Source organism: Sylvia atricapilla, chromosome 27 (genome assembly GCF_009819655.1).
Source record: "Sylvia atricapilla isolate bSylAtr1 chromosome 27, bSylAtr1.pri, whole genome shotgun sequence".
Taxonomy (NCBI): Eukaryota; Metazoa; Chordata; class Aves; order Passeriformes; family Sylviidae; genus Sylvia; species Sylvia atricapilla.
Genome location: NC_089166.1, coordinates 2,018,814 through 2,277,154, shown reverse-complemented (window position 1 = coordinate 2,277,154; position 258,341 = coordinate 2,018,814). Strand labels below are relative to the sequence as shown.

The following is a 258,341-nucleotide window of genomic DNA, read 5'->3' as shown; positions in this document are numbered from 1 at the left end:
TTTTCCTTCCACAGGATGGAACTGCCACATCAAGGAGCCTTTTCTCTGTTGTGTCCTTCAAGTGACAGATGAGGAACACTCTGCATGGTGTTCCCTGTCACATCAGCACAGTCAGTCAGTATTCAGTGCTGGCTTTGAATCAGGATGGCTCAGTAATAATAAGCAGTAGTCACTTCCACTACCTAATTACATACCTGTTTGCTTTCTCCCATTAATCCATTTAATCAGTAGAGTAAATTAATTGCTTCTTCAGAATTCCTAGTTACTAATTTCATGTGTGAAGTAGGAGTAATGGCTTTAGAATAGTAATACCTTTTCTACAATGCTGACTTTTCATACTGCAGTCTAATTTATAAATTACCCTTTTAAATTTTTTACTATAAACATTGATTTTTTTTTTGTCTTGTCTCACACTGTGTATTCTTAACACCTATTTGCACTATAAGGAAAAATAAGGGAAATTCACATGGATGCACTTTATCTTTCACCTGTTACTTGGAAGTCAAAATTCAGTCCATTGAAGAGCTAAGAAACCATTAGGCATTAGACCTTTGTTACTCTTGGGTAGGTTGTAAGAATTGTCAGATTGGAACCCAAATGGTTTATTAAAAATGAGTCTGTTTTCTTTATGGTGATGTGTCAGTATCAAGAAATACTGAAATTCAAAACAGAGGGGAATGTGTTCTGATATTCAAGATAATCTTTTACTTCATGGGACACTTGCTCACTCTTATGGTTACTCTGGCCCATTTGTCTCAGTATAACAAAACTGATTTAGCAAATGTTTTGTAATATGAGGGTGGAGAGGCATAAGTAAGACAATGTTTTAAATTAGTTTTAAAAGTGAGACAGTATACATATTTAAAATTACTGATAGGCAACTCAGCAATGAATCCATTTCTGCTTTTAGAGCAGGCTAAAAATAGGTAAAATGTCAGACCACTGCTCCATTAATGGATCATACCCTTCCTCTCAGTCTTGCTCTCCAAGTACAGTTATGTTGCAAATTCCTCTGCCCATTTTAGCTGGCTAGGAAGATCTTGTGTGCCTCTAATCCACAGTGATAGGCTATATACTTCTAAATTTCACTTCCTCATTGTAGAAGGAAAGATTGTATAAAATGTGAGAATGAGAGCTTTCTTTCCTTGTAATATAAAATTGAGAATGTATTGGAAGAAATAGGATTTTTTATTCCTTGGAAATTGCTGAGCAACTGCCCTTTGCTGTGAGATCTTCCTTACAAGAATGCAAATTTAGGGAGATATATTTTAAAGGAACTGTTAGTTACAAGCAGCAACACTCTGCTTTTGGAGTTGAAACCTCCTGGCCATAGCTAAAATATCCTCTAATCAGGATTTGTAGTTCTTCATCCTTTGGCCCTGCAGTGACACTAGAGTGTTGCTCAGTGTTGAACTTGGCACGCAGCTCTGCATCACAAGTATTGCCACAAACACTTGATGAGAGAATGGTGCACTGCTGAAAAAGTGAACATTGCATGGAGTTATTTCAAATTTAGAATTAATGGCATCTGAATGCAGAACGAGCAGCCACAAAACATTGTATTGTAGTTCCATTTTGGGGTGCTAAGCCTGTATTAAAATGGGACATCCTTTTCTTCTACAGTAATTATGATTGGTGATGTGAGAATTCATCTCCATAAAAGGCCTTGGAGATGAAGAGCACTGTGTTAATAATAATGCACGTTTCTGAGTTGAAAAACAAATTTGCGTCAAATACATCCTCCTCCTCAGCAAAGAACAACAGCAGAAAGAATATTAGCAATGTTTATTTTCATCATTTAGATACTTTCATTGAGCTGCCTTCTGTTGTCCAGAACTAATTAAATCTCTGATGCCAGAAGTAGAACTTTATTTAATAATAATTTTTTTATTAGTTCTGATAATTTACTATGATGTTTTTAGCACAGAGACTGTCTAGTGGAATCTTTCTTAGTTCAGCACAGGTTTTTTTCCTAAAATTTCTTTCTGGGCTTCACCAATGAGTAAAACTAGAAATACAAGCCTGAGAGGTACCTTTTAATGATTTGCTGGTGAGATTTAGCATCCTGTTAATTTCTTCTGCAAATAAATCATGGAAATAATCAAGTGTTTTAATGTTTTAATTTATTTCCTGTGTGCCGATGTTGCTGGCTGGCTGACTCACCAGATGGAGCTGTAGGCTTGTTATTCTTCCTGGAGAGTCATCCCTGACTCCCTGAGTTGTGCTGTTGTGTGAATCCAGTGTGTTCTTACCGCTGAAAAAGACAAGGCACCAGAATGATTTATCAGTCTCTGGTAGGAGAATAATAAAAATCCATTTATTCTGGCTTCCTGGAGGAGATGACACCACAGCATTCAGACTGTTGTATTCACTCTGCAGCATGTGACATAGCAGAATTCTTCTGAGATAGCTAAAGTTGATGGGGAAAGGCTGCATCTTGGCAAAACAAATAAAACAGCTGTTTGAGAAGCAAAGTTCTTGATCATATAAAAAACTGAATTCCTAGGCAGTGTCCACAGAGAATCTGGAGCTGCACCTGTACAGCTTTGATCCTGGATCCTGAGCAGAGCCCCTTTGGCCCAGGTGTGGGCAGGGAGAGCACCTGAAGCTGAAGTGACTGAACCAATTTCAGAAACTGGTTTAGTTGTGTCTACCTGCATTGTAGCATTGCAATGTCAGCATTTCAGGAGAGAGGTTTGAGTTCAGAAAGCAAGCAATGGATTCAGCCTAAGTACAGGAGTCACAGAATTCACAGAATCAACAGGTTGGAGGAGACCTCCAAGATCAAGTCCAACCCATGCCCTAACACCTCAACTAAACCATGGCCTTGAGTGCCACATCCAGTGTTTTTTAAACACATCCAGGGATGGTGAGTCCACCACCTCCCCGGGCAGACCATTCCACTACTTCATCACTCTTTCCCTGAAAAGCTTTTCTGTAATATCCAACTTGTATTTCCCTTGGTGCAGCTTAAGGCTGTGTCCTCTCCTGTCAGTTGGTGCCTGACAGATGCCAATTAACTCCTTGTAGCTGCCCCTGGTGTCTCTGATTCCAGCTTAGAACAGAGCACTGCTTTGGGCTGAGGTATTCCCACTTCATTCCCAGTGTCTGCTGGGGAGCTGTTTGGGGCTTGTGCTGAGCACAGTGATGATGTTACAGAGATGGTTTTGTTACTGCTGAGCAGGACTGACACAGAGCTGAGGCTTTTTCTGGGGGGTGGGAAACTGGGGAGACCCTGAGAAAGGGGCCAAATGGATGTTGCAGCCCATTTGGCAGCGTGCTCAGCACATAAACCTGCAGTGGTGGTGTTAGTCCTGCCCAGGAAGAGTTCCACGTGCTGAGGTCCTGCTCTCCTAAAGGTGGCTGAACACACCTACTGCCCACAGGAGTTCATCCCTCTCTCTGTTGCATGCATGGCTTTTGCATTTCCTATTAGAATGTCTTTATCTCATCCCATGAGCTTTCACTCTCAGGATTTTGGCTCCTGGCTGTGGGCAAAGCACAACTCGTGACTGAGGATGGAATTTCTCAGCTCAGGGAACAGCAGCTCAGCTTTGAATATGAGGGATCCAGTATCAGTCTCACCCTGGTAGTGAGGGTTCATTCTGACAACACACTATCCTTGATAACTCTGGTTTTTCCTCTGCTTCATTAACAGTACAAAAATCCAGTTTTGGGGGGGAACTGCAGCACAGACCATGTCTGCTTTGCTGCTGAAAGGACTGTGAGCAGGCAAGCAGCTACAGTGTGTGAAGGAATGGTTTTGTAGTTAAGGAATCTGAATGTCTGAGATTTGGGTTCAATCCTGGCATCTGTTAGGCTGCCCTCCTAGCTCATGGACAAGAAGTTTTAAGCCACAGGGTAAATATAGCTTCTGGTTTTTCATTCAGGAATTGTTTTGGTGTTATTTCTCCAGGTACAGATAAATGTTAAGACAGTTAATACAGGGGATTGTTTAAATACTTGAGAAAAGCTACATCAAGAAGATTTTTATGTTTTATGTGACTTGATTAAATGAGATTCTCTCTAGTAGGCTCACACTGACAACGATAGCTTTTGAAAATATTCTTCAGGCAGATATTATATGAAAAAAAATTAACAGAGACTGAGCTTTGGTGGATACATACAATTCTGAAGGCATTTAAACAGGGCAGTAAAGGGGTAACAAGGATTCAGTGATTACCTGTACTCGGCTTTGTTCTGCTCTCCTATTCTGCTTTCCAGCTGTTCTGTGCTGCCACAGGCTGTGATGTCACTTAGGACAAGGGCTCTACTGGAGAACAGCCACACATGGTGCTATTCCTATCTGACAAAAATAATGCCAAAACTTTGTTTAGTTCCTGGTCCTTCAGGACTTCAAGTCCTTCACAATTTGTTCAGTTTAGCTCTAAGCCAAAAATAGATTTACTACATGTAAGTAAGCAAAATTATGCTTGGAAGAACATTTGCAATAGTTGGGAGTTTGGTTTCCTGTATTTGTGAGGCCATGATTAACTGCTTTGACAAAAGGAGGAAGTTAATGAAAGATAATCAGTCCCACTGATGATGATGATGATGATTACAGAGAAAAATAATCAGCATATTGGAGGCAAATTATTTGACAACAGTCTGTATTAAAGAATGTGTTAAGAATATGTCCTGACTGGCTGAGGAGAAAAAAATCTTGTAGAAACAAAAGAATGTGTTGTATTCCTCCATAAAAACAGAGCAATTTCTGAGATGGTTGGGTGCCCAAGGTGTGGGCTGGAAGAAAGAAAGAAGGGAACTAACAGTAAGGGCACACTGTGGTATGAAACACTACACATGATTTCTTTTAGACATTCCTTGGAGTCTTTGGAAAAGAGAACACTTCTGAGAATGTTTATTTCTAATTTTTGGCTGAGCAAAAGATTAGGAAGGAAAGCACCTCACAGTGTATTTCAGATGCCAGTGTTTCAGGGAAGAAGTATTACAGAGGGCAAGTGAGCTGAGGCTCAGCCCCAGTACTGTGGTGCACTTGATGGGAGTGTCTGTGTCTGTGTGTCTGTGTCTGTTTGTGTCTCTGTGTGTGTGTGTGTGTCTGCCTGTCTCTGTCTGTGTGTGGATGAAGGGGTGAAATGTCCCCAGGTCCTTGCTGCTGTTCATCATCCAGGGTACACCAAGGGACAACACACCTACACCTTAAATTTGGTGACACTTCTTTTCTGTACCACATCAGGGGAGTTGCCAGGATGGAATGGAAGCCATTCTGAGTCTTACAGTCATTGGGGAAAGTCAGACTGAATCGTTTTTGAATCCATCCACAGGAAATATTTTCATGAGAAAATCTGTGACAAACATGGCAATAACACACACATGTCCCTCTACTGCTTTAAGCAAACATTTTGTTTCCAGTAGATGTGACAAGCTCAGTGTGATATCTTAACCTTCCTAAAGGCTGAGATGTTTTCTGATTAATGTATTTAGCCTAACATCATTTGCAAATCACTTGAAAGTGTATGTGGTCTTGAGACACAAAAAGTGTGATATTTTCATCATTATCATCTTGTTTTTGCAAGGAAGAATACCATAGATGAGATTTTGAAACATGATACATGGATACATCTTAGGCATAGATGCCCTAGAAATAAAGTCATTTTTTTCTCTTTTTGTTGGTTATCTTGGCTGGAAATCAGTCTGGACAAGTTCATTTATTTAAAATGAGCAAATGTCCTGTATTCAACACCTCACTGAATGTCAGCAGAAGTAGTAGTATGCAATGAACTTAAAGCAAATGCAAACATGTGTTAGGTGGTTCTTCCAAGAGTTAAAAATGTGAGAAAGAGCACATCAAAAATTATGATGTACGACATTCAGGCTAAATGTTTTTAACCTAAAAACATATTCCAAGCAAACTATTTTTAAGAAAAAGAAACCCAACAACTCCTCATATTGAAATGAAGCTCTTCCCTGTTTCTTTCAGTATATTTGTGGAAACAAAATGTAGAGCTCCTTGTTTGGGAAAGTAGAGAAAAACAGCTGCCCTAACCCTAATCATTTCCCTGCAGAAACTGGCAAAGCAGAACTACTGAGCTAGTGTCTAGATTTACCTCACTTTATACAGCAAGTAAGGGAAGAGGACTAATGACAGCAAAATGTCAAAAAAGTCTGAAAAACCTTTGGAAAAGAAAACAGCCAAAGTTTCAAATATGGATGGGGGCAGAAGCAGGTTTTAATTACACCATTGTTAGAAATAAACTGCAGAAAGGCTTGTCAGGTTGCAATTCATTGTAGTCTTGTCTATCACCATTTGTTGTCAGGCTCAAAAATTAGGTAGATATGAGAGGTTTTTGCATTAAAGGTTGTAAAATATTGTCACCAACCCACCCCCACACACCCATTTTATTTCACACTGACAAAAGCTGAGATGAATGAGTTGTCTGGCCCTTCCCACTTTGTATAGTCATTGGCTGGCTTGGTTCTAAAAGGGATTTTAAAAAGGGGAATAATGTGCCTTTGCCTGGGATCTGAGACTGTCAGGGTGCTGAAAGCTGATCTGTGAGCTGCCACCATGCAGATCTCCTGGGCTGTGTGTGCTGTCTGTGTCGTGACACAAATCACATTGCAGTCTGTGCAAGGCTGGCAGATGTTTAAAAATGATGCTACAGAAATCATTCCTGAGATCACTGAAAATACAGAAACCCCGATGGAGCCGACCTTCAGCAACAACAACACAATGAATCAGGCAAAACATGGAGGAAGACACATACAGCAAACTCCAGACCTTAACGGTAAGAAAAATATCATTATTATTGTTTTGGGTCATTGCAGACAATTGGTAAAGAATACTTGTTATCATATATGTTCGTTTATTAACACTTTGAGGTGTGGCCCAACTGCTTTAAGTGATAGGGATTTACATCTGCCGTTGAAGAAGTATGAATATAAACATTAGAAAGAATCTATTGGAGTTTATTGATGCAAACATCATCTCTCTGTTGAACATTGCTACTCTGCCCAGCTGCTCTCTGCAGACAGCTCCAATAAATAAAATCTGTAGCAGGTATTACTTAACACTTCTCTGTATTTTGTGAGGAAGTATCACAAGTTCTCTTTCTCTTTTAATATAGGATGGGGGGAATGAGTTGTCAATGGAGACAGTAGTATAAATTTGTAATATTAGGAACATCCACAGCAGTTGTGACTGAGATGACACATAGAAGTGGCACAGGGAGGTTGTGTTCAGCTAAATGAGAAAAGTGTTGCTCGCTGTCCTTTGCTAACAGACATCTTCAGTCAGGTTCCAACAGCCAAAAATGCTTCAAGATACATTGTCACTGATACACTGACAAAAGTCTAACTTCAGCAGCGATCCAAGGCACCAGCCTTTAGAGGAGAGACAGAAGATGGAAAGCTAACAGCAAGCAGAGAAAGGTAGCTTTAAAAAAGTTTTCCACTGGAAAACAGGGCAAGCTTGGTCTCCAGACCAAGCATAAATCACAGGCAACACAGCCACAGATCAAACTAGAATTTCCACTTTGTGCATTGCAGATCTTAGCCAGCCTCCTTTTCTGGGCACAACTAGAAGGCAATTGGGAGTTTCTGCTGCAGCTGTCATTAAGGCATTTAAAACCATAGGGTTAACACTATTTTAAAAGCAAGAAAAACAAAAGTAATGCCTTTGAGAGTGTGACCTGAAAATGTTCCTAAATTCCTAAGAGCAGGAGCACTCTGTTCCTCCCAGGCAGCCCAGCAACCACCAGGTCAGAGCAAGTTGGTTTTCCTCTCACCTCTCAATACCTTCATTTTTTAACCTCTTACTACTCTGACATCAGCTGGGAACCTACCCTACTGATATATGCATATTTTCCAAAGTGGAAAGCACATTAACTTAAATCAAAGACTGCAGGAGACTGGGCAGTTGTGTAAGACACACAATGGTCTTGCTTATTTATTGTGGCATCTTAACATATGGAATCAAAACTATGTTGCAAAGTGGCCAGACCTTTCTGGAACATAAGCACCAGACCAGGAGTGATTTTGCAACTGCACACTTACAGAACAGGACATAAATGCACAGATCACCTGTAGAGCTGAGGCAAATGCCTGGATATTTAACTGCTTGTGCATTATGGAGGTACAATACATCTCATTCAAACATTTTTTTTTTTTTTTTATTTACAGATGTCATTTTCGTAGATGCTTGGGGAACTTGGGAGTGTTAGACTAAAGTACACATGGGAGTTCAGTTGCAAGTATTTTTGTCAGAGCTGACAAGGATTGCATAATTTCATTAATCCAGTCCTTCAAACTTTTAAAAAATGAAATCTTGCTAGCTGTACTTTGACAAATATAAATATACTTAGACAAATATTAATCTGAGCACTAAAAGTCTTGTTTCTGTACTTCACAGGAAAACCAAAAATTAAAATGTCTGTACAAATACTGTTCTGTCACCAATGATTCAGGGTCAGAATTCTCTTTTGCTGAACTAAACCTTATACACAGTGAGGAGAATGGGGCTAACAGACACAGCCTTCTCTGGGAGCTGACCTTTGAAGGCTTCCACCACAAGTAGTGTTCCTGAGCTGAAGCTGTCCTTTTGACTAAGAGAGGAACATTAATGTGTTTATCTAGATGAAGCTATTTGATAAACACTTAAAAATCAAATTTTGTGTCTTCCCAACAAGTCAATTAAGCAAGGATGTATTTTGGAAAAAGAGACACTTTTGGGGAAAGTTATGTTCCTCCACTGGAAAGTTTCAAAATACTTAATGCTAAGAAATCTTATATTTTCTATTGCTTCATTTTTCTATAGTTATCCAGTGAGAAAAAAGGAGAGGAAAAAATCTGTAAGGTTCCTAATAGCCAGAAGATGCCTCTAGCTCTCTGAGGGGAATTCTGGGGGATGTGGAATTACCACAGAGAGTAGTAAACTTGGAAAAGCTGGTGCCTAATAGTGGAAATTCCTTAGTGCTGCTGTTACCTGTGATTTCTTTAACCTGGAACACATTATGCAAGCTAAAAATCACTTAAGGAATTTTTGTTGCAAAAGAATTTAAAATCTGGAGTCAACATCTGAAGTCAATAGGAGTTAAACTAGAGCAGTGGGGAAGGTGTTGCCCACAGGTAAATGAAGCCAAGAGAATATTGCCAAAAATTGCCAGCTGCTGCTGGGGCTGGACTCCAGGAGCTCCATTTCAGCATTGACATGAAATGTACCTGGTGGATTTTATTCACCAATTTGTACATTGTATTCAAGGATCTTACAACTGGAGTAGCTGAATAGTCAGGAGTTGCATGAGTGAGATATTTGAGATATTTCCCCTGAAAAATCTTGATGTTCAAGACATTCAGCTTGTATCTAGCTCAGAGAGAGAGATCTGCTGCAGGAACTGTCGTGGTTTGACACTGGCCCACCACAGGCACCCACAAAAGCCACAGCTGGGCAGAGGAGAGAAAAATCGATCAGATTATAACACCTATGGTCTGATAAGAGAATGAGATAAACTGAGCTGGAGGCAGCTGTTTTTCTTCCGCCTTATCTCAACTCATAAAGCCTTGGATGCTTATGAGTTGAGATAGGCATGAGAAAAACACTCCAAGGGTAAAACAGGCTTGGCTTAGAGGTACAAGTGACTTTATTACCAATAAAATCGGAAGAGGTAAATGAGAGAGGTAAAATAAGCCCTTAAAAACACCGGTGACTTTATTACCTACTAATCAGAGGAAGGTAATGAGATGTAAAATATACCCTTTAAAAACACGAGTGATTTTATTACTAATAAAATCAGAGAAGGATAATGAGAAGTAAAAGAAGCCCTTAAAAACACCTTTACCTCCCCCAACCTGTTCCTCCTTCCCACCAACAGCACAAGGGAGACAGGGCAGGGGATGGTTTGGTGGGGGCTTTCTCCAAGCCGGCAGGGAAAGCCGGGTGGGATTCGGGACTTCAGGAATGACCAGGAATTCTCTGTCCCCCGTGTGCAGATGCCGCCGAGTTCAGCTGCCGGGAGATGCGCACCACTCGCTATGTGACGGACGGGCCGTGCCGCAGCCTGAAGCCGGTCAAGGAGCTGCTGTGCTCGGGTCAGTGCGAGCCCTCGCACCTCCTGCCCAACTCCATCGGCAGGGGCAAGTGGTGGCGGCAGAACGCGCTGGATTATCGCTGCATCCCCGCGCACACCCGCACCCAGCGCGTCCTCATGGCCTGTCCCCACCAGGAGACTCGGACTTACAAATTCCGAGCGGCCACGTCCTGCAAGTGCAAGCGCTACACCCGCTACCACAACCAGTCCGAGCTCAAGGACTTCGGCAAGGAAAGTGCCCGGCCCCAGAAGAACAAGAAGCCGCATCTCTCCCGAGCCAGGAGCGCCAAATCCAACCAGCACGAGCTGGAAAACGCTTATTAGAAGGTGGCTCTGGGTGACACAGACTGGCAGCTCTGGATGTTTTCTGAACCATCAAAAAAGGCACTCAGAGGCCACAGCATGATGTTCTGACTGCAGTAGGTTCCAATTCCTTCTGCTAAGCTGGGTCAAAGGCTCACATAGGCAAAAATCGATCAGATTATAGCACTTATGGTCTGATAAGAAAATGAGAGAAAGGGCGCTGGAGGTGGCTGGAGGAACCCCTTGGAGGCCCCAGACGAGTTTGTGTGTCCTGTCCGAGGAGGGCAGAGGGAAGTGAAGCTGTTGTGGTGACAATCACGCTTGGCTAGAAATCATTTCACTCACTTTATGTGAAAAGAATCCTGAGATCCCTTTCCCAGGCAGTGATGCAGGACAAGCTTGCAATTAGGGAAGCACCAAGAGAGTTAGAACTCTCTGAAGGGAGCCACAGAAAGTTAGGGGTAGCAGGGATTTCAAGATATGGTGAATGAAGTCAATTGTTGGAAAATTAACACACTATCAGATGTCCTCATGCCCCAGGTTTTTCCTTTCAAACACAGAAATCAAAATGTGACACTAATGTTTTCCAAACAGAAGTAAAAGTGTGACAAATCTATTTCATACTTTTAATGCAAAGATTATGGGGTTGACAAATTGAAAACTGAGATTTGGCAACTAAAACCATTTGGATTTAGGAACAATGATTTGGTTTAGGGACAATTCAACAAATTCTCCTAAGTGGAGCAGATTTCTGAAGAAGATGCTCCTCTCAAACCAGATAACCTCACTGATGTTTGTCCTGTAAACAGCTAACATTATACATAGTTTAACATAGAAATTCTGATTATTCCTTATTTCCTAGAACACGTTTGACTTTAATATCAGCTTAGATACGTCCATTTACATTTTCTGTTCTGTAGAGTTTGGATTATCTGGCCACACACTCTGTAGCACTAAAACTGTGCAAACCAAGCTCTGGGAGTAAGGTGGTGGTTCTGCAATAAAAGTGAGCCTCTGCTAAGTCATGAATTCCTCTAGGAAAGTCTTTAGGATATGCAGCTTTGATAAGTCTTTCATTTGGCAGCAACTTTCCTTTACTTAGCTTCTCAACACTCAGACTAATGTTTGTGTTTTCACATTAAAGAATATTGTTAGAAAGTGAATTGTCACATACTTTATACAGCCTGTAGAATTTATGCTGAACTAATATAAACTGTGGAAATTTGCAATGTTGATAGATTTTTCAGTTATGTGGGACCAGAACCTAGAGAGAAAAGGTATCATTTCAGAGAGTGAATTACGTATTTATTTTTTTCCAGAAATTATTTATGCAATGTTTTAACTTGTAGAGAACGAGAAATAATACTGCTTTAAAAATAGTAGTCTGTTATTTTTAATTTTAAATACATTGTTAATAAAGTAGAAACAATGATTAATTATAGAAAGACTCATTGATTTTCAGCTACAGTATAAAGCTGATTTCCTGCAAAACCAGGAATTTACGGAACAGTCAGGCTGCCAAGTCCAGTCTCTGTGGTTAAAAGTGTCGAGATCCTCAATTCCAACAACCTACAAATCCCTAAAGAAACTCCATCCTGGAACTCCTTGCTCTGGTACAGGATGTTTCTCATGGAAAAGGTCTTCCTGGGCAGATAAATAGCTCAGAATTGTTACCTTATTCTCATTTCTGCTTCCCCTGGGCATTTCCTGATTCGTATGTTCACAGCCAGATAAAGCCACCAAAGAAAACAATAAACCTGTGAACTGTCAGTCAAGAGTTCTTGATTGAAATCTGATTTTTTTTATTGAAGGAAAAAAAAAAAAAAAAAAAAAGAAAAAGAAGTGTGGAATCCCCTTGCAAGTGCTGCCAAGCAACAGTTAAAAACTTTTACAGTTTGGTATTGTAGACCTATGCTCATTTTCATTTAGTCTTTAAGAAACATTTTCCAATAAAGTCAGAGAAAACTAAGTTTGGGCTGCACATGGCATGCAGGTCTTTCAATGCAGATGTAAAGATGAGCAGCTTTATCAAGACAACCAGTATATAAGTTGTCCTTTCCTTACTATGACTTGATACATCATATAAAAACCCAAAATAAACCATTGTCACAAGTGTGACAACATTTTCCAGACTTATCTTTGACTTCATGAATTTGACACTTGGGGTTTAATTTTCAGAATTCAGTATGGGCACCTGGAAGCACTGCTGAAGGGAGAAAAGCAGTTCAGTTCTCTGGAAAGCTGATCCACAGTCTCTCAAGCATCTAAAGTCAATGAAATATTGGGTTTTAAATAAGGGTTGTGATTAGCCACTGAAAGAGACTTGCTCCACTTCATCTCAGACTTCATCCTGGGTTTCAGGCAATTCAGAAGCAGCAGGCCTGCTTCAGGGGAACCAGTAATGTCTTTCTCCCAAATATTTCACCTAGAAGTGGTGCTCTTACCCCAAAAAACTGTTGTCCCATACAGTTCTTGTCTGCCAAAAGTGCCAGTGTTTCCTGATGTTAAACTGCCTCTCAGAATCTTGCATTTTTCTGACTCACAATGTAAGGATTCATTCTTTGTAAATTATAAAAGCTTTGACAAGAATCCCAGTGTGTGAAGAGTCCTGGGGCACTTTTATTGCTCCATTTCCTCTCAACACCCATCCTGTCTGCACTGACTTCTTATTGGTTTCACCACAAGTTCAAGGTGGATGAGATGAGCAGTCTGCAGATATGATTGGTCTCCTGTAATCTTACTCCTGAAAGAGTCACCTCCAACCACCACTTTTGCAATTTATGTTATCAGCAGAGGAATAGGAAATAGTGTTTTGCTAACAGCTGGAAAAATCACAATATAGGATGTTTCAGAGGTAGACTGCCACATTCTCCTCCACTCCTACATCCATGTGGGTTCTTTTCAGACAGAGAACTTGGGATTGTTTATTCATTTATTTCTTTGTTTTTGCAATCACCCTCTATTTTTTTAACCTCTACTATAGGTGTGCATAATCTGAGGGGAGATAGCATCCCTAACTGTGGGTTTGAGAAAGCGTCCGTAGGAAATTTGAGTTTCTCTTTTACACAAAATTACATCCTTGCAGTTCTTTTCAAAGAATGGACAGTGACCTGCTGTGTGCTCCTTCTACCAAAGCATTAGATGGTTTTTCTTCAAAATCATAAACTCTCCTAACAAGAGTGAATGTCTTTATTGCCATTTTTGCAATAAAAGAGCACAATTGTGCATTGTTTAGGTGCTGTGAGGTATAAGTAGTAACAGGTCACTGCTTTTACCTTCCCTTGGCTGGAGCCAGCTGCCTGTCAGAACTGAACAATGCCAAAATGGGCAATCCTCAGAAAAGCAGTCAAATTACCTTTTTCAGACAGAATTCATGATTTCTCCAAATCTGCTTTCCCCCCTCATTTTTATTTCCAATGATTTGTGTAGACCGTGGCACATTCTCTACAATACACTCACTGGCTTAAAATAGTCACTTACTTCATTTCTTTTTCTGGCAAAAATACAATTCTGCTATCATTCAGTGAAAAAAAAACCTACCAGCAGAAGAAGGATCCTGCTGGCATGCACAAGGCCCCAAAGATTTTGCACAAGGTTCATCTTTTTAATTAGAAATTGGACAATAAAGAGCATAACTTTATCCAGTGAAGTCCTAGGCCCAGAAAACCCATCACATGTGTGGCTGAGAAAGTCAGCAAAGTGAAATACGGAAGGAATAAACATGTATTTTTTTAGCCATATGACATCAACTTATAATTAGCTCGTTTCACTCAAATTAGTGCAGCATATGGGCACACAGAACAACTTTTCTATAATAAACAGCCTCAAAAGCCTTAAATTATCATATAACATATTTATATGTAGCTGGAGTTTGGATTGAACATGCTGTGCAGCTGTAACCTGAAATTTGATAAATTGGAACTCCCCTTGACAGGCCAGTAATGGAAGTCCACTTCTAAAATAACTCAGCATTTAAAATAAAGCCAGCACAAACTGCAGAACTTGCAGCACATGCAACCAATGTCATTTAGTTACAATAAAACAGTGCAGCTGCTCCCCTTGCAGTCCTGGAGCCATCAAGGCACAATTCAACTCCAAGTTTTTTCAAGGGATTGGCATTTCTCTTCCCAAAATTGTGGAAACAGTTTTTAACACTCAGTACTGGTGAGTCAAGCAGCAGAGTTCCCTGGACAAGGCTCATGATGTCTTGTTGCCATTTCATTGAATTGGGAATGTGGAGCTTTGCTGCTTTTTTTATATTATTCACAAAAGTGAATTTTACTCTGGGTAGAGTATAACAAGCACAGTGTCTCAAGACCAAAGGGAGGAAGCAACGTTGATTTTCTGTCTCTGTTAACCATTTCTGATGTTGTACCCTGAACTGGTTATTTCTTTCAATCCTAGAAGCTTTCACTGTTCTTCTATGAGAGCAAGTTCTTACTGTATAAAGAAGATAATGAAACTAATCACTAAAACCTGAATAGAGGTAAAACTCATCAGCACATGCTCTGCTAATTCTGAAGTAAAAGTATAACAAACACAAAGAGAATCTTTAAAACACCTCACCTTTACCTCATCACAGTGACAGATAAACTGAATACTTCCAGGGATGGGGCAGCCACAGTTTCTCTGGACAACCTCCCACAGTAAAGAATTTCTTCCTAAAATCTAACCCTCTTCCAGTTTAAAACCATTGCTCCTCAGTCTATGCCCAGACTCCCTGATGCAGAGGCCTGTCCATGTTTCCTGTAGCCCATATGTAGGTGTTGGAAGTCTGCTCTAAGTTCTTCTGGAGCCATAAACATCCATTTTTAGCCCTCCCAGGTGAAGCAGTGTGTGATCTGAATTATTTTTTTTTCCCTATATTGGCCACTTAGATTACAGCTGATACCAGTGGGCCTGTCATGACACTTGGGAGCTCTCACTTTATATGGAAATTGTGAATTTTCTTGAACTTGAGAGCACATTGGTCTTTTCTTGGTGTCCAGAAGGGTAATACATCATTTTCATCCCAAAGGGGAGCAGCCCCAAGTCTTTGACTGAGTCCTGAGTCCCAAATCCTTGGCTGAGTTACAAATCCAAAGTCATGCACCTCCCCACTGAAGGCTCCCACATCAGTCTGGGGCATTAACCCTAAGGCTCAAGCTTTCTAGTTCATGGCTTTCCAGGCAATTTAAATATATTCTCAAACCAAGGAATAACAGGGTATTTATTTCATGGTTATCATGCTCCTAAATTAAACAGACATCATTATCACTCCACCACCAATTTAATGCTTTCAGCATGAGGTTATTTCAATTAAGAAAACAGCTCAGCTCTGGCTAAATAAGTAAATGATGTCACTCTTCATTCAGCCCTCCAGATTCTTTGGTGTAAAAACTTCCCTTAGGAGAGCTTTTGGGACACGGTGGCTCCTCTGAGACTATTTACATCTCTCAGTTTCTCTAATCTCTTCTTCCTTCCTTCCTTCCTTCTGTCTATTTCCTTCCCTTTCACTATAAACTGGCCAGTGTTTAACTCTAATGCTTCCACTCTGCCCAACATGCTTTTAGAACTGAGTGGTTGTTGGTTTGTTGTTTTGTTGGGGTTTTTTTTTATAACCAGAAATAAGGCTTAATTTAAGGTAATTACTTTCCCATTTAGAGAGTTTTGCTATTTGCAGGGCCTTATTTTTTTTCCCTAGTCAAATTAGCAGAAGTTAGTTTTAAAAGTGATAGTTTTCTCCTAAAATTGTTCTTCAGATTAAGGGTAGCACTCATAACCAGAAGCTTCTTACTCCTGTTGAATTTCTGCATGTCTAGAAAAAAAGTAGTGCTATCAGGAGATTATTGAGGGAAGAAAGAGGACAAACAATGGCATAGACTTCCAGTGAAAATATGTGTGTATTTAGGTCTGATCACCAATTAGTATGGGCTTCCAAATAAATTAATCTAAATCAGAGGTGTCCAGTGTCGTAGGAGTCAAAAATGTGCCCATTGGAAAAGATAATTTTTTCTAGAACTGGTTTGTTGTTTTTTTCAGTTACATCTCTAATATGGCACTGGGAGCTCACAATCAGTCTAAGGATTGAACTTGCACTGGCAGTGGAACAACAGGACTTTGTGGAATGAAAAGTGTTAAAAAATGCAAATATTCAGTGGAGCATTGTCCACTGATAGAAGTAAGTGAATAGGCATCCTTAGTGGGAAAACTGGCCTAATTTCAGAATCCAAGCATCATCCCCTCAGACAGATCCCTTTCTTCTATTTGGAGTGCTGTCTGTCCAACCTGCAAGGATTTTAACTAGTTTTTCATTATTTGGGTGTTTGGAATCTCGAAGGGACCATTGGATGTGTGCAACTGGTTTGTAGCACAGTCTGAGCTGGCAGTTTGCATGTGAGCAATAAACTCAGCCCACATCCAATTTACTTTTAAGCTACACAGCCCTCAGATGTATAATTCTGGTTTGGTCAGCAGTGAAATCACCCTGTATTTACTGAAAAACACCACTATTATTCTGAAGTATGTGTTAGGTATAGACATGCAAAGGGACCTTGAATTTACTTGTATTTCTCTGCAAACAGTGGAAATATAAATTCTAATATATATTTAGAGTGCAGCTAGAATGACACAGGCCAAAGGATATTCATGCAAAGATTTTTTATGGGTGGTCTTTAGGGAAATGACAGTTATGGTCAAACTTATTTGGACCTGGCTCTTCAGGGAGACCTCACACACAAGTCTGGTGAAAGCCTGGTCCAGAAAACTTTTTTAAAAATAATAAAATAAAATAAAAAAAATAAAATAATTTTTTTAAAAAAAGTAAGAAGAAAGTAATGTCCAAGAGATAACTGCAACTGATAGGGATTTCTTTGGAGCAGTACTGATTTTTGATATCTGGCTTCTAAGACAGTATTTAAAGGACAATCACCCAGATTGCATTAATGCAGTTTAAAAAAAGATCTTCTATGTATCAAAGGCCAAAAAAGCCATACTAATCAGCCAGAATAAACACATTTAGCAGTAATAACAGAAGGATTCTTCACATCTGCAGCCCATAGCAATTTTAAATTAGTTAATTTTCAAAGATTTCACTCTGAGTTACTGGGCAGTATATAGACATACTGATCTCCAAGTAGCACATACATAAAAGATATAGATGTGGAAGAATTAAATGGAAGTAGAATAGGATAATACATTGCAATTGTGTGGCAATGTATTTGTTAAGGAAGAAAAGCAGCTGGAATATTGGCAAGGCAAATCAGAAAAGTTTAAATGGATCTGAGTTACTAAGTCCATTTTGTTTGACTGACCAAAGCCTTGAGTCCTGTGCATGCTTGGTGTTTTGTGTCCTAAATTACAATATCTGGCAAGAAAAAAACGGAGGTTTGTCTTTGATCCTCAGTTAAAGCAGACTGAGAAAATCCCTTCATAATTGGTTAATAGTTCATGGGGCTAAAACTGTTGTTGTAGCACAATCTGTGGGAACAACACAGGAGAAACATTTCCTGCAGAAAGAATGCTGAAGTTTAATTACTACACATCACATGAGGGAGAATTTCAATTTTTAGGGCCCTGTGTTCAGGCAGTTACTAGGTAGCCAGCTTGTAGTGGAATATTGATGCTTTAGACTAATCTCTGCTGTGCCAGAGAACAGTGGAGGGGCCTCATTCTCATGATGGGGTAGGAGGAATGCTACACATTTCTTAGGTCTTATCATCATGTACATTGCTATGGCAGGCAGTTTAATTAATAACTGTCGACATCTTGTCATTTATCATTACCCAAACAGGAGGTAAGGACCCTTCCATCTGCATGCTGTACAAATAAATTAAAGTTGTCTCCCCCAGTCTCACGGGTTTGCTGCTGTCACTCACTCGTGTTGTCCTTCCTGCAGTTCAAAGAATTGCATCTTATCTTGCTCCCAGGACTGGGCAGCTATTTGTGTCCTGTAAAACAAAAGCACATGCAAGCCTGGTGGAGAATCAACCAGCAATATTGCTGGGGAGAATTAAATTATTGAGTTCACCAGAAAATATCTACCACTAGATTTTAAATGTACAACAAGGTGGAGTGTTTCATGAGCAAAGAAATGTGGAAACACCGCAATGATGTCAAAATAAGCTTTTTCACTGAATTCAAATGTCATCAGAGTAATATCTTATTTTTATATCACAAAGCTCAATACTAACTAGTTCAGTGTAGGTAAGTTGCTCATCTTTCTTTGGAATCACATGCAGCACATAGGAACACTCAGAATGGCTCTGGGTACTGGACAAGATTTTGTTTCCAACAGTCAAGCTTAAAAAACTTTCTCTCTGTAAGTGCTTTGATTCTTAATAGCAATTTGCAGGAAAAAAAACAATTCCAACTGAAATGAAAGAGGTAGTGTGATAGACACACTTCCAAACACAATCCATTTTTGGTAAATAAAAATAAAAAGTTTATTAGATGCACTCTATCATCAGGGACACAGCTTGCCAGGGACTGCACACAGGCAAACAGGAGTCTCACAGATATTGTTATTTAAGTTTAAAATAACCCCAAACTGAACTCCATTTACTCTGTACAATACACTGAATTGTGAGAGACCTTCATGTTAATTTGTGATTGCAGACAGAGCTCCCAGTGTCTGCCCAAGACAAATGATGGAGCATCTCTGTTTTCACTCTGCAGGCACCTCTGGCTGACGGATGGAGCTGCCTCAGCCGTGCCTCCTGAAGGGCAGCAGGAAGAGAAGGATTCCTGCAGGGACTGCCAGAACCTCCCAGGCAGAAGAGGGGTGCTGGCTGCCTTTAAAGAATCCTATTAAGCTGCAACTCTCTAAAGTATTTGTTAAAGTCACCAGCGTGATTAAGGCCACTTCCATCAGGAAAAGAGTTAGAAAATTGTTTCTAACTCTTGCTCACATGTTTCTAACCATTGCTCACATGGCAGTGTGAGCCTGTCAGGTGTCCCAGCTCTGGTCATAGGGACTGACCCTATGTGCAGGAGAGCTTCTGCAGCACTGGGGAATATGTCTCTTTCATACTACACACCAAAATTTCATGAAGAGAAGACATGCTCAAACACCAACACACAGATAAGTGCAAACAAGAAAATTGTGCACCAGAGCTTGTGAGATCCTCTTGTCTGAACTGTCACAGGGACAAAAAGCAACAGGCATGAGATGGACCAAAGGAAAGAGACCTTTCCCATGGCAGCCTGAGCAGAAGCCCATGGCAGACCTAAGGCTCAGGTGTCAAAGGGCTGAACTGTGAGTGCATTTTAATAATGTGACATGTGGTAATTCTGGCCCCTTCTGGCTGCAGTAAATTGCCCTGTTTGGCTGGAGCCAAGCTGAAATAGCACGTTGGGCATGCATCAGGAAATTACCTCAGAATATACGAAGCCTCAGCCTCTAGGTGATAAGTAAGGGCCCAACAAATTAATCTCATCATCTGCATTCATCTTTGGATGCTGCTCTGTGCCAGGCCACAGTGTGTGGGCTGGAGCCTATTTTTTTCATTTGTCTAACTTAAATTGGTAGTTTGAGTTACTATGATACAAGTGTTCTATTCTGTGCTGTCTGCATGGTAGATTGTTCTTACTGAAATAGGAAGAATTATCATGTCATATTTTACAGACATGTGGACAAATGATTATGAGCCTTCTTTTGTCAACATAGCTTGAATTATATATTATATAAGTCTGGTGAAAGGAATTTATGGACATCCTCAGTCTATTTTCCTTTAATGGCAAGTATTTTTATTAATAATTGTAACTTATTTATTATTCATTCAGCCATTTGGAATCCACTCACTTCTACAGTCTATCTTTGAATTGCATTCCTCACTGTATTATTAAGGCCTTTCAAGATCAAAAATCACATCTAAGTGAAATGGAAAAAAAAGAGTTGCCTTAGACTCACGATTGAAAGTTATGCTATAAAAAAAAAAATTACAATTCTCACATTTCTTCATATTACTTTATAGAGAATAATCCACCCTCCATTTCAAAGAAATACATTTCTTTTTCCAAAATATGTCAGTAAATTTTGCTGTCTTCTGAGTGTTTCAGCAGCAGAAAGAACAAATCATTCCAACTCTCCCTTTTTTCCCTGACACACACGGTGACTCTATTGCAGACATAAGGAGGACAGACAAACCTTTCTTTTGCCTGTATTCTGTCTTTCTTGTGCTCACTTTAGAGAGGGCAAATAGAGGATTTAGGTGTTTTCTTCAAACCTGTTATTTATTCTGAAAACTAAATGCTTCAAGGCACAGGAAGACCCATTTGTGTGCAGAGTTTTTAGACTCTTCAATAAATTTATGAATATGTGCTCAAGACACAAAGACCCTACAGATTAATGTGAGAAATAATCATCTTACTGCAATATCAGTCCTTAATGATTAATTTCTAATCTTTGGCAAATGATAAAAATCATGACAATAACCAGAGGAGAATATATGTAATATAATTGATTTTCCAGCTCCTTTTCCTCGTCCTGCAAACAGTAGTCAACAATATATTTAGTTACTCATCCCTGAGTGGTGGTTACACATGACAGATGTACCAAAAGTTAATTTTCTGTTTGTCTCTACCTTTCAGAAAAGGGGAAATTATTCCTCTTGGGTGAAATCTAAGGCATGCACAGATGGGAGTACAAGTGTTTTTTACTGCTACAAATGTGAATATTTCTATTGTAAGACTCTATTAGTTTCATTTCTTCTACCCTTTATATTTGGCAATAGATTTTTACTCCACAAAACCATTGAATCAAATGCCTCTCAAGGAAGAACACCCTGCTGGTATAAGCCCATGGAAGGAGGCTTCCAGGCAAAAGTCTGTGGCAGCTGACACAGAAGAAAAAAAGGGGTTTTCTTGTGCCAGTGGGTTTTATTGCAAGAGAGTCAGTTTGTGGAAGGATTCTTTCTGAAACAATCCTCAATCTCTAACTCTGCCAGTGAAAGCCATGGTGCCTGTATAGCTCTGCTTTGGACAAATACAGAATTACCTGCCTTCCAAACTGAGCTGGAGTCCTTAGATGTGCTGACTGCCTAGGAAGAAACAACAGCAGAGAGCAAATTGCATAAAAGAAAGACCCTGTGCAGCATTAACTCTGCTGGAAACCTAGGGGATTGGGAAACATACCATTACCTAACATAATTCATGAAAAACCCCAACCTCTCAGTCATCTGAAGGCCTAGGACTGACTCCTGTGGTGAGATGGTCTTTGGGAGAGGAAATTCTTACTCCTGCTAACACAGACCTAAAGTTGGTCAAGGTATGAGAACTTACAAAACAAAAATTATTTTTTTCTTTGCTTCTGTTGTTAAAAGAAGTTTAACACTTTAAACTAGGAACCATTCTTCAGGTTCTAAGGGAAATTCAATATATTCATGCATATTTGGATGGCTAAACAAATTGAAGTATAAAATGTTCACTATTTCAGCACAGTGGGTGAGGTAAAGCTACTACCTTAAAAGTTTAAAAAAATATTAAATGGCCCTTAAAAACCTATACAACTAGGATTTGGTCCATAATCCCTTACTGATTATACATAAACCCAACTGATTTATAGATGGCCTTCCAATGCTAATGTGATAATGAAGGGGAATAGTTATTCCATCTACGAAAGTTCAAAGCTCTGGGGCACAGAATTCTGCACTTTGGCTTTGAGGCCAGAGACAAATGGATTTTTGCAAGGAAAGGGAAGAGAAAAGGTCAGAAGCTGATTTATTCATTAGCCTGTACAAGAGCTTAACACTTTGAAATTGTCACTGAAATAACGACTGCAGCTATAGGGACTAAAATTCAAATATTAGGAAGTTTGTTTTCTAATTCTCTGGGCAAGGGAAGAATTCAGATTTAGCTTATGCTTGCTATCCTTCTGTTTACACTTCTGTTTGCTGAAATACCCTGCAGCAGCATTGTATTGCTCTGGCTTGGTCATCTGCCAGGTACCCACTGGGGTCACTGTGACATCTCAGAAAACACCAAACTGGTGAATTCACAAAGTTTGCTCCTTGCTCCAGGATCATGTTGGTAGAACACTCTCTTCTCTGCATGGTTCCTCCTGCTGGGTTGGCTCCTGGGAGGGGACCAGGAGAGCCAGAGGCTGGGGACACACCCTCAGGGCTGCTTCTCTTGAATGACAACCCAGCCAGTCTGGCTTCAGAAAAAAAATTCCTGTCTTCAAACCCTAATTACTGTGCTGGCACAGCACTCTGAGTGGTTTTTCTAATTGTTTGTATTTATTTGCAATGTCTCTACTGCACAGGGGCCTGTGATAAATATAATTCCACTCATGGCTAATTCGATGCTTTTTTGGGGGTAGAAGGGAGAGTAATTTCATGGTAAACCATAATTACTAGAACAAGAAGTACCTTAATTGCCAATCCAATCTGAGGGAATAGCTGAGGCTCGAATCAGCCTAATTAGAATTCTACTTGTTCATAATAAATAAGCAGTAATTACTAATTGGACCTAGCCTACAGTATTCTAAAAGTGAGAATGTCAGTTTAATTTTGGCCATTTCCTACTTGCTCTGGACTGACAGTCCAGCACAGAACTGAACAGAGCAGGGATCTGAGGCCTTTGAGTCTTCTCCTGCTGTTGGCTTCTAGTGGTAGAACAGGCAACTTGAAAATGCAGTTTATCACTGTTGGGTGCTGAGCTCCTGAATATCTAATCCCAGCTGCAGGTGTAACACATAGGCACCTCCAGCTATAGGGTGGAAATAGTGGAAAAATCCTTTTTGCTTTTCCCTGTTCCTCACCTTTTCTGGTGAAACCACACTCATTCACATGTTAAAAATGTCTTAGGTTATGATTTGGGTCATTCATGGCTAGAACCCAGGGTTTCTGATTGCTGCCAAATAAAAAAAGGAATATTAGTACAATATAGTGATATCTTGGCTCCAGCCGTTTATCAAATATATATTTAATTACAAGCATAAATCCCATTTTTCCTGAAAGGAGGCTGTAGCCCTGGGGCAGCCTCTCCTCCCAGGCACCAGGGACAGGACAACAGGACACAGTCTTTAGCTGCCCCTAGGGAGGTTTAGGCTGGATATGAGGGAGAATTTCTTCCCAGAAAGGAAGATTAGACCTTGGAAGGCCCAGGGAGGTGGTGGAGTCACCATCCCTGGAGGTGTTTAAGGAAAGCCTGGATGTGGCACTCAGTGTCATGGTTTGATGAGGTGGTGTTGGGTCACAGAGATCTTTTCCAACCTAACTGCTCCTGTGACAGCAGAAGGAGATCTGCCACTCTTCTCCCCACATTTTACTGATCTGCAGAACTGAGATATTCTTGTAGGCCTGAAACAGTTACAGAGTAAACACAGCATAAACAAAACATCCTAAAAGTATTTCTTCCACAGTTTCTCCTCTGATTTCTTTTTTCTTAGAACTCACTAGTTGGTAATGGGAATATTAGGTTAGACCTACAAACGCATTTTAACTAGTGGTTGATACATGTGTTCAGCAGATTTGACAATTAGAATGTGATAGTAATAAAAATTCAGTCAGAGATTTTTCATTTCCAGTGAACCTTATAGTCTTTACCACTAATGGGGAACTAAGATTTGTTAATTACAACAGGCATAGGTGCTTCAGCTTTGTATCTTAGAAAGCGCCCTGGAAAACATGGGTAAGAAGCAACTGTGGGAATCAGAATAGAAATATTGTGGCATCAACCTGGTCCTGCAGGGCTCTCTCTAATGAGTAAGGGTAATGTTAACCAGCCAGACTGACTGGCCAAGAGACAAATATCCTACCCAAACCCCAAATGTCAGGGTGTTCCAATCTGTCAGTAGCCCTATATATCCTCCTAGCTTCAGCTGATCACAGTGTAACACAGAGCTCTGGAATCAGCAGCTCCTCTTTACCCCATTTTTAGCTTTTTTTCCTTTCTTTTCTTTCTTTTTTTCCAATTTTTTTTTTTTCAATTTCGAGTCCTTCAGAAATAAATAGAATTCCTTAGGCTGTTTTTTTCTTAGATCAGCTTCTGTTCTCATAGCTTCTGGGCAAATAGTTCCTTATTTGCTAGAGGGCTTAAGGCCCTGGGAACCCAGCAAGGGGCAAGTGGAAGAGCTGCTCACACTCTTTCTTACCAAGCTAAAAATCACTTTTTCTGTCAATCAAACCCTACATGAGGCCTCCTTCAACTTACAGGCTCCTCACCTTTGTGTTATGATCCTGCCAGTCACTGTCATGGCAACCACAGAGACCATTCCAGCTGAGGGAACTGCTACTTCTTTGGGGTAGCCAGTTGCTTGACACTTTAAAAAAAAAAAAAAAAAGAAAGCATTCACTAGAATTTTTTTTTTTTTTATCATGCATGGAACTAAAATGAGCAAGACACGTAGTACTCAAGAAAATGTGAAAATCAAATTTTTTCTCCATAAACCATAACTGTTGCATCCTGAGTCAGAGCAGGAACTGTGGTGCCTCACTGTCTTTGAGCAACAAACCACAGGAGTGACTGTCACAGTCACCTGCTAGCAGAGAATTTTGTTCCTCACACACATTTCTCCCACAATAGCAACAGCCAAATGACCAGAGAAAAATTACCATCTCCCTTTACCCCCAGACAACAATCTGGCAAACGCACTTATATAATTTTCTGCAGGGACCTGCATTGTAGAAGTTATAGGCATAAAATAAAACCAAATGAGGAAAGAGCCACAAGGCAAAGATTCCAGAGAGGGGGAGCACAAATTCAGCAAATCTGGGGAGAGCCTTGTCCCTGCACCCAAAGGCCCCACAAGGCCCAGGGAGTCTGAATGTGCCCTCACTCCTGAGCTTGCCCTTATTCTGTTGCCAAAATGAGCCTCCAAAATTCTCTTTTTATAAACCCTGAGTTGTCCTGAACCCATGGTTCCCCTCCTCCTTTGCCATTAGCTGCAGTGTGAGGTGTCTGACCTCGGGTGCCTTTCTTGGCTCTACCCTTCAGCACTGGTCTTTCCTACAAGAATTGCTCCAGCTGGGAATTCATGAAGCGCTCCCTGTGCTCAGGTGTGGGTTTCTTTCACTCCAAGGAGTTTCCTCACTGGTTTTTCTTGCCCCTCAGTTGGAAGAATCCTCCAGCTCCCAGCTGCATCACGAGGGTTGGGCAAGCAAATCCTGCGCCTGGGGATGTGGAAAATCCATGGAAATTCACACATTCACCAAGCAATAGACAGGTGATACAATTCAGTGATTTTTTAAAATTATTTTTATGTAAACCAAAAGAATAATGGAGGTCCTTGATAAAGCATCTTCATATTTTTATTTTATTTTATTTTAGTGGAAGGAGGGAAGGGGTAAGGCACCACTTTATTTAAACCTCAACCACAACTTCCCAGTTTTTTCTTTACCCACAATTGCAGGTAGATATCTCCACCTCGTGGCGTGAAAACAAAACATCCTTTGAAAAATTCTGAATTGATGTTTTATGCAAAGGCAGCAGGCTAAAATGACTTCTGTAAATTATTTTCCAAAGCAAACTGTGCCGGTCATCAGCACACTTCCACAAAAATTGAGGGAGAAAAAAGGCTTTATAGACTATTAGCTAGATATAAACCAAGGAGTTTACAATGAATTATGATATTATGATAATGAATTAATGATTATCATAAATAAACTGATACGGTGATGAATCATCTAACATGATGCTGCATTCAGCTAACCTTTCTGTATTCAAAGATCCATATCCTGCACAACATGAACAGTTTTCTATAGCCTTGTAACCTCTGGGAGGACAGATCATCAGGCAGTGGAGCAAGGAAAAAAAGGCTTTGGCTGCAGAGAAACTCCTCACCTCTGCCCTCACAAGCAGACACAACCTGCATCCCTCAGGGCCTTCATTTCCAGGACACAAGCTGACAGGCTGGTTAGTGCAAATTCACTTTCCATGAAAGTGAATTTGTGCTGCATAACTTAGAGTGTTCCAAAAGCAGTGAAGTTGGTGCAATGAAATGGGAATTGTAGTTACATCACATTTAAAAATGTACCAACAGAGGGAGATGATACTCCACTGCAACAATTAATTCCTTTACAGCAGAACCTCCTGGAAAAGAGAATTTAAACTGGACAAGTTTTTGCTGTTCTAGTTCTAAGGTGCAATACAACACAACGTGTTCTGTGGTTTCAGCAGAATTCCCAAAGAAAAGGCTGACTGAACTTTAATTACTAGACAGGATCACATAGGACACCTTTAATATTGGAGTTTGCTCTTTTCAAAACATTCTGTGACTACATTCTACAGAATAATAACAAATGCTTTTATAATTTAGTGGAGGAAAAAAGTCATTTTCCATTACAGTCATTCAACAGAAAAATGAATTCTGGCTCCTCTAAAAATCTTTTACAAAATTTTCATTTAATTGCTTTTAATTTAAGTAGCTCCACTGAAGGAGGTCACAGAACACAATAATAAAGGCAGAGGCAAAGGGTGGTTGTGCAGACCTATTGGCACTGAAGAAACTTGGAAGTTTATTATTTGTCAGATAATCCTACAAATGTATTTTATTAGGATGTCCAGAAGCATATGGGATTCTTAACACAACAAAACCTCAAAATGAAAATGTTGCATGTTGCTCTGCCTCAAAATAAATAAACCACACACTGAAGTGAATATTTGTTAATCCATATCCACAAAAAATGGTTTTTAAGGGGTGAGAGTTCTGTTCCTCTCTGTTCCTTGGGGGTGCCATGATTCCTGTTTCTTTCATGTTATCTGATGAAAAGAACAGAAGAGTTTTGCAATCTGCCAAAAGCTGAGCTAATTTTGTATTTTTGAAACTATTTGTCAGTCAAACTCTTTAACTCTTCCTTTGCTGACCTTACAAAATATTCTTTATTTAATAGACAGTTTCTATTGCCTTGGGCCTTGTTCAGGACATTCAGCTCTTCACAAAATAGCTGCAATCACATACACAACATAAAGACAGGAGTCGTTAAAAAAACAATATGATTTATCCAAGTTTTTGGCAAATGGTCTTTCCTGTCTTAAGGATTAATGTTGTAGCTGAGACACTATTTGCTTTTATGACCTTTCAAGGGAGGGATATTCCTCTTCTTTACATGGTACTGGGCCTCCAGTACCACAAAAAAAAATCCACAAAAAGAACTTCAAGAGGAGAGACAAGCAAGGAACACAGAAGTTGTGTCTAGACCTGCAAGCCAAGATCTTTGCTCCCTTAGCACAGCTGCTGAAAAAATGGAATATGCTTTGCTTCCTGTAATTGCTAAATTGCAATCAATATTATAAATATTTCTCTATTTATATTCATACTTCTTAATAGTAGAGAGAAACCAAAAGACAACGTTTTAAACAAATTGTGAAAAAAAAAGATCCCAGTTAAGTGGGAACAGATCTAAGGTACAAGAAAAACATGCAGCTACCCATCCTAGAATTTACTGTGTCTAATTTCCCATTTTCAATGACAGCAGCACCTTTTTTGTTTTTTAGGGGTTTATGTCAATTTTTTAAGGAACAAAACATTGTGTAACATTACAGCAGCTTCCAGCTAGTGTTTTTGCCTTTTAGTATTTCTGCAGACTTAAAGCTGGCCCCCTCTTTCTTCTGCTTTTTGATTCTACTGCTCTCTGTCCTAAGATAAATCATCATGTAAGCGTCTCTAACACTTCTGGATGTTTCCTTTACCTGAAGCAGAATTTCTTTTCTTTTTTTTTTTTCTTCACTACTGTGAAGCCATCAAATTTAATTAATCCCGGAAATAATGACTTAGTGCTAAGGGAAACATTATTGTTAAATTAGAAACACTGGTGGTGGTGATGGCAGCTCCCCATCTGCAGAGCAAGGCAGACACTCTGTCTCAGTAAGTGGAGCACGTTTTAGGTGAAAGTCTTTGGAGCCAAAAGCATTATTTACTCACTTTAGATATTCCTTGTATTACTTCAGGTCGAGGAGCTGGTGGTTTGGCATCTTCTCTTCAACACTATTTCTCTGACATTACATATAATTTGTGCTTTAAAAATCCCTACAAATTGACTGAAAACATGCTCTTAGAAGTTTAGGGAGACATAAAGATATCATACGACTGTGATATCATTCTTATAAAATAGCTGCTTTAATTTAATTTTTTTTTAAGAAGGAATGCAGACTTCCTCTCTAAATCTCCTCCTTTAAATTATCAAAAATCTAATACTGATTTCCCCCAAATACAGGCCTTTTAAACTCGTCTAATTTGTCATATGGCATTACATCAAAATGCAAGTTAACATTTCCTGGCATTTTGTCCACTATCTGATGTCTTTTAATAGCACTCTTTAATCCCATGGCTCTTTAACTTTCATTGGTAGCAGCTCATTTTCTCCTTTCTAGGTACACTGCCTCTATTAGTCTAAGCTTTCCACTTCTCCTATTCTTTTATTCTTTCAGAAAGGCTGAGAAAACGATTCAAATGACTGACAGATACACAGAGCCCATCCCTGGGCTGGGCGGTTCCTCCCCAGCTCTCACAGCTGCTGTAGCTCCTTCTTCCCAGGTGTTTGCTGTGGCTGTCCTTGTCACTCCTTCTCCAGCCCTCCTGCCCCTGCTGGGGAAATCTCACTGTGGGAAATGGAATGGATAAATCCCTGTATCAAAGATTTGGTCTATTAAAAAGCTACTCCAGGGCATCTCCGAGATTCCAAGACCTGTGGTGCAAGCTATGAAACCACAACATTTGCAACAGAAATGTCATACCCGGACTGGAGATGGCCCATTCATCAATGATGGGCCTCCACTTCACAGCTGCTGACATCTGATATCAATCTTGATAGGGGATCCGACATCTGATATCAATCTTGATAAGAGATCCGGAGGATGATCAAATCAGCACCCCAAAGACGAGATCCGGGAAGATCCTGAATCACGGGAACCCCTTTCAAGACCTCACTTGGAAATAAACATGAATATTTAGACTTTCAATAGACTTAGCCTCAGGACAAACAAACTGTATAAAAACCATACACCGAGACCCCAGTGTGTGTGGTCGAAGTTTGATGATACCGTGGTTACTGTCACTCTGCCCACCCAGCATTCGATCGGTGTTGTCCGATTTTATTGTGGCTTTTAATTTGGGTTGGTTTTTGGTTGTTTTTTGGTTTTGTTTTGTTGGTTGTTTTTTTTTTTTTTTTTAATAAATTCTGTTATTTTGAATTGGCTTCTTATCATTTATAACACCACCATGGACAGATTAAAAAATAAAAAAAACAACCCTCAAAGATAAATCTCTGCCTCCCAGCCTTCAGCTCGCCCCTCACACAAACCCACCTCCATCCGCGCCATTCTTTTTTGTTGTTATTGTTGTTGTTTCCCCATCCATTTCTCAGCGCCTGACCGCAGAGATGTTGACTTTCGGAAGGTTAAAGGTGGCTGCCTGGGCCAACAAATGGGCTCCGGCAGGAGGGCGAGTGTTGTTTCAGCGGTGAGGTGCCAGCGGGACGCGGCGCTGCCCCGGCCCCCGCGGAGGCGCCGAGTGACAGCGGCAGCTGCGGCCCCGGCATCGGCCCCGGCATCGGGATCGGCCCCGGGATCGGCCCCGGCATCGGGATCGGCCCCGGGATCGGCCCCGGCATCGGGATCGGCCCCGGGATCGGCCCCGGCATCGGGATCGGCCCCGGCATCGGGATCGGCCCCGGGATCGGGATCGGCCCCGGCATCGGGATCGGGATCGGGATCGGGATCGGGATCGGGATCGGCCCCGGGATCGGCCCCGGGATCGGGATCGGCCCCGGCATCGGCCCCGGGATCGGGATCGGCCCCGGGATCGGGATCGGCCCCGGCAGCGCCCTCCCCGGGGCTGGGCCTGAGGGAACCGCGGGCAGAGCTCCCCATGGACAGCAGCTCCGAGAGTTTAAATCGGAACTGCGATTGATGCGCAGACGAAATGGGAGTTTCGGTGTGAGGGGATCCCCGGCAGGCCCTGCCCAGGCGCCATGGGGGTCTCTGGGTGCGAGGCCTAAAGCTGATCCTGACCCGAGTGAGTTTGAGACTAAGGGACGATCCTCCTTTCAATTCTGTCCCTGCGAGGACAAATGTTTGCTGATTAGACAGAGCTTGGTGTAGACTGAAGGCAGGACTGAATAAAAGGCTTAGTCTGAATTCATACAAACCCCGAATAATCTGTGTAAGTGAAGTGATGTACATATGACAACACACACAAGTCAGACAAACCCTTTTTCTAACCCAGAGATGAGGCTCCTGAGAGGCATTTTAAAGACTTTTACTCCGTTTTCAGTCTCATGAGAACGGTGAGACAATATAGATGTTACAATTCCCACCATCACAATCAGAAGCCAAACTATTTCCTAATTACAATCCACGATGAGCATTCCTTGGCCTATCAGCTTTTGCCACACAACGCTGCTAATTCTTCTAACACCAAAACCCCATTATTTTACCCCACGTGGTCTTGCTACAATGCATCTTTCACAGTTCTAATTCTCCAAAATATCTGGTCTGTTTGCAAGGCCATCATTGTTTGACACTTGTTTCCAGTTCAGTTTCTCTCTCAACAATGTCTGTCCTATTCCATGGACACCTTAAGTCTGCACACCTTATCTCAGTTTGCATACAGATGTACAAGACTATGTGAGCTTTCAGTCAAGCTTTAATAATCCTCTACAAATCCATTTCGCATGCACACACAGAATATAAATTAAATATTCTGCATTGATAAAACGTTCTGGACTCTGACTCAGATTCTGCTAGTGCCTGGAACATTTGCAGCATTCACAAATTCATCATAACCTCATCTTTCAAAAAAAAAGAGGAGTCTGGGGGTCTTCCTCCTGCCTGTGAGTATGAAATGCTTTTAAATGTCTACTGTTTAATGCAACTGAGCAACAGATTTAAGTATTTAGGTGAGTTCTTCCTAGAGAATGTGATAGAAAGGAATTTGATGCTCTTCAGAAGGATCTAAACTAAAATAATTTGATTCATGGAAAAGGCCAAGTTCTAAAAACCAACAGATATAACAGGATAAATACATTCCCCACCTCACTCAGATTCTGTGAAATTTTACAGTTCTGAACTATACAAAACCCAAAATTACTTATCACTTCAGCTCCTGTGAAAAACAAAGACCTCGTGTCTGTTAAATCTGTGTGCTCCTGAGTCAACACCAAACCCAGCACCAATGGTGGGAGAAGGGAAAGAGACACAGATAATGTGGAGCAAGGCCTGGGGGAGTATTTGAAAGGGTTGCAAGCAAATTCTGGAAACATGGAACACATGCAAAAACACATGCAAAACCACATAAACTGTCATTAAAAATATGGAGAACAACCTTAAGAGGAGCTGCAGTGACCCTGGCAAAGGAGGGTTTGGGGCATTCTCAGCTGCCATACTTCTGTGAAAAAGGGATTGGGAACAGATTCCCTGTTAACATCTTCACAGCTGGGATGGCTCTAGGCTCTAAAAAAATCTGCTTTCTGTTAGGAAAAACTATAAAATGTTCAAGAAAAGATAAAAAACATGTCTTTCACTGGTATAAAATCAGGAGAATTCTTTGCAGGAGGTTGTATTGAAAATTCCCTAGAAAGCAGAATACAGAAAGAATAACTGCCACTGGCAGCAAACTCCAATTCTCAGCAAATACATGTGTTACAAATCTAACAAAACAAATAAACATCACTCAAAGCCTTCCGTGTGTGTACAAGCCAGGTTTAATAATTGTTTTAACCTTAGGATTGGGCCTTAAATTATTTATAATTATTGAAGTCCTTTCTTACTTCTATTTCCCGTTTAGTTCTTAAAACCTCGTGTCTCTTGAATCCTGTTTTAGGGCTTTTTCTAAACCCAGAGTGGGGAATTTTGTTAACAGTGCAATAAAAATAACTTCATAGTGTTACAAGGAAACATTAAAGACTTTTTTTTGTGTGCTGCTCCTTCCCTTAAAAAAAAAAAAATACAGACATTGTTTCTTTAAAAGGCTCCATCTGCAAATCCCATTAGATGTGCATATAAGGTTTCAGATGATTAATAGCTGCCTGCTTTGCTTTGGTTGGAGGGGCTGAGGGTATGTGTGTTAACCCCTCCCTCCCCTTGCTCACATTTCACTTCACAAACTTGTCACTGTCTCCCCAGCACAGTATTTAAAAAGTGTTTCACTCATGCCCAGCTCTTCACAAGGAACCGACCCATGGCAATCCCTGCATAAATCGGGTTGCCCCAGTCAGGGCAATGAAGACCTTTAGAATTAAGAGTTCCTAAAGTAGCAAACCTGCAACAGCATAATACCCACCAGCAAACTGGTTTTTAGGGGAGAGATCTATCCTGTAAAATTTGGAAGAGTTTCCCTCTGCTTCTCTTCTGCTTTGGAAGGCTGGGCTGTCAGCAGGCAGGAGCGCTGAGGTGTGGACAGGACTGGAAGCAGATGGATCCCAGCAGCAGCAGCTGCATGCGCAGCCCACAGCCTCCCACCCTGCTCTGGGGCTGTGTGAGGAGCTCCCACACCGACCTGACCACAGCTCCAGGGCTCAGCCACTATCCAGCAGCGCCCTTCTCCTTCCAGCAAAAGCCAGATTTTGCTGCTTACTCCGATTTCTCAGCCTCCTGCCTGGTGACAGCTCCCCACAGCTTCCCGCAGCAGGAGCGGGCTCCTGTGGAGCAGCACCCCTCATTGCAGCGCTCTGACTGGCACCTGGCACCAGCTGAGGCCAGAAGAGGAATAAATCCAGGGCTGGCCTTGGCTTCTGGAGAGTCAGAGGGCAGCAGCCCCAGCCTGGTGAGTGTGGCTGCGGCTGCGGATGAAGACAATGAGGCACCAGCAAATCCTACAAGTGACTCTGAGAAAAAGCCATCCAAAAGGAGAAAGGAAAGCTCAGGTAGGTGATACGAAACCAAGGTTGTGGTGGAGTGCAGGAGATGGAGTGAGAACACGTGGTGAGACTGGGAGTTAAGAAAGAAAGCTGATGAGCAAAACATTTGACAATATTTGACTGGGGAAACTTTAGGCAGTAACAGCACTGTAACTATCTTATGCTTATTCTGGACTTTGTATTTCACTCCTGCACGTGTTGAGTACTGAGTTAGGTATTTTACTCACCAGCACAAAGCACGTTTGCTGTAACTGAACAGGAGTCACATGTACACACAGAACTGAAAGTCCTAGGATGTGGAGTTATACATTGACACCTGCCATTTGGCTGAGCAAAAGAGAATGGCAGAGAGCAAAGATCCCTCATCTTGAGCTGCCTGTGGTAGTTGGAAATATCATACTAGGAATTTGACATCTCAGTTTATGGTGAGAAGTACAAGAGGCAAAGTCTTCCCTTAAATGTAAATCCAATTCGATCTCACTAAATGTTAAATATTTTAACCTCATAACAAGAGGTGCTAAAAGTTTGCCCATCAGTACAATGTCCAACAATGCAGAAGATGTACATGGTTCTCATGGTGTCATCCTAGCTAGCAAAACATATTCTTTCTACAGTGTAAAAATCAATGATTTCATAGTTGTGCAAACTCTAACTTGCTGATATCTAAGATCCAAATCTGTGAAATATGCATAAAATTGCTTTTTATTAAGGAAGTTGTTAAAATTTAAGATGCTTATGTGCTTATTCAGATGCCCTAGCACTCATTTACAAGCTACAGTGTGCTTTTCCCCACAGCCCTGCTAGCAAGTGGAGAGTATCTTCCACTAGCCCCGTTTCACAGGAAGAGAATGCAGGGATAAAAATATTAATTGATTGATTTCTAGGTTTTGCAGACATTTGGAGAATTTAGGTTCATTTATACTAAAAAAGCATGTTTAGGCAAAATTTTCCCAAATGCAAAGAAGTTTAAATAAAATAATAATTTAAAAAGTGAACAGCACTTTCATTAACACATCAACTAGTCATAGGAAAACAGCAGATTTCAGCTTACTCACATTAGAAGGGTATCTTTATCCTTAAAGAGACTGATTCCAAAGCACATCTCCCTGTTTTAGGTAGAAGAAAAAAGTTCTTTTATTCTCTCTTTATTAGCACTCTTCACAGTTTCTTTTCATACTTGCTGCTGTCCCTTACACTCTTCCTTTCAGGGAGCTTTAAGCAATGACACCCCTGAGAGCTCTGGGGTTCCACCTTTGGGTGACCCCTGCAACCCTGGGGAAAGGCAGCTCCTGAGTTCAACCCAGCGTTGAAGCTGGTTGGGATCCTGGAAGAAGAGACACACTCCTTGGGAGACACACAGCTGCCTCTGGCTCCTAAGCAGCATCTTTTTCCCTTCCCCTTCCCCTTCCCCTTCCCCTTCCCCTTCCCCTTCCCCTTCCCCTTCCCCTTCCCCTTCCCCTTCCCCTTCCCCTTCCCCTTCCCCTTCCCCTTCCCCTTCCCCTTTCCCTTTCCCTTTCCCTTTCCCTTTCCCTTTCCCTTTCCCTTTCCCTTTCCCTTCCCTTCCCTTCCCTTCCCTTCCCTTCCTTTAGCTTTCTTTATCTGAACTTCCCTGAACTTTCCTTGCTCTCCTTTCTTCTTTTTAAACTGGCAGTACAGTAGGAAAAACCTGCCCAAGATGATTTGTCCTTTCACACATTTGTCATTTCTCACATCCTGTTGTCAAAACCGAAGCAGCTGGGCCACATTTCCACCTCTGGAATCTCACAGAACCTCAAGCCATGGATAAACCTTCTGTCTCCTGACAATACCCTGTGGAACACAGTGTGGATGAGCGATTCTAAATTACACATCCTACTCTGCTCCCAGAAATATCCAAATATCCGTCCTTAATTATTCCCCTTGTCTTTTGGAGATGCAGACTGGTGAAACTGCCCCTTGGGAAGGGAGTCCTTCCCACAGGGTGTCATGAACTCACATGTACTTTGCATTAGCTGCTTGTTTGTAGTTTCTGCCGTGTGCTGAAGGCATTGGAGAGCTGCTGCAGCCTCCACGTGTCTGTGAGGGCAGCACAGACCCCAGGGGAAGCCCTTGAGGTCAAGGCTCCCAGGAGCTGGTGGCAAAGTCCCCAGCAGGAGATCCACACTTCAAATGCTGCTTCCCCACTGCTCTCTCACAGTCACACTTGTGAGCCCCTGGGAAATGTGATAGTGTGTCTGTGCAGTGAGGGGTGAGAACAAAGGGGATTGTTAAACCGTGGGCAAAAACAGGGGAGAAACTTCTGGAGTTTTGTTCCTGCACATTCCCTATTTTTATTTGTGGCTTTCTGAAGTAGTAAAACCAGTATGAAACAAAGCAGAGTAATTCCCTTGGAATGGAAAGCAGCGTGTGACACACTGGTCCCTGTGTGCATTACCAGTAACAAGAGCTGTGTTTGATTTCTCCATTTCTGAGGGGCAGAGATAAGATCAGACCACTCATAAAGCCCACAGTCATACCTCACAGATTTCTCCAGTTTTACTGCTTTAGCCACTGAAATGACACCCAGAAGATGAAGCTGCACATCATGCTCATATTGTTACCATTTTGCTTATCATTTCTGTGTATAAATATTATGCTGGGGCACACAGAGCTCCACTGGGTACTGGTTACACACAAAAATGAAGGAGCTGATTCTCACCATAATAAAAACACGACTAACATGGTTAGTTCAAGACATCTAGCAAGAGGAGCAAGAGGGGAGAAAGAGTCAAGGAACTCACAAAACTGACTCCCTGAAACACTGGGAGTTTAGACTTTGCTCACTAAAAGAAATGCATTTTTCCTTGCATTGCTTGGAGGTTCTTTGAGCAGTAACTTAAAAAACACAGGAGAAAAAAATTTGAGGAAAAGAAAAAGAAAAAAGAAAATATTTTAAAAATTAAAAAGGATTGCCACAGTCTCATGCAAAGTCAGTTTGTGTTTGCGTATTATCATAATTGGTCCAGCATCACTTTGGCTATGGCTTGAAGTTTGGCTTTGAAATATGAATCTTGATTACATTACAGAAATGTACACAAATAGCAAACAGGTTTTTCAAGCTAGCACAATGACAGGGATGATACTGAGGCCAGTCATGTACACAGACCCCAGATGTGCTTGTAGTTTTCATTTGGCAAGGATTAAAAAAAGCTAAAAAGAGGAATGTTCAAGGTGGGTCTGGGCAAAAAACACTGTTTCTCTGCAGTAAAAAGCATTGTTTGCTTGTTTTACTGCCCCACATCCCCAATATGTCCAGGTCATACAGCTGGGAGGATGATCACTGAGTGATTTGTTCTTATCTCCTGCACCAAAGCTGGGCACTGTACACTCCTGACATCCTGCATGCTGCATGTACTTTACTGCCTGGTGCCTGGTAGATCAGGAGAGGGTGAAAATATGTATGTAAGGAATAAAAATAAAAACGTGGGGAAGGAAACTTGATGCAAAGGCAGCAAGGAATGAGAGCTTCTTTCCCACAGCTCCTGTTCTGTGAGTGCGCAGACCCAGGCAGTTCTGACAGCACTCCCCATCCTGACTGAACTGTCCCACCTCTGTCCTCTCAAAACCAAGGCTGGCAACACCACTCAGTCATGCTGAGCTCAAGGGAGCATAGAGCAAACATCTTAAAGCTTCCACTGAGCCCTTCCAGGAGTCCTTTAGATCTCCACAACTGCACGTGTTCACACACATCAGCATAACCCCAAATCACACAAGTGTGCTTGCCTCTTAGAGAACCAGAACTCAAGCAATAAGGCAGAAACCAGCAGCAAATCACGGAAGGAAAGGACAGCTTTCACTAAGGAGCAGCTGCGGGAGCTGGAAGCTGAATTTGCCCACCATAACTACTTGACAAGGCTCAGGAGATACGAGATAGCTGTGAACCTGGATCTCACCGAAAGACAAGTACTTTCCCAACCCTTGTCTCCCCAGCTCCTTCCTCCTCCCCCACAACTTCTCCCTAATGCTGAAACCCAGATATGTTACTCTGCTTTTGCAATGGCACAGAGGTATTTTAAAACAAAGCCTCTACATTCTTTCAAACATCTTTGTTACACATTTCTGTAACTAGTTAATAAATTTAAATATGTTTCTCTAAACTAAAGATGGATTTAGTAGTAGCAGGTCTCTATTGAGTTCTTTTTTACCATCATTCATTGGTGCATATTGATATATCAAGGTTTACACATGGAATGTGGATATCATCATAGACTTTGACTAACAGGAAATTACTCAAATGAATGTTTGATACATGCATTCTTCCTGCCTCAGGTGGTATTTTGAGGTGATGAGGAAGGACAATTATATAGAGTTTTGTGTAGAGAGGTATTTCTGTTCTCTCATTGTCATCTCACTTCAGGTTTCCTTATCAAGGCAAAGTGGACAGCAGAAGAACTGTGTAATTATGTGAGGCGAATTAAAATTCCTAAAGCATTAGATTGGATGACCTGGATTTTAAAAATACAGGAGAGGCACTGTGCTTTATTTGACATGAATTATTTGACAAATTCTAGGCAAAGCACTTGTACTACCTTCGAGGGTTTCAGAGCAACATCTGTGTGGAGCATTTTAGAATGAATTGTCCCAGTCTGTGTTAGAGAGATGGATTAATCAAACTTGTGAGGCTTTGTTCACCTTTTCTTCTAGAATTCCACAAATCATCTGTCTACACAGATATGCATAGCTCTGCTTATACAGCACAGGGTTGAGGCAACAAGTAACTATTTTCTTTTTATCACTCAGGTCAAAGTATGGTTTCAGAACAGAAGAATGAAGTGGAAACGTGTTAAAGGTGGGCAAGCAGTGCCCCCACACGAACATGACACAGAGGATGTGGACTCTGCTGCCTCCCCCAGCTCTGAGTAGTCCCTGCAGCAATGGGAGAGGAGTTTGGAGAAAGTCATTGATTGGAATGTGGGTGCAACTGCTTAGAATCAGCTGCACAATGAGATCACCCTGCCCGCCAGTCCTGTAGCCCCTAGTCTTTAAAAGGTGCGTGATGCTTGAGGTTACAGAGGGAATTAAAGAGCACAGGAGGGAAAAAAAAGCCAGAGAACATGGTTTTGATTTTTGTCTATCGAGCTCTCTTACTGCCACAGATGTGTCTACAGAAAAAAACCAACAACAAACACTGAACATAAAACAGGAGTTGTTGAGACTCTAAAACATCCAGAAAATCCAGATCATTAGTCAGCATCTGCAGCTCTGTTCTCATCCAGGCTTTCCCTGGTCACATCTATTCAGTCTGCATTTGGACTTGACAATGCACACTTTCCTTGTGCCCTACTTGGAGAGAAATAAATACTTTGGTAGCCACTGGTTTTTCTTGCAAAATGAGTTGAACACCTGTATGACTAGGCAATAAGATTAGAAAATAAAATGTGGGACTAAAAATACATATACACAGAAGTCTGCTCACCAGTTGCAGAAGAGATGGCTTTCACACTGACAGTCCAGGAAGGTAGGTGCCTTGTTGATGGCAGCAATTTGCAGAGGGAGATTTTTTTCCAAGCTTACTGTAAATCCTGAAATTAAATTGCTAGATCTCAGTTTCAAATATTTTTTCAAAGCAGTTATTACCAAACGTCCCAGCAGGCACAGCAGAGATTGAGCTCTCAACATATCAGCTAAAATATCACTATTTTGGTTTCAAATTTTCCAATAAACTGCCACAGCACCACCAGAAGTCTTAAGAACATTTAAGAACATTCCCACTTTAAGTGATCCCTGCTCTCAACAAAAACTTGTAGTGTATCAAATTATGATGATTTAGAAAAGTATAGTGCCTGCTCCCATTTCTTATATATTTTTGTTTCATGTCCTAATGCCATATTTTAAGCAGATTTTTACACTAGTGTACCACATTATGACTATTGAGAACACTGAAACTTTGGTTTAAATATTTCAAAGGTAACCATTATTTTCAGCTACAGCTTTTCACCTTGCTCTGATGCATTGCTGTTGTGGTTGCATGTGAACTGTAGATATGCTGGGTACGAATTTGTATATCTGGATTATATGTTTATAAAGCTGTTAGTAGTAATTGCATTTGTAAAAGACCTCAAAATTGATAAATGTCAACTTTTTTTTTTTTTTAAACAGAGTTGCTGTATTCTTTTCAAAGAGCTGTTTACTGTGTCTACTAAGAAAAAACATATATTACATTCCTTCTCAACATTTCCAAACTCTGAGTGACAGATGAAAATAATCAACAGTTTAGAGTATATATTTGTGCAAAACCAATTTAAAAGAATAATCATTTTTTAAAAAATTATTTAAAACTAAAGAAACTTGAGCTGTTTGAGCAGCACTGAGGAAGTGAATTAGGTTATTGTCTGGTTTCCCCTACTTCACTACTTGCTCTTATCCACTTTATCCAACAACAAGAGTGGCACAAAAGAAAATGCCAACACTCCTGTGAGAACCTAAAAAACTGAAGAAAACAGCATCAGGGATGTCTCACACAGGACCTCTCCACAAACTTGCAGCCACAGCATGGATGTAAACCCATGTAAATTCTGGGAATATAATAACTATTATATAATCAGGTATAATATTTAGAGGTGTGCATGTTCTCTCTCTGAGCTAGACCTACCCTTGTCTCTTCAGATCCTTCTGATAAGGAAAAATACCCTCAGCTTCCTCCTGGGACACTTGTGGTAGATATTTAAATGGTACAGACAGGGAGTTATGGCTGGATCCCAGTTACTGCAGCAGTGGCAAGGATGGACAATGAGAGAACACCATTCTTTTGGTTAACAAATCTAATGTTAGAAACAGGTTCATAATCTCACTACTCAGGTGACATAAAACTAGTTGGCTAAAAAAATTGTTTATTCACAGATGAGAAGAAGCTACAGTTTGCTGTATCTTTAGGAACAGTGTCTTTATTTCTTGAACCTTGGTGCCTTCTGATTAGACTTCTGACTAAGCTCAGTAGTTTGACTCCTGGCAAAGACTAAAAAAGTTGTGTTTTGTGAAGAACTCTGGTGCTCAGATATCCTACCCTCTTCTGCTGGCACACAAATCACCATGGAACAGGAATTCTTTTTTGCATCTATCCTTGTAACCTCTCAAGCCATTTAACACTGTACATCACCTCCTCCCCACTGTGGTTCGAAAGTTTGCAACCTGCAGGAGCAGCTTATTTTGAGATGAAAACTTTCAGGCTCTTGACTACTAACAGAAACCAAAACAGGCTCCTCACCCAGATGAGAGGCCAATAAATCTTCCCTTTCAAGGAAGCTGTCAGTGTAGCATATTGAATCCTAATTTACTTAAAACCTTAGCAATGGGATATTGGTCTGTACCCATAATTACAGCTCCTAAGCAGTTCTTGCTCTGAAGTTTGAGAAATAAGCTATGAGTCACCTGTGAGATCTTCTTGTGCTTAAGCAGTTTCTTCATTAAACCATCTGCTCACTTGAAGATTTTAGTGTTTTGAGAAGGAACATTTCACTCCTGACATCAAAGCATTTGACCTCTGAACCTCTGGTGCCAAGAATCTTCCAGGGAAGGTCTGTCGTCTGGGAGCAAAGTCTTTGACCTGCAATCATTTTTCTCAGAAATACACATTAGGCTGTATTCTCCTCACAGAAGTGAGGGAAGCTACCTGGGGATGTTTGGCAATGTTTTCCATGCCTTATTCTCAATAAATAATCTGAGCACACAATCACCCCATGGCATCAGAGAAGTCTGGCAGGAATTCCCCAGGAAGCACAGGCAAGCAGAGCAGTGAGACTTTTTGCCAGTGCAAACAGCCCACAGAGAACAGGGATATCTGTATAAACTCAAAAATATGTCCTGGAGCCTTTTATATCTGTGCTGCCTCTTCTAAATAGAGCAAGAGAAATGCTTTCCTTGGAGTCAGAGACTTTATGGACTCTTTATCTATCCAGCCAGATGCCAGTGGAGCAGAGACACTGATTTGTTTTACAGGTTCTGTATTCTATGACTCCTCTGCTGTTAGTCCTCAGTTCCTTCATGCCATTCTACAGCTTTAAACCAGGGATTTTTCCAGTCAGTGGAGCAATTTAAACTCCAAAGGTAACCCAAGGCCAGTCCAATGTTGCCTTGAATGTCTCCAGGGATGGGACATCCACAGCTTCTCTGGGCGACCTGTCGCCACCCTCACAGTACAAAATTTCATAGACATGCTGTGAATAAGGAACCAAACCCTTCAGTTCACACTGTCTGAGAAACAAGAGAGCCCTTTAGCAAACATTTCACAGCCAGAGATTTTGACTTGGGCATATCCTACACCAGCAAATCTTACAGATCCTACTCCCTGCACATGGAAACAAGCACACACAACAAATCAGGGCCTTTTACAGAACACACAATTTTTCAATTACCCCATTTTCTTCCCCCTCACCTCTAGCAGCGCTCATATTAAGTTTCATCAGCCACTATCTCATATTTTGGATAATTCCCTTCCCTTGAGGGACGTGCACAGCCCCTTCAAGAAGCCTGTCTGCGCTGGTGACTGCGCTCAGCGAACTGGATCCGCACAGCTCCTCTCAGCAGATGGACAGGAAATCCACTGGCCTTCCCTGCTTACAGCACCGGGGCTTTGTCTGACTGGAACTTGCCTGGTGTGGCTGTAAAATAACCTGGGGCTCAGGTTTGCCTTTCAGGCTGTATTTGTGAGTTATGATGGGGCAGATTCCCCGCAGCTCCAGCCGCAGGTGCCGGCTCCCCATCCCCGCACACAATGTCACATTGTTCCACTCTCTGCACGAAGGAAGGGTTTTCATCCACCACCAGACTCTTACACCATTGTTCCCTTCCTCTAGACTGTAATTGCTGTTTTATTCTTTTAAATAACTCTTAGACAGGGATAAGCTTCCAGGGTTGTCTGGAAGCTCCTCTGGGAGCAGATTGCAGAGGAGATAATGGGAGTGAGTAACGGAGAGGATGGTGACTTCATACCACGGAGCTTTGAGTCGTGTTTCTCTTTCCTTATTAAAGAAGAAAACATTTTTTCAAGCCTCCCTCAGTCAGGCTGAATATCCCTGGCTTTGGAGCAGGAAAAAACAGACACGTGAATTGTCACGCTTTCTTACAGCTTTTAATTTTTAATTCAGTGAAAGTTTGTTATGGCCCACACTCATACCTGAGGTTAATTTGCCCCAATGCCGTGATGAGTATTTCCTACACCCAGGAATTCATCACCACGGGAGTGTTAGCCCAGCAGTGCTACAGTTAAATTGATGATGGTAAAGACACCCCAAAAAAAGGATTGTTTCCTCCTTTCAGCACTCAGCACAAGCATCCTAACAGTTTTGTACTTCCATCTACTTTTAATTCTATATTTCTATATTTTGATGCTTATCTGTATATCTGCATTTCAACACTTCCCATTCTCAATTTCTTTCCTGAGAGATAATCAAGAAAAGTGACATAACTCTTGAGAATCTGTGCAGTTTCAAACTCAGGAAAAAACCAAACTACCAGACTAATTTAATTGCTCCATCCACTTTTCTTAGCTGAGAAGGACAGACCCTGGTCCCAGTGTCAGACTATCTTACAAATCTGGACTGGAAGTTACTTTCCAGTGAATAGAAGTATAACTGTCCATAATAATTATTCACAGTTGTTTCTGTCTGAAGTTAATTGAAAAGGAGAATCTGGGGGAAGGTGTGGCTCGAGAAGCCAATCTTCATTCAAGTATACAAACATCCAATACTCTATTCTGTGATTATACCTAGAAATGGCACAAAGTACAAAATGAGGCCTCTTCCTGAAAAGTCCTGGCAGCACAGACTTGTGTCAGGCTGCTTGCTCTCTTCAAGTCACCTGTATTTAGCTGGATTGAGTTATAAATTCTTTACAGTATCCCAATTAAAAAAAAATCTATTAAAAAGAGGATGAAATAATGAGGTGAGAAATTGTCTGTGTCAGGAAAACATTTTAGGCAGATCTCTCATTGGTTTATTTGCAGGAGAAAACACAGACACAACTGGAGTATGTTTCACATTAGGAGACTTAAAGGTTCTTGTCTGCACTGAAGACATGTTTATACTGCTGGTTCCAGTATGAATCTGGTTTCTATCCTGTGAATGCTCTGGGTCCTTCACACACTCCAGGCAGGAAGTATTTAATGCACACACTGAGAGGACATTTTCAACTATTCAAACATTAAATAAATAAGCATGGAAAAAAAAAAAAACCAGTCATTCTACTACAATAATTAAATTCTTCCTGTGTCTTTACAAGAAAAAAAAAAACAGTTCAAATCCTGGCAGGGCTGTTTAAAAAGTCCAAGAAAGCCGTAAGGGAAACAAACTCAGTGGAAACCCATCCATTTACCCCTTGCAGTTTGTAGCACCACGAGATATTATTTAAGACCAGAGCTTGGCTCAGAGCAGGCCTTGTCTCAGAGACATTTTGTCATTTAAAATAGGCAAGCATCAAAAAGAAAACTAAATAGGTCATGTGTATGTACCCTCCTTCCCAAACTGCAGCTGCTGAAAAGGAGCACAAAGTGGTAGGTTTGTGGTATTATAGTGAAATAATACAATCAATACAAGAAATCAACTGTAAAGTGAAACTGATTGCTGGATACTTTCTAAATCTAAAGTGCTGCAAATGCAGAGCTGGAAGAGCACTGCTGAGGGAGCTGAGGCATCTGCAGCCTTTGTCTGCTTCAATATTGATCTTCTTCAAGAAATTAAATATGGCCCACATTATCTCCTGACTCTTACACATGAGAGTTCCTTTTCTTTGTGCATTGTGAGAATTTCTCAGCCAGTAACAGAATGAGAGAATTGCTGGAGAAGAAGCTGTGCCTGAAACTTTCCAGGGCTTTCACTTGATAATATTCTTAGTAAAATGCTCTAACTTTTGGTCAGCCCTGAAGAAGTCAGGTGGTTGGACTCAGTGATTGTTACAAGTCCCTTCCAAATGAAAAAAATCTCTTCTGGTTGCAGTTGCTTTGAGATCTTTTATACACATGAATATGTAGGGAAAATATGATTCACCATATGGAAGAAAATGCAAGGGTAATAATGTTGGGTTTGTAATCTCTATATAACTTCAAATATGGAACTGGGCTTGAATTTGCACTTTCCTTCACAGTTGCCAGGGCCAACTTGACTAGCATTATTTTTAAGAGAAAAATGATCTCCCTTTTTTACAGTCCTCTCTCTGCTGTAATTTCTTTGTGTCTCTGCCAGAATCAAGATGAGGAGACGCCAAGAAAAAGGATGAGCTCATTGCATTTAATAGTAGAAGGTTTCACAAATAAAAACTACATTACTCAATTGAGAAGTAGTCAGTGGTATAAAACAGGGTTGAAGGCAGGTAGCTTTAATTGGAAACAAAAAGGATTAATTAATTTCTCATGCTGCTTGTCATTAGTGAACTTATCTGATTAGCCTTCCTTAGGGATGGAGTTTTAGATTATTCAGTTATTGTATTGTTACTGCACTTTAATGATAACATTAAAAGAACAGGATAAACGTTATTGGTAAAATAACAGAGTGAAAGCAGTGAATTATAAGAAAGAGTCATTTGGATTTTCCTGCTCAAATCCAAGGCATAAATCTCAGCCTCAGGAACAATGGGTTCAGCACTCTTTCCACAACTTTTTCATTTCTAGCATCACACTGAGCTCATAAAGGTCTTATTCCACAGAACACTGAATCTTTCTTAGTGGTACTGTGCCAATTCAGCAGAATCTCTCAAACCTGAGGAATCTGTTGACCATCAGCTTTACAGCAGTGCATTTTCCAAAAAAAAAAAAAAAAAAAAAGCCAGAGGCACAGTCTATTTTCCAGGTGCCATGCACTCTTTGCCATGTATCACATGAAAATGGATGAGCCTTCAAGAGAGAAGGACAGTTCAGGGGCCAGTAATGCACATCTGAGCTCACGATGTGTTTGGCTGAGTGCTGGACTCTTGCACAAGGTACAACTGATTCATTTTGTGCAAGGCAGGCAGCCACAGGTGTCAGAGATCACCTCACTCCCTTATGGGAGCAAAATTTAAATAAAACTTACGGATCTGGGGTTTTCCTGTATCCTTATGAAAATCCTTTACCTATGCTGCCAGGAATGCCATGGCTCCTATGTGGAAAGCAAGAGGAAGATATGATCCATTCTGTCTCCTTCACTCTCCCTGCAGCACAAGTGGACCAGAATCCCCCGTGGTGCTCCCAGTGGTGTCTGCTCCAGTGTCTCACTGACACAGAATGACCTAATTTGTTATGGCTGCTGAGAACTGAGAGAAATTAAATCCAGGGTCTGTAGTTAATTGGGGTCAGGTTGAGATGATTTATGACCTGAGGAATGTACTCACTCTTTACACTATCACACAAACAACAGTATCAATGGGACTCAGCAACCTTTGGAATCAAAAAGAAGTTGGGATTTTCCAGAAAATGAGCAGTAGCAGAGGCAGGACCCATGGGAGAAGGCAAGCTGGTGGGCAGATGAGGCTGTATCTGAACACAAAGCCAGGGTCTCCTCCCACACTCTTGATCAGTTACTCTCCAAGTCATGATTTATTGTGATTCAGAGGAGAGATGGAATAGGTCTATGCCAAGGAAATTTCATCTGTCTGGAATCTGACAGGAAGAAAAGGAAAAAAAAAAAAGTTTGAAAATTTCAGAGGAAGCTGGGATTTGTCCCAGTTACAGTGTCTCTGTGTTCACTCAGCCAGCTCATGTTAGCACGTTAGGCTCACTGAAAAATAGTGGCAGATGCTTTTACATCACTCAAGAACCTGGAGTTTGGTCGCAGGTCAGTGACTGTGCAGTGCAGCCCACAAACAGCAGCAGCCTTCAGCAGGTCCCCCCATGCCCTTTGCAGGAGATGTTAAACAAACATCTTTCTTTTCTTTGTGCACTTTAAAAAAAAGTTAGAGAAGAGTTACTCTGCTTTCAACTTCAAAGCATTTTATCACACTTCAGCAATTAAGTTGAACATGAAAATAGAACTGTTCAATACTGGTTTTCTTTGAAAAAATCATTTTTAGTTTAGTTTCTTTTTAGTCCCTAATTAGGACTCTGCTCTTTCGTTTTTCCTAACTTCATGTCCTGTTTTTGATTACACAAGATGCAGCCATTCTTGTGCCCCCTGAAATCAGTGACTGACTGGGTTCGTTTTGGGTTTTTTTAAGTAGAAAAGCCATCTCTGTTCTGCTAATATCTATTGAAATGGGCAGAGGAAGTGAAGGAGAGAAACAAAAGTTGCTGCAATCCCAGGAGTGGAGGTTATAAAAACTCCCCTCTGTGGGTTTCTGTGCTTCTTATTAACATATTTTTTGCTCACACACACTTTAACCTGTTAGCTCAGTGGAAGTGCATCCACCTTTACCTTCCTGTTCCCTGAGAGTGTCTTTGCATCCCACAGAGAAATGAGCTCAAAACTTCTTCTTCTAAGCAAAACTTCTTAGGAAAAGAAGCCTAAAATTAGGAAAGCTTTATATATAGCAAAGCTTCTTAGGAAAAACAGTGGCCACTACAGAAGGGTGCAAAAGGCTGTGGGAGGGCAAGGGATGACTGACAGTGCACAAATCAGTCTGCTGGAATCATCCCTGCAGCATCCCAGAGCCTTCATCCCAGGGGATGTGCTGGGAGAGCAGCAGGCTGAGACTTCTCCTGCCCTCACTGGAAGCCCAAAGAGCTGCAGCTGCAGCACAGGAAACTCCAGGAATGTGCCTTTGCCCTTATAAATCTTTCTGGCTCACTCTCATCTGTGGGATTGGCAGAGTGTGGCAATCACTACATTTGGCAGAGCTCTTTGCTACCTGCAGTTTAACTCCCGGGCAAGCAGACTGCAAAAACACCGGGTATTTGTTCAGCTGTGCCTCTCTGGTGTATCCTGGGGAGAAAAGGTATGTTCTGGCCTCTTTAATCACTTCATTCTTTGCTGGAGTAAACAAGAGGAGCCACGGGGGGTTGTCTTTGCTCGGGAGGTTTTGCTGTGCCCAGGGTTTGCTGCAAGAGACCCTTCAGTGTCAGAGCACAGAGTTCTTGCTCTGGGAGGAGGGAAAGATGAGCTTTTAGGGTGATTACAGATGTTAGAGGGAATGCAAAAAAGGAATCATGGTCCAAACCACTGCTTTCCATCCCTACCAAAAGACCAAGCACCCTCTTAGCTGGGGCAGCCTGGGCTGTGTGCAGGGTGGGACAATCTTGTACCACTCAGACGTGGAGAAGGGATCAGAGGGGTGAAAGCTCAGAGCAAAGGCAGGGCTCTGCTGGGTTCTGACACTGTCACTGGGCTTTGGCAGGCCCCTGCAGCTTTCACAAGGGACCACTGCAGTGAAGAGAAGTGCTCTGAAAAGGGGAAAAGTGCTGCAATAACATGAGCAGAGCTCCCTAAGAAGCACCTGGCCAATTCACTACCATGAGTTTACACTAAAAACTCTGACAAACAGAAGCCATTTGAAGGTTCTTTAAAACATTGCCAGAATTGGTTGGGAAATTTGTGTTTGCTTTCCTTTTTCTTGTAGGCAAGCCCTGAAACGCTTTTACGTGCTGACAATGAAAAAGGAAAGATTATTTCAAAAATCTGGATTATTGTTTTATTCAGGGCTACTAAGGAGGAGTAATTCCAGCTGAGTTCAGAGCTGAGGAATTTTCACACTGTTGCTGCCCTTTACACAGAAGGTGAAGAGGAAGGTGGGATGTGGCTGGGCAGGCAGAGGTGCAGGAGGTGCAGCTGCAGCAGGGCTGCTCCTCTGCATCTGCTGCTCAGGAGCCTCAGCACCCCTGCACCCCAAAGCATGCAGAGCAGAGCAGGGCACACATCTTGGCCAGGGGCATGTAAGGGATCAAATGTGAAAGGACAAGTGTCTTTTATCAAAATTCACTGTCAGGTTACTTGCACCACATAAGTATATCCGGAGTCAAAAAAAGGAGACACGATTTACTTCTTCAGAGCCAAGAGTGGACTATTGTATGAGGCACATTTATGTCACTTAAAATGGCTTTTAAACTGTGAATTAAAAAATTGTTTCATAGCTAATACAGTGGGGTTTTCAGTGGGGCACACACCATTTTTCTGGCAGAGCAGCACGAGCCCCCCCCCCCAGCAGAGGCTTCCCTCAGAAAATGTCAAGTGCTCCAAATGGACCCCTCACTTCTCCCCTCACTAAGTTCTCTCTGGCAAACCTACTTGGCCAAACAGCAGGATTAAACAGTTTTCAGAGAAAAGAAGGTAAAATTCTGATAAAGTAGCATCTTCTTTTCAGACTGTCAGAATCTGAAGTTTTAATGTAATAATTACTAGAGGCAGAAATATTTCGATGACCTTCCAGTCTCATGGCAGCAAGTTTTCTCAAACTGTAATTCCATGGGTTGTTCTCACCACTTTCAAAATGAGCAGAGGTTACACATGTTCTTCACAGTCTTCCAGCTCATATAAGCTTTCTCCCCTCGTCCTTTTCCCACTTACATGGAATTAAAAAAAAGTCAGAGGTAGCAAGTGAAGATAAAGGTAAAAAGGGCTAAGTGTCCCTGGGGGCAGATTATTACTTCCAATACTTTTAAAACTGAAAATGTGAAAACACATTTGACTGATACTGCTACTTCTGCATGAATGTTCTTAGCTTCTTGACTGTGATTTATATGGAAGATTGAAGTCTATATTGATTGATCAAGACCTAGCTCTGGATGATGAATTTTCCTAGATACTGGACTTAATTTGCATCACTGAATTTCTCTTCATTTTTAGATAATGAGTGGGGATGGCCTACCATTTAAAAAATAATAAAGTAATTGAATCAAATTAATCTCAGCTGGAATTTAATGCATAGCATATTCTGAATTTTCTGATTTTTCAGGAGGTCTGTGTTAATAACTGCTTTCAAGCTGCTTTTCCTAGTTTTGTTGTTATTAAATTATGTTCCAGGACTGTTGGATCCCCATTTAGCTTCTCAGATATATCAGAAATTGCACTGATATGTCAGAAGAAACAAGGCAGAGATTCTGCTTTTTGCCTTCTAGTCTTAGCAATCAATCAATGCTGTCTACAGGTAGACAACAGAAAGCTGATTTTTGGACCAAAAAAAGAATCTTATGAGAAATGGGATATTTTTTCCTCCAAATTTAGTTGGATTGGATACTTTGATTTTGGGTGTCAGAAAATCCTTTCCTTCCTAATGCACTCCTGGGTGCATCAGATTCATCTTCTGCTCTGTCCCAGGCTCAGGATGCCTTTAACTGAGGTTTAAATGCCCTCTGTGGTACAAAAAAAGCTGAGTGGTAATTCTGGCATGCTGTGAATCCACTGCTCAGCAGGAGGAGAAATCAGCTCCAAACCTTGCAGGATGAGCCTGTTCCTGGAGCTGCATCCCCAGCATTGCTGGATCCTCCTCAATCCTCCCTGAGAACTCCTCAGTCCACTCTGAGAACTCCTCAATCCACTCTGAGAACTCAGCTGGGCCTGGACACTGCCCCATTGTTGGGAAATGATACAAAACTTACTTTTTTTTTTTTTTTCTTTTTCTTTTTCTTTTTTTTTTTTTTTTTGGTAACTTTAGTCAGTCTCGTTTGCCTTGGCCTCAGGTGAAACGAATTTGAAGTTTCTTTTCAAAAGACGGTTTTGCCACTCAGGGTGTGATGAGTCTGACATCTCAGCAGGCTGGGAGTAGCACAGAAAATACAGAAAAGATAAGGACCACAAACGAACATCAACTCCAAGCATCACCCCTGGCATGGTCAGAGACACCTGGTCTGAGAAAAAGCTGAGAGAATCAAGAATGAGAACCTAATTAACATCGAAGGTGAAGGGATCAATAGGAAACCAAATGCCAAGAATTGCCTAACTTGGGACCAATGAACACTGAACCAATGGATTTCCCTGGGGTTTGACTGTATTAGTATGAGAAAAATCCAGCTAAAACCTTGTGTGGTGGAAGGATTTTCTCTGCACAACCCACGCAATGTGTGGATGAAATGATTTCTGTTGCACATCCTGACCAGAGTAATGTAATGCCTTCATTCTATAACACTAAAAAATTCTGTTGGAGAGTTTTTGTTTTCCCTGGTGCCACTGCATCCTCCCTGCCCTCCTCAGCACTTTCTGCCACGGTGGCATCTGGAGGGTTAAAAGTCTGCTCTGAGGTTTGTATTTTTTTTTGTGGCTTCTTTCCAAAAGGTTTCAGTTAACACCAAAGGTCTCCTTATAGCTCACTCACTTTAATAGATTTTTCCCATTGAGTTCCCACTTTATAGACTATCATTTCCTTTTCTGCAGGGGAGCTATTTTCTGGGTCACTGATCCAACCAACTTAAAAGGGATTTCATTGATTAGATTTTATTGGTGCTTACTTCAACCATAATGGCCCAAGTTGCTGGTACCTGCTAACAGCTGTGGGTCCTGCTTTGGGACCTTGGCTCTGCACATTCTTCTACCAGGGAAGTTCTTCTCTCCTGCCTTGATTGCTTGCTAATTACTGAGCACCTTCTTTACCCCCTTTGCCACTTCAGTTGCTTTTTATATTCCATGGGGAAGTGTTCCTGACAAAATCCCCTTTGCTCAGGGTGGCTCCTGGCTCCTCTCATTCCTCTCTTTGCCTCTGGTTGTCCCTGCAGCCCCACAAACCCCAGCTGAAGCACCGTGTCCCAGCCAGCCTCCTGCAAACAAGGGAACCTGGGAGGTCACCACTTCCAAAGCAAAATGAGCAGAGTGTTTGAAAGAAGGGTTTTTTGTTTTTTATTAAGTGAAAATTTACCTGATTAACACTGAAGAGTTTTCCCTTCACACTCTTGATGCTTCACACTGCTTTGTGTTTTCTTGTGTGAAGGGTTGGTGGGTCGTGTCTGTTAAAAAAACTGATTGGAAATCAAGACAGGCATTTCTTCCAGTGCCTTACAAAAAGGTACAGCTCCCTCTTGACTCCTGGACAATGCAGACCCCATGCTCTAAGTTGTTTTCTCCTCCTGTTCTTCATCCTGCTCCAGCTTTTCCCTGATCCATAACTTTGGGCTTTGCAGTGATGGCCTGGGCATCTTCAGCTTCCTTTGTTTTAAGGGGTTACAGATAGAATTTAAGAAGAAATTGCTATGATTTGTGCCATTAGAGCAATGAAGGTGCCAAAATATCATAAGAAAGCAATTAGTGCAATTAATTATTATTAATTATTAATTTTATTGTTATCCTAGTATTGTTAATTATATAAATTATATAATATTCTATCTACATTAGAATATTATATATTCTAATGAATATTATATATTCTAATGAATATTATATATTCTATATATTCATTGTTATATCTATATTATGATTAATTATATCTATATATAGCTTATAAATTATGATATATAATGTATGATTATCTATAACTGCATAACTATATTAAATGTAGAATAACTATAACTATAATATTTAGTTAACATAATTTATAACATTTAATAACTATATTAAATGTCGAATAATTATTATTAGTTATTATTTATTAAATAGTACTTATTAATTGCAGCTATTTTTACTGCAACCTCCATTACAAAAGATTTTAACCCAATACTTTCCCCTGTGTGGTGCACTCTGCAGGCTCTAATCAGTTGTGTGTCTCCAGTGTCTATGAAATCTGTAAACTACCTTGGCTCTGTGCAGGTGAGAAACTGAGGCAGAAGCTGTCAGCTCAGGCAGGAGCAGGCAGGATTGGTGCTGGTCAGTGCCTGCCCCATCTCTCCTGCCAGTCCCAGGCACTGGAGAGCTGCCTCGTGCTCCTCAGCTGCTCTCAGGGATGCTCCCTGTGACCCTGGATAAGTTAAGCTCTTTGGGGTTGTTTCTGAGTTTCATGATGGTTCAGGGAAGTGAAAGCAGCCCAGTGAACTACCAGCCAGGCTGAAAAACTGGGCAGGAGAAGTGACACTGCATAGTGTAAAATCTGTGAGTCCCAGCAAGCGGAGAATTCACAGATTTAAAGAAAAGGACTCTTCAGAACAATAATGCAAGTGATTTGTAACTTGCTGTTCTGGGTTCATTTTCTTTCCTCTAATAAAGCTGCTTTCCTGATTCTCTTTGTGCTAAACCAAGTGCAATGGCCTTATCAGAAAGGATATCATTTTCTTCCAGCTTTTTAAAAAACCATCTGAGCAACAGCCCAGGAGGGTTTACAGAATGTTGAGAACCTTCAGAAAGGAGCAGGAGCAGTGACCAGGCTGGAATAAAACTGCCTGGCTCCATTGCCAGGGCCAGCAGAGGCACCTCTCTGCTTCTCTTATTTCTGCAATCCAATCCTGAAGCCTTTCTGCAGTGCTGAGGAGCACTGAGGGAGATCTTGCAGCACCAGGAAACACAAGTTCACAGAAGCTCCTTGTCATTTCACTTCATGGCCCTTCACAGCACACAGAGAGAAGGAGCTGAGGGTGACAGCCCAGTGCTCATCCCCTTTTCTCTTTCTCTGCACTTCCTCTCCTGAGCAAAGATCTCTGTCTTTGCTCTCACAGCTCTGCTGGTACATTATAGCCATGTGACAATCAATTAACTGCTCACTCTATCAGAATAAAGAAGCCACCCACCCTTATATAACTCTTTTTAATTGTTTTCTTACATTATAGCATTTTGCTAAACTTGTTCTGCCATAATTCACATAATTTAATTTCTCAAAGTGCTAATAAAATAATTGCTTCCTTCCTGTAGACAGAGTGCCTGAAATGTCTTCTCTCATTCAGAACATTATAAAAAGTGGCTGTCATGAATGCTTAAAAGGACTGTTTTATTCACAAGACTTGATGCAAAATTGTTCTCTCTGGAGTCTGTGTTGTGTCTCAGACAGCCACAAAGGTGCAGGAAACCTGCCCAGACATTTCCTTTCATGCTGGGATTACCTGCACTGGAGAAAGTCACCTGGAGTTGAGAAGCTTAGCAAGTCTCATGAGTAAAGTTCTGTGGGCCAGTGGAAATCTCCTGTCCTACTGCCCTTACACAACAGCTCGAAAATAAAACACAAAATTCAAATCACCAGTAAACAACTCCTACTGCTGTAGATCCTCTTGCAGAAAAAGACAGAACTTCAGTTTTCAAGTTCTGTCTGTAAACCTTTGTGATTTACATATTCAGGCTTGAGAAAGAGAACTTCCTATCAGGAGGACATTCTGTGCATTTCAAACTTTGGTCAATAACCCATCTGCAATTTAGAGTTCCCTACCCTTCTGTCAACCACATCCACCCTGTTTCTGGACTGATCATGCCAGATCCAGTGTGAGGCCTTTTCTGTGCTTTTTGTCTCAAAATGAATTAGGATGGGGAACCTCCAAACTGTGGAAAGGTTCCTGGGGATGAGCAGCAAAATGAGTGAGCAGAGTGCTGCTGCAGCAGAGAAATCACAGGATCTGGGCTGCATCACCCAGGACATCAGCAGCATTGCCAGAGCAGTCATTGTCCCTCCCAACACTTGACAGCCTGTGCCTGGAATACAGTATTTTGATCCCTGTTATACCAAAAAAAAAAAAAGATGTGGACAGGTTGGAAAGGGCCACAAAGATGATCCAAAGCCTGGAAAGCTGCCACATGAGGAAGAGCTGAGAACTGGATGTTTTCATTCTTGAGGGGAGAAAAAAATGCTTAGGGGAGAGTTTATGAGTGTGTCCCAGTGCTGTGGATGAGAGCTCCAGCACGCAGAATGCTCAGGGCTGGGCAGGAGGGGGATTGCAGAGCAGCCTGCATTCTGCCCTGTTCAAACTCCCATTCTCTGCTTCACCAGCACCCCTCTGCAGTCTGGTGGCTGATTTCTCCACTTCACACTCCTTCAGCAGCGTGGTCCATCACTTTGGTTTGGAGAGTCCCCATCAGGATTGTGGCCCAGGCCAGGCTGGGTGGAAGATCACACAAACTTCCAAGGCAAAGCCTTTGCTGCCCACCTCCTCAGCTGCACAGGCTCAGAATTCCAGAGCCTGAGCAAGATTAGCAAGAGGCAGGGACAGCAAGGACATTGGTAGGTGCAGTGTCACCAAAATGTATCCAATAAATACCCAGATACCGAGAACTGCCTGACTTAGGACCAATGGACCAAGGAATTTCTCTGGGTTTTGACTGTGTAAGTACCTGAAAAATCAAATAAAATTCACGTGTCCTGGAATGATTTTTCTCTGCATAACCCAGGCTATGTGTGCATGAAATGATTTCTGTTGCACACCCTGGCTAGAATAAAGTCATGCCTTCATTCTCTAACACTAAAAATGTTGCTGAAGAGGTTTTTTTTTCTTTCCCACCGTTTTGGTGACAGCAAGAGCTTGACCCTCCCTCAGACTTTTAGTGTGCTGTGTGCTACTGGAGAGCAGCAGAAGCACAGACAAGTTTTCCCTGAGTGGAAACAGTGAGAGGAGCTGCACATCACAACCCCCAGCCCCTTTTTGCACCCTGCCAGCAGCTGGGCTGAGCTGGAAGTGCACCCCAGTGCTTGGCAGGTGTTCAGAGTGGGGATTTCTGTGTTTTCTTAGGCATTGCATCACCCACAGGGCGATGGCTGTAACAATAGGCAATTCTGGACTCAGCACCTTACCCCTGATATTCCTGTTCAGGGAACAACGGGGTATTGAGGAGCAGCTGGGCTGATTTCATGCCTGATGTTAAGAAACCTGAGCCTCTCATCCAGCTGTTTATTATTATTTTTATAAAACTGCAGCTCTGTTCATGCTCCATTGTACAGCACAGAGAGGGAGGTTTTTTTCGACTTCCAATGTGTCACTTTCTAAGAGGTTTGTAATTTGATGCTGTCTGTGTCAGCATCTCTGTCTGAGAGCTTTCCACTACCCCAGCCACAGCTGCTCTGGACTGCAGGGGATGCGTCTGAGATTTAGGGCTGGGTTTTCTGAAACCAGCAGCATGAATGGGAACAGCAAAATCTTTGAGATGGACACAGGAGGAGGAGGAGGATTTGGCCCAAAATTCAGTTGGTGACTAAGAAAAATAAACTGTGAATCCAGGGAAGAAACACCTCAGGCAGTGTGTGTTACAATGATGGAATAAATCTGTTGCTAATACTCTGTAAGCAAGAATCAGCTCTCTGGTTTAAGTATCTCATCTGAACTCTTCACACACTCCACACACCTCAAGGCAAGAAAAAATAATAGAAGGCAATTAATCACCCTGAACATTAATTGGTCACATTTGATTAGCCAGCCTTTGAAAATAAATGTGACATAGAAATAGGAAAAGTCATTGATAGTATTGACAGGACATCTCTGTCAGAGACAAAAAGAAAAAAAAATAAAAATGGCATTACTGCCTGGCTGGTACAGATGGCAATGAGGTGCAGAAAGGATCACTTGGCTTTCTGAACTCCTCAGAGAGGACTCTGGGTGCCTCTGGATCAAGTAGTCCAAGACTTTGTCAGCACTTTATCTCTAAAGGATTATGTAGGTGTAATTGAAACTTTTTACAGCTTTGTCCCACAGGATTCAGGATGGCAAATCGAGTATATTAATATAAAAATAAATGATTTATTATGATAATGATTAGACTAAAATATCTTAATCAGAATTTTTTACTACATAGTATGGATAGTTATAGCTGCAGGTACAGCTTAGTGCACTATTTTTGAAACAATTTTGAATATTACATTAAAGCTAGCCAAAACAATTATGAAGTAGAGATTGATGTTACTCACCCAGACCAAAAACTCTTTCACTCAGCCTTTGAGGAGTGAGCTCGAGAGCCACCCTCACTCCAGGGAGGAATTTCCACACACATTCTAAGAAGGGATTTGAAGAGCTGCTGTCCAAAAGTGGGACTGGGCTTTCACAGGGTAAAATCTGTCAGCTCAGCAGGTAAATATCTGTAATGTCACCTGGGGGTTCCTTCATCAGGTATTTCTGCCACATTCTCCTCTCACTGTCAGGATGTTGAACTTGAACTCAGGCAGGTTTCAACATTACCCAGCACCAAAAGCAGTGTGAATCCTTCCCTCCTCCATTCCCCACTGACAGCTTTGTAAATAAGGTAAAGTTTGAGTTGTTTTACCCCCACTCCAGGCAGAGAGTCCACCACTGTCCTGGGCAGCCTGTTCCAATTCCTGACCACCCCTTCAATGAAGAAATTCTTCTTAATATCCCATGGAAACTTCCCCTGCACAGCTTGAGGCCATCTCCTCTTTGTCCTGTCACTTCTGCTTTGGAGAAGAGATGAATCCCCACCTCACTACAACCTTTCAGGCACTTGTAGGGAGTGAGAAGGTTCCCCTGGCCCTCCTTTTGTCCAGGGTGAGAGATTCCCTCAGCTGCTCCTTGTCAGACTTGTGTTCTGGAGAGCCTCTGGTCTCTCTGCACAGTGACAGAGGAGTGAAAAGACAATTATAGTGAGTCCTAAGGCTCCTCAGACATCAGCATTCCTGTTCCTGCAGTTGGGTGGGAGATTAGAACATCACAGAGTAAACAAATCTTACAGAAAATCCCATCCTCTCTGGAGTTCAGAGCACAGCCGGGGATTGAAGTCAGATCTCAGGAACAAGGTTTCTGTTCTCTGTTACCTGCTAAGTGCAGCACTAACAACTGAGTGTTAAATTACCTTTTTTTGCTGTGGTGTGTTCAGGCAAAAGTGCAAAAAGCGTGTGTTGACACTTAGACTTCATAAGACATTGGGAAGTATAAATTTTATAACAACAATCTAACCAGGAGAAATATTCTCTCACAGTTGTCCAATGAATCTGGATTAAGATTAAAAGCCCAAATAGACCACCAAAAAGAACATAGAGCAGAAACAAATGTGGTAAAACTGAAAAGCCAGATGGACTCACATGCCTCTGTGACTTTCTCAAAGCAGAGTAAGTTGGAATTGTGCTGCCTTGGACCACGTCTTTGACCAAAGACGTGGTCAAAGTGTTTGGGGATGTGGGAGCAAGTGTTGGATGCAACCTTTCTGACAGGTCACACTTGTGTTCCTGCACTCATGGGAATGGCAGAAGTGTGTGTCAGGCACATTCCCTGACACAGTGAGGAGCTGTAGCCTATCACCAGAAAGATCAAAATACACATTGACTAGATAATGAAATGTCTCACACCCCCCTTTCACAGCAAGCAGAGCAGTACAGCAAACTGAGATATAAACAGTAAAAATGTAGAGTTCCATTTAGCCTTATGGATAACTTTCTCCTTTCCTTTTTCACTTGTGGATCTATTTCTCCTCCAGGAGACAACATTCCATGAACAATTATCTTATTAACACTAGGTCCCACCTCTCACTAATATTTTTTTGGTAAGGATAAGGGAGGATTAATAAATATTAAATAGCATCTTGGAATTCTAAAGGGGAAATCCCGGGAAAAAAACCCCAACCAAACCTGGAGGCATGCACATGACCCAGGAAACAGCATCTGGATAAGCAAATCCACTTTTTTAGTGTGCAAATCCCAAGACTAGATTTTTTTTTCATGTTCTCATCCCTTAACATTTGCATGAGTAAAACTAATTTTGGTAGCCGGCAGGCATTCAGTTATTTTTGCTCCCGCTGGATGAGCGAGATTTTATCTCAACCAGAAGTCTCTGGTTGAAACTTCCTCGTAGCAGAACTGAACGTACGTGAAGAGTGTTCGAAAATGACCTCAGACAGCGATTGAGAATGACCTCAGAGATTGTTTGAAAATGACGTCAGACTGTTTGAGAATGACCCCAGAGAGGTTTGTGTGCGCTGTGTGTGAGGAGGGCCGGGCAGGGCCACACGGACCTCATGAATGAACTCGGGCAGAACTCCATTGCTTTTTTTTTTTTTTTTTTTATGAATGGGAGCTCGCCTTGAATGAACGGCGCTGCTCTGCGAGCTGATTGGTCCGCCGGGGATAAGCCACGCCCAGCGGCGCGGGGAGCCGGCCGAGGCGGGCGCGGATTGGCGGGCGGAGCTCCATTCACAAAGCCGGCGGAACAAAGGAGTGGGCGAGCCGGGCGGGCGGCCGGGCCCACGGCGGCCTCGGGGCGGCTCCGCGTGGGCCGGGGCCGCCGGGGCTCAGGGACGGCTCCGAGCGGGACCCGAGGCGAGCCGAGCGGGGCTCCTGGCCCGGCCTCCTGTCCCGGGGCTGCCGGCCTCGCTCCCGCCTCGCTGTTCCAAGTTTCGGTGCCGCCGCCTCTCCCGGATCGCTGCGGGTCTCGGCCGCCGTCCCCCGCAGATACATGCCCGAGGAGAGCGGGTGGCGCCGCAGGAGGATGAAGGGTTACCTGGACCAGCAGGTGCCGTTCACTTTCCCGCAGGTGAGTGGCGGCTCGGCCAGGGGCGCTCCGGGCTGGCTGCGCTCCGCCCGGGGCTCCGCTCTGAGCCTCTCGTCCCGCTGCAGCCCCCGGCACACGCGGGGCCCGGAGCCGGAGCCGGAGCCGTGCTGAGAGCGGGGAAAGCTCCAGGGGAGCCGGGAGTGCCGCCGGAGCAGGACTCGGATGGTGAGAGGGGCTGGGAGCGGAGGGTGGCCGGGGACAGCCCGGGGGGTGGCCGGGGACAGCCCGGGGGGTGACTGGGGAGAGCCCGGGGGGTGACCGGGGACAGCCCGGGGGGTGGCCGGGGACAGCCCGGGGGGTGGCCGGGGACAGCCCGGGGGGTGGCCGGGGACAGCCCGGGGGGTGACCGGGGACAGCCCGGGGGGTGACCGGGCAGGGAGCGGGTCCTGCCCTCCATCCTCGCTCCGCATCCCGCTGTCCCCGCTCAGCATCCTGTCCTGTCCTGCCCTGTCCTGTCGTGTCCCCGCAGAGCTCTTCCAGGACCTGCGGCAGCTCCAGGAGACCTGGCTGACCGAAGGTAGGCTCTTTCCCTGGGCTTTGCTCGTCTTTGAGTTGTTTTTGGGGTTTGTCCCGCTCCTTTGCTGTGTTTGCCTGGCTCCAAACAAAAGTGGTTTTTTCAGACTTGCCAACCTCTGGCTTGTGTAAATTAAGACGCTGAATGACACCATTGTGCTGGGTATTTGCTTATGAATGGCACTTGGCTGCTGGCCCACTTCCCCGGGTACAATTCTCGCTCCCGGCTATTTGGAACTGGTTCGATTTTATGGTAATTTGTCGCTTATCTTTTGTTGGTTGCCAGAACGCTGATATTTTTTTTAAACAGTAAAGTAGTCTTTTAATTTGGGGAACAAAATGCTTCCGTTCTTTTTTTTCTTTTTTAGTATAATACTTTGTGGGGGCGTTCCTGGAATTTGCATACTTTTAAATTTGGTGTCGTAATTGGTTTGACTTTAAACTTCAAGGAAAACTTTGAATGCCAGGGAGTCACATTAATTCCAAGTGTAACTAGTTCTAAACATGGTGATTTTGGTCTAGTTCCAGTACTACAGATGATCTATTTTCTAGAAAATTCAAAGCACATCCTCGAGTACAGACTCTTGATAAAAACTTGTTGTGATCTAGGTACTTAAAATATTCAAGAATAATGACGCAAAAATGTATGTGGCATTTTGAGCGAGGTTATTTCCTCTGATTTGACCACAGGCGAGTGACAACCCTGTCAAACAATTCCTTTTTAAAGCCTTCAAAAAGGTATTTGCCAACGAAGTGAGATTATTTAGGAAAAAAAATTCCAAACTTTTATGTTCATTTCAAACAGAACTGGAATGAGGCAACGTTGATCAGGCAAAGTTTCAGGGCTGTGAGGATTGGAAGGCTGCAGCAGGAATTACCTGGAGGCTGCATCAATATTCAAACATTCGTGTCACTTTTACCAGAGCAGGAAAATAGGTATTAATTGCTGCTCATGTCATCGACCTGCTGAATGTGCACGAGATTGAAAAGAAATCAATCTTAGAAGATCTTGAGCTGCCAATAAGTTTGCTTCAGAACCGATTTTTGGTAGAGTTTCAATTTTTAGGTTTTCTAATATTATTAAATTGTTATTAATATCAATATCTAGATTAATTATATTATATATTGTATTATATGATATATAGTTACATGTTATATATTATATATATTCATATGTTAATAAGACAATTTACTAGTATTATATTAACATAGATTTTTTAGAATATTCTCGTGTCTGATAATATTTTTAGCTCACCAGTCTGAAGAATTTTCATGGAATCTCTTACAATACATTTGTCAGTAGCAGAGTGTTTGTAGGATGAGTTTGTGAGTCCCCTGTGCTTCTAGTCAGGACTAGTGAATGATAATACAAACCTTACTGCATGCTTTTGGAATATAGGCAGATTATTTTTTTTATTTCTATTTTTATTATTTTGCATAGCTCATAGCATCTAATCCAAGTCCCAGTGAAATCCCTGAGAAATTCAATATGAGCTTTAATATTCTAGTTTCTGATTTTACTCTGCATATCAGGGAACTGGTTATTCCCATTTCCAGACTTGTAACAAGAAAAATGACACTCTGATGCAAACCACTGGGTTTTCCTATTCACCACTATGTCAAAATATTTTCCTGAATGCTGAAAATATTTTTTACTAATGTCCTGTGTGTGTCTCCATGTCGACATTTGTTCATGAGAGGAAGGCATCAGAACACTGAAGGGTACCTTCCTAAACAGTGCAGAACAAAAAGGGAAAACATTAAATATGTTATTTTTTTTCCTTTATCATATCTAGGTTTTTTAAAAAAAAAGTTGTTCATTTATTTAGTTAGTTTTTGGTGTTACTTTTTAAGTAAAAGAGAAACAAACATAGGAAGAATGCAAATTAAAAATAAGGCATCAGCCAAAAATGTTAATGAATTTAAACCACACATACATGTGGATACATGTGTTTATGTGTGCCACTATATATATTTGTGTGATTTCAGTCATAGGTGTATCTCTTTGTTATCTTTTTAAAATATTTTAGTTGTGTCAATTAACATTTGATTTCTCTTTTGGACAGTCAAAGAATTATTCTGGGTATGGAAGGCTCTTAAAACAAACACATGCTGAAGAATCCTAGGCCTGGTTACTAAAAATCCAGTTTTCCTCTGCCCTGTTTTCCCAGGATGTGACACACTTGGCTGTGAACCTGACAATTAGTTAATTCCATGCCATTAATTCCAACTGTGGAATTCATTTCAAGCCAAATAATTTATAGAAGTGCATCAGCATTCAGAGAAACAAAAAATTTCCTTGGAGAGAAGTGGCTCAGGCAGGTCCTGTGATGGCTGCAAGGAGCAGAATCACATCCCCAGAGGCAGAAAATTTTAAGTTCCAGTGGCCCAGCTCTTGGGAGTTGTGTGGGAAATGGTGGGGTCAGTGTTGCTGCCTGCAGCTTGTGACTGGAACCAGACCAGAGCTGGGTTTAGATCTCTCATTAATTATCTCACTTCTTCCAAGTACCAGTTTGGGGAGAACAAGAAAACACCTGGTTTGCAGCCTGAGGTGGTGAATATAAAAATTGAAATTGTCTTCTGGCACAGGCCTGGAGCTGTGTGCAAACATCAGTGGGGGTAGATGCCTTCACTCCACATCTGTTCTGTGGCCTCTTGCCTTCAGTATTTCATTCTCTTGTGGCATCCCCGGTGATGCCAGGGACAACCTCAGGGCTGGGAAGTGCAAACTCTGCTCATGCAATATGAGCCCTGTAATTTCTTCTATTTCCATGTTGCTTTTCAAAGATAATTCAGAGAATGAATTTTCTAAAAATTTTTTTCCCCTCAGTTCCCCATTATTTCTTATTTCCATTTCCAGTTTGTTGTGATTGCAGAGTGAAGGGTTTGGCCAGTTCCATTATTCACCACCTCCGAGCACAGTGTTACTCCCTGAGGTTTATTTTTGGCATGTGGAGTCTAGCTTAATTTCAACTGACTGAGATTAGTGAGCTTCCATCCTTTATGTCCCTTAATTTGGACCACATCACCTCTGTTTTGGAGCTGAGAGAGTTCCATCTTTTCTCCACTCTGCAATAACAAAACCTGTAGATTTGTCTGTCAGCAGCAGCAGCAGCATTTCCTTCAGCAGCAGTGACAGACTTTATGGAATGACAACAATCTGCTGCAAGCTCTCCCTTCCCTGCAGTAAAAGGGATGTGAAAGTAATTGTTAGGAGTTAGAAAATATGGGTAAGATTCTCTCCAAGGTTTGGACTCGTGTGCATTCATTAATCCCAAAGGGAAACAATCCTTAGTCACTAAAATCATCCCAGCAGAAAGCTCAGCTCTTTCCTGCAGAGATTTATTTCTGCCTTAGTGTTAATTATACTGTACAAAGTGCCAGAATTAACTCCTCCCTCTCTCTCTCTCTCTCTCCTGACAGCTCAGGTTCCAGACAACGATGAGCAATTTGTGCCTGACTTCCATTCAGAAAACTGTAAGTAGCATGGGAATGTTCACATCTTCTGGGAGAAAGGCAAATCCAAATTCAGGAGCAGTTTCACCCCCAAGAGCTGAAATGAAAACACTTTTGCTGCTTGTTCCTGTTCCCCTCCTGTCCCCAGACGTGGCCCTGCAGCACAGCCTGCTCTCTGAGCCACGGATCTGATTTCTTTCTCTCTTTGACCTAGAACTGAGGAGAGGGATGGGTTTCACTCTGAGTGAATCAATGAGTCAGGTGTAATGTGATAACCTGTTCCAGCTATTATGGGCTGGAAGGAATTGGTTGTTCCTAACACATGCAGCTTCCTGAAGATCCCATGCAGTTCAGTGTACTGCAGAGAGCAATTTATTTCCCCCCCTGAGACCCAGGTGATGCATTTTCAGAGGGGCTGTACACATCCATACATTGAGATGGGCTGCTGCAGGCTGAACCAGACACAGAAAGACTCTTTTCTCCTCTGGGCTGTTTGCAGGGCTGCAGAAGTGTCATTTATGCTTGGAATCCACCCCGGGTGTGTAAACACCACTGGGGCAGGGAATTCTCCCTTCTCCCAGTTTGGGCAGTGCCCAGAGCTGTTTGTGGATGGTTCCTCTGCTCTGACTGACAGCAGCCACAGGAGCCAGGAGTGCCTGAGCAGCAGCAGGAGCCAGAAACCACAGAAGGCTCTGCGATGTTGTGGGTTTATTTATGTATATTGATTCTGTCAAGCTCTCTGGGTGCTGGCAAAATGGGTTTTTCTGGTGTAGGATGAAACCAAAGGGCAGCCAAAAGGAGTTGGGTTTTTTTCTGGGGGGAAGGGGCAGTTATCCCCCTCTTGGTGTGAGAATTAATTTTGGGGAAGGATGTTTACAGCAGAAGTGTCCTGTGCCATGAGAGCAGCAAAGCCCTTTTCTGGCCCTTTAGCCAACTGCTGGCCTCTGAAGGGACTCAGTCCTTTATGTGAGAGAGAACTACCTTGAAAATGGCTGCTGCATGGAAGGTTCAGGTCACTCCTGAAATATGGGTGCTAATCATCAAAAATATGAGGTGCTAATGGATGAGGATGTTCCTTCCCATCCTTAAAGGCAGTCCCAGTGCTGAGCATCCCAGACCCAGAGCAGCATCATGGGACTTAAAGAGGTGGAAGTAAGCTGGTGATGAGGGACTAGAGGTGGCCTTACAGAAAGATTACAGCTTGGGTTTGGAGGGCAGGTCCTTCTCTCGTTTGAACAAGAAGCCTTGACTTCTGCACCTTTCTGGGGTTACTTTCCTTCCTGAATTCCAGTGGCCTCCTAAGAGCAGCAGCAGAGCCCACAGGCAAAGGGAGAAGAGGCTCAGCTCCTCCTTCAGCCAGGACAAGCCTTTCTTGGAGGAACTGGGAAGCAAGTTCTGTCCCCTGCTGGATTGAATAAAGCATAAACACCCACATCCTAATTTCTGGTGCTGTAAACTGCAAGCCACATTTGTTATTCATGAAATTCTGACAAGCCCAGGAATATCCCTCCTTGTCTGCATCAGGCTCTTGCCATGACCAGGGCACTGAAAATGGAAAGAAATATTTTTTACTTGCTTTTCCCTGGACTGTCACTGATGTTTTGGATGAGCAGAGTGGTTTTGAGATCCCCCAGTCCCACATTCAGGGGTTCTGGGCTGTTGGCACAGCAGAGATCCAGCAAAGGGACACCTGCATTTGGAAATGCCTGATAACCATAGCTCCCCATGAAGAAGAAAATCGTGAATTTGATCTTTCCTTTCTCTCCTGCAGTAGCTTTTCATAGTCCTCCTGCAAAGATTAAAAAGGAGCCCCAGAGCCCCTCGGAGCCCAGGGGGTCCTGCAGCCATGAGCAGCCGTTCCAGCACAGCGAGCAGTGCCTTTATGCCAGGTAATGTCACAAGAGAGGCCACAGGAGCTCTTCTGAAATCAAGTGCTCAGCATTATGTGATAAAGGAGTGTGTGACAGCAGCCCTGTCACAGGTCAGCAGAGCTCAGCACCTCTGGCCCAGTGAGGACTGCCCATGGGGCAGCTTGTGAACATCAGCTCTGGGTTTGCCCCCTTTTTATTCTCCCTGTCCCTCAGCCATCCTCATACTCAGCAATCCTGACACCCACCACGTGCCTCTCCCCACTGCTTTCTGACCCCTCTGTCCACGGTGCCAGGCCCCCCCCCGAGCTGAGCTGTGCCTTCTCCAGCACAGACACCTTCCCCAGTTTGCAGCTGGAAGGGTGGCTGCTGTCAGTGGACAGAGAGACAGCAGGGAGTTTGTGCTGGGGGTTTTCTGGCCCAGGTGGCTGCACAGCACCTTTGACATGCTCCAGGTGCTGCCACATTCCTTCTTGCAGAAGTGAAATGCTCCAATATCTGTTTGGCTGTTGCAGTGCCTATGACCAAGCCAGACAGTCCCCCAGCCCAGGAGTCCTGATTCAGCCACTCCAACAGTTCTCCAGACAGGACAGGAGCTTTCTGAGCCCTGCAGGAGCACCCAGCTCCACATCCAGCTGTGGATTCCTCAGTGAGAACAGGTGAGTTACTGCAGGAGGAGGCAGCCACTGGCAAGGATTGCCCTCCTGGGTGGTTAAAGGAGGAAGGGCTGCAGCACCCAGAGCTCTGTAAGCACAGGGTCCCCTCCTGTGGGACCCACCACTGCTGCCTGGTGTGGGGAATCCATAACCTGAACTCTGCCAGATTCTGTGAATGATGGGCTGTGTAGCAGCTGCCCTTGGAAACATCCTTCACTGGGGTCCCTTCCTTGTCCCTGTCCTGGTTTGGAAAGCCAGAGCTTCCCTTGGAATGGAGAATGTAATCCACCTCTCTTCAAATTATTACAGTTCTGAAATTAAGGGGCTTTCAGGCAAAGATATGGGAATAGGGAATAATTTACTAGGAAATTAATAAAAATGTAGTAGTACACAAAAAAGCAAATTAAAAGAAGAAAACCCTGACAGAGTGAGAACACAACCTGACACTCTGTTGGTCTGGGTGTTGGGAGCAGTTCAGAGAAGTCCTCCTGCAGTGACAGATGTGGTTCTGTTGGAGCAGAGATGATCCTGTAGAAGGGTCTAGTTTTCTCTGAAGGTCCAGTGGCGCTGAGATGGGTCTGGTCTCCCTCTGGGAATCCAGTGCAGACAGGCTGTGCTGGTGTTCTGAATCTCAGGTTTTATCCAGGTAGGAATGCTGGGCTCCTCCCTTTGTGTGGAGCCTCTCCCAGTGGGATGATGGAATTTTATCAGCCCTGCAGTGAGCCTGGGTGGCCCATGAACAGCAGATATCCCCTGGAGAGAGGATGGGTCATTGAAGAGAAAGAAAAAACACTTCCCTAGCCAGTTCCAACAGCTGGCAATAGAATCCACACTGCTGGTTACATCTTGCACTGCAACCCAAGACACTCCCAGCCACGAGTGAGCCCCTACAGTAATGGGCTGAGCAAGTTTCTGTCCCTCAGCCTGTGCCAGGGCTGAAACCAGGGCCAAGGAAGCAGCTGTCTCACCTCCTCTCCCTTCTCAGCTCTGCCTATCAGCCACCTGTGGAGATGTGCCACCCCTTCCCACCCTCCCAGGGCATGGCCCAGGAAGACCCCAGTGCCTACCAGTGCCAGCTGCCCAAGGCCTGCCTCCAGTACCCTCCCCAGGGCTTCAAAGAGGAGCACCAGGACCCACAGTACGAGCAAGCCAAGGCAGGCAGCAGGCAGCAGTTCCCAGGAGCTGTGGTGGTCAAGCAGGAGCAGCTGGATTACGTGTATGACTCAGGTAGGCAGAGCTGCCTGTCCCTGTCTGCATGGAGCAGGCAGCAGTGGGGTGAGCAGCTCTCTGGTGCACACCCAGCACTGCTGCCTCGGAGCTTTGAGGCAGCACTGACTGGCTGCCAGGAGCATCTGCTGCCTGGGGAGCAGGGAACTAGAACAGTTCTGTCTGGTCACTGCATCCAGGATAAGGCTGGGACACTCAATGTGTTTGAGAAAGGTTTTTCTGGCCAAGAGTTGAAACCTTTGCAAGAGAGGAGGTAGAAGGTGAAGGGTTAAATCCATTCCAAGAAGGGTAGAAGGGTTAAATCCATTCCAAGAAGGGTAGAAGGGTTAAATCCATTCAAACTAGATTAAAGTGTAGGGGTTTTTCCCCCCCTCAGGGGAGTAAGTAGCCAATTAGGAGACTCTCAAAATTCATGATTAGCCCACTCACACCATCAGAAATGAAAAAAAGCCTGTTTCCAGTTTCACAGGGAGTTTTTGTCTTCAGGGGTATTTGTGAGCTGGAAGGTGGCAGAAAATAAGTGAGGTCAGCTTTGAAGAAATCATACTGAAAAGAGCCTGTAAACGGCAGCAGAAAGGAAGGAATCAAATGTGTTTGAGCTTGTACAGAAAAACTGTCTTGGATCCTTGCAGCAGAAGGCCCCTGTGAGCACTGGCAGAGGAGAGGAGCTCTGGGTGGGCTGTTTGGTGTCCCTTGAGGATCTGCTTCCGCCTGCTACTTCCCATGAAAACAAGGCACAGAACACATTTCAGGGCATGACAAGAAAAAAGTTTATGATGCCAAAACCGGCTCTCTAGATGCCAGATCCACCAGGTGATCCTCTTGTTTCTCCACAAGGGATAAATCTTGTTTTTCTGGCAGTTCAAAGACTCACTGACCTGAGTTCACAATATCCTCTTCCAGAGGGAATATTACTTCTGGTTTCCTGGTATTTTAATGGACATCTTTAATTGTTTCCTTTAGCAGAAATAAACACACAAAAATTAAAAAGCTCCTATGAGGGTATCACTGGGGTGATATTGGTATTACACTTTCACTGAGTCCTTCTGTTCAGAAAATGTGCAAACCCAGAAGATGGGAATGTGCTTTTTGTGAGAGTAGTTTATGATTGTAATAACACCCAGTCTGTCAGCTCAGAGTTCTCTTCCCTTAGCATCAGCAAAATATCTGCTGGAAGCAATGGCCAGACCCAGGTGTGTGAGGGAAACGTAACATAAACCTTTCCAAAGCTCCCAGTTACAGCTTCTGCTTCAGCTGTGTAAAGGAAATAAATTTGATTTAGAAAACACAAGATACAGTAGCCACAAATTGCAGTGCACAGCTCTATACACTACACACAGGATCAGGAAAAGACTTCCTGCTTTTTTTAACCAAGGCTGGTTTTTATATTTTCTAAACTTTGTGAGAATGCCCCATCATGATGTGAAAAAGCCAGGGATGTTTGAGGAATTTGAAATTATATTTGTGAGACTCTGTCTGCAGGAGCATTCTGGTGCTACTGCTCTCTGGTTACATCATCATTGTATGCCTGGAAAAATGTAATGCCTTCTGAGCTGGGAAAGCAACAGAAAAATGTGCAGTTATCTTAACTAAGATGAGAGAGGCTCATATTTAGCCTACTGTCCATGATTTTGTATAAAAGGGGTGTAGAGGTGGCTGGCTGGATATCCTGGCTGCTCTGAAGGATGGTGTGTGATAGTGCCACCAAAACTTGCTACTCTAATTCACGAGTGGAAGGAGAATGCAAATGAAGTTGTAGTTTGAACCAGTCTGAGATTTACCCTTTACAGGGGCTCTAAGAGAACCTTGGTCAAACAGCTGCCCTCACCTGTCCAACCTTTGCAGAACAAGATCATTCTGCCCCCTGTGCTTTTTAAGTTAATGAGTTTGTTAATTGTTCTGTAGATGTTCCTGACTGTCCTTCCATGTACATAAATGCTGAGAGTTATCCAAGCCATCCAAATACAGAAGATACCTTAGGTAAGAGCTGCAGGGACTGTTTTCCCTGCACAGAATCACCCTCTGGCACTGCCCTGCCTGTCTCTGACTGCTGACATTGCTTTCTCTTTCAGGCTGCAGCTATGACAAGCAGATGAGGTCCTTTACTGATGATGTCTGTGTTGTTCCAGAAAAATTTGAAGGTTGGAGAAAGAAGGGCTTGGAGTTTTCGTGTAAGATAGGGTTGTTATTGTTATCTTGGCCAGCCACTTGACTAGTGCCTACAAAGCTCATTACAGTGTTCTTGCAGTTGTGTTTGTACCCAGCTTTTTGGTATCCCATTTTTTGAGCTTTCTTAGCAGCAAGCAGGCCTTCCAGCATAAACAGAGTAATTCTGATCTATATCAGAGCTGCTCTTGGAAGAGCTGCTTGTCAATTGGCCACTGTTTTATGTGAACTGAAATATTCCAGGTAAACGTTTGTGAAACTGTGAAATGTGCTGCCTTTTTTTTTTTTTTTTTTTTTTTTTCCCCTTTTTTCTTCTTTCCCCAGTGGTTTTGGCACTGCTCTCCTTAGAAATGTCTTGTTTGTCCTTCTCAGCAGGAGACATCAAGCAGGAAGGTGGAGGGTACCGGGAGGGACCCCCCTACCAGAGACGGGGGTCGCTGCAGCTCTGGCAGTTCCTTGTGGCTCTCTTGGACAATCCCACCAATTCCCACTTCATCGCCTGGACTGGCAGAGGAATGGAGTTCAAGCTCATTGAGCCAGAGGAGGTGAAACCATTGAGGTTCTCTACAGGCTCAGGGGAATCACCCACTGGTTTTGGGGCTGCAAATTCTCAAGTGGCTTTTCCTCTGCCCTGTGAAGCTTCTGCCCAAGTCAAGGTTTTTAGAAGAGGTCAAAACACTTGAGTGACACAAATACCAGGTTTAAGAAAGGCTGCATGTATGTAAGTTTAGAACCTCAGCTATGCAGTGAGTCGAATTATCCACTGCCTTCATTTCCCTGGATATCTCACTCTCGAGCTTGCAGTGCTGTCTTGTCATGCTCCATACTTGAGGCTGACATTGAGGTTTGGAGTTTTGCACCCAATGGATTGCAGAAGTTTTCATAAGAATCTGGAAGCACATATGTCCTAGTCTACCTTTAATTCAAGATTACTTTCACTAAAGTGTTATTTCAAATGCTGCCATGTTCCAAAAAAAACCCAGTAACACCTGACAGTTGCATTTAGCACTGTTCTTGTTACATATCAAAATTTATGGGCATTTCCAGAGCAGGTGAGTTGTCTTGGCAGGTTGACATTGGCTTACAACAGACTTCTGAGTCTCATGGATAAAGCTGAAAATCATGTGGGAGAGGGAAGGCACAGGTCTCCTCCAGTGTGTTCTCTCATGCTTGGTCTCCTGATAAACGTGGGACCCTTGAAGATGAAGTGTAACATAGGAGAAAGCAGCCCTTTAGCATCCTCAAGCTTTCAGAGTTCTGGAGAGTGAGGAGCACTGGTGGCACCAAATGAGCTCTGTAGTGGCCAGAATTTCTCTGAGTGAATGACTTCTACTCCTGTTTAAAAGCTGCTCAATAATTGACGAGTCTATTATTGCAATGTTTGTATGGTACCACCTGTGAAAAGGGAAACCTGCTGGATGACATTCCTTTCCTTGGGGCTGGGTTCACAGCCTTTCCCACAGCTTGGTGCTCTGTCTGCAGGTGGCCAGGCTCTGGGGGATCCAGAAGAACCGTCCAGCCATGAACTATGACAAGCTGAGCCGGTCCCTGCGCTACTACTATGAGAAAGGCATCATGCAGAAGGTCAGTTTGCAAAGCAGGACAAAACTTCATGATTTAAGTGATGCTCCTCCATGTTTGAGACAAGATGTCCTGCAGACAGAATGTCCTTGAGCTGGCCAGGCACCCCAGGCTTGTTCTCCCCAGAACTTCTCTTTGCTGTAGTTTAATGGAGAAGTTGGGAAGGAGCTGAATGTAGGCAACATATAACAAATCTAACAAAGGGGGAATTATGGTTTCTTGCTTTTTCTGTATGAGTCTGCAGTCAGGAGAGTTGGAATTTATGCAGCTTCAAGGAGATAGAATCAGTCCTTTCTCTGGTGAGAAAAAGGCTGCCTGGAACTTGTTCCTGTGTGGTAGGGATGGTCTGTGGCACACCCAGGGCCCTGGAGAGATAATTGGGAGTGCAACTGTCTCAGTACAGACTGTTCAGGGACTGCTGCTGTTACCTGGACAGAGAGTGTCAGCTGGCAGCATCCCAGTTCCCAGGAGCTGCTCCAGAGCAGCAGAGAGGCAAGAGGCCAGCACAAGGAGGGATTCAAAACTCTTGACGTGTTTTAGGGCAGGCAGATTTTTTTTTAAGCATTCCCTGGCACTGGGGAGCAGTGCCTGGTGCTGCCCCTGGGCCTGCAGCTCTCACCTGCCCTCATCTCATCCCTGCAGGTGGCTGGGGAGCGTTATGTGTACAAATTTGTGTGTGAGCCTGAAGCCTTGTTCTCCATGGCCTTCCCCGAGCAGCAGCGGCCGGCGCTGAAGGCGGAGCTGGAGCGGCAGCTCAGCGAGGAGGACACCGTGCCTCTGTCCCACCTGGATGACAATGGCTCCTACCTGCCAGACCTTGGCAGCTTCCCTCCACAGCTCTACAGCAAAGGCTACACGTACTAGCACTGCTGGGAGCAGTGCTGTGTACAGAAGGAAAGGGCTGGTTCGTGTTCAGCATTTGTTAGGCCAGCACTAAACTCTGCTACCTGCTTTGGTCAGGACGAGTGTTCAGGTACACAAATGGATGATCACCTCACAGCAGACAGGGCTCTTGTGATAAAACTCTCACTATGTCAGGATGGGGCACGTTCTCAGCTGTGCAGACATCTCAGCTTCAGCAGCAGATCAGGGCATTGGTGCCTCCAGCTGTATCAAACCCCTGTCACAATCCCTCTCAGTGCAGAGGGAGGGGATGCTGTCCCACCAGGTGTTTGTTTTCATGAGTGAGAATGCTGCTGCTGACTCCATTCCTCCAGTACCTGTCCTGAACCTCTGTGTGACCTGCTTTCAGCTCTGACCAGAGGAACTCACTCTGAAAGGCCAGTTAAGCCTTCTGCCCAGGATGGCTGCAGGACAATGGTCACAGATCTTGTGCCTTCCTTAAGGAATACTCATTTCTTGTATGTGCATGCTCCTGCCTTATCACCTCCTTGCTCATGCCAGGAGTTTCTGGTATGAGGCTCTCTGAGCAGGGTGGGTGGAGGCCTTGGCCAGGATTAGAGCAGTCCTGGAGCCCAGGGCCCAAAGCCCTTTAGGGGAATGACAGAGGAGCTTCACTGCATTGGTCTGGGGCACAGGTCAAAGCCAGTGCCTCGTTCAGGTGAAGGGATTGTGGGAAGCAGCAAGGCCTGAGATACAGCTCAGTGTAGAGTTGTGGCTTTTATAAACTGAAAAACTTCTTCAACAAACATTCTCAGGATCTTTGAAGAGCTGCCAGGCTCTTGAATGTGCCCATCCTGGGCTTGGCAAGAGAATGGTGTGATTAAAAAATGTTATACAAAGTAACCCAAACTATACATAGGTCTCAATATAGGAATTCAGACTTAAACACCACAGATATTTGCATGTTTGAGGGGAATTTGAATGTGTTGAAAAGGCAGCTCTCTCTGCAGTCCACTGCAGCACATGTAACTTCACTAAACTGGCAGGTTTTCCACAACAGTAAACGTTTATAATGGGCACCACATCCTGATTAAGAGGTGTTTAATTCTTTAATGAGCAGCTCCACCACGTTCCCAGTTAGACAAGGAGCAGTACAGTGCACCCATACAGAAAAAAATCTGTTTACCACTGCTTCAAATAGATGTTTCAGCTGCTGAATACAGAGCACTGCCAATCCTGTCAGCATGGTACCCTGTAGAAAAAAAAAATCTGTATATTGACTGAAAGGCTGATTTCCCCTAATCTCCCCTGCATGGCTAATGCCAACCCTCCCAGCCTTGTCCCTGAGTGCAAGAGCCATGAGAGGCAGCATTCCCTGCCTGAGGAGAGGCCAGACACAGCAGTCTGCTGTGCTGATGCCTTTGCAGGCCCTGTACAGAGACCTGGTGTTCTGACAGTTCCTGACCCTCCTGCCCTGCCCTGCACCTGCCTGGCCAGCACAGCTCCTGTGCTGTCCCAGAAGTGAGGGTGAAGGGGAACCCTTCCTTTGGTATAAGCTGCCTTTACTATTTATGAGTGTAAAAATACTATAATTAATAAATTGGTCTGTCTTTGGCCAGTGCAACTTCACTGACTGGTCCTCCTTTACCTTCTGAGCTTGCTTTGCACCTCCTCTTGGCACCAGCTCACAGCTTTGAGATCTCCATCTGCAGGATTCCCAAGGCCTTTACATTTATCCAGCATACTTTGGGCTACCCCTCTGCCCTTCCTTCCAGAACACAAATTCAGGGAGTGAGTTCACACATTTCAATGCAATTTTAGCTGCAACTTTCATTCAGGTTTCTCAAGTGAGAGCAACAGATTAAGAGCCACAGAGGAGTTTCAGGAATCAGCAAGGTAAGGCTCCCCTTGTTAAGGGGCAGTGACCTCTGAAGTTCAGAGATTCGTAATAACCCAGATCAGAGAGTTGGGAGTCAATAAATTTTCAGATCAGCTAGACTGAGAGGCAGCTGGCATGGGAATAACAGACAAGAGTGCTGAAGTTCTCCTGCTGGTCCTGAAAATGGCTAGAAGTTTCCAGGAGGGAGATAAACAGCTCCCACCCAACTCCATAAAACACTCCCAACAGATGCTTCCATAAATCAGAGACTAAGGAAGAACTAGTGCTTATTCCTAAGCACCACATCTGCCTTTTAAATCCCCTCCAGGGTGGTGACTCCACCACTGCCTGTGCCAATGCCTGACAACCCTTGCAATGAAGAATATATCCTAATAGCCAGCCAAAACCTCCTGTGGCACAGCTTGAGGCCATTTCCTTCTGGCCTATCACTGGTTGCCTGGCAGAAGAGGCCAACCTGGCTCTAACCTCTTATCAGGGAGTTGAAGAGAGTGAGAAGGTCTCTCCTGAGCCTTCAAGCTGCTCCTCATCAGACTTGTGCTCCAGACCCTTCTCAGAGAGATTAAAAGCGTTAATGGCTGGCTCAATGGTAAAATCAGCCCAAGGGCTTTGCCCATTGTAGCAAACTGCAAAGAAGTAACTGCACCAAAGCCCACCCCACTCCCCACAACAGGACTCCTGACAGGAACTTGAGCTTAGATAAAGATGGCACTATTGTCCAATTAGCTCAGGTCTAAGAAGTTAACAAGGCTGGGGGAGAAGCATGTATCCACAAGGAAAGCCCAACCCTGTGCTGTGCTGAGAATTAACCAAACTGCAGGGTTCAGCAGAGTGCAGAGCCCAGACTCACCTGCTGTGGCCAGGTTTGCACATTCTCTCCCCAGGCAATGGGGGAGGAGAATTTTTGAGTGTGATTTCCAAACCTTGGTACAGAGGGGTGAACACCCATCCCCTGGCCACAAGCCAGGTAACAAGCAGACCCTGCCGAGTCCTCCCTTACACAAACTGGCTCTGCTGTAGAACACACTGCCCGACCCCAGGTCACATTCACCTGGGACATCCACGTGAGATCAGTCTCGGAGGGGATCAAAAGTCATCAGATATCCCCCAAAGTGCCTCAGACTCATTTCTGAAGACTGCACAGGATCGACAAGTGCTGCAACAGACCCAGCCTATTGTAAGACAGCGTAGAACTGTCCCCCCAGCAGGAAGGTACATGGGCATTCCCATCTATACCTGCATATTCTACTTAATCTGTCTCTGTCACTCTCATTCTCCCACTGCCCACTTCTCCTCTTCCTATTTCTCTCTCTCTTTACCTCACATTTGCAGTTAAATAAAATCCACACTATTGTGGTCTCATTTGCATCTTAATTCAGGTAGAAGCATCTCTAACAGTTATCATAATACCCTGCCCAACTCCACTGCCCATCTCTGGACACCTTCAGCACCTCAACATCCTTTTTGTAGTGAAGGACCCAGATCTGGATGCAGGATTTGAGGTGTGGCCTCAGCAGTGCCCAGCAAAGAGCCACACGATTGCTGGTGGAGCTGTGAAGGAAAAGGCTGTGCTGTGCCTGCCTCCTGCAGAAAGAGCAGCAGCACAAACACATCACTGTGCATCCCAGGCTCTGCTCAGGATGTTAATAACAATTCTCCTGGCCCCTAGGGAACTATGGAAAGTAGCAGGGGAGAAAGCAAAGCAGGAGAGAGGAAGGTGTAAAGAGTTTGTGGCACCTCAGTTCTTGCTGAGCTTTGGCTTTATGGTAACTGTTTCCATTTCCCTAAATTAGCTTTATGCATGTTTTGGAGGCACTTCCATTTCATTGGACTCTCTGAGTCCAAACTTAAAAACTTGGTAATTCTCTTTAATTTTATGATGATACAACGTGAGAGAAAGTTCAGGACATTCAACAACATCCCTGCTCACCTCTGTACAGATAGGTATTTCCAATAAAGCTACTTTTCAGTGTGAAACATTCTTCCAATTCACTGTGTAAAAAAAACAGTCAACCTAATTCTCTTCATTTCAACAACAGTTTTAGCAAATGTTCCAGCTTTGGAAAAGAATAAGATTTCTGCAGCTATGGAATGAAATCTCATCTGTTAGCAACAAAAAAAGTTTTTTACAGATAATTTAGGCATGTCATGGCACACACTGGGCAGTCAACTTCTTTTTAAAACAAGAAACTGTTACATAATTTTTACAGAGATTTTAGCTGTAAGAGCTCCTTCTGTTACAAAAACCCAACAGCTGTGATGTCACCAAACATTCTAAGTGAAAATAAAGCACATGGCACATTGTGTAAAAGGCCTAAACATTTGTAACCACCTACATTTCCAGATGGAACTGTGCTACAGAGGGGATGTGGTAATTACTGGTTGATAAACCCTTCAGCACTCAGGAGATGCAGTCTGACCTGTGCCATTGTCTAAATATAATCTAGCTGGTTTTCAAGAATTTTCCTGTCTTATCCCAAAGCCAGAGATACCAAATATCTCAAGATTGCTTAAATAAAAGACAAACAGTAACACTGAATGGGAAAATGCATAAACTAGGTAAAATAGAGAACAGGCTGCTCCCAAAAAGCAGTCACTGACCAAGAATGTTGGGTAGAAATAAATCCCTTTTAGCACTGTGAAGACACAAACTATTCCAGCTTCTATCTGTCTGGTCACTCAGAACCCAGTCAGGTTGGTGAACAACCAGTTTTAAACCACTGGTTTTTTTTGCATTGTTCAGCTCAGTACCCAAACTTCTGTGTCTTAGATTTTGTCTCTTAAAAGGGAAATCTCTAAAGTGCTCCAAGACCCACTCCTGAGAGGCTGCAGTGCCCTGTGCAGACGCAGCACATCTGGAGTGCCCCCTGAGCTCCTGTTGTGCCAAGGCTGACTACCTGTGCATTGCACAGGTGAGCTCCATGGCAATGTCTGTCTCTCAGGACAGTGGAAAAATCCCAGTGCCACACACATGAGAGCAGCAGAGGCCAGGAGGAGCCGGGCTCATCGGCGCCGGAAGGCGCGGGAAATCCTCCAGGCGTTGGGCTCCTCGTAGCGGTTGTAGAGCGGCTCCAGCCGCTGCTGCTTCTTCTGCTTGCTCAGCTTGGTGGGGTCAGAGACCTTGAAGAAAGCTGGGGCAAACTCCACCAGCCAGCGAGGGTCGATGGTCGTCACCTCCCGCATGTACTCCTTGGTGGTCAGCACCAGTTCGTGATACACCACCCTGTGAAAAGGGACAGCAGGCCTGGAAATCAGTTCATTCAAACAACAAGCAACAAGACAAGAGCTGGAGTAGCTAAACTTGCTCCTTTTTAAGCTCCAGAAGAACCACCCACAAGAGCTATCCCTGTATTTCCCCTCCTACTTCACAACTATTCAGTACAGAATTCCTTCTTCCCATTTAAAACAATGCTCTCTCCCTCTTCAACATTCAGTGCTTTAAAGTCGCTTCCACAATAAAGAAACACAGAGCTGCAAACTTCAGGCCTGGCCTTGGCTCCAAAAGTCAGTCTCATCTCTACACAGGCACTAAGTGTAGCAGCAGAAAGAGACAAAAGTAGACTCAAAACTTTTCTCAGTCTGCTCATTGCTAAGGAATCAGCAGCCCCTGCTCAGATTTGTACCCCACAAACAGCACACATCATGACTTTCTCTGTTATAAAGGCTGAAGAGAAACAGGAAATTGCATGCTATTGCCTTCCTTACCATTCAGGCTGCCTGTTGAAGAGAGCACTGGATGGGTGGATATAAACAACCTGCTGGTCAATGAGTGTCCGATAGCCCTCCTGGGGATCCTTCTTTGCTGCATTTCGGAAGAAGCCGCTGCAAATGGCCTTCTGGACCCGAACTGTTGCCTTCCCACAGGACACCACATCCAGCTTGTGCCTGCCACACAAGAGAGAAAAAGATTAAAGCTCTCCAGATTTGGATGTAGCTACCAAGATCAGTTTAGCAAATTTTCTTTAGCTATTACAATGTGAGAACAGTAAGACACAAAGTGAGTACCTGTCCATGATGCCCAACATCTGCTTGCGAATGTCCTGAGCCCGGCGTAAGGATCGGGCCTGGATAAAATTTTCGTAGCACCAGGGATTTGAAAATTTATTATTCTTCCAGGAATTGTACACAGCCAGCAGCGTGAGGTGGTCACCTTCTGTTTGATGGAACTTGGCTTTCTTTTGATCAGCAAGGGCTTGTTTATCCTGACACATAAAACATACATCAATCAGATATCTACATCCCAGAGAAAAGCCCTGGACAATACAAATGACAGAGGCTCCCTGTCATTCACAGCATGACATTTGAAACCTATCATGGAACAGATGATACAAGATTATGACAACACAAAATGTTTTGTTCAATTTCAGTTCCTATTTTTGAAAGAAAACTTCAAAGTAAATGGCTCGTTTATACTGCAGGAAGCATATGCACACACTGCACTAACTGCTTTTCTTACTGCTCTAGAAATAACTTCAGTCACTCAAGAAATGTGCTGAAGCAGTAGGTTTGAGCCTGGTGATCCACACATCTCTCCCCCCTTCTTCCATCTGCACATAAAACATTAATCACATACTGCAGTTACATAAATCAAAACAGACTACCCTGCAGAAAAAGTAATGGATCCAAGGCAAACCTGATCCCACCACAGCAGAGCCTGCTGCTTACTGAGTTAAAAGAAAGCAGTACAGGATAGAGGTGCCATGAAGAAATGCATCCTGTGTATCTGAAAATGCAAATGCAATTTGAACTCCAGAGCTGGGACTGACTTGCTTCAGTCTGTATGTGCTCATTGGGAAATACAAGAGTGATTGAAGACTTTTCCCTTCCACCTTCCCATCTGCAAAGAAACTACCAACAGCAGAGCTACAGTCCCTTAAATGAAAAGGAACAGCAGAGAGGTAATGCACAAGCAAATGTTCTGACCAAATCATAGGTTTCTTTTGGCAAATGTGCTCACTCTTAACCCCTGAGGCACCCACACCAAACCCACCCAGGCTGGAGCACTGCTGCCTCTTGGCTCAGTTCCTCACCTTTGGCCTGTAGAACACATTCTGCACAGACAGCATGGAGACAATTGTCAACATCTCCTCGCTGCAGCCCAGGTGCACAGACATGATCAGCATCTTACACAGCATAGGCTCCAAGGGGAATTCTGCCATCTGCAAGAAACATGTTTCAGGGCATTCAGTGAAAAATCCTCAGTCTTCTCAGTGCAAAAGAAAGCAATGGCTTTCTTGCTTATTTACTGTGCAAAGAGGTTTGCTTGACCCAGAAGAGCTTTACTCAACATGAAGCAAATTATTTGTCTGTATTCACTATCACATGAATATCCCAATACTTACAGGAAGTTTTTAGACATTAATAAATGTAAACTTATGAATAAGGATAAACACTAGCTGCTCCTTAAAAAGCAGAAGGTATGTAACTGTGGTAAATTAAAAGCTACCAAAAAAACACAAGAAAGTAACAACAAAAGGAAACCAACAATGGCAAGGGCTCCCCTGACAGCTCTCATGTCATCCCCTGAATACTGACAGTGGTTAAGAGGAATTTTATTTTGCCTACCCTGCGCCCAAGTCGAGTGAGCAGTCCCTCATCATCCAGAGCTCCCAGGGTGTAGAGCTGCTCCATGGCAGTTATGAGAGTTTCCATGGGGGGAGCATCCATAAAGTCAAAGGACAGCAAATCATTGATGCCCATAGCCTGGGAGGGATTGGAGAAAAGCCAAGTTAAAACATTGAGAAGGAAGACAACAAACTCCAGGCAGAGGTAAAACCCCAAACAGTGAGGCACTACAACACTTTAGGCAACCTAAGCCTCATGTCCTTATCCTGACTGCAGGTGCAGCCATGAATACACAGCTGCCTTCCTGCACTTGAAACAAAGAGCAGTGGCCCATGGCATTCCTGCACTACTCAACTTTCTGGTCTGTTCCTTTGGTACTGTTCCACACATCCCTCAAGCAAGATTATTCAGTTGAGGAGGAACAAAAGCTAAATGCAGCTTTTGAAGACTTCCTGTCCTGTAACAGTGTGGACTGGCAGCTCCACAGGACGTTATGTATGTTCCCAGAAAGGGGAATGGTAGCAGTTTTCCCAGCTGTGACTGGGTTAATCCAGTTCACAGACTTCCAGAGGGATGGGACACACTTCAGACATGGCCAAGTTTGCAGCTCTAAACACGCTCTAAAACAATGTGTCTCATCTGTTAACAATATAAATGTATCCTACATAGGAAATGCTACTGCTTTGGAGAATTCTGTTTCTCCTACCTCCTGCAACTAACTGTTCTGTGCAGCTGAAACTCATAATTTAGCTGGATATCCAACAGAACAACCCTCAACAGAAAAACACAGGATCAAGCCCAGTGCCTGACAATTGTTTTTGTTGAAATCTCCCTTCCAAAATACCTCTGTTCACTAGAAGGGTCAGAAATTACAGCACTACTTCCCGAGACTCAAAGGCAGAGACTCATTTATTGAAACCCTTACCATGCTGGCTTGCTACCAGCTGGTGAAGTACCTACCTTCAGGGAGAGCACTGTACTGGCCAAATTTGTTCTCTGGATTTCAGGCACATTGGTGGTTAGCATCTCATCCCTATATGCACGTTCTGTGTACAGCCTGTAGCATTTTCCTGGGCCTGTTCTCCCAGCCCTTCCTGCACGCTGCTTGGCTTGAGCCTAAAGATAACAAGGCATCTCAGTGAGCAGGTACAAACTGGAACAGGTGAAAACAAGTAAAATGAGATGGTTATTCACATTTTTACTTGCATTGATAGAAAGGCTTTCAATACGACACAGGGAAGTATGTATTCTGTAGGCACAGACTCAAGGAGCCTCATGGAGCTACCAAAACTGTGATTTCATCATTGCCTCATTTTGCTCACATGTGCCAGGATGCCACATTGGCAAGATACACAACACCCATGGGGAGAGCCAAACACAGAGTACCTACCTGGGAAATGGGTGTTACCACCAGCTGGTCAATTCCAGTCTTGGAGTTATAAACCTTCTGCTTCACAAAGCCAGGATCAACCACATAATATATTCCATCAATAGTCAAAGAGGTCTCTGCAATGTTGGTGGCAATGACAACCTGCAAGTCACAGTCTGAGTCAGCACCAGTTCTGTGCCAGGCTGCCAAGCCAACCCCACCACTCAACTTCATCCATTAGTATAATGTTAGCACATTGTTACAAATGCAACCACCGCCACTTTATGTTGAAAAGAGAAGTGTGTTCACAGGGAAGAGAAGGAGATGTTATCTACAAAGACAGACACATTTTAAGAATCTGCCTTTGTTTAAAGTTGGAGCAAAAAGGGAAAAGAGCATGATAAAATCCACAATTAAAAGCAAGAGAGAGCTTGTAAGCAGACTGCACTGACTACAGGGAGATTTTTTACTTATCACTTAGACATAACCTGTATTTAAGAGAAAAATCTTCCTGAGAAATGTATCCTTAGATATTCACTAGCTGCTTGGTAGGAAATTTACCTCCATCCTAGAGGAACTGCATTTAGATTTTTAGATTAACTACAGTTAATATCCTTTAAAGACAGCATTAAATAACACACCAAGAACATTCCACACAGACATTTGCTACACCAGATGTTTTTATACATGATTTCAAAGGCTTAGATAACTTGATATGTATATAACCAAAAATATGCTCTAAGCTGTAAATCAGATTTTCTCCAAAAACTGTATTCTTTCAGCACTGTAATACACCCCACTATTAAAATGTATCAGCAGAAGATGAAAGGGCTCATAGATTAAATTACCTTTCTGCTCCCTGGTGGGGCTGGGTCAAAGATCCTGGTCTGCATTTCACTGGGCAAAGCTGAATATACTGGTAGGATAATTAACTCTGGAACATCAGGTCCCAGAGACTTCATCCTCTCGTAGAGGATTTCACAGGCAGTGTCAATCTCTTCCTGGCCAGTTAGAAAGACCAAAATGTCACCTACACAGGAAATAAATTAAAACATCCACAGGATCAGTTCTGTTTAGTACAAGTCCTGCATCAACCTATTTCCATTCCTCATATCTTTCTCATTGATGAGGATCCCCAAGTTCTGCTAGCCCCTGAGCAGTAACTCTTGGCCAGAAACAACAGCCTTCAGTCTTTCACCCAACTTTTCAGCATTTTAGTTACTATATTTGCAAACAAGAAAGAACAGTCCTGACAGCATTTTGCTCACATTACTAACATGACCCATGACTTATAGAAAGGCCTTGCTCAGAGGTCTTTACATCACCAATAACCCAAGATCATTCTCTACTCACCTGGAGGCTCTGTTAAATGGATCTGCATTACTGTAATCAGACTGGCATCCAAATAATCTGTCTCTGGCTCTTTTGTGTACAGAATTTCTACTGGGTACGTTCTGCCAGGAATTGTGAAGATTGGTGCTTCATAGAAATACTGGGAGAACTTCACAGCATCCAGTGTGGCTGACGTCACTATGAGCTTCATGTCCTGCCGTTTCTGCACTGTCTGCAGGAGGACAAAGGTTTAAGTCATTTATTGCCCTTGGAACTATAAAAATACGGCACGTGACTGAAGTCAGGCAAATACAACCACTAATACAAGATGTTTTAATGTCTGAGGAGAGGTGCAGCTCATCCCAGCACCCAGAATTTCAGAAAATTGACCACTGAGATCCCATTTGAAGTCTCCTTAAGCAACATTATCACAAGAAAGCTTTTGGCAGAGAAGGATAAGCAAAGCAAGAACACTCCCCTCTTCATCCACCATCATGAACATCCAGGATGGCAAATTCTCATTGCTTCTGCTGCATTTTGCTTGCACTGCCTTCACACAAAGGCACATTTCACTGAGATTCAACCATAAACCCTTAAGAGCATTTGCTCTTGAAGCACATGTATGACCTGTGTGACTTTAGCTTTGCTTTTCACCTCTCCTACCCACACAGAGAACACTGAAAGCAGTAAAAATCCAGTGCTACATTACCTTCTTCAGGAGCCCAAAGAGCACATCTGTATGTATGGTCCTCTCATGGGCCTCATCCAGCATGATGATGGCATACTGGGTCAGATCTGGGTCTATCAGGCACTCTCTCAGTAACATGCCATCTGTCATGTATTTGATGACAGTCTCAGGGCTGGTGCAGTCTTCAAAACGAATGGTGTAGCCAACCTGGAAGGAAGAGTTGCATAGAAACAGAAATTATACAATTATCAGCCTCATTAACTCCCAGTTTGATTATTCCACAAACTCGCTTTACAGCCTACAAGGGAATAAGATTTATAGACAGACAAGAAAACTAGGTCTACTATTGATTTTTCCTACTTTTCCTCATGCTTATTTTGGCATGTTCTTCGACATGGAAATTTACCTCTTGTCCCAAGCAGCAACCAAATTCCTCTGACACCCTCTTTGCAACAGACATTGCAGCCACTCTGCGAGGCTGAGTACATCCAATCTTCCCTCTTGAGGTATATCCTGCCTCAGCCAGGTATTGGGTAATCTGGGTTGTTTTCCCAGATCCTGTCTCTCCAATAACAATCAGAATCTGGTTGTCATGCACAGCCTAGAAAAGGTCAAAAACATACACTTGTCACAATTCAAAACAAACGCAAAAACAAAACACCACCAAACAAAATCAGCACGGGCTACCTGGGACTAGATTGAGCAGCTCTTGTTTTTGCTTCAATAGACCCAGACCAAAAATCATGTAAGAATTCTTACTGATCAAGTCAGCGACTTGTTTAACTGCTCATCTGACTTATCCCTTGCTCACATGATCTCAGTATCAATTTTGACTTACATCAATAAATAGCTGGAACTTCATTAAAGCATACAGATATACACAATACTTTAAAATAGATATCATGAACTAAAGTTCTGCACTTAAAATTATCAGCTGGCTATTCCCCTGTCAAAAAGCTAAACCAGGACTATTTATTTTAAATTACTGCTTGCTCAAACCAGAATGCCTTTTCAAGAGTCTTACTTGTATTAGCTGCTCCTTCAGTCTGAAGATTGGGAGACTCTCTCTCTGTTCAATGATGGAAAGCTGTGTCTTCTTACCATAAGAAGCTTTGTTGCCACCAAAGGCGTGTTTCTTCCACTCTGGGATATCATTTGGCATCATCCCAATACCTCGCATGTTGGCAGCTATTTGTCTTCCATCCACTGCAAAAGAAACAATTTCATTATCACATCCAAATTCACACAGCACAGACCCTGATGATCCTGCTCTATCACCCAGGCCTTCTGTTCAGTGTGTTCAAATGTTTTTTAAGTTCCTACATGTATACCCCCACTATTACAGGATATACCTGTACACTTGCCTTGACATTCCTACTTCCCATTTCTTCTTTAACTCACTTTTAAAGTGTGCCAGACAAACTTCAATCAAAGACAAATAAAATCAAGACATTTCTCCTGGGTTGCTCAGGTAGCACAAAAAAGACACAGTTTACCTGTGCTCAGACATACCATCAGGGAGAGGATCCACCCAGTGTGTGTTGAGGCCCATGGGGATGGAATCCATCTCTGCTTCTCTCTGGGCTTGTTTAAGTTCTCTCCTCTCTTTAGCTAAAGCACTTTGCATCATGGCAGCCTGGGACAAGGAACCATCTGGATTCTGGAGAGCAAGAGGAACAGACTTCAAGCACTACCATTCCTGCACCTTCAATTATCTTTCTGGTGTTACAGTCATAAGCACCTTCTAAAAATGCTTTAAACATGTTAAATTTTGCTTATGGGATTTCCAGGATATTTCCATCAGGCCAGCCTCATTGAGTTTTCATAGTCATAACTAATATGGAGCATCCTTACACTGCCCAGTCAGAAGGACTGTGGGCACAACCAATGAAAAGTATTTCTCTACTACCTTCTACTTTGAAAAGATAAGAAAAAGCAGACCAGAAGTTTTGTACTAACATATCTATGTAAAATGGCATTTCAGTTCACAGTTACCAGTTAAGTTAGAACCCAGCTTTATTTGGAAGGAGCTTCAGTACAGTGGTTATGCTTTTCAGGGCTCTCAGTAATGTGCAGGTGGGAAACTGGTTGTTAAATTCCCAAATATTTATTTCATTTAATCAAGTACATTGCTTTTAGCCCTGGAAATATCTTACCTTTACTATTTTAATGGGGCTCATATCCATGCTCTGTTTAGTGTGACCTCGAAGAAATGGTGGCTCTTCTTCAACTAGCTCAATCTCAAGATCCTCATCTAAAATTCACAAGTTACAGGAGTTACAGAAAAGTTAAACATCTTTCAGGTACATAAAAGTGCCTCTCCAATTAATGCTTTCTGTGTACTCTTGGTTATAAAGTACTTAAGAGCTTTAAAATTAAAAACACTGCAAATAAAAATGCACAGACAGGGCACATCTAAATGCCTCCAATAATACAGCCAGAGGAACTCTAGTTCCAAATGTACAAGATGACACCAAATTGTGAGATGCTTTATAGTTATTTCTATCATCAAGATCTTTTTGAATCAAAATTCATCCAGAAGGACAAGGAATTTACAAAAATAACATCACAGGGAAATACTACCTTCTTCATCATCAACTTTAGGAAGAATCCCAGTCTCTTCATCAAAGTCAGGAAACTCTTCCTTGGAAAGCACATTAGCTGCAATCATCTGGGAATAGAATGAATACAACATGAATACATCCCCGTGAACGAACACAACTCGTGCCTATGACTCAGTTGTAACCCCATTCCTGTAAAACAGGAACAGAGGAATGGTTCTGTGTCCTGGCACACCTCTGCCCAACTCATCCAGCCTCTGAGCAAACAACCCTTTTGTTACTCTGAAGAGCACCAAAACAATCCCAAATCAGAAGACAGCAATTCAGAGTCAAGGAGTAAATTACACAATTAATCCAGGAGCTAGAGTTCATGGAACTCCCTAGCAACTTGATTGCCTGCCCCCCAACATCCCTGATGCAGCACAGACCTGTTTTATCTCCCACTTCTCGGGGTCCGAAATGCGCGTGAGGCGTTTCCGCTCCAGGCTGTCGTCCTCCACCTCGGGGGCGCTCACCAGGGACAGGTGACTGGGTCTGTCTGGGTTCCTCATGGACGTTTCTTCATTGCTTTCTCCAACCAGGTTCCTCCTACGGTTTGGGTTCAAGTCTTCCCCAGTGTCTTGATCAACATCCTACATTAGATGGGTTCATTAATCAATCTGCTCTGCATTTCTCCTCATCTATTAACTCTGGTGCTTTCTAATGCTCATTCACAGAAAATTCTGGTTTGTAGGCTTTTTGGGGTTTTTTACCAGCTGGTACTGCTGGGTAAGAACATCCTCACACTCTACTCTGTCTTGGCAATAGTAATGATTTAGTTTAAAATGACAAGTTTCTCTCCTACTGAAAAATGAAGACAAACAGCAACAGCTTGAAGTTTGCCTTGCCTCTTTGATATCATGTCAAGTCAAGAAACTGTTAGGAACACTACATCAAAACTAAGAACCTAGAGAAAACTAGTAAAAAGTAATAGACCATTTAAATACAGAACAGTAACTCAGTTTTTAACTCCTAATTGAATAGTTATGTATCAATTCCCATTAAAAAGAGTAAAAAACAGCAAAAAGAGGCATCATTTTAAGAATTTTAGTACTTCTGTACCTTCATGCTCAGGCTAGTTTTGGATCCAGTAAAAGACAACACTTTGACTTTCACTCTTTGTCCTTTGCTCACAACATCAGCAACATTGGCAACCCGTCCTTCTCTTCGCAGCTCTGAGATGTGGACCAAGCCTTCCCAACGTTTCCTGGGAGTGAAACAGAGGGGCATGAGAGGGGCACGTTATTACCCTGACAGTCCTTCAGATCACTTAGAATTTATATTAAAATATTTTGCTGCCAACAGACTGTGTATGTTCACAAACTGGTTTCTGTAGTGAGAATTTTATTATTCTCCGCTGTCAAATTTATTTTTCTGAAACAGTCCCTCGAAATCCAGAATACCTGCTGGTAGGCTCAGCACAGCTTTAAGGTACTAGCAGAAAAAAGAACTCAGCTGAAACAGCACCAGATCTATTGTAAACATGGAAGGGTACCTTAGTCCTTCCAGCTGCACAAAGCACCCAAACTGCATGATGCTGGTGACTTTGCCGTTGTAGATGTCCCCGATGGAAGGCTCCTCAGCTGGGGGACGGTCTATGTGCTTGTCTCTCCACCTGTCATGGCTCTTCTCCAGGTACTTCTCCCGATCCTTGCGGTCCTTACTGGGACTCCAACTCCTGCTCCTTGAGCGGTATCTGGATTTTCCTCTGTTCCTATCCCAAGTCCTGGAACGAGACCTGGAGCGAGATCTGTGCCTTCGCTTCCTGTCCCGGCTACGGCTTCGGCTCCTCTTCCTTTTCTTGGCCCTAACAAATAAAAATTACATCTTTGTAGTGGATTTCCACCTCAAGCAATGACAGCAGCCAAGAGCTTCCCCCCAGACACATAAAGCAGCCAAGAGCTTCCCCCCAGACACACAAGGCACCCACCGATGGTCGCTGCTCCTCTCCTTGCTCTGCTTGTCTGCACTAGGCATCAGAGCTTCGAGTTCTTTCAGGGCATCAGCTGCCACTTTCACATCATCTTCATCCAGCATATTCTGCAAGAAAAGAAAACTGTTGCCCCTTTCTGCAAATGGGCTGACAAAAAGTCACAAAGAACTGATCTACAGAATTAGCATCATACGTGTATCTATTTAGAGAGGATGCAAGAAAAAAAATGATCAGACTCAATATGTGATAAAGAAAAAAAGTAATAAAGCACTCTCCGTATTTGGCCACAACCTTGAGACAATTCTGCTTTTATAAAACAGAAAGTTCCATCTAAATGCCCCAAATTATTACAGAAAAACAAAATGCAAGTCCCTCATAGCATCTGAATGCACAATATTCTTAATTAGTTTGTAGCACATTGTTACTTTGAACATTATGTAAGGAAGGCCAGGATACAAATTACATGTCACAAAAGTCTCAACTTGCACATATTCTGCAAAACACTATTAACAAGGCAGTTGCAAAAAGATGCTTTGCAACAGTGTGCAGTAACACCAGCCTTCTACCTCTTCCACATTTCATTTCTCACTGTTCACATTTATCCATGCATTAGACAGAGAAAAAAGATTGAAACTAACTGGGGGAAAAAAAAATTTTTCACACAGTCACAAAAGAAATCTGAAATTACCACCTTACCCTGACGTTGGGATTATCTGGCCTGCAAAGGGCTGGATACAATTCCCTCAACTTCTCCTTCTCTGATTTAGGTTTGACAATTGTCTCTGCTTTTGAGATTAAAAAAAAAAAAAAAAAGGCACAATGAAACACAAAACTTAGAACTGCTACAACAATCCACTCTTCATTTTTCTATAACTGAATACATAGTTTAATTTTCATCTGAATGCAAAGGTCGATACAGCTTTTACAGAGATTCAATTCAAGGACTACTGCGTCACCTTCCTTGAAACAAAATTCTGATTATTAGTGAATATACGAAAGACTGAATACTCGGAGCAGCACACTCAGAATAACAACAGCAGGATGTGTGGTGCAGTGGGATTTGCCTTACAAGACTGAAACAGTAACTGCATCAGTCTCAGCAAACACTGGCTCCACCTACCTTTGCTCGTGGATGCTTTTGGTGGAGGCCGCATTGTCTGGATGAGACGGAGCAAGTTACTAATGAGGGAATCCTGGAAAAAAACCAATAAAATACTTTAAGAAATGACTGCAACACTTTCATTATTAGAATGCACAAGTGGAGGTTTATTCACAAGACAAAACCCCCTCGATTCTGAAGATGCAGGTTAATTTTTAAAAACTATCATTGGACTTTGTGTACATCCTAAAAAGGCATAAGGTGAACCCAAAAATAATTATAATTGCATCTAAGTGACTTTTCTGCCAATCATTTTTAAACACCTATTTAATGCAACTACAGTTATTCCTGAGAAATCAATAAACACAGCATATAAGCATCATAAGAAGACTTAGGACAACATTTGCCTTCATGAAAAATTGTTTGTTCCATATTTTATATGCTCAACATAACAATAAGCAGTTTGAGCCCTCAGGAAGGTGCTTTTCAAACACTACAAAAGTTTTAAAAAACATGAGGGAGGGGAAGGCAAGGGAGACAGGAATATCAGAAGATAATTAGTATGCAGTTTTTCAACTGAAAAAACCCAATTATAGCTCATCACAACTCTCTCTTTAAAACCAAAAGCTCTATAAAATATAGGACAACAAGAATAGCCCAAAAATAAAGTTCAGGTGTCACTTACAGTGAACTCAGCACCATTCTTCTGAAGAATCGCTTTAAATGTGTCAAACGTGGTATTTTTCTCGGCAAGACTTATCACAAACTCAGCTGCGGGGAAAAAGCATGAAGTGAATCGAAACAAGCAAGTAAAAAGCAGTGTAAGGCCGGCACTGTGGCTGCTGCGGGCCCGGCGGCGCTTCTCCTCAGCCCCCTTCGGGAAAGCCCAGACCGAAGCGTTCCCTCGTAAGTTTGGGGTTTTTTTTAAGAAAAAGAATGGGCTTTAACGTCTAAATTCGAAAAGCGCCTTCACAAAACTGGCCCCACAGAAAAGGCAACTGCGGCCCACCGCAAGCTGCCTCTAGCCGGGAACGCGATGCTCAGTGCAGGGAGCGCCCCGGAGGTGCCCCAAGGCCGCGCCCGCCCCGCTTACCCAGGTCCTTGTCGTTGATGCCCAGGTGGTTGTCGAGCTCGGTGCAGACCTTGGACACCAGCGATAAGTACTCGAGCTTGGCGAGCTCCTCGGCCGCCGCCAGCTCCGCCATGGCCGCGTCCGGGTGGCGGCGGAAGCGGCGGTGACGGGCCCGGGGCGGGGCGGGGCCTCCGGGCGAGCGCGGCCGGGGGCGGGGCCAGGCGCGGCCGGGGGCGGGGCCAGGCGCGGCCGGGGGCGGGGCCAGGCGCGGCCGGGGGCGGGGCCAGGCGCGGCCGGGGGCGGGGCCTCCGGGCGAGCGCGGCCGGGGGCGGGGCCAGGGGCGGCCGGGGGCGGGGCCAGGGGCGGCCGGGGGCGGGGCCAGGGGCGGCCGGGGGCGGGGCTGCCCGCCTGGGCCCAGCGGCGTGTACGGGCGGTCCCCAGCCGAAGCGGAACGCCGGGTCCTGCGAACACCGACGAGCTGAGCGTACGCCAAGCGCCGCCTTCGGAGTCACGCACCGGGTACGGGGCAGAACGGCGTGGGAGCGCTCCCCGGGCCCTGCGGGAGGTGAGGTCACTGCGCGGGCCCACTTCTGTTCCCTGGGCACGGCCCAAGGAGCCGAGGCCGTGTGCTCCGGCAGTGGCGAGGGAGGGCCAGGGCAGCGTTCGGTGCCCACCGCCCGTGCTGGTCCAGAGCCCGCGGCAGGAGCAGGGCTGGGAACCCCATCCCGATCCCCCCAGCCCCAGTGCTCGCCCGAAATAAGATACAGAAGTCACATCTGCTCTATAGAATATATTATAAATTATATCATGCATCCATTAACAAAATATACAAAGCCAACAGAAATAGATCTTAAGCCTGAGCATACAGCATCTAAACTCTAGTAAAAAGTAACCTAAAGGGAACAGCATCTCACACTTGCCATTTCAATCTGCAATGAGGTGTTCCTCCTCAAGTGTTTTCGTTTTGTCATTTATAGAACACGTGAACATTGCAAGTACAAAGGTACACACGGCAATGTGGGTCCTGCTGGGCCTGATAAACCACAGCAATTACCACACTATGCTTCAAAGTGTCATCAGCTTCTGCATTTCACCCCTGTCCTTTCCTCCTCCTCCTTCTAGAGTTGGCATAACTTAAAAGATACTCAAAACAGCACACTCAAAGTTAAGGTGGAAAGTTACAGAAGGATCTTTAACTGGTCCACAGCATACAGTTGTACTGGTGTAGAGAGATGGGAAACACTGCAAAATACTTCTACTGTATTTCAAAATAAACATTTAAGAGTATATCTTCCACAATCTATAAAAATAGGTTTAAAACGGAAGTGGTATGATACATTTGTTTTCTTGAACTATTTTAATGGTATTTTATCTCTGTGGGTATTAAGTCTTTTAAAAAATTACTGATAACCTGGTCAGCCACAATACTGACATCGCGTCAGCTAAACGGTGACAAAACAGAACACTAGTTTGAAGCAGGAGTAATATAAAATATTTTAGACTCAGTGGTCTCTTACTGCAGCAAAGAAAAATGTTTATTTGAAAGTAAGAATATAGCCAACACCATTGTCTGCTGAGGGACTGAACTCTGAGGAGTTAATCTACGGATATCCCACTGCACAGCAGTGTCTAGTGCTCATTTCTGTCCTTCTTCAGAATCAAATCTCTCAGCATATTTTGTAGGGAATTCTTAGATCTCCAACTTAAATATGGGCATCTAAAAATCTTATGAGAAAAATTAATTCTACAGATGTGGCTATGGAAACACAGGACCAGCTAAAAACATTAGAGGAGATAGTACATTTGAAAGTGCTTAAGTTAATGCATTTTTCAAACTCTAATGTAAAGTCATGTGATCCCTGCTTCAAGCATTCTTTCCATTCCTAAACATTACCAAAATCTGTACTCCAGTTCAGGTCTGGGTTCCTACACATTCTTGCATTTTTTAATGTGCTATTAACAGAGTAAAATGTTTGCACTATAGTGAAAAAAGGTAATGGTCAAATTTTTAATCTTTTTACAAAGAGCCTGTAAAGATTGCTAGAAAAGTCTTTCCTACCCTTATACTCTGTTTTTAACAAAATATTTTATGTAGGTTATACTTCTGTTAGAGATCTGGTGTGCACTATCATTATTGGTTCAATTGCTGGTGGTTTTTTTCCTGCTTCATTCTGCTGCAATGAGCAACAACTTTTACTGGTATTCACCAGCTGAACTGCAGTTACACTTCTAGACTTTTCAAAAGTCGTTTGATGATTCAAGATGGCTTTCTTCTATGAGTAAGTTCTTTTTCTTAGAATAATTTGTAAGATTTAAATTTGTCACCTTACTATCATGCATTGGAAAACCAATTACTAAATCCTCAGAAGAAACAAAGCAGCTCCTAGTTTCAGGCATCTCTTGTAAATTAAGGAGGACTACATTTTACAGCAGCATTTTACGCTGGTTTCTATTCCAGAGCTAATTAAGCCAACAAAAAAATTCCAGCTGCCTAAGTAAAAAGTGTATACACAGTAAAATGAGAAATTCTCATCTGGGTACAAAGTATAGTTCTACATGATTCCCTGGTAAAAGGAATTGATCTGAAATTAGAGATTTAAAGACTACTCATTTAACTGTGAGGTCCAAATAATAACTGAAATTCTGGTATCCATTTCAAGAGATGCCACAAGGGTTGTTTGACATTTCCATGAGGGTCAAAAAAAAGAAGTCAAATGCTCAAAGAGAAGCCGAAGTTTAAGTTAAACCTCCAAACAGAGAGTAGCTGAGGAGCAGCCTGCTACTCTTGCAATCTTTAATTAGAGTTCACTCAATGAAGGCTATTCCTCTCTCCACCAGGCAGGTTCAGCACCTACTGCACCAGTCTCTGTTGCTGATATGAAGCAATTCAGTTACCACTTCAATCATGTTATTGTTGTGTTTCTTCAGCAGGCGCAGGTTTAACTGCCTGTCACAGAATCCCATCTCACACAGACTGGACAGCAGAGCTGCAGTCTGCTCTTCTGGAGCTGCAGGCTGTTGAAAACAAAAGACAGTGAGATAAGCTGAAAAAGGTAATTTATTTTTTTGCCATTTGAACCAGGGCCCCTGCATTATACTAGAATCAAACTGAGGCACAGAGGCTTTTCTGGCCCTATTTAAGCCATTTATAATCCCTTTCACTGCTCATTTAGAAAGGTGAGTTACTACTCTTACATGATGCTACAAGAGACATCTTCCATCCCTATGGCATGGATTTCCCAGTCTGCTGATAGCAGCAAACCTCAAAGGGATGCCACCAAACTTAACACTGTACTCTTACATTAACTCCAGTATAGAATATTGATACACTTTAAAAATATACACCTATAAATCTGTCATTCTATGAAACTCACAGAGCAGACAGGAAAGACATTCACCTGTTCAATAATGGGTGGTCCAGCAAATAATGCTTTGTAGGCAGAAGCAGCAACTGACAAAGCTCCTTTCACGAGTTCTCCTGCAATGCTGCTTCCTTGAGGGTACCTGTGAAGAGACCAGGTGCTGCTTTAGGGTCCCTAGAGCCAAGGGTTTGTTTCAGTGAAATGCAAATCACTGGATGTTGAGGCAAGGACTGTTGGAGACAACGGCCCATGATCCAAAGGAAGCAGCAGGGTTTGGGAATTGAGCTATACAAGAAGCTCATTCCTTTTTCTTGACACCTTCTAATTGTGGGTGTATGCTTTCCATGAAGTGACCTTTTGTAAAGAGTTTAGTGTTCTCGTGTAGAAGAGGGCATACCTACATGAAAGATGTGCACTGACATATCCACTCAGGGTAGGGTAACTTCTATTTGTTTTCTTTGAATACTTAAGTTAACATTCTACTCAGTGTTTTGACTTACTTCTCCACTCTCAGTATTTTAAGACAACTTTATAGCTAACTTGTAAAATCTCCATTCTAAGAATGCTGAGATTTTCCAGGAAAAAAAAAACCCACAGAATTTTAGAAGCATTCAACTTGAGCTCTTCATTAACTTTGGTTTGCCAGTTCTGCATCCTTTCAATTTGGGCCCAAGTAGAAACCAAGATCTTATGAAAACACACCACGTTTGCTTTAAGAAGAGTGGCCTCTCTCCAAATTAATTATTATAGGAAATGTGTAGGCTAGAGCTTTTTCCTAGGTGTCTAACTAAGCAGTTCTCAATCTAAAACAGTGTTTATGAAGTCACAGCTTCAGCTTCATTACCTTGGGTATTCTGAGAACTTAGTGAGAAATGCAGAAGATCCTGGCCCATGATTATCTTCACCACTGGGTTCTGGAAGAGGAAGAAAAAAGTCAACACGTCCAGTTAAGGACAATATGCTGGAGAAATGCAACACATACGTAAACAGAAAAAAAGAGTATCTCAGTACAACAGTAATACTCCAAGTTTATTTATGCAGACCAGGTATCCAGGATTCTCACTGCAGTGAAAGCAGTCAGAAGATATTCAGAACCAGATTCTGATTCATCAGTGCTGTTTAACAGGAGAGGAACTGCTGTCTCAGTGACTGTAACAGCAGCTTAAAGACATAGCTCATTAATTCCAGAGCAAGGTAATTTTCCAGATGCCTGTAAGTACTTTTGAGTATCCTCTTACTATTTCCTTTAATAGATGCTCTTAACTGATCCACAAAGCCAATTATTTCTTTATTTGCAACATCCATACAGCAAAAGTTCAACACCCAGAGAAAAATTAAAATCTTTACTTGGTAGATTTCTGCTCTCCTCAAGAGAAACGAGACATTAAATTCAATACTAGGCATAAGGAACAGGTGATAGCAATAGTCTGCAGCCTTCACACCCTTCATTAAATACTGTCAATACCTTCTCTTTGTATTTGATCATGAGAAGCAGAAAAAATATCCTCTGAAGCTGGTGTGTCTGGTTCTTGGAAGATAGAATTCTGAAGAGATGAAAGATTCCTGAGAACAACATAAGGCAAAAACATCACTACTTTTATTCCATATGCACACACATAAGTCATGATCAACAGAAAAAAGAAAAAACTTCACAAGCTCCCTTCCCTCCCTCTCTTGCACTCAGCTAAATCAGTGACTACAGACTCTATAAAAAGCTGTAGGATTTAAGAACATTTACCTCTGCGCAAAACAAAGCTTTTGTTACAACAATTCCTGTTTGGAAAGCACCAGACCTTGCAGACTCTACAGCAATACCAGCATCACCATTTTGTTCTTGTCCCCACATCATACCTTTGTGCCTGGGGTAAGCTGTCCACAGCTGCTGGGGTTAATGGTACTGCAGGCAGGGTTTGGGAAGCTGTCAGTGTATCACTGATCCTCTGGATCTGTGGCTGGTTTCCCCCTTCTGAGTTCTCTGCTACTGTTTCAGGTTCTCCTGTCTTTTCTAAACCAGGCTGAGAAAGAGCTGAACTATACATGGAGTCACCCAAAGGCCGACTGGTGTCGAAGCACTCAGGGAGAATAATGATGTAATCCTCTGAGGAAGCAGAGGAGCACTGACTCTGAACATCATCTTTATCATCTTCCTCTTCATCACACTTGCCAGTACCACTACGGGGGCTTGTGCTCTCATCAGACAGTGGAAAGTCCCCTGGTAGGAAAAAAAAATGAGGTTTTAACCACTGTCCATTTTGTATGGACAAGAGCAGAGACAGAATCATCCCAGTTGTAAGAGAAAAGGATTTAGAAACAACTGTAAACTTCAGCTACTGCCATTAATGGGGTAATTTTCCCTTTTGTGGGGAGGGGGTAGTGTGAAATAGTAATAGATCTTAATGTTATGCCCGTGCAAATATGCTGCTGGTAGTAATGCTTATAGTAAAAACAGGAGTAAGAGCTCTATAGAGAACTTAAACTGTACTTTTCAGCTCCTAAATTATACACATTAGAAACAGGGCAGAAACTTTTCAAGCTGTATGTACAAAATATGGAGGCACCAGTCATGTACAACATATGAGCACTTACTTGAATCTAAACTGGAACTTTGGTCTCAATTTTACTTCCTTAAAAAGTTGTTAAACTAGGTGCTTCTTAAAGTACTGACACCAATTTTCTGATGCAATGATTCTCACAACTGGGACAATCTAATTCTTCTCTAAATCTAATCAAGATCACTTTCCCAAAACAGTGTCAGATATTCCTACATATGATTTTTTTTAATGTATCTTACATTCAAGCCCATTTTACTTACCACAGGAATTTTCTGTCACTGGTTCTGACTGATGAATCTTTGCTTCCTTTTTGGAAGTGGAATTACTATTTATCACAGGTGATTCTTCATTTATCATATTGCAATTGAAGGTGTCTTGCAATGTTTGTAGAGAGTCTAATAAAACCGGTCAGGAAAAACAATTAAATGGTATCAACCACCTGAGATAAGCAATTTGTGTCTCATGTCTGACTGCAAACAAGTCAAGCCAGAGTCAAGGCAGCTAATGACAGTACTTACTCTGAAGGATTTTGGGGTTTTTTTTGTGGAGGCTTGTGGTCAGGTGCAGCATCCAGGGTCAGAGATCGAATTACAGTCTCACAGACAAACTGAGTCCCACTCATATCCTCCTCCCCTTCCTCCTGGTTCAATCCATGTTCAGCTTTCACCTTCAGCACAGAAGAGTCCACAGAAAGGCAGGCTTCTGCCATTCCTTGGAGAGGGAAACATAACAGATTTTACCACCACGAGGAAATATAACTAAGAATTTTTAGACTAGCCACAGCTAATATTGATTCTGTGTGTTAATTCTTTCTAACAATTGAAAGATTTTTGAATTCAGTTCAAGTTGAATGCGAAAATTATTGAGAAGCATGGGGAGCACACCTGGAGTGTCTGGAGTATAACCTAGTCTATAAAGGGCAGATTGTTAATTCTCCCAACAATTCTAGTGGTCAGATAAATCAAAAGAAGCATTTGAAAGGACTTTATACAAGGGCATGCAGTAAAAAAACAGCAGGGAATGACTTTAAAACAGAGGAGGGTATATTTAGATTAGATATTAGGCAGAAATTTTTCCATTTAAAGGTGGTGAGGCCCTGGCACAGAGAAGCTGTGGCTGCCCCATCCCTGGAAGCGTCCAAGGCCAGGTTGGATGGGGCTTGGAGCAGCCTGGAATAGGGGAAGTTGTGCCTGCTCATGGCAGGGGAGGTGGAACTGAATAATCTTTATGGTCACTTCCAACCCAAACTATTCCATGATTTCTATCTTTAAATCTACATATATTATGCTCCAACCTCTATAATCACTAATGTAGTGTCAAATGCACTTATGAGCCAAACAACCCTTTTTTTTTTTTTTTTTTTTTTTTTTTTTTTTTTTTTTTTTTTTTTTTTTTTTCCCAAAGAAAGGGAAGACAGTAGTTAGAATTCCTTCTAGACATCAGGTTTGCTGACTACACAGAAGTGACAACATCCTCCCTTCACCCCCAAGCTCCTCAGGGCTACTGCTTACCCGGCACTAGTTTAAATCCACTCCCCTCGTTCTCCTCCTCTATCTGACCTAAGCCAGGTTTCTCCAGCAAGGGGCTGTCACGTGGCAAAGGGGACATGCATGGAGTCATGTCTGGAAAACACAGGGAGCAAAGATAATTGGCACTAAAGGAGAAGGAGCCTCCATGAGGTAACATTTTATGAAGTTATTCTTTTTAAGGGACATTCTTTCAAGACTGAAGTTATTTTGCAAGATAATCTGGTGGAATAAACAACTAGCTTTGCATTACTCTGCCACTGGCTGTGCAAAGAAAGTGGCAGCATTCCTCAACATCTGGAATGTTATGCTCTTGGGAATATGAAGGTGGAAAGAAGCCAAGACTGAAAAACACAAAGGATAGCTGTCTGTGCTCGAGAGAGCACACAGAATACAGGAGCCTTACCAACAGGAGTATTGTGTGGCACTCGCTCCAATTCCTGCACAATATTAATGTCCAACAGCTCAAAGGACAGCAAATCCTACAGGAAAAAAACACACAGTTTCCATGAACAAACTCTGAAACTGAATCATATCAGTACTTGGCAGCACAGATGCCACTGATGTACAAATAACACTTTGTTCCTCAACACAACCTTAAGTTTTCCCACGACATCTATTTACATCGCTGAATATGGTGCACAAATCAGGGCAAAGGACAAAGCTGAGAACTCCCTTGTCAGGGCCAGAGAAAAACTCAATGCTGACTCTTTTTTAAGAATTTTCATCTGTCCTATCTGTCCTTCCACATAATGACAGTGCCTAATACCAGTTTGAGAAACCAGCTCTGCTACAAAAAATGCAATATACTCTTTCTGAAAATAGAGTGGCCATTTTTAGAGCTCAGAAGCTTTATTCTTTCTACCTACCTAGACATCAAACTTAAGGTGATTTTCTTTACCTGAATTTTAGCACTTTACCTGTGCAGTGAGGAGATCGACAGATGGGATATAAAATTCTCTCTCACTTGGCAGATTTTTGATCTTTAAAGGAATAGTTGGCAGAGATATTTCAGCCTGCTCTGCAATTTCACCCAGCAGTTGAGCATCTGTTTCTGTCTTTAAGGAAGCATCCTGCAAAAACAAAAAAAAAGAAAACAGAAGCCCCTTAGACACAATAAATAAAACATCACATGAAATCTAAAGCCTGAATTTTGTGTAAACGCTCAATTTGAAAGAAATTTAAATCAACTCATTACAGAGCCAAAAGGGCAAGACCTAACAAAGAGAAATGCAGTGTTTCAGTTCAATCAAAGTAGACAAATAGCTGCAACAGACTGATAGCTAATGTCATGCCTGTCAAAAAGAACAACTACTTTAGAACTCATAAATACAATATATGTTGTATTTCTCTCCTATTAAAAATAAAATTTTAAAAGCAAACAGCTAAAAGAATCCCCTTGAATAGTTAATCAGGAAAACTATGGCAAATAATACACAAAGCTCAGTCTCCCAGGTAATTCTGAACTGCCCCAAATACCAGGTGAGTGACTTGCCTGTTTGGTACTGGAAGCTCCACTCTTCTGACAGGAGTCAGAATCCTTCCAATCACTTTCTACATAGTCAGCGGCTGGAGAGGGATCCACAACAATACTGCACCAGATCCTTGGCCCAAACTGTTCCCCTCTGTGTGACAGTCTCCAGTGAGAAGTGTAAGTTCCTTCTATGTTGGGAGCTACAAACTCAACTGAAACAGTTCCTACTTGTCCAGATGGAAGAGATGGCACCAACACATCTTTCTTCTCAGCAGATGCCAAGGTCAGATTACCCCACATAAGTTTCAACTGAAATACACAACAGAAAAAGCCAAAAGTTAACTTCTCAAGCTTCCCTGCAAAGTGTGGGCAGTAGGAAGCAGAATTCCTCTGCTGAAAGGCCTTGGAGATACCAGGCACTGAGAAGACAGGATGTGTGAATCACACATCCTTACATTAGTCACTATCAACACAAAGATACCCCATCTTTCAACACAAATGCAGCTACTCAAAGAACAAAGGGGTTTGGAGGTGAGAAAAGCAACACAGCAGTTGTAAATGGGGTCAAACTGTACCATTGTAACATGGGGAACATACTATTAATGGGAAACATGTTCAGTGATGGTACTCTGAATGGCTTTCTTCCTATAGTCTACACTTACAAAGAGTACTTACACAGATTATTGCCCCAGAATTCCCAGCTGTGAATCAACAGGCCAAAGGAAATCTTAAAAAGGTGCTAACACAGAATTCACATGTAAATGTTAACTTCCAGAATGATTTTAGTGTGTAGAAGGAAGAGCAAAGGCGAGATACCTTTGTGTCTGAGCTCCATTCCACGTTGCCAGTATTCTTCATTCGCCAGTGTTTGATAAACTTTGTTCCTGGTTTCAAGTGAGTACCATCAGGCAAATTCTCATCCACAAATACTGCACTTAGTGTGGGGACAATTGCTTGGAAGGGTTGATTAGGACTCCTGGGATTAGAGAGAAGAAACAAAAAACCCAACAAAATATACCAAAACTGAAGTTCAGCTGCTGATTAACATTAATTTGGCTTTTAAATGCCCTAAATGGAAGCGATGAATTAAAGAAATAAACTATACAAGTTTTACTTTTACTGCCCTTTCATAAACTCAAAGGGAGTGGGAAATGCAGAGCAGTTGCCTGCAAAGGCTGCTGTCTAACAAACCTCATCTTAAAAGCACATTAAAAAAAAAAAACCCAGCACTGAACATAAATATACAGAATGTACTTGACTTAATGCAGACACACTTAATAAAGCAGGGAGACAAAGACTTTTCTAAAACTGGCAGCAATGTTAATTTACGCTGTATGAGCATGCACGTGTATTTATAATCCTAGGCACTCCCTCCTCAATCTTGCATAAATCACTAAGTTTCTCATAATGAGTCACTTTTTTCCCATTCTCCTACTCTCAATTAAACACACTTTACCTTGCAAATCACATTTAGACAAAATTCTCACACAGTCAAAGGACAAGTCATATTTTGAATGAGGAATTTCATAACCTCCCTCCTGTTACTTTAACTTGGTCTCATATCAAAAGGTCAGACAGCACAACTACCAGATGCTCAGTTACCAACAAGCCTTACAGGAAGGTATTGGGCTGGAGACTCTCAGATTTCAGAGCAGGTGAGCTGTTTGTTTCCAATACATGGATAGAGTTCCACAGATGAATTTTCCTGTGCAATTTCAGCTGCTTTTTGAGCTCTCGGACCTCTGCTTTTCTCTGTTTCTTTTCTGCTCGCAATCTTTGCTTCTCTGCCTTCAGAAATCTTTTGTCCATCTGCTTCTGCAGCCTGCAAAGCAATTAACACACCTTATTACCATGAATTGATCAGAATTTATCTTTAGCTAACAGTCTTAGTCTCAAGGGAACCCTTCAGGAAATAACCATGCTTCTAGACTAGATGCCAAATCATTTTAAAAGAACATCCTTATAGTTACTTGTGGAACTATTCTGAATGGTCTCTGAAAGAACAAAAAAAGGCAGACACATAATGCTCAAAGAAAAAGCAAGCTCTCAAAGTTTACTACCCATCTGTGACAGAAATGTCTGTCTTTTTCTACTTCATTATTAAAAACACTGTAAGATTTATGGCATTGGCCCTTTATAAGTATGTAGCTATTTTTAGCTACTCACAATAAAGTCTGAGTACCACTTCCATTTCTTGTTATCTCAAAAATAAAAGCCGAACCTCAACTCCAAGGCAGATATTTCCCCTTGAAATCAGGACAATCTTGGCAGGTATTGACAGGTGCCAGCATTTACCTGACTTGCTCCAGAGTAGCAGGCAGGCGTGGGGACAGCTCTGCCACGCTGTAACTGTCAGCGGCACAGGGGATGGGCCTGCGCAGCTTCAGCAGGACGTGGTTTGGATCATGTGCATATGTTCCTGCTTCACACTCCTCACAGATATTGTAGGCTGGACAAAGGCTGCAAAGCAGAAAAGACAGAAGGTTACCAAGAGGCAAAAGAATTTCTGCAGAGAAACAACTTTGTATCACGCTGTATGTGGTTCTCAAGTGACAGCAGCTGGATGTCTCACTTAGAGATCAGTGGAGCCATGTGGAATACCTACATGATTATCTCTCTTCTTGGCAAAACTCCAAACAGTTCTCACGTCTTAGTAAAAAAAATTTGAAAAAACTGATGCTTCCTTTAGCACAAGTGACTAAAATTGTTGCTACAAAGGGCAGAACGTTTTACCAAACTCCAGTGCCAGAAATAGCACCATACTTATGAAAATACAGAGGCTAAGTCAACAAGTATTCAAGGATGCAAAGCAGATTGTTCCTCCAGGAACAGGGCTGATAAAAAACAGACTGTCATCTCCTGCCAGCAAGGAAAAAAAAATCCAAATAAAAATTCCTGTTGGCATTTCATCCACTGCTTCTGCTCAGTCCCAAAATGCTGATCTTTAGAGCAACTGCCTCATTCAAACAAAACTCTCACTTTTAATACCTCACTTAAGACATTCATCAAAATCTACTTCATGTTATTAGACAGACAACAGTGTGATCATTAAAAAAGGTATGACCTGCCTTAGTCTCACTGACTCTCAGAAGCAAACAACTATTACAGACTATTACAATATAGACTATTATATAAAACTATTATAGTGGTTTTAAGCCTTGCTTTTTTGTTTAGTTAACCAAACAAAACATTTTCCATTACAATTACTGCATGTCCTATGCAGATAAGGTAAAGAATCATTGAGAATACAGCATTATAAAGTTCTCTCACTTTTAACTTTTCTCAAAACAGTATTAATCTTGCTTTTAAGCAAATCAAGTCTAGTGCCCACAGCAGAAAACATCAGCTAGCAAAACACAGAGTAGACATCCTGAAAAGCACGGCAGGCTGCAGATTGAGAACCTAGAGGTATGTAAGCCCAGGAGAGCTTCTCCCACTCCCTCCCAGGCTGTGCACACCAGGTTCCCCCAGCTCTCTGTACCTGCACTGGTAGCGCACCCCAACAATTCGAGCCTGGCAGTTGCAGCAGGAGATGAGCCAGTCACACTGGCTGCTGCTCTCTGAAGGTGGAGGTGCTGCTGCTGTAATTGAGGTCTCACAAAAATCTGGAGGTTGATTGTGATGGACAAGTTTCTCATACAGCTTCTGCTCCAGCCTCTCAACAGTCTCCTTAACTACTTGTTCTCTGAACTGGAAAGAAATCAAAGCAGTTATGAATGAGACTCACCTATTGAGTTTGGAAAGTTCTGTTGTCACAAGTCTCCCAATGTGTCAGCAGTCACAGAATACTATATAACCATTTCCCCTCTCCCCAGCACACTCTACATAAAATTAAACAAATACCACGTTCCTTAGAGAGGATTTTTTTTTTTTCAAAAATACCAACCCAGAGCTTTTAAGAAGTTAAAAATCACATTATTTGGGCTTACAATATTCTTTTTCTTCCATAAGCTTTCACAAAGGGAAGGAAACTCATCTCCAAAACAATTACCACAACTCCCAAACCACTCTGGACTCTCTACCATTAAGTAAGATGCCCATCAGTGATATCTTAAACATAACCATGAACTTCCCCTATTTTTAGTTTGTATAAATAGGTGGCAAAGGAAAAGATACTTGAGAAAAAAAAAGCTTAAAGATAAATGCAAACATTTTCAAGAACTTGCTAGCTAATTAACTCTTTGCAGTGTTATCAAACTGCTTTTCAGTGATGTTTATCAGCTGCTCAAAACAAGTTAACATCCACATCTTAACCTGTAGCTTATTGTCAATGGCCTCCTGAAAGTATCTTCTCAAAGTGAACACCCAAGAAAAGCAAGGTCCTCAAATGCTCTGCTTTCAATCACAGGAAAGCAGAAGTATTGCCCTGCTGAAAGTGGGCAATCAAGAGCCTACAAGAGCAACACTGTTCCATGCTCTCCCACAATGAGTGGTCTGGAATTCCTATGGTTATCTGGAATGCCACAAGGATTCTGTTATGGGAGCTACTTAAAGCTACACTCAAATTAATCAAATGCATAAACTAAACATTCCACTTTTCACAAGTGGTGTGGATCAAGTTTATGGTTTGGGGGTTTTTTAAAGTATCCCTTACACTACAGACATAAACATAAATTTCTCATTAAGATCCTGGTCACAGGTGCTGATGGCAGGAGTGTTCAGGTGTCTACAGTCAGGCAACAAAAAGATCTCCTCCAAGCACAACGTTTTATGTATTTGAGTATACCAAAACTTGCAAGACAATATACTTACTGTTTCCAAGTAGCTAGTAAACCATTCTGGAGGATTTTCATTTGTGCTTCCTGTTGTGGTCTGATTTAACTTTTGCTGAGGAAAAAACAAAACAAACAAAAAGTATGCAAAGATTAAAAAAAAGCCTCAACACAGCAAGCTGCAGAAACAGCCTTTAAGTGTCTTTATAGTAAAATATTTAAAGTTTGTCAGAAAACAGTGGAAAAAATGACACGAAGTAGCCACTGACATTTTCCTGAAACATTTCTGCCTCATTAGCATTTGAGTGTAATTACACACCAAAGAAGTCAAGTCAACCAGAAGTAACCAGATGGCAATGAGAGCTTCAGCAGAAAAATTGCTCTGTTTATCAGAACACTTAAGAATGGTCAACATGAAAGCACTTGTATTTCTAAAGACAGCATCAAATTATCCTCGAAGACATTCAAACTATTTGCCTTCAACAGCTTGAACTTCAACATGTGCAGGCAACTGAAAACAGAGGCCAAGCTCTGAACACAGTTTTTATACATGGCTAAAGAGGACAATCAGTCCACAAATTGAATGACATTTATTAATTCTTTGTTTTAATGCAGCTCATCTTCTCACCTGAATGGTCAGCTCCTCATTATTTTTTAGTTCTTCTTCTAATCCCTGAGCTAGCGTGGAATAATGCAAAAGTGGTTTCTTCTCATCTTTAAGAAGCACCAGCTTTTCTGCCACAATTTTTTCTTGTAGTTGCAAAGCAGGAGAAGAATTCTTTTCATAAGCATTCATCTGAAGCTGATTTCCTTGTTTAGCTGCAATCTAAATAAACAGCACATACATTCATGTTTTCCACTTATGATCAGCATACAAAATCTGTAAAAATACAGTATTACACTACTTTGGAGAGTTTGGGGAAAGGGTGGGGAAAGACTGATAGACAAAAAAGAAAAACTCAGAGATGCCAAGGTAGAGTCAGCAGATATTCTACTTCTGAAAGGTTACTAATATGCTTACTAAAAAGTTTATTAAAAGCCAAAGGATAATCATGCAAATATTCTACTGGAATTTTTCAGCCTATAATGAAGTGTTCGTAGGAGCCAGTAAGCAATAGACTGTGTCCAAGAATTGATGATTCTTTTGAAATTATCAGATTTGAAATTCAAACCATGAGCAAAATGTTCTGAAAGACCTAATAATGTAAAACAGAAACGTAAAGGAATGCAATTCTTACTTTGTCTAGTTGCTTATAAAGTAACTAAGTATTGACTCTAATAAGTTTTAATTATATACTCCAGCAGCAGAGTCTATGTGGCAAGATTTTTGAAGGGTTTCACTAAAGCCGAGTATTTCCAAATGTGGGATTACTGTGGAAGGGCTTGAGAAAGTCAGTTTCTTAACCAACCCACTGATGCTCAGGGTCCTGAATCCTAACTACCTATTCCACTAACTTATAAAAACAAAGACCAACCAGGATGGAAGAAAAATGCAGTAAGACATTCGAGCTACTGTCCAAAGCTAGAAAACAGCTATTCTGATTTCCTGGGCCACGTAATGCCATTTTTTTTCCCTCAGTTATACCGATTTTAAATGGAGAAGGATGAACATATTGAAAAAAGTACATTTACCTTCAGAGCTTCTTCATATTCCTCTAAAGAAAAATAGAAAGAAATGTGAATGGCCCCTTATCTCACAAAAGTTTAGCATTTACATAGTATTTAGAAATCCTTACACAACAAGGGGCCTTCCCTATCTTCTGTAGTTCTCTTAAAATAGTGCAAGAAATGGTATATACTGCAGTAAGTACACATTTTCACAGCCAAGAGCCAACATTCCACTAATTTTGTCACTTCCAATTTGTTCCTACGGATCAAGAGGAATTTGATGCCGAATCATATATAAAATACAAGAATCAAAAAGCAATCACTCTCAACTGCATCCTCAAAAAACACAAAGCAACAGCTGGGGTCTCTTTCTTGATTTCACCTCAATAAAGCAGTAGCTCACCTTTGCTGTTCACAGAGACCTGCAAAGAGAAGTAACAGTGAGCAAGAGCCACAGATACCTTTTTGCAATTCTCTCAAAATTATTATACATCAGAATAAACACACTATCACTCACAGTTTCTAAATCACCAGTCCTTTAGACATTTGTTATTGCTGCCATGTTTAATCATTACCCAAAGCTGTGGTGTTTTGAAGCAGCCCATGTTTGTAACTGGACTGGCACAGGAGGCAGTTACTGCTGGCACTCAGAAAACAGAGTTACTGCTCTCCTCAGAAAGTCAGTGCCTGAACCCCTGGGCTCCCTGCACAAGCCCAGAGCTTGGCCCCAGCTGCTTTAAATACCCAGTTACATGTTTCAAAAGACCAATCAAGTGTTTCATAAGCCCATTCTTCTACAGACACTTACCAATTCTGCACACAGAAATCTCTAATACAAGAAGCTATTTAATTCCCACAGCACTGCAGGATGCTGAACAATGTTTGCTCAGTGCTTCAGAAAAAGCTTTCATAAATGTATAAATATATTTATATATTATACAGGCTGGGAAATAAGGGGAGAATCATTCTCTGAAAGGCTGTTGGAAGCTTACTCACATTTCCCCTTAGGGGAAAAAGAGTAAGAACAAGAACCCCCATCTCATTCAGCAGACCTATAATCCAGGCAGTGGAACACTGTGCTCACAAATGTCTGTTCTGTGTGAGAGTTACATTCCCCTCTGAATCTCCAGATAAACAAAAATAATATGAGAGGGTGAGACTGTGCCAAGCAGGAAGTTACTCAACAAGGACAACTAGAAGTAACCAATTTGTTTTCTGAGTCAGTAATCTGCTTGGAGATTACAGCAATTGCATAAAGCAAGCAGAGGATTTGAGTACACCAGATCACTGAAGCAAACATATACTAATGACAGGGGACCTACATTTTCCAGAGGAAGGAGTCTAGATTGGAGAGACAGGGCTTTACCACAGCTGCAAACACGAATAGTTACAACTACCTTATTCTTATTGTAAAAAAAGTGTTCCTCAACAGAAACATTCCTCCCTCAGAGCACAGAGAACCACTGGGTGTTTCAACAGGGTGGGAAAAAGAAAGGCAGTAGCCTCTAAAAAATATTTTAAAACATGTATGCTGCATTAAGAGTAAAAACCACAAGACTATCAGCTGTTTTCTTATTAAATGGAGAAACATTCCCCCACCCTGATCTGCATAACAGACTCTCCTGAAGGACAAATCATCACGAGGCAGAAAGTCATTTCTGCCACCAGTTATTTTTCGGTTGACGCACTGGTAGGGTGGGGTAGCAGACATTTTACCTCATCATTATCCTCATCAATGTACTTGATCTGAATGTTGTCCAGGTCAAATGAAACCTTAACCTGTAGTGAAAGAAAAAAAGATCACAAAACCATAATGAAGCAGGATGACAGATACCCTCAGTTAATAACGATTATTAATGAGAATATTATTAATGAGAATAACATTAAAACCCCTCTATCCCTCCCATCAGTTTCTCAGCTGAAGCAAACACTGTTTTACCCAGTCCATTCTTCTGGAGTTAAACTCTTCTCAGTGCCTTCTCTCCAAGCTTTACTAACTTTCCCTAATGAAAAGGATAAACACATTTCTTTCCTGTTGCACCTTGCCTGGTTAATGTTTACTCCAAAATAAATAATAATAACCTTCCCACTCTGAGAGGACAAGCTCAGGGTTAATAAACTCTGTCATGGTAAACACTGCAAAATATGAAGGCAAAGGCAAACACTCTCTAAACTCTGTCTTTTACATTAAAAAGCACGTGGAAGACAGCTCACAAGGTGATCAGCCTTTTATCAGCCTATCAAAACTCAGAGAATAAAGCTGAGCAGTTATTTTGCTTTATACATTAACAAGGCAGAATGAGCAGCACCAAATGAACCATAAAATGAAAGCAGTTGTTTCCACACGCTGAGTCTTTGAAGCTCCTGTACATTTTTGTACCAGGTTCCTACAAAAGCTGTATTTTTCCCAACAGAAACTCTCTGGAACAACTGACACATGTCCTGCTAGCCCAGACCTAACAGAACAGCAGCAGCCTCAGCCAAGAGTGGCTGCCTGGGGAGTCCCAGCCCCGTGGACACAGGGCACACACGGACACATTCTGCAGTGAACCAGGCAGGTTCTTCCAGCAACACATCCCAAATTCTGTGAGTGCACTGAGAGAACCAACTTGTTTTGTCAGGAAGAAACTGTGGTCTGTACTTACATCGTCTAATACCACAGATTGTTCCCCTGAACTCTCAAGGCAGAACAAAGAGCTCACGTTACCCTTTATAAACGTCAAACACATTTAATAAAATATCAAAATATAAGAAAGACACAAGTTGAACTGATACTCCCTTAAAACAGCACTTCACACAGCAGAGACAACCCGTGGTTCTGCCTCGGTCAGGGAAACACTGTAATAGAACACCACACCTTGAACAAACACACCCTGCCTCTCAGAATACCTAAGATTAAGGGCAGCACAGTGCTTACACAGTAATCTGCTTCCAGCTTTGATGCAAGCAGGATTTTAACCAGCTCAGACATTCCTGCAGGCTCGACTTGCACTAAGTATTTTAAGACTGAACCAGTGCCTCTTTCAGAGGCCTAAAATACAAGTGAAGATGATGCAGGTCAAACTTTGAACTTGAGGAATTCATAAAGCAAAACCCTCCTGCATGTATACTGGAATATACTAGCCAGAAAAAGAGCTGAAAGACAGAAAATTTAAAAAGCTATGAAATATCTTCAGACGCAACTTTGAAAGCAAGCTAAAAAAACCCAGAACTGTTGCTACAGAATTAATAATAACAACGACAATAATAATAACATTAGTTTCACCATAGCCAAGGGAATCCTTACAACACAATTTCACCCTAAGCTAATACAGGAGTTATCACTGAACAGCCCTGAAAACAAGCACCCAAACAAACTCTTGACTATACCGAGTACATGACACACAGATGTTCATAAGCAGCTGCCCACGCATGCACGGCCCAGTCAGAAGCTGCTCTAGCTAAACTACCACACACAAAGCTCCGAGAACCAAGAAAAAACAAAAATGTATCAGCGACTCAGTATCCCAGGGAGCACAGAGGAAACTTCAGAAAAGCAACAGACGCGTTAGTTCACCACAGGTACTTCAATAAGAATAGGAGATAAGAGGAATAGGATGTACTTTACGGAGGGATACAGAGCCGAACCAAGTGTCCACAGCTGTGGAAAAGGGCAAAGAACACAGCTAGGAGCACCTGCCCACAGAGGAAAAAAAAAGGGCCCTTGAGAATAATTTTCCAAACCAGCCCATTCTCGCCAACCTAAGCGACTATTATGGAAGAAAAAAAAAAAAAAAAAGACGTCAGCTCCAGATCGCAGCCGTATAAACCAGTAGTTCTAACAGCCTGCGAAATGGGGGACGCTGCTTTGGAAGGCGCGGCCGGAGACGCTGGGTCCTCGAATCCTCTCTGGAACGGCAGCACCTCACCGAGCCGGCTCCCACGGCTACGGCCCCGCGGCGGACACCCCGCTCCGCCTCCCGCGGCCAGCCTGCGCTTACCATGGCCTCCACATCGGCCCACGTCGTGTGCGCCGGGTCGGACACGAGGAAGGTGCGGGTGTCACCGCGGCAGGTGACGCGCAGGGTGACCCGCGGCTCCATGGCGCGCTCCCGCGGGGCCGGGGGCAGCGGCGCCAGTCCTCCCGACAGGCACAACATGGCGGCCCAACGGCGGCCCGCCCCGCGCCCGCTGCGCGCGGCTATTGGCGGAGCCGCCTGTCGCTCATCCATCCCGCCGCTCTGGTTGGCCGGGGGGTGGAGCCAGGGAGCCGCGGAACCACAACAATAAACAGAGCCGGGCGCGTGCGCGCACACCGCGGCCACGCACGTCCGGCGACTGCGCCGCGGCGGCGAAGGCGTACGCCGGGATCACGTGGCGGCGGCAGCCAATCAGATGCCAGGCGGAGCCAATCCGGCCAGGCCCGGCCCCGCCCCGCCGGGGCGGAAGGAGCCTGTTAGGGGGCGCTGCAGGGGCGCGTGCCGGCCCCGCGGCCGCGGATTGGCTGCGCGCGGCGGGGCGGGAAGGGCGCGAAACGCGGCGCGCGGAGCGGGCTGAGGCGGGACGGGCCCGGCCGCGGCCTGGCGCTGACCACAGCGGCACTGACCACAACGGCGCTGACCGCCCCGGCGCTGACCACAGCGGCGCTGACCGCCCCGGCACTGCTCTGACATTAGACCACATCGGCACTGACCGCTCTGGCGCTGACAGCTCCAGCGTTGACTGCTCCTTCGCTGACCGCACCGGTACTGCACTGGCGCTGCTCTGGCCCTGAGCGCTCCCGCATTGACCGATCCATCGCTGACCCCTCCGGCACTGCTCTGGCGCTGACCGCCCCGGCACTGCTCTGGCGCTGATCACACCGGGCACCGACCGCCCCGGCACTGCTCTGGCGCTGATCACACCGGGCACTGACCGCCCCGGCACTGCTCTGGCAGTGATCACACCGGGCACTGACCGCCCCGGCACTGCTCTGGCGCTGACCGCGCTCCCTCCGCCCGTCCCGGGACGCTTCTCCTCGGCCTGCGGTCAGCCTCGCTGCCGGGCCCGACCCGAGCTGCCGCCGCTTTCCCTTTGTTTTGCCGGGAGGCCTCAGCTGTGCTGCCCTTTGGGTACGCCCAGGCTCCTTTGCATAAACCTGCCTGCCGTCTCTGCGTGTTTTTCCGCCCAGCGAACCCCTCTGGCTCTTGGCGTTTTGCGCTCCGCGCCCCTGAATTTCACCTGAATAAACCTTTTTGGTGCTCCTTTGAGTACAGGACACTCGAGAGGTTCAGAGTAAGAACTTGTCTGTGCTGTAAAGTGTCGCTTAAGTAATAACGGCGACGTGTTTGATACCATTGTGCAGTTAGAGCAGGGCGGGGGAGAGCGCGGTCATGGGAGCCAACAGAATTTTTTGCAGAAACAAAGCTGATAATGGTTTTTTTTTTTCCCTGTAGAGTATTTTTGGATGTGAAGGATGGACTTCTCAGTGATTACTATTGGACAAGTACAAAATGTGCTTTCAGCTATGCAGAAGAACTTGGAGTGCCCAATATGGTATGTCGGGGAGTAATACTAGTATAGTTAACTTTTTGGAGGTGGGTTTTTTTTTTTTTTTGTGTCTCATTTCTTTAAAAATACTTTGTCAGTCCTATGGCTTACCAGAAAGCTAAGAGATTTGTGCTTAGTACTAAACATCCTGATGTTTTGTAAGGCTCAAATAAGAAAGTGCATGAAAAAATTTGTATTTTTCTCTTATGTTCTAGTAAATTTTGCTTTTCTACTAAAACCAGAAATGTGTCAGTCCTCTATTCAGTGAGGGAAAAAATGTTATCTGATTGGATTATTGTTTGCAAAGCCGTATGGGTTTTGTCCCTTGTCTTTGAAAGGTAAATGAGGTCTATAGTTCTTTAATGCAAACAAATGCTGAAATAGCAAAGGTTCTGGTTGAAGTCTGTGGCTTCAGTGTCTATAACCTCTGCTCTTGTTTTTGTTTCCCTCTTTGTAGCTTGGATTTGGTACAAGAGCCTGTTTCAACAAAATGTGATCACGTGTTCTGCAGGTAGGTTTAAAAACTTGCAAGTGCAATGCAATTTTTACTTTCCACATATAATTTTTCAGGGTCTATAATTTTAATTCCATATATACTGGTTTTAATTGCCATATGTACTTTTTCAGTGCTAATCACAGATGTATATTGTCTTTTGATACCTTCACGTGTTAGGGGGAAAAGTTGAGGGGAAAAAGTCAATTCTGTAGAAGGGAGAACTGCAGCTTCACAAAGGTGTCAAAGAGGATCAGTTAACTCACTTTAACACCAGAACAAGAATGCATACTTGATTCACCACTAAGTGGTGAATGTGCATTCTCAGTTTTAGGGAAAAGAATACCCTTCTCTTGTTACCATCACAAGTGTTCTTTCTTTCTAGGTTCTGCATGTTCAAACTTCTCAGCAAGAAGAAAAAAGGTGTGGTGGAGTGTCCTCTGTGTAAGACTGAAGTTACCAAGAGGTGAGAATGCATCTTTGTAAGGGGGCTGGAGGATGAGGTTTTTGAGCTCTCAGAACAGACAACAAGAGTCTTAAAATATATTAATCTTATATATTTTATATATTCATTTTAAAGACTGAAATACAGAAGAAAAAGTGGTTATTAAGTAAGCTGTATATTTCTAGAAGAGTAAATGTAGTAGCTTATCTCAATGTGAGTTTATCTCAATGTGAGCTTTTTCCAGGTGATCACAAGTGAACACGCCTCTCTTAACAAATGTCTCTGCTATATTAGTGTTTAATTGGTTTCAGTTGCAATTGATTTCTCTCTAACAATCCTCTATGAGAAGATGATATGTTCACTTTTGTGATAGTTTCAATTCCCATAGAAATGGTTCATTTGGAGGAGTTGTGTTGTTATTCCTTGGCAATGTTTTCTTATTATCTCATCTTCCACTTCAGAGTTTTACTCCTTTTTTTGGTTCAGCCAAAATTCTAGAAATACTTGTAGTTAACCCATTCATTTGTCATAAAATAACTGAAGTACTCATGTTATTTCAGAAGTCTGAAAGAAAATTCCAGATTTAAGCAACTAATTGAAGGATTGTTGGAAACTATCCGTGCTTTTGAGCTTGACACTGGAGTGAAGTGTAAGTGTTGTGAATTTATGCCCTCAATTTTATTTTTTTTTAATTCATGGTTATTTATAAGGTACCCCATTTACTGTGCAGTAATAAATATGGGAAGAATTATCAAAAGGTTTATTTCTTGCATGTAGAAGCGTAAGTTCTATTAAGTTTCCAAGATTTTCTTATAAAAACCTCTTGAACAGTTTTACTGTGTGTGTTTGATGGCTCTAGCCAATCTTAAGTTCAGTTCCTGAAGCATGGCTGAATGTGTATCAATTCATATTTAATCTCTAACTGTGAGGAATAGTCCTGCTTTTGGTAATGCCCAGCCTTGCAGTTTTAATTTGTTAAACAGTCTCAGAGCCTGAATTAGCAGTGCTGTAGCCATTCTTGTTAACTCATCCCACTCAGATAGATCCTCATGGAATCCAAATTTCCCCTTTCCAGACTCAGTGCCTTGTTAAGGGTGTTGTTAGGGTATTGGAAAATCAGACATGTGCCTGTTTATATTTTGGTAAACCAGATATTGTGGTTGGGGGCAAATGGTAGTGTTTGGTATATTCTGCTATTAAAAACAGACTTTGTTTTTTAATTCTTTTCAACTTGCTCAGACATTCTAAAATAATTAGAATCAGATCCTGCTCCTGCTAGATTATCTATATAACCAAAATTGGTTGAGAATATTAGTTGGCAGGATCAAGATCTTACTTATTGCTTGAAGAGTGTTCAGAAAGAATAGTCAAACCAGGAATTCAATAAGATTTCTTTTTTGAATAAACATATTTTAGCTGTATATGCACTAAGTGCACAGAGTCTACACAAGTCAATTTCATTAATATATAATACTTGAGTCATGCTCAGTGTAAATTTTATTTTTTTTCCTGATAACCTCTTTTAGTTTTAAAGAGTCATCACTTTCCTAAAACATCCACAGAAGCCACTGCTGCTGAGTCCCTGTGTAAAGAAAGTTCTGTCATCCAAAGTAAGGGCTTCAGAAACAGGAGGAAAAGTGCTAAAGAAAATGGCCAAGAAAACTTGACCTTGGTAACTGTTTTATTCCTGTTTTAATTTAGTGGATTGTTTAAAAAGGTATTTGGAATGTGTTTACATGCATATACATAAAAGAATGAAGTAGGAGGTTTTGGGTTGATCTCAGATTGTTGTTTGACCTGAGTGATATTCTGGACAAGGGCATTATGTATTTATGTCTTCAACCCACTTGAGAAAGGAGTTTGCATAAAATGACCTGAACTTACACATAATATTGCCATAATACAGTCTGCATTGAAAACTTTTTCAACCTGCTTGTTTCATGAGGCTGTCTAACTGTTTGCAGGATTTTTACCTTTTTTAGGGGTAAGATCATAAAGTATGTTTTAGGATTCATAAGGCATTACCCAGCTTGGGGTAATTGCTGTGTGTGTGACTGTCCATGGCATTTGTTTCTGTTTTCATCTGCTTAATGCTGCATAGAATGTTAGACAATACAGAATGCAAGATCAAACTGTTAATGATTTGATCTGTTTAAAGCATGATCATTGTTTGTATTGACACATTTCATTACTGATGTCAATATGATAGATTAATATTATTGTGCCTAGAAGCTACCAATGCATATGAACTAAGGATTTATATCAGCCCCCTGTTAAAGTTTAAATAGCTATTATTTTTTAATACCCCACTGTTGTAAATAACTATTCCTTTTTATTTTCCTGTCAGCAGGAGGCTGGTGTGAATATTCAGCTTACAGATGCCAAAATGTGTCGCTCAAGAAACAAACCCAAGAAATCTGATTCTCAAAAGGGTATTTATATAGAGTTTGGTAAGATCTGTTGTAAATTCACACTGATTGATCCTATGTGCAATGCTTGCAAAGTGATGAAAGGTGATTGTGTCCAACGTCTTTATAAACACTAATTTTATCCTTAACACCCAAAATGACAATAAATGGACAATTCCAAGTTGGTAAATCAAAAGGTTGTTTTTTACATAATTTATCATATCATGGCAAATAATGCTGCAGTAGTGAACCCTTAAGCCTTGGTGTACAAGATCCAGAGAGGGTGTTTACAGATGTGCAAAAAATTATGCTGTTACAGCTAAAGGTAGCCACTGTTTTCTGAAGAATTCTAAAACTTGTCACCAGTGCTGAGATGAGAATGAAATCTATTTCAGGTGTTAATATTTTTTTTTTGCTCTCTCTAGCTTTTGAGAATTTTATTTTATCTGGTGTTGACTGCTATGAGAAACAAGACATGCCATGCATAGCCTGGTTTTTATGCTGTTCCTTCAAGGAAGGAATTGCTGCCTTTAATGGGTAGAACTTATTTCCTCACTTTTTACCTTCTTTCATCTGCCAGGATCAAAGGATCTATGAGAGATATTTGAATATATTTCTCTGACTTTCAGCTAAAAATCCTAAATACTAGTAGCTGTTTTGTGTATAAATTTAAAAATTAGAAACTGACTTTTAGCTAATTAACTCTTAGTTACCAGTCTGCTACCAGTCACTGTATTTAAATTCAGTTTTATGCTGGAGCCATGTAGTTATACATAGAGGTCATTATAATAAGGTAAAATACTTCACAATTGGGCTTGATTTCATCTGCCAGAAGTTGAAAGCATCTAGCTCTAGAAAGGAGTAGGCATGTATGTGATGATAACCACTGAATCTGGCAAGTCACCTTTCTCTGAATGATTCCAACCAGAATAACAGATTATTTGTTTTCAGGTTCTGAATCATCTGAAGAGTTTTTTAAACAGCCAAGCAAAACTGGGTAAGTAAAGATGATTAAGGAATTAATATTTTCCAAGGACAGTAGTTCAATATTCTCATTTCCTGCAGTCTAGTTTCTTAGCATGGGACTGATGTAATTCTTAAGCTAACAAATGATTTTCAACTTTGAGGGCATTAGGGTAGAATGGGTAGCTGAATTCCAGCAGTTTGCCATAAAATGCTTTAAAACTGTTTTCTAAATGTTTTGTTGTGGACATAGATCTTCCATAGAAAAGCAGGCACTGTGCTTTAGAAAGTAAATACTAAATTCAGCATTGCAAGAGAGAATCTTTTAAAGAAATGGCCTGAAATTCTGGAGAGATCTGGTTGTGATGAGTGTCAGTCATGCAGCTTGACTTTTCCAGGAAGTATTTCAGGGAGCAAAAAGAGAAAATAGCTGTCATCTTCTCTTCTGTCTATTATGGTTTTATCTGTAGTGAAAGTAGATTTCCTTTCCCAACAGGTTTGAAGACAAAGGAGTGGTTCAGATTTCTTCTCAAGTGAGGCCGCAAGGACTTGAGAGTGCTGAGGAAGGGAATGAAAATTCTTGGAATGCACAGCCTGACAAGCTGTGTCCCAAAGAAATAACACTACCAGATATCAGAGGTATGTTGTTATTTTGGTGACAAAGGCAATTAAGCTTGAAAGAGACCACAAATTAACATTTTTATTTCACATGATTGTGTATATAGGTGTGTGCCTGCAATCTTGTATAATGGAGTTCTATTGATGCCTAGAGCTAATACAAGACTATTCCTGTAGAGTTGATACTTAAAATGTGGATGTTCTATGCATGGGAACAATAAGGAAAAAAAGTAACTTGATCAAAACACAAAACTTAATCTATTCTACATGAGCCATATTACACATGAAAAAGCACTGGCTGATAATTCTTGTAAAAATTTAGAAGAACATGTAATATGATCTTTCTGTCTTTCTCTAGAGGGAGATTTGTGCAGTGTAGTGTTCTGGTTAGAGGAGAAATAAGAGCAGTTCTTTTAAAACAAAGTAGCCATTAAGCTTGTTATTTATTGGGTTTGTGTGTGTGAAATAGAGGTTAATAATGTATTGTATCTCTAAATCTAACAGGTGAAAATGATGTCTCAAAGGAATGCTTGAGCAAGAAAAGCACTCAGAGCTTTGCTGAGTGTGCCAAACCTGACCAAGTGAATGTGACTGAATGCCAGAGTTCTCCTTCAAATGTTCTTACTGGAGACCTGCTCCCAGAGCAGTGTGACAGAATAGGTGATACCAGTCCCACAGTGAATGGGGACACATCATTCTTTAAGAACACAGAAGAAATGGATGAACAGCAAACCCAATACAACAATGAAAACCAGGGATTTGATTTAGAAGATAGCTCAGAGAGCAGGCTGGATAAAAACAGGGAAATGGACACTGATGTACAAAGTGTGGGAGCTGTAGAGGCAAATGAAACTGAGAATGAGTCTTCCCATGATAAAGAACTTTCTGTGGAGAAGGTGCCTCAGCCAGAGAGACTTCACTCTGCCACCCTCAATAAAGTCTCCAAGAAGAGATTGAAGCAGAGCATTCAGAAAGTCAATGAATGGTTTTCAAAAAGCAATGAGATTTTGTCTTCTGGTTCTTCCATGGATGAATCTGCTGCATCAGCTGATGTTTCAGGTGAAGGAGATCTGTGTTTATCAGATAAAGAGTCCTGTATTTCAGAAAAGACTGACCCCATGGTCGACTCTATGGAAATTGCAGCAGTGGAAGGGAAAAAGAAGTGGTCAAAAGAACAAAGAGCAGAAAACATCAAAGACAAAATATTTGGAAAAACATACACAAGAGGGAGGAGATCAAATCCCCCTTCTACCTTAAGAGATGTTTTGCCTACTAGGAGAACAGAAGATGTGGCTGCTGAAAAGTGCCAGAATAATTTCAGCAAAGACAGACTCAAACGAAAGAGGAAGAGTACCAGTGTCCTGCAACCTGAGGATTTCATCAAGAAAAAAGATACAGCTGAGGCAGATGGAGGTCCTCAAAGTGTTGATTTGGGCCTTGGAGATGCTGAAAAGAAAAGAAGTGATGAAAATGTTGCTGTTAAGGAGAGTCACCTCTCTCAGAATAGAGCAAATAATACAGTAACAGAACCTGAGGAAGGAGGAGAGTCCACACTGAAGAAAGCTACTGAGAAGGTCACTACCAAGCACTGTGATGAGGAACCAGAAATGTATAACTGTGATCAGAAAAGCACCAAGAGAAGAAGTTCTGCAGCAAAAAGATGCAGGCATTCTAGTAGAACTATGTGTGCTCTGCAGTTAGTAGTGGATAGAGGCTCTGTTTTCCCTGAGGCAGCTGAGCCACAGATCGATAGCTATCCAAGCAGTGGAGAGCCCAGGAAAGCTGATTCTGAGCAAAATCCAGTCAGACGCAGCAGGAGGCTTCAGTTACTTTCTGAAGAAATGACAAAACAAACAAGGAAAGAAGCAAAGGGAGCCAGAAAGACTAACAGTGATTGTGGAAGGTCTGTCTCTGGAGACCAGAGGAATGTGGCAACTCACTCTGCTGAGTGCAAAGACCCATGTGAGCCTCAAGATGAGTTGAGTGACAGGCCAATCACTAATTTGGAGAGAGCTGATCTGGAAGCAAATGAAATGCAGATTGGTCTAAAGAATTTATGTGACACTGCAGAAACTGGAAAAAGTCTGTTCAGTCCTTCACATCAGCCTTCAAACTGTGGTTCCACTGTGCCTAATACAAGTTCTCAAGACAGTGTAATACAAGGTAGTCCTCTCCTCCTACAACTTCCTTCAGTGTCTCCTGGGCAAACTGCTTCTCACCAGACTGAAGTGGTGACTGAAACACCTTTTCCCCAGGAGTGTGGGTATGATTCACAAAATGTTCCAGGGGACTTCAAAGCTGAAAAGTTGCCGATGGCTAAAAACATTTTGGAGTTGACTAAGGAAGCTGAAGACAGTGACTTGGACACACAGGATCTGAGAAATATATTTAGGCCTCCAAAGCGCTCATCCTTCAGCCTTTTTCAGACTGCCAGGCAGGAAGGTGCAGTGGAAGATCCTGCTTCTGAAACCTTAAACCTGTCATGTGCTGCTCAGGTAGTAAATAAGGTTAGTCAACAGTTGCAACCTGAAGGCTTACAAGAGGAGAAAGCAGCTGCTCAAAACTTGAGCAGGGTTTCTGAGAAAGAGAAGCTTAAGACCTGTGAGTCTGCCCATGTTGATCCTGTGCCTTGCTTTGCTGTCAGCGCAGGAGAACCCTGGGATGACATTTCACAGGCTGCAGAGGAAGGGACTCTGACACCAGCAAGAACAGGGATTGCTCAGGCTGAGCACAAAAGTGACTTGCTACAAGAAGAGCAGGGCAGTGAAAATCCAGTGTCAGATGAGACAGGGATAGCGAGTGAGTTGAGACAGAATCCCACCAGAAGTGATGGAAGCCAAAGTGATCAGAGTAGCATAGAGAAGCATGATTCCAGGCAAAATGATTTAAACACAGACCAGGAAATCGTCTTCAGTTCAGAAGGCAATCAGGCAGGAAAGACTGCAGTTGTTGCTTGCAAATCCACATCAATGATTTGTCCTGCAGCTTGTCAGCAAAGCCCTGCTGAATTCGGCAGTGAAGTAAAGGGCAATGAAGAAGCAGCCCAAAGTGTTAGCACAGCAGTGCCCAAGTGTTCAGCTGCAGGGGCACTTGAAGAACCTCTTGGAGAGAATCATGATCTTAAAGGTTTGTCTGAAACCCCTAATGGCTTATGGAGCTCTGACACTGATATTGAGGAGAACACCAGCTTATGTGAAACTGATAGGAAAGAGCAATCTGCAGTGTTTGGAAAAAGTGACAGTACCCTGGGAAAAGAACTGCACAATGGAAGTGCAAGGTCTAAGCCAAGATCTCGAGGAACTCGGAGGTCTCGAAGACAAGTGCAGAAACTGCCATCTTCAGATGAAGAGTCCTGTGAGGATGAAGGGCTACCATGCTTTCAGACATTTGTCTTCAACAAATCAGCAAGCACACCTTTGCAGACTGCTAAACAAATGACATCTGGGCCAGAGCCTCCAGTGGTGGAGTGTCCAGTGAGTCCCAGTGTGTTGCCTCACAGTGTGAAGAATGATGGCAATAATGTGCAGAAAGTGTCTGAAGCTGCCCTAAATAATGTGTGTGTTTCACCAAGCCAGGAGTCAGAATGCTCTGTCAATTTATTTTCTTCCCAGTCCAACATGTCTGAAGAATCACTTAATGGAGCACAAGAACAGAAGAAACATTCACCACAAGCTCATGTGTCCAAAAATATGAGCAGTGTAGATGACAGAGAAGAAACTTCTCAGAATTGTAGTGGAGGGCTGAAGACAGCCAGAGATGAATGCCAAAAAGACCCAGACATTGGAGCAAATCTAGGTACAAACCACGATTTTTCTCTCTGCAGTTGTGTTTATAATGTCCTTACACCGAGGTTTTTGGTGTTTGCATGGAAACTTCTTGTTCTTCTAGAAGAATGTATCAGCTTTAAACAAACAAAAAAACCTCAGTAGTTTATTTATTGAACATTACGTTCTTCCAGTGTTCTTTGTTCAGAGCACAAATGAACAGCACTAGAGACTGACTGATGGGAATTCATGTTTGAGGGAAATGCTGGTTTCTCTTACTGCAACATGACACTTCCTTGTCAGCAAAATTTCACAGCCTATCCAGGCTTTTTCCCCGGGTGAAATGTTTGTTGAAATTGGCTGTAGAATTTTGTAGAGAATATTTTGCCATTTTTATGGCCTTTGTAAATTTTTAGGGCTCTTTCATCCCTGGTGAAACACTGAATTCTGCTTACTTTGTCGTGTGTGTGACATGGTATTCTTTGAAATGTTCACTTAAAGGAGATCTGTCCTTCTAACTTCAGCATTTTCAAAGCTTGTCACTCTAAAAACTCTACATGCTAAGAGCTGATGGATAGTGCTGGTGGGTTTGTTGTTTGGTGAGGTTTATTCTTTAACCCAGGGAGGTTTTTTTTCCATCTTCTTCAAGGTGAAGCATCTGGATATGACAGTGAAATAAGTATTGTAGAAGATTCCTGTGGACCATTCTCTCAGGCTGAAATCCTCACTACACAGGTCAGTTTATTCATTGAATGCTAGAAGCACGTTGTAAAAAGTGTAAAAATCTCTCATTCCAAGATATGAGCAAGCCACATGCAAGCTGTGAAGTCAATACAGTGAAAAACTTTTTTCATCCTAATTCTTTGCCACTAAATTACTTCCAAAAGCATAATTAATGAAGGACTGTAGAGCTGCTCCTATGCCATTATTTGTCCAACTTTTCCTCACCTGGGGACCTTCCACTGCAATGGCCACAGCTCATATTGGTTACAGGGCTTAATTGTGGGAGATGCTAATTAATGCATCTCCACACTTGGCCAATGCTGGAAATGTCAGCTCCCTGTATTAAAAAGCTTTAATGCTAGGAATTGATAAGGATTTGGTGATTAGAATTAGATTTGTTACAATATGATATTTTGAAGCGCAGAGACTTGTCTTCTCTGTGTAAAGATTAAGTCAAATAATTCCATATTAGAATATTATAGATACAAGTCCCAACAGGCAGTGTGTAATGAAATGTGTGTCTAGCAGTGTATTTTTTTGTCTGTTAAAATCTGAATGCTGCTCAGTGGCCTGACTTTATGTATTGAGTGATTTGGGCTGGGGATTCGGTTGAGGATTCAGGGCTTGGGGTGTTTTTTTATTGCTTTGGTGTTTTTCTTTGTCCTGTGTGACTTTAAAGTAAGTCTTATGCCAACTCTCTCCTCAGCATTATCAGCCCTATGGGGGTTTATGTGTGTCCAAAAAAAGGTGAAATTAATTTTTGTGCTTTATGGGTGCTGCTTCTTTTTACAGTGTCAATGTAAAATGTAGTCACTGCCAGGACATTCCTTCCTACTGTACCTTCATGGATGGAGATACTGGGATGTGCACAGGCTGAATGGATTCATGGCAGTGTGGGTGGGGGATTTGGGGTTGTGGTGTGGTGATGGTTTTCTGTTTGCTTGGGGCTTTTCATGGGTTCAGTAACAAAGAGGCTCCACAAGGTGCCAGTGCTGGAGCTACAAATGGAATATTCAGTTCTGTGGAAATTGCTTCATCATGTAAGGTGAAAGGTTTGGGGTTTTAAAAAGGTCCTTTGAAACCCTGAGCTATTCTTATGAGGACCTGCCTGTGGCATATTTTTGATCATGTAATGTAATTTTTGAGGAGGAACATAAGGAAGAATATTATGAAATGTTTTAGTCCTCTAAATGATCTCTGGGGCTTTTAGTAACAGTGGAAAATGAAGACTCAATTTAAATTTAATAATGAACATCATGGATTGAGCTACTAATGGAGTTCAGATTTAAAATTACTTTCAAATAAATTTGTGCAGGAGTTGTGTTGTTTTCTGATTGATTAAACTTTGGGACATCTGAACTGAAATAACATGACTGGCAAAATGAGTGTGTGATTGTTTGGGTGTTTTTTTTTTCTGATGTGGGATGTGTGCACTATTTGTTACAGTAAAAGCACCATACTCACCTTTTGAACCCATGACAAAAACTTAATTCAAAACTATTTTGCCATTTCTAATTTTAATTCGAAAATTAAAAAAATTCTTTAATTATTTTTTTAATTAGAAATTTTTCTAATTAAGTGTTTGTTAAAGAAATTAATCCTGAATTTGCTTATGTTGGCTTTCTTGTGCCTGCTTTGCAGCAAAAGAATGCAATGCAAAATAGCCTGAAAAAACTTCAGCAAGAAATGGCTGCACTTGAAGCAGTGCTAAAGCAGAATGGAAGTCAGAGCTGTGAAGGTTTACCTGTCCATACGGAGCTGCCACATTCCAGTACTGAAGGAGCATCTGAAATGGATCAAAAGAGAGATGAAAATAACAGGTTAATAGTTTTGTTTGGAGTTTTGTGATTTTTAATGTTTATTTTTTGAAATTTTATTTTTTAAAAAAATAAGTATCTCTGAGCCTCTGGGAAATTACAATAGTTTCACTGTTGCTACATTTTTCTTATATTTAAAAGAGTGAAAAATGTATTAAAATCAATTTCCCTCTCTCAAGGTCTCCAGAATTGTTGCTTCCATCTTCTAAGTCTTCTTTAACAAAGAAATCAGATCTGGAGAAAGGCCCTGAGTGTGACGGTGTTGTAAAGGACAAAACTCCCTCTGAAAAGACAAAACCTGTGCAGGAAGCAGTGGAAGAACACAGGCAGTATCAGCTTGAAGCAGGTAACATTTAAGAGAAACCAAGTGCATTTTGATTTCTGGTGGATTTCTCCTGTTATTTTCATGTTTTTACATATCAGCAAGATACAACTTTTCCCTGTAAATCAAGGATTTTCATTTGTATGTTCCTGGTCATTTTAAAAAAAGTGTTACTGCTTTGTTTGATAGCCCAGCTGCATGGCAGCCCATCAAATGGAGTGTGACAGCATTTTGATAGTAGTAGGAGTTTTTCTGTCTCCCTTCTAAATTCAGACACTTTGACAAATATGGTGCTGAGAGTTCCACAGGTGTTCTAGTGCCTTGCCTATAGATCAGGGAAAAGTAATGATAGAGGCAAAGATGAAGTAATAAACACATAAGGAGGGGGAGTAACTGCAGAATTTAAACCTAAAAGAGAGAGCAACAACCTTCTACCATGACTCCAGGGAAGTGATGCAGTTTTCTCAAAGAGTAATTTTGCTTTTTCTTCAGAAAATGCAGAGGAGCAGAAATCTGGGACCAGGCAGAGCAGTGCATCTGTCTCATCAGATCTTTTTGGAAATGTGACCCAGGGTACAGATAACTCTTCGTGCTCTGTAAGGCTTTTTACCCCTCAAACTGCAGAAGCCACAGATGGGGCCGTTGTAGCTCAGGACAGTGATAAAAGCTGTGGCCTAGGACACAAATTAAAGAGCAGTGAATGTTTTTCTGCACCTGTTCTGCACAATGCAACTGGGAAAGAAAATGCTGCAAGTCCAGTTGTGACCAAGAGGAAAAAAATGTCACTTGTGGCATCAGGTCTGAGTCACAGCGAGCACGTAAGTACTGATCTAGAATTCTGAAATTTAGTTAATAATTCCTGATTACCACTATAGTCCTCAGTAGAGAGATCTCCAAGTGTAATAAAACTAATCTTTCAGGAATTGCAGATGAGTAATGTAGCAACTTAAGTCAAATTTTGTCACTTGTAAAACTGAGAATGATGCCAGTAATGGCACTGTTAAGCTTAGTGAAATTTGAACTTTTTTAAAGAGTCCCTAATATCTAGGAGAAAAACACAGGATTCCAAAGCCAGAGGACCTGTAGAGAGCCTTGGGGCTGGGGAGGGGCTGTGTGGGTGTTTGGTTCAGGCACTGTTCTCAGATGATGCTGCTTTACCCAAATTCTGATCCATAGTGAGCATTTCTGTAAGTAATAAGTCTGAGTTGTTAATAAACCTGTTTCTGCACTCAGTTTCCAGAAGGATTTGGCTTTTGGGTTTCTAAAACACACACCAAGAGCTCTGCATTACTTTAGTCTGTTGAATGGTGCCAAAACTAACTTAAGGAAATGTACATTCTGTGTGCCAAGACATAAAACTGTTACTTTAAAGTAACTCACATTATGCTTCTACAGACTGCAGCTGTTGGGGGATTTCAAACTGTTGCTAACTATTATTTTCTTAACTGCTTTTCAGTTGGTGGTCCAGAAGTTTGTGAAAAAAACTCAGAGCACTTTATCTAATCACATTACTGAAGGAACAACTCATGTTGTAATGAAAACAGGTTTGTTGGGGCCAAATCCTCTATTGACAGACCATGTAGAATTTTACCTTTAGTTTAAACAACAAGCAGACAGGTCAACAATAAATTTAATAAGTTTGAGGAAGAAGTATTGATTGTTCTCTCTATTGTAAGTTTTTTGTTTAAGCTTGTGAGTTTTCTCATTGTGTTTCACAGAATCAATGTGAGGGCAGTTTTCCCTTGTGTTATTGTTACTTGATATTTGTTTCTCCAGCTGCTTGGTTAATTTTCAGGTGTTGACAGCACACTAGTGTGAAGTAGTTCAGAACCAACCAGAAGGAAACAAAGATAGTTCCCAAAGAAGTAATGCTTTTTCTTGCCTCTTATCTTTATTGATTAATTAAAAAAAAAGGGTTCAGAAGTGGTGCATGTGATTATTTTCTGCTCATTACCCTCAGTTTAGTATGATCATGACAGTGGATTTTTGGGACCTTTGTCCAGCTTTGATGTTTTGCTGTTGCACTTAGCAAAAAATGTTTGCTGTTACATACAAATACCCTGACCTGTGGTTTTTCTGCTAATGGCAAAACTAAAAGAGCTCTTCCTGTTGTTTGCTCTGCAGATGAGGAGCTGGTGTGTGAACGGACCCTGAAGTATTTCCTGGGCATTGCAGGAGCAAAATGGGTAGTTAGTTACCAGTGTATGTATAACTGGTCTTTGCCCTTCTACCACGAATGCAGCTTTCACTTGTTACAGTAAAGAAAACAGATCTCTTCTTGTCTTGCCATGTGATGTTTTGCAGTGGTTCTTTTAAATACTTGAAAAGAAATTAAAATTAAGAAGCACAAATAAGCAGCAGTATCATGCTTCTTATTCTTGTGAATACTTTTGCTGCTTTCAGATAGTTCCCCACTATGGCAAAAGCTTTTTGTCCCTCTTAGTTTAAATCTTTGCAGTGCATGGCATCAATTAGTATAAAATTTGTATTATTTATAAATGGTAAAAAAAATTCTTTAAGTACTTTCAGTGTTATACTGTATTCCTTTAGTACAAATACTTACAATTTAATATAGCACTGAAGTCAGAATACTGGTAGTGGAATAAGCATTTTGCTGGATAAAATGACTTTTCTTGTTCTGATCTTTTTATTTAGGGATAATTCAGTCTTTTAAAGAAGGAAGGATACTGGATGAGGTAGGTCTTTTGTCTTGAGTGAAATGTCAAATGATTAAGTAATGCAGTTACTGATGGTCTTATCAGTTACCTCAGATATTATCGAAACATTTAATAGGGAATTTTAGCTCTGAAACCTGGGGTTCTAGTTTTGCCAAAAGCCACATTTAGGCCCTATGCATTCATTGGTGTTGAAGACATAATGAGTCCTTATTATTTTTTAACAGGTTATAGACATCTTTATATGTGTTCCTACTGATATTAACAGATCAGAGCATAGAGCAAAAGATCTATTCTTTGCTTAAGGAAATTGTTATGTAAAGACAATTTCTATCAAAGAAGACCTTACTGATGAGATAAGTCTTGGAGTGTGCTGCTGCTTTTTTTTAGCTTGCTAGATTACTATAGAGTTTGACTATAATTTGTTTTTTAAAAACTGCCTGGTGCTGCAGGGGTTTCATGACTCCAGCATTTCTCTTGCGAAGCCTTTTTAGTTCATATTCTGACCACACTCATAGATTTTCAGTTCTGAAATCTGACATCTTCCTGTGTTGAAGCAGAACTCTGACAGGGAAGTGTTCTGAGTCTGTAACTCCTGAATCCTTGCTTTTTTTATGTTCCAGGAGAACTTTGAAGTCAGAGGAGATGTAATCAATGGGAGAAACCATCAGGGTCCTAAGAGGGCCAGACAGGCTCTGACTGGAAAGGTATAAGCACATCAGGGATGCAAACTCTGACTGTTTCAGATATGTGGCTGTGCTGGCTGAGTATCTGGAACTTCTTCCAATTTCTCTGCTATTCTGTACACACAGGGTTGTACAAATTCAGCATTTTTATCCATGAAAGGTGAGCTCTGTCAGCAGCAGAGCAGATATTCTGAAGGGGCTCACTAAGCTTGGAGTGAATGCTCTCTTTTTAGAACATAGGCTTAGTGCTCTTTATTATTCTTTTGGTTTGTAGGTTACAAAGAGCTTTGGAAACTCTTTCTGAAATAGTCATAACTTGATAACAAGCCCTGGAAGTGCAGTGAAAGCAGCATATAAAAGCACTGTCCTTTAAAAACCCCATAGGAACTCTAACATGTTCCTTGCTTTTCAGATCTTTAAAGACTTCGAGATCTGTTGCTGTGGACCTTTCACTGATATGACTACAGGTATGTCATTTTAGTGGAGTTGGATGAATGGTTAACATCAAAAATGTTTGGAAGGGCATTGTGCATTCACCAGAATTTTTAATTTGACCTCTTCTTGGATAATTTTTTACCTCTTTTCCTCTGGAAATTTTAAAATAACTACATGGGGTAAAGTGTAGGTTAATAATTTTGTCCAGTTCTATCTCCAAATGGAGTGGAAATTGAGTTCCCTTCTATTTGGATGTCCTCAGACAACCCCCTGGAAATTTTGCTGCATTTCAAACTCTGTCTTTTATCTAGTTTATCTCTGATTCTCAAGCGCTGAAGTAAAAGCATTAATGTCATGCTGTCTGGTAATTGTTATTCCTGCTCTTGATCACTGGTATTTGAGCATTTTTTCTTCTGTCTTAGTAAACAGTTCCTAAGTGTTCTTTTTCTAGCACTTGACACATCCTTATTGTAACCTTCTGTCTATAGGAGCAAGTGTTAAAAGTGAAAAAGTTAGAAGTTAATATAAAAAGCTGTTCAGGGTAGCTTCATTTTTTAGTTTTAAAATTTAATGAAGTATGTGACAAGTTTTTTGAAAATTTAATCTATAATTTTTCTACTTTAGTTTTTTTGTACCTGACTTCCCATTTTTTGGCTTATTCAGCAGATATTTTCTGATTTGTCCAATTTTGACTGGGTGAAAATTTGACTGGGTGACTCTGGTTTTGAGTGGGTGAAATATCCTCATATTTCTTGACATTTGCAGTAATTGGATGCAGTGCTTTCACCTGCTGCAGTGATCCTCAATTGTGGCTCTTACACTTGAGAGACTTAATCTTCTTCAGTACCAATTCAACAAATTAATGGAAATAAAGTACTTTTATTAATGAGTACTTGGCTACTTTTGTTAATGAGAAATAACCCCAGTTCTAACTTCTGATTTTTTAATTTCACATCTTGCATCCTTATGATAAGAGGGAATAAACTGTGACTAAGTTTTGGGCATGTGTTCCAGTGCTTTTTCAGGGTTTTGTTCTGTGCAGACCTGTCTGGGGGGTGAGGGAGGAGGGGGTTGATGTTCCCTGGCAGGTTTAAAAGTGGAAGGAGTCTCTTTCTACTGAGGCTCACATCTCTTTCAAATTATAGTGGTTTGGGAATTGGAACAAACACACGAGGGCTTAGGGAATAGTGTCAGCTTCAATGTGCTGTAAAACACTGAGGTAACTGACTGATTTCATCTGATTTCCTCAGAGCATCTGCAGTGGATGGTGGAGCTGTGTGGTGCCTCTGTGGTGAAGCAGCCTGACCTGTTCTCACACACAGCAGTAAGTGCTGAGCAGTTTTTTACCCTCCCACAGTTTCAGAGCTGCCTGCACATCCTGGCAGTGCCCCTTGGCTCTGGCCAGCCTTCACTGGCTCCCTTGTACTGGAGGAATGATTAATGTTGGCCACATCACTAATTTGTCCTGAAATGAGCACTGAGCCTCCCTTTCCAGCTCCAGAAGCCTTTTAGTGACAGAGTGTAGTCACAGCATTTCTAGAGAGAAATTGCAGAAGAATCTTAGGAGTTAATGTCTTTCTCCCTCTACTTCTTCTTAAATTCCTTTCTGAAGTGATGCTCTGAAGCACAGTTAGCCCAGTTATTGCTCTCTGTAGATAGATATGAGAATGAGGATTATGTAAGGATAGACAACGGTAACATTTTTATTTTTTTATCTTCAAATCCTAGAATTCTACTGCTGTTGTGGTTGTGCAGCCAGATGCTTGGAAGGAAGACATGGATTATAGAGGTAAAGCAACACTGTCCTGAGCTGCTTTCTGGTACACATCAAGTGTCTTTATCCCTTCTGTCCTTTTAATAGCTAAATATCAAAGAGGTGTAGAAAACTCAAAACTCTGCTGCATCTGGAGATGGAAATATATCTTGTTAGAAAAATCTAGAAGGACAAAGTATACTGTCTCAAGAACCAGCAATAGTCTTAACAGCTATTGCCTCAGTTGTCCTCTGTGTATCATCAGCTTTACAGAAACTGTTCTAATAGAATAGTTTTTAAAAGGTGAGGAAGGGTGCCCTTGGAAGACCCATAAGTTCTAGGAGAAACCCTCAGATGGAACAGGATTCCCTTGGTCTGAAAAGGTCATGTTAAAAAGCCTTAACAGATGTAGTTTTGCATTTTTTTTCTTTTAAGCAAAGTGCTGGGGAGAAACCATGAGGCTTTAAAAGGGCAGATGTTCCAGACTGACTCAGACAGTGAGGTTCTGGAAGGAGTGGGAGCTAGTGAGGCTGCAGTGAAGTCCAACAAAACAGTGGTGCATCATGATGATGTAAAAAACCCAGCTGTTTCCATGGCACTGGAAAAGGAGAAAATAGATCATGGAATGAGGAAGAACAGTCTGAAAACACTTCAGTCATTTTCTGTTGCTTCTGTCTTAATGAGACTCATTGCTTGTCACATACTCAGTATGTCTGGGCACACAGGAACCAAAGCTCTGTCCCTGAGATCCTAAATTAAAAGACAACAACTGTGTTCTTTGGTTTTTTGTGTTTCTGTTGTGGGGTTCACTGCCTCCTGCTTGGCCACTTGCCAAAGAGCTCTTCTCTGTTACCTGCCTTGCTGAAGGGAGTGGCAGCCCACATCTCTGCCTTCAGACTGCTCCTTTTTATCCAGCCTTTTATAATGTCACAGATAAAGCAAACAGCTTATTCTGAAAGACATCAGTGGACTCACCTTAAGCTTGTTTGGACTCCTTTGATAACAGCTGCATCATTTATTTATTTGTGTCTTTGTCTTGCAGCAATCCAGCAGCTCAGCAATGTTGCCGTGGTAACTCGGGAATGGGTCCTGGACAGTGTGGCTTGCTATGAGTGCCAGGAGCTCAGTGCTTACCTCATGTCCTAAGGGTGAGCAGCACCTCTTCATGATGATAACATCACTTCAACAACACTGGAGGTGGAATTACCCACTGTGTTCTTTAAAGCTTTATGGTAACTTCAAGAATTACGTGATTGCCAATGTTAAAACAAATTTTAAAAGGTAGGAAATCTAGTATATGGCCTCCTCAGAGAAATGCTGATCTATTGTTTGCCACTGCAGCCAGTTTCTGTGCAGCCAGTTTCTGTTTTGGTACTTGGGGACAGTTTGGACACAGTCGTTTAAAAGAGGAATATTGGGCTTGGGGTTTGAATTAAAACATACCTGCACTCTGGAGTAACGTCTGTATTTTCATTTTGCTAAACTACAAACTCTGAATACTATTTTGTGATTATTAATGCATCAGTTTTAGCCATTGATTGATTACTGGTTGTGTTGAAAGCTCTACAAACAGCTTTTCCTGTTGTGCATCAAAGTGCCAACTCACCCTAACCAGAAACACTGCCCCAGAAAGGCAAAGACTGAATCCCAGCAGAAGGCAAGGCTTAAAACCAGGAACCTGTACCAGTGCTGTCAGGCTGATTTCTGACAAGTGTATGAGGCACTGTGAAAGAATAATGAATAGATGCATTTTAGTATCCAGGTGACCCATGATAAGCCCAGTAAGAATCTGCTTCTAATAGTCCCTGCTTGCAAAATGAGGCTGCAAAGAAATTGGTTTTTTATGAAAGAGAATATCTTGCTTGTTTCTGTTGCCAAGCAATTCAGTTTCATACCTAATTTTGTACTTTGAGAGCAGAACTCTTGTTTAAAAAGAAAAAAAAAACCATAGCTAAGTTTAGATATTTTTTTTTGGTGATAAGATGCTGCTGTCTTGGAAAGTTACAGAAAGTATGTTTATAAATATTTGAATACACAAAAGAAATAAAATTATTTTGGCAAGAATTTACCCAATTGTTTAGCTTTTATCTGAACCAGTCCCTCAGTCTCTGCATTGAGGCACACGTGAAAAAATACCTTGGCCCAACCTCCTGAAATGGGGAAGGAAGTGGAGACTTACTAGGGAAAGTAAAAAAATGCAAATGAGAATTTCAGCGATGCAATCAGAATTGCAATTGCTATCAACCTGAGAAGTGAGTGTGTTATCAACTTCCTTGCAGCTGCCAAGTGCAGGTAGGCTGATCAAGCATTGCTGCTGGCAGTGTGAGAGTTGGAAGCATTTGCTCAGCTGCCACCCACTGCTGTTTCCTTCTGTGTGACAATACTCCACAACTAGCAGGCTGCTCAGCACAGCCTCAATTTCCAGCCTGATGCTGCTCTTATCTCCACAGCCCATGCTGGCAGTGGGTCTTTCACAATCTACATTTCAAAGGATAGCTGGAGGCAACGACTAAACACTGCCTGTTAGATGCAAGGAAAAGGCCAAGAAAACTGTTTTGCTTTGGCCATTGTGAAATTGTCCCCCAGATAGAGATGCAAAGATTCTTTCTATCGGGTCAGGTACCAGCTCCAGCTGGATAATTGTCTGCAGGAATGACACCCATGGTGCTGCTGATCCTCCTAGGAGGTGACTAGATCTGTGGAAACTCACTTTAGAGAAAGTGTGGTCTGTGAATTTTTGTAGTGATCTCCATCTCCTGTAAGATTTGAATGAAGTGAAATGACTCCCAAACAGCTGAAGCCCAGATCTGCTTCCAGAGGAGCAGGCAGTGTAAGGGGAGCTGATGAGGCCTCTGGACCTGGAATTCATCTGCACTTCTCCAATCAGATTCCCAGCTCAGGTAACAGATCCACAGCACCTGGACTCTCAGACCACTCTGGGTCATTCTGTGTCAGGCTCAAGTTCCATTTCTCCTCTGCTCATGTGCCAGAGCAGATCTGGGACACTTTGCAGGGTAGGAAAGTGGGGTGGATGCAGTTTCAGGTGTGGCTGGGCTGCACACTGCTCTCAGCAGCACGGGCTGTTGATCCCAGCCCTTGGAGGGAGGCAGGAAACCCAGCAAAGCTGGTGCCTGCTGCGTTTCGACAATTTTTTACCTCTTTTCCTCTTGGACTTTTAGCTTTGCCATCAGATAAATACCATGTCTGTATTTTAAACTGCTCTGGGTTTGGAGCTCAGAAGCTTTTCTCCGTGCAGCTGCATGGGTGCAATTGGAGAAACCCGAGTTCTGCTGGGTTTAATGCAGTAGCTGAGCTCCAGCTGCCGGAGGAATGTGGTGGACACAAGGTTGGGACCTCCCTTTCCTGACCTGCTTCACCGTGCCTGAGCTTTCAAAACTACACCAGGGACAGTGAATCCTTTCCTTTGCCTTCTCTCCAAGCTATTAATTGATTAAGTAGTTTCTAAAGCAAAGGAATTTGTTTAAATTTACTACTTTGGGGCAACAAAGTGATAGGAAAGTGTGGCTAATGTGTTTACACTTCGATGGGTGAGAGGTGGGTGTTAATGTCTCTGAGATGGGTGTTGGTGCCTCTAATCCACTGCAAGCAGCAGGTTGGTTACAGAGCCCAGTTTGACTTCTGACACAGACCAGGGGCTGCACAAAGCTGATCTGAACTTTGGGGTAAAATCTGCCAGGTTCAAAGGGGGATATGGGGTCGGGAAGGCTGCACCCTCCTGGTACCTCAGCAAGGGGAAAAAAGCAACGTGTGGCCAGAGTTTGGGATAAAGGGAAACCTCGAGAGGGAAAACCCCGCGGGGCTGTGCCCTGGTGGACTCTGTCCCCTCATTCAAATACAGCTGCAGGACTGCTCTGTCTCCTTTATGGCCACTGCCTTTTCATAACCTGATTTTTGTGCACAAAAGCACATCCTGAGCTAATGACAAGAAACCTTGGACAAGGACAAAGCAAGTCTGCCTTTGTCTAGGAACCATCTTTGCAGCCCATGTCGTCTCCTCCCTGTTGGTGAGAATCCCTGGCACCTGATCCTCACCAGAACGTTTTCTCCTGCTGCCTGGGCCATGCCCTTTTCTGTTGTCCTTCTCCAAGGCTTCAGCTTTGCAGAGTAACAATCACAGCTGTAGTACCAGGCAGGCTCTTTAGAAATACTGATCCTGGATCTTGTCTGCCATAGCACCTGAGTTCTGGAGCAGCCCAAAGCTCTCAAGAGGTTCTGGAGCTTTGTTCCTGCCCTTTCACCAGTACAAATGAGTTTTATATGGCTGTGGGGCTGTCTTGCCCTACCAAACACTTAACAAGCTGTGGGGACAGGGAGGCAGAAGCTGTCCAAAACTTTTTTCTGATGTATGTTAATTAGACTTAACTTTATCTTGCATTCTTATGAGCCATGATGATGTGGAGGTCAGCAGGTTGTTCCCAGTTCAGACTGTCCTTTACATTTTGCTGCTGAGCATTGGCAGAGTTCACTTGGGTTCCAGTTGTGTTGTTGGGATAAATTTGTAATTGATTTTGCTTCATAACTCTTGTGAAGGCTGCAGACTGAAGCAGCAGGGAGAAGCTTGTGGACTGAAGGGGTCATGAAAGAGTGAAGTAAAAATAATTTGATAGCAAATAGCTCTTTGCCTTTGGCAATACTGAATTTTGTCACAGGATTCTAGTGCTTCTCAAGGGGAGTTTGTGACTTTTAAAAGGACAAACAGCAGGCTTTCTCCTGGAACAGAGTGCAGCGCATCTGTATCTGAAATGTTTGAGCAATGCCTGTGCTGCCTTTCTCCTTGCTCTGCCTGACACTGAACCATACTGATGCTTCTCTTTTGCCCTCCTTGCTCAGAACTCTCAAACTTGCAGCCACAGCTGCTTCAGCTGGAAACACCTGCATGGCACTGAGGACAGATGTGCTGCAAGAATCCACATGCTGGGTTTGCCTAGGCTGAAGAAGGATAAAGCAGTAGGGAGTGGAAGATAATTGAGAATCTTGAATACCTCTGCCAAATTCTGTCAGTTTTTAATACAGCCTGAATGTGCAGGATGGTGCCAGCACACTTTTCCCCACCCTGCATCCTGATTCATAGACTCAGCACACAGTGTGGTGGATTGCCAGGAGACACCCTTTACATCCCTAACAGGTTATGGAGAACAATTTCTGCTCAAAGGAGGTGGAGATGGTGCCTTAAGTTTCACCTTTCATGTTTTTCAGATTCTGTGCTGCCCAGGGGTGCAGTTCTAAGCCTCATAGTAAGTGTCACTCAGCTCTGCACAGAGCAGGGACACAAAACAAATCCTTCTCCTGCTGCACACCAAGGACAACTTTCAGGCCCAAAAGCACAAACAAGGGTGGGCTGGAGGGAGGAACAAGGATGAGACCTCACAGCCTGAAGCTGTAATTGGACAATTAAACCCTAATATGCAAATGGACCAAAACTTATAAAAATGTGGGACCTTGTGACCAGTCATCCATTTTGTGACCATTTTAGGCCCACCTTGGCTGGAGCCCTGGCCAGGCTCTTGTCCTGCCCCAGGTGGATCCTGGAGGCCTTTCAACAAATCTCTACTTTATTCTCCAGCCCTGTCCAGTCTCTGTTTCCTGTCAGCCTTCCCAAGGCATCACAGAGGGGCTTGGTCTCTGCTGTAATGGAGAGATTTTAACACATCTTCTTGTCATTATACATTGTCAATGAGCTGCTGTGAGACTTGCTCTAAAAGAATATTAAAGTGGCAAATCCATTTATCACGTAAGGAGGCAAAGGAAGGAATCAGCAGCTGGGATTCCCACAGCAGGCTGTCTTCCCTGCTCAGGGATTGGGTGGAGAACTCTGTGCTCCAAACCCTGCTGTCACACTTCACAGGCCATTATGGGTTGGAAAGGGACTTTAGTGCAAAAGTGCATCTTTAATTTACTGAAATTCCAACTCTCCTACCTCTTTCCCTTAGGGGAGTGAGTGGGAGCTCCCTGCTTATGGGATGGATGGCAGAATTTGGGGGGTGTGCTTAGTATGGCACAGAACTTCCAGAAGGGAAAGCTGACTTCCAGCAGGGCTACACCCTTGTGTGGCTGGGCTTTTTATCTACCCAGCCCCACGGTGGAGTACAAATTCATGAGACTTCCCTGATTTGTAGAGTGCCTGAGCCATTTCTGCCCTGGCACTGGTGCAAGCTGACTAAAGGATCAGGGTGCTGGCAGGTGAGTTGTGCTGGCACTACCACGATTGTGAGAGTGAGCCACACAGCAATCCCAGGAAATCCCAGTAAATGGTGGGTATTAAAACACTTTGCAGGTGGGATTGATCATTCTCTCCTGGCTGAGGTTGGGTTTTGCTGTCTCTGCTTTATGAGTTCTGTTGTTTCTGTGGGATTGTTTGCATCTTGGGGTCTGGTGTCAGTTTTATTTGCTGATGTTATAAATCAAACACTTGTGCATAATCTATAACCATCCCTCTGGGCAGGAAATGCCCATGAGCTCACCTGGCCCACAGGACAGAGGGTGTGATCTGAGTGGTGAAGCTGCCACCCAGCCCCTTCTAAGCCTCAGCTTAGACTGGAAAAGCATCAATACTTTTTTGCTTTTAATGCAAAGAGCACTTCTGCACCTTGTTCTGCTGCAAAGCAGAGGCATTCCAAACCCCTCAGGCTCTGAGCCTTTAGTGTTGAGAATGCTGGTAAGATTTGGAAGGCAAACAGGTATTTATCTTCACAGGCACCTGAGGGAGGGCATGCTCCACAGCCTGTGGCTTATTCATGTGTCAAATGCTGCTGTAACATCTAATTAAAAAAAAAAAAAAAAAGCTTTTGGGGGGTGATTTACTGTACAGTTCAGATTTTCAGGAGAATACCAAGTCTTTTTCCCTAAAGCAGGGTGTGACACAATCATACCTTCAGATCAGCAGCCAGGCTCTCCCTTCCTCCTTGTTCAATGCTATCCCTGTTGAATCCTGCAGCACTCAGCCTTTGGAGAGATTGAAGGCCTGAGTAGAATTCAAGGCAGTCATCTGTCTTGGCATGGGCTTTGGATGTTAGGGTGACATCCCTATGCCTTAACCCAGCTGCAGAGGAACAATTCCAGTACTGAAATGGTCAGAAGTCAAAAGGTTGCAGGAGAAACTCCTGGTAGAAGTTGTTTTGGGGTTGTTTTGGTTGGGGTTTTTTATGACTTACAAGTCTGGTTATTGCAACCTTTGATCTTACTGGATTTTTTTCTCTTCCCCAAGTCAGTACCTAGTTCTTGGGTGAAAAGCCCAAAGGAAAGGCTGTGCTCATTTGAATCAAACTGTGCAGAGAAACATTTCTTTCGTTCTGCTCCCTGTGGGGATGGTACCCTACAGTGTGAGAGCTTCCTGCAGCTGAACCATGCTACTGCTGAACAAAAAAGTGTGTAGATGGCCAGGTAATTCTTCTGCCTCTCTGGAGAACCAGCTGTCCCAGCTCCCTGTGCTGTGCTTTCATCTGACAGGTGCAGTCACTGCACTCACCTGCCCTGGGTTGCAGTGTAAGATGTAACCAGCAGTGTGGATTCTATTGCCAGCTGTTAAACCAGCTGGAGAGGTGTTTTTTCTTTATCTCTTCCACAACCCATCCTCTCTCCAGGGGATATCTGCTGTTCATGGGCCACCCAGGCTCACTGCAGGGCTGATACAATTCCATCGTCCCACTGGGAGATGCTCCACCCAGAGAGAGGAGCCCAGCATTTCTACCTGGATAAAACCTGAGATTCAGAACACCAGCACAGCCTGTTTGCACTGGATTCCCAGTGGAAGATTGGATCCATCTCACCACCATTGGACCTTCAGAGAAAACTAGACCCTTCTACAGGATCATCTCTGCTCCAACAGAACCACATCTGTCACTCCAGGAGGACTTGATTGGACTGACACCAACACCCAGACCAACAGTGTCAGGTTGTGTTCTGACTCTGTCAGTGCTTTCTTTTTTGTTTGTCTGCTTTTTTTTTTTTTAAGTACTACTGCATTTTTTTAATATACCTACCAATGAACTGTTATTCCTATTCCCATATCTTTGCCTGAAAGCCCCTTAATTTCAAAATTATAATAATTTGCAGGGAGGGGGTTTACATTCTCCATTCCAAGGGAAGCTCTGGCTTTCCCTGGCAGACACCTGTCTTCCCAAACCAAGATATCACCTTGTTTATAGCCCGTTCTGTCAGGTCACAATCCAGCAACTGGATCACCCAATGAAACCTGAGACTGTGCCCCAGCAGCCTCCAAATTCCCTTCCCTGTGAACCAGAAAGTCCAGAAATATGAATGAATGCTGCTTCATTAGCAAAGCATTTCCATGCATGTCCCTTGCAGGTGTGTGCAGTGCACTCATCTGTGTCCACAGGTCTGTGCCAGGGGGTTCCAAGCTGCCTGCTGAGAACACACCTGCACAACAGGCTCCCAACATCAGAGCAGTGCCCTGCCCTGGGGAGGTCTGACTGCCACTGAACCTACAGCAAAGGCAAGCTGTGGGGAGTCTGTGTCAGGCTGGAAAGTCAAATGTGTCAGAAAATCTTCACAAGCTGCAGGGCAAGAGAGAGATAGAAAAGCTACCAGCATGTGACTGTGTCCTGCTGGTTGATGCTGCTAAAATGTCTTGGGTAAGGCAGATAAGAGCCTTGCAGCTCCAGCTGTGCACAGCTCTCTGCCCAGAGCAGGGCTCCAACAGCCTGAGCAGGAGCCCTCTTGCTGGAAAGGTGCAGAAAAGGAAGGAATCCCAAAGCTGAGAATGAGCCTCTCTTGAAGCTGGCAGAGCTGCTGCCAAGATCCTTTTCAAGCACTTACCAGGCAAGATTTGACAAAGGGCAGACTGGTGCAAGGGGAATGCAGGGAATCAGGGCAGCTATTTATACTCCTGTAGGGATGCTGGGTCAGCCATTTCCCATGAGCTCTTAATTCCTTTGTTCATTTTCCCCTATTCATAAGAACCTTTCCAGAAACTTTCTTAGGAGGTGTGTGGAGGTTTTCCTCCCCTGGTTTCACTCTCACATATTTCTCATTCCTGGCTTGAAAGACTTTGATTTACTGAGGCTTTATTTCAGCTTAAGAAATTCTCACAGAGAAATCATCAGTACTGGTGAGAGAAACACCTCAAACCAGTTCAGGACTAGAAAAACACAGATCAAAAGTTTACACTTTAGAGGAAGAGGAAGCCTCACCAAGAGCCAAGTACTGACAGACTGTCATCATGGCTGGAACCGAGTGTGGGTGAGGAAAAACATCAAAGAACTTTCTACAGCCTGTTTCTCACCTGGTGATTGTGGTTATTTGTCAGGCAGGGAACCAGAGCCTTTCCTTGGACTGGGGGGCTGTGAACACACACAACTTCAGAGGCTGATTGTGGAAAAGCTGCCTTCCTGCTGCTGCTCTGGGGAACTAAGTTTTTATAGCTCATGCACCCGATCCTGATGCCCTTTAGGATGCTCTTTTTCCTTGCCAGACTTTTTCTCTAGATTAACAAAAGAAGAAAACCTATTTTCCCTTGTTGCAGGGAGAAAACTCAGTGCCATTCCCTGTAAGAGGTGCAGGCTGTTCAGTGATCATGCCGAGTCCTGTACCCCTTCCTTGAGAACAGCCAAGCACAGAAATATTAATTTTAACTTCTAAATTATAAATTAAAGTTTCTATGTGGTCAGTGAGTTTAAGAGGGATTTGAGTGGTGAGTCCTGCAGCTAATATTTCTCTTGAGAGATACAGAGAGGGGGAAAGGAGACTGAATTGTCTCAACCCTGAGCCAAGCAACCAGCCGTGCATCTGTGCAAGTGTGTGCTGGCAATACTAATCACAGCCCTGCTGGCAGAGCCCTGCCCAGGGAACTCAGGGTTATGGGAGCAGCTCATTAATTTGCTGATCACCATGCAGCTCTCTGAAAACCACTGACCCCTTCTTAATCCTAATTTGACTCTAGCACCCAGACCAGAGGGGTTGTAGTTTCCCCTGCTCTGCTCCCATAACAAGTAAAATGCTGTTAGAAAGGAGAGCTGAGGAGCTGGGAATCTGCCTGGGTGTGGGGAAAACACAGGCTTACCCTGATCTGTAGGGCATTTCTTTAACTCTCCACAGTTATAGAGGATTATAACAAAGCAGCCCAAGCCTGTACTGCCCCTCTGACCCACGGGTCACTACTGCAGGCTGCAGTGGAGGTGTCACACCACAACCCAGGAGGACTCCTGTGGACAAGGTGCTCCAAGCCCAGACCTGCTGACTTCCTCTGGGTGACACTTTGCTTGGAAAGGGTCCCCAGGGTGAACTGCAGAAGGCTGGAGGCTGCTCTGCCAACTGCTCACATGGACACTGTCCATGGACATCATAACTTCAGGCAGCAGGTGCTGCAATAAGTCAGCCAAGACTCCATTTTCTTCATGCACAAAAAGCTGAATCTTTCTTGTACAGGACAAGAAATACAGGATCTTTTACAGGATTATCAGAAGGCACTGTCAGATCTTGTTGGTTGACAATACACTTACACTTAGGTCATTGGTCAATACATGGTATTTTGCATATCTATTAAACTTCTGTATTTTTTAGTTTACATAGTTTTTTCTATTGATTCTCATGGGACAGATCCCATGTTATTACAGGTGCACTTGTTTTTCACCCAAGAATAGTTTATTGTGTTAACAAACTCATTTCCAGGAGTGTTTCATGTGGGAACTTGCAAACTGCACTTAGAAGAAGTGACAGGCTGGTTTTGGCAATTTAGCAGGGCAAGGCCTAATTTCATAAGGCCTTTCCTTCATAGCATCTTTTACCTCTCTGCAACAAGCAGGAATGATGTTTCAGGCTCAATTATGATTTCAAACCACCACGCTGGGCTTGTGCCACAACCTTGATATTAATGAGCACAGGCAAAAAGAAGGAGGAAATTTTATCTGTGTCTTGCATGTGACTGTTCCTTCCTAACAATGGCCTTTGTGCCTCCCCTTCCCACCTTTCTGAGGGGATAAATCAAGAATATATTCAGGCAAGAGCAAGAGATTCAGGGAGGAGGTTCTGTTCATGGAGCCTCTCCAGGCCAGGGCCTGGCATGAAGTCATCTGCCAGAAAAAAACACCCATGTTTAATTACCTGCATTAATATTCAGGTCCTCAAGTCCTCAGCATTTGTATTTATTTGCTTGTATAAATGAAACAAGCTTTCCAGAGCATGGCTGCTGACAGCAGGTTCCCCTGAGGCTCTTTCTGAGTGAAGCATTTGCCATTCTGCATACATACATACATTTCAATTGATTACAATGGGTTGATTGATTAAATGAAATAAGGTGATTAATTGACAGCTGTAGGAATCAGCTGGGGCCAGAGTGAACACATGGAAAAGGCAGGTGGTTCACTTCTAGCTCAGTTTCACCACATCAGTGGTTCTTTTTCGTTTCTTGCACAGGGGGTTGGAGCACTTGATTAGAGCAGGGCACTGATGTGACAGAGGAAAGAACTTTATGGCAGAGGCAGACCCTGGTCACTAAAAAACAAAGCAGGGCCATTTCCATGTGTCCTAGTGTCTCCTCTGTGCCTCTGCCCTCACATCCACACTGAACTGGGCAGCTCTGCCTGATATTTTCTATTTCTCTTGGCTGTGGAAGCTCAGTGGTCAGAGCTGGGAACAACACTGGATCTGGTACTGCTCTCTTCCCATCCACAGGCAGATGGAAACTGCAGCCCCACCCTGCAGTGCCAACTCTGTCCCCACTCACCAAAACCATCTCCTGCCACTCTGCCTTCTCCCAGAGCACAGCACAGGGTTCTGGCCCTGGTGTTTATCTGACCACTGACCAGGTGAAACTGGTCCTGTGCTCTGCATCCCCCATTGCTGTGACTGATTCCAGCTGCCCTGGAATCTCTTTTCTTGCCATGTTCCATAAGAAACATCCCTGGCCTGGAAATCCCTTCCCTGGCTGGGGGAAGTGCCCTGCACTTGAGCAGCCCCTGAAAAGAATTGTCTGAGTGGGAACCTTGACTTTTCTTTGCCTGCAGAGCTTTCTTGCTGTTCTTTGTTTCCAAAGAAGAGTTTGACATTTTTAATATAAATATCAATTTACTGGTGGCTAATTAGAGACCTTAAAGCCAGAATTAAGTCCTAGGGTGGGCTAGGTGGAAAGGGAAAAGCCCAGCTTGAAAAGCTGCATGGAGCAAACATTTACTACCAGACAAACTGAGAGGTTGTGGATAGGGCAATAAGACAGATGGAAATAGGCATGGAAAACACATCTGGAGTGGTTTTAAGGATAAATTCATGGCTCTGCAAAGGTCAGCAGCACTGATACACTCTGGAGAGAGCTGCCTATTTCGTAGCTGAAAGCCCTCTGTGTGTCCCAGTCCGTGGGGTTTCTGCAGCCCTCTGCTCTCAGCTTGCTCCAGTTGCTCAGAGGTGCCAGAGCTGTTCTTCCTGCCACTCTTACAGTTAATGCTGACTTGTGGTTCATGGAATCACATCTTGGCTCAACAGTGGTCCCAAACTATCACCCAGCTGCCTCTCAGTAAGACTACAAAGTCCTAGGATTTTAGTTTCTTTAAAACCCACTTGGCAACATCAGGAACTGAAGGAGGTTCCTCATGTAGACATTTAATGAGCTAAACCACTTCTGACAGGAATTACACAGCATCTCACAGTGATATTCCTTCTTCTGGGTGGTGTGTTTTCAGCAGAGCCCTCTGCACAACAACATCCTCTTGCCACAATGTCACTATAAAATTAAGTTATGAAGATTTTTTTTCAGAGGTTTCAAATAATTTTTAGGTATGTATTGCTGAAATTACTAAATACTGTGAAGGGAGGGGTGTGGAGAAAGTGTCCTTAAGGGCTTCTTTTACTTCTCATAATCCTGGTCTGATTTTGTTAGCCATAAAGTCACTTTATATCTCTAAGTTGAGCCCGTTTTGCCCTTGATGGTATTTAGTGAGTGATCTCTCCTAGTCTTTATCTCAACTCATGAACCCTTTGTTAGAACTTCTCTCCTCTGTCCAGCTGCTGAGGGGAGTGAATGAGTGAGTGAGTGAGTGAGTGAGTGAGTGAGTGAGTGAGTGAGTGAGTGAGTGGCTTTCATGGGTGCTGCCATTCTGTCCCAGATCAGGCACAGAAGCAGGTACCCAGAGCTCCAGGGGCACCTGCCATTACTATAAAATCCATAATTAAATAATAGAGTTTGGAAATCGCAAGGTCGAATCAGAACAAAGAATTGTGAGGCTGATGGTTTTGGAGCAAGTGATCTCATTTCATTCCTGGGAGGGGAGAAGTCTAAACAGTCTGAAAGTGGATATAAACATTACCAAATATACTGAAGAAAGATGCATTCAAATACTGGAAGAATAACTGAAATGCCTAAAAACTTCAGATCTGCAATAAAGAACTACATGGGTGATGTCAGGGAGATGACTTACATTTGGTTACGTGAGTATCAGTATATATATATATATATATACACACACATGTATCAGACATTGAGTTCTAAAGCCCTGTTACTGCAGCTGAGGAAGAAATGAACTCTTAGCTACTTTTGATTTCTTTCCATTTGATCACCCATTTTCCTTCCTTTTCCCTTGGGTCTCCTGATTGTTAATCTCACAAGTCAAGGAACTTTATTAAAATAACACACCGGGAAGACATTATTAATTATTGATAAAGGCTTTATATGTTTCTTTTCAATAATTTAAACCCATTATGGTCAAAGCTATTACATTAAACACCAGACCAGTTAGTACAGATGGGATTGCTGACAGGGAATTGTCACAGTAATGTTATCCAGACTTGGAAGGTGTCCATTAATTAACACTTAAAGCCCATGTTGGAGTCATAAGAGGGGTTTTTTGCCATCTCACATATAGTGATTATCTCTCATTAACAACCTCCTGAAAGGACTATTGAAGAGCTGGTGACCCAGTGCCACGGCCTTACAGATCTTGCATGAGCCCTGGGCTGGGTCAGGTCACTCAGCCCCTGTCCTGTCCTGCCCTTGCCTTTCCCAGGACATTCCCCCTCCTCTCAGGACATCACAGACTGCTGCATCCACCCCAGCCCCTGCTGATCCACCCCAGGCCCTGATCATCCATCCCAGCCCCTGATCATCCATCCCCAGCCCCTGCTGATCCATCCCCAGCCCCTGCTGATCCACCCCAGCCCCTGCTGCCCTACCCCAGCCCCTGCTGCCCTGCCCTGGGGCTGGGAGAGGACTAAGGAGTCATCACTCCTGGGAGCAGAGCAATTCCTGCCGTGACCCAGACCAGAGGGGCTGGCTGTCCCTGGCAGAGAGCTGCTCAGTGCTCCCCGTGGATGGGGGATGCTTTCTTTGGCAGGACACCTGCACTGGCAGCGTTGCTCATTAATTTTTCGGCAGGCACTAATTATGGGGCTCAAGTCCTCCTCACTTGCTGTGTCTTTCATGTGCCAGCTTCCATTTCTTCCATCTGCTTGTTTTTGTTTCTCTCTTTCCTGTGCTGACTCATCTGCCCAAGGCAGGCAGCTCCTGGGCTGTGCCCCTGGGGAGTTCTGCAGCAGCTCCTCCATCCCCTGCCTGTGGCTGCCAGGCTGCCCCATGCCAGGGCAGGCAGGCACAGAGAGGAGCTGGCATCCAGGCAGCTGAGAGGGAGCAGGGATTGCACTCTGTGAAAGCCACAGACAGCTCTCAGCAGCTCCAGCACTCCCAGCTGAGACCAGCAGCTGGTTTTGGCCATTTGAGTCATTCTTTTGCAGAGCCAGGTTCCCATCCAGGGGTGATGCAGGAAGACAGGGTACCCAATCTCCCAGGCAAACTCCATCCCCAGCTGACCATGGAGCTGCCCGCTTGCAGCCAGGACAGCTCCTGTCCTCTGCAGGAGGCTGGAGCCTCCCTCACCCGCAGAGGAGGTGCACTGGGTGCCTTCCCTGCTCCCTGCAGGCACAGCAGGCCCACGAGCCTTTTCCAGGCTGCAGAAGCCAGAATCCCACACCCTGGGATCCAAACGACATTGTTGTGTTACCTGGTGCTTTTTAACAAGAACTCTGATGCTTGGGAGTGAGGATCATGACCACATCCCCCACACTTCTACTGCTGCTTTTTTTTAAATCCCAAATCACCTGCCATTAACTTCAGCAGGTTCTTTGGAGCTGTTCACGTGCTGACAAGGGAAAAATCCCAAACTTCCATTGACTACTTTTCTATCTACTCCTATATATATATATATATATATGTACAAAAGACTCCCAAACTTCTCCCAGCAGGCTCTGGCTTGGTTTGGAGAAGGGACCCAACAATTTGGTTTGTTCTGTGGTTGTGGCTCTCCTTTCCTGCTTCAGACTTTTTATCTTTATTTTTTTTCCTTTTCTATTCTTCTTTTGATTTTGCTTCCTGTTTTGTCTTGTTTATTCCTCTGCAGAGAAGGAGAGTGAGGGAAAGGAACTCCTTTGAAAAGTCTGGTTAAATGAGCTACTGTGGGAGTCCAAACACTCTTTATAGACGAGAAAGCTGGAGGAGAAGCAAGTGCCAGAATATTAAGCTGCTTGCTGAATTGTGGCTGCAGAGAGCAGCCTTGGAGCCCTCTGAGGAGGGGCAGAGAAGAGGATGGGGACACTCATTTTGCCCAGAATTCAATCCCTCTCTGAAGCCACAAGCCCAAGCCTTCAAAGAAGGCTTCAAACAGTCCATGTCTGGGTTGTATACAAGTGTGACAGATGCAGGCTTTGGGTTCAGCTCAGCTGTGGCAGCATTTGCATTTTGGCTTTCATTAGCTTCTCATGGGCTGCACGTTTCTGTGTCCAAATCTACTCTGGTCATGTCTACATCTGAGTCTGGTCCTGCTCACTCTGGCAGAATGCACAATTTTTTGGCTGATACGATTCTTTTTTTTCATCCTTTTTTTTGGCTGTTCTAGAAGCAGCTGGGCACAAATTACTTCCACTCCAATATCATTATTTTCATACCACAGGCTCCAGCCAGTTAGAGCAGTGCTGAGGGAGGTGTGAGGTGGGGAGAAATGTCACTTCTCTCCAGTACAGAGAATAAATTCATGAGACCAGAATAAGAAGTTTTCAAGAAAGATCCCATCCTTTTTGCATAACCCCAAATAGCAGCTGCTTTTCTGGCACTGCAGCTTCACCTGGATGTGCATGGAGATGTCACATGGCTGTGGAAAGCAGAGGGAAAAACATGGAGAGTGCAGCTGCCTCTTCATAGAGGCAATTTAGAGCTCCATATCCTACTTCTCTTACTGGGGAGCATCTTGTGGGAGTGGGAACTGCAGATCCCCCTGACTGTAACTAACCTTGCTCATGAATAGCTGCAGGTCTCAATGAACTCTCATCTGTTCTGCTTTCCCCACACTGACAGCCCTGAGCCTCCCCAGCAGCACAGAGGTTCCCTGAGCTCTGCCTTGGGGAGCTCAGTCTGATGTGCTGTGCTGAAAGCCTCAGCAAGGGGCAGCTGCCCTGCACAGCCCCTCAGGACAGATCCTGCAACTGAGGATTTGCTTCTAGGCTCAGCAAACAAGTCAAGGTAGAGCCACAGCAAGTTTAAACTGAGCAGTGACCCAGAAACTGCTTTTGTAGAGACTGCCACATTAAATTCAAAAGGCTACCAGAGCACAGCAAAAGGGAATGCACTTGGTGGTGTATGTGGAAAGAAGTGTCAGTGGCTGTGTGACAGGATGGTGACAACTACAAAAAGGTTATGAGGAGTGGGCAATGACACTGCTACAACCCAAGCAGGGATCTGCTTTTGTTCAACAATGTTTGCAAAGGCCCTGGAGAGCCCAGAGAGTGCAAGAAAAGCATCAGGATGCTGAGGGTTGTTCTTGCCATACTGCCTTGCTCAGTTCCTCCTCCTCCCAGGCTGCAGATGGGCGTTTTCATGCTCTTGCAACCTGCACACAGCACAAGTGTCCAGTCACTGATGGAGCTTTCCTTGTCCTGGGAAACCAGCAGCTCCAATTCCCCAAAATGCCTTCACAGCTGCAGTCTGGGTGTGAGAGCAGACACAAAATACTGAGGCAAAGGCTATTGCTGTAGTGAGGACAGAGGCAGCTCCTGTCAGCTCAGGCTGCTGCATCAGGCACAGACAACCTGCAAATGCTCCACAGTATTTAAGGAGTCAGGACAGAGGGAGAGGTTATTCAAGGCAGGTGTTTCAGCTCCAGAATGAATACATGCAGAAAAGTCCTCTGGGTTTTTCACTGAAGGGTGTGCACAAGCATACTTCAGGGGCTAGAGAGAGACATTAGGATACAAAGGTAAGTTGGGCAGTAAGAGATTTTGAGAGGATGCATGGTTTGACTTAAAAAGGAACACAGCTGAGCACCATGAATTTTCCAATGATGTTTATTTTTCCTGTAGCCCACAGACACAGCTGGATCTGGCAACAGAGCAGATTCTATTTTTCCATAAAGTGTCCATGTGACATTAAGCCCAGGCTAATACTGTCATCAAAGGCATTCAGAGAGGGCAGCAGCAGAAGCAATGGGAGATGCTGGGAGGTGGCCAGACAGCAAGGCACAAGGGCAGGGAGCACCTCCTCTCCCACTGCCACAGCAGAGACAGGGTGCAGATATGCATAAAGTAATTTTTCTCATCTATACCAGACAAATACAGCACCATGCAACACAACCTGCAGCTGGAAGTGGGTGGGGAGCAGGATATGGATTGTTATTGCAGTCATTGTTGGGAGCTGTGTGGCAGGACAGTGGGGAGAGCCAAGGAGTGCCCAGGTGTCAGCAGCTCACACAAAGCTCCCCAGGGGCATTTGCTTGCTGAGGGGAACCACGATTCTCAGGGTGCATCTACTGGGACACACCTCTCCCCTGGAGCCAGATCCACTGCATTTCAAATGCAGTTCCAGTATCTAAAATACCATGGGAAGAGACATCTGTCTGTTCTCTTTGCAGGAGGACCACTGTGGTGTCTCATCAGGTTAAGGTTCCTTCCCAGGGTGTTCCCTCCCAGCTCTGGCCCACACCTGCACCTTCCACGGCACTTGCTGTCCAGCCTGGCCAAGGGCAGCATCACCTCAAACACCATTTCCTTTCTAAAGGAAGACTGGAAGAATACCTTCTCCTGATTGCACTCTGCTGCTCACAGTCCCCCTCCTCCCTCCAGCCCAGGTCCCACACAGCACCCACCCCACACTGTGTGTGCTGTACAGCCACACAGGGCAGGGCCTGGGCTGTGGGGACAGCAGGGTGACACACACACAGCACTGCTCTCTTTAACTTTGCTTCACAGACCTTCCAGCACCCGAATACTCCTCTGCCAAGTGGTTCCTTCATCCCAAGCAATCTGCACAGCAGCAGCCAGCCCAGAAGTCTCCACAGTGCAGGGCAACTTGTGCAGCCCTGCTCGCAGCTGGGACCTTTGCTCCAGCCCTAGAGACTGAGAAAAAGGCTTTGGAAAGGCAGGCTAGCTCCTGCAGCCAGCACCACGCCCTTGTCTCAGCCAGTTACTGTACAAATGGAAAACACACACACATTATTTACAGCCCGTTTTTCACATGATGGAGCAGCTCTTGGCTCGGTCCTTCCTGATCTCTGTGTCACTCAGTAAGTCTGTCCTGCCAGGCATCTGTGACGCCCGCTTCAGTCCCCGTTTGGAGTTGCTGCGCTTCAGGTTCTTGTGCACCCTGTTGACGGAGGCCAGCGTGGTCACATGGAACACGTCCCGCACGCTGTTCTCCGACACCTTGGAGGAGCACTCTGCGTAGGCCACCGCCCCGATCTGCCGTGCCAGTGCACTGCCCTGCAGGCCAGAGAGAGCAGGGGAGAGGGAAAAGGGTTAGAATGGTTTCTTGTCTTCTTTTCTTCCTGGTACAGCCACCAAGCACAACAGGCTCCCACCAAACACTGGTACCCACCAAGCGCTGCCAGCTCCTGTGGGCTCATCCACACCCTGAGCACTGCAGCATGAGCAGGGTGGGGATCAGAGGAGGATGCAGAGGAAAGGGAGATGCTGGCACAAGGACACAGATGAGGCCAGGGACCATCTTGGCTTCATCCTAAACCTGCCAGTGAAGCCAGTGGCAGCAGGGCGATGTCTGAGCCTCAGCTGTACAGTGGTGGTGCACTGGGGCAGGCACAGAGTGAGAGCTGAGGGGACACAGAGCCCTAGGATTGGTCACCACCTGCCCACCAACGGTACAGAGAAAATATGTCAACCTCTTTGGCACATCCTTGAGCTCAAATTTGTGGATTAAACACATTTCTGGACTGGGATCAACCAGGCAGTTAGAGAGAGCTCAGAAACCGCTGTGAGCCCCTGCAGATGGGCAGGTCTTTTCTCACTTGGCTTTGTCCCTGAAGCAGACAAGACCCCCAGGAGCAGGAAGAGGGCTGAGGCCACCCCGTGAAGCTCCCCAGCTTGTCACAACACCATGCTGGGGCACCCACAGGATGCTCTTGGGGCACCTTCCCAAGGTCACAGGGCCATGGCATTGTGGGTCCTGCCTTACCTTTGCTGCAGGGCAGATTCCAGCAGCAGCTGAGGGCAGTATTTTTAGGCATCAATTAGACACTCAATTAAGGAGATTTGCTTTTGGGAGATGCAGTTTCTGTGTTTGGACTCGGCATTTATTAATTCTTATCTATAGCAGTCTCACGAGTTGTGAGCTCTAACTAACAAGGTAGAAAATGGAGTACCTCTAATTCTTTCCAAGGTCTTCTTAAGCATAAACTATCCAGTAATGAGATGACACCTATATTATTTATACTTTTAACCCAGTAACTGACTACTCGAGGTCTGCAATGCAGAAACTTTCACCCAATAAGGAAAAGCCACCCAAAACCATGAAGAAGAAGGTGAAGAAGAAGGACTTAGCCAATGCCTCAAATCCTCCAGCTTGCACCATATACATTACTGCACACTAAAACCTTAAATTCTAGGTTTTTCACCCTGTGAGATCACACAATACTCCTCAAACTAAACAGCCACAGCCCCAGTGCTATCACTCAATTTTGGAAGCCTGTTCCACGGCCTCAGGTCAAATGTAGTGCTTGCTTGAGGGTCAGTGTCTTTTAACACAGAAAGCCTAAAATTCTCAGCCTCCAGGGGTCTAACAGGTCAGGACACCTTGCTCTCCAAGGAGCAGCCTCTCACACAGCCAGCAGCCCTGCCAGGGCACAGTGGCACCACGGGGACACAGCACCTGTAAACACAGGGCAAGACTCTGTGAGAGCTCCAGAGGTGAGGGCAGCCTCCTGAGCAGACAGTGCTACCAACCACTGGGCCCTGGCACTTTGTCATTCACACAGTGCCACCTCTGCAACTGAGACACCTGGGCAACCCCCTCACCTGGACAGTCACCTGCTCTGCACAACATGGAGCCAGGCACAGCAGCAGCTCAGAGTGCAGCTGCCCCTGCACCAGAGTCTGAGTCTGTCACCAGCTGGATCCACTGGAGGCCACTGGCAGCAGCCCCTCAGCCCCCAGCTGTGGCTTCTTCCCCCAGTGCAGAGCCCAAGCAGGAGAGCCACTGGGAGCAGAAAGAGTTGCACCAAACAGGAGATGCAGGAGGGCAACACTCCCCTTTAGCTGGTCCAACTTGTCAAATCAGGCACTTCCACCTGCTTTGAGGAATGACTTTTTGGCTACTAACTGAGTGGCTGCTCAGCAGAGCCTCAGGAATAAGTCAGAGTCTTCCAGAGCTGGGGACAAGAATGTTGTAAACACGAGCAGCTCCAAGACCCTGAGCCACGATTTAACCAGCTGCAGACCAAGACCTGGGTGCAGTCGGTCACAGAGCACACCTCCCTCCTCCCTGAGCACTGCCCAAACAAACCTGCTCATGTGTCACGGGGATGAGGCGTTGCTTGGAGAGCTCCCGGAGGGTGTTGAGGTCTGTCCTCATGTCCAGCTTGCAGCCAACCAGCACAATCTTCGCGTTGGGGCAGAACTCCTGCGTCTCCCCTTGCCACTGCAGGGGAAAGGAGAGGCTCTGGTGGGTGTGGCTTTTCCAAGCAGGGTGTCACAACTCTTCAAACACTGATTAGCATATCAGGGCTCATTAATGACAGCCACGGTCAAGGATGGGAATGGCCAAAGTCCCCCTTGCACAACTTTCTGCTCGCTCGTTCCAGATTATGCCCTGCAAACCTGCCCCATCCCAAGTGGTGGCACCCAGGTGGTGGGGCAAGGCCTTGGGAAGCCAGTCCTGGCTGTGGAAAAACAGCAACCACACGGTCTGGTGCTCAGATCTGGGACCCCAAGGGCCAACACAGCCATTGGGGAGCTCTTTGCACACTCACACACTATTTATTACTGGCAGCCACCTGTTAAAGACACTATGATATCCAGAGCATAGCTATAGGTAGGGAAATTAAGATTTGAAGCAGTGGAAAGAGAAGGCCAGGGCAAATATCCACGTCCTTCATATAAATGGCTCCTTTCAGAGCTCCCAAAGTGAATGCCTGATGTCAGCTGTGTCTGCAGCACTAAATAAATCCATCACCTGTGACCTCCCCCCGGAGAGACCTGCACAGCTCCATCAGCATGTCAGTGCCCCAGTTACTTATCTAGTGGTGCTGAAGTAGGAAGCAGATAATAAACAGAGATTACCCCCAGTTGAAGGAGTCACTTGGAATTAGCAATTTCCTGCTATGATAGCTGATGGTTAAGCATATGCCCTGGGCAATTAGAAGCAGAAAAAAAAAACCAGGCCACCAAGCCCAGTGTCCCCAACCTCGTGGGGAAGGAGTGCCAAGAACTACCCAAATGTCATTCAAACAGTGTCAGACCAAAGCACCTGCAAAACATGAAAAATCTTATTTTCTATCAGGAGATTGTCTTAGGTATCTTCAGGAATCTGCTTGCCAAGGATATTGGCACCCCAGAACTGACACTGGCACCCCCAGCCCCTGGGCAGCACACTGGAGATCATAGTGCTGCAGCCAGAGAGCACCAACCTCTCAATGAGCAGATCAGTTTTTTGGAGCTGTAATTCAAGCACCCAAATTAACATGAAGGATTTGAGCTACATGGTCTGTTCACACCTGGCAGAGGTCACAGCTTCTGTAGTGACACTCCCTAGTCTATGGAGAGAGCTGTGACCTCTTCCTGCATGACTGACACCTCTGGGAGCCCAAAACTTGTCAGAACCAAGGTGCCACTCCACGAAAACTTGCTCTGCCTTTCATGCAGAGCTGCTTGCTTCACCCCCTCAGGTGGCTCTGCCCCTTCATCTGTACACGCTGTACAGCAGCCCAGGCATCAGAAGGGTGGCATTAATAAAGATTTCCTCTGCTGAATTTTTGCCTGAGGCTTGAACAGGAAATGTTATTTTCTTTATTTGCCTGATATCACAAGCTAAAACCCATTTCAACTTCACGGTGGCTTAGGAATTTTCCTCACTGCCATAAGGCTGTGAGCCTGCACCAAAGGAAACAAGGCATCTACTCAGAGGCACTTAAGAAATCCCCTGAGATTTAGGGTTTATTTTAAGTTACCATATCAAAAAAACATTGCCTAACAGCACTCAAAACATCTGTGAGGCTGAACAGGGGAAGCCACGCACTGAGCAGGGTGGACTCACATGAAGCGTGTGCAGAGAGACAAATAACTCCCAGCCCCACCTAATTATTGAGGGGTTTGTATTTCATTAAGGTGTAAGTGATTCACTCACATTACTATTCTGCTGACTCCCAAGCTGAGCAGTGAATTCTTTGAGTCCACATGAAACAGCCTCCCTCCACCCAGCCTGCTCTGGAAGACAACACTGAGCCATTGACCGATTTATCTGAAGGGTCTTTGTCCCCTCACCAGGACACTCCTGAGACAAAGACCCACTTCTCAGCCCTCCCAGCAGCTGAGTAAGAGGCACTTGCTTCAGCACAACATTTGGCAAAATGTGGAGAGGCCAAGAGGCCAGCCAGCACAATGTGACATGTTCAGGCCGTGGCCATTCAAGCCCCAGCAGCCCGGGGCTCTCTGAGGAGGAGAGCAGCCATGGGAGCCACTGCTCTGTGGTGCTTTTCATGCTTTGGTGTCTCAGAGAGTGTCACAAATGAGATGCCAGCCAAGGCTCCCCCCAGGACAGGATGCAGCTGCCAGATGCTTTCCTGCACAGCAGAACCACAGCTCCCTGCCTTGCAGGGAAGGCAGCAGGGTACAGCCAGGAGCAAGGGATGCAATCGGCCAGGAAGCCACTTACCCTCACTCCTCTGAGCAGCGTTCGGAGTTGCTGGGCTTCACTCCATCTCAGAGGAATTGTGTGGGACCTTCTCCTAGAAGTGACCCACTGGAGACCAGCCAGGGCTGCACCACAGCAGATCCCCAGCCCTGTGAGGCTCTCTGAGCCCTGCCAGCTGGAATATCAGCTTTGCTGAAAGGCACTGAGGTAGAGGTAGAAAACTCTCAGCCACTCAGCTCTGCTGGGGCAGGCTCAGGGCCCTGCCTGCTCTCCAGGCCAGTGGCACTGTGCCATCTCTTCTTATTAATTCACGGGCTTGAAATTCAGCGACACAGCTCATTATTTTTGTTGACGAGCTATAGAGAACTGATTGCTGTCTTTTTTACTATGCAGATGCTGAGCTGAGGGGAGAGCCAAAAAACTGAGCACTCTGCTTTGCTTGGAAACAAGCACCAGGGGCTACTTCTCAGCTGCTGCAGGCAGTCCACAGTCACTGGTGGTTCTGCTAACAGAGATCCCTAATACCTTCCAAGGTCTTAATGGAAAACAGAACAAATGTTCTGAAGTGACAACATTTCTCTCTGTCCCCACATTTGTATGTGTGAACACAGACAGACCCCACACACATGCTGCAAGCTGCCATGAGCTTCACTATTCACAAGGTTCCTTTCAAATGGAAATATCTTGCATTCTGCACAGAGCAAGTAGAGCACCTGACCTTCCTCCTCTGAGCACACACACTGCAGCCAAGGCCTGGCCACAGGGCCAGAGCTTTGAGCCCTGATGGGAACCTGTGACTTTAGGATGCTCATATCCCCATCATCTGTTCTGTTTGTGCTGGATTTTGTGTTCTGTGCCTTTGGACTGGTTCTGAAAGTGAAGGAGGAAAGAAGAAGAGTGGAGTTTTTTTGAGAAAACTGCCTGACTCCTACACATTCTTTCTCTGGACTGTGGGTTCATCTGAAACACGGACAGACAGCTGGACAGAGATCTGCCTTGCTTTTAGTTAGTTTTAGCTAGCTGAGGTAGAGAAGCTCCCTGGACTGTTTTTTTCCCTTTTTCTTGGGACTGTTTAAACCTACTCTGGACTGAAAACCGAGAAAAGCCCCAGGACCTCACACCTGTGGCCCACCATGGCCCAAGATGGAGTTTTCCAGTGCGGGAGGAACTGATAAGAGCTGAGCTACACCCATGGCAAGGACTTTCTCAATTTGCCATCTCACTTCAAAACGAGAGGTTTTACTGTTTCATATTATTCATTCTTTACGCTTTGAATGGGCACTTTGTTAAATAAATAGTTTTTTTCCACCTTTTCTCTGAGGAGATTTTCTCCCGGACCAGTTGGAAGAGGAGCCCTTTAGGTTTGCTCCCCAGAGGGACCCTATTCACAGATTTTCTCCCACATTTGCCCTAAACCAGGACAGAGGTTCAGGGCACAGGGAGGTGGCCCACAGGGAGGGTTGGGGACTCACCTTCTTGAGCACACTGTCCAGGGTCTCGGGGCGGCTGATGTCAAAGCAGATGAGCACGGCGTCCGAGTCGGGGTAAGCCAAGGGCCGCACGTTGTCGTAGTAGGCTGAGCCTGCGGGGAGGATTGGGGTGAGCAGGGGACAGCTGACACCCCAGCACAGCCCCGGGGACACACAGGGACACCAGAGACCCTCAGCCAGGCAGAGGCTGTGTGCCACATGGTGCGGGCTGCTCTGCTGAAGACAAAGGACATTAACCCCAGCTTTGGACCAGGTGAGGTTGAGCAGAGTTTGACAGGAAGAGAAATCAGAATCACCAGGTTGGAAGAGGAGACTTCTGAGATCATCAAGTCCAAGCCAAGCCTAACCTCAACTAAACCATGGCACCAAGTGCCACATCCAGTCTTTTCTTTAACACATCCAGAGTTGGTGAACCCATCTCCCTGGGCAGACCATTCTAATTCTTTATTCCCCTTGGTGTAAAAAACTGTTTCCTAATATCCAACCTATATTTCCCTCGGCAAAGCTTGAGACAGGCTCCTGTCGTTGTGTTAGCTGCTGCCAGGAGAAAGAGACCAACCCCCACTGACTACAGCCACCTTTCAGGGGGTTGTAGAGAGTGATGAGGTCAACCCTGAGTCTCCTTTCCTCCAGGCTAAACAAGCCCAGCTCCCTCAGTCATTCCTCACAGGGTTTGTGTTCCAGGCCCCTCACCAGCCTCGCTGCCTCCTCTGGACGCGCTCAGGGGCATCTCAGAGGATATCAGTTCCTTTATTTAGGCATGTGAGAGGTTCTGTCCTTGTTTTCTTATATTTACCCCTGGACAGAGTGAAGAGGTGCTGTTGGGACAGTCACGACACAAAGAGTAATACTATAAAAGTCTAGAAGGCTTGCCTTTATTATGGCAGCATGCTGTCTTTTATACAGTTTTTACAAACTTTGTGGGCAACTTTAATTGGTTAATAGCTTTCTTGTTAATTACAAGAAAGGTATTTTACTTGTCCATGAAATCTATCTATTCTCGGGTTGTTTACATATTTTTTATTGATTTTCATGGGACAGATCCCTTGTTATTACACATGCACTAATTTTTCACCCTCAGAATAGGAACTTCTCATTCTTAATCTAGCTTCATATGGGAATTTACAAATTCCTTGTTAGCTGCACTTAGAAGAAATGACAGATCAACTCTAGCTCTATCCACAACCACACACCATAAGGTTCAGCAGAGTTTGACTGGCAGAGGAATTTAGTTCCTTTGTTTAGGCATGGAATTCAGAGGTTCTGTCCATGTTTCCTTGTATTTACCCCTGGACAGAGTGAAGAGGCAAGTTTTGCATCCCTCTCCCTCCCTAGTGAGCATCAGGCAGGTGCTGGTGGAGCTGTGCTGCTGGGGATGCTGCTCACGCAGGAGGGAGCTCAGGAGGGCACAGCACATGCCTGGCTCACCACTCAGCCTGGATTCCATCACTTGTCATGCCAGTGCTGCACCACTAACAGTGGAAAGGTGTGGCTGAGACAAGACAGGGAATGCTACTGCTGGTTTTTATCCTCCCTTGCCATCTTTATACAGGAGAGCTTGCTCATATTAGATTGTGAGAATTTGTGACAGGTAAAAAAATGAATTGCCCTCTTTCTGGATTTGTGCTGGAAAAAAAAGAGAGATTCTCTTTGCTATATAAAAGAATTGACAGGATTTGGTGAAGGAGCTATAAACGGAAGGGGATGATTCTGCATTCCACAGGAATTCTGTGAGCAGGCAAAGAGCCCAGCCTGAATCCTTCATGGCTTCTAGTACACACATGTGCTAATGTAGCCACCTCCAACACAAATTTCAGGCAGTACAGTCACTGTGCCATAGCATTTTTATTTGCACTGCATTCTGTTGGTGAGTGCAGACACCTGAGCAAACAGCCATGGAGCAATCAGCTCACTGCCACTTAAAAACACTGTTTTGGTTTCATACTGCAAAGACAAATGACCTAAACTTCCTGGAGGGATGATAAGCAGATGGTTATTTATGAAAAGAGGAAACAGAGACACCAGAGTCCTTGTTGAATCTGCCTCCTCCAAAAGCAGGATTGCCCATCCTTGGCCAAGGCAGCCAGACATGCTCTTCCTGCTGCAGCTCCTTGAGATGTCTGGACCTGACACTTCCCCACCCCAGGGGAAGGGTGCAGCCCAGGTGTCAGGTGGCTCCTTGATGAAGTTCAGCACCTGATGAATTATGGATGATGGTGGCTTATGTTTCCGGAAGGATGGAAATCTGCCTGGGCTAAGCAGGAGAGGAGAACGGGCTGATTCTCTGCAGGAGCTCAGCTCCCAGGTCCTGTGTGCACAGGGGCTCCCAGCTGAGGTGCAGCCCAGAGTGGGGCACAGCCCCCAGCCCAGCACTGCACACCAGGTGCTCTGCAAACACCCCGAGCCCTCTGCAAGGCCAAACCTGGGGAGCAGAGCTCCTGCCTCTGCCCAGAGCCTACATGGGGCAGGTTGAGGGCTCTGTGAAGCTTTCCCAAACCCTGCCCAGTGCCAGAGACCAGTCATCCAGCTCAGACCATGGTACCAAAAACAGCAGCAGAGCTCCAGGGCTCTGACCAGCCCAGCTCCTGCCACTCCCACACAGCCAGGGGAAGGTGGCCTGGATTTGATGTGCAATTGGATTCCCAGCAAAATTGGCTGCAGGTGTCTCCAGCTCTTACACCATCCCACAGAAGCAAAAGCACCTGCTCCAACTGGGGAGAGATGGGTCTGTGCCCCTGCAAAGTCACTGGGAAGGGCAGCAGATGGAATCAGCACAGAAGGGACAGACCCTGATCTCTGCAGAGCCCAGCCCTCTTCCTAGAGGGAAAGTCATGTCCCCTAATGGAAAGGAGACAGTTCTTGTGGCATCTTGGGCAGCTCTGGGGACAGGGATGCCAGACAGGTAGGCAGGTCAGAAAGGGTGACCCAGTGTCCTGGGCACGGAGGTTCCTGAGCTGGCCTCAGGCTCACACTGCTGCAGTTCACTCCCAGCACTGTCACACTGTGCCCGTGGCACAGCGAGGTGACCCAGCCCTGCTTTCACAGGCAGCACCAAGCACAGCAGTGCCCAGCTCTCCTTTGGGCTCTCAGTGTCCTGTTTGCCAAGGGCCAGGACAGGACGGGAAGGGATGGGAGATGCAGCGCTGATCCGCATGCCTGAATTAACCTGCTCCTTTATCTGAGCCCTGCCCTCTCCCCGTGCACACAGCAGTGTCTGCCTCCAGACAGGGGCCCTGCTGCTGGAGGAAACGTTCCCACGCACATCCTCTCCCTGCAGCCTCTCAGCTTTACATAAACACTTCAGATAAATCTACCCCCTCCCAGCCAAGGAATGCTCCTTTTGTAGGGGTAGTTTTGGCTCATTCAGCACAGACATTGCTACAGCAAACTGTATCATAGCAACCTGCTGCTCCTCAGCAGCCAGCCAGCCCCTGGGCAGAGAGCCGACAGCGCTGCTGCAGCCCCCCAGTACCCCCCAGGACCCCCACCAGCTCATCCCAGAGCCAGGAGTCAGGCCAGGAATCATGCTGTCATCACCAGGGACCACAGGAGGAGAGACTCCCGTGCTGGCAGGAGGAGATGAGGGAAGTGAAGCACGAGGTAAAGAACCTTATCTTTTTAATGAGATCAGAATTCGCTTCACTTTCATTAACTTTCTGCTCCAGCCCCAAGGAGTCACCCCTGGCACCTGAGCTGGCAGTTCAGCTCCCAGCCAGAAGCAGCAGCTTGTGCCCACCTCAGGAGACCCACAGAAACCCATGGGGAGCCATAGGCAGTGCTGCCCTGTGGGGCAGGAGAGCTGCACTGCTCCCAGCCAAGATAATCCCCAGTTTGCTCTGGAGACATCTCTACTGTATCAGGAAATTCTGTTTGGGTGATTAGTCTTCTAGGTTTTGCATCTATTACTTTTTCATTGCATATGACAATTAAAAAAAAAACACAACAAAACACCCCCAAAATCCCCACCTACACAACCCAAAAAAGCCAGTGCCCTCAACTCTAGCTCTTCAGTTTTATGGATTATGAGCACTTGACACCTTACAGATCCTCCAGCAAGACACTCCAGAGACCCACAGTCTGGCAATTCCAAACACACACAGGAGCCCAAGGCTGGTGTGTCTGCAGATTCAGCCTTCCTTTACTGCATGAGTCATTCTCCCACTTGGCATCCAGGTTCTGCAAGAAACAGGACCTAAGTGCATCTGCTCATGATTAAAGAGAAAACTGGAGCAAGCCTACAACCAGATTAAAAATAAAATTGACATAGTTATCTGAAATTCAGGGGTGGATACAAGCATGAGTAGCTCCTCTTTCCCCTTGGCTGGTGGATCCTGGGACGCCTGGCACTGCAGCTCAGAGATGCCACTCTTGGGAAGGGGACAGAAATACACTGTTTCATCTATACCAACATTGTACTAATCTTCATTTATTCCTTAGTAGCTGTTCTAGAGATAATGAGCCTCCTCACACAGGCACCTTCCATCCAACAATAGGGTATTACAAACCAGGAAAGCCATGATCTGCTCTGCAAGGGGCTCCCTCAGCCCAGCTCTGCCTTAAAACAGAGATGAGCATTGCCAAGACCCAAGTTTCTCAGCAGCACACTTGTCCTGGGGGGCTCACTGTGAACCCTCCCCATAGAGCCAGCATGCTGGATCCTGCACATGTTGCTTTCTGCAGGGAATGCCAAGAACAGCCTTCGTGGAATGAAGCAGAAATTCATCCCAGCTTTCTGGAGGGCTACACTGACAAACAGAAGGGTTTTGGGTCACACAGAGGTGCCACATGAGCACCAGCCTTTAGAGATGACAGAGGATGTCCACTCTGCCAGACAGATCCCACCCACGGTCCAGCCAAGCTCTGGCTAAGAGGACAAAGCTGCTAAAGCAGGACCAAGTCAACAGCCCCAGGACTTCCCCAACCTTCTGCCCTGGCTGAACTTTGACATTTGTCTTGCTTGTGCAACATCACTGCAAACCCCTGAAGTACAGGAAAGGAGGAAAGTGCTCTGTGACATGGAATAACCACTCTTCTGGGAAGTGCACGACTGAAAAAAAATAGCTTATCAGCTTGGACAATTAACCTCTGCTCCTAATTCTTACAATGCACGTACAAAAATTAGTGAATTACTAAAGAGCCCAGCTGGCATACCTTCAGGATGAAGGGAATGGTATTTGCATAGGCTGAGGTGGCATTTCTGGGCCCCTCTCCAGATCTTATTACTGGAAGCCTGTCTCTCAGGAGGAGGCTGTTCTGCTGGATTTACCAGTGGAGGAATCCTCAGCTCAGCCAGGCACAGAGTGCTTCTGCCTCGTCCCAGTCCTGTGCCCTGCCTCACACATGCAGCTACCAGTGCTCCAGAGAAGCTTGCTCAGATGGAGACCTCCCTCCAGCAGCTGTGAGGAGTGCCTGAAAGCTCCTTGTAGAAATCCCTGCTGGCTCCTGGGGGGCATCACAGAGTCTGCCATGGGAGCACTGGGTCTGCAGATGCAGCTGAGGAACCCTCCCAGCCTTTTCACAATCATGCCTGCAGCAGGTGACCAGGGAGACAAATGGGGGTCACAAGTCCCTTCCTGGCACTCTTGCCATGTCACAAGGACAGCTGGCATTGCCACAACCTGCCTGTCATCCTTTCTACAGGGTACAAAAGGACCCAGAGTGGCAACAGCTTCCTGCAGCCCAGTCAGCACACACTCTGCCCTTAGGGAACACAGCTGAGGGCTGAATGAACACAATTATCTTGGTGCAATGCTGCACATTTCAGGTTTTCTGTTCACAAGCATTAGATCCCTCCCCAAGCATTTGGCTGCCAGATAAGGTTTCTTCCCACAGGGTAGGCTGGGCCTGTACACTTGCAAAGTTTAATGGAGTGGAGATTTTATCTTCAGAATCTGGGGCAAAAGGAGCAGGGAGAGCAGAGCATAGGAAAGGGCAGATCACCTCTGGTCTGTGGCAAAGACATCTGCACCTGAGCTGGGAACAAACCCACTGCACAGAACATCCTCCCTTGTCCACGAGGTCACAGCAGCCAGCAGGGTCAGCTAGCTGTCACTAAAGGCAATGTTTCCCCATAACTCCCAGGACATCCCATGGCCCCACAGAGGCTTGAGCCTCTCAGATCTGCAGGGGACAAAAGGCACAGGGCATGCTGCCCTTGATGCAGCAGAACCTCCATCCCTGAGGCACACAGCACTGCAGCCTGCCCTCCACACTGTGCACAGCCCAGAGAGATGATCCTCCTGGGCACTGCCCTTCCCTGTCATGTCCTGTCATGTCTTCTCACAGTCCATTCTCCACCCACTTCAGTATCAGCATTTCTGCTGCAACCCTTTAAAGTTCTGTCTGACTGCTTACTGACCTGCATGAGAATGTGACCCAGCTGCACGTATTTTTAGGATTAACTACGTATTTGTGCTGAGGCACAACACAAGCATGCTAGTTTTAGCCTCTCAGTCTGAACAGGAAGCATGGGAGGAGCTCTTCTGGTATGGAAAGGGCAGCTCTACATTTTCTCTCTGCCTCAGAGGGCAAGTAGCATTGAACTCTTTCTGAGACAGAACTTGTTCTTACCCTTTGGACGAGGCAGCCATGGCAATGCTGGAGCTGCACACTGGGAATCCAGGCACAGACTGCCACAGCATCCATGGAGATGCCATTGCTAAACTCAGCCCCTTTCAGCTCTCTAATCTCATCAACATTCCTCAGTGGTTCCCTTAAAAGAAGGATCTGTTATCACAGCCTGTGGGTTCCCACACAGGCCATTCCAAGGCAGACTGTTTGCTGAGTACAGGCAAAGAGGAAGGCGGAGGGGGATTTGCAATTCACAGTGTTATTCTTGTCTTGAAAGCACATCTGCTGAAGAGACAGTGGCTGTGGAGGGCTGGCAGCCACACAGCTCCTCTGCTGTGAGCTGAGCAGGGCACTGCTGAACCTGTGAGCACTGACCTTTGCAACACTGCAGGCTGCAGCAGACACTGCGACTCGACCACGCTGCATCCTGATGGTCCACAAAGGAAAGTCCCCTCCAGCCAAGGCAACACTGACCTTGTGCAAGGCACAGTGCCAGCCTGGGTCTCCCACTGAGCACTAGCAAAGATGTCCCTACCAGAACCAGGCAGCTCTACTCTGCAGCTGAATCTGCATCGGCAAAGGATGCATCAAGCAGCTCAGTGGCCTCAGGTCACTCACTGCTCCTCCTGCCTGCACTTGGATGCCACAGGCACAGTGGACAGAGCCTCTCAGCACAGGAGAGTGAACCAAAAGCAAAGAGCTCAGTCCAGTCTGCAAAGCACTGTTTGGGTTCCTCACAATTACTCAATTATTATTGAAAACAAAACAAAAAAATCCACCTAGATACAGGGTAAAGGCTCAGACCTGCCAGCAGCAGCATGGCTTGAGCTCCTCTCTCCCCTTGCTTGCACCAGTGCCAGGGAAGCTCTGCAGAGCAGGCAGGGCATTGGGCCAGTCCAGAATGGGCAGAGGGTTCACTGGAAATGCCGGGTCATGGTGGGAAACACTCCAAGCCCTGGACCCTGGGCAGAGGAGTCAGCCTGCTCACTGAAGGCTCTCGCTGCCAAAGACCTGCTGAGCACCTCAATGGCTCCACTTCCAAACCTCCCAGAGTTGGGCAGACCCACGGACACTCCCTGATCCCACGGGGAAAGAAGTTGCATTGCATTGCTGAGGAGAACCTCCCTGCCCGTGCACGCCTGGGGGTAACAATGCTCCCTCCCAGACCTGACTCAAACGAAACTCGCCCACTCCTTGCAGAGCATCGCTAATAATCACCAGGCATCCACCTTCCCAAGGAACAAAGCTCTTCCTGACGGTCCGGGGCACAGGTACTCCAGGTCTGGGAGGCACCCAGCCCTTTGGGAACAGCACTCCCAAGCCATCAGACATCCGACTGAACAGGAGTTTCCCCCACCACAAGATACCAGCCCTGTGCAGAGGAGTTGTTCCTGTCCTGAGCGTGCTCAGCCAAAAGAATTTGCCAGAAGAGGAACAAGAAGATCAGGAAAGCACCGTGTCCTCTGGAAGGCTCATGAGCAGAGGTGCCAGGGCATGGCCACTCCCTGGAGCTGCAACCACATCTATTTTATCCAGTCTGCAGGCTCTGCACCCCATCCCTCACTGACAAGGATGTCAAACTGCTTTTCAATGGAGGCTTTAGCCAACAGTAAGTAGCACAGGCTTCCCAGGGGACAGGAGGCACGAGACATTGCTCACATGCTGTGACATGGCACCTGAAGCAATTTTATTCCCATGGTCCATCCCAAGCTGGGACACAAATGGGAACAAACATGAAATGCAACCAGCACCTGCAGATGTTGCACAAGGGGATTTTCTCCCTGGTACATTCCTAGATCTAAAGCATATTTGACCCAGTGCAGAGTCTCAGCATCTGCCCTGTCAGGGCACCACAGGTTTCACCCTTGCAAAGGATTCTCAGTGCTGGAAACTCTCCAGAGCCACCCTCCAGGCCCAGAATGCCTAATCAATGGACAAAGAGTTAAAAGACATTTAAAGAAAATCAGAGGTCCCAATACAATTTGGGAGCCATTCAGTTCTCCAACACTTCCATCCACTCTGTGTCAATATTCCTCTAATGAGAGCTCCTGCCTGCCAGCTGCCAATGTCACAGTCTGTGTCTGCCACTTAGCAGGAGGGGTCAATTCAGCTCAAAAGGCTGCACTTTCCAACACACAACTATCAGCCAGGCTGGCAGGACGCAGGGAGCAGACAGCACCCTGGGCTGTACAGGGCTTACCAGTGGGATGGCTGAGTGGCCAGGTAGACTGCAGCCACACTCAGTCATCATAAAGGGAGTTTTCCAGGCCAGACTGCACTTTCCTCATCACCCACTGCTGGGTGATGCTCAGCTCACACTGTGCAGCTCCCAGAGTGTCCAACTGCTTCTTCAACTAAGTACGGGGCAAGGGAAATTAATAAAAAAGTAAAAAACAATATCCACCTCCTCTCTCCAGGTCTCTGCTGATTTCTTCGAGAATTTCAGGTCCAATCACTTATCTAAGAGATGGAGAGCATTTAAAATAGAAAGTGTTCCCCTCCTCATGTCAGGATCACCCTTTCTCAACACCTCCTTTTTCACTCTGGCTGGGATGGAATTTATCATGAACAATAAACCCCTATATGAAAAGCAGCTTAAAGAAAGCTTAGGTAGCACAGAGAAGGGGAAGTGCCCACCAATGCCTGTCATTCTTCATGGGGGTGGCAATGAGCTACTCCTGATCCCTTCAGCTCAGTTGGTTTAACTCACTGTTGTGCAAAAGTTCTTTTGCCAAAGCTCTCATTTATAAAGGCCTCTGAAGGCTAGTGGAAACTCAACAGCAGCTTGCAGTCTACAGCTAAAAATTTCAGTTTGATTACTAGGGAAAACTGTATAGTGCTGTATAGTGCTTTGCAGGATTGTTTATTAAGAACTAACTCCTGTGTATTTCAAATCAAAAGGAATTTATCTGGAAAACTACCTGATGAACTCTATCTACAGCAAAGCTGTTAAAAAGGTCTGACATTCTTCACAGGAGAAAGAATCAAAGCCCATTTCCTTTTGGCTGCAGAGACAAATATTGGAAAAACATCTTCTGTCACAAGAGGAAAAATGAACGTGTGACAGCATCAGATGCAGGTGAAAGATACATACTTTAAGGACTTTTTATCATGTCTTTTCCTTTAAACATTTGTAAGACCAAAGCAGATCATTCTGTAGAATTCCTAAAAAGCAAAGCTTTGAACGTGCTTCCACACGCTCCAAAGATGAAGTTTTTTATATCAAATACAGATACTCAAGAGCAAAGCCATTCAGTGCCTAGCAGAGATAACCCACCACATCCCCTTCCAAGGCTGCAGAAGCCCAAGGTTTGGAACTCCCCCAAATATGGGGGTGAACAAGCTGTAGGTGAACACTTGTGCACCCCAGTGACACGGGACATTGACCACCCCCGACTCCTGGCGTGCCCTGAGCAGCCTCAAGGAGCCCTCTGCAGCCCTGGATCAGCCAGGATGGTTTCACTGTGGCCACTGTGGCCACTGTGTCTGAGAGTCTCCAAACACACATCAGCCCAGCACCAATCACCCCACAAGGGTTGCCAAATCATAACCACCACTCTGTGCTGCAAGCACAGCTCCTGGTTCAACGCTGGGAGCCAACAGCTCATCCACAGCCCCAGCCCCAGCAGCTGCCCCAGGAGCCAGTGTCCTCATGGTTCACAGCACACAGCCTGTGAGCAAAGCTAAATGCAATTCCTTTTTTTGTCTCAGGGAATAAAAATCAGCAAAGCAAGGTCTCCTGGGTCAGGAAGCTCCAGAGGAAGACTCAAACATATTTTACATGTTTGAGCTAGCCCAAGACTGGGTAATGCCACTACTCTAGGCAGAGCTATGCTGATCCTATAGCTGTCATTTAATGAATGCAAAATTACAGCAAAGAATCTGAATGAACAACAGGAAAAGAAAGTTCTAGGTTACGTTTTAATTTCCTAGTGCTCTTGGACACTGAGAGGACTTTGTTTGTCATCAGAATTCCAGAAATTATGAGAATATGGGGAATGAGCATCAGCAAGCACATGATGTATATTCATCAGCAGAGCACAGCAGTCAGCTGCACTGCCTGTACAAAAGGATCCAAAGGTAAATTAGAAAGTGCATGTGAACTTTGTGGGATACCAACATTTCTATTAGCCCTGCATCACACACTTCACTTGCAACTCATGCCTCCACTGTGGCACGGGCAGGCACAAAGTTTGGGACGGGTCTTGGTGAGCTGGGACAGCTGAGCACAGAACCACAACTGAGGACACAAAGAGGCAAAACCAAACCAAGCCAAAAAGACGCCGGAGAACCCCAGAGGCTCAGTGGCAGCTCAATAACAGGCCAGGACATCCCTCCCGAGGTGAGGGCTCCCTCATCTCCCTCCTCCCCGTTCATCTCCGGCCTCTCTGGCAGCCGCAGCCGGTTCTCCCCGTTGGCACATCGCCGCAGCACCGAGGCCGCGCAGAGCCGCGGGACAAGGAGCGCTCTCCCGGCGGTACCGGCGCTGCCCGCGGCCCCGGGAGGCTGGCACGGCCGGGAGCCGCTGTCCCTGCCCCCGGCACGGCCCGGCCCGGGAACCGGCAGCCCGTCGGTCGGAGGGACGAGACCGGCCCCGCCGCTCCCCGCGCAGCCCCCGGCCCACCTGAGGTGTCCCACATGTTGAGCTCCGTGCGCTGCTTGTCGATCTCGAAGCTGGCCGTGTAGTTCTCGAAGACGGTGGGCACGTAGCTCTGAGGGGAGATGGGAGGGGAGAGAGCAGAGGTGAGCCGAGGTGACGCGAGGCGCAGAGCCCGGCCCGCCCGCCCTCCCCGCGGCCGCACCTCGGGGTAGCAGTCCTTGGCGAAGACGTGCAGCAGCGCCGTCTTGCCGCACTGCGTGTCCCCCACCACCACGATCTTACAGCGCGCCAGGTGCCCCTCCATGGTGCGGGGCCGCCGCGCCCGCTCCGCCGCTTTACCGGGCCGGCCCCGGCCTGGCCGCGCCCCCGGCCCCGACGGCACCAACCAGGCGCGGAGCGGAGCCGGCGCTGGGCAGGGCCGAGCCGCCACGGCCGCGGCCCCGGGAGCCGCCCCCCGCCGGCCCCGCCGCCCCTCGGGCCGTCCCCTCGCCGCTGCCGCCGCTCGTCACCGGCGCCGGGACGCGGCGGGTGCGGAGGGTGGAGGATCCGGGTGCCCGGTGCGCCGTGAGCCCTGCGCTCCGTGCCCGGGAGATGCCCTTTCCCCCCGGGGCCTCCAGCTCCGGCGCTGCCCGGGGAACGGGAGCTGTTCCCGGAGGAATCCGGCAGAATTGGACAGCCGGCGTTCTGGCCCGCCTGGCGGGTGTTTGAAGAATCCCGTATCCCCGATGTCCGCGGCCAAGTGACATCAGCGGGGACAGGGAACCGGCCTCTGCAGCGGCTGCATGACCCCGGGCCCGCCTCGCAGCCCTCTGCAGAAAGGGCAGCGATTCCTGCTCTCCGTTCCTCCTCCAGCACAAACAGCCCATCTATAAATTACAGGCAGTGATATTAATTAGCAGGCTTCTCTGCTGCTAATATTTTGCTGGCCACATGTGCAGAAAGGTTCACCTGAATGCCAAGCTGACAGGCTGCCTGTCACAAAACGCTGTAAAAATAGACATAAGGAAGACAAAGAAGGCCTGGAGAAGTGGAAATGAAAATGTTTTGGCAGCGAAACAAGATTATTAATGGACTGAGGGGGCAGATTGTTTTTACTGAAATCACAGTCATTTTTGGTATATAAACATTGGTGCTGTGCATGGTGTTGGGACGAGTAAAGAGCAAAGACAGGGTGCAAGGCACAGGGGGTTGCCATGCAGGTACCCGGGAGTTTCAGGTGCTTCTTGGCCCTCTGACACCGCTGGGACACACCAGCCCCAGTCAGCACTTTGGTGAGCCAGATGCCTCCACGGGGTCACAAACCACACAGGTCCCTCATCTCAGGATGCACCCCTGGGACAACAGCCAAGCAGGCCTAAAGGTGTGTCTGTAGCACATTCAGCTGGCGAAATGGGAATTCAGGTCCCACCTCATTGCCACATACCAGAGAAGACCTGAAAGCTGAAAGGATGAGCTGGTCCAGAGAGATGAGGTAATCCTGGAATCCCTGTAGCTCCTGTCCTCAGCTGATCTGATTCCTTCATTTTATGGGCCAGGAGCTGCCTCAGTCCGTTCTTTGTTGTGCAGCTTTGCTGTGGGTTTTGATGCAGCATCCCTGGGACCTCCCAGGCTTGTCTTAACCAAAATGATGAGTGACTGTCTCATGCTTGTTTCCTCCAACCCTCCCTAGGGAAAGGAGCCTGTGCAGCACTGTGACAGGTTTCATAAGGCCTGTAGTGATTTTTTGCCTTCTTATATGTGCGCATGTCACTCCATTTTTATGCAGAAGAATGGAAAGAAAAGTTCATTGTCTTGTGACTGCAGGGAAAGGAGTGCAGTGTATTCATCAGTGTCACCTGCAGCAAGGTTTTCCCCTGGCCAATGCCGTTTCGGACAGGGCTTCACTGTGTCACTCAATAGGAATTAGGTTTTTGCTCCCAGCCATCAGGTTGTTGAAACCCTGCTTCAGTGGAGGCAGGACGCTCTCTGCAGGGAGTACTCAGACCTCTGCAGACCCAACAGCTACATCTTTCTCCAGGACAGGGAGAGGCAGCAAGCTGCCCCTCCTGCTCAGAGCTGCTGGGAACCATCATTGCTGAGCCTCACATCCCCTTCAGTGCAGAGCACCCCTTGGCAGGCAACACTTGCAGAATGTATTCAACAGCCCTTCATCACGGTGTGAATTTTCCAACTCGGCTGCAGAGACATGCTGTGACTGTCACTGTGTGTGGAGAGGCGACAGATGGCTCTCACACATTTGCTCCTGGAAGTGCTTCCCCAGTGGCTGGATCCTCCCTTGCTGATCCGCCCTCTCGGGGTCTTAATTGCTCATTATGAATTAAATTCATTGTGTTATATTTATGCTGTTTTCTGTACAAAGAAACTGGAAGACATCCTGCACTGGGAAAATAAACTGAGAAGCCAGCTTTCACTGAAAGACCCACAGCCTGGAACCTGGAGCTTGTGACATCTTCTTCTGCTCTGCAGAGCCCCAAAGTTTGGTTCTGTACAGCCAGTCACAGGTTCTGGACTGGACTTCAAAAGTGGTGAGTAATTCAAAAATGAATTACTGAGTGAGCAATGTCACATGGCCATGGCCTCTGCAAGAAGCACAGATACACCTGGTGAGAGGTGCACTGGTGTCACCCTGGGACCACAGACAGAGCTCCTGCTGATCACAACATCCAGTGACAGTTTCCTGGATTTTTATGATGATTGTTCACTTTTTACCCATCTTCTCACATTTGTCTCAATGTGCAATGTCTTATTTCCCAGACTGGAAGAGAAATAAGGGACACTTCGGTGTCTTACCAGATCTAGTCTTAAGTATCTTTTTGGACTTGTCAGATATGGGAAAGAGCCAGAAACTGTCCAGGCCAAGCTGTAGAGTATTGCTAACTATGAACACTCAGAGTTAAAGCATTCACCCAGAGTGGTGTGTTATTTGTTGGTTTTCCCCTAGAAGATAAAGAGGGAGAAAAGCAGTAGAGATGCAGGAAAAGAATACAAATCAGCAGCAATTAGGAAGGTTAAAAAATAGAAAGAGAAAAAGAATCCCAGCCAAATCCCCTTTCATGTGTCCAGCCTGTTTACATTCTGGACTAGAATAGTGCTGATCTGACTCACTGCTGGCATTAATGAAGTTTGCACCTCTGGGTGAGCAATTTAATTTATCTCAGCAAACCAAAGCTCATTATAACAGTCCATAAATGCTATCAGATGAAAGCAGCATCCTTCAGCAATCTCGAGGATTAAAGCAAGGAGGCATTCAACTGCCAAGGCTTCTGCTGGAAAGACTGCAGTCAGAGCATGTGTGCTAGAGGCTGAGGAAGCACAATGCCTCAATTACTGCTGCGGATTTCTCTGTATCAAGACAGTGATCTGGAGCCTCTGAAGCACTCCTCTGGAGGTGAGCAGCTCCTTTCTTTCTCCTCCCTCTCTCTCTCTCTCCAGACATCTCTCCTCATGGTTCATCAGGCCCAGTAGCAGCTGGAGAGAAATGGGGAGTCTGGGGGACTCTGGAGGTTGGCCACAGCTGATCACTCTCCTCCAGGGAACAAAACCACATCCACCACAGGAGCCCTGACAGGCTCCTTGGAGGGGAACTGCAGCATAAAGGCATAAAAAGAGACTTAGGGCGGGAGGAGGCAAATGGCTGATTCTGTCCTCTTGGATGTAGAAACCTCCTTGCCACACACGCCCTGTCCTGGGCTGGATCCAACTACTTGAACTGCAGCTCCCAGAGCTGTGTTGGCCTTGCCCTTGTCCTTGCCCTTTGCCTCGCTCTGGGTGGAGGCAGTGCAGCACCCACACATCGTTCCCATCACTCCCTTCCTGCCAGGGCTGCCTGCGAGGCTGCAGCTCCAGCGCTGCAGGGTGACAGAGCAAGCCCAGCTGAACCTTCCCCGGCAGGGGTGCTCAGAGTGGAAGTGGCTTCTTCAGCAGGAGGAGTGATCTCCAGTGCCTTCATGTTTGAAATCACACCTTCAGTTTTGCAATTCTTTTTCATGTGGAGAGTGGTGGAGGTGGAGTGGACAAGGGATGAACAGAAACAAACCTTCAAACCTTCTGGTTTTTTTCCATTTAATTAAAAAAAAATGAATTGCATATCCCAAACACAAATTGGAGAAAAAGCAGTTTTTAAAGTCTTCCTTTCTGCAGACCCAACACAGTGAGGCAGCATCCTCCAGGCTGTGTATGCCTGTGCCTGTGGGGCTGCAAGCTGGCAGGAAGGTCCCTGCTGCATCTGAGGGATGGGGCTTCTCTGCAGGGCTGCTTCAGCCAGGCTGGGCTCAGGTGAGGGTCTTGCCTCTGTGCCCTGACGTGTTTCAGTCCCACCTTTGCTTTTCTCTGCAGAATTGCTCCTGTTCCTGGAGTGAGCCAGGGAAACATGAAGCACAGCAGTGCCAGAACCTGGCAGGAGCCAGGGCTCTCAGACAGCAGCAAAGATGGTGGTGATGCAGAAAAACCCAGGTCTTGATCCAAGGTGTAGCCACACTGCCCAGTCCTGCCTGCTGTACCCCAGAAAGCCTCAGCACACAGAGGCAAGTCTGTGCATTTTCAGCTAGGTAAGACACGCTGACCAGATAATGGGGTTCTCATGGATGCACAGCATGTGGATGTGCTAAGCCTGTAATTTGGGGATGATAATTGTCAGTAAATTATTGATGCTGTGGCATAAGGTTGAAGCTAAGAAGACTGATTCTCATTTCATGCAATTTCTCCAGGGACTGCAGTGGAGAAAATACCTTCTTCCACAGGAGGACACAGTGGGATGCTGTTCTGTGCACACCTGGAAGCTGGCCTCATGCCAGCCACTCGTGCTGCACATCCACAGCCTCTGCTGCTGGGGTGGTGCAGGGGAAGGGGCTGGAGAATTCCCACAGTCCATGCCTTGTGGAAATGATGCTCTGTGCTGGGAGGATTTCTTCAGTCTGCTGCTTCAGTGTGAGGAGTGAGTTGCTGTCCACTGAGCTTCTGTTAGCACTTGACAACTGCCTCAATTTGTCTCTGTGATCAAAACAGCAGCGCAGGGAACTGCAGCTGCGAGTGGCAGGTATGTCTGAGGAGTTGTGTCAGATCTCTCCCACCTGCTGCTCCACCTGTCAAATCTAAATGTAATTTACTGTGATACAGGCACAGTCTCACCCAAGAGGCACAGCATTCCTGGTTCGTGTGATGCAGGTGGGACATCTTATCTGTGCCTTCCTCCCTGTGCATCCTAACACACTGCACACATGGGTGAAGAAAAGGCAGAACAGAGACAGGAGGAATCTCCCTCTTGAGTTCCTAACAAATCCAGGTAGATGAATCGAGGTCAACACTTGCTGTAGAGGCAGGATACCAAACTGTAGAGCCCTGAAAGCGTGTGTGTGGGTCCCTGCACCCCATGGGGGCTGACTGCAGCCCCACAGCTGCTTCCCAAGCCTGCAGTCAGGGGGACAGGGAGCAGAGGGGGACTCGAGGAGTGTGGGCAGCACCAGCAGAGCAGAAGAGGGGGATGGTGGCACCAGGTCAGGGCCAGAGCACCTCACCTGTGGTATGCAGCCACCCCACGTCAAACAGCCAGCCCCTGGCCACCAGTGGGGTCTCAGGAAGCCCTGCCCTGTGGGGTAAGGCTTTTGTGGACCTGAGCCTCTGGGGCTCTGTCCTGAGAGAACCCTGGGAGCTGGCACAGGCAGCTGGCTGCTGACAAGAAAACTGCTGCCAGTTCGTTGGCTTGTATTTTTTTTTTTAATCTTCTGGCTGGTCACTGTTAAAATGTCCTTGAGAACAGAGGAGAGGGAGTGCTACAGCCCTTCCTAGAAATAAAAGGACAAGGAACAAAGGGCCAGGCAGGAGAGCTGGCACTGCTCCTACTGTGGCACATCCTCCTCAACCCCTTTCAGGGGATCAGAGGGGACTGCAGGAGGCTGGAAAAAGCAGGACAGCAGCTGACAGGGAGGTGCAGGGCTGCTGGAAAGCTGAGTGTCTGACAGAGAGAAAATGAGGACAGTTACCTTGGTGGCCTGTACCCACCTCTGGCAGTAAATCACAAAGTCAGCACCATTCAGAAGGGCCCTTGGCCATGTGCTTCTGGGCAGCAAAAGCTCACATTTGGAGAGCTTGCTGAAAAATGGGCTGGAGCAGTGAGCGCCAATTCCACTGGGTAAAACAGATTTCTCTAGCTAATGTTCCCTTGTTGTTCTGCCCCCAGTGGACAGCTGCTGGGATGGACTGGGCATCCCAGGTCTGCAAGCTCAGAGTGCCCAGCCCGTGCCCACACACCAGCACCTCCCTGGCTGCTCCCCAAAACAGCTTCACTCACACCAACTGCAGAGCAGCAGCAAGCCAGGACTGACCTTAACCTTGCTGCTTCAATACGGTGAGATAACTACCCCAGCAGGACACAAAGTGAAGGGAGCAAGGATTTACAGGGAAAATGTTACTGACTGACCTGATAGGAAAAAAAATGAGTCAGGAACATGAAAGAGACGAAGGCAGAAAGAGCATCATGCCCAACCACAGAGACCTGCCACTGTACAGAAATGTCATTGTCCTGTCCAATCTGCTCCAGAACTTCACACAGCTGGAGCAGTCTCACAGAAGAGGAATCTGACTTCCCAAACCCACTGCTTTCACTGACCACTTAGCCTCTGGGGATCATTCCCTGAACTCTGGGGCCAATAGAGGCTCCCTTTGGACCAGCGTGTTTCGGCCACCACAAGAGCCCTGACAGCTGTGAATATAAATCACAGAAAGAAAGGCTGGGAAAGCTCCTAGGAAGAGCAGTAGAAGATGAAGGATTGTTTTGACTGCTTCTTTCTAATCTGGGCTGTGGGAAATACCCACACATCAGGAAAGCACATCCTTATTTCTCAGAGCTGACCAGCGGCAAACAAAGGGTAAAGCTAAACTGTGCTTCTGTCGTGCAACTGGACTTGAGTCTCCTCCTTGTTCCCACTGCAGCCACCCCAACACCCATAAATCTGCCACATGATGTGCAGCCTGCCCCAGGCTCTGTCCTCCTGCCTCCTTTCCTGTCTTTGTGCTCCTCTTCCTGAGCAGCCCCAGACGCTGCCAGTCGCAGGGCAGCCCAGCCCGGCTCAGCAGCCACCCCGGGACTGGTGCAGCCCCCAAAGGCCATGGAGAGGCCGGGGTTTGCTGATCCGTGCGCCAGCCAGAGCTGTCACAGCGCTGGGAGTGCCCTGCCCTGCGCAGGCACTCTGCTGGGTTTTGCTTGGCTTGGGAATGACACAGGAATTTCCCAGCGCGCTGATTATCCTCCTGGTGGTTTGTGTTTTCTTTTTGAGCACGGATATTTTGCTGGTTCTGGGGGCTCTCTGATCTGCTCGTTTGAGCAGCCACCCTGCAGTGGCTGCGGGTTGTTAAGGATGGGTTCCCCAAGACCGCACAACTGAGCTGCGGATTCTGCAGTGCTCCACACACACAAAATGGCACCGAATCGGCATTCCCGGTGGTAACTGTGAAATCTGGGAGCCGAACAGGGATTCGAGCAGTGAGCTCATGGAGCAGGCTGATGTCTGCTGGCAGAGACAGAGGTTGAGTTCGGCGATCTGTCTGCTGCCTAATTTATTTTCCTTTAGTTGCCCGGCTAGAACTCCGCTCCTCTCTCGGACCTGTGCGCAGCCCGTGTCCCCTCCCTGCCGCCCGCAGCCATCGCAGGGCCACGGCCGCTGAACTCCCCGCAAGTGTCAGGATTTCCGCACTATAAACCGTAGAACTAACTCAGGGAAATGATGCTCCAGCAGCACTGCCGTTTGAGCCATGTCCCCAGGAAGCACGCAAGCAGCTTGTTTGCTCGAAAAAAGAATGATTCAGCTAAAAAAAAAATAAAAAATAAAAATATATATATATAGAAGACAGAAAAGGCGGCGTGAAGAAGAAGAAGACGGGGGCCGGGGCAGCGGCCCCGGGGGCTGACCGGGAGCACCGCCACGCCCGCCGCCGCTCCGCGCTGCCCCGCGCTGCCCCGCCCGAGCCGCTCCGCCCCCGGCCGCGCCCCGGCCCTTCCCCGCCGCCGCCGCCGCCGCCGCCGCCGCCCGCAGCCGCTCTCCGCTCCGCAGCGCCATGTCCGCCGAGCCGGCCCCGGCCGCCGCCGCCCCGAGCCGCTCTCCGGCCCCGAGCCGCCCAAAGGCGGCGGGGAGCCCGCGGAGCACCGGGCGCTGGTGCTGACGGGGTTCGGCGGCTACGACAAGCTGAAGGTGCAGACGCGGCGCTGCGCTGACCCGCGGCCCGGGGAGGTCTCGGTGAGCGTCCGCGCCTGCGGCCTCAATTTCGCCGACCTGATGGCACGGCAGGGCCTGTACGACCGGCTGCCGCCGCCGCCCGTCTGCCCCGGTATGGAGTGCGCCGGCACCGTCCGCGCCCTCGGCGAAGGCGTCCGCGACCGACAGGTGAGGGCGGCCCGGCGCTTTGGCCCCCGAACCGCCCGGGCCCGGTGCCCGCAGCCCCGGCCGCTCCCCGGCGCTGCTGCTGGCCGTCCCGGCGCCGGGGCTCCCCGTCGAGGCGGGCCCGGCCGTTCTGAACCCCGCCAGGGAACCGGCCGGTCCCACCCACGGAGGCTTCGGCGGCGACCGGGCGGCGGACAAAGGCCGGGGACAAAGGGGTAGGGCGGGCAGGAGTCCCCGGGCCGGCCCCGCTGCCACCCGACGGGCCGGGAGCCCCGGGGAAGAGCTGGGCACGGCCGTGTGCCTTAGATTCAGCAGGTTTTCCTAAGTTTGGATGTGCATTTTCCGTGATTGATGCTACTAAACGTTTCCTAAAGGCTCCTGCCTCTTTGGCAGGATGATCTTGATCCTTACAAGGAGCAGCAGTAATATTTTTTGGTGCTTAGACTTCTTAGCTTTAGCAAGGAGGGCTGGATATGGTCCTCCATCCCTTTTGCCTGGTTGGAGATCCAGCATGGATCCAGTGGTTGGTTTGGGCAACCACAATTTGGGTTTGGGTACCACTACAAAGCCAGAGCCTGGAGTGCCTGTGGTGTCTGAGGTTCCTGGTGTGTGGCCAGGTCTGTGGTGAGAGGTGCTGTGCTGCAGTCTCCCGATGAAGAGGGAGCAGGCTGTGGTCTTCTGCCTGAGTCCTGCTGCAGTCCCTGCAGTCCTCTGCACAGAGAACAGTGTGTATGCGCTAGCTCTGACATAGGACAAGGGTCTGATGGCTTCTGCCAGCCTTGGGGGCTTGTTTCAGACCAGCTTATCCTCTGATTTTAGGTCGGCGATAAGGTAATGGTCCTGGCTAGGTCGGGGCTCTGGCAAGAAGTGGTGAATGTGCCGGCCAGTCACACTTTCCCAATGCCTGAGGGGATGAGCTTCGAGGAAGCTGCTGCTCTTCTTGTTAACTACATCACTGCCTACATGGTTCTGTTTGACTTTGGAAATCTGAGACCCAACCAGAGTGTCCTCATCCACATGGCTGCAGGTAAATAGTTCTTGCCAGACCATGCTGAGACTTTGTTTCACCATGCAGTTTCCGAACAAGTGACATTGGTGAGGAAATGATCAGAATGGGGCTGGACTGACAAAATGTCACCTAGCAGAGAGGCAGGCTTCCTGCTGACCCCATTGCCCAGCAGCTGGGGTCAGTCTCTCCCAGTGTGACCCAAGCATCAACCTCACCCAGCAGAGTTTCAATTCCACAGCTGTGCTGTGTGGTTGGTACGGGCAGGGATTATTTACCTATGCAGAGGTTTTTCTGACTCCTGGGGCTTCTAAATCTTTCTCACTGCTGATTTTCAGGTGGTGTGGGAACTGCTGCCATCCAGCTGTGCAAGACTGTAGAAAATGTCACCATTTTTGGCACAGCATCTGCCTCCAAGCACGATTCACTCAAGGAGAGTGGGGTTGCTCACCCCATTGACTACCGAACGATGGATTACGCAGAGGAGATCCGGAAAATCTCTCCCAAAGGTATGATGTGCTGGAGGACTTCTGCAACTGTCCTGCATTTCTTTCAATTGCAAGGAAACTTCTATTTACTTCCAATTCCCTCTCTAGGTGTTGACATTGTCCTGGACCCTCTGGGAGGATCTGATACAACCAAAGCTTTTAACCTGCTGAAGCCGATGGGCAAACTCATCACCTACGGTGAGTGTGAGCAAGGTGCCCAAACCCAGGGTGAAGGTGGAATGGGATCCACACAGGGATGTTCTGTGTCTGGGTGCATGGCTGTCAGGGAGCATCACTATTCCTCACTGCACTGTGTGTTGTAGTTTTATTGTTTCATTAAGGTCTTCAGGATGCTTTGGCTTGGTGAAACACTGAGGGGAGGGAGTTATGTGTCTTGCCCCCAGAGCTGTGTTCACAGGCTCCAAGGCTCTTCCCTCCCATGGAGAAATCTCTCTTGGAGTAAAAGCTCGTGCCTGCAGGGGAAGCTGGAATATCCTCAGGGAGGAATACTGGCATAGCTGCTTTGTCTAGGCTGAGTTAATGCACAGCCTTGCTTTTCTTTTAGAGGATGTGTGGGAGATGAGGTTTGAGGCTACTGAATACTTATCTCTCCATTCCCCAGCCCTGGAACACTGTGATTTTGTCCCATAGACAAAGCCCTCACACAACCCCCAGTGGGATTCCAGACACTTGCACCAGTGTGCTGCTTTGGTTGTCCAGCCACTGCAGTGTGTGATTCCCCTGAAGAAGCAGGGCTGTAGGAGAAGGGGAAAGCTGTCCTGCCAGCCTGGCTGCATGTCACTTGTAACCCTTTCTTACCTCTGCCAGCACTCTAGTCTAGCTGCACTGCTGCTGCCTTAGGAGGGCCAAAGAGAGTAGTTGTTCTGCATTTTTGCCATGTGAGTGCTGATAATCCAAATTCTGCATATCTTGAGGCTGAGGCAAGTGCCTGTTTGCATTGAAGGTTGACCGGGCAGGTTGTGCTGTGGTCCAGTTCTCAGCTCTGTCCCTCACTGTGCTGAGTGGCTGTTCCCCTGTGCCTGTGAGCTGTTCCATGGGGTGCCCATCGCCTCTTGTGCTGTGTTCCAACTTTCCTGTGCCTTCCCTTTTTTCAGGGGTAGCAAACCTGCTCACTGGCCAGAAGAAGAACCTCATGGCTATGGCTAAAACCTGGTGGAACCAGTTCAGCATCAGTGCCTTGCAGCTCCTAACCCAGAACAAGGCTGTGTGTGGATACCATCTTGGATATATGGATGAAGAAGTTGAGCTTCTCGGAAGTGTTGTAGCCAAGCTGGTTAACCTGTACAGTCAAGGCAAAATCAAGCCCAAAATAGATTCTGTATGGCCCTTTGATCAGGTGAGTCTCAGCTATCATACAGAGAGGGGTACAGAGTGAGGACCTTGCTCATGGGGCCCGAACTGTTAAAAATGTCTAATAACCATCTGTTCTCAGTGCCTTATTCCTTTTAAAATATTAAGGCTGAGTCAAGTGGCTGGGCTGTTCTGCTCCAGTGCACAGGGCTGGGCAATGCCAGACAGTGTCCCTGTGGAGCAGGGCAGGTGCTCAGCTGTGCTCCACGGGCAGCAGCAGCCAGGAGGGGGCTGGGTTATACATCAGGCTGGAGTGTGCCCTGAGTAGTCTGTACCCTGTAATTAAGCAGACAGATGGGAAGGTTGTTGCTGCCCTTCCAAGGGTGCAAAAGAGCCCAGGCAATGAAGCAGAATGAGGATATTAGAAGGGAGCAGCAGGCTTTTCAGCAGCTCTGCTCTGCTCAGGGTTATTGTATTGATGTGTCCAGGCAGTCAGGCTCTTCCCTTGGGAATCCTGTGCTGGGGCAGGACTTGCTGCATGGGAGCAAAGAATTTAGTGATGATCAGTCAGTATTCATACCTGAGAACTAGTCTGATGCAAAGGTTTAAGGAAAGCTTTGATTCCAGGCCTGGGCCAGGTGCTTAAAAATAATGATAATGATGATACAATTCTGTGCATATATTGTTTTGTGTAGCTGGTGGAGGCTTTGTCCTCTTGGCAGGTGGCTGGATTCCTCCTTTTGGGGAGGAAGGAAGCTGTGGTGACACACACAGCACTTCCACATTTATGTGAGCAGAACATCCTTGTGTGTGTTAAAATTGGGTTGTGTGAATTCTTGGGGATAGTTTCCTGTGGGCCTTTTAGGGTGATTGCCCAGGTCTGTCTAAAGCATAAGCTGTGCAAAGGCACCTGAATGCTTGTGACTTGCTTGAACTGCCAGGAAAGCTGCCTCAGCTATGCCTCAGGCTGGTCTGGGGGGGGCTCAGGGGCCCAGAAAGGGCATGGATGCACTCTGCAGTGGGTGTGGGGGTCTCACCAGGCTCCTTTTGCTTCCAGGTGGCAGAGGCTATGAAGCAGATGCAAGAAAAGAAGAATGTTGGAAAAGTCATCCTGGTTCCTGAAGCACCCAAGGAAGAATCTAAAAAAGCAGAGAACTAAGGAGAAGAGATGTATGCAGATTATGAATTCATGATTTAACTCCCTGATCTCTTTGGGACCTGGAAATGGACAGATCAGTATCTTCCATCTTTCACCAGTACAAGAACATCATGGTTATCATTCAGATGAGGTTTGCATGCTCTTGTTGTGACTGACCGTTTGCCAGATATGCCTCCTGCTCTCTCTTTTGAAGCCTGTTTATTTCATACTGTTTTCTAACTGCTTGCTTCTCCACTGAATTTCCAGACTAACCTTATTTTCCTCTGGCAGGGAGGCTGAAGCTTCCAAGCTGTTGGTGACTGCACAGCCTGTCACTGTAAAGTCACGGCACAGTGTACTGTAACATCTGCTGAGTATCTCTGCAGAAGCTGAGCCCTGCTGAAGCATTTGCACTGTCAGATTTGGGAGGCCTGTTCAGCAGAGGATTGGCCAAATGTAGGATGTTTCCTCCACAGCCAAAGGAAAACCACAGCTGGCCTAGTTTAATTCGACCAGGGATTTCTCTTCTGTTCACACTAACCTGGCTCTATTCCCTCTGCTTTTTGAAGGCCACTAACACAGCCAGATAGTAACAGCTCATGTTGTTTTTGCCTTGACCATCCTGGCAATTTGGAGTCTATGGCATATCATACTTCATTTGCAGTCACAGGCTGGGCTATGACTACAGAAGTTTTAATTGGGTAACCTGATCCTGTCCATTTTCTATTTCCAAATTGTATAGAGAGATCTGAGCAGTGTCTGATTCTTAGAGACCATAAGGACTCAACTGTGTCTCAAACGACTGGAACAATTGATGTTGGCTCTGTGCTTTATTATGTTTGGCTCCAAGTTGATATTGTTAGGGCTTCACCCATGTCTTTGTATTTCCAAGGGCTGCAGTATTGAATTGGACTTCATGGAGGTGGAAACAATCCCCTGTTAATGCTTTGTGCAGTGCCCTGTGCACTGAGGAGGTGTTGCAGTTTGGGAAGTAACTTTCAAGAGCCAGTCCTGTGGGCTGGGTGCCCAGCAGCCTGGGCTGCCTCTCCCTGTGGCACACAGGTTAGCAAAGCTCTTGTCAGGGTAGCAGTTGGGTGATTAACAGCCCAGCTGTGTGTCAAGCCTCTTGACCTGCACATTCTGAGCAGTTTTCCATTGTGTCTTAGCTCATTTGCTGCAGCAGGGCTTGACTCTTCCTCCCCTGAATCTGTGTCTTGGGGCTCCAGTGCTGAGGGTTTAGGAGCTGCCTGGGATGCTCATCCCTATACCAGAACTGTGTTTCTCTTCTACTTTTCTTTCCTTGTGTGCATCTGGAAATGGAGCTGTGTAGAGACCCAAGCCCAGCTCTGTGAGCACCCTGAGTCCTGGGTGATGCTGTCCTTCCCCCTGGACCCTGCTTGCAGCTCTGGGCAACTCTGATGCTGTCAGTGCTTACTTGTCATGGATTGTAGCTGTGGTGGGCTTTTGGGCTTCATTTTGGATTTGAAATGGTAAACCCAAGGGCACCAAGAAGAGCTGCCCATCATGAAGGAACTCGTGCTCCAGAAGGAAAAACTGGAGACTAGAATCCTGCTGAACTAGCCCACAGGGAGGGCCCAGGGCCCAAGGAGGGCAGGTACCTGCTGGGCACAGGGCCGGGCACGCAGCTCCACCACCACCCAAGAGAGCCCACACCACATGGGGCTGGGGTTCCTCTCTGGCTTCTCTCTCAGCCTGCTCCAGTGGGACTCCTGTCTGTCAGGTGCAGCTTGTGGTTCAGGTGCTTGGGCTCAGTCCAGACTTCTTTAGAAATACATAGACACAGCTTCCAGGAGTCTTGCCCTGGTTAACTTTAAGTATTGCAACAGCCCTGTTCCCTACAACCTCAGAGGACTGCTGGAGTCCTCTTGCAGATCCTTGTCACTTCATGTCTTGAAGTTCATAAAACACAGGCTGATGGAACTCTCAAGCACAACTTTTTACCTTTCTGAATCCAAAATCTTGCTGCTTCTTTCAGCCTGCCCTGTTGTGTGAATTTAGATTGAATCCAGCAGTGTCTAATGCTACTTTACCAGGTGTGAAAACAGACGGACTGTCTAAATTGCTGAAATGGAAAGTCTGGACCTGTTCCTCTGAGAAACTGGACTTCACCTTGATGACAGGGCAGCATGCTCAAAAGGCACACAACCCTGCACATCTTCGGCTCTGCTCCATTGTGAAAGGAAAAGCTATTACGGTGTGTTTCATAGTAACATCCTCTCCCTGCTTTATTCTGAGCCAGCCTGGTGCTCAGTGCCTTACGTGGATGGCCTTGGGTCTGGCAGGGCTCTCCCAGCCCCCTCTGCCCTGCTGCCTCCTCTGTGCCACAGGAAACAGCACCTGGGTGCCTTCTGCTGCATGACCAGGAAGTCACTGGGGCCTTTTCCATTCTGGCCTTTCAAAGTATTGCCAAAACCCTGTTTTGACTCTTATTAGCTCTGTTTTGTCAACACTGGTGATGTTGTTGGACTTTCTGTGAATTAGCTGTTCTGTCCCCAGCTGTTCCAGCCTTTCTGGGGCTGACCTGCTGGTCCTGTACCCCCCAGTCCATGAGACCTGTTGTAAAGCCCTTGTGTCTCCCAGGGCAGCTGTTTGGCTCCAGAGTGAGCCTTGAGTGAGGCTTTATCAGCTACTCTAGCCTTGGCTCTTTGGAAACAATCCTAGCTCCTGGCTCTCTTCAGGCTCACATGTCTTCTACCTAGAAATTCCTGAAGCCCTTATCAAGGCAGGAATGCCAAACAGTTACTGCCTGTTCCAGCTCAGCACTGACTATTCTGTGTCTCTTGGTAGCAACAGTGTTTTCTACAGGAAGACCAAGATTAAATGTAACCTTGCAATCCTCCACCCCTACTCTATGCTCTGCTCTGGGTGGGTGTGGTCGGTTGTGTTTTGGTTTTTTACTTTTCTTTTTTTATGGGCCAATAAGTATAGAACCTATGTAAAACAACTTCAAGTGTCTTAATCAAGTTAACCAGCCGGTTTGTATACTAAGGACCAAAGCAAAAAAACCAAAACGAAACCCTAGGATAAAAATCATTCCATTCAGTGTTACTTGTTTAGGGCAAAGTTGTGCCACTGAGGAACTGGGAGATTCCTGTACTTAATCATGTGTGCCATTCCAGAAGTGCAATTTAATGTTTCTTTTACTGATTGTCTGACTCAAAAGTTGTGCCATGAGGAGTCCAAGTGGATGTGTAAGGAGCTGATGAGGCTCTCACAGCCCTGCCTGCTGCAGGGGGCTCGGTGTGAGTGCCTCTCCTGTCGTTGCTGTAGTGGCCTCCCAGCCTGGTGCTGCTGGCCTTGGACAAAGGGTAACTCCTTTGCTGTCACCAGGCAGCAGTTGCCACATTTTTGACTCTTTGGTTCTCCAAAGCTCACTTGTGTTGCAAGCTGGCTGCAGGAGGGGAAGGGAGCAGAGGTGGCCACTGCTTGCACAGAGGAGTGTGCCCCCTGCCAAGTGCTCTGGGAAGGAGTTCAGCTCTATGTCTTCTTTTAAACTAGAATTGGTTGGCCAGGGAGAAGTAAGAAGCATTGTGTGTGTGAGGCTTCAGCTGGTGCAGGATCCTGGCCTGCTGACAGCTGCTATCATAGGTGTTAAACCACTCTGGTTGCCTGAAGTCTCTGCTGAGCCCTCGTGATGGCAAAGTGTTATTGGCAAGTAGTACATGAGCATGATGTGAAATGTGTTAGACTCTGAGTGAGCCTCTTACAGCATATGGTCTGGTCTGTACTGTCTGAATTGTGTTGATTTGCAGATTTGTGATATGAGTGATGCTCACCCTACAGACACATAGCAAATCTTTTGTTTAAGAAATATATTTTGCTTTGTGCGTGTAACCAAGTTGGACAGAAGACAACTGCAGCACTGCTGTTTACATGACTACAATGTGTACTGCTCCTCTGTCAAATGTTACCATATGCCTTATGTGTTTCAAATGTTAATTAAAAGCATAACAAAACCTTCCACAGTATGCTGCTAGGTTTTTGTTGTGGTGAACCCTCTGCCCACAGCTCAGGGCAGGTTCAGTTGATGAAGTGTAACACTCCCAGCATGAGAAGATGCCTCTGCTCTCAGGGTAACTGTTAATTGTTGGCATGAGTGTTGTTCCTGACACTCTTCCTGGAGGGCAGCCACGGTGATTTTTGTTTGTGAAGCCTTTAGCTGGGCTCTGCACTTTGTATCTGAGTGTCTCAGTAGCCAGGTGGGACTGAAGTGAGTGCCTGGGCTGAGGGTAAGACAAGGCATGAACAGACACTACCAGAGACTAAATCCTGTTTATTTGTCAGCATAGAGACTGTCCCTGGGAGGCAGCTGCTGTGGGTGCTGAAAGCTGTTTGTGTTCTCCTCAAGAGAGCACCAGGTCACCTGCTGGCCTCAGAGCAGGTGCTGGAGCATGGGGCTGTCTGCTGGGGCCTGAGCCATCAGCATGAAGAGCTGACACTAGAGAGAGTTCATCTGCCTGTAGCAGCAGGAGGTGGAAGAGACTTCCAGAGGATGAGGCTGGACTAGGTGCAGACTGCTGCCCAGGTTTGTGTCTGCTACTGAAAGCCACACGGGGCTCAGCTTGTAATTAGCTGAAATCAGCTCTGTGAATGGCTGGCAGGACACACATCCAAGAGGAGCTGGAGCTGATCCATGCTGAGGCCTGCCTGGGGCAGGGACAGAAGGTGCTGCTCTTTGCTAATGTGCAGATTTCTGGCAACATCTGGGGAATGCAGGAGCTCCTTCGACAAACACCTGCTTTTTCCTGAGCTGTCTGTGTTAGGCTGTAGTTTTCTCAGCAGGAAAAGAAGGCAAAGGGAAGCCACAGGCTGTAGCTGTGGGAGAATCACACAAAGCCCAGTTTGTTCAGAACTGTGCTGACCTCATGGAGGTACTGGGCATCCGGGTAGCCATTCCTGTGGGGCAGAGAGGAAGCACTGTAAGTCCTGCTGATGTGCCAAAACCACAGTGAGAAGCAGCTCTTCATTTTTGCCCTAACCTTTCAGCAGGGACTGAGAATGGAAGTCCTGCTCCTGAGGTGTCCTGCTGCCTGCAGGCACAGCTCCTACCCAGCACTGTCATGGGAAGAGCTGGAAGTGAACAGGGCCCAGAATTCTTGTCCATGGGGAACTTAGAGGTTTCCACACCACTTATGGTTGTGGGATGGGAAAGGGCTTTTGCTCCAGCTGGAGGGTGCCAGGGCTGGTCTGCCATGCCCTGCAAGCTGAAGCAAAGGGAGGCACCCACTCTGCCACTGTGGGAGGGTGGAAGAGCCATCCCCGACAGGATTTATTGAGCTGGAGCCCATGCTCCTCCTCCAATTGCTAACAAACCCACAGCCATACCCAGAAGCTTATGGTGAGCTGGGCCATACCTGGCTTTGCCTCCATCCCAGGAGGTTTTGTGGGGGATAAAGGCCCATGTTACTCTTTCTTCTCCATTGAAGGACTTGATCTGGAATGTCAGCCCACGTTCAAATGCTTTCTTCAGCAACTTTGCTATCTTCAGCCCTTCTAGGTTATCAGGCAGGAAGGCACAGAAATTTCCCCCTTTGTAAGGCTGTCCTGGGTGAGGGTCCCAAACCTTAGAACAGGAATAAGACATTTTTAACAATGGCTGGAGTGCTGTGCCTCTGGGGGGATTTCTAAGGTTTGTCTAGCTACAAACTACACTGATGACCATGATCCCCACGGCCTGATAGTCACTGTCAACTAAAACCAAAGGTCACACATGCTCTTGAGAAGCAGCAAGCTGCTCCAAAAACCTGATGTGGAGATTTTTGCCTTTCATAGGTTAATACCTCTGCTGCTTTGCAGGGGGTAGGGAGCTGTGACTGCTCTTTTTCCCCCCAGCCACCCTGACAGAACCCTCCCCACGTGGGCTGCAGTGGGCTGGGGAAGCTCTGTGGTGGTACTTACCCCCTGCACACCATCAGGGATGCTGTAAGCAAGCTGAAGTGTTGAGTCCTGATATCCAGGCAGGCTCTGAGACAGGGAGGAGATCTTCAGTGTCCCCCAGATCCTGCAGCTTGGGGCAGCTGAGGAGGATCTGCAGCCAGCTGGCTGCACACTGTCCGCTGGAAAACATGTCCTGCACAGGGCGTGACCACAGCGGCCCTGGCAGGAACCAACCTGGTCCAGAGAGATTGTGCTGCTTTCCTGTCCAAGGCTGAGGTCTCTTCTCTGCTGTGATGGGAGGTCAGGCTCCTTCTGCTCATTGCCCCTGCCCACTGGGAGCTGGGCCCTTCCCTGATCTGCTGCAGGTGCCTGTTGGACCACAGCTGGTGGTGGCTCAGCAGCCGTGGCCCTGGGTAGCCAGATGGGCATAGAGTGAGGAGCTCCATCAGCTGCAGAGACTGGACAGGGCTGCTGTCCCATTGCTTCATTGTGGCCTCCTCTGCTCTTGTCTCTTGCAAACTGGAATCTGTCTGGCAAGACTTGTTTGAACCGAGTGGTGTCAGGTTCCCCCAGAAACAGTTTTGCCCTTCGCTGTTCCTGGGACTCCCTGAGGCCAAAAGGACTTGGCTTATCCCCTGCACCAAGGCTTGGAAAGCTGCTTCCTCCTCTCCCAGACACAGAATCAATATGGTCCCTGATCTCCTCCTGCCCCCAGGACTGCTGGAACCTCCAAAGACTGGAGAACCTCTTTTCGTCAGCCTCTGGCACCCAGGAAGCCCTGAACACATCTGTAGAGTGTACTTGATTGCTGATGTTCAGGCTGCCAGGAAGGGCTGCATCCAGCACTAGGTCTTGGCTTCTGCTTGGCTGGATGAAACTTGATTTCCCTGTACTCTCTGGTCCAGGACACATGGGTGAAGACTTCATGGCACAGAGCCTCCTGGAAGAAAATATGTGGAAGGCCTCGGTCACTCCTGGCAGCACGTCCTTGGGGTACACAAGATGGAGCTTGTACTTGTCTTTGCTGAGTCCAACCTGGAAGGATTTTCCTCGCAGGAGGCTGCACAGTTCACTCAGGTCACTGTCATCTGGACCTTCAACAGCAAGCTCGGAGTAGCTCACACTCTGACACACCAAGTCAGGGCACTTCTGCACAAGGCTTTCCACCTTCCATCTAGCCTGGAACAGCCTTTTCCTGTCTGCTGCCTGCAGCACCAGCACTGTGCAGTCCCCAGTGTGGCGCTCCAAAATCTGCACTCCTTCAACCCTGCACAGCTCATCTATAGTGGCATGGCAGACATCTTTCAGGTAAAACCACTGCAGAGAGTCCAGGCTCATTTCCTCACTGACCCTGCTGCTGCTGTTGTCTCCAGAGTTGTTGCTTTCCTTTGACCTTGGCAGGGAGAAGCTATGGGACCGCCGCAGCACGGGCTTGGATGCAGAGGGTTTGGAGCCTAAAGCAAAAGAGGTCCATGTCACATCACAGATGCTGGAGAGACCAGTGAGGGAGTGGCGCCCAATGGGACCTGAGCCATTAGAGTCCTCAGGATGCTGAGAAGTGCTTTTTTCTTTGCCTGCACAAGGCAAGGGCACCTTTTGTTCTGTGAGTCTGGCACCTCCTTCCACGTGGTCCTTTTCTGTGGGGTTGTTCTGCTGAGACTCTGCTGCTGACCCCAGGACTTTATCTGGCATAGGGGTGGGAGGTCGATACTGCTGGGTCAGTGCCCTGGGGTCACTGAGACCAGGAGCATTTACCTCTGATGAATGTTTTCCAGAAAGCTGCCCCTGTCCCACCGATGGAGAGTCCTGATCCAGCAAGAGGTCCTGGCCAGCCTGAGACCTGTCAGCTTTCAGGGTGTTGAAGTTGGCAGCTAGCCTGAGCTCACCTTTCAGCTCTGGCCTGCTGGGGCTAAGCCTTGTGGCTGAAGTATCCACAGGCACTTTGGCAGGGGGTAGTGCAGTCTCTGAGGTGCCAGAGGGCTGGGAGCTGCTCAGCGTGTCAACCGTGCGTGCAGCACCTCTCCTGGTGACATAATCCTGAAGGAACTTCTTGGCCTGGGACACATCAACAAGGTTTCCAACAAGATAAAGCTGCTTCACATCCTCATGGCAGAGCAACCTGGGATACAGCTTCTGCAGCTCACGTGTCAGAGCCACGAGTGCCTGGCTGTCCATTCCCAGCCCTTCCTTAGCAATCTTCTCCTTGCGCAGGCTCGCCTCCAGCTGCTGGTAGAGCTGCTGTAGGGACAGGTGGGCCTGGTGCAAGGCATCCATGTCCCCAGACACCCCTCCAGATGGCTGGAGGTACAACACAGCAATGCCATTGTCACTGGCGTCCACCACATCCACGTGATGTCGGTGCAGCACATCTTGGTACTCAGCAGCACAGAACTTCTGCATGTACAAGTAAATGTCCAAGTCCATTGCTAAGGAAAAGTCCTCCAGCTTCCCCGAAAGTTCCACAGCTTTCCCGCCCCCTGGGGTCTGGGGTGATGGGACTTCAGCTGCCATTTCACCCACCTGGGCCTGATTTGGCAGCTTTGCTGTCTCTCGAGCTGACTGAGTGGAGTCAGGCACTTGCTGGTGATCCTGCATTCCCATCTCTGTGGCCCCACAGCTGGAACCCGGCCGGAAGATCTCACCAATGGCTTGGCTCTTGAGGTTCAGGCTGCCTAGCAGGTCTCTGCTGAAGGTCTGCAGCTGAGTGAATGGTCCCTGGACTATGCAGTGCATGTTCTTTGAGTCGAAGCTGAACTGTACATCATTGTAGTTCTTTTGTAAGTCCCTCAGGAGGGTTTTGCCCACGGGCAGCTTGCCATAGTCAATTGTCATGCACACACGTATGAAGACCTGCAAGTAGATAGCAAGGGAGTGAGAGAGCAAGGACCAAACCCAAGCCCTTTCAAAGGCACAGGAGAAGGCAAGTGCACCTGGCCCCTGAGTTACTGTGACTGAAGAGATGACACACTCTTCTGCCTCCCTCCTTCAGCATCCTACTTGCAAGAGAGATGGACCCTGACACAGACAGGACTAAAAGACCCAGACTAAGCAACTCTTTGACCTTGTGCACTTGTCAAAAGCTTTCTGCAAACAAGGAATCAGACAGGGAAATTGCACAGAGATAAGGGCCACATTTCTACACACTGGGAGCTCTTCAAAAAGCCCAAACCCAAGAAATCCACTGTTGTTTCTGCATCTGAAATGCAGTTGCTCTCTTGCCCTTGCAGACCTTCAGCTCCAGATCTTCAAACACTTTTGGCAACACAGGCTTGCAAAAACATCTGCAAGGCCAGGCTAATTCCCGTGCCCTTGTTTTTGGGGCTCAGACATGAAAATGAGACATGACTACTGCCATGGTCTCTTGAGACTGGAGGAAGAGGCAAGAACCCTCCAGTGCTCCCTAGACACCAGCATGTGTGTATGCTGAGCTTTCCTGAGAAGAAAAGAGGAACAATACACTGGATGTCCAGCTGATGACATGGCAGAGGCATTAACAGGATCCCTTGTGTAGTACCAGATGGACTGGGGAAACATGCCTGTTCTCTCCAGCCTGACTACTCTTCATTTGACAGGCACAAATGCCAGATGACTGAGTGCACAGCCTGCCTGTGCTATTAGCACAGAAAAAAAAAATCTTCATTTGAATATGAATGAAAATGGATTTAAATGTAATTAAGATGAAAGGAGACAGCGAGGGCTCCCTTCTCGAGCTGTCTGCCCGGCACAGAGTCTGTGTGGGAGCAGCTGGGGCTGCCATGTCCCCTCAGTACCTCATCAGGGCTCAGCTCTGCAGCGTGCAGCGTCACCTCCAGCGGGTACCGTGTCCTCCCGATTGCCAGCACGTGGTTTTTCACCTTCAGGATCCTCTGGGCCACTGGTGGGAAAAGCCCCCCGGACCTGTGTCAGCCCAGCCAAGGGACAGCAGTAGGGCTGAGGACAGAGAATGATGGGAGAGGGAACAGCAGGACAGGGGACAGGGGGAGAGGGGATGGCAGGGTTGGGAATGGCAGGACAGGGAAAAGTGGGGCTGGGGATGTTAGGACAGGGAAGAGTGGGGCTGGGGATGCTGGCACAAGGAAAAAGTGGGGCTGGGGATGGTGGCACAAGGAAAGAGTAGGGCTGGGGATGGTGGCACAGGGAAGAGCAGCGATGGGGATGGTGGCACAGGGAAGAGCAGCGATGAGGACGGTGGGACAGGCCGGGCCCCCGCGGGCGTTACCTTCAGGCGCCTCGAAGGTGATGAGAGCGCAGGGCGGGGAGCCGGGCAGCACCCGCACTTCGGCAATGTCCCCGCCGCCGTTGCGGGAGCGCAGGAAGTGAATGGTGAGCTTGTCGGCCGCCCTGTCGGGAGGCAGCTCGGCGGGGAAGCCCTGCACCCGCACCGTGCGGCCGGCCATGGCCGCGGCCGCCCGGGCCCCGCCGCACCGCCAGGGCCTCCCGGGAGCGGCTGTCCCGCCTCGCCTCACCGGGCCCTCACCGCCCGGCCCCAGCCCGGCCCTGCGGCCCCGGCCCCGCCGGGAAATGAAAGCGAAAGCGGGGCGGCCCCGCCCTGGGCCCCGCGGGAAGGCGCGGCCCGGCCCCTCAGAGCGCGGCCTGCCCCGGCCCCGGCACGACAGACACGGTGCTGCTCCCAACAGACGCTTTAATTTCCCCCGTGCCCGAGCCCCAACGGACGCGCGGAGCTGCTCAGCCCCGGGCCGACGGCGCTGGCCAGGACTAGCCCGTGTCCTCCACGAACACGGCCACCCCCGTCCGCCCCGCCGGGACGTAGGCGAGGGCATCCACCTCCCCGCCGCCGCGGCTGCCCTTCTGGAAGTGGATCTCCAGCGCGTCTTGCATGGACTCCTCACTCAGCACATCGGGGATGCCCAAGAGCAGGACGGTCCTGGGGCAGCGGGAGGGCTGGAGCTGGCCAGAGCAGGGGGTGAGCTGCAGAGCAGTGCAGGGAGAGGGGCTCCAGGAGCCCCCCTGCCCGTGCTGCCCCAAGCCAGACGGCTAGGTGCTGCTTGCACAGGGTTCATGCCCTTACCTGCAGGTTAGAGATGTCTCCAGTCATGCATGGTGATATTTTGATTTTGTATTTCTCTTTCCCAATGGGCACCTGGGTATGTCCTCGTTCAATCAGCGGCTCTGCCACTGCATATGGAGAAGAAAGCCCTGAGCTGCCCAGGTCCCAGGAAAGCTCCAGGGAAGGTTCTGTCCCTGGCATAGGCACCAAGGCTGACACTGCCCAGCTCATTGCTCAGCTCACTCACAACCAGCCCGGTTTTTGGGGGAGACAGGACAGCCTGGAGCTCCCTCTATTTTCCCTGTCCCCTAAACACAGCTTCATCTGCCCTCAGGAGATTTCACCCCAGACCAGGCTGGGCTGCTTCACCCTTGCCAGCCATCCAAGCTCAGCACACCCCACGCACCTCCATCCTCTGTGAAGGTCAGCACCACCTGGTCAGAGTCCTCCAGGAACTCCCTGTTCTCCACCTCACTGCCCCCATTCTTTGTCTTGCTGAAGAAGAGCTCCAGCTTGTCCAGCAGTGCCTCCTTGGAGATGTCCAGGCGAGGCAATTCAGACACAAGGATGCTCCTGCTCCTCTGAGTCAGCCTGACCTGTGGGCAGTACCAGCCAGTTGGTGCCAGGGCAGGACTGGCCCCAGAGCTCAGGGGAGCAGTGCCCTGGTTGAGGCAGGCTCAGAGGAGGAAAGCAGCATGCCCAGCACCTCCATGGCACAGGGAGCAGGGGGTCCACGGGCCCTACCTCCAGGGCAGATGGCAGCAGGATGTCCATTGGCACCGCCTGCACTCGCACTCTGCACTGGTCGAGCTCCTCCAGTTCCCCACAGCTCAGCTCCACCGTGTGCTCCCTCATCTCTATGATCCTCTGGGCCACTGTGAGCAGGGAGAGCCCCCAGCACAGGGGAGTGACTGCCCACTCCCAGGGCTTTACAGGACAGGACATGGCACAGCAAAGGCGTCGGGAAGGGGACACAGCCCCACACAAGGCAGAGAGAGGGGCAGCACCAAACTCTGGTACAGGGAGGGGACACAGGGCAGGCCCCAAAATGATCGAGGACACCTGGCTGGAGCAATGCTCTTCTCATACTTACCCTTTGCCTCCTCAAAGGTGATGAGAGCTGAGCCCCCTGGCAGAGGGTAGTGGATTAGTGGGGTGAGCATCAGATTGTTCATGTTCTCCTTGTTTACTGTGAGGCCCTTAAAGATCATTTTCTTTTCTGGCAAGGCAGACTGCATCTAGATTCAAGTACAGACAGCACCTGGAGGAGACTGGACCCTGCACATGTCCCTGCCAATCCACACTAGAAATAAACTCATGGCTCAAATAAACAGCTCAGAGAACTTCAGCAGAGTCTCTCCTAGTGCCTGGCTGGGCCTGGAATCCCAAAGCCATGAGCAGAGCTGCTGGCCCTGGCAGAGGAGCTGCCTGTTAGCAGGAGTTGTTCCAGTCACCACACAGTGCCCAGCTGCATTCACCTGCAGCTTCTCCAGCCAGGCTTCTGCCCTTGCCAGCAAACCCAAGTGCACACACACACTCTGTTACCATCACAGGATCATTCCAGAGGACCCTCTTCTTCAGTTCTTCCAGTTTATTTTTCAGAACCTGCTTCTGCTGCCTCAGTTTGTTGTTCTCCTCCTTTATTGCAAAAATCTGGAAGGAAGGAAAGAGTGGGAAGTAGGGAACACCAGGACACGAGGGGATGCAGTACACTTCTGTTCTGATCACAGCACTGTTCTTGGGCATACAACTCCACCCCATTCTCCTGCACTTGACTGCCTGCAGCTCTGCCCTGGTTCTTCTTCGAGGACAGCCCTCCCCTCGCTGCAGCTCTGCCCCACTTCTCGGCACAGGCTTTATGTTTCCCATGAAACCTCCACTGGATCCCAAGCAAGTGATCTCAGACCAGTGACCTGTGATGCAGCCCCTGCACCCTCTGCCTAAGACACATCCACTGAACACTGACCTGATGGGCTCTTTCTTCATCTCCATTTAAAGAGAGTTGTTGCTCAAAAATTTTGTGAAGTTCTCCTTCTTTCTTCAGCTCTTGTGTTCTTTGCTCTGCAGCTTCCTTGGCTACTCGTAGCTTTGCATGGTCTTGCTCCAGAACTCTGTAAAGCTCCTGTGAGAAGCACCATCAGACAGCAAGACCCTGATGAAGGCACCCGGCACAGGCTGTGCCTTTGGGAATGAGCCTGGACCCTAGAACAGGCTCTCCTCTCTGTGGGATTACTCCTCTCTGCCGCCTCTGGCTGGTAGTCCTAAAAAAGACACTCGACCACCTTGGCCAGGGCCGACCAACCCCTCTCTCGGGCGCAGCCAGACCCACCTTGAACCGCTCGATCTCCTTCCGGAGCTCCTCGGGGCTCTCCGAGCCGTGGTCCTGCGGGCCCTCCTCGGGAAACAGCCTGATGAAGGACTCCTAAAGACAGGAGGGGTCTCAGCCGCGCTGCGCCGCCCCCCGCCCGCAGCAAGTTGTTCAGCTCCTGCTCACCTCCCCCGAATCCATCCCCGCGGCGCTGGCGGCAGCACGGAGCGGAGCCGTGCCCTCCCGGACCGCTCTCCCCGCTCCTGCCACCGGGGCCCCTCCCGCCTTTCGCTTTCGCTTTGCGGCCTCGCCCCGCCCCGGCCCCTCCGAGCGCGGCCCCGGGGCGGTGGAAACAGGGCCCGCCCAGCACCTCATCCTCTCCGTGTTCCCCCATCCCGCCCCGACCAACTCGCCGTCCCTGAGCACTCGCCTGCCCTGCCGGGAACGGACCAGCTAATGAACACAGAAATTAACTCCTCCTGCCCCACTCCTGGATTTACAACCCGGCCCTTGCTCCCCGGGTGGCCAGCAGGCAGCACTGCCCCCTTTGGGAAGCTAAAATCCAATACCCACAGGTCAGTTACTACACAAATCACTGTGCGCTCAGCCAACGCCCAGTATCACCCATTTGCCTTCCCTCTCTCACCGTTTTTCTCACGGATCACCCCAATTTTGGGAATAAGAAGTTTCCCCTGTGGCAGAACAGCTGCAGAAGGGAAGCCCAGCCCTGGCCACACCTGGAGCAGTCCCAGAGGTGACACCTGCACCCATGGCTCAGGCTGCAAAAGGCTCCACAAATGTACTGATGCTACCTGGACTACAGTGGCTTTCCCAGCTCTTAAGAGACACAGAGCAAGCATGATCACACCACTGCTTGTTTGTTAAAATAACAAAAATTACATGGTTTTTAATAAACATTTATTGATGCAACCTTGTTACACCCTTAGAATCGCAGCTTCTGGAAGAACCACTTATTCTTGCCGGTTTTGTACCTGAAAGAGAACACACAGGTTGGAGATGGATGGGTACTAGAAAGTAACAGCACCAAACTCATACCTGAGCTGTCCCAGACAGAATGTAGCACCCAACTCACCCAGAGGCACAATTCACCTGGTCTCTTTGGCCTGAGCTATAACTAAACCCACTTTAAATATTGAAATTCCAAGGGAAGCAAGTGCCAGGTTCCAGATTTCTCTCACAAAGGACACCTGCACTGTGGCAGCTTCCACCCCAACAGGAACAAGCACAGGACACAGCCTGCTGGACACCTTGTGTGGCAGGGGCAGATGCCCTTGGAGAACAGCTCAGGGGCTGCCCAAACACTTTGTGTCCCACTGAGGTCGCACAGCTCCTCCCTCTGAAGGAGCTTCTGAACAGAAAACCATAAACCAAGAGCAGAAACCCAAACCCTCCCATGCAAAGCCTCAGCACTACCCTGGCCCACCCAGCCCAGCAAGAGGAACTGGCAGCAAATTGTCAGATCATCCTCTGGCACCTGAAAGGCCCCACATGTGCTAGAACGATGCTGCACACTCACACGGGTGAAAAGAACATGCTCACCAAACATGCATGCAAAGAAGCTGGGACAGAAGTGCCAACTTGGAGACTCACAGGCTGTGGCACAGCCACACCAACTCCTCACTCTGGGGATGAGCACCAACACCACTGAAGAGACGAGCTCCCAACCTACCTTTCCTCAAATTTCACCTTAGCTTCACGTCTTGCTTTGCGTTTCAGAGCGGGATCCCTGAACACATCCTTGTTGACCACTGTTTTGTCCAGGGGAATATCCACAGAATACCTGGGAGAAAGCAGAACAGTTCAAAAGGGGCCATGGTACCTGGCACAGGGCTGAAAACCAAGCAGAGTCAGGATCAGTCAAACGTTCATTTTAGTGTCTGGTCAAGGAGTTACAGCTCATTAAGTCGCCTCAGTTCAGGAATCACCAAACCACTAAAGCAGTCTCAGTTCAGCCCATAAAAAGAACAGCCACATGCCTTCTGAGGGACATGAAGCTCTGTTCGATGTGGTGCCTGTGAGCCACTCTGGGAGCTCTGAGGCACAGCAAGAAATGGCTCTGCCAGCTCCAGACCCTCACAGCTGTCTCAAACTGCTCACCTGCTGACACCCTCTGAGCAAAGGGAAAATTAGGGTGGCTGAAATAAGAGCCAGCTGCCTCATTCCAGGAGTTCATTGATATTTCCACTCAGCCTCAGACCTTCACCTCCCTGTTTTAGCAGAGTCTGAGCCTCACGTTCACTCAGCCACGCCATTAACAGCTTTGGTAACTCCCGGTGTTCAGCAGAGAACACAAGAGCCACTAAAGCAGCCAAGACTCCTCCGGGCCTGCCGGCAGCAGCACTCCCAGAGCAACACTCACCGGGTGGGCATCAGGTGGTTGTAGTTGTAAACTTTCACGAATGACTTGATCTTGGACCTTTTCGCGATCTTTTTCTTGCCCATGGCAGCAGTGACCTTACGCGGGTAGCGGTCGATGCCGGCCACCAAGGCGTGGCTGTACGGCCGGTCCGAGGTGCCATCGTCGATGTTCTGAAACAAACGGGCCGCGGCGGCGATGGCACCGGGGAGCCGCGGCCGCGCGGGTCCCGCAAGACCCGGAGCCGTGCCGGCCCCCGGGCTCCCGCTCGCCCCGGCAGGAGGCCCCGGCCCCGCCGGCTCAGCCCCACGCTCACCTTCACGATGACGGCCTTCCGCCCCGAGTAGCGACCGGCCAGCACCAGCACCACCTTCCCGGGCTTCATGAACTTCCCCATCTCTGCGGAGGCAGCAGCCGGCAGTCAGAACGTGCCCGCCATCCGCGCCCCGGCCGCCACCCCCGCGGATGGCGGCGGATCCCGCGCCCGCCCGCACTCACCGAGGTCTTACTTCGATGGCGACCAGCCGGAAGAGAAATGGGAGGCCACGCCCCCGCCTTTCGCGCAGCGGGATTGCGTCACTTCCGCCGCGACACCGGCAGCCGCTGCCGGCGCCGTGCGGTACTGCTGGTGTCCGCCTCCGCCGCCTCTTCCCCGGGTACGGCGGTGCCGGTATCCGCCTCAGCCTCCGCCGTCCCCTCCCCGGGCACGGCGGTGCCGGTGTGCGCCTCAGCCATCCCCTCCCCGGGTACAGCAGTGCCGGTGTGCGCCTCAGCCTCAGCCGCCCCTCCCCGGGTACAGCGGTGCCGGTGTGCGCCTCAGCTTCAGCCATCCCCTCCCCGGGCACGGCGGTGCCGGTGTGCGGCTCACCCTCAGCCATCCCCTCCCCAGGCACGGCGGTGCCGGTGTGCGGCTCACCCTCAGCCGGCCCCTCCCCAGGCACGGCGGGCGCCGCGTCCCAGCCCCGATAACGGACAGAGCACACGGACGGCAGCGGGCTCGGCCCACAGGTACTACAGCGGTATTTAATATACCCCGCGGACACCGGGCTGCGCTGACCCCCGCACGAAAGCCTGGAATAAGGAGCTGGGTCCGTTGGACAAAGCGCCTCGGCAGCTCAAGGGACACAGACTGCAGAGCCGCTGGAGGAGCCCCTGGCTTCTTCTGGATCAGCCCCCCTCTTCTGTTATATCCACCCAGGGGAGGTCAAGTCCTAGGTGGCCGGGCAGTCCCCAAGGTACCTCAACACCTGCCAGCTCCCTCCTCCATGAGGGATCGTGTGTGCACAAGGTGTAGAGCAGAGACTGTGCAAAAAACCACAAAGGAGCTCAGCTGCACATCACACGGGCCTGCAGGCCCCATGGCCAGGCCTCTGCCCCCCAGCCCCAAACAGTAACTGGCCCCTGGGCCAGGCAGTTTGGCCTGAGAGCAGCAGGGAGTGGGCAGGACAAGGTGCTGCCCAACCTGCAGCCTCCAGCTGCTCTGCAGGGGCAACATCAGACAACACACTGCCAACATCATGACACCCTAAGATTTCCCTAAAAGCAAATACCAAAGAGATGAACTTGGTCTTACAAAAGCCAGGCTTCTAGAGCCCAACAGCTGCCTACCAGTGGAAAATGGATGACCTACAATAAAAACACATCAAAAAGCATCTTTGATGTTTTTCAGCTGCCGAACAGCCAAGTCAACGGGGAGGTTGAACTTCAAGTTGCTCAGGCGGCTGAGGAGGGTGAGAGCACTCTCAAAGCCGGTGCTGGCCATGTAGCTCCAGGGCTGGTAATGAGACTGAACCAAAGCTCCAGACTTGCAGATGAGGTTGAGCCACGAGACCAGTCGCTGCTCGTTCAGCGCCATGCACACCAGCGCCTTCAGCTCTGAGTCCGCGCTGCGCTTGAAGGGGCTGTGCTCCGTGAGCACGGTGTGGATGGCTGTCAGCAGGCTCTGCTTCGGGGTAGCCACCACTGCTCCCGTCACAGGCAGGGCGAAGGACTGGGAGAGCTTGCGAGCCGGGGATTCCACGAAGGCTCGCCCGTTCTTAGCGTTGTAATACTTGACAAAGAGCTCCCAGGGGTGCATGGTCCGCGGCGAGGGCGTGAAGGCGGGAATCAGGCACGCGATGGGGGCCAGCACCAGGCTCATGCCTGGGGAAGAGGCGTAGAGCCCGTGAGCCATCAGGTCCCGCAGGGCGACCGTCAGCTCCCTGCGCACAGCCAGAGTCAGCTCGTCTCTGCCTCCCAGGGGAACGTCCTGCAGCTCAGAGGAGCAGATAACATGCTCTGCCTGCTGGTGTTTCAGGGCCAGCTGCCTCACTCGCTCCACCGACAATTCCAGTTTCTCAATTAAGGGGGAGAAGTCCTGGTTGTCTTGGTCCTTCTGCCAGAGGGTGCGAGGGATCTGACCCGTGGCACAGCCAAACTGGCTGACAGCAAAGATCTGCAGCACGGCCAGCACGCGGCGCATGAGCTGCAGGCCCGTTTCTTGCATCCTTCTGGCATCTTCTGGGTTCACTGAGCAGGTTAGAAAAGAAAAAAACATACTCTCATTAGGGAGTCAACAACTCTGCTTGCTCATACACACAAAGGGAGTGCAAATATCTGAAAATCCCTTCAGGCTAGCATTCTGAGTAGCAGCAGATGCCTCCATGCCACATTACAGTATTTCCAGCAGGTTCAAGGGATAAAGTAGGGAGGTCTCAAACTGTAAAGAACACTGGATCCCCCAGCTCACCATACCTGCTCACAGAGCTCAGAGCTTGAAGAGCACAAATTACAGTGTGTTTTGCAGCAAGTATCAGCAGTCTCTTCCTGACCCCCACTGAGAACTGAGCTACCCTCTATACCACATGCTCAGGCTCTGTGACTACTCTGAGGATCCCATGGAAGGAGGGTAAAGGAACAGGACACAGGCCTTCAGTAGGAGTGCAGAAGCACAGAAACCAGGAAAAACTAGACAATGACTGGTTCATGCTCATCAAAGCTCCAGGGAGCAGCTGGAGCTTTCCTGACAGTGCTGAGCCCAGCAGTGCCCACCTCTGTTCCCAGAAGGCCGGGTGCTGGGTTTGTAGGAGCCTCCACAGTCACAGTGGCCATCTTCTGCCTTGCCAGAGCTTCCAACTTCATCTACAAAAAGAATTTCACATCATCATTTTGCATTTGTGCATCTCAGCTGCATATCCCAAGATTTAAGGCCAACATTCCTCAGACCCGTCTGGACCGCTTTTGTCACTCTATCAATATTTTTCCTCACCATCAGTTTAGAGACATTTGTATTTTCCTGTGACCCAGAAGCTGTTCCTGCATCTCCCAACATCTGTGACCTTCCTCTTCATGACTGTGGCTGGGAATTACACAGCAATTCAGTCTGCTCATTCAAAAACCCATCACTGACCCTGAATGAAGTTGATGAACATTTCGAGGTCCCTTATCTGGGTCTTCAGTTGTTCCACCAGCTGCTCCTTCACCCTGGCTGGGTTCACAATCTGTGCTATGGCAGCATCCACCCGCTGCCGCAGCTCCTCTGGAGAGAGCGTGGCAAAATCTTCACTCAAGTCCATATCCAGCTTCTTTATCAACTCATTTATAATCATCTGCAAAACACAAGTGAGCAGTGGAATTTCAACATGTGGCACTGCTGCCTGGGAGCTTCAAGTACTCCTTTCCCAGAGGTTCCCTCAGAAACAGGGTACCTTTGCTGCACAGAAATAATCACAAAAGACATGAGACAGGTTCACACATGTAGACAAACTCTTGACATTCTATTATAGCTGCTGATGAGAAATACAGATTGATGAGTGCCTACAGTCTGTAAGACACTCACAAGGGCTGGGAAATACAGCAGGAGGATTTGTGAGCCTTACCCGTTGTCTTTCCATAACCACAGACTGTGGCAGAGAGTCATAGCTGCCCTCTTGGTAAGCAAAGGTCTCTAGGTCATCAAGCTGTGTCTTGAGCTGCAGGATCAGCTCTCTATGCTTCTCCTTCTGGACCTCAATTTGCTCCTGCTTCTCTCGCTCGCCCTGAAAAAAAGGTATTAGTAAATAAAATCGAAGACATGTTGTCACACCCAAGCCACAGAGAACAAGATTATGGCATGAGGAATATCTCCTGCAGCTCACGTACTTCACTGTGATGTAGTGAGCAGTGCAAACCAGTCTGAGAGAGAAATATGTCTGAGCACCAAGGAGAGGTACCAGCTACATCACCTCATCCGATATGGGAGGGGAAGCACCTCTCCGGACCACCTGTACCCATGTCCTTTCCCAGGATCCAGGAAGAAAGCCAAATAACATATACATATCACACACAGATCCTCTGAGTCACCTGTGCTGCAGCAGGGCGTGGAGCGGTGACACACCACTCAGGGCTCTAGGGCACATCGCTGTGAGCTGGCTCCGAGTCACCAGAGCCTTGTGCACGTCAGGTGCTGAGCTCTGTGCAAACCGAGCACGGCGGGTCAGGCCCATACACCGAGCCCGGGGCAGGCGGGGCGGGGAGCCACAGAACACCGGTACCGAGTGAGCCGTGCTGTCTGTGCATAGCAACGGCGCCCCTCAGCCCTGCCCCGGGCACTCACCGGAGCGGCGCCGAGACCGTGGGGAAGCGGCGCCGGGCAGCCGCGGAAGGCGAAGTCCTCGAGGTCCCGGAGCAGGCGCTGCTGCTCGGCCGGGCCGGCCCGGGCCACCTGCCGCAGCCGGAACTGCACCTGAGCGAAGTGCGAGGCCAGCGCCAGCAGCGCCCCGTGCAGCCGGCGCCGCTCGGCCCGCAGCCGCGGCACTGACTGCGGCGACTCTCCCCCCGTGGCCGCCGCCTCTTCGTCCTCCTCATCCTCGTCCTCCTCCGCCGACACGGCGCCCACCGGCGCCCAGCGCTCGCCGGGGCCCAGCGAGCCGCCCTCTCCCTCCATAGCCACCGCTACCGGCGCCGCCACTCCGCCGCCATCTTGGCGCCGCGGGGCGGGGCCGGGCGGAGTGTGGGCGGGGCCTGGCGGAGTGTGGGCGGGGCCGGGCGGAGTGTGGGCGGGGGCCGGTCCGTGGGCGGGGCCGTGGGCGGGGCGGGGCCAGCGCGCCCCCTCGCGGCGCGGCGCGGCGGCGGCCCCGGGGGCGCGCACCGGGGGCCGGGGGGCGGTGACGGGGCCGCGGGTTGGCTGTCCCGGCCCGGTCAGCCCGGACCCGCGCCAGGCAGCCGCGCCCCCGGCTCGAAATAGCGCGGGGCGGGGTCGGCACCGCCATGGCGAGGTGAGCACGGCCAGACGGGACAGGCCCATATAGGGTGCCCGGTGCCCGGCCGAGGCACCACCCGACAGGACCCTCCGACCAGGAGCAGCGGGGAGCGGCGCCGGGCCAGGCAGAGGGCAGAGGGCGACCAGGGGCGTGTGGGGCGGGAGAGGGGAGCGTAACGGGCCAGCGTCCACGGCCCACCGCCCGCTCGGTACCCGCCCGGCTCCCACTGCCCGTCCCGGGGCTCGGCCCGGCACAGCCCGTGTCCGGGGCCCCCTCCTCGCCCCGTGCTGGGCAGCGGGGAATACCCCCTGGTGATACCCGCTGATGTCCTCTCCCCCAAGGCAACCCGCGAAGACGCTGTGGTACGACCGGCCGCGGTACGTGTACCTGGAGTTCTGTGTCGAGGACAGCACGGACGTGAAGGTCGTCATCGAGGACCACCGGCTGGTGTTCAGGTGAGCTGCCGCTGCCCTGCCGACCGACATGGCCCTGCTCTGGGGGTGTCCCGGGAGGACTCTGTGGCAGGACAGCACCCCGGCCTCAGCTCTCTCCTAAGCCCGGTTGTTACAATGTTTTGGCAGTTGCAAAAATGCAGACGGTGTGGAGTTCTACAATGAGATCGACCTGTACGCCAGGGTCAACTCCAAGGTGAGGTTTCCTGCCAACAAACTGTTCTGTGACAGCTTCTGTCAGACTCAAGTGAGAGCCAATCTGAGCAGTCTTGAGCAATGATGAATGATGAAACACTGCCTAGCCTGAGAGTTTCAGTGGGGTGAACCTGAGAGCCCCAGCCCTGGGGCTGATACTCGCGGTGCTGCCTTGAGCCAGAAACTACCTGTCTCTGTGGTTCTGTGACCCCGCAGCCTGATCAGGGCTGAGCTTTAACTGTGTGCAGAGAGGAGCCTGGCAGACACTAGAGCACCCCTGATCTCTTGCAGGACTCACGGGAGAAACGCTCTGACCGCTCTATCACGTGCTTTATGAGGAAGTGGAAGGAGAAAGTGGCCTGGCCACGCATCACCAAGGAGAACATCAAGGTGTGTGTGGTGCCTGGTGCCTCAGCGCGTGTGCTGTCCCCACTCAGCACCTCGTGGCTCCTAGGAACCAGCCTGCCCCAGGACAGACACAGGGGTCCCCACAAGGGCCATCAAGACAGAGCTCTCAAAAAGCCCATCCTTAAAATCACCACTAGTCCACAGGGTTCTGCTCTCCAGGAAAGATGTGCCATCCCTTTTCCTTGACACACTCAGGATCAGGACTGTTGCCTGCAGGCAAAGGGACGCTCCTGCTTCCTGCCCCTCCCCAGTCTGACAAGGCCCCATCCCTGTGCAGGAGCTGCCTTTGGGCTGTGAGTCTCTGCTGTTCTGCTCCCCCATCTCAGGGGATGCTCTTTGTGCCCACAGCCAGCCTGGCTCTCCGTGGACTTTGACAACTGGCGAGACTGGGAAGGGGACGAGGAGGTGGAGAGGGCCATGGTGGAACAGTATGCAGAGGTGAGCTGGGCCACCAGCCTCAAAATCCTGGGGCACATCGTATGGGTGTGTGGGATGGAGGGACGCCAGGCATTTGGGGATGCAGCCGTGTATTTCCCATCCAGATGCTGGAGAAGGTGACAGAAAAAGGTCCCCCACCAGCCATGGATGACCTTGATGTAAGTACCACCTGCCAGCTGCTTCCTGATGCCCTGCCCAGCACAACTCAGCCTCAGCCTTCCGCCGGCACCGGGACACCGGCAGCACCTCCTGCTGCACCCCTCGGGCAGCCTGTCCTGGAGCCAGCGTGGAAAAGCTCCCCGGGACAACCGGCTGGCGCCAGCTGCTGCCACCGGGGCCGGCCCGGCGCCGGCCCGGTCCCTGGCACCTCGCTCCTCCCTCCCGCAGGATGACTGACGCCCGGGGGCCGGGGCCGCAGGAGGCCCAGCCGGTGCAGCGGTAGCACGCACCGAGGAGCAGCGCGGGCAGCGATCTCCGATGACGCCGGGCCGCCTCAGCCCGTGCTACGCCGCGGGCAGCGCTCCCGACGCTGGGCGGCGGACGCGGTCCGGTCTCCCGTAGCCGGTTTCCCTCGCGGGGCACGGGGCAATAAAACGTGAAGTGCCGCAGCCGTGTGCCGTGCGCTCGGGTCGCCGCCGCGGCACCGGGAGCCGCTCACCGGCCCCGGCAGCGCGCGCCGCCGGCGGGAGCGCGCCCGCGTCACCGAGCGGGGCCCCGCCCACTCACGGCCGCCACAGCGGGTCCGTGCGCGGCCGCCCTCGGCGCCAGGCCCCAACCGCCGGGATGGTGTTCCGGTGCCAGCGGGACAGCTGGGCCCGGCAGGTAGCGGCGGGCCGGGGCCGGGGCGCGGGGCAGGCCCGGGCGGGCCCTCACGGCTCCACCGTCTCTGTCTCAGTTCACCACCAGGGTGGTGTCGTGCCGGGCGGCGGAGCTGCGGCCCGAGGGCGGCGGGGAGCCGGTGCGCGGGTTCCAGGTGGTGCTGGAGGACACCATCCTCTTCCCCGAGGGCGGCGGGCAGGTACGGGCTGCGCCGGGCTGGGCTGGGCCGGGTCGGGGCCGGCGGCACTGACGTCCCGTGTCCGCAGCCGGATGATCGCGGCCTCATCGGGGACGTGCCGGTGCTGAGGGTGACCCGGCGGGGCTCCGAGGCCGTGCATTTCGTGCCGGCCGCGCTGGAACCGGGCGCTGAAGTGCTGCTGTCGCTGGACTGGGAGCGCCGCTTCGACCACATGCAGCAGCATTCAGGTCCGTGCCGGTACCGGGGGGCGCCCGGTAACACCCCGCGGGGGTACCGATGGGGCAGGGGGCGGTCAGCGCCCGGCGTGTCCCCACCCTGGTCAGGGCAGGGAGAAACCCGACAGCTCTGTGTGCACAGTGTGTTCCCGGGACTGCGGAGGGCAGCAGGTGCCTCTCTGCGAGTTCTCCTTGGCCTGTAAACAAACACCAGGAACGGCTTTGGAAGGGAAAGTTCAAGCTGCTTTGCAGTGTGTGCTGAAGTGCTGCCGGGAGCCGGCGAGGCCAGAGCTGTCTCCTTGCTGCTCCCGAGCACTGGCAGGAGCCTTTCAGCACCCAGCGCTCACCTGCTGTAGAGAACATCAACAGGAAAGACGTGGTCTGACTGAAAATACCAGTGGTGCTCAGAGCTAGTTCTTGCACGTCTCTTCCAGGACAGCATCTCATCAGTGCCGTTGCAGAGCAGATGTTTGGATTCAAGACAACTTCATGGTGAGCAGGATAAAGGTTCCTTTTGACCCCAGTGTTGTCTTGTTTGGCACGTGCCACGGTGCTAGCCTGTACGGAGCCTGAACACTGAAACACCAAAGGCAATTTGGATGTTTCACTCGAGCTCAGATGTTGTGGAAGAGGTGACTGACTTAGAGAGAAGCTGTACAAAGTGTTTGCTCTGTCTTGTCTTCCTTAACTGTTTGGTTTCCATCTGGTGCTTTGAACATAACAGGGAGAGGAGTGGAATCTGTTTACTTTCAGTCACCACATTCCCAGCAGTGACATACTGGTGCTGTACAAAGGGATCTCTCAGCTGGTCTCAGCTACAGCAGCAGATGTTCCTCCTTGGCACAGGGAGCTGGGCCATCAGAGAAGTGTCATTGAGCTGGACACCCCCCTGGTGACAGCAGAGCAGGTCGAGGCCCTGGAGAAGAGCGTTAATGAGAAAATCCGGGACAGGGTCCCTGTCACAGTGAGGGAACTGGCTGCAGATGACCCTGAAGTTGAAACAGTGAGTGATGGGAGAGAACTGGTAGGATTTGTGGAACCAAAATAACTGAGCACAGATGTCACCTTTGTCACTCTTGTCCTCTGCCAGGTGAGGAGCCGGGGGCTACCCGATGACCATGTGGGGCCAGTGAGAGTGGTGGACATCAAAGGCATCGACTCCAACCTGTGCTGTGGGACTCACGTCAGCAACCTGAGTGACCTCCAGGTGTGTGGCTGCAGCTGGGCTTCTTCGGGGTGCCACACTCCACATGAATTACAGCCAGAGTCTGTGGGATCCACAGGCTGCTCAGGACTGGGCTGATGGGGAAGGGGGGTGGCAGCAGCCCCAGGCTGAGGGAGCCCCAGGAGGGTCACACATGCGCTGGGCACCTCAGGTGCTTTTGTTTCCTTCTTGCAGAACTCAGCCCTGTGTGTGCAGCAGTTACGTTTTTGCACTGCCAGGGGTGTTGTCCATCTTCTCTCTGCTTAAAGCTCTGATATTTTTGAGTGTTCATAGTGGATGAGAAATCTTCTGTGCAAGAAAATGGTGATAAAATGCTAGACCTGCCTTTAAGTATTTGTACTTTCTCATCATTGGATGGAGTCCGTTTCCCAGCAGAGACATCCAGATGCCCTGTAGAGTGCATCCCATGACTAGAAAATTGCATAAATTTCACTGTACCACCATCCCTTTTTTTTTTTTTTTTTGGGTTTTTTGGTTGTTGTTGTTGTTGTTTTTTGTTTGGTTGGGTTTTTTTTTGACCTTATGGCTGATTTTAATCCATTTATTTTCACTAGCAGAGAGTCAAAATTTACCACAAGGCATAATCTGGCAGGAACTGACCCCCTATGTGAATTACCAAAATGCTGTTTTGACCAGGTTGATTTTCTCTTTAAGGTTATTAAACTCCTTGGCATGGAAAAAGGGAAAAAGAACAAGACCAACTTGGTTTTCTTGGCGGGAAACAGAGTGCTGAAGTCAATTGAACAAAGTCACAGTACTGAGAAGGCTCTAACCTCCCTGCTCAAGTAATACCCTTTCCACTTCTGTTATTTCATCTTCACTCTTCCTCCTGAGAGATACCACATAAGCCTCAGGGTACATGTTGTGGGGCTGTGTATGATGTTGCCTTTTTTGCTCCTTTAGGAAATCTTTCCTTTGTCCTTCAGAGCAGTGACCCAAAGTCTTCCATTTCTTTCAGAAATGGACCAGGTGAGCATGTAGAGGCTGTGAAGAGACTACAGAGCTCTGTGAAACTGCTCCAGAAGGTACAAGAATAGCTGGGAAAAGTGGGTTGTTGCCATTTCCTGTAGGCCTTTAGTTGTGGTAGCTGGGAGTCAAATCTTTGGCTTGTTTTTGTGGATATTATGAAAAGTACTCAAACCTCTGGGAACACAGCTGTGTTCTGACTTCTCCAGCTGCAGTACAGTTCATTTGCTTTTCTTTTTAGAATAACCTGAACCTGCTTAGAGACATTGCTGTTTTGATAGCCCGGGACTTCAAGAGCAAACCTGCTCCAAAGCGGCTGTTTGTATTGCACAGGTATGGGGGAGCTCAGGGAAGAGGGGCCAGTAGTACCTCACACATTTTATGGCAGTTGGATCTCTCACACCTGTGCAGCTTGTTTTCTCAAGGAAGGATGTAAACAAAGTAAATAGAATATTAAACTGCCTTGGACTGCTGTGAAGTTGTGTAATTAAAGGAATCTGTTCATAATTCAGTTGCTGAATTCTTCTGGTTTTGTAGCTGAGAAATTACTGCGTCCATCTAATTCCCTCTGCACTTGATATTTTCAAATAAAACCAGGGAGCTCTATTTCTTAAAGATAACACTTACATAATTCCTAATAGGTCAACAGGAGTGGCCAGCAAGGATTTGTATATATAGACAAATAAGAGCAAGAGACCAAAGTCCCTGCTCAGGCACTTTGTTTCTGATTGAGATTTTGTGCTGTAGAGTGGGGTTTTGCTTCTTTCTGAAGTGGTTTTTTTTTTATCCATCCATACAGGAAAGAGGGTGATTCTGAATTTATGAACATCATTGCTAATGAGATCGGGACAGAGGTGAGTCACTGATGGAGACTAAACTGACACCACTGGTTTTTCACCCCAGTTATACACGGACAGGGGCTGGCCAGGCTGCTGTTCCTGCCACAGTCATGATCTGCAGATCTGGTTCTTTTGACAGGTAGCTGAGGTTACCTGTCCTCAGCAGCCTCAGTCTGTAGGGCAGTCCTCAACAGTGGGAACTCAGAGCACTGGGGAAGAGCCTTAGTCCCCAGGAGCTGTACAGAACCTCACTGGCTGAAATAGGTTAGGATAAGATTAGGTAGGAGTAGAATAGAAAGAACAGAGGGTTTCAATCACAATTGCCTAGTTCAACTGCCAACTTTATCCTTTTAATTTGGGATACCCCAAATTAAATTGTTCTATTCTAACAGCACATGACTGGGCACAAAAGGCTCAGATGCCACTTCCCTTTTACTTCTTTCAAGCAGTCTCAGTAATGCACATAGACTTCTGGCTTGTCAGTTTGCTGTTTGTGTCCTGTGGCCAGTGTCTGTCCTCTTCCTGGATGAGGAGGACCCAGATTTATCTGGAGCAAGGCCCATCTCTGTCCACAGGAAACCCTGCTATTCCTGACCGTGGGAGATGAAAAAGAAGCAGGACTCTTCCTTCTGGCTGGACCTGTTGAAGCAGTTGAAAATTTAGGTCCCAGGTAACACGTTTTGTGATTTGTGTAACTCGAGTAAGAACTCTGATGCTGCAGACTGGGCAGCTGCACAGTGTGATCCAGCAGGGATCCGTGTGTGCTGTCTGGAGCAGGTTGGGCTCCAGCTGAGCTGTTGTTGCTGCAGGGTGGCAGAGCTGCTGGCTGGGAAAGGAGCTGGGAAGCGCGGCCGCTTCCAGGGCAAGGCAGCCAAGATGAGCCGGCGAGGAGAAGTGCAAGCTCTGCTCCAGGAATTCATCAGCCATCAAAACCCTGAAGCATGAGAAACAATTGTCACAGTAGGTTTGTCTTCCCCTTTGTTTGCATAGGCTCCACTAGCTTTTCTACCAGAGAATAAAGACCTGAACCCAACAGCTGGTGTGCACATGCTCTGTGTGGGCTGGTTTGGTGCTCACAGGAGTGGGGAGGGGATCTGCCATCAGCACTTTGCTGCAAGGGCTCATTTCTCAAGACAAGTGGTACATAGATTAAAGTAGTCCTTAGTTAACTTCTTTGTAGGGTTCCTAAACCCAGAAGGGGCCTCCTGCTGGCAGTGCTTTAGGGCATTTTGCTTTGGGCCAGTTGCTGAGGATGAGCTGCTTGGCACAAATGCTCAAGCAAGAGGCAGCTGGTCCCCCCTGACACCTTGGGCTGGGAAAGGGCAGAGAGCAGCTGGAAAGGAGAACAGGTCCCCCACAGGTAGGAGAGCATTCCCCACCATGTACTAAGGCCCTCCCATTGGTGGGAGTTGTTAGTGGTCATATTTTGACCATCAGTAGTTTCTCAGGCTGATGGAGCTGTAAACTCCCTCGGGATCAGGCAGAGCTGTCCCGGTGTTCCCTCAGCTCAGCTTTCCTGCCCAGGCAGGCCCTGGAGCTGCTGCAGTCTCCTCTGGAGGAACTAAAGGGCGCTGTGGAGCCACAACGGGGCACAACAGGTAATTTGAGAATTTACCCTTCTCCTTCTTGCTAGGAATGGCACGATGTGTTTTCTCCAGATATTGGTAGTAAACAGAAACAGAATAAAAGAAACCTCCATTCTTAGGAAGTTTATCTGTCATGAACAAGGGGATGGGAGCAGCCCCAGCAGATCAGGTTCCCACCTATGGCTGCTGTGACTGCTGCATGGGCACAGCCTTGGCTGAACTGTTGGGGTGGCATCAGGGGCCACCACTGAGGCCTGGAGCTGGCTGTGGGGTCAGAGCTGCCCAGGCTGGTGCTTTGGGAGTGATCCTACATGTGCAGAGTCTGGCTGCACCTCCCTATCTATTTGGAGCTATGTCAGACTGAGTGAGGATGTTCAGGCTGTACAGCCTGAACACCTTGGAGGGCAGCAGGTTGAGCCCACAGGACTTCCTGCTGCAGAGTGAGCACTGGGCTGGGGTACTGAGGTGGGAAGGCATGGTCCCAAACCACAGCCAAGTGCCAGTTTGGTTCCCAACACCCTGGGGGCTCAGCACAGCCCCAACTGAGCCAGCTGATCCCAAAGCTGAGCTTGTTACTGTAAGCAGTGAGGTGACACAAGTTTGTCCCTGTTCCTGGCACAAAGTGCACCCAGAAACCTTGGTTAAATAGCACAAAAAGCAGCTCATTGCCCCCACTGTGCTGTCAGTGTTCAACTGCACCTCAGGGCAAAAGGTGAAGACCCAGGGCACTAGGCAGTGCCCTTCTCCATGGCTTGAACATGTCCTGCAGGTGTTGAGGGTCTTCAGCATGCAGGAGAAATGTCCTTCCTCTACCATCTGCAAGCCATGCCACAACCCTGCATCCAGGAGCTGATCCCCCATCCCATGGTTTTGGCCAGCAGGACACTCAAACTCACCAGCTAAACAAACTTTAGCTTTAATAAAATAACCTCCCATGCACAACCTCACCCCATGTCACATGTGCACAGATACATGTTTTACACATGTGCACTCATGGGTCTGTGTGCACCCCACACTGCACAGAGGTGAACACCCAACGTCCCAGGGCTGGGGGGGTCCCTCACACTGGCACTTTTATCTCCATGTCACAATGTCTGCCCATTCCTGCCGCAGAGCTGCCTCTTCAGCAGACCCCAGACGTGCTGAGGTGAGAACCCTGCTCCCAGTGGTGCTGTCCCCAGCCCTGCAGCACGGAGGTGGCCTGTCCCCACAAGCTGCAAGGGAGTGCAGGACCTCCCGCTGCTGCTGCTGGGTCCTGGGCAGGTGACCCCCTCACCTGTGGGTGCAGAAGGGACAGCAGGGGAGTCGTGGGCATGCAGGGCTCTCTGTGCCAGCAGCACCACGGGCTCAGCCTCCATGCTCTGCTCCCCATGCAGAATCAGCCTGTGCAGGTTCAGCAGGAAGCAAACAGTGGCTGAGGTGCACCCAGGGCCTGGTAGCTGCCCCTGAGGCCAGGGCTGGGGTGTCTGCCTGCCTTAGGCAGCCTTTTTGTCCTGTGTGGCCAGGAGCTGGGAGAGGCAGTAGGGGATGAGGCCGACAGTAGCCAGGGGCACGGCTGCACTCTTGCAGAAGGAGAGGGCGTAGAAGAGCAGCTGCACGTGGGAGGGGGGCTTGAAGGAATCGAAGACGTGGAGGATGAGGAGGGAGGCAGCGATGCAGCCCAGGCGGAAGGGCAGCTGCTGGCCCTGCTTCAACCTGGAGCTCTCCTGGTACATGTGAGAGTTGAGGGCCAGCCCCAGCCCAAAGAGGATGCCCAGGTTACGGAGGAGGCTGGCAAAGGGCGTGGTGTCAATGTGGACCCACTCAGGGCGGCTGCACCACTTCTGTGCCTTCTCCAGAGTCCAGAGCAGGTCCACGCCGAATGTCCACAGCAGCAGGTAGAAACCCAGGGTGAAGCTGAAGAGGAAGATGGTGATGCCCAGGTACCGATGGAAGCTGGCATGGTAGATGCACTGGACGTGTTGGAAAGTCTTGGCCACAGCCATTCCTGCCAGGAACAAAGTGGGAGCACCGGTTAGTGCTGCAGAGACTGCAGTCCAGCACAGTGGTGCTGCAGGGAAGGGGATGAAGGGTCTGATACACTTACCTGAGAAAACCCCTGCAATCACCTGGTGGGGGAAGTGAGCAGCAATGAAGACTCGGGACATGCAGACACAGACCTGAACTGCCCAGAACCCAATCCAAAGCACTATCCACAGCACCCTGTGAGGGACAGGTGGCCATGTGAGTGCCAGGGCCAGCTTGCACTGCCCATGGCACTGCCATCACATACTCCAAACAATGCCTGGCTGCCTGCTGAGCCTGTCCCCGTGCAGACCCTACCTGGGGTGCAGCAGCCCAGCTGTTAGCCTCTGCCTAGCACGGGTGGTTTTGGCACACAGCTTACCAGTATTTGAGTGTCTTTGACTGTTTCTCTCCCCCGGCAGCAGAGAGGAGGGCCGTCACCATGATGTAGTACACGCCTGCTGCACCCATGGCATGGCCAGATGGGCTCCCTGGGCAAGAAGAGAGACCCAGGTCAGACTCTGCAGGGGCCAGAACTAAGCACAGGCAAGGGTTTGTGCTGAACCACCACAGCTTCACCAAGGGTCGAGGTCTGCTCTGTGCAGGGGGTGCCCTGCCTCCTTCCCCTGAAGGCAGTCCTCAGGAGCACAGCAGTAAGGGTCCTCTCTTCAGAGCTGTCCAGGGGCATGTTCTGCCTGCAGGCTGCCAGCCACAGCCCTGGCCAGGCCAGCACCCCCCTCCTTGCATGTGCAGGTCACCATGGGCAAGCACCCCTTGTCCCTGGCTGCAAACCCCTCCCATGGCTTGGGGAACCCTACCTGGGCCAGTCTCACAGGTGAGTGGGAACTGCTGGATCTCTGGTGCAGAGTTGTTGCCATAATAGTCTGTGTCAAGGACCCACCAGTATGGCCTCTCCCCAAACAGGATCCTGAAAAGAAAAGGGAAGGGATCTGAGGAGGTCCTGTGCACAGCTGCAGCTTTAGATCTGTCCTGGGAGATGGAAGAAGGACCCACAAGTGGCCCAGGGCATCCTGACAGACACAACACCCAGCTGATTTCTTGGTTCTGACAGCTGACACTGCCTGTCCATGTCCCCATCCCCAGCCCTGAGAGGGAAGAGCAAGAACCTCCTGCAACCAAGTCAATATGACCTCTTGTGGTGAGGGGCTCTGTGAAGGACCCCCCACTCAGCACCTCAGTCCTGCAGAGCTCCATGTCCAGGGCTGACAGTTGCTCTGGTCTCTCTGCCATCCCCCCATGAACCACCACTGGAGCATGGCAAGGATGCCCAGGAGCATGGAGTAGGTGCATGGAGCAGAGGGCAGGACCACAGCCCTGCCTGATGGGAAGCTCTGTTTGCAGGAGGCTCCATCTCTGCTTGGCCCTGGGAAGGGAGGAGCTGTTGCTGCATGGCTTGGGAAGGAGTGACCATTGTCACTGCCCAGCTGGAGCTAAACTCTGCTCTTGGTTCTGCTCCAGCACTGGGGCTGAGAGCACCCCTCTGGCCCGTGTTAGTCTAGTTGTGCCAGCACACGGTGGGAGTGTTGGCTCGGGGCCACTCACCATTTGAAGACGAGGTTGAGCCAGTCTCCAATTACAGCCACCCAGATGAGCCTGATGCCCACTGCTTCACTGAAGTGGAACCAGATGGGGAAGAGGACAAAAAAAGCATTCCTGAGATCAGCAGCATAAGAGATGAAGAGGAACCAGTCCTGGGAGCCCTGGAAGCGCTGCTGCAGCCAGTGTGTTGTCCTGATGCCCAGGTCGTGCAGGAGGTTCATGTTGGCCTCCATCCTCCCCTGCTGCCGCTGCCCTCGGCGTGGCTCTGCCTGTCCTGTTCTCCACTGTGCCACTGGGGTTTTATACTCTGCAGGGTCTTGTTTGCAGGGGGTAGGTCACTGTCCCAGCACTGATCTTTGGACCCAAAACCACTCTTTGCAAAGGTACATTACCAGGGGGTTGTAACAAACATGTTTGGAACAATTTACGTCAAAGGGGGAAAACGGCTTGAGGGCACGTGGAGTGCAGGGTGTTCCAACCCCAGCCCCATCCCCTGCCCCACACCATCCCCTCGTGCAGGGGCATCCTGCAGCCCTGACTCCTCCAGCTCTCCAATTCAACAGTTCAGCTGCTCTGACTGAACAGCAGCCCTTGCTCCATTATCCCACACTCTGTGGGTGACGGTCCTGCAGAGCTCCACATCGAGGGTTCACAATTGCTCTGGTCTCTCTGCCATCCCCCCCTGAACCACCACTGGAGCATGCCAAGGATGCCCAGGAGCATGGAGTGGGTGCATGGAGCAGAGGGCGGACTGCCCACCCCTCTCCTCATTTGCCAGCTTAATTTAAACTGACTTTGCATAATGGGAGACTTTCAAAGCCGTTCCTGGAGGTCCCTGCAGTCCCAGACAGCCAGGCCTGGGATGCTCCTTGCTGCCAGCCATATTCTGATCTCTAGTGGCGGGCTAAAGGATCTTTGCAAACAGGGGTGACACCTCTCCTCCCAGTACTGCTCCACTGGGTTAATCCCTCCTGCCCCACCAGACCCCGGCTGTGGGTACAGAGCCAAACACACAACTCATCCTGCAGTGCCCACGGCCATCCCCTCCACCCCAGCTGCACTCTGCTGTCCCTGGTAGCAGTGCTGCCACTGCAGCTTTATCATCCACAGCTGCCGGTGCATGGACACACAGCCCTGCAGCAGCAGCACAGCGTGCCTAGCCAGCACCCAGCCAGCTGAACAGGCAGCGAGGCATTAATGATCAACAGCCAGTGAAATGCATCACTTATCTCCCTCCTGAGAAAATTCATGTCAAGATCCTTGAACCTCTGCCCTGTGGTGTTTGTGTCTGTGAGAGCTGTGTCCAGTACTGGGCCCTGCTGACAAACAGCAGGAGTTACAGGCCCCTTCCTGCCCCTCTGCCCACGCAGAGCCCAGGGAAACCCAGGGTCTGACAGGCAAAACACCAGCAAACCTTGCTCCCTGGGATATGAGCATGGATGGCCTGTGAGAAAAGCAGGCAAAGGCCACAGACTCAGCCTTGCTGCAGGCATGTCCTATCCAGCCTGGCCTTGCTGCACCAGAGGAAGGTGGTCCTAGACCCTGGACTAAGCTCCTGACCTGCAAAACATGCCAACAAAACAGAAATCTGCACAGAAACAGAATTATTCTTGCAAAACAAATTCCCCAACCGCTCGTTCCAGGGTCCTCAGCTGAGTGTAGCTTTGGCCAGTGTGAAGGAATGCAACACACTTGGCTTCTGTTCCAAAAATATTTTGAAACCGTCAGCAATAAATCCTTCACAGGAAATTTCACAGCGGAAAACAGGGCAAAAGGTGTTGGGGGGTGGGGAATAGCACTCCAGTCCTCTAGGAAAAATTCACTGCAGGAAAACTGGGGCCACAGTGGGGAGAGGCAAGAAGCAGGATGGAAGCAGGATAGAAGTAGTCACCTCCTCCCTTCCAGCACGGAGGACAGAGTGGCTCAGCCCAGTGCCCTGTGCAGTGCCAGGGGCACATGCCACTGCTCAGGGCAGTGCCAGGGTCCACACGGTCCCAGCACTGCTCCCTACCCTGCCCTGTGCATAAACCCCCAGTCCCAAAGTCACTGTGTGGACCTGGGAAGGGCAGGGAAGGAGAAGGAGCTGCCTGGGCACTGCAGGGCTCTGCAGCCTGGCTGCTCTGGCCATTGCTCAGCTCATCCCCTGCACTGTGCAGCCCTGCCAGCAGCACTGCTGCGGATGTGCACTGTAAACCAGCTGGCTGGCTCTCCCAGGGAAGGAGTGGGGCCAGGCTGGGGGAACCCAACTTCTTCCTGTGCACACTAAGCCCAGGATCAGCTGGCAGCCCAGGAGCTGTGTCACTACAGTGGCAGCAGCTGGCTCTGGGACTTGGTTTGCCCATGATTCCCAAGGCTCCTGATGCAGCTCTGGCCAGTGCAGCACCAATGGGTGATGTAACGTGCCACATGCAGTGCCAGGGTTTGGTCCAGAATGTTCCCAGACAGCTGCAAGGTGCAAGGGGCAGGTGTGCTGTGTGGTCACTGAGTCCGTGCACGAGCAGAGTCCAGGCAGCACCAGCACGTGGGCACGGGGTGGTGGGCAGGGAGCCAGCTGGACACGACCTTCCTCTCACACAAGGCCTGGCAGGAGCCTCTGGGCACAGCCCCTGCTGTCACCCCCAGGACATCCAGGGACCACTGAGCCACGGCCTGAGCTGCCCTCTCCTCCCACCAGCTGTCCTGTGTGCTGCAGCAAACTGAGCTGGCTCCCAGGGGCAAGGCCACAGCCATTAGGGCTCCTCAAGCCCCTCACAGCACATTCTGGATAGATCCATCCACTACAGCAAGGGCTCAGAGGGGATGGATCCCCACCATGGCCCCAGAAACACTCTGGTGAGTGCTTGGCATCTGTAGCCCTGTGCCAGGGCTGGCACTGGCCTCACCAGGCTCCTTGGTGTCCCCATGCAAGCCTGGCACAGTGGGGATGGGCTCTGGGGGATCCTGCAGCCCAGAGCTGCGCATGCAGTTAGGGGTGTAGAGTCAAGGGTCCCCACACAGGGGGGCTGAGCAGCCGGGCCCAGAACTGATTAACACAGCTCAGAACAATTGTTAAACATTAACTCCCTTGTTTGCTGCATATTCCCTGGCAGGAGGCTCCTGCCAGCCCCGGGGTCCAGGAGCATTGCCAGGACACACTCAGAGCCGTGCTGGGCGCTGTGCCGGGCACTGGGGCAGCCCCACAGCCCTTAGACCCCTTAGCTGAGCCAGGGCCATCCCTCACAGGGCATCAGCTCCCACAGCATCAGCAGTGCTGGGGCTGGCCCCGGCCACAGGAGACAGAGCAGCATCCATGAGCCACACCAGTCTGTCAGGAAAAGCACTGCAGTGCCTGTTTATTGGAACAGCCCGGGCAGTGCCCACCCACGGGCTCAGCCCTGGGCTCCTCCAACAGCTCCCAGCCAGCCCAGTGCAGCCCCTCTGTCTGCAGAGCTGCAGCAGCCAGAGCCTGGCAGTGCCTGGGCACAGTGACCTCGATGCTGTTAGTGCCTGGGGAGGATGTTTTGGGAACCCTGTGGCAGGTCCACAGCAGCACCACACCACTCACTCCCACTGCTGTGGGCAAAACCTCAGGTGGAGCACAGCTCCAAGGGCAGCTGCAGCTTTGTGCTGTGTCCAGCACTGTCCCCCTGTGTGCAGAGATGATGGGAAGGTGGTGGAAGCCCCATTCCAGGGGAGGGGAGTTGCTGTGGGCACCCCACAGTACACAGGGTGACATCCAGGATGAAACAGAAAAATCACTCCCAGGGGCTGTTTTTCAAAGGCTTTGGGTCCTTTAGCAGTGCTGAAACAAGAACTGAGCTTCTCCCCAAACCTGACCCTGAGCACGTGGCAGCCTGGGCAGGGGGAGGGCAGGTCCTGGTGTGGGACAGAGACCCTCTGGGTGCCCACCCGAGAGCCAGCAGCAGCCCCTGGCCCATCAGAGCCCACCAAGAGGCTGCGCCAGGCTGAGGTTGAGGAAGCCCCCAAAGTGGAAGGAAGGCAGGTGGGGGGCACAGGTGGTGGCAGAGGACAGGCAGGCAAGGGGGTTAGCCCCACATGCCCCAACATCCTGTTCACTGCTGAAGTAGACACTGTCAGATGAATCCACAGACGGGTCCTCGTTGAAGTAGTTGTAGGGCCTCAGGAAAAAGCCAACACCATTCCCCACAGTCACTGTGTTGGGGATGTCTTCAGCATGAGGGACGTGCAGGAACCCCACGGTGATCCAGGCAACCAAGTCCTGGGAGAAGAGGAATGAGGCATCTGTCAGGCTGAGCAGGACTCTGCCAGCCTGGGTCTGGGGCAGGCGCAGCTTCTGTCCAGGCCAGGAGCCAGGATGGCCCCCACAAGGTTCAGCTTCTCTCCATCCCAGAGACCCCAACTTACCTTGTTGGTGATGGTCTCGTTGTTGATGAAGTCAGCAAAGGTGACAGTGGGTGTCCAGGGGTCATTCTGGTTGTAGACACTGGTGCTGGTGGGCTCCTTCTCCTTCCTCTGGGTGACAGCCAGCTGGTACCTGCCAGCACAAGGGTCAGAGGGGCTTGTCCCTGCCAGCACAGGGATCAGAGGGGCTTGTCCCTGCCAGCCCGGGCCAGGACAGCTATGGCATTGCCAGCTGGGATGCACTGGCACACTGGGGCTGGTTGCATCCCTGGTCTGCCTTGGGGTGGAGAGGGAAAGGGCTGGGAGGGCAGTAAAGGGCAGCAGCCCCAGCATCTTTGAGTTTTGCAGGGGATCCCTTGCTGCCTGTGGATTTTCCAGCGTTGCTGGGAAACAGGAATGGAGCCAGGTGGAAACGCTGCCACTCAATGCCCAACACATTCCCTTAAGCCACTTCTCCCCCACACAGAGTTCCCCAACATGAGCTCCATCAGTTCACCCTGGCAGTGGGACTGGTCTGTGCTTACCCCAAGCATTTTCCAAAAGGCATTCTGTCCTCATGGGAAGACATCACAACCTGACCATGCCAGTGCTTCCCTTAGGAATTTGTTCTGCAACCTACTTACCCTCAAAGGGAAAAACACATGGGGTTGCTCTAAATTAGTCTGACGTGGGGTCAGATTCCTGCCTGTGAACTGCCATAAGCAGATGTTATTGAGCAACATCCCAAGGAGATTTCAGAGCCAAAAGCTATGCATGTTTGCTGTTTAACCCTTCCCTGCAGCCTGCTGCAGGTCTGCTCGGGTCTGACAGCCTCCCTCCACCAGGAGCAGAAGCAGCTGAGGCTCCACAGCCCTGGCACCCACCTGCCCCAGCTGATGGAGCGTTCCATGGAGCTGTTGGTGGGCAGGTGCTTCCCAGCAAAGCTGATGATCTGGATCCTGTAGCTGCGTGGGTGCTCCCACTTGTTGGGATTATGGCTGACAAAGGAGAGGTAGCGGGGCATGGGGCCATTGAGAGGGAATGCTGCCTCATCCTCCCTCTCCAGCCTTTTCCTGCGGAGATATGGCCGCTCAATGGTGTTCTGTCTGCTCCAGGGATCTTTGACAAACTCATACTCCATATCCTGGGTCTCCAGGGAGTTCAGCTGCCCTGTGAAGCAGAAGAGAAAACCCTCTCAAGGTCTTCACCCCAGGCAGAGCCTTAGGCCACAGTAAACCACAGCCATGCACAGATGTGGCCAGACCTACCGTCAACATCCAAGTCCACCTTGTAGTGGATGTGGTGGAGGTGCATCGTCCCCAGCGTGTGGGGCCCAACCCTGTTGCCATAATCAGTGCCTCGGCCATGGAAGAAGGAGGAGCTGATGTAGCCAGTGGCATGCACCCGGACCTCCATAGCCCCGTTGGCGTGGAACATGAAGTCCCAGATGTAGTCATAGTTAATGAGCGTGGAGATGGTACGGATGACCAGCGTGTTTTTCCGCAGCCCGCCGTAGTAAAAGGACTGTGAGTCAGAGAAGTGGCGCCGCAGAGGGAGGGCAGAATCATGCTCAAAAATGCAGAGTGACTTTTGGTTGGTTTTGGGAGTATCTGACTCAGCCAGGTAGTGCCGGTCCACGTAGGTGGCTGTGTAGGGGCAGTCCAGGCCCTGGACCAGCTCGTAGGCAAACCTGCCCATGCCAAAGCTGCCGTCGAGGTAGCGGGTAGACATGCCCCCAGGGCAGTTGGAGCCATACAGGGCTAAGGCTTCCTGTAGGCTCAGCTCATAGACAATCCTCTCCCCACGGTACCTGATGTCAAAGAGGCGCGGGCCAGTGTTGGGGTTCATGCCAAAGGCGATGCTCCAGCCCTGGAAGGTGACACGGTTGTTCCTGACGCTGTAGCGGGGACCCTGGGGCTCAAACTGCAGCGGGCCCGGGGACCCAGGCGGGCTCCGGGGCTTCATTGAGCCCAGCACTGCATCAGCCCGGGGCTGCTGGAGTCTGACAACCTCCACTGCACCGGCCACAAACTCCTGTTCCAGATCCCCTGTACTGGTAAAGTACCGGCCGTTGTAGAAGACTTGGCGCAGCTGCCACCGGGAGACGTGGAGGTCCCCATGGTCCACCAGCACCTCCAGCCCCACTGGAGACAGGTAGTATCCAGTGCCAGCCACATTGTGGAAAAGGACAAACCAGGTCACGCGGTCACCGGACTTGAAGCCCCGTGGGGCTGTGGTGAGGGTGACCAGGTTGGTCCCGTCAGACTCACAGCATGCAGTGAGGAACTGCGGAGCCTTTTTCAGCTCCCTGTGGATGAGAGCGTTGATATCCGTGTACTCCCTGCTGGTGACAGGTCTGCGGTGGTAGGGCACCTTCCCCCCATACTTGTGCACCGTCACGTCTCGGTGGTACGCCGGCGCCGGCAGCGGCCCCACCACGTACTCGGTGATGTTGGGCTCTGGCTGGTTCCCAAAGTACAGCACAGCCAGGGCCTCTCGGGCGGGACGCGCCCCGCCGCCGTCCAGGAACCGCAGCACCTCTGCCTTGGCGGGGACCTGCACATCCACAGAGGCGATGCAGTTGTCCGAGGGCTTGGCACGGGACGCCTCCACCAGCGGCACCCCGAGGTGTCCCTGCAGGTACCGCACCACCTGGGACATCTCCTCAGCTGTCAGGTCAGCAAACACCAGGCTCTGGTCATCCTCAACGTCCTCCTGCTCCGGGGGCAGGTGCTGGCAGGTCCTGGGGGTCCTTTCTCTGGTCAGCAACACGCAGACCAAAGCGAATATTGTGGCTAAGGCCAGACCAAGGAGGATGAGCACCGTTTTCAGGCTCATGCCTGCGGGGGCACTGAGCGCTCCTGCAGTCTGGCAGGACAAGTTTCCAGCTGTGGAATCCTCCCAGCAAACTCACCAGAACAAGGGGCTGGGCTGGCTCAGGTTTATTCCTCCCCTGTTTCCTCAGCAGGAACAGCCCAGAGGAACTCGCAGGGAGAGTGCAAGGGGATGTTCTCATACATTGCCAGGATTTGCTGGGAACCATAAAAGGCAACTTTGCTCTGCTTCCCTAGAGGGTCATAATTTCAAGTAAACTCTATGTACATCTGTCCTTCCTCTCTGCCCCAGATCCTACACTGCAGAGTTTGGAGAGGATGGATCGAGTTATTTAGGGGAAATAAGCACATCTCGCTTCTCCTCCTACTCTTAACCCCACAGATGCTGAGCAGGCAGCAGTGGCTGTAGAGATAAACCTTCCCTGTGCAGAGCAGTGCTAAACACAGCACCACTGCCCCATCCTGACACAGCCCAGCCATCCACCAAGCAGCACTGCCTGCTGCTGCCAACATCCCCATTGTCCTGCAGCCAGGAAGGAGGGGACAGCTCTTTGTCACCTTGCAAAGATGCCCACTGATCCTGAATTGCATGGTAGCACAGATGGAGCTGTGAGGAGAGGAACAGGGGCACCAGAGCCCAACCAGCATCCTGGCAAGGAGGCAGTGGCTCTGGCCATGCTGCATCACCAGCAGCCATGAGACCCCTTCCTGCAAGGTCCTGTCTGGTTCCCTCCCTTGTGCCCAGCACTGAGGGACTGAGAGCCACAACTCACCCAGTTCTGGCCATGACCCAGCCTCCCCACAAGGGCCACAGGGCTGTGTGCCAATGACCACCTCAGTCCACACCCCTGAGCCCTGGGACATGCCCCAGTTTGTCCCTGCTGGACATCCCTGTGCCCTGAACAGCCAGAACACAGCCAGAGCCACACACTGCTGGGCTGGTTTGTGGGCACAGGACACATGGCAGGGACCAGCACCACCCCCCAGGGGACACCACTGTAAGTTGTAAGAATGAGACACTTGAGAGCATTGGACCAGCACCATTTTCATTATTTTAACCTGAGATATGCACTACACAGCACTTGCTTCTACAGCAGAGGAACAGGGTTTTCTCCTCACTTTCCTCTGGCGACAGACTCAAATTCAGGAATTAACAGATAACTTAGACTTCCATCTCACATCGTGCTAGGAAAATCATGCTTCCCTTTTCAAGAGCACTATTTCAAAAGCAGCGATATAATGTGAAGTCACTGGACAACTGAAAATTGAGACAGCTTCACTAAAAAGCCAAAAATCAGAGACAGAACAGTCAACCTGGTGTCTCTGACCACATCTCCTCACACCATCCTGCAGCATTAAAGCCTGCTCATATTTCGAAAACCATCATAGGTGAATGGGGGGAAGTTTGGCAAACAAGAAGCAGTTTTGGGCAAGCAGGCAAGAGGGTTGATTTCACATGCTGTGAAGTCCTGCTCACTGGTGAAAAACACGCCATCGTGGGAGTATATAGAGGGGTCCAGGTCATAGTAGTTGTAGGGTCTCAGGAGAAAACCGACCGAGTTTCCCACAGTCACAGTGTTGGGAATATCCTCAGAGTGTGGGATGTGAAGGAAGCCAGCAGTTATCCAGGCAACCAGGTCCTAAGCAGGGAAGAGCCACAAGCCCAGGGTTACTTCAGAAGCTGCAGCAGCAGTGACCAAAATACACATGGGGCAGTGGGGAGTGACAGAAGAGAAGGAGGGGGACCCCAATGGCCACCAGCCAGCTGCATTCCCACCAACCTCCCCTCTCCTGGGAAAGAACTCCACCCTTCCCCAAAGAGCTGCTACAGCCATGGCTGCAAACACACATCCAGTGGAAGGGCCCTTGCTTTGACCTCCATGGCCTCACTCTGGCCTCACGGAGATTTTCATGATGTTTTGCCAGCATTTCTCCACAGGGAGAAACAAGCTTCTGCTCTGCATGCACTCTCTGTGTTCTCTGACCAAAGTACCACGCAGACACACAGAGAAGGGGATGCTCAAACCCACTTTCCTCTTTCCCCTGGGCTATTGCTCTCACAGCTGGCCCCATTATCCCAGGGGCAGTTCTGGAGCCTCTCTGCTCCTTGGGGCTCCCAGTGAGCCTGGGGCTGGGTGTTACATTCCAGCCCAGGTACCCCAGTTTACCTCGTTGGTGATGGTCTCATTGTTGATGAAGTCAGCAAAGGCAACAGTGGGCGTCCAGGGGTCGTTCTGGTTGTAGATGCTGGTGCTGGTGGGCTCCTCCTCCTTCCTCCGGGTGACAGCCAGCTGGTACCTGAGGACAAGAAAAGAGCAGCCCCCCGAGGCAGGGCAGAGCTAAATCAGCTCCTGAAAGCCTGCAGAGCACAGGCCTGCTCCAATGGGGCAAGCCCAGGAGAGTGCTTCCGTGTGCCTCCCATCAAGGGACACCAGCAATGCCATCCCTGCTGGCAGGGCTGAGGGGGGCTCTGAGAACGTGCCATGCCAGCCAGGACAGCCTAACCTTGCCCAGCTGATGGCCCTCTCCATGGAACTGGCTTCAGGGATGTGGTCCCCTGCAAAACTGGTGATCTGGATCCTGTAACCACGCTGGTGGCCCCACTTGTTTTTGCTGTTGGCAGCGAAGTAGATGTATCTGGGCATCTTGGACTGGAGCCGGAAGGCAGCCTGGTCTTCTGTGTCCAGGACTTTCTTGGTGAGTCGTGGCCGCTCTATCTGCTGCTCTGGGCTCCAGGGAGCCCGTGTCATCTCAAATGCCATGTCATGGGCCACGAGGGAGTTTTTCACCCCTGCAAAGCCAAAACAAAGTCACTGAGGAGAGTCGCCACAGTCCCCTGCTCCGCAGGGACGTGACAGTGCCTGCTCTCACTGCTTTCCCTCCCTGCATGCTGGGCTCTGAGCACCAACCCTGTCCAGGAGCAGTTGCTGCTCTGCAGCTCCACATGTGTTCACCTATGGCTGGACACTTGTCTAAACCAGGCAACACCACTCTGCAGCAGATACTATGACAGACAAGAGGGGACAAGGGGTGCGCCTCACCCCAGGGCAGAAGAACAGGTTTGCTCCCCACGGGAGCATAGGCTAATTAACCAGAGCACAAGCTTTGTTACTGCTCATCCTGCACAGTGGAGGCACCTGGAGCAGCCCAGGTGCTTCACACATTTGCACATCACAGACAAGAACAGTGTTGTGCTGCTCTCAGGCCCTGCCGCATAGAAGAGACATGGGCCCAAGGTTCGGAGCTACAGGATTTGCATGGGAGCAAATCGAGCTGGGGACAAGGTGGCAAAAGGCAGCTGAGAACATTCAATGGCCAGTGCCTGTGCAGGTCTGGCAGAGGGTTTATTGCTCAGCACCTCAAGCCCATCGCACCATAAAGCCCCTCTGTGTTCTGCTCCTTTAACATGTGAGTTCTCATCTTTCAAAAAAGCTATTTCAGAGCTAAACCAGTGGCCATCTGAGAAGGTGACAGGGCGCCACAGCAGAAGATCCATGCACAGCTGAGCTCATCTCCTTTCTTTTTCTCACATGAACAAAACTTATAAGCCCACACCTCTCCTGGCGGTATTAACAGCGACAGTTAGATTTTATCTTCCTTCTCCCTGTTCATGCAGTTTCACCACTCCCCACTGCAAGCACACCACCCTGCTCAACAAGTAAAGAGGAAAACCTGAATAACCACCAAAAAAGTAAAGATTTTTGAGTCTGAAAGCATTTGGAGAGTACTATTTAAAAAGGAGAGACAAGAACCAGACCTACCTCCCACGTCCAAGTCCACCTTATAGTTGAAAAATTGGGTGTGTATTGTACCCAGGGTGTGCTCCCAAAGCCTATTGCCATATCTCAGCCCATCGCCATGAAGAAAGGACGAGCTTGGGTACCCCGTGGCCTGCACCTTGCCCTCAATGGCCCCGTTCTGGTAGAAGATGAAGTCCCACACATAGTCATAGTTGCCCACGGTGGCAATGGACCGAACAACCAGAGCAGAGTTGACCAGCCCCCCATAGTAGAGCGACTGCAGGTTGGAGTAGTGGCGCCTCAGAGGGGAGGCCAGGTTGTGCTCAAAGATGCAGAGGGAAGCCTTCCTCTTCCTGGGCCTCAGGCTGTCCGACAGAGAGTGAGTGTCCACGTAGGTGGCCAGGTAGGGGCAGTCCACGCCCGGCACCAGGGGCGAGGTGTAGCGGCCCAGGCCAAAGCTGCCGTCCATGTAGCGCGTGGACATCCCTCCCGGGCAGTTGGAGCCGTACACTGACAGCGCCTCCTGCACACTGATTTCATAGGCAACCCTCTCCCCCTTGTGTCGGACGTCAAACAGCCGCAGCCCCGTGCTCACGCTCATCCCAAAGGCAAAGCTCCAGCCCTGGAACAGCACCTGGTTCCCCCTGACGCTGTAGCGGGGACCCTGCGGCTCAAACTGCACCGGGAACGGCGCAGCCCCAGGCGCCCGAGGCTTCATGGACGAGAAGTCCCCATCCCACGGCGCCTTCCTCACCTTCTCCACGCTCATCCGGCCCTGCACGTAGGCACTCTCCAGCTGAGCCATGTCCCTGTAGTACTGCCCATTGTAGAAGACCCTGCTCACCGCCCACTGCGACATGTCCAGGCTGCTGTGATCCACCAGCACCTCCAGCCCCAGCGGGTGCAGAAAGAATCCGCTCACGTTCTGGAACACCACAAACCAGGTGACCCGATCTCCAGACTGGAACCCATGAGGGACCGTGGTCTGAAATGCCACATTGGTTCTGTCATACTCAAGGACTTCTCGCAGGAAGGTCGGTGCTGCAGCAAACACCTTCGTCTCCAGGAACACTCTCAGCTGCTTGTACTCACTGCCCAGCGTCAGTCTGCGGTGGTAGGGCACCTTCCCCCCGTACTTGTGCACCGTCACGTCTCGGTGGTACGCCGGCGCCGGCAGCGGCCCCACCACGTACTCGGTGATGTTGGGCTCTGGCTGGTTCCCAAAGTACAGCACAGCCAGGGCCTCTCGGGGGGGACGGGCCCCGCCGCCGTCCAGGAACCGCAGCACCTCTGCCTTGGCGGGGACCTGCACATCCACGGAGGCGATGCAGTTGTCCGAGGGCTTGGCACGGGACGCCTCCACCAGCGGCACCCCGAGGTGTCCCTGCAGGTACCGCACCACCTGGGACATCTCCTCAGCTGTCAGGTCAGCAAACACCAGGCTCTGGCTCACGGATCCTGTCTTCTCCACAACGCTGTGGGATTCACAGCTGGGCGATCGCCCACCCCTGCTCAGCAGCATGCAGGACAGAATGAAGATTGTCACTGCAGCCCCCACCAGGAGAATGTAGGGAAGTTTGGGGTTCATCACTCCGAGTGCAGAGACAGCACACACAGTTTGGCTGAAGAATCCAGAGCACGTCCCTCACCTGCAGACCAGGCTCTTTATTCATTTGCAACTGTGGGCGTAATGGCAACGCTTGTGAGGTGGGGAAGGAACTTGTAGCTCCTGTGGGGCTCTGAGAGGAGATCACAGGTCCAACCCAGTTTGGCTTGTTTCCTGCCCAACTCAGATGTACCAAAGGAACCAGCCAGGGAGCCAGTGCCTGCCTCACTCACCAAGCACCTAATGGGTTTTTCTGCTGCAGGGTGACACCACAAAGAGCCCCAGTCTTGTCTGTCCTAGGGGCCTTTGTTCCTTTCAGTGTTTCCCAGGATGCTCCATCTCTGTCTCCTGTGGGATCATGGTGATGCCACAGGGGAAGGCTCAGCCAGCCTGGTACTTCTGCTCCCAGTGTCCCCAGACCAGCTCCACTCCCCTGAGGGGCAGTCTGTGCTGGCACAGCCCGAGACCTGCTGGCTCCCTGCACCTCCACATGCCAGTTCTTCCTGTCACCCTTCTTTGTTGCCTCCAAGTCCTTCCCAGCCCTGAAGCAACAGACCTGGAAGCTCCAGCCTGGCTCTAGCTGTGGGCAGACCAGAGGAAGCTCCCTGGTGAGAAAAGGACCATTCCTGTCCCATTCCAGCAGAAATGATCTTTGCACAAGAGCTGCCCTGGACAGAAATGGTGTGAGGTGGCTGCTCCTGTGTGCCCATCAGTTCCTGCAAGGCTCCCCCTTGGCTCCTGGCCCCATACAAGGAAGTGACACACCCAAACAGCAAGGACAGATTTTTGGAGACCAGGGCCCACCAAACTCCCTCCTGTTGGGGAGAGGCTGAGCCACAGGAAGGAGGGGCCACAACCACCACAGCACTGGTGCAATTCACTCCATTTGCATTTGTGTTAATTCAGGAATTAAGTTTTCCTTCTCACTTCCAATGAGGCAATAATTGAACTTTTTCCCTGCAAGCCCCACACCAGCCTGAGATCAGCATCCAAGAACCTGTGTGGGCAATGACCCACTTCAGCTGTAACACAGCTGTGGCCCCAGCACAGGAAGGTGGGGCTCCTGTGGGAGCTGCTCAAGCTCCCTGCATGGCCCCCAGCACTCTTGCCTGGAACACGGCTCCCCTCTCACCACAGGGAACAAGTCTGAGATTTACACAACTCTACTCAAGAGCATTTGACAGCAGTCAGGGCTCAGGCTTTGTAAACAGAGAGGGGCACTGAGGGGCATTGAATTCACAGAAAAGGACCTTTCCCCATACAGGAACTGTATTTTAGCACATTCTCTAGCCTTGCTTACAGGAAGGAAACAGTATCAGCCTCAATTTCGACCATAACAACAGCAGCAGCACCACTCAAGGCCACACAAACCCCTGCATCACAGGAGGACACATGCTGGGACCCAATGCTTGTTCTGGGCTTAGCTGCAGCTTGACCAACACAGCTCTGAGATGACTTTCCACAATCCTTTCCACAGGAGACAGCCGGGATCCCTGGGACTGCGTTTCTCTTTGGGCTGGTTCAGACGTAGCTGCTGCCCACCAGCGACCTCTTGGGTCCTGTGCAGATGTGAAACATTTTCCCTCTGCCTTTTACAGAAGTGGTTGTCAATAACAGGCCCCATGTGTGTCCCCACCGTCCCCGGGCTGCAGGTGCTGCAGTCACCTTCTGGGGGACTCAAAGGTGCCCCTGAGGCTGAGCATCCCTGCGCTTCCAGGGGGGCTGCCAGCACTTCACTGTGAGCAAGGGGCTGCTCCTGGGCTCAAATAACCCTCTGCACACATCCACTGCCAGACTGTGAGTGCACATGTGTGCAGGGGAACTCGCTGGGTCGCTGTAGTGGCTTCACAACTTCGGCTGCAATGCTCAAGTGTTTCCTCAAGAGAACAAGGGGAGAGAGCTGCAGGAGCTCAGCCCCACAGAGCACCAGGACAGCTGCCCTGCTTTACATGGGGCAGTGAGAGGCTAAGAGGATTTTCCCAAGGGAGAAGGAGTGCCAGGACACAGAGCATCAGGCTCTGTAAATGCAGGCTCACACTGTCTGTGCTCAGACAGGGCCAACTCCCTGTCTGCCTGCCCGTGCCTATGGCAACACACACCGTGCCAGACATGAGGCCTCAAGGAAACACAAACATTTTTCAGCTGCTACCTTTCATACTTTCCCTGAGCTAAACACAGAGCTCCCAGAAATTCTCACTGCTTTCTGCTCAATGACCTCGACACTGTTTCATACATTGAAAACTAATTTTGCAATGAAAGAAGAGGGGAGAATAAAGAAGCAGAGTTCTGATGTGAGTTATTAGAGACTGAATGGAGAATGAGGCAAACCTCAAAGCTCTGGGGATTATCAGAACATTGTCAGGCATGAAAAGAAGTTCCAGACCTACCTCCCACGTCCAAGTCCACCTTATAGTTGACAAAGTGGGTGTGTATCGTACCCAGGGTGTGCTCCCAAAGCCTATTGCCATATCTCAGCCCATCGCCATGAAGAAAGGATGAGCTTGGGTACCCCGTGGCCTGCACCTTGCCCTCAATGGCCCCGTTCTGGTAGAAGATGAAGTCCCACACATAGTCATAGTTGCCCACGGTGGCAATGGACCGAACCACCAGAGCAGAGTTGACCAGCCCCCCATAGTAGAGCGACTGCAGGTTGGAGTAGTGGCGCCTCAGAGGGGAGGCCAGGTTGTGCTCAAAGATGCAGAGGGAAGCCTTCCTCTTCCTGGGCCTCAGGCTGTCCGACAGAGAGTGAGTGTCCACGTAGGTGGCCAGGTAGGGGCAGTCCACGCCCGGCACCAGGGGCGAGGTGTAGCGGCCCAGGCCAAAGCTGCCGTCCATGTAGCGCGTGGACATCCCTCCCGGGCAGTTGGAGCCGTACACTGACAGCGCCTCCTGCACACTGATTTCATAGGCAACCCTCTCCCCCTTGTGTCGGACGTCAAACAGCCGCAGCCCCGTGCTCACGCTCATCCCAAAGGCAAAGCTCCAGCCCTGGAACAGCACCTGGTTCCCCCTGACGCTGTAGCGGGGACCCTGCGGCTCAAACTGCACCGGGAACGGCGCAGCCCCAGGCGCCCGAGGCTTCATGGACGAGAAGTCCCCATCCCACGGCGCCTTCCTCACCTTCTCCACGCTCATCCGGCCCTGCACGTAGGCACTCTCCAGCTGAGCCATGTCCCTGTAGTACTGCCCATTGTAGAAGACCCTGCTCACCGCCCACTGCGACGTGTCCAGGCTGCTGTGATCCACCAGCACCTCCAGCCCCAGCGGGTGCAGAAAGAATCCGCTCACGTTCTGGAACACCACAAACCAGGTGACCCGATCTCCAGACTGGAACCCACGGGGAGCAGCTGTCACGAATGCAAGATTGGTTCCATCATACTCCATTACTTGTTGCATGAAAGCTGGAGCTGAGGGGAACACCTGGCTCTTTAGAAATCTCCCAATCTGCTTGTATTCCACAGCCAGCGTCGGTCTGCGGTGGTAGGGCACCTTCCCCCCGTACTTGTGCACTGTCACGTCTCGGTGGTACGCCGGCGCCGGCAGCGGCCCCACCACGTACTCGGTGATGTTGGGCTCTGGCTGGTTCCCAAAGTACAGCACAGCCAGGGCCTCTCGGGGGGGACGGGCCCCGCCGCCGTCCAGGAACCGCAGCACCTCTGCCTTGGCGGGGACCTGCACATCCACGGAGGCGATGCAGTTGTCCGAGGGCTTGGCACGGGACGCCTCCACCAGCGGCACCCCGAGGTGTCCCTGCAGGTACCGCACCACCTGGGACATCTCCTCAGCTGTCAGGTCAGCAAACACCAGGCTCTGGTCATCCTCGACGTCCTCCTGCTCCGGGGGCAGGTGCTGGCAGGTCCTGGGGGTCCTTTCTCTGGTCAGCAACACGCAGACCAAAGCGAATATTGTGGCTAAGGCCAGACCAAGGAGGATGAGCACGGTTTTCAGGTTCATGCCTGCAGCTGGTCCACCAGCATTCAGAGGCTTTCAGAGCAAACTTTCCAGCTCTCCTGCCTCTGTCAGTGTATGCTGCACTGGATGGATTAGCACAGAAAGTACAAAAGACTGGGAGAGGCTAGGGGAGGAGATCTGAAACCCTTGCTGACCAGAAAGGGCAGATCTCCTCTCAGTTGCAGCCTCTTCTGTCCTTCATGGTAGTGCCCTGAAAGAGCTTGTGGAGATGTAGGGTCAGTGACTCAGACAAGTTCCACATAATTCCGTTACTTTTTCAGTCCAGCCTGGCTTCCTGAGGCTGCCTGTAAAAACGGAGATCCTGCAGTCAGCCTGAGGTGGCTGTGACCACTGTGAGGCTCTGACAAGCTGGGAATTGTTGCCACACTGTACAATTTCACCTCTTTACAACTCACCGATTTTCCTTGTTTATCAGGCTGCTTCCTTGTAAACACTCTCCCTGGCAGCACCATTCCAGGCTTGGAGTTACTTGTTATTTAATTTTTTTCTGTCTTCCACATGGAAGCTTTTGCTGAAACACATCCTTCTGTGTAGCAGTAGAAAAACTTTGGCAGGCATGGAGCTGTAGTTCAGGATGAGAATCAGGCCCCAACGCACTGTGAACAACCAGCTCTTAGTTTGCACCTCAGAACAGATCTGAGTCAATTCATCCCCAGCACTGCACTGTCACAGTTCATCCAGCCTTTGTCACTGCATCCAACTCACAGATAAACCGAGGTGCAGCTTCCAAGAGGTTCCCTCAAGGACAGAACAACCCCGAACGTGCACCTGGCAGCTGAGGGCAGTGCCCGCTCTCAGTGCTGCCAAACCACAGTGCCCAGACTGGGCAGCCACAGCTGCCCTCTGCCACCACAGCAACAGTCCCTGCTGGCCTCACAGTGCTGTTCACAGGCACTGGCAGAAGAAGGCAGCCAGGACTTGGTGCTCCATCCTGCCACGCAGCAGATGCTCGGGGTAGACAAGACGCACCACCTTGGCTACAGTCCCGGAGCTGGTGCTGAGTAGGACGAGGCATCCAAGAGAACCAGGGCTGGAGATTCAACCCAAAATTTCCACTCCTGCTGCCAGCCTCACCTCACCTCACCCTCGTCTTCTCCTCTCCCTTGCGTCAGCTTCCTGATGGGAGGCAGCACCCACCATCCCTCTGCAGCAGATCCCGCCTGGGGCTCAGCCCCTCTGTGGTCCTCTGGCCGTGCTCAGACACCACACTGGGAGGCAGAAGGCCACGTTGCCGTGGGACACACTCCATTATCCTCACCACCACTGGCAGCCTGAGCCTTCTTCAGGGCAGGCTGCAGCTGTGAGGCCAGGGACACACTCGTCCTCTCTGTGCCAGCACACAGGGCTCTGCCTCGCCAGCCACCATACCAGGAGAGCCTCAGAGCCACAGCACTTGCTTCACACAGTCACAGTGCCAGCAAAGGGCTCAGTGCAGCACAGACACAGCAATGGGCAGGGACAGGACAGAAAAGAACAGCCATGGCTGCATGAGACAGCAGCCACAGCTGGCAACAAGTATCTGCTCTCATCGGCTCACAGCAGCAGAATCAAATGCCTTTGAGTAACCCCAAACAAGGCAAAGCAGCGCTGATTTCCAAGCCAGGCTTTCAATCCATGAAGTCAGTGAGGCTTCAAGGATTACCTGAGGAAGAAGAATTCCCGTTTGGTTTCGGCCTGGAACATGGTGCCCATGTCACATGGAGCACAGAGCAGAAGCACTGCTGTCCTGGTCCAGGTTTGGAGCACAGCCAGGACACACCCACTGCCTCCCAGCAATGGGACAAGTGTTCTACTGCCACACACGCCAGCACAGCCAAGGTGAGACTGTGGCAGAACCTCCATGGCTGCTCGACAAAGCTCAGGGGGACCTTCCCTTCAAGAAGCACACAAAGAGCAGACTGTTCAGGTTTGACTTCGCCTCTTGGGTTTGCATCTCTAGCTCCTCAAAGCCACGGCACAGGCTGCAATTACAGAAAGGCCCTTTCCAAGCAGCACAGCAGTAGTTTAAGGAAACTCCACAGGCCTTCCTGCCCCACAAATCACAACTCAACCCTGCAGCTGGGCTGAAAGAAATCCAAAAATAGAGTGTGGGAACACTCCTGGTTCTCTGCATGTTGGGGGCATGGAAAGAAAGAGAAACCCTAATCTGTACTGACATCCCCATGACAAACCAACCACAGCACACACACCCAGGGCTGCTGGATAAGGATGGCAGCTTTCTGCATTGCCTCTGCCCCACTGCAGAGCCTGTGCCATGGAGGCCTTGTCTGATAGCAGGTTTTTTAGTACTGTCTGTTTCTGCTGTACTTTTCCAACTCTGGTTGAGAGCTGTTTCAGAATAAACAAAACAGCCTTAAGTCCACCTTCATCTTGCAGTAGGAATTTCAGGAAGCAGAGTAATTAACTAAGTCTGCAGAGCCAGAACCTGTGTCAATAGTTGCCTGATGAAAAGCAATGAGGGATCTTTGGGGGACAAATACACCATGGAATTGCTCGTGTACCCTCTCCAAAAGGAGCCTGCAGCAGCTTAAAGCTAACCTAGAATTAAAGAAATTGCACGTCTCTGTAACAGCAGTGTAACTTGTTTATGACCTGCTCAGTGCACGTACTGCTTCCCACATGTCAGTCCCCAGTGTGATCAGCCCATCACTGACCCACATCCCATATGCAGAACTCACATCCTACCCATGTTTTATTTTGGCTCCGTGGTTGCTTTTAGGCACTGCCCACCTTATATTTGCTAAATTGCCCACATTCCCCAAACAAAGCAAGGGAGATGGGAGTGCTGTTTTTCACGCACACAGAAAGGTAGAGGTGGCAAAAAATAGCATCTGAAATTTACTGAAACCCAAACCAGAGGCAGACAGGTTTTGGCTTGGGGAAACTCAGAGACAGTAACTGCCACAGCTGAGGAAAGGGCAGAGTAGGAAAACCCCTGCCCAACACCAACAAGGCTGGAGAAAGCCCCAGACCAGAGCTCAGACTTTAGAAAGCTCCCACTCCCAATGCCTCACCTCATGGGGTCAGCTTATGCAAAGCACAAGAGTGGAACCTGCCTGACCCTTCCTCCATTCCAGCTGTGCTGCTGGCAGAGCCTGTGGCTGCACACAGCTGCTGAGCCATTATTCTCCACCCCTGCACTTAAGCTTTCTCAAGGACTGGTGAAGCAGAGCCCTGACTGCATGCTGCGACTGCTCCCAGACTCACTGGGATCACAGACAAACCAACCCTCCCCTGTCCCAGGGATGAACCCCACTCCCTGCCAGCACCTGCCAAGACTATTGTCCTGGATGCTCCATCCTTCCACGGGAGTGCTGGTACTGGCTTCCTGCAAGTTCAGGTTTTTTAACTGAGTGCTGAGGAGGAGCCCCTCATGCTGCACCACACCAAGTCCTGCCAGCAAGTCCTTCCTTTGGGCTCTGCTCCAGCTGCCTTGGCCCTGAGACCTGTTTGCAGCTCAGTGCCCCTTCCCTGCATGGGTCAGGCACCTGCAGGGCTTTCCCACACCGCAGGAACTTTCCTGCACAAGTGGCTGCTCCTGTTGCTGGGCAGCCAGAGGTGCCCCAGCTGGGAGCCCTGGTCTGCAGCAGCTGCTCTCAGGGCCAGTCAGACTCTGCTGAGCAGCTCCGTGACCAGGACAGGCACAACCCCAAACAGGCACTGAGCCCTGGACCAGGGGCTGGCTCAGAGGGGCTGCAGCCCTGCAGCTGGGGGCAGGACATTCAGGAAAGCCTGGAGTACCCCTCAAGAGGCCTCTGTGCCCCAGCATGGAGGGAAGGCAGGAACAGGACAATCCCCAGCAGAGCAGAGGGCACTGTGGCTGGGGACAGCAGGGCAGCTGCCTCTCCTTGGGTACCACACGCAGGGAGCAGCCAAGAGCAAGAGACTCTGTGCCCCACAGAGACACCAGATGCTGCATCCAGGACAGCCAAGAGACACCTGCCCAGAAGACACCTGCCTGGCAAGAAACCTGGAGCAACTGCAGGCTCAGAGAAACATCATCTTTGAACTGGGACAGCCCAAGTCCCACATTGGGCTGAGATGGCACAAATTCCATCAAACCCCAAGCCCATGGGCAAAATCATGCCCAACATGAAGTATGCTGAAGGAACAGAAACAACCTACACAGCAGACTAGTTTATAGCAGTCAAAAAGAGGAACGAGGAGAATGAAGGGAAGGAGCAACTGAATGTGAGAAAGGCAGAACCAAACTGGAGACTAAAACTGCATGGCCTAAGAGCCCAGCATCACACACAGGGGGCTGCCTTGAAAGAATTCCAAGTACCTTATTTTAATTTCTTGACATGATAAAAGTTTACATCCATTCATCTTGCAAAGAAAGCTGAACAAATTAAAAGGAATCAATACAAAGAAACACAAGGGGAAGTGCTGCTCCCAGACAGCAGCTCAACGCAGTTGGTTTGTTACTGAATATTTATTAGCGGGAAGACTAAGAGTTGACTTACTACAAACAACAACAGAAGAGTCTATAGCAAGGGCCAGCAGCCCGCCACACTCTGGGCAAATCCCTGGGAAACCAGCAAGAGACAACATGGCTCTTAGATGTGGAAGCAGAGGAAAGAAAAAAACAAACAACTAAAAACAAAGTTTAAAAAAAAAAAAAATAAAAGGAGGAAAGTTCATTCCATTTGTCACTGTTGTTACATGAGATTAACACAACTCTTAAGGCTACTGCACAATAAGAATATACAGGTGTAACAGCGAGACCTGGGAAACAGCGAGGTTCCTGAAACAAATGATTTCATGTTCCCTGATTAGGGGACTTAAGTAGAAATACTATAAATAAGAAAATTTCGAAGCCTGCAGCGTTATGGGCCCACTTGCCACACACAAAAACTGACGCAATACAACCAGTCATTTCCAAAGGGGTTTGTAATGGACCACGAAATGTTCTGGCAGCTTAGAGGAGTCACGAGGCACAGGAGTGTGCCCGTTGCAGGGGAAAGACTGCAAGGTCTGCAAGGTACCAGGTGGGTATCAGCCACCCTCACCGTCAAGCACCAGCTGTGGCAGGCAGCTGTGGCAGCCAGCCTGCTCTGCCCAGGCACCAGGGAGCACTGCCAGGGACAGGGGGACTCAGTCTGATCACATGCAGAGATATTTTAGGACTTTAGCATCAGATCTCCAGCCCATCCCTTCCCTCAGCCCAGGCAAAAGCAACCCATGCTGAAGGGGTACTGGGATGTATGTGAAAGAACATTGGTTTTAGCCAGGAAAGTGGCTCTAGTCAAATGGCAGAAGCCACCTGAGCTCATGACAGCACCAGCTCTAGTTCCAAGCATTTACCCCAGGCTCTGCACTGATCCAGACAGCACTGGTGAGGCAGAGACCTGTGGGGCAGGCTCTGCTGAGCCAGGAGAGAGCCAGAAAGGGAGTGCAGATGGCTCAGTGGCACCAGAGCACAGCTGCCAAGGGACAGGGTCCCTGGTCAGTGCAGAGGTGGTGGCAGAGGTGGCAGCCAGCAGTGGGGAGAGAGCTTCCCTGCTGTGGTACTGCTGGGCCTGCCCTCGTGCTGGGCTGTTTGCCCTGGTTCAGAGACCCCAGTGCAGCCACCAGACAAGAGATGGGACAGGACAAGGGCTTGGTCTATAGTGTTCCCACTCAGGTAGGAAGCAAGGCATGAAGGAATGTCCCTGTCTGGCTGCAGCAGCCTCTGGGGCACTCAATGCAGCATGGCCTCTACTACCAGTGACTAGAGGAAGAGGGAGAGCTCCTGAGACCTGAACAAAACCAATCACAAAACTAGGCAAGAATTTCTTTAGAGTTTAACTAAGAATGCAATACTATTTCCAGCCAGTTTCCCATCTCGATAGTCACGTAACAAACCAAGGCAATGACGGTCTTTAGTTGACTGAACAGTTCTCAAGTTCAAACGTTGACACTTAATAGAGGGTCTCAGCATTGCTGCTCCGAGGCCTCTTGATCTTCTCAATGTTTTTAAGGATCATGTCATGCAAAGTGACCTGCAAAAAGGAAGAACAGGACTCAGAGAGGAAGCCATCCAGCTTTCACCACTGGCTACCACAGCAGCACCACTCCCCTTGGCACCATCCTCAACCCTTGTGATAACCATACACTTGGTTAAGATAAAGGCTTCCTTCAGCCAGACTTTACAGAAGCCAGTACATGTAACACCAAAAATATTTATTCAGAAACCCTAGGATTGGCTTGTACTGTATGAAGAGCTTAGGATCAGATTCCCACAGAGGGAGTATGAATATTTTGCACTAGGGCCCTGTGAACACTGCTAGAAACATCTGCATCTCTAGCAGATGGTGGAGAAGCAACAGTGGGCTCATCTCAGTGGAGCCAAAGTGGGAAGCAGGCAGGCTTCCTGCCAGCAGTGGTCGTGCTCAGGGGGAAAGAGGAGAGGAGCAGCAGGATCACAAGGGCTCTCCACTGCTACGTGAGGAGCCCGTGTGAGCTCTGTGTTTTCACTCACATATTGATTTCTCAGCTCTGAAATGATGAGGCGCAGACTAATGTACTCCTTCTCGTCGATCTCCGTGACGGTGCGGCGATAATCCTCCTGCCGGGAGCAGACACGGCTCAGCCCAGCCTCCCACACCCTGCCCTCCAAAAAGGATCCCCCCACCTGCAGCTGGCTGCCCTCAATCCTTGTATGATCCCCCCTCTTCCACCAGCACCCTCAGCTCAGAGTGACAAAGCAGCTCAAAGAGTCCCAAGAAGCAGCAGCACGAATGTGTAAATCTCCACGTCCCTGTACTTACCACATGAGGGTACTTGGCTATTTTGGAAACCAACTTTGCTCTTGTGATATAGTATCTGGCAGGAAAAGAGATTAAAGTTCAGATAAACAGCACCAGGATTATTTTCATGTCCAAGCTGCCCTGTAACAACAGCTGGGGGACCTTTCCCAAACACACTCCTTTTCCAAGGAGATCCCAAAAAATAAGTCTGTTCTTGCACGCCTACCTAGAAATCTGGTCCAGGTAAGATGCTGCCTCACTCTCCACAGTCCGAAGCTCAGCAACTGTTTCTTCCTGCAGGGGAGATAAGGAAGCTATTAGCTCCAGTAGCTGCAGCTGGCCTTCAGGGCTCAGGTCTCAGCAGCATCACATCAAGTTCAGCTTTGGGTTTTAAAACCTAAGCTAACCCCATAACTGCAGCTGCTGGACACCACGAACTGAAAGACTCTGAGAAACCTCAGAGATACAAGGCCCTGGAGCACAGAGCTGTGCCTTACCTGAATAGAAACACCAAAGTTGTTCCCATCCTCTATCCTGGGAATGAGAAGCTGCACCCACATTTTGACCTGCAGTGGAGAGATCACAACGCTGACCAATGCCAACATCTGCACAAAGACTTCTCTCAGAAACATCAGCAAAAGTCTCCCAGGACCCTGCCTTTGCCATACAGCTCATGATGAACTGCTCCAGGTCCCTTATGCACCTATAAGACTTCCAAGATCACTTCCCACGTGGCTGGGAGGACATGCAAGCCAGCACAGGCCCAGCTTCCCATGGGAAGCTCTCATCACCATGCCACAGGAGCTCTTGGCAGAAGTCTGTCCCTGTGCAGAAGAAGGGCAAAGCAAAGCCTCATGAGGCCTGATAACAGATATCTTTCTCCTTCTGGTGAACAATGGAGCTCCCCAAGGGTTTCACCTGCCTCCCAGCCCCCATCAGACAGGACAAAGCCCTGCTCTTCCTCATCTACAGCACAGAATGGACCTGCTCCTTTCCCAGCTCCACCTGTCCAGGAGTAAAACCACCCTGCTGCCTCCCCTTCCTCCAGGCTCACACCTACCGTATTGCACTTCTCAATGAGCAGCCTGATTTCTGGTTTCACTTTCTCAATGATGTCCACCAGCTGCTGGTTGCTCTTCAGCATCCCATTGGGCATCACAAACACTTTGGTACCTGTGGCAGAGACAAACCCTCAGTGTCAGTGACTGGCAGGAACAGCCACACCCAGGTTGGGCCAAGGGGCCACCTGAGCCTCACTCATCTCCCACCAAGGCCACAGAGGGGCTGAGCCAGGCTATGGCCACCTGTAGGGAAGGGGAAACGGGGCATGGCATAACAGCAGTGACCACAAGGGAAGGAAAAGAGAAAACACAGAGCAGGATGAGACTGAAGAGCTCGAGGATGCTGAGCACAGAGGGTTTTCCTGGTGCACATGTTCTGTCTCAGCTTAATCCAAAGCCTGGAATCTTCTTCCAGACAAAGAGAGGAACTGCACAGAGCCACCAGGAGATCAGCTGCCTCGGTCAGCAGGCAAGATCCAGCCAAGTACTATTTATGTCTATCAGAGAAGTACTAACTATGCTTCTAAGAGCTGGAACCTGACTTCTCCGCATCAAAACATCTGTAGGTCAGGCTCTGGCCTGTATGAGCAGCAGCTGCTGTCAGGGCAGGGCAAGTGGAACTCGCATGATTTGCATCCCCAAGGCTCAGTGCAGCAGTTCAGGGGGCAGGCAGCAATACAAAGGACTCGGGGATTCTTACCCTGAAAGGTCTCTTCATGGTCTTCCAGCTTCCTCTTTTTCATATTTGGCTAAAATATACAAAACGTTTTACTCACAAACTAGTCGTAAGCTGTAAAAGGGTTGCAAAGGAAAAAAAATGAAAACTTAAGAGCCCTGCCATGTTCCTGGTTTCTAAGCATTCTTCCTCAAAGCCCAGGAAGGACTGCAAGCAGTGCTACCTCCAGCAGACTTCCTAGGCTTGAGAGATCAATCTCTAAAAGCCTCTGGGCCAAAGTCTGTTATTTAATAAAAATATCCTACCCCAGAACAGAGCAAACCATGCAGTTTTAACAGAAGCTGGGATCACAGCCAAAGAGAGTAACCTTACCCCATCCAGTCCATCATGGCTGTTGGTGAGAAGAATTGGGTCAGGCACTGGGAGGTTCATGTCCGAATGGATCTGAGTAAGATCATGAATATTCAGGATGGGTTCCTGCAAAACAAAGCAGATTCGTTCTTTGATTATGAACTAATAAATTCTGCCACACCAAACACAACAAGAAGACAAAAGATTCAGGTCTTCCTCTCGTCCAGCTGTAAAATTAGGGTGAATGAAGATAAAAGGTCTGGCAATGGGCTGTGACCCCTCCACCCAGGAGCACCAGGCCATGGTGAGCTATTGGTGTCCCTGTGAGACCCCAGCACTGCCAGGGACAGCCCACTGGGGAATGTGGAAAGACAAATGAGAGAGATCACACAAAGCAAACTGCAAAAGGCAGAATGCCCCTCTAGAGCCAACAACACTGCAGTCCATGTGAGCAACTAGCTACTGCCTTATCTCTTTGCAACAAGGTGAAATGCACAGAAAATACCCCTGAAGAGACCTGCCAGGTCACTTTCAAAATGCAGCTGAAAATGGAAAGGGATACAGAGAACAAGGCATGCCCTACCTTAAGGAATCCATCGAGTTCTAACAGCTTCTTTGGAAAAAAGTTTGCTACGAGGTCTTCCGCCTAAGAAAGAGAGAACAAACATTGATGTGAAAGGTCACACGACTCTCACTATCAGGCAATAACACCAGTGAAATCATCTGTGCATAAGCAGGAAACAGAGAGAACACAAGTTCTTCCTGCTGCCAAAACCAAACAAAGCTCAGGTGAGAAGAGAGCCACGAGACTCAGGAACCTCACTGCAGTGGGTAACTGATGCCCTGGGTGTTGCTAAGCTTCCAGGGCAGACTCAACCCGCAGTCGAGTTTGTCAGAAAGATACAGCCAAAAGACCTCTTTCCTGCTCCGTCTGTAACACTCACCTCACTCGTGATCCGCTCCCTGAAGGAGTCAACCTACAGAATGAAACAGGGACAGGTCAGGGTCGCCTTTGAACAGCGGGGCTCGGGGAGGCCGCGCACCGGGCCCCGCAGCCCCATGACCCTCCCAGCACGGCTCCCGCTGTCCCGGGAAACGGGAGGAATCTGCTCTGTCCGCCCGCCCCGGCCTCCGGGCGCTGCGGGGAACTGGAAACCGCGCGGCTCCCACCGGGGTGGAAGATCCGCCGGGCCGCCCCGGGCCAGCGGCCACGTTCTGCCGGGGCACGGCTCGGGGGCGGCCGCAGCCCAGCGCCGGCCACATCCCCGCCCCCGCGGCGGTGCGGGGCCGGGCGGAGGTGGAGACACCGGGGGCTCGTCGGGGCGGGCGGGCCGCGCTCGGCGGGCAGGGTGGAACGGCCGGGAGGCACCGTGGGGCGGCCCCAAGCCCGCCCCGCCCCGGGCCGGCGGCAGCGGAGCTCGGCGAGGGCCGGCGGGGCGGAGGCGGCAGCCGAGCCGGGCCGAGCCGAGCCGGGCCGGGCGGGGCAGGGCGAGCAGCGGGGCGAGCGCACCTTGAGCTTCACCTCCGGGTCCACCTTGAGCAGCGAGGCCATGGCGGCTCCGGTCTCGGGGCCGCTCCGCTTCCCCGGGCCCACACCGGAAATGACCTCACGCCGCGCGCCCGCCAATGCCGCGCGCGCCCGCCGCCCGCGTGACACCCCCCGCGCGCACGCGCCGCCGGGTCCTGGCCGCTCAGCGCCGCCCGGGGCGGGGACACAGAAAATGGCGCGGGGGCTCGGCGCAGCCCTGCCAGGACCGCGCCCCGCCTGCGTCACGTCCGGCGCGCGGCGATGGCGGGGCGCGGGCGGGCGGCGCGATGGAGGGAGCGCGGGCGGGCGGCGGCACCGCGCACGTCAGCTTCGTGTGCCAGCGCTGCTGCCAGCCGCTCAAGCTCGATACCTCCTTCAAGGTCCTCGACCGCCTCACCATCCAGGAGCTCACCGGTACCGCGGCGCGGTGGGGTGGGGGGCCGGTGCCGGGGCAAGGCCCCGGGCCTAGGCCTGGGCCCGGCTGACGCCTTCTCTCTCACAGCGCCGCTGGTGACCGCCCCCCCTGCCAGGCCCGGGGACCTGCACGAAGAGGAGAGCGCGCTGACGGAGGTACGGCGGGCCCGGGCGCGGTGGGGCGCGGCGGCAGCTCCACCGTGCCCTCCGGTCATGATGCTCCTTGCCTGCAGGAAGCCTTCGTGGAGAACCGGCAGGATGGCGTGTCCAGGAGGTTCATCCCGCCAGCCAGGTACAGCCGCCACACTCCCGTCTGGTCCGGGCAGCTTGAGCCGACGCTGTGGCAGCGCCTGAGAAAGCCCCCCTCACGGGGGAGGTCACACTGGATAGTTCGTGTGACACCCTAGAGTTTCCCCTGCAGGACCCCCGTGGCCCTCGGGCTCCTTGTCAGTTTGAACACGGCACTGCACAGTCCTTGGGGCACTGCTTCTCAGCTGCGGGTCAGCACAAACCCGACAGAGCCCCTCAAAGACGGGTTTCCCCAGCCTCCTGCTCTCCCTTTTCCCTGACCCAAGCCCAGATTCTGGTCTGATGCTTGAGCTGCTTCCCCTCACACTTAGCACTCATCTCAGTAACATTCTTTCCAAGAATGATGTCAACAGAAAGTGCCAACAGTTTCACACTGATCGGAGAGGCCTCGGATGGTGGCACGATGGAAAACCTCAGCCGGAGACTGAAGGCAAGTGGCTCATGGGCTGGTAAACTCAGATCTTTGGGAATGGAGCATCAGTTTTTCCTGATGCCCTGCAAAACTAAACTACAAAGTTTCCTGTAGCATTTACCCTCCAGGGGCTTGGTTGATGAGTATTTCAGTAAACATAGATTATTTAAATCAATATTTGAACTGCAAAGAGAACTTCTGCTAACTGAAGCTGCTGAAAACAAGCAGGCAGCTGCCTGTGGTTCCACTTGAACTAATGTGAGCCCTTCTTCCAGGTCACTGGCGACCTCTTTGACATCATGTCTGGGCAGACAGATGTGGATCACCCACTGTGTGAGGAATGCACAGACACTCTGCTGGACCAGCTGGACACACAGCTCAACATCACAGAGAACGAGTGCCAGAACTACAAGTGAGTGATCCACAGATGATCCAGGGCAGAGCTGCTGGAGCCTGAGGCAGAATCAGTGTGGAGAGCTCGGGCTTGACAGGAGTTGCAGGGGCTGCCACAGAACTGGGCACTGGCAGTGCAGGACTTACCAGGACACTTGATTTGGTAATCCTGTTGTTCTCCTTTAGGAGATGTCTGGAGATACTGGAACAGATGAATGAGGATGATAAAGAGAAGCTGCAGACAGAACTGAAAGAACTGGCACTGGAGGAAGAGCGGCTGATCCAAGAGCTGGAGGATGTTGAGAAGAACCGCAAGATTGTGGCTGAGGACTTTGAGAGAGTCAGGGCAGAGGCCGAGAGGCTGGAGCAGGAGGAGGCTCAGTGAGTGAGCTTGTGGCAGGGGTTGGAGGCAACAGATAAATGAGATTGTAACATGAGAAACCTGTGAATATGCCCAAATGCCAGTTAGAGTGTTAGAACTCTCTGCAGAAGGAAAGGTGGGCAGACCAAACTGACCTGCAGAGCTGTCACTCTGATGTAGAAGCCAACCCTCAGCACTTCTTGTCTTGCTTTTGCTCAAAGGTATCAGAAGGAATACTGTGAGTTCAAGAGGCAACAGCTGGAGCTGGATGATGAGCTGAAAAGTGTGGACAACCAAATGCGCTATGCCCAGATGCAATTGGATAAATTGAAGAAAACCAACGTGTTCAACGCAACCTTTCACATCTGGTAATGTAGACACTGGAATATTATATCCACTTTCTTGGAATCTGCAGTGTGAGGCTGTTGAGTTACTGCATTTGACAAGAAAGGTGCAAGCCAGCTCATAGTTACCTCCCAGCAAAGCAATGAGTGCCACCTCCCAGGAGTGACAGCTGAGTAAAGTGTGCCAGGCTGTGGGACTGGGAAATGGCTCCTTCACCAGTCCCAGTAACATGCTGGGAACGCCTGTGCTAGCCAGCAGTGACCCTGGCATTAGAGCAGGCAGCTTAGAGAGGCTGGCTAGGGGGTTTTGTTGTGCTGTTATGACAAAAAGAGAACAAGTGTTTGCTATTTAAGAACAGCCCCAAATCCTCCGTGTGCATGGCTGGCACTGTGTGTACTGTGCTATTGGGACTCAGCCCCTATTTGGTTATCAGGCCAAGAGCTTTTCCCAGCCTAGCACACTTATTTATAATTCTTCTTATCACAGGCACAGTGGGCAGTTTGGCACAATAAATAACTTCAGACTTGGCCGTCTCCCCAGCGTTCCTGTGGAATGGAATGAGATCAATGCTGCCTGGGGGCAGACTGTGCTGCTGCTGCATGCCCTGGCCAACAAAATGGGCCTGAAGTTTCAGAGGTGTGTGCAATACCACACACAGGTCATTTATGACCCAGAGGAAGACAGGCAGACTCAGGTGCCTGTGAATTCTGTCTCCTTTTTTCAGATACCGTCTTGTCCCCTTTGGCAACCACTCCTATTTGGAGTCCCTCACAGACAAATCCAAGGTAAGAGATCCATACAAACCATGGGACCTTGACCTTGAGTGCCAGGGCCCTGGTCACACTGGCATGCAGGAAACAAAACTTGGTCTCTGTGAATGTGGAGTTCAGGAAAGCTGGCTGCCCCAGCTCCTCCAGCATGGTAACATCTCACTCCACATCCTGTGTGAAGCCCCTGGTGCTGCCAGCCAGGAGTGTTAACAGTGACAGAGCTGTTGAATGACACAGCTGGCCAGAGGCATACTTTGGGGTGATTGGCAGGTAGATGGCATGATTTGGCATTGGTGGAAGTCAGAAACAAATGCCTGCACATGGTAGGCACTTGCACAAAACCAGTCATGCTTGCTCGGTGCCACAAGCCATTTCTCAGCATCACATGACAAATTTAAGCCTCAATTGAGGTTAAAAAGCTGCAGTGACCATATCAAAAACAAGTCCTTGGGGCACCTGATACAAATCTCTTTTCCAGGAGCTTCCCCTGTACTGCTCTGGAGGCTTGAGGTTCTTCTGGGACAATAAATTTGATCACGCCATGGTGGCATTCCTGGACTGTGTGCAACAGTTTAAAGAAGAAGTGGAAAAAGGTGAAACACGGTTTTGTTTGCCTTACAGGTGAGTGTTGTCACAAAACTGTCAAATTCAGCCCTGTGTGCTCCCCCTAGCACTGCTTGCTGCTTCAGTCCTGACTTTCAGAAATCATCTGGAATTCTTTATGATGTAGGTTTGCTAGTTTCATTGAAACTTAAAGCCAGCCCCTTGGGCGGAGTCCTGATGCTTGCTAAGGTCCCTTTAAAAACAGGGTAGTAGTATTGTCAGATTTAAAATTTAGTGCTTGATGTCATAGTGAGATTCAATGTTTGCAGTAGGAGTGCACTAATGAAAGCTTGTGTGTGATACAGGATGGACGTGGAGAAAGGAAAGATTGAAGACACAGGTGGCAGTGGTGGCTCTTACTCAATTAAAACACAGTTTAACTCTGAAGAGCAATGGACAAAAGCACTGAAGTTTATGTTAACTAACCTGAAATGGGGCCTCGCTTGGGTCTCATCCCAATTCTATAACAAGTAACTGTGGTCAGAACTTGTTCTGGCAGCTCTGGAGTGTCTGCATTTTGTTGGAGAAAGACAAATTAAGATGTCTCTTACTGTTAACCAGTACAAAATGTTTACAATACCAGAAATCCACAAGACACTTTATTTAAAATACCATTATTACAAGTAGTTCATAGAAAAGCAATATGCAAAATTGTATCATTGACTTGAACAGAATAAAACCCAAATATTAAATGGATTCTAAACTGTTATTTTGGGGGTTTATGGCCATGCATGTAACTCACTGTCAAACCTCAGAACACCCATCAGTTTGATGCTGCTCTGTTACAGTTAATGCAAGGTTGGAAAAGCAGAACATTACAAACATGGGGAATAATGTGGAAAAACTGCCAGAATTCTTCCTAGTCATTAAAGAATAACTAAGTTTGAAATAAAGTGTTTTCTAAGTCACATCATTACTTTGTGCTAGTGAACTTAACAAGGTTTGATACTATTACAACACTGTAATCCCTCCTGCAGCCTGTTCCTGCACAGGGCTGCACTGAGGAAACAATGAAACTATTCCTCACTCCAGGTGTTTCCAGCCAGCAGTGCCTGGCACAGCACAAACCCCTGGCATTCACAGGACACAGAGCCTGGGCACTGCTGTGGTGACAGTCACAGCACTGCCCTGATTCTGTCCCCATCACAACTCTGGTCACTGCTGGCTGTGGTAGGGCAAAAGCAAACAGGGTCCAAGTGCTGGCACAGAGGGGACAATCACAGGCACCTGAGAGAGGGATTTTATAAAAGCAGCCCTATTTGTAACAGGGGTGTGAGAGCTGGTCCCAGCTGAGCACCAGGTGTGGCAGCACCTTGCAAACACAGCTACTCTGAGGAGGTCTCTTTGGTTAAAGGCAACTTAGATTCAAACTTAAAAAGATGCAGCTTTTACAATAAATCTTTTAGGGCATTTCTAAACACTGGTGCTGTTGGGCCTGTCTTCAGAGTATAAGTGCAATGCCTAGCAGGATGAGCCTTGCTAATTAACACGTGGCTGACGGGCTGTTTCAAAATCCAGGTACCCCTGAGCTGTGCTGGGTGCCTGGGCAGTGTCACAGAGTGTCACTGCTGACTGTTAGCAGTGTAACAGGTCCTGCTGCTGGGCCAGTGACTGGATGGACAGGGTGGTTCTATTTCTGAGGCAGAATTCTGTCCTCAGGAGCTCTGGCTCCACAGTTCCCACGGTGCTGCTCAGGTGTGCTGCTGCCAACGATGCGCTTCACCACGGCGTAGGAGAACTCCAGGATGCTCTGTGGAGTAATGCCAGTGATGCAGTTTAAATGCTCCACAACCTGGAAAAAAGAAAAGATTCGGCAACTAAAGGCTGTGAGTTTACAGGCTGACAAGAATTCAGTGCTCCATAGACACATTCAGAGGGAGTTGTCCCATCAGATTGCTTCTCTACCTGCCAGTGAAACATTGTGGGGTTTTGTTCTGGCTGTGAAGCACTGAAGGGAAGGACACTCACCAGTGCCAGCACACCCTGCACACAGAACTGCTCTATGCCCTCAGCTCTGACAGAAGCCCACATGCTTCCTGCTAAAAAGACAGAGGTGTCCCCTCCCTCCTGCCACTCCCAGTGCACTCACTTGCAGTGCTGAAAGAGAGAAACCACCTTGGCACTGTGTTCCCGTAGAGCCAAGGCGTTCAGCAGCGACTGTACCTGCTCCCAGTGCCCGGGGCTCAGGATGAACACACCTGCACTGATGACTCCAACAGCCAACAGCATGAAATCTTCCTTCACTGTTAAAAACTTGGCTCTGCAGAAAGAAATGTGTGTTCAGGTGTAAAATGATCCTTCACGGTTCAAAAGCACCAATGCCCAGGACATGTTGGTTTGTTCAGGCCAACCAAAACCCAACACCAGAAGCTGGAACTGATGGTGCAAGGCTGGATTTTAACAACCAAGTGAAACACTTTCCTTGCCCGTGAAGCAGCTGTGGAAAAGCACGTTGCTATTCAGAAACAATGATGAAACACCCCCCACATTAGTTATTTCTTAAAACATGCCCCCAAAATGGCATGATGAGAGTTATGCTACTATTTATCAGCTTTTTTAAGGGTTTTAATTTCAAAGGGTTATTTTAGGTCACTGTCAGGTAAGGCCCTTACATCTGCAGCTTGCTTGGTGTGGAGTTTTCAATGGCAATCTTCAGCAGTGTGTCATAGATGGTCTCTCTGGCCAGGTAGCAGAAGTCCAGCAGCTGCACACAGACCTGGTGTAAGGGTTTGGCAGGAAGCAAGCACCCATTGTATCCTGGCAGAGATCACACCATCAGTCCCACATTTTGGGTCACTAAATTGAATTAGGAGTGTTAGGTACCATAAGGGAGAGAGAATTCTGAGGACAACTGCCCTGTGTTTGAATGCCACAGGATCCCTCAGCCTCAGTATAACCTCACTCTGAAATTCAGGCCATCAGACATGGGCCAAGAAAATGGTAGAAATGATTGTAGAAAATGTGGCCTGGCACCAGGTTTGGGGGCTTTAAACTTAATCTTTTATTGAATGAGTCATGACTGGCTGGCCAACAACATTCATCCAATTCTACAAAGGACAAAATTCTCATCTAAAAAGTGAAACCCTGGACAATCTGAACAGTTCCATGTGCAAAAATCTGTAATATGTAACATTTTGGTTCAGATCAGCAACAGCTCTATGACCCTACTAAAAAAAAAAAATGCTTCCCATTCTCTCTGACAGATACTCTCACCTAGAACCTCCAGAAGCAACTCCACGTAGGCCAATGGAGTTGACACATTGATGTGGAAGTGCAGAGTGTTTAAAACAGCAAGCTCCGACTCCAGCAATTCCTGTTTAGTGTAGGAGTATTTTAAGGATTGCAGGAATTTTAAAGCTGTGTCACTGGTCACTCTCTGAAGAGGAAAAAAAGAGACAAAATGTCTTCCAGGCAATAAGGCACTCAGTAGGAACAAAGTGCTTTATCACCTCTCCTGCTGAGCACGAGGCTGCAGCTCACCCGCCTGTCCTTTGAGCTGGCATGGGAAATCCAGCTCTGACCTTTCCCACAGGTGTCCTCGACTCAATAAACCATCCCCAGGCAGATGTGAACCCCTGTGGACACATGACTTTTGACAGCCACAGGCTGAGATTTTCCTGCACGCTTTTTTTCCACCCCTAGAACTGGGAACATTTCCCAGAAAATTGTTACTGGGTGAGCAGCAATTTGCCTGCCCTAAAGGGAATGTCGTGTCCTTGGCATTTCATTATCACTACTGTCTTTCAAAAAGGAAATCTATTTTTAAGAGAGATTAATACACTGCAGATTTGACCACGGTGCTAAAGCAAGGACAGGCTGAGCTGGCTTACACTGTAGTGCAGAGAGAGTTTGCTGGCAAGCTGAACACACGACACGAGTCGCAGGACAAAGGTGCTGGCTATCTGATCCCTCACAGAGCTCCAGCTGCTCTTCTGGCCTTGGTCACGACCTTTAGAGTTCCCTCTGTCACCACACATGTGCTCTACCTGCTTGATCATAAACCTACAAAACCCACAACTGCTCAGAGAACGGTTCTGTCTGCTGAGAAAAAGGAAGACAGGCAATTCCACGTGTACTTATGAGTATATGTAGAATTAATCATTAGGATTAAGTGAATGGAGACAAAGCCCTCAACACGCACATTAGTCATGTGTGGTTTGGGTGAGGAACACAGAGTGGGACAGGGCATGGGCAGTCTGGGCAAAGCAACCCTATCAGAGAATGGGAAATGTGCTGAGTGCTTAGGACTTCAATTACCTTTCAAGTAACTCTACTGCCTGGTACCGTGTCGACTGGTCCAAGCGCCATTTTTCAGACAAAAGGAATATAAATTCTGCAAAAAGCAGAGCAGTCACTCATTTTAGTCTCCTGAAGCTCACTGTACAGCTGCCACCTGCCTCAGGAGCTGCTGTAACTGGGTCTCACCCACGATCCGTGTCTCTTTGAAGCACCCAGCCTGCTCTGGCAGCTCACTCAAGTACTGCTCATTCTCCGTGGCCAAGTGGATAAGTGTGTCCTCGATAATTTCAGGAGCAACGCAGTTGAACACGGGCCCTGAGTCACGGCCCCGGGGTTCCAGTGGCACCTGAGACCCCATTTAGCGGGTCAGGCCCGAAGCCGTAACGACAGTGATTTCCCCAGCGCCACAGGGAGAGACCGGGACAGGGACCCGCCACCTCTCCCCAGCAGCGCCGACTCCCGGCCGCTGGAATACGGCACAGGGACGGGACGGCTCCTCGATGAGGCCCTGCTGGAGGAGGGGCCCACGGTGGCAGGCGGCGGGGCCGGGGCGGGGCTGTGGGCAGGGCCCGGGCCCGGTTCAGGCCCCGCTCCGGGCCCGGGCGCGGCTCCCGCCGGGGCAGCGCCTCAGCGCCGTTCCCGTCACGTGACCCCGCTCCGCCAATCAGCAGAAGCCGGCGCCGCGACCGGCGCACGCTGGGCCTCAGCCAACCACTCGGCGCCGCGCGCCGCTCGGGCCCTCCGATTGGCCAGTGCCGCCGCCGGATGTGGCGTCACGGCGCCGCGCGGAGACGGCCGGGGAAGATGGCGGCGCCGGGGAAGCCGGGGGAGCCGGGGGAGGCGGCGTTCGCGCGGCGCATCGACCCGGCCCGGGAGCCGGGGCTTAGCCCCGAGCAGCGCCGCCTCATGGCGCAGGTGGAGCTCGCCCAGCGCCAGCGCGTCCTGCAGCGCCGGCTCCGCAGCCGCAACGTGCTCCTGGCGCTCGGCATCGGCGCGGTGACATTAGGCATCTGTATCCTTCGGAGCAGGGACAGGTTGGGGTCGGGGTTCTCCGGGGCCGCGCCCGCAGCTTTTCCTTAATTCCCCTCGCAGACGGTTACACCTTCTACTCGGTGTCGCAGGAGCGGTTCCTGGACGACCTGGAGCAGGAGGCGGAGGCGGCGCGGGCGCGGGCCCGGGCGAGAGCCGAGGGCGCCGCGAGTTGAGCGGGGAGCGCCCGGCCCGGCCCGGCCCGTGACTGAGCTGCCGCCCTCGCCAGGCAAGACGGGCCTCGAGGCAGATGCGCCGGATGGGTTCGGGTCTGCCCCGGGCTCTGCTTTGGCCAGGAGAAGGCCCCGGGGGCTCCCCGCAGGCAGGGCCCCCCCGCGGGCAGACCCCGCCCCGGGGCCTCTGCCGGGGCCGTGCCCATGGGAAGGACGGGGGCGCCCAGGTCCCACCACTCTCACAATAAATCCTCTCACTGGAGACCGTGTCAGTGCCCCTTGTCAAGCATCTCTTGGGCTGAGCTCAGCTCAGGATCTCGCCCTGCTCAGGGGCTGCTGAGGGGGGATTGTGTGTTTTGCTCTTTATTGACACACACTGAGGCAAGCAGGCACATGTCCTTCCCAACAGAGACACGCAGACACAATTTGTATTCAATCCATGTTTATGAAAACACTTTCCCAACGCCAGTTCTTAACCAAGTGCTCCCGGATCCTGGTGCTCCAGCAGACAGGGCCGCAGGGTAGGCGGGCTCTGGTGCAGGGCTGAGGTGGTGGCAGGGCTGGGACAAGCCGAGGATCCTCAGGACGTGCTCAGCTCCTTACAGCCACAAAGGATGGAGACACCTCGCACGTGTGCTCCAGCAAAGGGGCTGGGGACAGCGGGCAGACACCTGTGGGACAGGCCTGCCCCAGGCCAGCACTCCCACCCCTGCCAAGCCCACGGCTTCCCTGCTGCGGGCTACAGCCGAGGGGAGCAGGGAGTCCGGGTTCTCCAGGGCTGGCACTGCCCTCCGGGGCAGCAGGCACTTGAATGAGGTAGTTCATGGAATCACTCTTGGCCAGCCAGCTACTGGGGAGAGAAGCAGCCGTGAGCCGAGTGCCACCGGATCAGCCGGGAGCGCCACGGCGTCCGCCCCTGTCCCTTACCATGCGCCCGAGGTCGTCGGCGAAGGTCACGCCCTTGCTGAGCCGCTGCTCCTGCGAGCCGGTGCTGCTGCCGCTCAGCGAGTTCCGGCGCATGATGCCTGCGGGGAGAGCGGCCCTGAGCGAGGGCGCGGGGCTGTGCAGCTCAGCCCCGGGGTCCCTGTCCTGCCGCCCCCACCCAGCCCGGGTGCTCTGGAGGGAGCGGGGAGCGGGGCTGGCACCTGCGGGCTGCCCCAGCTCCAGGCGCTGCAGGCTGTTGCGGCGGGAGGGGTTAAAGCTGCCCTTGGAGAGGCGGCGCTGGCGGCTGGACAGCATCGCAGCCGGCGAGACGATGCCCAGCGGCGGCTGCTTCCCCATCCGCAGGTACAGCTCCTCGATCTCCTTCTTCTGGGCGCTCTGCAGTTGCTGCACCTCAGCCAGGTGCCTGGGGAGAAGACAGGGGCTGGCAGCGGGCCCTCGGGAATGGACAGCGAACTCCCACCGGGCTGGGTGAGAGCACTTGTCACCTCCCAGGTGCAGCCCACCCCCTGCTCACTTCTGGCGCAGGTTCTGCAGCTCCTCCCAGATCTCCTCGTCCTCACTCTCAGTGTCATCGCTGCTCACATAGGACATGCTGCGAGAGTAGCTCAGCCACACCTGGCTCAGCACGGCCTGCGGCACATTTTCTGTGCTCACTTCCCCAGGGCCCTCCCCTGGGTCGCTCCCCACCGGCGCCGCAGGCACCGGGCCCCCCTCGGCTGACACCCCCTCGGCCTTGGGTTCTCGCTCTGCTGCCTCCAGTGCCACATCCGAGTCACTGCTCGAGCTCTGGCTCCTGTCAGGGACCACGGGTGGCGGGGAGCCACTCGCTGCTGGCTCCGTGCTGTGCTGCTCCCCGTCACTGCTGCCCAGCCCCGGAGAGGTCACAGGCAGGTCCTTGGCTGGTATCACGTGGAACCGGCCCAGGACCTGGGGCTTGGCTTCTGCTGGGGACAGGGGCAGCTGGTGAGGTTCAGGGCACATGGGCTGGCTGGGGCATTGCAGTGCCCTGGCACAGGCACAGCCACGCGGCACAGCCCTGGCCCTGCCCCACCTTACCTTCATTGATGGGCGAGAGCTGGGCCTTGGGCACGCTGGGGGCAGGTGCCTCTGAGATGATCAGAGAGTGGCTGGGCTTGGGGGCACTGGTCAGCACCTGTGGGCACCTGAGAACCATCAGCAGCTCCACCCCAGGTCCCACCACATCTCCTGTCCTCCCCTCTGTGCCCCGGTACCTGCCACCCACTCAGCCCTCCCTGCATCCCAGCGGCTTCACAAGCCATGAGGATCCATCCCATCCCATCCCATCCCATCCCATCCCATCCCATCCCATCCCATCCCATCCCATCCCAGTGCAGCATCTGCAGCAATGACCCAGCCCTCCTGACTCTGAGCTGCACCTGAAGCAGCCCTGGACAGCCCCTGTACACCGACACTCACCGTGCTGCCCTCTGGACTCCCAGATGTGGAAGTGCTCAGCAGTGGCAGAGGGCTCCCCACGGCCTCACTGCCTGTGGGGCACACTGGGGCTGGTGCCAAGGGAAGGGAGGATGTGGGCACCTCGGCAGTGGGGACATCAGCTCCTACTGATGCCAGGACCCCACTGCCAGGTGGGACTGGCTTGTCTGTGCTGGCGGGGTCAGGGTAGACAAAGCGTGGGGCACCAAGGACAAGACTCTGTGGCCGTGGCAGAGATGGTGGGTAGAGGTGCCCACCTGAGCTGACAATGGAGGAGACAGTGTGGGCCACAGTCATCACTGCCAGAGAGAAGACATTGGCCAGGGACAAGAGGGGGGTAGTAGGGGACAAGGGTGTGCTGGTCACAGCGGGGGTCAGGGGACTGCTGGGCTCCCAGGGAACAGGGGATGTGGGGAGGGGCTGGGGGGACAGGAGGGCTTGGGGCAGGGCTTGGGGGACAGGTCCCCCTGGGGTCCTCTGGAGAGTCAGCGTTGGTTTCAGTGCTGGTGATGATGTGAGCCAGGAGGGAGTCATCGAGGCTGAGCCTGCAGGGAGAGAAGCATCAGGAGCAGCGCCCTGGGGCCATCTCTTACCCCTGCCCAGGCACCCCTGCCTGCCTTGTCAGCACTGGTACCTGTGGGGGACCTTAGTGGCACCGGGGCTGCCAGTGGCTCCACAGGACTGGCCAGGTTGGTCTCTGATGGGGAGCGGTTCAGCAGTGGCAGCACAGGGGACTGGACAGAGAGGCTGGGACTGGTGCAGCTCAGGTCTGTGGCACAGGAGTGACAGCCAGGCTCAGCCAGGGCAGGACATGTCCTCTGAGACCCTCTGGGCTTGGCTGAGGCCATCACCTGCCCTGCATGGGTTTGGGGAGACAGGAAAGGCCTGCACAGACATACCACTGAGTGAGGATGAGGAGGAGATGGAGCGCGACAGCCCCTGCAGCTGCAGGTCCACCTGTGAGAAGGATGAGCTGTGCCCAGCACTGGGGAAGAGGCCCCAGCCAGGCCGTGCCAAGCCCCTGCAGGGCCCCACCCTGGCCCCACCACCGATGGGGACTGGAGCTGGAGACTCTTCTGGGCTGGGGAGCACCTTGGCTTGTCACAGGAGCGGGCCAGTGACCGCAGGAGGATGCACCCCAGACCCCCCACCCCACCCCGGACTCCCTGGGGCCAGGCAGCATCCCAAGCCATGCTCAGCAGCAGCAGCAGCAGCTTCTCCAGCCCTGGCAGGGCCAGGCTGGCACTCACGGGGCTGCCCACAGCACTCTCAGCCTCGGGGCCCTTGGGCAGCTCGGTGCCGCCGCGCCCGTCCTTGCGGAGCAGCGTCTCCACGCGGTGGATGATGTCCCGGATACGGCTGATGAAGCTGTCCCGCTCTGACTTGAGGATGAACTCATTGTGGACCTGAGCGTGGAGGGGTTGGTCAGCACCCAGCCCGGCCAGGCAGACCCCACCTTCACCTTCACCCTGCTCTCACCATGGCGGCTGCAATTTCCTCCGGGTTGTCCCCATCCAGGTCAAATTTGAAGGTCACCATCTTGTTGTTGTAGGTCTGCAGCTGGCACTCCACCACTCGGTCACTCTTGTCGGAGATCTGTGGATGGCAGGGCTGGCTCAGCCTAGGAGAACCCGCCTGGCACCTGCCTGGCACCTGCCTGGCACCTGCCTGGCACCTGTGGCACTCACGTTGGTGATGCGCAGCCTGGACCGAGCTCGGCGCCGCAGCAGCTTCCCCGAGGCTCGCTTGGGCGGCAGCTTGGTGCTCTGCTCGCTGGCCGAGAGCCCCTCGCAGCCATCGCTCATGCCCGATGCCACGTCTGAGGTGTAGCTGCAGGAAGCCCGAGCTCCGGAGCATCAGCACGGCCATTCCCCGGTACCGCACTCCCCGTGCAGCCCCTGCCCGACTCCCCCAATCTCACCTGTCCACCGAGGAGGAGAAGCCGCTGGCGGAGGGCAAGCGCTCGCTGGGGAGCTGCACCGCGATGCTCTGCAGGGAGAGGACGCGGTGAGGCGGTGACACGTCTGCCCTGACCCCCCGCCCGTGGGGCTGTGCTCACCGTGGGGAAACAGCGCACGGGCCGCGTGGGCGGTGGGCTGGTGGGATCCGCTGTCACAAAGCTGCGATGGGCCAGATCCGGGGAGTCCAGGAAGCCGGAGGAGCTCAGGTACCCGTCCGTCTCACAGTCGGCTGTGGAGGAGTGCTGACATGAAGCGAAGGCAGTCCCTTCCCTGGCTGGGCAGCTGGGAAAGGGCTGTGGGGCTGAGAGAAGCTGAGCACCCCCCACCCCGCTCCAGGTCCCCTGCCGCCACCCGGCTCTTGCCCCCTCGGCGCCTACGCACAGGTGGCCGAGGAGTAGCTGGTGTGCCGGTAGGTGAAGTGCTGGTGCTGGTCAGCTTCGGGCTCCTCGGGTTCCAGGGGGAAGGTGCTGCTGAAGGCAGAGTCCCCAGAGCCAGGGGTGGCCAGGGCAGGCGTGGGGGCACCGGGTGACAGCGGGGACTTGAGCTCCTCCAGCAGCCGCAGGACCCCTGGCGGCTGCTCCGGCTCTGCGGGCGATGGCGGCTCCTGGGCGCGCTTCAGCTTCTCCCGCTTGCGCTTGATGGCCACCACACGGTCCCGCACAGCCTTGGCCACCAGCTTGTAGTCGGCCTCACAGACAAAGCCCAGGACCACCTGCACAGGAGGGAGCTTGTCACTTCGGGGCGTTGGGACCCCGCAGGGCTCCCCCATCTCTATACCCACCATCTCCTGAGCCACCTCCTCTGCCACATCCTTGTAGAGCTCAAAGAGGAACTCGATGGCGTTGTTGTCCTTGTATTTGCCGTGCAGCTTCTTTGAGTCATCCATGCGCAGCCAGAGCTTGAGCCCAGACTTGACTCCATCATCCTCCTCAGCCAGCTCCACATGCACCCCTGTGTCCTCCTGGAAGAAGGAATGCTCCAGCAGGTCCTGGATGGTGTACCTGCAGAGGGCACAGCTCAGCGTGGGCTCGGGGCCAGGGGGGACCCTCCCACCCAGGCCCTGCTCTGCCCCCACCTCTCGTTCTTGTCCATGCGGATGCAGCCTTCAATGATCTCCTTCAGCTCGGGCACCTTCACCTTGTAGAAGCTGCTGGGCTTCAGGCCCTGGGGGTAGCGAGAGTGAGCACCTCCTGTGCCAACCCGCCACGGCGAGGGGCTCCCAGGGCACAACCAGCCCAGGGCCCCATGAGCTCTGCAGTGGCTCCTGTAACCAGGCCGTGTTTGCCTGCACGAGCCAGGATGCCCCAGGGCTCTGAGTTTCCACCCCACCAGGCAGGAGCTGGCTGTGACCAGTCAGGGCAGCTGCAGTGCCCCAGGCCAGGGTGACTGAGCAGACTGCTCCCGTTCCACCCCATTAACACACTGGCAGCGGCTGGTGCAGAGCCAGGGATGTTGGCTCTGACCAAGCCATGGTGCCACCATCCCCACCACCCACAGCTCCATGGCCTGGCAGAGCAACCCCTCACTGCCCAAGACTATCTTTAGCCACTCACACAACCTGCACGGTGGCACATTTTGACAGCAGCAAGGCCTGCCAGCTCCAGCTGACCATCCCCCCAAGTCCCTTGGCCTGCCTCCTGTGGGCTCAGCCAGCAGCATCCCTGGCAGCTGGGGCCTCACCGAGGTGACCTTGCGGTAGATCTGGGCGGCGTTCTGGCACTCAGAGTAGGGGTACTCCGAGGTGGCCATCTCCAGCATGCACATCCCAAAGGCGTAGACATCCACTGCCTCGTCGTACTTCTCCTCGTACATCTCGGGCGCCATGAACTCGGGGGTGCCTGCAGGCAGCAGTGGAGCTCAGGACCCCTGGGATGCCCAACCCCTGCAGCCCCCACAGCTCCCACGGGCCCGGCCCCACCTATGACACTCTTGGCAAAGGAGGCTCGCTTGAGCGTGGCCAGGCCCAGGTCCCCAATCTTGACGGAGCCCGTGGGGCCCGTGATGAAGATGTTGTCACACTTGAGGTCACGGTGGATGATGGGCGGTGAGCGAGTGTGCAGGAAATGCAGACCCTTGAGGATCTGCCGGCTCCAGCGCTGCAGCACCTTCAGCTTCATCTCTTTAAAGCGCTTCAAATACCTGCCAGGGACAAACAGGACTCAGAGCTGTGGGGCTCAGACTGGTGCCCCAGCCTTGGCTCCAGCCACCCTCCTCCCATTGCCATGCCAAGCCTGTCCCCTTAGATGACCACACAGGGCAAGCAACAAAGAGCATTTCAGCAGGACCCCACTTCCCTCCCCTGCACGCCCTAATCACGTTTTCAGGGTGCCAGACGTCATGAGTTCTGTGACCAGCACGATGCAGATCTGGCCTTTGATAGTTGACTTCCAGGAGTCGTAGAAGCGGACGATGTTGGGGTGCTGCAGCCCCTTCAGCATCTCCACCTCCTCACTGAAGCGCTGCCGCTCCGTCTTGGACAGCTTCCGTGTCTGTGGGAGCCAGGGAGGGTGTGAGGAGGGCACAGGGGGTCCTGCCCCCCGAGCACAGGGGGGTGCCCTAGCTACAAAAGACCCTCGTGTGCCTGTCCCCACTCCCTACATACAAGGCAGAGGCCCCAGCCCAGAGCTCTAGGTCAGACCTGCTGTCTCCCAGCACAGAGGCACACACACGGCTGGGGCCACCCTGGACCGTGGTCCCACACCACTCTGGGTGGGTGCACAACACACAGGGCACAGAGCAACCCATGCAGCTCCCCACTGCCCTGTGCTGAGGCCACCCATCCCCACTCCCCTCGCTCAGCCCCCAGCTGGAGCCCACCACGCTGCCGCAGGACAGGGAACTCCAGCCTGCAGCTGGAGGGGACATGTGGGGGCTCTGCAGGAGCTGCTGCCATCCTGCCCTGTGCAGACCTGATGGCCATGGCTCTTCTGCCCCCACTGGGGCACCATCAGCTCTGGGCTCTGTGTGGCCGGGTGCTGGGCCAGCCTCAATGAGGCCTTTGTTGGGGAAAGCAGGCGGGGGAGGCTCCAGCCCAGGTTTTTCCATGTTCCTCCTGCTCGAGTTAATTAAAATGGAAACACAAGCCGAGGGTGCTGACTGCAGCTGGGGCAGGGGCCAGCGGAGGGGACAGCCCCCTCATCCTGAAGGGACACAGCCCCAGGGTGCAGGAAGGGGGGAGCTGACTGGCCAGAGCTACAGGAGCCAGGTCCAGCCACGAGTGCAGCAGCTGCAAGTGCTCAGCCCTGGGCAGGAGCAGGAGCAGTGACAACACCACCACAGCCTGGAGTCCTGCAGAGCCTGGGGGCCTCCAAGCTGGGACCCCTGCCCAGCCCACATTCAGAGGCCAAGGAAACTGGAGCTGCCACAGAGCTCCCACCACCAGTGCTGCCAGAGCTGTGCTCAGCCTCTTGGCCAGTGGCCACCATCCATCAACCCCATCAGCTTTCGTAATATTTTCATTGCATCACAGGCGGCCCCATGGCTTGGCTGGAGCTGCTCCATAATCCCCCTGCATTTAATACACGCTCAGGGACAGGCTCAGCCCAGAGGAGAACCTGAGCCTGCTGCAGCAGCATGAATGGGACCTTTCATATGGAAGGAGGAAAACATCACCCGAACCCCTGCATGGCCAGCAGCACACACCGGCTTCCCTGCCCAGTGCCACAGCAACCATCACTCCTGTGGCCCTCTCGTCCCCACCAAGAGGTGTCCAGAGGCTTCAGGGCACCCCACAAACCTGCCAGGGCATGAGGAAGCTGACACAGGCTGTGAGCAGGGGAGTTATGGGTGGCCACGGCTGTCCCAGCTCAGCAGGAGTGGACCCCAACTGGAGCAGTTGTGCCAGCACAGCCCTCACTGTGCCATGCCCAGTTCCAAGCAGAACCCCAGCACAAGGCCAACTCTCCCAGGGTGCCTGAAGTAAAGTCTGGGGGAGCAAAGCATGTCCCCCAAGCCTGTGCCAGGGCTGATGGGCTTGTGTGGCATCATTCCTTCCACATGACCAAAGTGGCAGCAGGTCCCACTCCGGTGAGTGCTGGTACTCTCCCCGTTGAGTGTGGGCATTGCAGCCCAGCCTGGCCACAGCCTGGCTGGAGGAACACCAGGAAGGGCAGGGCACCCAGGGCTGCCAGCACAGACAGGGCACACGGCATGGGCACACCATGTCCTCTCCTAACAGCACAGGGGGGAGGAGGACGCTGGGGATAGTGGCAGGGGGACCATGAGGAGCTGGGTGGCAATGGTCCAGCCCATCCTGTGAGCCAGGAGCTGGCTGCCGAGGAGCCCAGCACAGCCAACACCAGGAGCTGGGGCCAGCGCAGGAGTGGGGAGGGTGGGGCCGAGTGGCCGAGGACAGCTCTTGTCTCTGCGGCAGGAGGCTGTCCCCAGCCTGGCAGAAGCTCAGTGCACTCTGCAGCACTCACTGGGCTCTGCCATCCCTGCAGCCCCCCGCTGTCCTGCTCCTGCAGCCCTCAAGGGCCCTGGCTCTGCACTGACACACTCTGGAGGGGCATTCAGAGCACCACCAGCGCTGAAAGTGCCCAGAACTCTCCCTCCAGCCGTGTCCACAGCCACAGGAAGGTCCCAAACCCCGCACAGAGGAGCCAGCTCTCTGTCAGCAGTGAGTGCCAGTGCCTCACTGCTCTCCCTGCGGGTCTGCCCTGCTGAGCAGGAGCTTGTGTGTGCTCACAGCCATGTGAGCACACACACCAGGTGCCCTGCAGCCCCGGGGCTGCTGGCTAAGGTTACCTGCCCAATCCGGGTGCCAGAGCCAGGGGAGGGACAGCAGTGCCTGCTGCCCAGAATGCTCTTGCCCACCGGGGGACCCCAGGGGGCTCCACAGGAAAATAGCACAGTCAGGTATTTACAGCCCGACCCCACTCTGGGCCTCTGGTTTCCTCCCTGCTTCCTTTCCCCACCGCCCGCAGCACCCAGGACAGAAATAGTGCCAGGCTAAAGCTGGAAAGCACAAACAGTGGGGCTGTGGACACGGGCGGGAGGCACAGACAGACACTGCGTTCAGGAGAGGGGACAGGGATGGGCAGGTCCCCAGAGGGGTCTCACAGGAAGGCAGAAGACAGGCAAAACCAGCCCCTAGTTCACCAGGCTCTCAGGAGGGAAGGACAGGGCAAGGACAGTAGGGAGAGCTGGGGTTTGAGACTAGGATCCATCACAGCAGCTGAACCCCTGGTTCTCTGCTGCAGAACAGGTCAGGCCTGAGGTTAAGTATTCATTTGGAATTGAAAGGCAATAGAAGGAGAACTGTGAAGTGCACAGGACAAAGCTATTTTTAAAATGGCAGAACCACAACCATTTTTATTTGTGGTTCTAAATCCTGTATTTGTGTCACAGTGTCCAATTCTTTGCATGATTGCTGAAAAAAAACAAACTTCTAAATGTCTGCATCTGTGCTCTTAGCCCCTTGTGGGACACAGATTTGGGTACAAGAGACACTGAATAAAGAGCAGCCAGGGGAATGGAGGCAAATACTGGGTGGGGAGGGGAGAGGGCTGGGGCAGAGGGGCTGCAGGGGCAGGCACAGGGTGGGAGCAGGGACCTGGCTGCGCTCCTGTGAGAGGGTGCAGGCCAAGAGGGGTCAGGTCTGCCAGGTTTTCCAACACCATGGGATGCTCACAGGAGGGTCCCTGGCAGGAGCTCAGCCTGGACCCCAGCCTCTCCACAACCACCGCCAAGGGACGAGTGAGTGGCTTCTGCCACTCCTGCCTGGCTGGCTCACAGGACCAGCAGTGGGGCTGGACTGGGACAGAAGCATTTTGCTTCCCAGCTCCCTTTTCCCCTCCAGCTGAGATTGCGCAGGCTCATCTCATTGCAAGACACCAGCACTACCTGCACAAAGCCACAGGGAAGAGCAGGGTGCAGGGAACAAGACACGCTGCCAGCCCTGCTGTGCATGCCAGGTGCCAGGGCAGGGAGCTGGGACACAGCTGTGACATGGGGCTGAGACCCACAGGGAGGGACACGAAACCAGCTGAGTGGGGAGCACTGGGGGCAGCTGACTCATCCAAAGAAGGAAGGTCCTGAGCTTGCCAAGGGGAGGCTGTTCCAATCAGTGGTTACCACTTGAAGGGACACGGGACTCAAGAGAGCTCAGGGGCATTTGGACAGAGCTGTTGGGGCACAAGTAGTGAGCTGGCTCTGAACTGAACTCTCAACAACTGAAGCAATTGTGCAGCCCATGGGGATGGGGGGAAAATCTTCACCTTCCTCACTAAGGCCATAGTCAGCCCCTCTAGAAACCACCTGCCAGTCTCTCAGGATTTCTTCTTGCTCTGCTGGGCTGCAGCCACCCTAAGACCCAGCCCAGGCAGCTACCTGCAATTGCACTGAGCTTTTAGGAACAAGACAACAAACTCGCAAGACACGTTTTTCTGTGTCAACAAGGACTTGGACCTTCCCATCACAGCAGCCATCCCAGAGTCAGGAGCCTGTGGGAGACTTTGGACTTCATCAAAACCCCTCCCCAGGGGCTCCAAGGAGAAAAGGCAGCCCCGCAATGCAAATCTCCCTGAGCACCTCCATGGACAAGATCAGGCTCCTCAAAAGCAGTTGAGTGGGCAAAGGCACTGTGGAAGCAACACTATCACCTCGGCTCTCAGCATCTGGCTGTCAGGCTGCAGGACAGCCAAGGGGATCGAGGAGTGTGGCAGCAGAGAGGAGATGGGGATGCTCCTCAGAGACCTGGAACCACAGGTCCAGCTGCTTCCAGCAGAGAGGCCCTGGCAGCATCACAGAAACCACCCACAGGTGACTGTGCACACCACTTCAGCCAAGGTCAAGCAGGCAGAGAGCACCAAGGTCGTGTCGCACCCTGCTCCCAGCTGACAGCCAGCCCCAGCTTGCTGCAGGCACGTGCCCCAGAGCACACGGAGGGCTATTGGAGCAAACCTGGAAGGCAGCTCCGGTGCAAGCACAGGCAGGCATACAGAGAGGGCACTGCTGCCCTCGCTGTCCTCCTGGAGGGAAAGCTGCCAGCTGGTGAGCATCAGAAAGACAGCGGGATGCTCAGCCCCAGATCCACCTGTAAAGTGCCAGAGCAGGGACTGGCATCAAGAACATGGGCACCCTGGCATGCCCCATAGTGCAGGCAGCAAGAAAGCAAATGGAAAACAGCACGTGATGAGCAGGAGGGCCAGGAGCAGCGGTACTAAGCAGGAGTCTGGGTCCGGGCCAGCAGACCCACGAGGCACCGAGGCACTGGCAGTGATGAGCACGGTGCGAGGCAGCGAGGGGAGCCCGCACCCAGCTGCAGGTGTCTGCCCTGCCCTGATGCTGTGGTCCGACTGCAGCGGGGCACCACAGTGACTGGCAGGAGCGGAGGCTCGAGGGTGCCCGCCCTCGCCGGCACAGGCTCCAGCCCCGGGAGGTGCCCCGTGGGTCCCACACAGCACCCAGGCAGGCAGCAGTGGGCAGCAGGGTCAGGGCCGGGGAGGGCTGCACACGCAGGGAAACTGGATGGAAGAGGGTTCAAGTGCCTCTCTCGATGCCCTTGCCCCGGGCCTGCGGGTGCGGGCAGTAGGGGCGGAGGCGCTGGCAGGGGCCGTACCTGCAGCTCGCACCAGGCCACCTCCACGGTGGTCTCCGTGTCCAGCCCCTTGTAGACGGTCTTGAAGGAGCCGCGGCCGATCTCGATGTCGAACTTGAGGAATCGGCCGTCGGGGGAGGTGGCGACCGCCCGCGTCTCCACCTCCTCGCTCTCCGTCTCCTCGGGTTCCCGGAGCCCGACGGCGACCGGCGGCGGCGGCGATCCCCCGAGCACTCCGTCCGGCGCCGGGTACCCCAGCAGCTCCAGCTCGGCCGAGCTCCGCCGGTTGAAGCGGAACGAAGCACGTCGGGAATCGCGCCCCGAGGGCCGCCGGCTGCGGCTGCGGTGCGGGGCCCGTCCGGTGAGCCCCGGACCCGGCTCCGGCTGCGGCGGGGAGCCGCTGTCCGCCCGCTCCGCCTCGGGATGGGACATGGCTCCGGCAGCGGCGGGCTCGGCCGTCAGCATCGGCTCAAGCCCGCTCGGAGCGGCCGCTCCCGCGCACCTTCGCACCCGTTGCCTCCGCCACCCCGCAACCAGGAGCGACCGCCGAGAGCCGGCCCGAGCACCGGCCCCGGCACCGCCGCCGCCCCGCCCGGCGGCACCGCCCCCGCCCCGCCCGGGCCCGCCCCCGCCGACCGCCGCCCCCCGCCCGCGCTGCGCCACCGGCCCCGCACCGGTCAGGGGCACCGACACCGACACCGACACCGCACCGGGCTGGGGCACTACACCGACACCGCACCGGGCTGGGGCACCGACACTGACACCGCACCGGGCCGGGGCACCGACACCGACACCGACACCGCACCGGGCTGGGGCACCGACACGGCACTGGGCTGGGGCACCGACACCGCACCGGGCCAGGCTGGGGCACCGACACCGACACCGACACCGCACCGGGCTGGGGCACCGACACTGACACCGCACCGGGCCGGGGCACCGACACCGACACCGACACCGCACCGGGCTGGGGCACTACACCGACACCGCACCGGGCTGGGGCACCGACACCGACACCGCACCGGGCTGGGGCACTACACCGACACGGACACCGCACCGGGCAGGGGCACTACACCGACACCGCACCGGGCTGGGGCACTACACCGACCGCACCGGGCCGGGGCACCGACACCGCGCCGGGCAGGGGCACCGACACCGACACCGCACCGGGCAGGGGCACTGGGACGGCGCCCAGCGCTGCAGCTGCAAGACACGGGCTGCGAGCAGCGGGCGAGCGCCCCGACGCAGCTCCCGACCAGCCCGGGATGTCGGGATGTCCCCTCCCAGGCCGGGGTCACCGCCGGGCGCCCACTCGGATCCCGCTGTCGCGGCTGCTCCAGGGGCTCTTGGCCGTCCTCTCCCCGCAGGACACAGGACAGTCCCTTCCCTGCCGCCGCCCCCGTGGGGCTCCGGGGCTGCTGTGACTAACGCAGCCGGAGCCGGGACATAGGAACATCCCTGGTTTAAACATTTCCTCGGAGTTTCTGACTCTGGTCCCGGAGCAGCGTGTCCTGGAGCAGCCGAGTCTCGCTGCCGGGACGCGAGTTCCCCCTCACGCTGCCCCAGACAATCCCGCTCGGGTTCACTGCGGTCCGAAATCCCGAAATTAGGGTCACGCAAATAGGAAGAGCCGAAGGTGTGTGTGTCAGCCCCGCGGGAGCCAACAGCCAGACAAGAGCGTGTTGTCTCTCCAGGCTGAAGGAGAAGGTTGTTCTGCCGGTGAGGCTGTTTACACAAAACACAAAGCAATTGAGGCCACCGCTAATTTCTTTTCCCTGAGGTCAGATTGTTTCTACTCAACGATACCGGAAACATTAAGGAGTGGATTGACAAGGGACCCACAGTCATGGTCTCCTAAACGCCAGCCTGGCACCCGCAGGGTGACGCCGGGTGACTGCGGCTGCTGACCTGCAGTTCGGCTGTGGCCACGTCCCGCACGGCTGCTCCCCACAAATCCCCGCTGGCGAGAGGGAGGGACAGGCATTTAATGAAATGTTCCTGGCCGACCTGTGTCACACTGCTGATCTCTGCTCTGCTACCCCCACTCGTCCCTGCTCTTCCTGCCCGAGGCTTCCTCTCCAGCGCCAGAGGAGCCAGGTACCTCCTTCCCAACAAGGAGTTTGACGGCTGCCTCCCTGCCGAGAGCTGCTGGGGCAGTAATGGCCCGTGAGCAGGGAGCAGCAATCACGTCCCCACTCAGCCCTGCACTCCTTGGAGCATGTGAGGGGCATGGTCCCAGGTGAACAACCAGCGCTGGCAGAACACCATGTCCAGCACCGGCCCCTGCAGGGCTCTGCATGCTGCTGGGGCACCGAGTGCCCATGGCCACTGGAGCCAAAAGGCCAAGGCTGACAGGCCTCAAGTGCAGTATTTGCACTGGCCCTCCCATGGGAGACCCTCAGGTTGGAAGATGCAACATGGTTTGACTCAGCTGTGCTAAACAATATTCTTTGTTCAGGTGAGCCTTGCCCAGAACCTGCCCACTTCTCAGCATTGCCAGAAAGGGGGCCATGCTGCCCACGGTGCTGTAGATTGACTCTGTGGCTGCCCCCACACAGGAGTCCCTGACAGGGCCCATGGAACACAGACCAGGCTGGCAGAGAGCCCCAACTCTCCAACAAGAGACACAGAGCCTGGTAAGGATCTCAGCCTGGTCCCTGGCAGGCTCATGTCTCCTTATCAAGGGTTTCCATCGTGAAACAAGATGCCTTGGAAGATCCCAGAAGAGCAGGGGAGTATCCCAGTCCAGTGAGGCCCCTGCCGACAGGAGAGAAAATTAGGGGTGAAGTTTGCTACAACTGCTGCCCTCCCACACCTCCTTTTTGAGTGGTTTGAGAAATTCCCTAAATGATCCCCCCAAATACCACTCCACACCAGAACTTTGTAGGGGGGAGGCAGCTCGGGCAAGGGAACAGGTCCTCTCCTGACCTGGCCAGGAATACCAATCTGCAGCCAGCTTGGCCTGAAACCAGAAGGCTCCTGTTCCACAATCAGGCGCCCACTGCAGCTCCCCAGCGTTATCAGGGTGACATTTCTGGGCTGCAGGTGCCAGTGCCAGCCTTCACTTTGAGGAACCGCCACAATCAGGGAACATAACCCATTTCTCGCCTGCATTTGGCTGCTAGAAAGAATACAGGGGACTGTGTAATCACTCTCCTCAGAATTAGATCGTGAATCAAAGCCCTGCTCAGCTCCAGGCTCCACCAGGCCCTGCCAGGAATTGTCCGTTCTGATCCCAGAGCTTGGGGCAGGGTCACAGAGGGGCCAGGATGGGTCTGGACAAAGGGGCTGCACAGCACAGGGTGCCTGTCCCAGGGAGGCTCCAGGGACACCCAGGGCTTCTTTCACTGTTGGCTTCATCACCCCATACCCATGGGACCTTCTGTGTCTCTCACCCTAGGCCACGTGAGTTCAGGGATGGCACCCAAACCTCAGCTCTGGGCAGATCACTGCAGAGGATTTCCTCAGCCCAGAAGCACAGGTGGGACCCGCCTGCACATTTATCCCAACATAAAAGTTATCAAACTGAAACAGTTCTTGCCCTAAGCAGCTGCATTAAATAAAACCTCTCTGAGAATCTTTCCTCCTTGACCAGTGGGATCCGAGTGTGCCCAGCCTGATAGTGCCTTATCTTGGCTCCAGCCCCTCGGAGCTCTGCCTCGCCCTGCCCAGCGAGCCCTAATCACCACGGCCAGACGTGGCAAGGGCCTCTGAGGGGCCACAGCCTGGACGAGGGGGTTGTGCCTGCCCCTTCTCCTCCTCCTCCTCTCCCCACAAACCAACCTGAGCCACTTCCTCCAGCGAGGCCCTCCCCAGGGCTGTGTGGCTGGGCTGGACAGCACCTCCACAGATGGAAATCTGCTCCCTCCAAGGCAGCAGCATCAGCCAGCAGCAGCTCCACTGCTCCCAGGACCCATCCCATGGCCTCAGCAGTGACACCTCTCTGCAGCAGTGACACCTCTCTGCAGCAGCACTGCCCAGCACAGGGAAGCTGGTCCCACAGGGTCCCCACAGGCACAGCTGGTTGTGGCCTCTGGTAACCAGCCCAGAGGGTGTGGAAAAGGAATTTCACACAATGTCCACTCTGCAGAGGGGACGTTCTCTTCCTCCTCTTCCTCCTCCCCACCTCACTGAGTAAGCAACTAAATAGGAAGCTGAAAAGGAGAAAGGAATTGCTGCCAGGAGTGCCTTGGAATGAAAAGCTGGTTTTAGGCTTATCTAATGTCACATCAGCCATTTCCTAAGAAGGGAGCAAATTTAATTAAGAACACAGACTCCCTCAAGGACAGGCAGGTTACACACGGCACTCCCAGCTCGGAACACAGTGCTGGGAGGTCGGCATCATGCACACAGGCAGCAAGAACAGACACTCCCGGCCCAGCTGCTGAAGGCTCATTGTTTGGGATCAAATGCAGACTCTGCCTTCAGGCACAGCACCCTGGCTCTCTGCAGAGGTACAAGAGCAGCAGGGCAGACAGAGCAACCACAGAGGGAAGGGGCAATGCGGGTGGCATGGGGAGCAAAGCAGAAGCAGATCTTTGACATGGAAACAAACCCAGGGCAGACACTGGGAGCACATGAATCCTACACAGAGTCTTTGGTGGCTGCAGACATAAAGGGACAATCCCTGATCAAGCAGTTCTGGGCTGGACAGAGCCTGTGCCAGCTGTGGGGACAGATGCACTGCAGGGCTCATGGCATGTGCCATGGCACAGCCTTTGCTGCTGCGTTTGCTCAGCACCATCAGTGCCTGGCAGGACCATGACAGAGCTCGTAG

General features: G+C 48.6%; 22 protein-coding genes across 36 annotated transcripts; 9 read left to right on the top strand and 13 right to left on the bottom strand.

Moving 5' to 3' along the window:
• The first annotated feature begins 6,076 nt into the window (after nt 1–6,076).
• Nucleotides 6,077–12,174, top strand: SOST (sclerostin). Its single transcript, XM_066336801.1, has 2 exons — nt 6,077–6,749; nt 9,949–12,174. Exons 1-2 carry the CDS (start codon nt 6,530–6,532, stop codon nt 10,368–10,370), a joined length of 642 nt encoding a protein of 213 aa, XP_066192898.1. The 5' UTR covers nt 6,077–6,529; the 3' UTR covers nt 10,371–12,174.
• Nucleotides 12,175–32,679: 20,505 nt separating this feature from the next.
• MEOX1 (mesenchyme homeobox 1) lies at nt 32,680–38,190 on the top strand. Its single transcript, XM_066336796.1, has 3 exons — nt 32,680–33,130; nt 36,873–37,045; nt 37,883–38,190. Exons 1-3 carry the CDS (start codon nt 32,680–32,682, stop codon nt 38,003–38,005), a joined length of 747 nt encoding a protein of 248 aa, XP_066192893.1. The 3' UTR covers nt 38,006–38,190.
• Nucleotides 38,191–64,708: 26,518 nt separating this feature from the next.
• ETV4 (ETS variant transcription factor 4) lies at nt 64,709–72,253 on the top strand. Of its 2 annotated transcripts, none has more exons than XM_066336792.1 (7): nt 64,709–64,791; nt 65,774–66,015; nt 67,921–67,995; nt 68,088–68,156; nt 68,557–68,726; nt 69,664–69,765; nt 70,405–72,253. In XM_066336792.1, exons 2-7 carry the CDS (start codon nt 65,799–65,801, stop codon nt 70,624–70,626), a joined length of 855 nt encoding a protein of 284 aa, XP_066192889.1. In that variant the 5' UTR covers nt 64,709–64,791; nt 65,774–65,798; the 3' UTR covers nt 70,627–72,253. The 2 variants fall into 2 exon arrangements, with proteins under 2 accessions (XP_066192889.1, XP_066192888.1); XM_066336791.1 differs by having other exon boundaries at nt 68,554–68,726.
• Nucleotides 72,254–74,349: 2,096 nt separating this feature from the next.
• Nucleotides 74,350–88,327, bottom strand: DHX8 (DEAH-box helicase 8). Of its 2 annotated transcripts, XM_066336764.1 has the most exons (23): nt 88,182–88,327; nt 87,774–87,859; nt 87,110–87,182; nt 86,686–86,771; nt 85,987–86,096; nt 85,552–85,863; nt 85,119–85,263; nt 84,446–84,649; nt 84,040–84,127; nt 83,613–83,710; nt 82,969–83,116; nt 82,481–82,662; nt 81,863–82,057; nt 81,478–81,663; nt 80,790–81,000; nt 80,285–80,466; nt 79,458–79,598; nt 79,028–79,183; nt 78,068–78,205; nt 77,533–77,661; nt 76,508–76,704; nt 76,208–76,387; nt 74,350–75,725 (listed from the first exon to the last, which is right to left on the bottom strand). In XM_066336764.1, exons 1-23 carry the CDS (start codon nt 88,291–88,293, stop codon nt 75,506–75,508), a joined length of 3,579 nt encoding a protein of 1,192 aa, XP_066192861.1. In that variant the 5' UTR covers nt 88,294–88,327; the 3' UTR covers nt 74,350–75,505. The 2 variants fall into 2 exon arrangements, with proteins under 2 accessions (XP_066192861.1, XP_066192862.1); XM_066336765.1 differs by lacking the exons at nt 83,613–83,710; nt 84,040–84,127; nt 84,446–84,649; ... (5 more) ...; nt 87,774–87,859; nt 88,182–88,327 and having other exon boundaries at nt 82,558–82,662; nt 82,969–83,108.
• A 610-nt stretch (nt 88,328–88,937) lies between these two features.
• Nucleotides 88,938–107,593, bottom strand: NBR1 (NBR1 autophagy cargo receptor). Its single transcript, XM_066336768.1, is given in 22 exon segments — nt 88,938–91,175; nt 91,559–91,664; nt 92,367–92,436; nt 92,988–93,085; nt 93,374–93,734; nt 94,335–94,469; nt 94,593–94,614; nt 94,616–94,785; nt 95,586–95,696; nt 96,007–96,082; nt 96,521–96,673; nt 97,096–97,383; nt 97,891–98,050; nt 98,690–98,896; nt 99,370–99,534; nt 100,556–100,764; nt 101,827–101,901; nt 102,415–102,612; nt 103,419–103,441; nt 103,798–103,816; nt 105,111–105,173; nt 107,375–107,593. Coding segments are annotated over 22 exon segments (3,039 nt in total). The 5' UTR covers nt 107,534–107,593; the 3' UTR covers nt 88,938–91,004.
• A 1,226-nt stretch (nt 107,594–108,819) lies between these two features.
• Nucleotides 108,820–128,068, top strand: BRCA1 (BRCA1 DNA repair associated). The gene is made up of 21 exons (XM_066336813.1): nt 108,820–108,908; nt 109,360–109,413; nt 109,781–109,861; nt 110,401–110,489; nt 111,367–111,512; nt 112,188–112,290; nt 113,200–113,245; nt 113,708–113,850; nt 114,334–117,624; nt 118,243–118,328; nt 119,958–120,136; nt 120,313–120,479; nt 120,948–121,273; nt 121,912–121,999; nt 122,580–122,657; nt 123,111–123,151; nt 123,754–123,837; nt 124,229–124,283; nt 125,502–125,575; nt 125,980–126,040; nt 127,047–128,068. The coding sequence occupies exons 1-21, from the start codon at nt 108,829–108,831 to the stop codon at nt 127,148–127,150; spliced, it is 5,376 nt and encodes a 1,791-aa protein (XP_066192910.1). The 5' UTR covers nt 108,820–108,828; the 3' UTR covers nt 127,151–128,068.
• Nucleotides 128,069–143,280: 15,212 nt separating this feature from the next.
• Nucleotides 143,281–162,125, bottom strand: RND2 (Rho family GTPase 2). The gene is made up of 5 exons (XM_066336800.1): nt 161,950–162,125; nt 161,772–161,859; nt 150,560–150,669; nt 146,742–146,876; nt 143,281–144,706 (listed from the first exon to the last, which is right to left on the bottom strand). Exons 1-5 carry the CDS (start codon nt 162,049–162,051, stop codon nt 144,458–144,460), a joined length of 684 nt encoding a protein of 227 aa, XP_066192897.1. The 5' UTR covers nt 162,052–162,125; the 3' UTR covers nt 143,281–144,457.
• Nucleotides 162,126–169,796: 7,671 nt separating this feature from the next.
• On the top strand, nt 169,797–178,044 carry VAT1 (vesicle amine transport 1). Its single transcript, XM_066336784.1, is given in 7 exon segments — nt 169,797–169,827; nt 169,830–170,122; nt 170,939–171,146; nt 171,464–171,634; nt 171,722–171,811; nt 172,729–172,970; nt 173,982–178,044. Coding segments are annotated over 7 exon segments (1,137 nt in total). The 3' UTR covers nt 174,084–178,044.
• Nucleotides 178,045–178,339: 295 nt separating this feature from the next.
• Nucleotides 178,340–184,399, bottom strand: LOC136372244 (uncharacterized). Of its 2 annotated transcripts, XM_066336767.1 has the most exons (6): nt 184,180–184,399; nt 183,731–183,834; nt 181,847–182,810; nt 179,982–181,414; nt 179,438–179,646; nt 178,340–178,979 (listed from the first exon to the last, which is right to left on the bottom strand). In XM_066336767.1, exons 1-6 carry the CDS (start codon nt 184,355–184,357, stop codon nt 178,910–178,912), a joined length of 2,958 nt encoding a protein of 985 aa, XP_066192864.1. In that variant the 5' UTR covers nt 184,358–184,399; the 3' UTR covers nt 178,340–178,909. The 2 variants fall into 2 exon arrangements, with proteins under 2 accessions (XP_066192864.1, XP_066192863.1); XM_066336766.1 differs by having other exon boundaries at nt 179,982–182,810.
• A 186-nt stretch (nt 184,400–184,585) lies between these two features.
• On the bottom strand, nt 184,586–187,666 carry IFI35 (interferon induced protein 35). Its single transcript, XM_066336782.1, has 9 exons — nt 187,463–187,666; nt 187,298–187,390; nt 186,935–187,090; nt 186,514–186,621; nt 186,062–186,206; nt 185,713–185,843; nt 185,375–185,564; nt 184,990–185,096; nt 184,586–184,868 (listed from the first exon to the last, which is right to left on the bottom strand). Exons 1-9 carry the CDS (start codon nt 187,649–187,651, stop codon nt 184,677–184,679), a joined length of 1,311 nt encoding a protein of 436 aa, XP_066192879.1. The 5' UTR covers nt 187,652–187,666; the 3' UTR covers nt 184,586–184,676.
• A 511-nt stretch (nt 187,667–188,177) lies between these two features.
• RPL27 (ribosomal protein L27) lies at nt 188,178–190,290 on the bottom strand. 2 transcript variants are annotated; one of them, XM_066336809.1, is made up of 5 exons: nt 190,152–190,290; nt 189,970–190,052; nt 189,657–189,826; nt 188,967–189,077; nt 188,178–188,268 (listed from the first exon to the last, which is right to left on the bottom strand). In XM_066336809.1, the coding sequence occupies exons 2-5, from the start codon at nt 190,048–190,050 to the stop codon at nt 188,220–188,222; spliced, it is 411 nt and encodes a 136-aa protein (XP_066192906.1). In that variant the 5' UTR covers nt 190,051–190,052; nt 190,152–190,290; the 3' UTR covers nt 188,178–188,219. The 2 variants fall into 2 exon arrangements, with proteins under 2 accessions (XP_066192906.1, XP_066192905.1); XM_066336808.1 differs by lacking the exon at nt 190,152–190,290 and having other exon boundaries at nt 189,970–190,142.
• A 360-nt stretch (nt 190,291–190,650) lies between these two features.
• RUNDC1 (RUN domain containing 1) lies at nt 190,651–194,608 on the bottom strand. Its single transcript, XM_066336778.1, has 5 exons — nt 194,227–194,608; nt 193,511–193,669; nt 193,042–193,240; nt 192,684–192,773; nt 190,651–192,161 (listed from the first exon to the last, which is right to left on the bottom strand). The coding sequence occupies exons 1-5, from the start codon at nt 194,554–194,556 to the stop codon at nt 191,296–191,298; spliced, it is 1,644 nt and encodes a 547-aa protein (XP_066192875.1). The 5' UTR covers nt 194,557–194,608; the 3' UTR covers nt 190,651–191,295.
• A 138-nt stretch (nt 194,609–194,746) lies between these two features.
• Nucleotides 194,747–196,973, top strand: PTGES3L (prostaglandin E synthase 3 like). Of its 2 annotated transcripts, XM_066336807.1 has the most exons (7): nt 194,747–194,887; nt 195,214–195,327; nt 195,454–195,520; nt 195,811–195,909; nt 196,276–196,365; nt 196,470–196,523; nt 196,753–196,973. In XM_066336807.1, the coding sequence occupies exons 1-7, from the start codon at nt 194,880–194,882 to the stop codon at nt 196,759–196,761; spliced, it is 441 nt and encodes a 146-aa protein (XP_066192904.1). In that variant the 5' UTR covers nt 194,747–194,879; the 3' UTR covers nt 196,762–196,973. The 2 variants fall into 2 exon arrangements, with proteins under 2 accessions (XP_066192904.1, XP_066192903.1); XM_066336806.1 differs by lacking the exon at nt 194,747–194,887 and having other exon boundaries at nt 195,197–195,327.
• Nucleotides 196,974–197,055: 82 nt separating this feature from the next.
• Nucleotides 197,056–203,196, top strand: AARSD1 (alanyl-tRNA synthetase domain containing 1). 3 transcript variants are annotated; one of them, XR_010745459.1, is made up of 14 exons: nt 197,056–197,187; nt 197,261–197,383; nt 197,451–197,610; nt 198,033–198,090; nt 198,445–198,601; nt 198,689–198,805; nt 199,478–199,608; nt 199,782–199,848; nt 200,031–200,122; nt 200,589–200,643; nt 201,204–201,298; nt 201,438–201,588; nt 202,157–202,226; nt 202,984–203,196. XR_010745459.1 is itself a non-coding variant. In XM_066336783.1 (12 exons), the coding sequence occupies exons 1-12, from the start codon at nt 197,149–197,151 to the stop codon at nt 201,571–201,573; spliced, it is 1,230 nt and encodes a 409-aa protein (XP_066192880.1). In that variant the 5' UTR covers nt 197,057–197,148; the 3' UTR covers nt 201,574–201,661. The 3 variants fall into 3 exon arrangements, 1 of the variants encoding a protein (XP_066192880.1); XR_010745458.1 differs by having other exon boundaries at nt 202,153–202,226; XM_066336783.1 differs by lacking the exons at nt 202,157–202,226; nt 202,984–203,196 and having other exon boundaries at nt 197,057–197,187; nt 201,438–201,661.
• Nucleotides 203,115–208,674, bottom strand: G6PC1 (glucose-6-phosphatase catalytic subunit 1). The gene is made up of 5 exons (XM_066336785.1): nt 205,782–208,674; nt 205,037–205,146; nt 204,601–204,709; nt 204,301–204,416; nt 203,115–204,201 (listed from the first exon to the last, which is right to left on the bottom strand). Exons 1-5 carry the CDS (start codon nt 206,009–206,011, stop codon nt 203,690–203,692), a joined length of 1,077 nt encoding a protein of 358 aa, XP_066192882.1. The 5' UTR covers nt 206,012–208,674; the 3' UTR covers nt 203,115–203,689.
• Nucleotides 208,675–209,083: 409 nt separating this feature from the next.
• LOC136372246 (amine oxidase [copper-containing] 3-like) lies at nt 209,084–213,805 on the bottom strand. Of its 4 annotated transcripts, none has more exons than XM_066336771.1 (5): nt 213,034–213,153; nt 211,388–212,877; nt 211,004–211,289; nt 210,144–210,273; nt 209,084–209,997 (listed from the first exon to the last, which is right to left on the bottom strand). In XM_066336771.1, the coding sequence occupies exons 2-5, from the start codon at nt 212,778–212,780 to the stop codon at nt 209,695–209,697; spliced, it is 2,112 nt and encodes a 703-aa protein (XP_066192868.1). In that variant the 5' UTR covers nt 212,781–212,877; nt 213,034–213,153; the 3' UTR covers nt 209,084–209,694. The 4 variants fall into 4 exon arrangements, 3 of the variants coding, with proteins under 3 accessions (XP_066192868.1, XP_066192867.1, XP_066192866.1); XM_066336770.1 differs by having other exon boundaries at nt 211,388–212,914; nt 213,034–213,134; XM_066336769.1 differs by having other exon boundaries at nt 211,388–213,805.
• A 177-nt stretch (nt 213,806–213,982) lies between these two features.
• Nucleotides 213,983–224,042, bottom strand: LOC136372247 (amine oxidase [copper-containing] 3-like). 4 transcript variants are annotated; one of them, XM_066336775.1, is made up of 5 exons: nt 222,667–224,042; nt 220,687–222,555; nt 215,459–215,744; nt 215,122–215,251; nt 213,983–214,593 (listed from the first exon to the last, which is right to left on the bottom strand). In XM_066336775.1, the coding sequence occupies exons 2-5, from the start codon at nt 222,251–222,253 to the stop codon at nt 214,309–214,311; spliced, it is 2,268 nt and encodes a 755-aa protein (XP_066192872.1). In that variant the 5' UTR covers nt 222,254–222,555; nt 222,667–224,042; the 3' UTR covers nt 213,983–214,308. The 4 variants fall into 4 exon arrangements, with proteins under 4 accessions (XP_066192872.1, XP_066192871.1, XP_066192873.1 ...); XM_066336774.1 differs by lacking the exon at nt 222,667–224,042 and adding an exon at nt 216,715–218,372 and having other exon boundaries at nt 220,687–220,798; XM_066336776.1 differs by having other exon boundaries at nt 220,687–224,042.
• A 2,645-nt stretch (nt 224,043–226,687) lies between these two features.
• PSME3 (proteasome activator subunit 3) lies at nt 226,688–232,748 on the bottom strand. The gene is made up of 11 exons (XM_066336793.1): nt 232,601–232,748; nt 232,035–232,067; nt 231,674–231,736; nt 231,112–231,216; nt 230,764–230,812; nt 230,063–230,175; nt 229,500–229,568; nt 229,229–229,296; nt 229,024–229,078; nt 228,735–228,821; nt 226,688–228,255 (listed from the first exon to the last, which is right to left on the bottom strand). The coding sequence occupies exons 1-11, from the start codon at nt 232,640–232,642 to the stop codon at nt 228,175–228,177; spliced, it is 765 nt and encodes a 254-aa protein (XP_066192890.1). The 5' UTR covers nt 232,643–232,748; the 3' UTR covers nt 226,688–228,174.
• A 105-nt stretch (nt 232,749–232,853) lies between these two features.
• Nucleotides 232,854–236,921, top strand: BECN1 (beclin 1). The gene is made up of 11 exons (XM_066336779.1): nt 232,854–233,032; nt 233,121–233,188; nt 233,266–233,324; nt 233,681–233,771; nt 234,029–234,165; nt 234,333–234,527; nt 234,729–234,875; nt 235,339–235,488; nt 235,577–235,637; nt 236,101–236,243; nt 236,531–236,921. Exons 1-11 carry the CDS (start codon nt 232,906–232,908, stop codon nt 236,697–236,699), a joined length of 1,347 nt encoding a protein of 448 aa, XP_066192876.1. The 5' UTR covers nt 232,854–232,905; the 3' UTR covers nt 236,700–236,921.
• CNTD1 (cyclin N-terminal domain containing 1) lies at nt 236,796–240,822 on the bottom strand. The gene is made up of 7 exons (XM_066336814.1): nt 240,651–240,822; nt 240,483–240,558; nt 240,056–240,227; nt 239,439–239,601; nt 238,838–238,982; nt 238,389–238,485; nt 236,796–238,017 (listed from the first exon to the last, which is right to left on the bottom strand). Exons 1-7 carry the CDS (start codon nt 240,820–240,822, stop codon nt 237,856–237,858), a joined length of 987 nt encoding a protein of 328 aa, XP_066192911.1. The 3' UTR covers nt 236,796–237,855.
• Nucleotides 240,823–241,092: 270 nt separating this feature from the next.
• COA3 (cytochrome c oxidase assembly factor 3) lies at nt 241,093–241,928 on the top strand. The gene is made up of 2 exons (XM_066336810.1): nt 241,093–241,476; nt 241,557–241,928. The coding sequence occupies exons 1-2, from the start codon at nt 241,230–241,232 to the stop codon at nt 241,667–241,669; spliced, it is 360 nt and encodes a 119-aa protein (XP_066192907.1). The 5' UTR covers nt 241,093–241,229; the 3' UTR covers nt 241,670–241,928.
• Nucleotides 241,929–242,091: 163 nt separating this feature from the next.
• On the bottom strand, nt 242,092–254,163 carry WNK4 (WNK lysine deficient protein kinase 4). Of its 2 annotated transcripts, none has more exons than XM_066336762.1 (20): nt 253,589–254,163; nt 248,344–248,516; nt 247,946–248,166; nt 247,708–247,865; nt 247,103–247,191; nt 246,809–247,028; nt 246,409–246,739; nt 246,126–246,256; nt 245,988–246,055; nt 245,755–245,896; nt 245,546–245,662; nt 245,317–245,472; nt 244,966–245,023; nt 244,701–244,835; nt 244,049–244,611; nt 243,668–243,764; nt 243,126–243,555; nt 242,812–243,014; nt 242,594–242,691; nt 242,092–242,516 (listed from the first exon to the last, which is right to left on the bottom strand). In XM_066336762.1, the coding sequence occupies exons 1-20, from the start codon at nt 254,030–254,032 to the stop codon at nt 242,514–242,516; spliced, it is 3,837 nt and encodes a 1,278-aa protein (XP_066192859.1). In that variant the 5' UTR covers nt 254,033–254,163; the 3' UTR covers nt 242,092–242,513. The 2 variants fall into 2 exon arrangements, with proteins under 2 accessions (XP_066192859.1, XP_066192858.1); XM_066336761.1 differs by having other exon boundaries at nt 242,092–242,513.
• Nucleotides 254,164–258,341: the final 4,178 nt, after the last annotated feature.

Excerpts from the sequence above, each read along its gene's own strand:
- SOST (XM_066336801.1), top strand. The coding sequence starts at position 6,530 with ATGCAGATCTCCTGGGCTGTGTGTGCTGTCTGTGTCGTGACACAAATC. Across the intron at positions 6,750-9,948 it reads GCAAACTCCAGACCTTAACG|ATGCCGCCGAGTTCAGCTGC; the intron begins GTAAGAAAAATA and ends CCCCGTGTGCAG.
- MEOX1 (XM_066336796.1), top strand. The coding sequence starts at position 32,680 with ATGGATCCCAGCAGCAGCAGCTGCATGCGCAGCCCACAGCCTCCCACC. Across the intron at positions 33,131-36,872 it reads AAGGAGAAAGGAAAGCTCAG|AGAACCAGAACTCAAGCAAT; the intron begins GTAGGTGATACG and ends CTTGCCTCTTAG. Across the intron at positions 37,046-37,882 it reads TGGATCTCACCGAAAGACAA|GTCAAAGTATGGTTTCAGAA; the intron begins GTACTTTCCCAA and ends TTTATCACTCAG.
- ETV4 (XM_066336791.1), top strand. The coding sequence starts at position 65,799 with ATGTGCCACCCCTTCCCACCCTCCCAGGGCATGGCCCAGGAAGACCCC. Across the intron at positions 66,016-67,920 it reads GGATTACGTGTATGACTCAG|ATGTTCCTGACTGTCCTTCC; the intron begins GTAGGCAGAGCT and ends ATTGTTCTGTAG. Across the intron at positions 67,996-68,087 it reads AAATACAGAAGATACCTTAG|GCTGCAGCTATGACAAGCAG; the intron begins GTAAGAGCTGCA and ends TTTCTCTTTCAG.
- DHX8 (XM_066336764.1), bottom strand. The coding sequence starts at position 88,293 with ATGGCGGAGCTGGCGGCGGCCGAGGAGCTCGCCAAGCTCGAGTACTTA. Across the intron at positions 86,097-86,685 it reads CAGATAATCCCAACGTCAGG|AATATGCTGGATGAAGATGA; the intron begins GTAAGGTGGTAA and ends CTTTTCTTGCAG. Across the intron at positions 85,264-85,551 it reads GTGCAGCTGGAAGGACTAAG|GAAACGTTGGGAAGGCTTGG; the intron begins GTACCCTTCCAT and ends TTTCACTCCCAG.
- BRCA1 (XM_066336813.1), top strand. The coding sequence starts at position 108,829 with ATGGACTTCTCAGTGATTACTATTGGACAAGTACAAAATGTGCTTTCA. Across the intron at positions 112,291-113,199 it reads GGGTATTTATATAGAGTTTG|GTTCTGAATCATCTGAAGAG; the intron begins GTAAGATCTGTT and ends ATTTGTTTTCAG. Across the intron at positions 124,284-125,501 it reads TTTCACTGATATGACTACAG|AGCATCTGCAGTGGATGGTG; the intron begins GTATGTCATTTT and ends TGATTTCCTCAG.
- RND2 (XM_066336800.1), bottom strand. The coding sequence starts at position 162,051 with ATGGAGGGGCACCTGGCGCGCTGTAAGATCGTGGTGGTGGGGGACACG. Across the intron at positions 150,670-161,771 it reads CAACATGTGGGACACCTCAG|GCTCAGCCTACTACGACAAC; the intron begins GTGGGCCGGGGG and ends TCCTCCCCGCAG. Across the intron at positions 144,707-146,741 it reads TCCCCGTGACACATGAGCAG|GGCAGTGCACTGGCACGGCA; the intron begins GTTTGTTTGGGC and ends TCTGGCCTGCAG.
- LOC136372244 (XM_066336766.1), bottom strand. The coding sequence starts at position 184,357 with ATGGCCGGCCGCACGGTGCGGGTGCAGGGCTTCCCCGCCGAGCTGCCT. Across the intron at positions 182,811-183,730 it reads CAGAGCTGAGCCCTGATGAG|GTCTTCATACGTGTGTGCAT; the intron begins GTACTGAGGGGA and ends ATCTACTTGCAG. Across the intron at positions 179,647-179,981 it reads TCCCTGATGGTGTGCAGGGG|GTTTGGGACCCTCACCCAGG; the intron begins GTAAGTACCACC and ends TCCTGTTCTAAG.
- IFI35 (XM_066336782.1), bottom strand. The coding sequence starts at position 187,651 with ATGAGGTGCTGGGCGGGCCCTGTTTCCACCGCCCCGGGGCCGCGCTCG. Across the intron at positions 187,391-187,462 it reads CGGGGATGGATTCGGGGGAG|GAGTCCTTCATCAGGCTGTT; the intron begins GTGAGCAGGAGC and ends TCCTGTCTTTAG. Across the intron at positions 185,565-185,712 it reads TGCTGCCATCTGCCCTGGAG|GTCAGGCTGACTCAGAGGAG; the intron begins GTAGGGCCCGTG and ends TACTGCCCACAG.
- RPL27 (XM_066336809.1), bottom strand. The coding sequence starts at position 190,050 with ATGGGGAAGTTCATGAAGCCCGGGAAGGTGGTGCTGGTGCTGGCCGGT. Across the intron at positions 189,827-189,969 it reads GGAAGGCCGTCATCGTGAAG|AACATCGACGATGGCACCTC; the intron begins GTGAGCGTGGGG and ends CGTTTGTTTCAG. Across the intron at positions 188,269-188,966 it reads AAGGTGAAATTTGAGGAAAG|GTACAAAACCGGCAAGAATA; the intron begins GTAGGTTGGGAG and ends GTTCTCTTTCAG.
- RUNDC1 (XM_066336778.1), bottom strand. The coding sequence starts at position 194,556 with ATGGAGGGAGAGGGCGGCTCGCTGGGCCCCGGCGAGCGCTGGGCGCCG. Across the intron at positions 193,241-193,510 it reads TGGTTATGGAAAGACAACGG|ATGATTATAAATGAGTTGAT; the intron begins GTAAGGCTCACA and ends TGTGTTTTGCAG. Across the intron at positions 192,774-193,041 it reads GTTCATCAACTTCATTCAGG|ATGAAGTTGGAAGCTCTGGC; the intron begins GTCAGTGATGGG and ends TTCTTTTTGTAG.
- PTGES3L (XM_066336806.1), top strand. The coding sequence starts at position 195,197 with ATGTCCTCTCCCCCAAGGCAACCCGCGAAGACGCTGTGGTACGACCGG. Across the intron at positions 195,521-195,810 it reads ACGCCAGGGTCAACTCCAAG|GACTCACGGGAGAAACGCTC; the intron begins GTGAGGTTTCCT and ends GATCTCTTGCAG. Across the intron at positions 196,366-196,469 it reads TGGTGGAACAGTATGCAGAG|ATGCTGGAGAAGGTGACAGA; the intron begins GTGAGCTGGGCC and ends TTTCCCATCCAG.
- AARSD1 (XM_066336783.1), top strand. The coding sequence starts at position 197,149 with ATGGTGTTCCGGTGCCAGCGGGACAGCTGGGCCCGGCAG. Across the intron at positions 197,611-198,032 it reads CCACATGCAGCAGCATTCAG|GACAGCATCTCATCAGTGCC; the intron begins GTCCGTGCCGGT and ends CGTCTCTTCCAG. Across the intron at positions 201,299-201,437 it reads GTTGAAAATTTAGGTCCCAG|GGTGGCAGAGCTGCTGGCTG; the intron begins GTAACACGTTTT and ends TTGTTGCTGCAG.
- G6PC1 (XM_066336785.1), bottom strand. The coding sequence starts at position 206,011 with ATGGAGGCCAACATGAACCTCCTGCACGACCTGGGCATCAGGACAACA. Across the intron at positions 205,147-205,781 it reads CTCAACCTCGTCTTCAAATG|GATCCTGTTTGGGGAGAGGC; the intron begins GTGAGTGGCCCC and ends TTTTCTTTTCAG. Across the intron at positions 204,417-204,600 it reads TCAAAGACACTCAAATACTG|GGTGCTGTGGATAGTGCTTT; the intron begins GTAAGCTGTGTG and ends TGTCCCTCACAG.
- LOC136372246 (XM_066336769.1), bottom strand. The coding sequence starts at position 212,957 with ATGAGCCTGAAAACGGTGCTCATCCTCCTTGGTCTGGCCTTAGCCACA. Across the intron at positions 210,274-211,003 it reads CGCTCCATCAGCTGGGGCAG|GTACCAGCTGGCTGTCACCC; the intron begins GTGGGTGCCAGG and ends TTGTGCTGGCAG. Across the intron at positions 209,998-210,143 it reads ACGAGACCATCACCAACAAG|GACTTGGTTGCCTGGATCAC; the intron begins GTAAGTTGGGGT and ends CTCTTCTCCCAG.
- LOC136372247 (XM_066336776.1), bottom strand. The coding sequence starts at position 222,253 with ATGAACCTGAAAACCGTGCTCATCCTCCTTGGTCTGGCCTTAGCCACA. Across the intron at positions 215,745-220,686 it reads GGTGGACTTGGACGTGGGAG|GGGTGAAAAACTCCCTCGTG; the intron begins GTAGGTCTGGAA and ends TTGGCTTTGCAG. Across the intron at positions 214,594-215,121 it reads ATGAGACCATCACCAACGAG|GACCTGGTTGCCTGGATAAC; the intron begins GTAAACTGGGGT and ends TTCCCTGCTTAG.
- PSME3 (XM_066336793.1), bottom strand. The coding sequence starts at position 232,642 with ATGGCCTCGCTGCTCAAGGTGGACCCGGAGGTGAAGCTCAAG. Across the intron at positions 230,176-230,763 it reads CCATGAAGAGACCTTTCAGG|GTACCAAAGTGTTTGTGATG; the intron begins GTAAGAATCCCC and ends TCTCTGCCACAG. Across the intron at positions 228,822-229,023 it reads TAGCCAAGTACCCTCATGTG|GAGGATTATCGCCGCACCGT; the intron begins GTAAGTACAGGG and ends TGCTCCCGGCAG.
- BECN1 (XM_066336779.1), top strand. The coding sequence starts at position 232,906 with ATGGAGGGAGCGCGGGCGGGCGGCGGCACCGCGCACGTCAGCTTCGTG. Across the intron at positions 233,033-233,120 it reads CACCATCCAGGAGCTCACCG|CGCCGCTGGTGACCGCCCCC; the intron begins GTACCGCGGCGC and ends TCTCTCTCACAG. Across the intron at positions 235,489-235,576 it reads ATGGGCCTGAAGTTTCAGAG|ATACCGTCTTGTCCCCTTTG; the intron begins GTGTGTGCAATA and ends TCCTTTTTTCAG.
- CNTD1 (XM_066336814.1), bottom strand. The coding sequence starts at position 240,822 with ATGGGGTCTCAGGTGCCACTGGAACCCCGGGGCCGTGACTCAGGGCCC. Across the intron at positions 239,602-240,055 it reads AACTCTCTCTGCACTACAGT|AGAGTGACCAGTGACACAGC; the intron begins GTAAGCCAGCTC and ends TTTCCTCTTCAG. Across the intron at positions 238,018-238,388 it reads GCCCCGGGCACTGGGAGCAG|GTTGTGGAGCATTTAAACTG; the intron begins GTACAGTCGCTG and ends TCTTTTTTCCAG.
- COA3 (XM_066336810.1), top strand. The coding sequence starts at position 241,230 with ATGTGGCGTCACGGCGCCGCGCGGAGACGGCCGGGGAAGATGGCGGCG. Across the intron at positions 241,477-241,556 it reads CGCGGTGACATTAGGCATCT|ACGGTTACACCTTCTACTCG; the intron begins GTATCCTTCGGA and ends TTCCCCTCGCAG.
- WNK4 (XM_066336761.1), bottom strand. The coding sequence starts at position 254,032 with ATGCTGACGGCCGAGCCCGCCGCTGCCGGAGCCATGTCCCATCCCGAG. Across the intron at positions 245,473-245,545 it reads AGGAAATTGCAGCCGCCATG|GTCCACAATGAGTTCATCCT; the intron begins GTGAGAGCAGGG and ends CTCCACGCTCAG. Across the intron at positions 244,836-244,965 it reads CTCCTCATCCTCACTCAGTG|ACCTGAGCTGCACCAGTCCC; the intron begins GTATGTCTGTGC and ends CCTGTGCCACAG.